Source organism: Schistocerca gregaria, chromosome 8 (assembly GCF_023897955.1).
Source record: "Schistocerca gregaria isolate iqSchGreg1 chromosome 8, iqSchGreg1.2, whole genome shotgun sequence".
NCBI lineage: Eukaryota > Metazoa > Arthropoda > Insecta > Orthoptera > Acrididae > Schistocerca > Schistocerca gregaria.
In genome coordinates, this window is record NC_064927.1 from 122,417,074 (window position 1) to 122,705,431 (window position 288,358).

The following is a 288,358-nucleotide window of genomic DNA, read 5'->3' on the forward strand; positions in this document are numbered from 1 at the left end:
ATAAAGTTCCGATCGGGGCGGCACTATATGTGTAAGTAGCACCCAAAATGGCGTCAGTAACGGAGGTGGGTGCAAACTGAAAGCTGTCATTGAGTTTCTTTTGGCGGAAAACCAGAGCATCACAGATAATCCTAGGCTCTTACAGATTGGCTACGGAGACGTGACAGCGAACAAAAGGACGGCGAGGCGTTGGGCGAGACGTTTGTCACCACTGCAACAAGATCGCACAAACTTGCCTGATCTCCAGCGTGGCGGCCGGCCGCACACAGCTGTGAATCCTGCAATGTTGGAACGTCTGGATAATGTCATTAGAGGTGCAGACGGATCACAACCAAACATCTGTCTGCTCAACTGGACGCCTCTGTTGGTAGTGTTGACACACTTGTCCACCAGTTGGGGCACGCAACGGTATGTGCCCGATGGGTTCTTCGGCGTCTAACAGAAGACCATAAAGCGCAACGAAGGACAATCTGTGCGGAATGGAATGGCATGCGCTTTACGAGGCTGATTGTAACAATTTTTCGTCGAACATCGTCACAGGCGATGAAACATATATTCGTCACTGCGAAACGGAAACAAAATGGCAGCCAGTGGAGTGGCCACACAACCCTCCTTCGAATAAAAAGTTCAAAGCTGGACACTCAGCCGGTAAAATCAATGCTACGGTCTTCTGGGACTCTCAGGGAGTTATTCTGTTTCAATCTTGCCTCATGATACAATGATTAACTGTGGTTGTTGTTGTTGTGGTCTCCAGTCCTGAGACTGGTTTGATGCAGCTCTCCATGCTACTCTATCTTGTGCAAGCTTCTTCATCTCCCAGGACCTACTGCAACCTACATCCTTCTGAATCTGCTTAGCGTATTCATCTCTTGGTCTCCCTCTCCGATTTTTACCCTCCACGCTGCCCTCCAATACTAAATTGGTGATCCCTTGATGCCGCAGAACATGTCCTACCAACCGATCCCTTCTTCTTGTCAAGTTGTGCCCAAACTTCTCTTCTGCCCAGTTCTATTCAATACTTCCTCATTAGTTATGTGATCTATCCATCTAATCTTCAGCATTCTTCTGTAACACCACATTTCGAAAGCTTCTATTCTCTTCTTGTCCAAACCATTTATCGTCCATGTTTCACTTCCATACATGGCTACACTCCATACAAATACTTTCAGAACAGACTTCCTGACACTTAAATCTATATTCGATGTTAACAAATTCCTCTTCTTCAGAAACGCTTTCCTTGCCATTGCCAGTCTATATTTTATATCCTCTCTACTTCGACCATCATCAGTTATTTTGCTCCCCAAATAGCAAAACTCCTTTACTACTTTGAGTGTCTCATTTCCTAAACTAATTCCCTCAGCATCACCCGACTTAATTCGACTACATTCCATTATCCTCGTTTCGCTTTTGTTGATGTTCATCTTATATCCTCCTTTCAAGACACTGTACATTCCATTCAACTGCTCTTCAAAGTCCCTTACTGTCTCTGACAGAATTACAACGTCATCGGCGAACCTCAAAGTTTTTATTTCTTATCCATGGATTTTAATACCTACTCCGAATTTTTCTTTTGTTTCCTTTACTGCTTGCTCAATATACAGATTGAATAACATCGTGGAGAGTCTACAACCCTGTCTTACTCCCTTCCCAACCATTGCTTCCCTTTCATGTCCCTCGACTCTTATAACTGCCATATGGTTTCTGTACATATTGTAAATAGCCTTTCGCTCCCTGTATTTTACCCCTGCCACCTTCAGGATTTGAAAGACAGTATTCCAGTCAACATTGTCAAAAGATTTCTCTAGGTCTACAAATGCTTGTAACGTAGGTTTGACTTTCCTTAATCTAGCTTCTAAGACAAGTCGTAAGGTCAATATTGCCTCGCGTGTTCCAATATTTTTGCGGAAACAGAACTGATCTACCCCGAGGTCGGCTTCTACTAGTTTTTCCATTCGTCTGTAAGGAATTCGTGTTAATATTTTGCAGCTATGGCTTATTAAACTGATTGTTCGGTAATTGACACATCTGTCAACACCTGCTTTCTGTGGGATTGGAATAATTATATTCTTCTTGAAGTCTGAGGGTATTTCACCTGTCTCATACATATTGCTCAGCAGATGGTAGAGTTTTGTCAGGACTGGCTCTCCCAAGGCTGTCACTAGTTCTAATGGAATCTTGTCTACACCCGGAGCTTTGTTGCGACTCAGGTCTTTCAGTGCTCTGTCAAACTCTTCACTCAGTATCGTATCTCCCATTTCATCTTCATCTACATCCTCTTCCATTCCATAATATTGTCCTCAAGTACATCGTCCATGTATAGACCCTCTATATACTCCTTCCACCTTTCTGCTTTCCCTTCTTCGCTTAGAACTCGGTTTCCATCTGAGCTCTTGATGTTCATACAAGTGGTTCTCTTATCTCCAAAGGTCTCTTTAATTTTCCTGTAGGCAGTATCTATCTTACCCCTAGTGAGATAAGCCTCTACATCCTTACATTTGTCCTCTAGCCATCCCTGAGTAGCCATTTTGCACTTCCTGTCGATCTGATTTTTGAGACGTTTGTATTCCTTTTTGCCTGCTTCATTTATTGCATTTTTGTATTTTCTCCTTTCATCAATTAAATTCAATATTTCTTCTGTTACCCAAGGATTTCTACTAGCCCTCGTCTTTTTACCTACTTGATCCTCTGCTACCTTCACTACTTCATCCCTCAGAGCTACCCATTCTTGTTCTACTGTACTTCTTTCCCCCATTCCTGTCAATTGTTTCCTTATGCTCTCCCTGAAACTCTGTACAACCACTGGTTCTTTCAGTTTGTCCAGGTCCCATCTCCTTAAATTGCCACCTTTTTGCAGTTTCTTCAGTTTTAATCTACAGGTCATAACCAATAGTTTGTGGTCAGAGTCCATATCTGCCCCTGGAAATGTCTTACAATTTAAAACCTGGTTCCTAAATCTCTGTCTTACCATTATATAATCTATCTGATACCTTTTAGTATCTCCAGGGTTCTTCCATGTATATAACCTTCTTTCATGGTTCTTAAACCAAGTGTTAGCTATGACTAAGTTGTGCTCTGTGCAAAATTCTACGAGACGGCTTCCTCTTTCATTTCTTAGCCCCAATCCATATTCACCTAGTACGTTTCCTGCTCTCCCTTTTCCTACACTCTAATTCCAGTCACCCGTGACTATTAACTTTTCGTCTCCCTTCAGTATCTGAATATTTTCTTTTATTTCATCATACAATTCTTCGTCATCTGCAGAGCTAGTTGGCATATAAACTTGTACTACTGTAGTAGGTGTGGGCTTCGTATCTATCTTGGCCACAATAATGCTTTCACTATGCTGTTTGTAGTATCTTACCCGCATTCCTATTTTCCTATTCATTATTAAACCTACTCCTGCATTACCGCCATTTGATTTTGTGTTTATAACCCTGTAGTCACCTGACCAGAGATCTTGTTCCTCCTGCCACCGAACTTCACTAATTCCCACTATATCTAACTTTAACCTGTCCATTTCCCGTTTTGAATTTTCTAACCTACCTGCCCGATTTAGGGACTTGACATTCCACGCTCCGATCCGTAGAACGCCAGTTTTCTTTCTCCTGATAACGACATCCTCTTGAGTAGTCCCCGCCCGGAGATCCGAATGGGGGACTATTTTACCTCCGGAATATTTTACCCAAGAGGACGCCATCATCATTTAATCATACAGTAAAGCTGCATGCCCTCGGGAAAAATTACGGCCGTAGTTTCCCCTTGCTTTCAGCCGTTCGCAGTACCAGCACAGCAAGGCCGTTTTGGTTATTTTTACAAGGCCAGATCAGTCAATCATCCAGACTGTTGCCCTTGCAACTACTGAAAAGGCTGCTGCCCCTCTTCAGAAATCACACGTTTGTCTGGCCTCCCAACAGATACCCCTCCGTTGTGGTTGTATCTACGGTACGGCTATCTGTATCGCTGAGGCACGCAAGCCTCCCCACCAACGGCAAGGTCCATGGTTCGTGGGGGGGAATGATAAACTATGAAGTGCATTATACTACAACTCAGGAAATTGAAGAAAAGATTTCAGCGTGTTCGTTGCGACAGTAACGCAAACGAACTTCTCCTTCCCCATGACAACGTAAGGCCTCACATAACTCTACACACCCCGTTCTTGCTCATCCATGCTACTGCCTGGATCGCGCACCTTCCGACGTCCATCTGTTTATTTGAAGATAGTAACTGTTCTTGAAAGAACAGATACCATTGATGACCGTGCAGCTTCTCTAAAATAAATGGTTATTAATTGAAACCCTCAGATGCCGACAGATGTTGTTGATATACCTTTATGGGGACATCTGAAAATATGGGCCCCGACCAGGACTTGAACCCAGGATCTCCTGCTTACATGGCAGACGCTTCATCCATCTTTTCTTATTTATTTATTTTTATATACTTGTTGAGATCACATAGGATGCCTTCCAGGCGAAAGAAAATTATGTGTAATTACCATCAACAACAAACAAAATAAAAAGGGAATTATAGAATTTAAAGAAAACGCCCTCGTGATAGAACAGACAGAATGGCATCCACATCGCACCAACTTGTGGGCAGACGCATATTGAATCCCAATACAGTCAGGCATGTCCCAGGGACGTCTTCACGAAGAATATTGCGCTTGCTGATATATTGGATCGAGTCCTGGTATTACACAATCTCACTGAAAGCACTCACTCTTACCTGGGACACCCCAGCTGCACGGGGGATCGAAGAAGGCACTACCCAAAAAGTTGGCATAGTACTGACGATATTGCGGATGGTGCACGAGAAAAGTTAAGCGATCTTGCAGGAACGTCCAAAAATCAAGAACACTAGTATCACCTTCATCGAACAAATAAGAGATCGATAGGCCTTTTATCCAGATCACAGCGTTGGTCTTCGTACGTGGGAAGTATGTCTCATCTGGGAACAGAAGGGATTGCGGTGTAATGGCATGGGGAGCCGTACGTAGAAGAAAGGCAAGCATCTTCTGAACCAGCTGCCACACCTCTGCAGAAGATCAACACATCAGTCGATGTTCGTCCATATCAAGCGTGTGACAACGAGGACGCAGCAGAGTATCTGTCACATTTATGGCATGTAGACGAAGCTGTGTCGTGTATTTTCCATTAACGACCAGACACCAGGTCGCACGAGCGCTCGTGCCGAGGAGGATATGGTGCACAGAACGCCAAACCACGGACGGTGCGATCGTAGGATGTCAGCTTTCCACAACATTCCTAGTATGATTTCTCATCATTAGGCGGTAAACATCACGTGCGGTAGCATTTCTGGTACTAGACAAGTCGGCATGGACGTAACTGTATTCGGTGAAAAAGGTCCTGACATGTGAGAGAGGGGAAGAAATACGGGCTACTGCAACGGCTGCCACTCGAGAGGGAGGGACCAGTCCGTCAATCAGGCTTCCCGATAATCCGTTTCGGCAGGGGGTCCACGACTTAACCATCGTACTTACATAAAGGGCAGCTGCTCTCGCTTGGACGTTGATAAGGCCGAGGCTGCCATCTCGGGGAGAAAGTGTCAGCGTGTAGTAGCGGACTTTGAGGCTAAGACCCTCGCTTACAAACTAGGCAAACGGCGCCTCACGTCTGTGTGCTATTGGCATTGGCATCCTTAAAATCTGTGCTAAATGGGGCAGTCGCGAGACGACACGAGTGTTAACAAAATCCACCCTTTGTAACATGTCCAATGCTCTCAGGAGGTTGCTACGAACGTTCGCTCGGATAGCTTGAAGCAGGCGTTTATAGTTAAATGAGATCGTGCGCTGTATATCACCCGTGAAGGTGATACCAAAGCATTTGAGCTTGTCCTCTAATGGCAATGGAGCCACACTATCTGCTGGAAGACCTCTACCGACGGACATTGCACTACATTTCGTCAGGTTCACACGGCTGCCTGCAGCAGTCCCGTACTGCTTGATCCATGCCAGTGCATCACCCATCTGAGCCGCCGAGGACACAGATGAATAGCGCGACTGCAGGGATTTATTCGGTGCACGCCCACCTTGAGACCCACATTGCCAACTGTCCACAATCTACATACGTTATGTACCTAATAGATATTTGCCCATCCACTCATTACACGCGCACATTAAGGTGACGATTGCCTCAAGAGTTCGGGCAACTAGTGTTCATTCTTTCGAAAACAGTTACTTTCTTCATATATATATATATATATATATATATATATATATATATATATATATATATATATATATATAGGCTACCCAGCCATTGACCTTCGTCTCTGCGAATGCGCACAGGTTTCCCGAACCTTTACGGGGATCGTCACCTTAGTGTGCGCGAGTGATGAGTGGATGTGCAAACATCTATTAGGTAAATTACGTATGTCGATTGTGGACAGTTGGGAATTTGGGTCTCAGGGGAGGCGTGCAAGGGATAAGTCCCTGGAGTCGCGTTATTCATCTGTGTCCTCGGTGGCTCAGATGGATAGAACGTCTCCCATGTAAATAAGAGATCCAGGGTTCGAGTCCCAGGTGGGGCACACATTTTCAGCTGTCCCCATCATGGTATATCAACAACACCTGTCGGCAGCTGAGGGTTTCAATAAATTATCATTTATCCGTCTGTTTGGCCTAATGAAGGATGCCCTCTGCAGGGAGCAATACGTGGAAGATGGGAAGGTTATTGATGCTGCAAGACGTTGGTTCCGACTAACAGTGGCACCATGCGGCCATACAGGTTCTCCCAGCATAGGGCCGTCCCATCGAAGAGAGAAAGTGTTGAAAAACAGGTTCTTGTAGAAAAAAGAGAGGGGAATAATATGGTGTATTGGAATCCCGAATAAAACCAAACTGCGTTCAGAAAAAAAGTGTTGCATTACTGACTCAACGCCCCTCGTAACAATACCACACATATGTTGAACGAAAGCCATGCTAGATTAACGTGCTAGTAACGTTAAATCAAGTGTGTAGAAGAGATACATATTCATCATCACATGTAGAAGGACACTTAACTCTCGTACAGATAACTGACAATTTCAAATGATTGCGTCTCGTAAGTAGTTGAGAACTGAGCCCATATTATACGATGTTTTACATTTTGAAAAATCAATATTTTGTTCCTGAAACGCAAGTTTATTATCGATGTCACCCTACCGTTGCATAAAGCTGCCAGACCTCTCGACACATTACCGTCTCTACTTGCATGCACTTTGTGCTTCGTTGTTTACTAGTCTTCCACTTCTTTTAGTTTTCATGCATTCTAGTATCGAACTCCTGAGTTTATATTCTGTCATTTGGTCTTGAAACTGAGTAAACACAATATACACGCTGAGCAAGCAGCTTGTAGGATTGAAAAACTAAATAAGTGAAGAGTCATAGTTACTGCAGCAGTGTCCCACAGTGTTTGTATAGTGGCAGCTAATACGAGATAACCGATGGACATAAATGGGTTTGTCGATAATTTTTGGAAAATCATAGTTTTTAAAACAATCAGTTGGTGTAGAATATGTTCATTGGAGAATATCAAATGAGAAAAGAGAGTTTAATCATCCAAACTGGCGTCTTGCTTGCAGGAGAAATATGAAAAAATTGAAAAGGAAATGGTTGTCGGAATTACGAACTTAGTGTACAGAAATGTCAAAAAATCTTTCATAGAATTGAAAGCAGGAGCTTGAGCATTATGAATGCAAGTGAATTCCTCTGCTAAACTCAAAGGAGAGAGCGGATAGGTGGAAACAGAACAGTGATTTCCTCTACGAGGGGAGGCATTACATGATAACATGATAGAAGACGAAATATATGTTACTTCGAAGAACACAGAAGGTCACTATTCGAGTCAAAGTTTGCCAGAGCTTTGGAAGACTCTCGATGAAACAATGCAAAAGGTATAGATAACTCTGCAGGGAAACTTTTAAAATCGCACGAGTAAGTGGCAACCAAACGATTATTGAAGTTAGTGTGTAGTGACTGCCATCGAACGTTTGGAAGAACATTGCCTTTACAATCCCTAACATTGGGAACTACTCAACAGCTCAACTATCCAATATGCTGACAAAAATAACTAATTTACGGGACAGTGGTAAAGAAAATGGAGATTCTGTTAGGTGACGACCAGTTATCTTCAGAAAGGTAAAGGCTCTAGAGAGGCAACTGTGGCGTTATGCTTAATAGTGAAACCAAGACGTAAGAAGAATCAATACACTTTCATAGGATGTGTAGACTTAGACAAAGCTGATGCACGATGTCTGAAATCTCCAGAAAAATGTGTATATGCTGTAAAGAACGAAAGGTACTAAAACAATGCAATCAAGAACAAAGACAGAACAATAAGAATAGAAGTCCAAGAGCTAAGTACTTGAATTAAATTGAGCGTGTGGCAAAGATGTAGTCTTTCTCCACTTCTGTTACCCTCTGTATTGAGGAAGCACTGAATGACATAAAAGAAAGTGCACGGTGAACGGATATTAATCAGAAGTTTAGCTGATGACGTTGCTGTCCTCTGTGGAAATGAGGAAGCTTTACAGGACCTGTTGAGTGGGATGAACAGTCCAGTCATCATAGCATGTAGTTTGAGATTAAACTAAAGGAAGGTGTAAGTATTAAGGAGCAACGGAAATGAGATTGGTGGCATATGTACTGTCAAAGTTATGGAGTTCGTAGGATATGAATGGACGGAATTCGTCATTCTTGGAAGAAAAATAACACATGCCACACGAAGAAAGCTGAGGGCAACCGATAATTCCAACTCAAAAGGAGCCTACTCGTATGTAATATTGGCTAAATCTTTGTATACAGATCAATGAAATGCAGTCGCAGTTGCAAATACAATTAACATTCAGCTGTATGAGGGAATGACGACAATGCCGGATAGGGACTTTCCCGGTTCGCCGGCCGCGGTGGCCGAGCGGTTCTAGGCGCTCAGTCCGGTACCGCACGACTGCTACGATCGCAGGTTCGAATCCTGCCTCGGGCATGGATGTGTGTGATGTCCTTAGGTTAGTTAGGTTTAAGTAGTTCTAAGTTCTAGGGGACTGATGACCACAGATGTTAAGTCCCATAGTGCTCAGAGCCATTTGAACCATTTTTTCCCCGGTGTACGTGAGCTGTCGCCTTAACCGTTCTGGCTATCCGTGTACGACGCACGGCCAGACTTGTACTCCCATATGTCGTCAATTGTGCGTCACAACCTGCTCTCGTACACACGTTTTGTAATTCCCGTACAGGGGAGGAAATTTTAATTGAAAGTCTCTGCCATGTGTCGGCGGATAAAAGTCAATGATTCTGCAGTGCTTGTGTTGTTAAGAAGATCGGGCACACATGACTGTCCAGAGGAACACTGTATCGTTCTCCTTAACAGCACGGGGACTGCGGTACTGTATGTGTAAAGAGAGATTCCAAAGACGGGGATCTATGTGAAAGGTTTAAGGAACAAAAAGACTGAACTCAGACATCGTTGGCGTAATATGTCTGAAACCTCGAAGCCCGATCGTCTTTTGACGCTCGTTGCAATCATGTAAGACCCCATTAGCAGTTAATTATATCGGTAATGACTCGATTAGTGTGCCATACAGAGATGGTTAGCGTTCGTTTATTCTGATGTTAACAGCCATTAGTGCCCTTTAGCACAGCCCATTGTGCTACAAGTTCTTTTCTTAGAGTAGGCTCCGTGTGATAATGAACAGACAGCGCTTCTCCATCAGGACTGGAGATATCGTATTTACATTTGATTTTGTATTCACGTTCTTTCTATATATTTGGTATTTTCCCTTGACCATGTGCGCCACGTGCCAAGTCGCAACGCTAGTAAGTCAATTTGGGAAAAAGGGTAAAGTAATATCGCATTGTAGGTCGGCGTATTGAAGCTTACTAAATGGATAAAAAATTATTACTTATTGTAGTTTTAATCCTTCAAGCTTTAATAATATTAACACCCTGTCTACTATTGTGAAACACATACCTTCATCATGTAAAAAAAAAAGCATAAATATATATTCTGTCTACGACGGTTCCTAATGGTTACTGCTATGTAGTTCAACTTCTAAACAGTGTACAGCATACCATGCGAGCAAACCAGTTGCGTCTTTACTGTGCTTACTCGTACTTCAGGTACATGAACTGTGCACGGCTCTAATTACAAAGAATCGCTTGATGTAATCATAGGGTCGAGCCACGAAGACGCTGCTTTCATGTCCCGCAAAAAGTTTGCTGCAAATAATAGCCTGTATCTATGATCATGCAGTCAAATAGTTTGTGCATTGTTTAGAATTGCGAGTTCATAAAATGCACAGCAATATACAGGGTCATCAAAAAGTCAGTATAAATTTGTAAACTAAATAAACCACAGAATAATGTAGATAGGTAAAAAATGACACACACGCTTGAAATGACATGGGGTTGAAAACTTAATAAACCACGGAATAATGTAGATAGAGAAGTAAAAACTAACACAAATGCTTGGAATAACATGTGGTTTTATTAGAACAAAAAAAGTTAATAAAATGGCACACAGATGTCTTGCGCGCGTCGTTTGGTGATGATCGTGTGCTCAGCCGCCACTTTCGTCATGCTTGGCCTCGCAGGTGCCCAGACCTCAGCCCGTGCGATTATTGGCTTTGGGGTTACCTAAAGTCGCAAGTGTATCGTGATCGACCGACATCTCTAGGGATGCTGAAAGACAACAGCCGACGCCAATGCCTCACCATAACTCCGGACATGCTTTACAGTGCTAGTCACAACATTATTCCTCGACTACTACTATTGATGAGGAATGATGGTGGACATATTGAGCATTTCCTGTAAAGAACATCATCTTTGCTTTGTATTACTTTTTTATGCTAATTATTGTTATTTTGATCAGATGAAGCGCCATCTGTCGGACATTTCTTGAACTTTTGTATTTTTTTGGTTCCAATAAAACCCCATGTCATTCCAAGCATGTGTGTCAATTTGTACCTCTCTATCTACATTATTCCGTGATTTATCCGGTTTTCAAATTTATACTGACTTTTTGATCACTTTGTAAAATAAAAGATAAACGAATTATTTCATAAACTATTTAACGTCTGTAATCGATGGAGACGAAAGAAAATTATGTTGAATGACGTTTATTCAAGAAAGGACATCTCAAATAAACGGGAAGTGGTCTTACGATATTCAATTGAAAACAGATAGAAAATACCCGTATCAAATGCAGTAAAGTTACAATCATCAGAGACTCGCGAATACTAAGTCCTTTACTTATCACACTACACGAAACAATACACCAGTTAAAAACTGGTCAGAATTCAACATGATGACTCGCAACTTAACACACGTAAAACGAAGAACAGTAACTCAGACTCTGTCTATGCTCAGTTCCGTAAATCAAGCAGCAAAAGTTAGAGTCCTACTCGGGAGCAAATTTAGACCTCTCGAAATATAAAGCCAGTTCATAAATTAGAGTAGTATAGCGGCCGTTCACCGCCCAGAAACAGTCACCTTCAGGACTGAATCGCGCACGTTACTCTATACAGATCTGTCTTCTTCCAGCACTCTACATAAAGTGTCCACAATCGCTCCCTTAAGCTCTTCACTCGTTGATGCCCCAGTTTCTAATCGACTCCAGCGTGTTCCGCCATTCTCCAGCTCTTGTTGGCTGAAGGCCATCCCCACCAAAACTACATCGTTCTGAAGTTATACAGACATGATGTGACACACTTGACCACTTCGTGGCACTAAACTAATATATTACAACAATATTTACATAAAGGAACGTTATAAATATTCCTGTGGCTAAGTGTGTAAACGTGCAGTACTATTAAGGTCACTGGAAAACATTCATTATGTATTCCAGAATACTGTGTACACCAACATCCAACCAACGGATACTAATCGATGTACGTAAAGTAACAAAATGTCTCAAATGTGAATAATTGTCGCCTCACTCAGTACTTATACGTTTCGTTCACACATCTTGCCACAGCTGTACGACTCCCACAGTGCTGCAGACAATTAATATACGTGCCATCTGACGACGAATCGCTAGGCAGTTCGAAACCGGCAGTGGACAAATAAAAAAGTGGTTCAAGTGGCTCTGAGCACTGTGGGACTTAACTTCTGAGGTCATCAGTCCCCTAAAACATAAAACTACTTAAACCGAACTAACCTAAGACATCACACTCATCCTTACCCGAGGCAAGATTCGAACCTGCGACCGTAGCGGTCGCGCGGTTTCAGACTGTAGCGCCTATAACCGCTCGGCCACCCCTGCCGGCCAATAATAAAAAACCTGAAGAACGAAACAAAAGAAATCTGTAAACCTTCTGTCACACATACATAATTTAAGATAATTATAAATAAAGGTTTCCCCATAAATAAATAAGCGAGTATTCTTACGCAAGTGAGCTCGTGATAAATGACAATCGGTTGTCATTATATATTATTGAAACCATTATTTGTGCTTTCTTCACAGAAGCATCTTTCCGTTGCCTTTTCAGTTGTGGTGCCTGCACACACATGCTATTGACCACTTTTAAATTAGCACAGTTTTTAATAGCATTTGCAGTCAACATTTAAATAACGTTACTGTCAAAATGGTAAACTGTTGATAAGCAAAAACAAAAGTATGACAAAATATGAGGTACTGATTCTGTGTTCATTTGCTGTGTAAATGTGGAGAATGCGATGTTCTGACAGACATTTGCGTAATAAAATAGATATAAAAGATGTCAAAAGTCGATAAATAAAATATATACAGACTAGTGGACTTCTGAGGTGACAGGTATAGTGCAATGCTATCATCTGAGATATCGTATGTTGAAATTCCATGAAGAGATTGGAGTTGTTAATCCAGAGGTTCATTGTATAAATGTTTGCTTACTGTGAAATACTAACTTCTGTAGTTTTAAAGATGTTGATATATTGTTGTGTCACTGGATGCGCCTCACTTATTTGAGATCGTCGATGTATTCAGATTTATATTTATATTAATTACTGTGAGTTATTGTCGAATCTCCAAGAGCTGTAACTTAACCATCTTTAAGATTTTCTAACAGTCCGCCATTTCTTGGAGCACCTCCTGCACAAAGACCGCGTGAGTAACAGCCGTGCAGATTACCAGCTTCGGGATTTTCCCCGTTTTCGGCGACGCTGCTAGTTTTCGTGCTTGGATTCCTTCGTACCGGTCACCTGGCCGGAAGCCGGAACTGCCGCAGTATGCCCTGAGAGCTGGGCGCACTAGCGTTCAGACGTACCTCGCTCCGGTACTGGGCGACCAATTACCTCGCCTAAGCACGCATAACGTTACATACCAGACAAAAAAAGTAAGGCATGCAGATGGGGAGGAGGGAACGAAATGAAACTTTACAGGTTGTGAAGGTGTATCTTGTCATTTAAGTGATTACACTATCGAGCAAAACTTAAAAAGAAATTGCCAGTACGTTATCAGCCACACTGTTTGAGGGCCAAAGGTCGAGCCACACTGTTCATTTTCACACATACATTTAACGTTCTCTCTGGAGCTGCGTGGTGCAAATCAATGAAGAATCAGATAGTTTCCAAAGATAATCCCTCTTCTCGAAACGACGACCAGTTACGAGCAAAATTATAAATTTCCCCAAAATTCAGATGGAACTGCAGGGCTAAATTCTCGGACAGTGGTGGGAAACCAAATGGACAGTCGTCCGCCATTAGCCTGCAATTTCTTTTTACAGCAGGATCCCTTTGGTTGTTGTCCGCGGCACATTAGAGCACAGCCGTAGGTCGACGGTATTCTGTGCCCCATTTTGTTGCCCTTAATGACAAGCCATTCTAGGGTTATAATTCAGAAAGATAACGGCCGCCCACATACGGCGAGAGTTTCTTCTGCTTGTCTTTGTGCTTGCCAAACCCTACCTTGGACAGCGAGGTCGGCAGGTCTCTCTCTATTTAAAAAGTCTCGAGCATTATGGACAGTGCCCTTCGAAAATCGTGGGATTTTGACGCTCTAACGTGCCAATTAGACAGAATTTGGCACGATATCCGTCACGAGGGCACTAAGCAACACTATCAATCAATTCATTCTTATTGGTTTTGTTTATACTCTGTTCTCTTGATGCAACTAAGCTCAGTAACAACTTCATTGTTCTCGAGTTATCAAAGGAAACAATCATTCTCAATAAGTATTCTTTAAGAGTAGTTTGTTTTGTATTGTTGCGTTTAACAGAAGAAGTTACTCTAGTAAAATCCTTCATAAAATAGCACTAGATATAGCTAACAGACATGTGATAGAACAAGGATGCAGAAAGCTAGTATGGCGTGTCTTGGTGAGACATGAATTCATCACCACAACAATTACGCATTTCTGGTCGATTGCAAAGGGAAGGATGCTAAGGGCTTAACGTTCCGTCGATATCGAGGTCATTAGAGACGGACCACCGGTTCGATTAAGGAAAGACAGTGAAAGAAACCAGCCGTGATCTTCTTAACCGAAACACCACGGAATTTGCTTTCAGCGATTTAAGGAAGTCACCGAAAACTGAAATCAGAGTGATCGTTTAATAGCCTGCCCAGGTACTGTCTGCTCCTGCTAAAATAGGCACCTGCCTTCCAGCTCCTGGACTGACTGTGACTCAGGTATCGGTCTCCTCTCATAGTAGCAGGCTGTGGAATATCCTGTCCCGGAATAGCCCAGGTTGTGGGTACGTTAACCCGTTGTCTTCCACAGCTCTTGCAATCCCATGGCCGGCCGCGGTGGTCTCGCGGTTCTAGGCGCGCAGTCCGGAACCGTGCGACTGCTACGGTCGCAGGTTCGAATCCTGCCTCGGGCATGGATGTGTGTGATGTCCTTAGGTTAGTTAGGTTTAAGTAGTTCTAAGTTCTAGGGGACTGATGACCACAGCAGTTGAGTCCCATAGTGGTCAGAGCCATTTGAACCATTTTTTTGCAATCCCATGCCCAAGTTGGCGGGCGTGTTAATTGTTAACATGCCGCAAGGATTCTAAATTGATTTCCTACCCAGTGTCTGTATAAGACGTCGGCAATGTTCCTAATTGCAGGAGGTCCCTGATTTGTTCGGGTACAGGCAAAGGTAGGAGGATATCATAATACTAATATGAAAGGAAAAAAATGGCTCTGAGCACTATGGGATTTAACAACCTTTGAACTTAGAACTACTTAAACCTAACTAACCTAAGGACATCACACACATGCATGCCCGAGGCACGATTCGAACCTGCGACCGTAGCAGTCTCGCGGTTCCAGACTGTAGCGCCTAGAACAGCTCGGCCACTCCGGCAGGCAATAAGAAAGAAGTAGGGAGTAACAAAAGTACTGATATTTTCTGGGTTTAGAATTAAGAAAAATAAAATATTTACCCGAGGGGCCTGCCGGTGTCGCCGAGAGGTTCTAGGCCCTTCAATCTGGAACCGCGCCACGGCTACGGTCACAGGTTCGAATCCTGCCTCGGGCATGGATGTGTGTGATGTCCTTAGGTTGGTTAGGTTTAAGTAGTTCTAAGTTCTAGGGGACTGATGACCTCATATGTTAAGTCCCATAGTGGTCAGAGCTATTTGAACAATTTTTTACTCGACGGTAACCTTCGCTGACGTTATACAGTGATAACAAGGAGCACATGCACTGAAACCACAGAACTAAGAACAAGCTGGACAGAGAGTATCGAGCCATAGATGGTAGACGAAGGTGACAAAGTGGCAGATTCTGGTGGATCTTACTACATGGTACTCACACTAGTTTACGGTCGTGCCGTCAGATAACTTCCATGTGCTCGATGAGCGAATGAAACGGCGGACATACGCGACCGACACTGCTGTGTTCTGCTAAAGGTAATCTACACTCCTGGAAATTGAAATAAGAACACCGTGAATTCATTGTCCCAGGAAGGGGAAACTTTATTGACACATTCCTGGGGTCAGATACATCACACAATCACACTGATAGAACCACAGGCACATAGACACAGGCAACAGAGCATGCACAATGTCGGCACTAGTACAGTGCATATCCACCTTTTGCAGCCATGCAGGCTGCTATTCCCCCATGGAGACGATCGTAGAGATGCTGGCTGTAGTCCTGTGGAACGGCTTGCCATGCCATTTCCTCCTGGCGCCTCAGCTGGACCAGCGTTCGTGCTGGACGTGCAGACCGCGTGAGACGACGCTTCATCCAGTCCAAAACATGCTCAATGGAGCACAGACCCGGAGATCTTGCTGGCCAGGGTAGTTGACTTACACCTTCTACAGCACGTTGGGTGGCACGGGATACATGCGGACGTGCATTGTCCTGTTGGAACAGCAAGTTCCCTTGCCGGTCTAGGAATGGTAGAACGATGGGTTCGATGACGGTGTGGATGTACCGTGCACTATTCAGTGTCCCCTCGACAATCACCAGAGGTGTACGGCCAGTGTAGGAGATCGCTCCCCACACCATGATGCCGGGTGTTGGCCCTGTGTGCCTCGGTCGTATGCAGTCCAGATTGTGGTGCTCACCTGCACGGCGCCAAACACGCATACGACCATCATTGGCACCAAGGCAGAAGCGACTCTCATCGCTGAAGACGACACGTCTCCATTCGTCCCTCCATTCATGCCTGTCGCGACACCACTGGAGGCGGGCTGCACGATGTTGGGGCGTGAGCGGAAAACGGCCTAACGGTGTGGGGACCGTAGCCCAGCTTCATGGAGACGGTTGCGAATGGGCCTCGCCGATATCCAGGAGCAACAGTGTCCCTAATTTGCTGGGAAGTGGCGGTGCGGTCCCCTACGGCACTGCGTAGGATCCTACGGTCTTGGCGTGCATCCGTGCGTCGCTGCGGTCCGGTCCCAGGTCGACGGGCACGTGCACCTTCCGCCGACCACTGGCGGCAACATCGATGTACTGTGGAGACCTCACGCCCCACGTGTTGAGCAATTCGGCGGTACGTCCACCCGGCCTCCCGCATGCCCACTATACGCCCTCGGTCAAAGTCCGTCAACTGCACATACGGTTCACGTCCACGCTGTCGCGGCATGCTACCAGTGTTAAAGACTCCGATGGAGCTCCGTATGCCACGGCAAACTGGCTGACACTGACGGCGGCGGTGCACAAATGCTGCGCAGCTAGCGCCATTCGACGGCCAACACCGCGGTTCCTAGTATGTCCGCTGTGCCGTGCGTGTGATCATTGCTTGTACAGCCCTCTCGCAGTGTCCGGAGCAAGTATGGTGGGTCTGACACACCGGTGTCAACGTGTTCTTTTTTCCATTTCCAGGAGTGTATATTACTAACCAGCAAACCCAGAACACGGTACCGGTCGCATGCTACCTGTCTGGCGATTTTAAACATTAAAAATGCTGTCATAGTCTGCCCACTAAGAGGTATAATTTCATGTTAAAATTTTAACACAATAAGACAAGTACTACGGTGTTTTACGGACTATAAGACGCACTTTTTTCTTCGAAAAATTGCCTGCGGAATTCAGGGTTTCATTGGCTTGTCTGTTATGTAAAATGATGATCTCCGGCATTTCTGCCGAAAAAGCACAATGCTGGTGCACACACAAGAGCTTCGGAGCACATTCTGCATCGTACATACTTGATCATGGAGCTGAGCAGCAGACCAATCCTATGTGTTCACACGTTGACCCAGCGACATCGTCACACGATTGCAGTGGGCACAGGACCATCTGAACTCTACCGTTGATCAATGGGAACGGTGAATCATATTTTTACGACACTAGGTCGATGGCCGTCTCCACAAACGCCGTCATCGAGGTGAACGGCGGCTCTAAACGTGCACCGCGCCTCGGACGCTGGCTGGTGAAAGCAGTGATATATTTCGTCAAAATACGGAAAAAAGAAGTTAAGCAGGTGGTCATAATGTTTTGGCTGATTAGTATACATTCCATATACATTCCATTAGAACTACTGACGGCCTTGGAAGAGCCAGTCCTGACAAAACTCTACCATCTGGTGAGGAAGATGTATGAGACAGGTGACGTACCCTCAGACTTCAAGAAGAATATAATAATTCCAATCCTAAAGAAAGGAGGTGTTGACAGATGTGAAAATTACCGAACTATCAGTTTAATAAGTCACAGCTGTAAAATACTAACGCGAATTGTTTACAGACGAATGGAAAAACTAGTAGAAGCCCACCTCAGGGGAAGATCAGTTCGGATTCCGCAAAAATATTGGAACACGCGAGGCAATACTGACCTTACGACGTATCTTAGAAGCTAGATTAAGGAAAGGCGAACCTACGTTTCTAGCATTTGTAGACCTAGAGATAGCTTTTGACAATGTTGACTGGAATACTGTCTTTCAAATCCTGAAGGTGGTAGGGGTAAAATACAGGGAGCGAAAGGCTATTTACAACTTGTACAGAAACCAGATGGTAGTTATAAGAGTCGAGGGGTATGAAAGGGAAGCAGTGGTTGGGAAAGGAGTGAGAAAGCGTTGTAGCATCTCCCCAATGTTATTCAATCTGTATGTTGAGCAAGCAGTAAAGGAAACGAAAGAAAAATTCGGAGTAGGTATTAAAATCCATGGAAAAGAAATAAAAACTTTGAGGTTCGCCGATTACATTGTAATTCTGTCAGAGACAGCAAAGGAGTTGGAAGAGCAGTTGAACGGAATGGACAGTGTCTTGAAAGGAGGATATAAGATGAACATCAACAAAAGCAAAACAAGGATAATGGAATGTAGTGGAATTAAGTCGGGTGATGCTGAGGGAATTAGTTTAGGAAATGAGACATGTAAAGTAGTAAAGGAGTTTTGCTATTTGGGGAGCAAAATAACTGATGATGGTTGAAGTAGAGAGGTTATAAAATGTAGACTGGCAATGGCAAGGAAAGCGTTTCTGAAGAAGAGAAATTTGTTAACATCGAATATAGATTTAAGTGTCAGGAAGTCATTTCTGAAAGTATTTGTATGGAGTGTAGCCATGTATGGACGTGAAACATGGACGATAAATAGTTCGGACAGGAGGAGTATAGAAGCTTTCGAATTGTGGTGCTACAGAAGAATGCAGAAGATTAGATTGGTAGATCACATAACTAATGAGGAGGTATTGAATAGACTTGGGTAGAAGAGGAGTTTGTGGCACAACTTGTCTAGAAGAAGGGACCGGTTGGTAGGACCTGTTCTGAGGCATCAAGGGATCACAAATTTAGCATTGGAGGGCAACGTGGAGGGTAAAAATCGTAGAGAGAGACCAAGAGATGAATGCACTAAGCAGATTCAGAAGGATGTAGATTGCAGTAGGTACTGGGAGATGAAGAAACTTGCACGGGATAGACTACCATGGAGAGCTGCATCAAACCAGTCTCAGGACTGAAGACCATCACAACAACAATAGTATACATCTGATTTGCAAACTTTTCCTTTCGTTAGTTACTACTACTACTACTACTACTACTAGTACTACTACTACTACTACTACTACTACTACTACTACTACGTGACCAGGCCCAGTGGACTGCACTCATCTACATGTTTCCTCCTCCACTGTATTCTGTCCATTGCTGCTATCCGCCATTCGTCCACATCTATTGACATTTGTTTTGAATCTTCATGGAGTCCATCCCTCCAACGCTTCTTGGGTCTCCCTGGCGGTCTCTTTTCTGTAGGTGTCAAATCCAGGAGCTTCCGAGGCCATCTGTGATCCTCCATCCGGGCTACATGGCCGGCCCACTGCATTCGTTTGGCTTTCACAGCTCCTACTATGTTGGGCTGCTGGTATAGTTCCTTAAGCTCCTGGTTGTATCTGATCCTCCATTCCCCTGGATCTGCATCCAGAACCGGACCGAAGATCTTCCGAAGCACTTTTCTCTCAAAGACAAGGAGCTTATGGAAGTCCTGTTTCCGGATACTCCATGTCTCACAGCCATATAGAACAACAGGCTGGATCAGGGTTTTGTATAGTCGAATCTTGAACTGTTTGGAGATAGATTTGGACCGGAGCAGTTGTGCTAGGCTGTGGTAAGATCGGTTTCCTGCTTGTATTCTGGCGTTGATCTCTGCTTCACATGACGAGTTCTCAGTGAAAAGTGCCCCTAGGTATTTGAATTCTTGCACTCTCTTGTAGGAATGGTCCCCAACCTGCAATGATTGTAGATGATCAGCAGTCTCACAATGACCACGCGTCATAACGAGGTACTCTGTCTTAGCTTCGTTTATGTTTAACCCAAATTTGCTGGCAGCCTCCTTTAGTGCTTTGGTCATTTGCTCCAACTCCTCTTCCGACCTAGAGAGTCTCTGCATAGGCTAAGTATGCCAGTCTCTTTCCTTCGATTTCAATCCCTTCGTTCTCTTGGAAGGTCTCGCGTACAATCTTCTCGAGGGCAAAGTTGAACAGGATAGGGGAGAACCCATCTCCTTGCCTGAGTCCTGTCACAATTTCAAATTCCTCAGTTATGCGATTTCCTATCTTCACCTTTGCATGTGTTTCATTCAGACAGATCTTTATCAGATTGATGAGTTTCTCTGCTATGCCAAACTCCCTTAAACAGTTGAGCAGGCTCTTGCGATGTATGCAATCATAGGCCTTCTTAAAATCAACGAATAAAATATACAAATCTTAACTATATTCACCCAGTTTCTCAGTGAGCTGCCGGAGACTGACGATGTGATCTACTATTGACCGTTACTGTTAGTTAATGACATTTCTAGTTTTCATTTTATCCTCAAGTGCTTCATTTTAGTTAGTATAATTAAACTTAAATTTTTATCGCTATCTCTTGAAGGTATGGATTGACAAAAAGACGGGGACCTAGATCACCGTCCCCCTGAATATGCGTGCATTGTGTTACCATTCCACCACCGCGCTCTGTGGGGCCTCTGTAGCGTCTCCATGTATAGCGCTAGACGAAAGAAAAAACTAACCTAGGACGTTAAACACTGCAGTGAAGGCTGTCTGCAAATGAGATGTTTATACCATAAAATTCAGCCGGCCGGGGTGGCCGTGCGGTTCTAGGTGCTTAAGTCTGGAAGCGAGCGACCGCTACGGTCGCAGGTTGGAATCCTGCCTCGGGCATGGATGTTAGTTAGGTTTAATTAGTTCTAAGTTCTAGGCGACTGTTGACCTCAGAAGTTAAGTCGCATAGTGCTCAGAGCCATTTGATCCATATACCAGTAATTATAAGTTATTTTCCACAACCACACGTTTCATTGTCATTGCAGTCATAACAAAGTCTTCCACTCCCGTCAGTTCTCTCGCGTATTCTTTCGTTTTCCTATCTATTCCAGTAACTCCCAACACGCCTCGCCGTGTTATTCCATTTTGATTTAAAAGGCCATGGCTCAGAGCCGCAAGTCACAACTGGTAATACACAGCGATTGTAAACCTTCTATTTCGGATAAATTAGAAATATAATTTTGAAAACTCTGTTTAGTTTGCCATAAGCAGCTCACATCAGCCTTATATCCATCCTGGTGACTCCGTAATGTGAGATGACTGAGACTCATCGATACGTCACGCCATAAGGACGAAATCACTTGCCTGGAAACTCGAGTACTCCATATAAAAGGCAACTAATACCAGCTGTGCGAAGGCAAACTGACAAACTGATGTACACAGCATTGCTTTTACATGATATGAAAAAAAAAACAAAAAAAAACGAGAACATCAACAGGCAAAGAATCATACCCCTCGTCTAACAGACAGTCAACCCGTCACGAATGCTTTACCCATGATGAGAGAACGACTGTGCGTGAAGTTCGATCCACATGCAACCAAGTACGATGGCATACTATCTAGCACGTTTGTGTTGCCTAAGTTTGCCGGACGCGGCAGCATCTTGCTAATGGACTATCTGATTATGATGCACAATTAATGGAAGTAAGCAGTATGGCCCGTTACAACTCTGAGGCAGTTTCATACATAGCAATGAAGCTTATTAAAAGAACAGGATACAGTGTTTTATGAGTAAGCTACAGTGGGTGGTATGGGGTGAAATGTATGTAGAAAGAGATGCCAATGTCCAATTCATTTTATTCCGTAGTAAATTTGTGTCAACATTTGTAAGCTGCTTTCCTAAAACATTATCCAGAAGATCTATTAAAAAAACAAATAATCCTTGGATGCCTAAAAGGATTAAAATTTCGTATAAGAGGAAGAGCGAAATTTATGTAAGTCAAGTTTTGACGTTACCTTCATAAAAAAAAAAAAAATTAAAATAAAATGAAAAAAAAATAAAAAATTGTGCTTTGTAAGGAAAGTCATTAAAATGTCCATGTCCAACATGGGACATTGTCGAATAGGAGATAGGATAGCTATTCAGTGTACAAGATTCCATAACACTTGAACTAAATGATAGTGTTGTGACTGGTACATTGCCTGTTACCTTCTGTCTCAGATTATTCAGCCCACCTTTTTCTGATAATTTCTATGACGTTTCGCCAGTACGAGAGGCTGGCATTGTCAGAGCTTCACCCTCCATTGCTTTTGGTGGACATGGGATGGAGGGTGACGCAAGTGACAACGTCATCCACTCGTGCTGACGAACCGTCATGAAAATTATCAAAGAAATGTGAGCCGAAGAACTCGAGACAGAAGTTAAGAGGCAATTTGTCAACAAGTGGCAACGAAAGCCTTAACAATTTTATGACTGATAATTCACAACTTACAAGTATTTTTAAGAACCACTTTTATCCATAGCAGGAAAAATGGGATTCAATGATTCAGTTGAAGAAACAGGACAGTGTATTAAAAATATCATCACTAAAAACTTCAAGCAACTAAAAGTAGCACGAACTTTCTTCACTGATACAAATACAATTATAAAAATTCTAGAAAACAAAGGCTCTTGTGGAGTTGATGGAATTTCAATCAGAATTCAGAAAGATTGTTCAGGCTTTATAAATAATGTTTATAGTGAAATATGCAATGCATCATTGGCACTGGGTATTTTCCAGATAGGTTAAAATATGGAATTCTTAAACCACTTCTTAAGAAAAGTGACAAGACAGACTTAAACAATTATGGACCAATTTCCTTACCGACATCCTGTACCAAAATATTCGAATAAGTAATGTACGCGCATACTTAATTGAAAATAAGTAGCTTAGTATATCACAGGTTGTATTCTAGAAGGATTGCTCGACTGATGGTATTTATGCATTCACTCAAAAAAATGGTTCAAATGGCTCTGAGCACTATGGGACTTAGCTTGTGAGGTCATCAGTCCCGTAGGACTTAGAACCACTTAAATCTAACTAACCTAAAGACATCACACACATCCATGCCCGAGGCAGGATTCGAACCTGCGACCGTAGCTGTCGCGCAGTTCCGGACTGTAGCTCCTAGAACCGCCCGGCACGACGGCCGGCCATTCACTCATCATGTAGCACAAAACTTAAATAATGAAATGTCACCAGTTGATATTTTTTGTGATATTTCCTAGACGTTTTATTGTGTAGAGCATGTTGCACCTTCTAAAAGCTAAAATTTTGTAGAACTGATGGTCTTACTTTGCTGATGTGACACATATTTAACAGCGTGAAAAATATTCTGCTGAATAATTCAGATAATGTCGGAAACGTAGAAAATTTTAGTGACTGAGTAAAAGAGAAAGGAGAAAGGAAATCACAAAGGGAGTTCCACAGGATTATATTTTGGGTCCACATCTAAAAAAAAAAAAGGTTCAAATCCCTCTGAGCACTATGCGACTTAATTATTAGGATATCAGTCACCTAGAACTTAGAACTAATTAAACCTAACTAATCTAAGGACATCACACACATCCATGCCCGAGGCAGGATTCGAACCTGAGACCGTAGCGGGCGCTCGGCTCCAGACTGTAGCGCCTAGAACCGCACGGCCACTCCGGCCGGCTACGGAGTAACATTCAAGCAGCAAACTCGGTACCTTCTGCAGACGATACTAGTGTTATAACAAATCCCTTTAGAGAGAAAGCAACAGAGGAGTTGGTAAATGGTATTTTGCAAAGTATTAGTAAGTAGTTTTCTGAAAACTGACTCTCCCTAAATTTTGAAAAACATTATGTAGAACAAATGAAGTCGTACCAACCTATGACGGTAGTACTTGAGCGGGGGTCATTAAATAATGTAGAATCCTCAGAATTTTTAGGTGCACATACTGATGAAAACTTGATCTGGAAGAAGCATATTACGGAGCTTCAAAACGGTTGAGATCAGCTACTTCTGCACTTCGTATAATTGCTAATATTAGAAACCAGTTGCTTGTTTCCACTTAATAATATATTATGGAATAATTTTCTGGGGTAACTCATTACTTAGAAAGAAAGTATTGGCTGCACAAAAGCGAGCAGTAAGAATAATACACTCCTGGAAATGGAAAAAAGAACACATTGACACCGGTGTGTCAGACCCACCATACTTGCGCCGGACACTGCGAGAGGGCTGTACGAGCAATGATCACACGCACGGCACAGCGGACACACCAGGAACCGCGGTGTTGGCCGTCGAATGGCGCTAGCTGCGCAGCATTTGTGCACCGCCGCCGTCAGTGTCAGCCAGTTTGCCGTGGCATACGGAGCTCCATCGCAGTCTTTAACACTGGTAGCATGCCGCGACAGCGTGGACGTGAACCGTATGTGCAGTTGACGGACTTTGAGCGAGGGCGTATAGTGGGCATGCGGGAGGCCAGGTGGACGTACCGCCGAATTGCTCAACACGTGGGGCGTGAGGTCTCCACAGTACATCGATGTTGCCGCCAGTGGTCGGCGGAAGGTGCACGTGCCCGACGACCTGGGACCGGACCGCAGCGACGCACGGATGCACGCCGAGACCGTAGGATCCTACGCAGTGCCGTAGGGGACCGCACCGCCACTTCCCAGCAAATTAGGGACACTGTTGCTCCTGGGGTATCGGCGAGGACCATTCGCAACCGTCTCCATGAAGCTGGGCTACGGTCCCCACACCGTTAGGCCGTCTTCCTCTCACGCCCCAACATCGTGCAGCCCGCCTCCAGTGGTGTCGCGACAGGCGTGAATGGAGGGACGAATGGAGACGTGTCGTCTTCAGCGATGAGACTCGCTTCTGCCTCGGTGCCAATGATGGTCGTATGCGTGTTTGGCGCCGTGGAGGTGAGCGCCACAATCAGGACTGCATACGACCGAGGCACACAGGGCCAACACCCGGCATCATGGTGTGGGGAGCGATCTCCTACACTGGCCGTACACCTCTGGTGATCGTCGAGGGGACACTGAATAGTGCACGGTACATCCAAACCGTCATCGAACCCATCGTTCTACCATTCCTAGATCGGCAAGGGAACTTGCTGTTCCAACAGGACAATGCACGTCCGCATGTATCCCGTGCCACCCAATGTGCTCTAGAAGGTGTAAGTCAACTAGCCTGGCCAGCAAGATCTCCGGATCTGTCTCCCATTGAGCACGTTTGGGACTGGATGAAGCGTCGTCTCACGCGGTCTGTACGTCCAGCACGAACGCTGGTCCAACTGAGGCGCCAGGTGGAAATGGCATGGCAAGCCGTTCCACAGGACTACATCCAGCATCTCTACGATCGTCTCCATGGGAGACTAGCAGCCTGCATTGCTGCGAAATGTGGATATACACTGTACTAGTGCCGACATAGTGCATGCTCTGTTGCCTGTGTCTATGTGCCTGTGGTTCTGTCAGTGTGATCATGTGATGTATCTGACCCCAGGAATGTGTCAATAAAGTTTCCCCTTCCTGGGACAATGAATTCACGGTGTTCTTATTTCAATTTCCAGGAGTGTATATGGTGTTCAACCACAGACGTCATGTAAGATACTCTTCAAGGAGTCAGGCATTTAAACTGTGCTGTCACAGTATGCATACTCGCTAAGGAAACTCGTCATAAATAATCCACCACGATTTTAGAAGAACAGAGATGTCTAACCCTACAAAACTAAACTACTAGCGATTATAATTGCAACACCAAGAAGAAATGCAGATGATAAAGGGGTATTCGTTGGACAAAAATATTATACTAGAACTGACATGTGATTACATTTTACGCAATTTGGGTGCATAGGTCCTGAAAAATCAGTACCCAGAACAACCACCTCTGGCCGTAATAACGGCCTTGATACGTCTGGGCATTGAGTCAAAAAGAGCTTGGACGGCGTGTACAGGCACAGCTGTCCATGCAGCTTCAACACAATATCACAGTTCATCAGGAGTAGTTACTGACGCATTGTGACGAACCAGTTGCTCGGCCACCATTGACCAGACGTTTTCAATTGGTGAGAGATCTGGAGAATGTGCCGGCAGGGCAGCAGTCGAACATTTTCTGTATTCAGAAAGGCCCGTACAGGGCCTGCAACATGCAGTCGTGCATTATCCTACTGAAATGTAGGGCTTCGCAGGGATCGAATGAAGTGTAGAGCCACGGGTCGTAACACATCTGAAATGTAACGTCTACTGTTCAGAGTGCCGTCAATGAGAACAAGAGGTGGCCGAGACGCGTTACCAATGGCACCCCATACCATAACACCTGGGTGATACGCCATCATAAAGCTGAAATAAACAGAACCTAGATTCACCCGAAAAAATGATGTTCTGTCATTTGTGCACCCAGGTTCGTCGTTGAGTACACCATCGCAGGCGCTCCTGTCTGTGATGCAACTTCAAGGGTAATCGCAGCCATGGTCTCCGAGCTGATAGTCCATGCTGCTGCAAACGTCGTCGAACTGCTCGTGCAGATGGTTGTTGTCTTGCAAACGTCCCCATCTGTTGACTGAGGGATCGAGACGTGGCTGCACGATCCGTTACAGCCGGCCGCGGTGGTCTCGCGGTTCTAGGCGCCCAATCCGGAACCGTGCGACTGCTACGGTCGCAGGTTCGAATCCTGCCTCGGGCATGGATGTGTGTGATGTTCTTACGTTAGTTGGGTTTAATTAGTTCTAAGTTCTAGGGGACTAATGACCACAGCAGTTGAGTCCCATAGTGCTCAGAGCCATTTGATCAGTTACAGCCATGCGAAAAAGATGCTTGTTATCTCGACTGCTAGTGATACGTGGCCGTTGGGATCCAGCATGGCGTTCCGTATGACCCTCCTGAACCCATCGATTCCATATTCTGCTGACAGTAATTGGATATCGACACATGCGAGCAGTAATGTCGCGATACGATAAACCGCAATCGTGATAGGCTACAATCCGACCTTTATCAAAGTCGGGAACGTGATGGTAAGCATTTCTCCGCCTTTCACGAGGCATCACAACATTTCACCAGGCAACGCCGGTTAACTGCTGTTTGTGTATGAGAAATCGGTTGGAAACTTTCCTCATGTCAGCACGTTGTAGGTGTCGCCACCGGCGCCAACCTTGTGTGAATGCTTTAAAAAGCTGATCATTTGATTATCACAGTATCTTGTTCCAGTCGGTTGAATTTCGCGTCTGTAGCACGTCATCTTCGTGGTGTAGCAATTTTAATGGCCAGTAGTGTAGACAGAAAAATGAATTTTATTACCCGTATCAAAGCTGTCAGTGGGTCAGAAAGGAGCTCAATATGCAGCAACAAATATTTTTTTATCATTTGTCCAGTAACATAACATGTTTGACAGGTAGCGAAGCAGTTTATAATTTAAAATCTTTTCTGCTGGACGAGTCCTTCTATTCCATTGACGAATTGAAGTGTTGATGGATGAGTAGGACTGAAAATAATATTGTCTTCATTAATGTGAACACTAATCTTGTATCTGTATCCTGTGGACTGAGTCGTTCCCTACCTGACTGCGTGAAAGTGGAGCAGTGAACCTCCAGCACGCAGACGGCAGATCGCGGGTGGCAAGGAGCCAGGTGGCAGCCAGGGCTAGGCAGGCAATGAACTCGGAACTGCAGGCTGGAGAGCGGCGACAGGTGGCGGCCGTCGCTGCGTTGTCCGTAACTCATGGCTCGGCCTGGATCATGGAGGCGCCTACAGCTGCTGGTGTCTCCGGACTAAGGCAGCCAGACGAAGATCATTGCATTAAGATACCGAGACGGCAAACGTAGCGGCGTCGTAAGCGCATCGACGTCTGGCACGGGCTTTGCGTCAGAATCGGACCCAGCTATGCCGACGACGACGGGTTGGGCATGAGGGTTTAAGTACTGCGGCCCAGCACTGACATTGCGGAAGAGATGCGTTTCTGGTCGCCTAGAAACTTCTGGAGCGGAGACCCAAGACTGAGGTCTGGCTGTTGCTGATGTGGCATTAATTCAAACTGACAGGCCGGACGGGTTGGCCCAGCGGTTCTAGGCGCTACTGTCTGGAACCGCGACACCGCTACTGTCTGGAACTCGCGACCGCTGCGGTCGCAGGTTCGAATACTGCCTCGGGCATGGATGTGTGTGATGTCTTTATGTTTGTTAGGTTTAAGTAGTTGTAAGTTCTAGGGAACTGATGACCTCAGAAGTTAAGTCCCACAGTGCTCAGAGCCACTTTGAACCATTCAAACTGACGGAGATAACTGAAGGCTGTACCACTCCATGTCGGTGGCATGTGGGCACAGTGGTACGAAAGTGGTGGCGTCTACTGAATTGCAGTATCTGTAGGTGTCCGGTGGGCAGACTGTGTCTGTGAGCTGGTTTCGGTTCAGTACTGCTTCCCATGCTGCTAGAGCTTTAGGCCGGTACATAACTAAACAATGCGCATTCACTGATGATTTATTTTAGGGATGATCTCACGCTCATAAATTAAGGAAAATGCTGATACATGGTGAAACAACGCTCTGGTGGGCGGTTTGCGGGTTTAAATCTCTTCGGGGTATGACAATGCGGTGCATTTGACCTGCGTTCGTCGCGCGGTGGCGCTGGCAGCAGTTTACATACGCAGAGGTGTGTTGGTGCATGCCAGAGTACGGCGCAGCGAGTAAGTGTGCAGTCTTTTTCAGACGTACTAATGGTGACTGTGTGTTGCAAATGGCTCAAAGAGCACATATTGATGACGTAATGAGGGGTAGAATACTAGAGCGACAGGAGGCTGGTGAATCACAGCAGGTCATAGCACACGCCCCACAATGTGTGATCTTAAAATTATTCCAGCAGACAGGAAACGTGTCCAGGCGCTATAGTAGGGGACGTCCACAGCGTACAACACCACAAGAAGACCGATATCTCACCATCAATGCCCGCAGACGGCCACGGATCACTGCAGGTAGCCTTGATCGGGACCTTACCGCAGCCACTGGAACAGTTGTCCCTAGACACAGTCTACAGACGACTGAACAGACACGGTTTATTCACCCGGAGACATGCAAGATGCATTCCACTGACTCCTGGTCACAGGAGAGCCTGGTGTCAAGAACACAGTACATGGTCATTGGTACTGTGGTCCCAGGTTATGTTCAAGGACGAGTCCAGGTATAGTCTGATCAGTGTTTCTCGCCGGGTTTTCATTTGGCGTGAACCAGGAACCAGATACCAACGCCTTAATGTCGTTGAAAGAGACCTGTATGGAGGTCGTGGTTTGATGGTGTGGGGTGGGATTATGATTGGTGCACGTACACCCTTGCATGTGTTTGACAGTGGAACTGTAACAGGTCAGGTGTATCGGGAAGTAATTTCGCACCAGTATGTCTGCCTTTTCAGGGGTGCAGTGGGTCCCACCTTCCTCGTGATGGATGATAACGCACGGCTCCGCCAAGCAGACTTCGTGGAGGAGTACCTTGAAACAGAAGATATCAGGCGAATGGAGTAGTCTGCCTCTTCTCCAGACCTAAACCCCATCGAACAGGTCTGGGATCGTCTCTGTCGACGTATCGCTGCACGTCTTCAACTCCTACGACACTTCAGGAGCTCCGAAAGGCACTGGTGCAAGAATGGGAGGCTATACCCCAGCAGCTGCTCGACCACCTGATCCAGAGTATGGCAACCCGTTGTGCCGCCTGTGTATGTGTGCAAGGTGATCATATCCCAGATTGATGTTGAGGTACATGCGCAGGAAACTGTGTCGTTTTGGAGCACATGTGTTTCGGGACGATTTTCTCAACTTATCATCAATACCGTGGACACACAGATCTGTGTCGTGTGTGTTCCGTATGTACCTCTGCTATTAGTGCCAGTTTTGTGTATTGCCACGTTGTGTGGCACCAGATCCTGCAATTATCCTTAATTTATGAGCTTGTGTGTAATATTCTTCGATCGTCCAGATTCAGGAGCGTGTGTAAGCAGGCAGACAGTGGTGGGATATTTAATATTCGTCTCCCAATTGAAAGACCGCCACACCGGTCATGGGTTGGGAAGAGACTGGCATGCCGTAGCTCGTTAGCCACTACAGCTGACAAACTTGGTCTTACAGCTAAACCACCATGGTATGACGTATCCGTATCCGTCATCCAGGCTCAGGTCGGTTCGATGATGAGTGGTGTTAGAGGCACTGTTGCAGCCAGAAGTGTATTGTTTACTGTTGTTTGTACTATACTTTGCGTGCGCAGTCAGGAAAATTTCGGTATTTGCTAGTTTCCTGGTGTTCCATATTTCAAGGCAAATAATGTATAAAAAAATCAAACACGTTCAAAATTGGAGGTATGTACCCTTTATTGTTAGTGCATCAAATCTCACCAAAAGTACCTTCTAAGACAAAAGAAACGACGCAACATGAAGAAATTACCCTAATGGTGCGTCAATTAGTAGATGCGATGTACATGTACACACTAACAAATGGCTACAATTTCCGAAAAATTGGATGGTTTATTCAAGGGAAAGAGCTTCACAAATCGAGCAAGTCAATAACGCATTGGTCCCCTTCTGTCCCTTATGCAAGCAGTTGTTCCACTTGGCGAAGGGTTGTTGAAAGCCCTACTGACGGATATCGCTCCAAATTTTCTCCTGTTGGCGCATTAGATCGTCAAAATACCGAGCTTGTTGGAGGGTTCAAATGGTTCAAATGGCTAAGAGCACTATGGGATTTAACTGCTGAGGTCATCACTCCCCTAGAGCTTAGAACTACTTAAACCTAACTAACCTGAGAACATCACACACATCCATGCCCGAGGCAGGATTCGAATCTGCGACCGTAGCGGTCATGCGGTTCCAGACTGTAGCGTCTATAATCAGCAGTCGTTTCCTTCTCCAAGTCGACGACAGCTCGCACTGTAGATCACATTACCTGTAGCAAGTACACCTTCCAAATAAAATCTCAAGTTCGATTTCTGGGGTTGATTTTTGACTCTCGTTTAAGCTGGGTGCCCCACATCCGATCCACCGTTGCCAAGGTTTAAATGTAATCAGGTCACTCACTCGTGTCTGGTGGGGAGCGCACCAGAGTGTTTTGCTCACCATGTACCGAGGGATAATTCGATCTCGATTAGACTATGGCTGTCAACTCTACCACACTGCGTCAAAGATTCATCTCTCCAAATTGGATACTCTTCAATATAGAGCCACTCGTACCTGTCTTCGAGCCATGCTATCGACGCCCACCAACGCCCTTTTAATAGAAGCTGAGGAGACGCCCTTGAGCATTAGGCGCCAAATGTTATCGGACAAATTCTACATTCAAGCCATGGCCATTACGGACAGTTCCGTCCATCAAAGTAGAGACTGTGACTTCTGAAATTTTCCCGGCGTATTTGTTCTTCTAATAATTTCCGGGTATGCAGCCGGATCCCGTCGACATTCTGCCACGATATTTCGGCCCAGAGACGTCCGGCCATCATCAGGTGAGTACACAACTACTGAAGAGCCCAGGTGCAGTCGCGGTATTTATACCGATTCTTGCGCACGTGTTGAATCGGTATAAATACCGCGACTGCACCTGGGCTCTTCAGTAGTTGTGTACTCACCTGATGATGGCCGGACGTCTCTGGGCCGAAATATGGTGGCAGAATGTCGACGGGATCCGGCTGCATACCCGGAAATTATTAGAAGAAAGTAGAGACTGCATTTATCGACTGTGGATTGCATCCCACAGAAGGAATAAAGTGCCAGCCGTCTGTGCCAGCTTTGACACTTGGTCACGTGTAATACATTCTATACGACGTTCAGTGCATCTACCTGTTTTTGAATATTATCTTCAAACGCTCTGCTCCCAGATCCCAGTCCATTATTTAAGTACGACCTGGCTGAACACTACTAATGTCAACGTTGACTTCCATCGCCTCGTTCAAGCACAATGGCCGGGTTTTCTCTGTGTATATACCGATGGCTCCAAAATTCCGCAAGAAGAGTGTACAGGATGTGCTTTTCTCTGCCCTCAGATCCAGATCCGCAAAACCTTCAAACTGCCTACGAGCACTTCTATTTTTACGGCGGAGACAGTGGCAGTTTTGGAAGCACTTACGTTTGTCTCTAGCACTTACTTCCCCAAGATATTGACAGTATCTGACTCGCAAAACTTTCTTAAAAACATTCAGTACAGTCGATGTAACAAAACAACCAACAGTTATATCTTGGATGTGATATCTGAATATATTCGCAGCACACGCACGGGCCGGACGATCCATTTGTTGTAGGTACCTTCCCACTCTGGTATCCTCTATAATGATGAAGTTGATGCGTTAGCCAAACAACCTTAGGCACCGTTCTGGATCTGCACCTTCCTTATACAGACTACTTACGTGAAGTCAAGGATCACGCAAGACAACAATGGCAGGAAACGTGGAACGTTTCTCAACAGACAAAAGGCGGTTATTACGCAGTGCTACAACCTCGGATTCCTTCACAGCCGTGGTTCATGGGGACACCTGGACCGATCCACGACTTCTACCATCATAAGACTCCGCTTCAATCATGCCTCTTTCACACAACATCTACATCGGATCAACGTTTACAGTTCACCAGCATGTGAGTGTGATCCTGAGTCGGAAGCTGATGTCAACCACATCTTATTTTTGTGCCCCAAATTGGACTTTGAACGGTTGGTCTTTCTGAAGACATTGCTGAGTATGGGCTACTATCTTCCTCAGTCAGCTTCTTCTCTTTTGTGTACTAAAGACATTTGTCTATATAAAGTGATAGTTAACTTCATGAAGAGTACTGGTCACAATCTGTAGGTTTTAATGTTGTACGTAACTTATAAATATGTCTTGCTGATGAAGATATTTCAAATTTGGTGTGAATTGTAAGCCAAGGCACATTTAATTATTTTCCAATTCAATTCAATTCAAGTTTTAAAACATTATGTACAAACCTGTAACAGTTAAGCTTTTTATTCTTGTAAATATGCATTTCTGTATTTGTTTATTCAATTATGTGTACATTGTCACTATGTGTTGCCGATAGCTAAATTGAGTACACACTCAAAGGTCAAATAAAAAAAAAAAAAAAAAAAAAAACGCTCGGCCACATCGGCCAGCCCTGTTGGAGGGCCTAACCATAATACTTCAAACGTTATAATTTGGAGAGAGATCCGACGACTGTGATGGAGAAGATTGGTAGAAACTCGTGCCGTGTGCGGGCGGGCGTTATCTTGCTGAAATTCAAGGCCTCAGTGGCTTGCCATGAAGGACAACAAAACGGGGCGTAGAATATCGCCGACGTACTGCTCTGCTATAATGGTACGCAGATGACAACCAAAGAGGTACTGCTATGAAATGAAATGACTCGCCAGATCATCACATATGGTTGTCGGGTCGTATGGTGGGCGTCTCTGTTGGTCATCGTATCTCATTTCAAAGCGAGACTCATCACTGAAGACAATTATACTCCAGGAAATGAGTTTACAGGTCGAAGACGGAATGGCAATTGAATCTCAATGTAGACAAGTGTAATGTGATACGAATACATAGAAAGATAGGTCCGTGTGCCCGACCGAGACTCGAGTCTCGGTCGGGCACACAGTTTTAATCTGCCAGGAAGTTTCATATCAGCGCACACTCCGCTGCAGAGTGAAAATCTCATTCTGGAAAGATAGGTCCCTTATCATTTAGCTATAAAATAGCAGGTCAGCAACTGGAAGCAGTTAATTCCATAAATTATCTGAGAGTACGCATTAGGAGTGATTTAAAATGGAATGATCATATAAAGTTGATCGTTGGTAAAGCAGATGCCAGACTGAGATTCATTGGAAGAATCCTAAGGAAATGCAATCCGACAACAAAGGAAGTAGGTTACAGTACGCTTGTTCGCCCAATGCTTGAATACTGCTCAGCAGTGTGGGATCCGCACCAGGTAGGGTTGATAGAAGAGATAGAGAAGATCCAACGGAGAGCAGCGCGCTTCGTTACAGGATCATTTAGTAATTGCGAAAGCGTTACGGAGATGATAGATAAACTCCAGTGGAAGACTCTGCAGGAGAGACGCTCAGTAGCTCGGTACGGGCTTTTGTTAAAGTTTCGAGAACATACCTTCACCGAAGAGTCAAGCAGATTGCTCCCTCCTACGTATATCTCGCGAAGAGACCATGAGGATAAAATCAGAGAGATTAGAGCCCACACAGAAGCATACCGACAATCCTTCTTTCCACGTACAATACGAGACTGGAATAGAAGGGAGAACCGATAGAGGTACTCAGGGTACCCTCCGCCACACACCGTCAGGTGGCTTGCGGAGTATGGATGTAGATGTAGATGTAGATGTAGATGAAGACGTGTATGGAGGTGCAGTTGGATACCAACCTGACTTTCACTCATCATACAGACTGACAACGATGAGTAATGGTCTGAGGTGCGATTCCGTTCGACAGTTGGAACATATTGAGTGTCATTCGTGACACCCTTACAGTACAGCTGTACGCCGACTGTATTAAACGCCTCATTTTATTGGCCTTCATGGCAAGCTATCCTGGATTTATATTTCAGCAAGGTAATGCCCGCCCACCCACGACGAGAGTTTGTACTGCTTGCCGGATGCTACGTGGCCAGCAAGTTTGTTGGATCTCTCCCCAACTGAGAACGTTGGAGAATTATAGACAAGACCCACCAACCACCTCTACATTTTGACGATCGAAAGCGTCAGTAGGACACAATTTGGTGCGATATCCCTCAGCAGGACCTCCAACAACTCTGTCAATCAAAGCTAAGCATCAGAGGTGGAACAATGCGTCACTGACTTGCTCAATTTCTGAAGAGCCTTCTCTTGAATAATTCATCCAATTGATCTGACATGGTAATCATTTTTTGTTGTTGTATATGTGCATCACATCTACTGATTTCAGTCCCATTCGGAAAATTCCTTCATAGTGGGTCTTTTCTGTTTGTCTTCAAGTATGAAGTATATTTTTAAATTCACTGGAAGAAGCGCGGGCACGACACTGTCCCATGATGATTTTGTATGAATCGCCTTATGGCACAAATATATTTTGCTAGTTCAGATCTACACGTCTTTTTAACTGGCATCTGGCTTTTGGGTCTACAACCATTGATATAATATTCGCAGTATGTCCTCTATTTCTGGATAGAAGTCCAGTGGTTTGTTACACTGCGTCAATTTGCTCACTGCCAAATGAACTGCTAAAATGTGTAGAGTTCCAGAGAATACTTGGACAGCTGTACCACCTACCACGTACACACTCTGGCCTACAAGAGTTTCGCGATACTTTTCCGTTCATTACATTTGCAGACGTCACTTTGCTGGGGTCTTGCAAACCGCTTCTCTCCGCTGTGACGAGGCGTGTAATCGGATTAAGGTTCTGCCAGCGGTGACTCAGTCGACGGTTACGTGGGGTGATGTGAGCCTGTCCCATTCTCCCCGCCCCCCTCACCCCCTCTCTGCCCCCTTTTCACTCCCCCTCTCCCTTCTTGCGACAGAGCCAGCGGTCCTGCCCCCCTCCCCCCTCCCCTCTCGCAGAGGGGACAGCAGGCATTTCCGGTGACAATCGCCAGCTGTCAGTTGTCAGCCGCTGGATCCCACCTGCGTCTAACGAGCAGTTAATGTAGTCACTCTAGGACGCCTTTATTTTACAGCAGGTTTCACCCAAAAACAGGACTCCAGAATGGACTTCTGCCCTACAAAGACTTCAAAGATGCTTATAATAGCATACACCGACAGCCACTCCTAAATATAATGAGCGAATCTGAAATACCCTAAAGTTAATGAGATTCTTTTAAAACATTAGCGGATAGAACTATGTGTCGTGTAAGACTTCTGGACGGAGACAAGGGGAAGCCATATCACCAATTTAATTTAACCTCACCTTAGGGAAGATCATCACGAATGGGATCCAACAGCAGGAGGTGAAGATTGTTATAAAGCTTACGTATTCCAAAACAGAATTGACCAGTGTAGTGCAAAACTACTAAGAATCGCTGAGAAAACTGGTTTAAGTGCTACTGAAGGAAAGACAGAACGGCTGGTTACAAGTAAGAAAACGAGTAGTGAAGCCTCTTTGGATGTAGATAGATTGACTTACAAGAAGGTTGCGCGTTTCCGGTACTTACAATAGAACAGATATAGAAATAGATGTCCCTCTAGCAACAGCAAACAAAACACTTTTTAGTTCCTTCAGAATGCTAAAGAAAAGAACACTTTGCACTAATTTCAAAGTGAGAGACTTGGGTAGGCGCGCCGGCCCCAGATCGAATCCGCCCGGCAGATTAACGACGACGGCCAATGTGCCGGCCAGCCTGGATGTGGTTTTTACGCGGTTTTCCACATCCTATTAGGTGAATACTGGGCTGGTCACCACGTCCCACCTCAGTTCCACGACTCGCATACGACATTATACGAACTATACTTATGTGAAGCATTAATATCTGGGAACAAAGATGAAATACTGTTAACATACAAAATACAAATACTAACGACAGCCGGCCGTTGTGACTAGGCGGTTCTAGGCGCTTCAGTCTGGAAACGCGCTGCTGCTAAGGTCGCAGGTTCGAATCCTGCCTCGGATATAGATGTGTGTGATGTCCTTAGGTTAGTTAGGTTTAAGTAGTTCTATGTCTAAGGGACTTTGACCTCAGATGTTGAGTCCCACAGGGCTGAGAGCCATTTTTTTGAACTAACATAAATTTTTCGACCGTTGTATGATGAAAGTAATATGGTAAAAAGGATAAGAGAACATGAAGAATTGAGAGAACTGTTCGAACACCATGACATCGTCGAAAGGCTAAATAAGAGAAGGCTGAAAACGTGCAGGCCATAGAGAAACAACGATGGAGAATAAACTACCTAGAACAACATTCGGCAGGACATTCGATGGGACGAGAGGAAGACGAAGACCCAGGATTAGGTGCGAAATAATATGTGGGAGGATGAACATCAACACAACTGGACAAACAGCGCACTCGATAAAAATAAATGGAAGGGACTCATATAGCGAGCGTATTGTAGATAGGGCCCTTGCCACACGTAAAGTAAGGTAAAGTATTTGTGAAGTAAGCACCCTTAGATCATTAAAAGATTAATTCCTTTGCTAAATGAATATTTCATTGATAAGGAACGGTATTATGAGTGCTACGACTGCTGATAAATACAAACTAAACAATATCTGCGTCAGTTGCTTTTTTATTTTGCCTCTACGCGTTTCGAAGATTCACGTCATGACCTTCATGTGAAGAATTGTTTATTTACGTAGCTGGTGTTGTTGAAGTGTAAAAACGTCTTTTCACTATAGAAACCAAAGGGAGTAAGGTTATGTTGCGTCTTTGGAGGAACGGTGCACTCATAAAATGTCTGCAACGTTTCTCCTCTCCATTATACACTAGGTTTACCCTGTCACTTTTGATGTGATTTCAAAACAGTACAACATGTCGTAAATCTTGATAACACCCGTCATTTCGCTGCTCCAGTTACTCAACCATATCAACTGGAGTGCTGTACATTTCACTTTTGGGATGTCCCAAGACAGAGAAACCCAGAGGGTCTAGCTCAGGTTGAAAAGACTCGCCGTCCTCTAACATTACCTTATTTTTATATAGATATAAGTGATATCATTTATACTATCGATTCTTGTATAGGTGAACATTCTAGGATTTTCATTGAAAGAACTTCATATGATTTTGTATACGATGGATTATATTTCAGGCTAAAATGTATAAAAATAAATTAATTTGTTAGTACTATGTACGTACAGTTAAAATACTCTTCCTTTAAAAATATTTGAAATTACGAAATACCTGGCATATTTAAAATGCATATTATTAATTGCACAATCCAACACTAAATTATTAAATTTATTTCTGAATTCATTTATAAAATAATGATACAAGTTGGTGATGATTCTTCTTTTGTCAAGAAAGTTTGTAAACTCATTTGCTTTGTAAAGTCTTTGGAATGTTGTGAGTACCGCAGAAAGTGGTTAGTAGTGGGCATGCCTCTGATGGAATGAGACGAGTTTTTGATTCTGTCACTAATAATGTAATTTGTGGTGGGACAGAAGCGGAAATTGTAAAGACGGTGTGATGTTGGAAAATGTGACGAAGAATAAAATTCAGGAATATTACAGGAAAATATTCATCAGTTATTTAGTCATCAGGAACCACAATATTTGTTTACAAATGTGACAGTATACATGTGATGTGTTACGACAGCGAAAGGAACCTGTGACCACTGGAGGCAGTGCCACAAGTTCCTCCAAAAAATCGTAACACAACACACACACAAATGTCATACTAACTAATGTAAATCCACCCGATGATGGAGGTTTAAACCGTTGAAACGCGTCGTGGAAATAAATAAAATGGTGACTGGTAACAGTAAACTAGTTGTTTCATTTCATAAAATAATACTTTGTAATGGGTATATTCTGGCCGGCATGTGTGGCCGAGCTGTTCTAGGCACTTCAGTCTGGAACTGTGCGACCGCTACGGTCACAGGTTCGAATCCTGGATGTGTGTGGTGTCCTTAGGTTAGTTAGGTTTAAGTAGTTTTAAGTTCTAGCGGACTGATGACCTCAGATGTTAACTCCCATAGTGCTCAGAGCCATTTTGAACGTATATTCTTTTTGAAACACCCTGTATAATAAATTTCTAGTGACTTATAGCTTCGTCCAAACATTTTCATCTGAAGCCATTTTAGTGAGTAACATGTCAGTTTAAATTCTTGCTGTCACCAAAAATCGAACGCAGCTCCAGCACGGGGACGCGGAGCATTAGCCGTGCGGTCTTAGGCGCTGCATCCATGGCCTGTGCTGCTGGTCCCGCCGGAGGTTCGAGTCCTCCCTCGCGAATGGGTGTGTGTGTGTTTGTACTTAGAATAATTTAGGTTAAGTAGTGTGTAAGCTTAGGGATTGATGACCTTGGCAGTTAAGTCCCATAAGATTTCACACACATTTGAACATTTTCCAGCACGGGAAGAGCGTGTATGGTACGATTTAGTTGCGTATAGAGGTTACGGTGTTTACGACGTGAGTAAAAGCACAAGCGAAGGCAACTAATGACTGGTTACGTGGCTGGGAGTGTGAAAGTAAGGAGGAAGGGGGCGGGGGAGATGGGAATGAGACGTCGCTTGCGTGAAGAAATGTTCACGGTCCGGCCCTGGTTACAAATACTGGAGCGCAACCTCCAAACCAATCGTTTGTCCCGCGTGGGAGCCTCACCAGGCTCGCCTGCGCAGTTGCTGGGCGTCTGGGGCTTTGGTGAGGTGGCGTGACGGCCGGCTGGCGGCTGGGAGCGTCGCGGCGGCAAACAAGAGAGGGCCTCAAAGCGCCAATCTGCGCGCCGCCCACCCATTGGCCAGCCCATTGGCCGCTGCCGCCGAGGAAGCGGCAAGAGGGCAGCAGACTGCCGCGCCGCCACTCAGTCCGACCAGGGCACTCCAGCACTCCAGCTCCAGCTCCAGCTCCAGCTCCAGGAACAGCCCGGCATCCCAGCAGGCGACATGTCTCTCGTCTTCGATAAGCAGTACAAGCTCGCCGAGAGCGAGAACTTCGACGAAGTCATGAAGGCTCTGGGTAAGTCACCTGGTGTATCTGACGACTTACACAAGATCAACATTTGAAGATACAAATTGATGCAACCAGTCACATTTTTTGTTCTTCGCTGTAAAGCATTCTACATCTAAGTCTGTATCTATACTCCACAAACCGCCGACGGTGTGCGGTCCGAGTAATTTTGGGTACCACTGTCACTTCCCTCTTTTCCTGCTCCGCATTAAGAACGGTTGTTGGTATACCTCTGTGTGAATTCGTATCACTCTAATTTCAATCAAATGAAACTATATGGTTCCAGAGACCTTTTCAGGCCTTAAACATCAATGATGTACATGTACAGACTGAAGCGACGAATGAAAATTTTTATCAAGACTGGGATTCGAACCCGTGTCTTTTGCTTACTAGGTAATTCGCTAATCACTGCACTATCCCGGCACAGCGGCTCTGCACAAGTGCACGGACTACACCAGGACGCCTCCCTCCTCAGTCCAAACTCCTTTTCACACATCAGCCCACTTCATTTGATTAAAAGCACCTACGTCTAACCCTCAGGCAGGATCCCCCGTTTCGTCCGATACTTAGGTCCTAATCCAGTATACTGAAGAGTCTTTGCAACGCCGAACGAGTTTAGAGAGAATACCAAGTGCGCTGAGGCATGAATGGGAATTTGCGTTGAGGAGAAAGGTGTGCTAGGGTAGTTCGTGCAATTGTGCAAAGTCACTGTGGGAGGGTGGCGTAATGGTTAGCTCATCTACCAAGTGAGAAGGGACCCGGACTCAAATCCCACCCTCGTTACAAACTTTCATTCATCGCTTCCGCTCTAATTTTACCTTTATTATCTTTTCGTGAGATATGGATAGCATGAATCAAATAACGATCGACTCTTCTAGGATCGTACGCTCTCAAAATTTTAACAGTGAACCATACCGTGTTGTACAATGCCTCTGTTGCAACCTTTCCCGCTGGAGTTGGATGAGTATCTCCGTAATATATCTGCGCTTACTAAAAGAATTTTTAACGAAACGTGTTTCTTTGGAACTTCTCTGTTACTTCTCTGAATTCTATCTACTATGGGTACAAGACTGACGAGCAACATTCAAGTACTGATCGAATTGAAGTTTTGTAGGCTACCTCCTGCATGGATGGACTACACTTGCTGAGGAATATTTCAATGAATCTCAGTGTAGTGTCTGCCTTACGTGCGATTACATTTTGGTGTTCGCTCAGCTTTAAATCGCTCCATTCGCACACTCCGAGGTAGCTAAACCTCGCGATACCAAGGGGTGAGGGGGGAGGCGAATAATTTATTCCCATCTTTTGAAAATATTGTGACCTAGTCGGTTACTTTATATTCCAAAATCCTGATTTTTTTATTGTCTTTAGAATTCATTAAAGACCAACTACCGTGAATGTTTTAACTTTTTCACTTAAACATAACCCAAAAATTTAAATCTTAGTAGTATATATTACATTACCAGTGAATGCCATATTCAATATTTTCAAATTCAGGATCTTACTTACACAAATGGCTCTGAGCACTACGCGACTTAACTTCTGAGGTCATCAGTCGCCTAGAACTTAGAACTAATTAAACCTAACTAACCAAAGGACATCACACACACCCATGCCCGAGGCAGGATTCGAACCTGCGACCGTAGCGGTCGCTCGGTTCCAGACTGTAGCGCCCAGAACCGCACGGCCACTCCGGCCGTCCTTACTTACACATCTTTAACAAGGTGTTGCGGGTAAATGTAAGGAACAATTAACGAAATTTGCAGTTTTAAAAGTTTTTGCAGTGGTCGTAAAGCACCCGTTCTTGGTATTATATCTTCAGTTTCTGGACCATACTTACACATCAGGATTCCTTTAAAAAATACGTTATTAATATAAGTCAACAACAATTATCGAATGTCGTTATATTTTTAATTTGCTTATGGTGGGAATAAAATAATAATGTCCACCCCCGCTCCTCCCCCCCCCCCCCCCCCCCACTTTGGTGTTGCGCGCTCTGGAAAATGCGTTGGTACCGCTAGGGTTAACGATGTGACTACTTCCAGTGATTGCTCTATAGAGATGTAATTATACAAGTATAGGTCTTTCCATATTTATGCGCAATACTTTACGCTTGTTTATGTCGAGGATTCCTGCACTAAGCGTCTATCATTTGCAGATCTTCCTACATTTCGGAACAATTTTCTAGCACTGTGACTTCTCTGTGTACAACAGTCATGAGTCTTCATGCGTTTGGAGAAATACAAGTAAATCTCCATTTTACTGTGTTACTTGTTTATTAATCATTTCTGCTCCTGTTCAGCTGCCGGCCGGAGTGGCCGAGCGGTTCTAGGCGCTTCAGTCTGGAACCGCGCGACCGCTACTGTCGCAGGTTCGAATCCTGCCTCGGGCATGCATGTGTGTGATGTCCTTAGGTTAGTTAGGTTTAAGCAGTTCTAAGTTCTAGGGGACTGATGACCTCAGATGCTAAGTCCCAGAGTACTCAGAGCCATTTTAACCATTTTGAACCTTTTCAGCTTTCCTACGAAGACAACTACCGCACCACTCTATAGCCCATATCTCCTTACCATAGTGTATGAAGGCGTACACGACACTTACTACCCATGTATCTTATATACGGTGGAATAGTTTAGTCTTGGTATGTTGTGCCAGGAATTTCAACATTTTTGAGGTAATATGTATTACGAAATGGGAGAAACAGTCACATGGTCACACGGTACCAGTTGCAGGATGTCTGTCTACTGGCTACCAAGAGCAAGAAAAATTTGATCTTCAGTATTTAATAGAAATTACTGTCCGAATTAAAAAACTGAAATTCACTCCTAATAAACATATTCAGAGGTATAATCTTACGTCAAATGCTGTGTACACTGAGATGACAAAAGTCACGGGATAGCGCTGTATATATGGCGGCAGGGTAGAGTGCACAACCTATAAAAGGGCAGTGCATTGGCGGAGCTGTCATTTGTGTTTCTGTGATTCGTATTAAAAGGTTTGCAATGTCATTATGTTTGCACGGCTTTGATTACAGAGTGGTAGAGGGAGTTAGACGCATGGGAGATTCCATTACGGAAATCGTAGTGAATTCAAAATTCCGAGATCCACAGAGTCAAGAGTGTGTCGAGAATACCAAATTCCAGGCATTACCTCTCACCACGGACAATGCAGTGGCCGATGGCCTTCACTTAACGACCGAGAGTAACGGCGTTCGCGTAGAGTGTCAGTGCTAACAGACAAGCATAATTACGTGAAACAACCGTAGAAATCAATGTGGGATGTACGACGAACGTATCCGTTAGGACAGAATGGCTAAATTTGGCGTTAATAGACTACGGCAGCAGACGATGTTTGTTAACAGCACGACATCTTCTGTAGCCCCTCTGCTGCACTCGGGACCACATCAGTTGGACACTAGACGGTAGGGTTCAGGTGTGGCGCAGACCCCACGAAGTTATTTTCCCCAGTTGTCAAGAAGCCACTGAAGAAGCTGCTCATACTCCATATTAGTATGGGCTGTGTTTAAATGGAATGGTCTGGGTCCTCTGGTCCAAATGAACAAGTCATTGACTGGAAATGGTTACGTTCAGCTACTTGGGAACAATTTACTGCCACTTATGGACTTCATGTTTCAACGGCAGCATTTTTCTGGATGAAAATGCACCGTGTCACTAGGACACAATTGTCCGCAATTGATTTGAAGAACGTTCTCGACAATTCGAGCGAATGATTTGGCCACCCAGATCGCTCGACATACATCTCATCGAACATTTATGGGACATAATCGAGACGTCAGTCGTGCACAAAAGCCTGCTCCGGCAACAGTTTCGCAGTGAAATTAAATGAGCGTATGGCATCATTGGCCGGGAGGCTCCATCTGGGGAAGTTTGGCGGCGAAGTGCAAGTCTTATTTCAGTCGATGTCACAGTGGGCGACTTCGGGGTAGCCGAGAGCGCTAACGCGCTGCTTCCTGGTCTGTGGTAGGCGCGCCGGCCCCGGACAGAATCCTCTCGGAGGATTAACGACGACAGCCGGTGTGCCGACCAGACTGGATGTGTTTTTTAGGCGGTTTTCCACATCCTACTACGTGAATACCGGGCTGGTCCCCACGTCCTGCCTCAGTTCCACCACTCGCAGACATTTGAGACACATTCACACTATTTGACGATTTACACTAGATGCAGAAAGCTGGGGTACACTACTTCCATCACAGGGGGTGTGGGTTGGTGGCAGGAACGGCAACTGGCCACCCCTTAACATTAACCATGTCAGTTCCATACATAACCCTGCCGATCCTGCGCTCACTGCAGGATAAAGGCAGTAGGAAAACAAGTGACAGTGGGCGACTTGCACGCCGATGATGAGGATGAAATGATCGTGAGGACAACACAACACACAGCCCCCGAGCAGAGAACATTTCCAACCCCACTGAGAATCAAACCCGGGCCTGCTTGCAGGGGAGGCGAGCACGTTACTACGCCGGTGAGCAGACTTCTGCAATAATGGATGGCTATAGAAACAGCATGGCTCAGTATTTCTGCAGGGGACTTCGAACGACTTGTTGAGTCCTTCCAACGTCGAGGTGGTGCACTGTGTCGCGCAAAAGGAGTTCCGACACGATGTTAAGAGGTTCAAATGGGTCAAATGGCTGTGAGCACTTTGAGACTTAACATCTGAGGTCATCAGTCCCCTAGGACTTAGAACTAGTTAAACCTAACTAACCTAAGGACATCACACACATCCATGCCCGAGGCAGGATTCGAACCTGTGATTGTAGCGGTCGAGCGGTTCCAGACTGAAGCGCCTAGAACCGCTCGGCCTCAGCGGCCGGCTATTAAGAGGTATCCCACGGCTTTTATCGCCTCAGTATATATGTCTTGAGGCAGTGTAATTACGTCGCGCAAATTACCCAGACTATATTCATTCAATATCTGACACTTAACTTTCAACAAACTTTACACATATTTCCCAACATTTCGAAAATTATTTTTCGGCGGCACCCACCCCCCGCCCCCTCCCTCACAAACAAAACAGTGAAACGACGGAAGTTTATCACTTGCTACATTTTCGCTCTTCATGCAGTAAAACTTCAGTATCAGGAACGATATTTCAGTATATTAGTTCTTTACTACTAAGATGGGAATATAGAGTGGGTGGGGAGGGGAAAAGGACAGGGAGTTACTGGTGTCATTTGCACCTGAATGCTTCTTTCTTTGACCTAGGTGTTTCGGTGTTCTGTCAAATTCTTCTCTCAGTATCATATCTTCCAAGCAATCTTAACAGCTTGTTATCGCAAAATATTTTTTAAATTAGTTCTTATAAATATGTGAAGCCAATAATTGACGTGAAATTATCGAATACTAGAGATGCAATTCAGTATCGTTTAGCTTTCGTTTATATTAAGGACACTTTAGTAAATAGACCAATTACTAACCGAAAACTGCTGCTCTGGCATTTGTTTGAGGTGAGTAGCTAGCAGTGTTCCTCAGTATTGCCCCGTCACAAGCCCCAACGCAGCAGAGACCGATCGAAGGATAAAAACAAAAGGCAGGGTCGCGACCGGCCACAGTGTTGGCTGATTGGAGTCACGGCCGACGCAATTCACCCGCGTCTGCCTAATTCAACGGAGCGTATTTATAGCCGCTCAGATAAGGACCTCACCGTGTCGGCAGCCAAGCGGCGCAACGCCGCCGCCCCATTCAGCGCAGAGGTGTACTCCAGTTCGCTCCCGTGGTCTGTCAGTGGGCTAGGTAGACACAGGGCATGACACATACTGGAATTTCATTTTACACAAAATCAGAAAACACACACTGATGAGCCAGATCATTATTTCCACCCATTTCATGGCGTGTCGGCCCACTATTGAAACGAAATCGATTCTGTGTGGCACGGATCTGACAACTTCTTGCTAGGTGTCAATAGGTATGTGCGCCGGATGTCCACGCTAGAAACTGTATCCAGAAACTTTCTGGCAGATAAAAACTATGTGCCGGATCGAGACTCGAACTCGGGACCTTTGGGAGTTAGGAGACGAGGTACTGCCGGAATTGAAGCTCTGAGGACGGGTCGTGAGTCGTGCTTGGGTAGCTCAGATGGCAGAGCACTTGCCCGCAAAAGGCAAAGGTCCAAAGTTCGAGTTTCGATTCCGCACAGCATTTTAATCTGCCAGGAAGCTTCATATCAGCGCACACTCCGCTGTAGAGTGAAAATTTCATTCTGGAAATGTATCCGGAAAGTTCTGCTACGAAGATGATACTGCCAGTGCATTTCAAAGCAAGCACCTAGAGGACAGAAGAAATGTGTTCGCAGTAGACCTGAAAGTAACTCGTGATTATTACAGAAAATGTAGATTGTGCCCTACCCTACAAATACGCAAGTGACAGCTTTGCACCTTAACAACCGATTAGCCAACCAGCCACTAAAAGTCATCTTCTGTAGCCAAACGGTTATGTACAATACTCACCCTAAGTATCTTGGAATCACACTGAATCATTTACTATCATTCAGGACTCACCTCGTGTCACTTGCAGGAAAGTGAAAGACTAAAAACAATATTCTCAGGAAACTACCTTTAAAACTTCTTGGAAGTCTCTAGCTGACACTCTCCGTACCTTATCTTTTGTGAATACTGCGCACTAGTAAGGTACAAGAGTGTGACACCCAGTAAGGTGGATGGTCATTTGAATGGTACCATGAGAATCGTAACAGGTAACCTAAGATCCACTACTCTACCTTGGCTGTCTGCTCTCAATAACATTACACCACCACACCTGAGATGACAAGAAGCACTGACCTGTGAATGGGAAAAGATTAATAACTTACAGTTTTCCGATGGCTACATGTCCCGGAAATTGTGCTCAGCCCACCCAGCATGTGTCTCAAGTCGAGGAAAGAACTCTTGGACACCTCGTGAGATGTGATCACTGAAGACCAAAGTTGTCTGGAAGGAGACATGGAGAAACAACACCAGCATATGTCACGATTGCCTCGAAGACCCTATACGTACATCAGACTTGCGACTGCCTAGAAGAGCTGGTGTCAACTGAACAGAATCCAAAGTGGATACGGAAGAATTAAGTACATCATGTATAAATGGGGACTTTCATATTCCTCAGACTGTGAAGCTGCAGAGCAAATTATTGACTACATTTTAGAGGAAAGTCTTAGAAGACGTTTCAGTGGAGAGTGAAGGGATATCATCAATGCCTCTCCAACAATAATGAAATGGATGCATCTCCTGACGTCATTCTGTAAAGTCAATTGAGACCAGAGCGCTTGTATATCCCTTTGGACTTCACTGTGTAAATATTACTGTGAATTTTACATGTATATCCATAAGATAAATAATAAGTAATAATAGAATTGTGGTCTGCTAGCGACGAGGCTATGGTTATTGTTGTTGTTTATTTAGTACCACTGGACTGTGTCCGTCTGACTTCAGAATGCGCTAGGGGATGAGAGATTGGAGTTGCCTGCTTGTTTTTGGTGTTTTATGTGTGTGTTATTGGTCGCCAAAGTGGCGTGTGGGGGTTAATTTTCGGCGTTTGTGAGAAGCTTCTGATGATTCGTTTCCTAAATTTCGAATGAAAAAGTGGGGCGAAGTTTGAACTGTTTCGTAGAATTTTGTGGATTTGTCCTGAGTAAGAGTGTAAATGATAGTTTGGCCTAAAAAGTCTCTAATGTATATGCTGGGGACGTATCTGCTGGCGTCTGAGATGACACGACAAACTTTATTCTGGAGACGTAGCAGTTGGGTTAGTGCTGTGTCTGACACATACAAGATGACCGGATGTATGAGCTGGTGCCAGAAGAGGAGATTCCACTAAACGGTTAATCCGTCACCTTTCAACAGGAGATATAACCTAGAGCAGAGTGCGCAGCCTTTGTCTGCTCTTTGTCTGCTGCAGTGGTGTGGTGCTGTACCATGCTAGGCGTCGGCCTATTTTGAACCCAGGTAAATACCTGAATTCCTCCAGATCAACTCTCTGCCGTCAGTTGCGAGTTGACGATCAGGGAGCTTGATTTTCGGGGTGGAAGAGACCGCCTGGTACCCGGTGGGTTTGATTTTTATTTTCCAGCGATTGCAGCACTGGGTTATCTTGCTAAGATGTTGTTGGGGATGGCGTTGTAAAAGGAGGAGGCTACGACTGCTTCTATATAATGCGGTGTCATCCGCATAGAGAGCAATCTCTCCGCTGGTCTACCTAGTAATGTCGTTCGTGTATATGGCGTGATGGATGGGACCTAACACCGAGCCTTGTGGGACTCCTGCCGCAGTCTGCCGTGTCTCCATGCACTTTCCTCCGTTCCTTACAAAGAGCTGACGGACTGTAAGGAAGAATCAATGATCCAGGTTATGTGAGATGGCACGCTATCTCATCTAGCTTGTAGATTAGGCCATCATGCCAGACGCGGTCAAATGCTTTTTCTATGTCCAGGAACACTGCTCCTGTTGCGTCTCTCCTTCCCTGGCCAAAAAAATGTGTTCTACCAAGCGAAGGGATTGTTGGATAGTGATATGATCTGCACGGAATCCAAACTGTTCAGGCATATAGATATTATTTTCAATCAGGAATTGACGGAGGCGTGAAAGTATTATTAATTTTAGGATTTTACTCAGGCCAGTTGGGAGAGAAATGAGCCTGCCTACGATCGTGAAAGCTGCCGCCCGATAGCGTCCTAGATACCCTACATCAAGTTCAGATCAGGTGAATTTGGCGGCCAAGACATCAACGTCAATTGACTGTATGCTCCTCAACCCACTGTATGACGATTCTGGCCTTCTGCGACGGAAGATGCCTTTGCCGCTAGGGAAGACATCAAACATGCGTAGCTAGAGGAGATCTGCAATAATGTTCGCGTAGTCCACAGCTGTCACAGTACCTTCGATTACTATCAAAGGTCTCGTGGAAGTTCCGACGAATGTCGGTCACAATATAATACCATCTGTACCAGCCTGTGTCCTTGGGGTTGTAGATGTTCCGTTCAGCCGTGCACCTGGATGACAGCGTATCCAGACACGACCGTCGATCTGGTATGCCAAGAAGCGTGATTCGTCCGACCAGAAGACACGCTTCCACTGATCCAAGGTCCAATCTCCATGATTCCGTGTCCACTGCAGTTGTAGCTGGTGATGTCGTTGACTCCGCTGGGAATAGTACGAGTCGTCAGCTGTGGAGCGCCATCAGTCAATTATTTGCTCAGAAACACTTGTGCCTGCCATCAGCGCTGTACTCATATCGTCAGATCTGACACAAATCACAATATTTCCTGCCGTACACAGAGGGCAAGTCTCCGATGTCCACCGACATGTCCGAAAGAACAGATGCCATCTTCATAACGTTAAGGCTAACCGGCCGATGACCTTCTTCAGTGCGGTCGCACACTATTTGCCTGAACTCTTACGGGACTCGGTGGATTGTCTGCCGTGAGCAATGGGTATGATGGCAGGGGCACTACGAATGTAGTGTGTGGACATACAAGCTGAGAATGTGAGTCTCATGGGGGACGTGCTCGCGATAAAATCCTGCAGTCGCACTGTCCTCTGTGCCCTCGGTGGCTCAGATGGGTAGAATGTGTGCCATGTAAGTAGGAGATTCCGGGTTCGAGTCCCGATAGGGCCACACATTTTCAACTGTCCCCGTTGATGTAAATCAACGCCCGTCAGCAGATAATGCTATTGATTTAATTGTAATTTTATGTTGTTTTCGACTGTCGCGATGTGCAACCGTTTTTTTCTTTTTTTTTCCTTTTTGCTCATCATTGTGTAACTTCTACACACGAAAAGAGATGTCGAAATATTTGCCATTTCGTCTAACATACAATAAAATTAATCTTACATTTAAAGATAAATTGCTTCCAGATTTGAATCTCGCTGAGAATAAAGGCGGTGTGAAGTAATCAAAGCCGGCTGTTGTGGCCGTGCGGTTCTAGGCGCTTCAGCCTGGAACCGCGTGACCGCTACGGTCGCGGGTTCGAATCCAACCTCGGGCATGGATGTGTTTGATCTCCTTAGGTTAGTTAGGTTTAAGTAATTCTAAGTTCTAGGGGACTGATGCCCATAGATGTTAAGTTCCATAGTGTGCAGAGCCATTTGAACCATTTTTGAAGTAATCAAAATATTTCTACTAGTGCTCGTGTCAATCATTTTGTTGACGAAAAGCATTGCTGCAAATGGTGATCATTGAACGTTATTTTATTTCACTAAAATGTAGTATCGACAATAGCTATTCTGTTTTTATATTTCCTCTACAGGTCTTGTTTATGGATCGCTGCAGTTACCTCTATGCAATCTCGAGTTACAATGAAGTATAACACGATATATCCTTTCGAGGTTTCATACATAAAAAACTCTATGCATAGAAGCATTTCTTACTGAATGAATTAGAGCTAAAACATCTACATCTATACCTTCATACAGACTCCACAAGCCACGGTATGGTGCATAGCGGTGGGTACCTCGTACTACTACTAGTAGCCATTTCGTTTTCTGTTGCACTCGTAAACAGAGCGAGGGAAGAATGATCGTCTATACGCCTCCATACGTTCCCTAATTTCTCTTAACCTATTTTCGTGATTCTTACACGAAATGTACGTTGGCGGCCGAAGAATCGTTGAGAAGTCAGCTTCAAATGCGAGTTATCTAAATTTTCTCAATAATGTTCCTCGGGAAGAACGTCATCTTCCCTCCTTTCTTCCATCTGAGTTCCCGAAGCGTCTCCGTAATTCTTGAGTGTTGTTCTAACCTACTGGTAACAAACGTAGCAGCCTGTCTTTGAATGGATTCAATGACTTCCTTTAATCAAACCTTGTTGGCATCCCAAACACTGGCGCAGTACTCAAGAATGGGTCGTAGTGGTGTACTATATGTGGTATCCTTTACAGGTGAACCACACTTTCCTAAAATTGACCTTATATGCTGAAGTCGATCATTCATCTTCCCTACTACAGTCCTTACATGCTCATTCCATTTCATATCGCTTTACAACGTTAAGTCTAGATATTTAAACGACCTGACTGTGCCAAGCAGCGAACTACTAATGCCGTACTTGAACGTTAATAAAAGGTTTGCCCATTCGAATGCCTTAAACAGGTCGCAAACAATAACAGTTATTGAAATTCTGTCATTGACGTAGTTTAATACACGACCAGTAAATTGATAGATTTTCACTGAAAGACCTACCAGCAATCCAAATTTTTACTAACTCCGAATCTCATACTTACAGAAATGCTCCACACCTTATAAATACATAATCTTTCCGAGAGCCTTCGAGAAGGCGGTTAATAGTTGTCAAAGTCTGTCATAATCCTTTTTTTTTCATAGAGTGGTCTTATACTGGCCAACCCCATGTAAATTTTGCTTTTCAAGAAGCTTGCACAGGACAGAGTAGCATGGAGAGGTGCATCAAACCAGTCTCAGGACTGAAGACCACAACAACAACAAGTTAGTTAGTTATTTTCCTGACGTAGGCAACTATTGAATGGATGTTTCTGGTACTGATTGTCACTTCTACTGCAATGTTTTTTTCCTTTGAATTCACCATCCGACTTTCTCTGATGCTTTTGGGATCTGATTATTAAATAGTCTAGCAACATTTTTGTAGTAATTGATCATTTGGTCATTACCTTTAATTATTAGATCATCTTGTTCCTTGACAGACTTCCCAGTTTCCCTTCTACTTATTTCCTGGAGAAAAATCTACCAAGGTCCGTTCACACTTGCCTACCTATCTGGAGAAAATATTTGTATGTAAAAGATCCATATTGTCACTAGATGTGGGAATATGGGGCAGCAAGGGACTGTCAAGAAAGATAATCCAAATATCGCGTCTCATAGACCCAGCTTACCATATTGAACAGTCTTGTGATCTTAATGACATCTTAATGACTCACTGGTACTCATTACTGAATCTTATTTCGAAACACCGAGGTTCGCTGGTATTCTAATGCCCTCGGAAAACGCAATTTCTGCAAAAGGCGTTTCTTGAGCGCAACCTTTCGACAATCAGCAATGTGTTGCCACTGAATTATGAGGTGGTTGGTTTTAAATATACTACTGAACGACTGTGTAAATGTGAAACTATTACTTCTGACAGTGAGGAACAAAACAGCTCCTCTGTCTTCAACGAGGTATTAAAACTCTGGTGGGGCGAAGATCATATTTTGGTGCCGCAGCGGACTTCGCCCGAGTTCATTTTTAGACAGGTGTGCGGAGAAACAGACTTGGCACCGCGGATAGGTACAAAGTGCGAAATGCTGACGCACCTTGCGAACTTGAGATGTTCCTGCTGAAGTTAAACGTCCACGATCCAGTGGAGCATTCTGAATGCATACTACGCTAGCTGTTAGTGAATTCAATAAATTACACTTGCTGTTAAAGCGACGAAAACAACAAAACAATTGGTAGACAACCACTGAAATTTATATCTACGTTTCGAAGCCGGACCTCAGGTGAAATTCTTGAAATTCAGCTAGTGAGCTATCTCATCAGAATAAATGGAACGGAAGTCCAGAGCTTCTTATAGAGTTACATTCCTGAAAGCTATTCAGAGAAATTAACATCCAAGACAGTCACCTGAAGATGGAGCCAAGTCTGAAACGTGTCACGACTAAATATATATAATTTGTAAGAATTGTTTACGAAATTATTTGCTACTTTAAGATGCAACAGATTGCCAGGACACAGTATTTTCAAATAGGAGTGGGTTTGGAAATAAAACCCAGCGCCAAAGTTGCTTAAAAATTCCAGTGGACGTTTGCTGAGTGGTTTGCTACAAAAATTTATGGTCTCTAGAGGGTCGTTCCCGAATAAACTAACGTTGACATGTTAGGCTATTAGTATTTAGGAAGAATGGAAGATTGTGGTTGCTATTAAAAAGTAAATCAACTGGTTGCTTGTTACTAATGGTGACAGTAGTGTAATGTGTTTAGTAACACAGAACAAAAAATAATTAACAAAATACCACATGTAACCCAACTACCCTAAGGAAAAAGTATTTCTTACAGTCCTTTTCAATACGTTTTCTGGTACTATCCAAATTGTATTTACAGTATTAAGCAGCTTTTAGATTTGTTTGTGGTGTAATAAACTTAGGCTCCTGCCCCTCCCCTGTTCCCACATGAACCATGAACGTTGCTGTCGGTAGGAAGGCTTGCGTGCCTCAGCGATACAGACAGATGTACCGTAGGTGCAACCTCGACGGAAGTATGTTTGTTGAGAGGCCAGATCAACGTGAGGTTTCTGAAGAGGGGCAGCCGCCTTTCCAGTAGTTGCAGGGGCAACAGTCTGGATGATTGACTGAACTGGCCTTGCAACAGTAACCAAAACGGCCTGGCAGTGCTTGTACTGCGAACGGCTGAAAGCAAGGAGAAACTACAGCCGTAATTTTTACCGAGGACATGCAACTTTACTGTGTAGTTAAAATGATAATAGTGTCCTCGTGGGTAAATATTCTGGGGGTAAAATAGTCCCCCATTCGGATCTCCGGGAGGGTACTACTCAGGAGGGTGTCGTCATCAGGAATTACAAAACTGGCGTTCTAGGGATCGGAGCGAGGAGCGTTTTATCCCTTAATGGGGCAGGCAGGTTAGAATATTTGAGAGGGAAATGGATAGACTGAAGTTAGAAAAAGCGGGAATTAGTGACGTTCGGTGGCAGCAGGAACAAGACTTCTGGTCATCTGAATACATGATTATTATATAAAAGGAAATAGCGGTAATGAAGGAGTAGTTTTGACAATGAATAAGAAAATAGGAATGCGGATAAGCTATTGTGAACATCGTAGTGAATGTATTATTATGGTCAAGATAGTCCAAAAGCCCAAACCTATCACAGTAATGCAAGTTTATATGCAAACTAGCTCTGCAAATGACGAAGAGGTTGAAGAAGTGCACGATAAGATAAAATAAATTATTCAACAGTTAAACGAGATTAAAATGTAAACTTGATGTGGGATTGTAATTCGATAGTAGGAAAAGGAAGAGAATGAAATATAGTTAGTGAATATGGAATCAGGGGAAGAAATGAAAGAGGAAGCCACTTGATGGAATTTTGCATAATTTAATCATAGCTCACATTTGAAAGAAGTTGTATATGTGGAAAGGACCTGGAGACACCAGAAGGTTTCGGATTGATTATACACACTTCAAATAAAGTTTTGCATCCCCTCGGTTCCATGAGTTCCGGAACCTGTACGGAAAATTGGAATAGAGATCAATCATTTCCGCCGTTTTTATTGCTCACGAAAACCACAAATTGCATGTTGTACCACCATACAGAGAGACCTTCAGAGGTGGTGGTCCAGATCCCTGTACACACCGGTACCTCCAATACTCAGTAGCACGTCCTCTTGCACTGATGCATGCCTGTATTTGTCGTGGCATACTATCCATAAGTTCATCAAGGCACTGTTGGTCCAGATTGTACCACTCGTCAACTGTGATTCTGCGTAGATCCTTCAAAATGGTTGGTGGGTCACGTCGTCCATAAACAGCTCTTTTCAACCTATCTCAAGCATGCACGAGATGGTTCATGTCTGGAGAACATGCTAGCCATTCTAGCTGAGCGATGTCGTTATCCTGAATGAAGCCATTCACAAGATGTGCACGATGGGGGCGCGAAATGTCGTCCATGAAGACGAATGCCTCGCTAATATGCTGCCGGTATGGTTGCACTATCGGTCGGAGGATGGCATTCACGTATCGTACAGCCGTTACTGCGCCATCCATGACCACCAGCGGAATACGTCGGCTCCACATAATGCCACCCGAAAACAGCAGGGAACCTACACCTTTCTGCACTCGCTGATCTGTGGGTTCAGACGTTCAGCCTGACCGGGCTGTCTCCAAACACATCACCGACGATTTTCTGGTTGAAGGCGTATGCGACACTCATCGGTGAAGAGAACGTGGTGCTAATCCTGAGCGATGCATTCGGCATGTTGTTGAGCCCATCTGTTCCGCGCTGCATGGTATCATGGTTGCAAAGATGAACCTCGCCATGGACGTCGGGAGTGAAGTTACGCATCACGCAGCCTATTGCACACAGTTTGAGTCGTAACATGACGTCCTGTGGCAGCACGAAAAGCATTATTCAACATGGTGGCGCTGCTGTCAGGGTTCCTCCGGGCCATAATCCGTAGGTAGCGGTCATCCACAACTGTAGTAGCCCTTGGGCTGCCTGAGCGAGGCATGTCATTGACAGATCCTGCCTCTCTGTATATCCTCCATGTCCGAACAACATCGCTTTGTTCACTCCAAGCCGCCTGGACCCTGCCCTTGTTGAGAGCCCTTCTTGGCACAGGGTAAAAATGCAGATGCGATCGAACGGCGGTATTGACAGTTCAGGCATGGTTGAAATACCGACAATACGAGCCGTATCCTCCTTCCTGGTGGAATGATTGGAACTGATAGGCTGTCAGCCGGCCGCTGTGACCGAGTGGTTCTAGGTGCTTCAGTCCAGAACCACGCTGCTGCTGCGGTCGCAGGTTCGAATCCTGCCTCGTGCATGGATGTGTGTGATGACCTTAGGTTAGTTAGGTTTAAGTAGTTCTAAGTTCTACGGGACCGATGACCTCAGAAGTTAACTCCCATAGTGCTCAGAGCCATTTGAACCATTTTGGACTGATAACCTCACATGATAAGGCCCATAGTGCTTAGAGCCATTTGAAGCATTTGATAGGCTGTCAGACTCCCTACATCGAAAAAGGCGCTGCTCATGCATGGTTGTTTACATCTTTGAGCGGATTTAGTGACATCTCTGAACAATGAAAGGGACTGTGTCTGTGATAGAATATCCACAGTCAACGTCTATCGTCAGGAGTTCTGGGAACTGTGGTGATGCAAAACGTTTTTGATGTGTGTATGACGATAAGACAGTGATTAGGAACCAGATTTCAGATTGCAAGACATTTCCAGGGACTGATGTGGACTCTGACCACAATGTATTCGTTATGTATTGTAGATTAAAACTGAAGAAACTGGAAAAGGTAAGAAATTAAGGAGATGGGACCTGGATAAGTTGAAAGAACAAGAGTTTGTTGAGAGTATCAGAGGGAGCATTGGCCAACGACTGACTAGAACAGGGGAAAGGAACACAGTGAAAGATGCATGGGTAGGTTTGAGAGATGAAATAGCAAAGGCGGAAGAGGATCAAATTGGTAGAAAGTCAAGTCCCAGTAGAAATAACACAGGAGATATTGAATTTAACTAACGAACGGATAAAGTATAAAAATCTAGCAAAAGAAGCAAGCGAATAGCAATACAAACTTTTAAATCTCAGATTCACAGGAGATGCAAAATGGCTAAGCAGGAATGGCTAGAGGACAAATGTAAGGGTTTAGAAGCTTATTTCACTAGGGGAAAGACAGATACTGTCTACAGGAAAGTTAAAGAGAAGCAGCAGTATGAATACCAGGAGCTCAGATGGGGAACCAGTCCAAAGCCTAAGCAAAGAAGGAAAAGCTGAAAGGTGGGAAGAGTATGTAGAGGGTCTATACAAGGGAGATAACTTGATGGCTACATTGTAGAAAGGGAAGAGGACGTGGATGAAAATGAGATGGGAGATATGATACTCCAAGAGGAATTTCACAACGCCCTGAAAGATCAGTCCTCAGGAGTAGACGATATTCCGTCAGAAATACTGATAGATTTGGGGTGGCAGCCACGGCAGAACTATTCCATCTGTTGTGCAACATGTATGAGACAGGCGAAATACCCTCAGACCTCAGGAATAATGTAGTAATTCCAGTTATAGGGAAAGCAGGTACTGACAGGTGCGAAGATTACAAAATCCCAACAGGAATTCTGTAGAGAAGAACGGAAAAACTGGTGGGAGCCGATCTCGCGGAAGATCAGTTTGGATTCCGGAGAAATACAGAGACATGCTAGGCAGTTCTGACCCTAAGTCTTATCTTAGAAGATAGGTTAAGGAAAGACAAACCTACGTTTATAGCACGTATAGAGTTAGAGGAAGTTTTTGATAACGTTGACTGGAATACTCGCGTTGAAATTCTGAAAGTAACAGAGGTAAAATACAGGGAGCGGAAGGTTATTTACATCTTGTACAGAAACCTGCCGCAGTTATGACAGTCGAGGGGCATGGAGGGGAAGCACTGATTGAGAAGGGAGTGAGACAGATTCGTAGCCCATCCCTGATATTATTTAGTTTGTACACTGAACAAACAGTAAAGGAAACAAAAGAAAAATTTGGAGTAGGAATCAAAGTTCAGGTAGATGAAATAAAAACTTTGAGGTTTTCCGATGACATTGTAGTGCTGTCAGAGACAGCAAACGACTTGGAAGATCAGCTGAAGGGAATGGACACTGTCTTGAAAGGAAGATATAAGATGAATAACAACAAAAGCAAAACAAGTATTATGGAATGTAGTCGAATTAAATCAGGTTTTGCTGAGGGCATTAGATGAGGAACTGAGACACTTAAGGTAGTAAACGAGTTTTGTCATTTGGGCAGCAAAATAACTTATGATGGCCAAAGTAGGGAGGATATAAAATTTAAACCGGCAAAAAGAAGCATTTCTGAAGAACGGAAATTTGTTAATGTTGAATATAGATGTAAGTGTTAGAAAGTCTTTTCTGAAGGAAATGGATGATATACAGTTTAGACAAGAAATTTAGTGCCACAGAAGAAAGTTGAGGATTCGATGTGTGGGTCACGTAACTAATGAGGGGAACTATATAGAATTGGGCAGAAAAGAAATTTGTGGCACAACCCAACTAGAAGAAGTGATTGGTTGACAGGACACATTCTAAGACATCAGAGCATCACCAGTTCAATACTGGAGAGAAGAGCGGGGGATAAAAACCGTAGGAGACCAAGAGATGAATACATTAAGCAGATTCAGAAGGCTGTAGGTGTCGGTTGTTTTTCGGAGATGAAGAAGCTCGCACAGGATAGAGTGCGACGGGGAGCTTCTAACAATACCACCACTTGCAAAGTAGGTTAGAAATCAGATTAATAATGTTTCCCACGCAGCATATGTTCGCTTTATCGGGCAAGAACAAATTTATTGACTGTGGATGGTATCGTCAGAATGGAAATAATGAAGTCACTGTAAAAATGCCTTTAATTTTGGCACTTACCTTGAATGGATTCCCACGTAGATTTCGTCGAAGTTGTTACGGCTCATCTTGTTGATTCTGGAGTGATTCCACTTTGACTGCTAGAAGGTCCAGATCTGTATTTTAGAAATATTTGAAGACCAAACAAATGCGTTTTTCAGGAAATTCTTAATGATCAAACAATCGCCGATCAGAACAATGGTATGGTAGAAATAATTTTTGACTTGGTTTTCACGATCCACATTTTTATTAAACTTCTTGTAAATTCACATATACTTCTTCTTAATTGTATCAAGAAAATAGTTTTGTATCAATATTCATATATTTAATTTCCACTTTAACCAAACAAAAGACTTGACTGTTCTTTTACAAAGCCAAATAACAACTTAACTTCTGCACAGTGAAACAAAGACTGCTCAGTGCGCATTCGCGCCGAAACGGTTACAAGTAAGTCAAATATTATGACAGTCTCACAGAAATGAATACACACAAGAACCATATCACTGTAATATATCGATACATCGGAGTACCTATACATTAATAAAGCCAAATGTGAATATTTTAACAAAAAATATGTCTGTTACTTCACAGAAAATTAGTACGATATTGCTGGTATCGAGAACTGGGGTTGGAGTGTCGTAATGGCCACGTAAATAAAGAACCATTACAAGCTGCATCAAACCGGTCTTTGGACTGAAAACAAGAAGACACGTAGAAACCGAAAATAAATAAAAATTAAAATAAGTCTACTGAGTCTAACTCACGACGCTTGTTATACCATTGTGTACTCTTTCTACTGCACCAATCGCTGAGCTAAACTGTGGAGACGCAAACGGCTCATGACTCGCCCAACCTGCGCTAAAGTGCTACTTGTTTTCTAAACACGTAGCCGTCTGGAATTCCCACTTCTGTCGCTTTCATTTCTGGCCAAGCCCTGCATTTGGACGAAATCGGTGCTCGCGACTAGACGCGGTCCCCATGTGAGTGGCGTGCGAAAGACAATAGTGGCGATCATAGTCCACGATCCGCGTTATGGCCACATTTCACAACCCACTAAGACAGCTGTAGTTGAGTATTTATCTTCATGAGCATTGCGTGGCTTATCGTACCGCGGGAATCATGACTGTGACGAGGTCCTTCTGGTATTCAGTTACTGAAGAATCTGCAACGTTTTCGGGAGATGTTATTGATCTTGACGGCGACTTTCAACTTGAGGATGCCCTGTGCACCTCAGAAGCAATATTCGTCAAAGTGCGGCGAACTGGACACAGGCCGCTCACATCGCAGTAGTCTGTGTACTTGCGCCATCGTGCAAATTTTTCGTATGATCTTACCGACGTGCACCAGCAGTTTCCAGTTTAAAACGCGCACCTGAAGACGGCTGAATGGTTGTCAGCTAAAAAAATCGTGGTAAGAAGTTTACGCCATTCGGTAGCAACCCCGAAACGTTATGCAATACTCATTACGCCGTGAAAACTTTAAGAATCACAGCCCATGGAAATCTGCAGAGGTGAACGTCGACAGATACGTTTATGCGCAAAAACGGCTCGTTCTTGCAGTTTTGCGCAGGTGTTATTCGCAGAGGCGTCGCGTCCGCTACGACCCAATACTTACGCAGCGTGCCTAGCGAACACTGCGAACTTCCATCGGAAAGGGAGAGTTGGCCGGCAGTGACGGAGCTCCTACATCTGCACGGCATCCGGCAGATGCAGTGCAAGTGGCGTAGGTTGGGCGCTGGCATTTGTTTGTAGAGGTCCCCGACCTCCGCTCTCCGCCCCCGCCCCTCCCCTTTGCCCACTCCATCGTCCCTGTGTGTGTATGCACAAAGCGCGAGCTCAGAACCGTAGCGGAGGCAGTCTGGCGTGGAGACGGGCGACAAACGCGCATTTAGACGTCGTTAGCAGGGAGCCGTGCAGTGCGTGCGTGCGTGCGTGCGTGTGTGTGTGTGTGTGTAAAAGCTGGCGCCAACTCGCCGACACAAAAGCTCTCTCCAGCCTAAATGAAACTCGCCCGTCCCGTTTTCGGTCTGTGTGTGAAGGCTAATCTCAGGAACAACTTTAGGGATTTATAAGATTAATACGCAGACCAATTCATGAGGAAATTTTGTGTGTACAATTTATTGCCTCTACGACAGACAAGTAGTCGAACTGTGTAAACTTAGTTCAAATTCAAATGACTCTGAGCACTATGGGACTTAACTTCTGAGGTCATCAGTCCCCTAGAACTACTTTAACCTAACTAACCTAAGGACATCACACACATCCATGCCCGAGGCAGGATTCGAACCTGCGACCGTAGCGGTCCCGCGGTTCTAGACTGTAGCGCCTAGAACCGCTCGGCCGTTCCGGCCGGCATAAACTTAGTGCTACCTGCTTTAAACTGGGGTGGGTTGCTAAGGGCGACACTCTAGCTTTTGTACAAAACTAGCTGAGTGCCCCCCGCCCCCACTCACTATGCAGCTACTCCTGCCCCTCTCTCTGTTCATCGCCTCCTGACCCCTTCTCTCTACTCCTATCTTCCTCCCCCTTACTCTGTTCATCGGGCTGCTCTCTCCTTTCTCTCTTCATCTTCTCCTCTCTCCCCTCTCTGTCCATTTCCACTTCCTCTCTATATGTCTATCTCGTCCACTTGCATGTGTCCTTCTCCTTCTACTCCGTCTCTGTTTGTTCATGTCCTCCTGCTTCCCTCTCTCTCCAACTTAGCGCTCCCACCCAAATAGGAAGTGGCTGATTCTTACCCCCCACAAGATTTCTTTTCTCATAGTAAGTAATATGTGCAGTAAATTTGGTTGAAATCGATCAAGGCACTTAGGAATGGTTTTCTACCCGTTCTTAACCCACATATGCCCTTTTTCGTTATATATTTCACTGAGATGTAACAAATTTCACCCGTTTTTGTACCTATATTTCACCTGCAGCTGTATCGATATTCGCCCTGCAGTTTCGCTATCAACGCCGCTCTATGTTTATTACTCGATATCTCTTGATCTTTGTGTCGTACAGTGATATAATTTTGCAGACTCATCCAGTGATATATGTAGCTACTGTCTGCAGATTTCGTTGCGAATACAGGTAGTAGTTAAGAAGTAGTAAATAAAAACCTGATGTCTAATGCGCCACATTTACTGCGTCAACAGTGAAAGTGTATTGAACGATAAATTTTTTCCATTCATGATTTAATGGGATTGTCAGCGAGAAAAAGGTTCGTGAAGGTTTAAAATTATGTGAAACGTTTGTTTCAAGTCCCTAAGTGCTCTCTTTATCAAATACTGGATGAATTTAGTCTGGCTGTTTACGCATCGTGAGCTACGCTACTTTTCACCCCCACTCCCACCCCTTTGATAAACGGGGTCTTTCCAGACAGTATGTGAAATGTGTACTGAGTTATTATTAAGCAGATCCAGTGATTTAGGGAGACATGTAGAACATATATACATACACAAAAATACACATATTTACGTACAATATACAGCGAAGAGCCAAAGAAACTGGTACACCTGCCTAATATCGTGTGGGCCTCCACCAGGTCGCAGAAGTGCCGCAACACGACGAGATATGGAGTCGGCTAATGTCTGAAGTAGTGCTGGAGGGAACTGACACCATGAATGGTTCAAATGGCTCTGAGCGCTATGGGACTTAACTTCTAAGGTCATCAGTCCCCTAGAACTTAGAACTACTTAAACCTAACTAACCTAAGGACATTACACACAGCCATGCCCGAGTCAGAATTCGAACCTGACTGTAGCGCCTAGAACCGCTCGGCCACCCCGGGCGGCTGACACTATGAATCCTGCAGCGCTTTCCATAAATCATTAAAAGTGCGAGGGGGTGGAAAACTATTCTGAACAGCGCGTTACAAGGCATCCCAGATAGGCTCAATGATGTTTATGGCTGGGGAGTTTGGTGACCAGTAGAAGTGAGTAAACTGAAAAGAGTGTTCCTCGAACCATTCTGTAGCAATTGCCCAAGTCCGTCGGAATGCGCAATGGACTTGAATGGACGCAGCTGATCAGAAAGGATGTTTACGTACGTGTCACCTGTCAGAGACGTATCTAGACATATTTGGGGTCCCCTATCACTCCAAATGCACACTCCCCACACCGTTACAGACCCTCTACGTCGTGACCAGTAACCTGCTAACATGCAGGGTCCATAGATTCATGTTGTTGTTTCCATACCCGTACACGTCCATCGGGTCGATATAGCTTGAAACGAGAGTCGTCCGACCAGGCAACATGTTTCCAGCCATCAGCAGTCCAATGTCAGTGTTGACGGGCCCAGGCGAGGCGTAAACCTTTGTGTCGTGCAGCCATTAAGGGTACACGAGTGGGCCTTAGTCTCCGAAATCCTTTATCGATTATGTTTCGTTGAATGGTTTGCATGCTGTCACTTGTTGATGATCCAGCGCTGAAATCTGCACCAATTTGCGAGAGGGTTGCACCTATCTGACGCTGAACGATTCTCTTCAGTCGTCGTTGGTCCTGTTCTTGCAGGATCTTTTTCCGACCCCGCTGATGTAGGAGAGTTGATGTTTTGATGTTTTACTGGGTTCCTGGTATTCACAGTACATTCGTGAAATGGTCGTACGGGAGAATCCCCACTTCAGCGTTACCTCGTTGATGTTGTGTCCCATCGGTCGTGCGCCGACTGTAACACCACATTCTAACTCACATAAATCTAGATAACCTGCCATTGTAGCAGCAGTAACTGAGCTAACAATTGCGCCAGACCCTTGTTGTCGTATGTAAGCGTTGCCGCAGTGCCGTATTCTGCCTGTTTCTTTGGCTCTTCGGCGTATGTGTGGATATAATCACAGTACACCAGAACACCGTAAAAGATTTTCCGAAACGTTTCAGAAAATATATTTGACAAAATTCATTTGCAGTATAATATAGGCGTAAGGATGAGCACGCCTTTGTTTCCTACGTCATTAAATGCAACGGTATGATGAGTATGGCAGAATATGTTAGAACATAGACTGCAGTATTTCTGCTGTTAACAGGTTTGTGCAAATGGCATCTCGAAGATACACGTTTCACTCGTTTCTACAGGGTGAGCAGAAAAAGAGCCACTACAATCGCGTTGTACGTTTTGGGGACTCGACACGTTAGTTTAGATATATACCGGCGAGTTGTTACTTCTACACTTTCCATTTGGATATCTCCTGTTACTTTCGTTGTTTCCGATGGTGAAACACACGTTATGGGGCAACGTTTCTGAACCATTTTCAAAGGATTAAGTACTACAAACGCAATAAACTTACAGAGACGTCCAAAACTGTATGAATACACCGCTAGTTACACAAAGAAAGAATAAAGACACTTGAATAAGTATGGCAGAAGTAAGAAATATCTTGGTCCAAACATACTGCGTAACTGATGTTCAGTCGTGACTTATATTCCTTACAGTATGATTCCGTTTGCTAACAGTCGCCCAAAGGTCTGAGAAGGAACTTATATCGTTTACGTGGCTGTCACCTGTCTGGGAATGCTCCTGATACAGATGTAGTACGGGAGGCAGAAAACGACATCGGTAGGGTCAGCTGAATCATAATATATATTTTCTGAAGTTTGATTACAGTCGAGAAGGTAAAAATAACAGTAAGTTGTTATTATCGGTCACATAAACTCGTGTAAAACAATTATATTCAAATTGCCAAAACGTACAGCGTCACACTTTACGACAAGAGACGAACAGATCTACGAGTGGCAGGCAACGAGGCTATAATGGAAGAGACGTTATACATGGCGACTGTGACAGGACACGCACCTGCAATTTGCCACCAACTATGTTATATCTGGGTGTAGTAGGCACACGTTACGTAGACACGACTAACATGCTATGAACTATTCAGCCAATACGACTCGAATCACCACTTTCTCTGACTGTTTGTAGCATTTAGTGCAGAAATGAATGTAGAAAATAAACACGCGAAGTTGTTGCACTGTATGTGAGACAGGTTTTATAACATACGCAGCGCTACCCTGGAGTAGTTCTTCGCAGCTGGTCCCCCAGCAAGATGTGAGGAATACTCAGGTTTTAAGGCGGCATCTATGATTGGTTCTCTAGAGATGGAGCACAAGCTCGCATTGGAGAAGGGTTGGGGAGACAATCGGACTTTTCATTTTCAGAGGAAACGTCCCAGAATTGCATGTGTTAAACGTATGGACTGTGTTCTTTCTCCTCAATATCCTCTCACACGTGCTAGGGTCGACAAATTATAGCCAGTCACACACAGACAGTTTGGCCATTGTTTTCATTCTATCAGGCGACACCAATCGTGTCACCTCAACATTTAGTTACCCTAAGGTTAGAAAGTAACACGTGCCATCTATCTGGGAGTCGTGTAACCTTATTTTGCACAACTGTGTACATATATCTCAAGAAAGACAGTCTGTTATGTAGAGCAGAAAATGTCTCCGTTGTGACATATTTTATTTCGTGAAAAGTGTCTTGCATTAACGTACAGAGCTTTGGCCAAGATAGATACGAAGCCCACACCTACTACAGTAGTAGAAGTTTATATGCCAACTAGCTCTGCAGATGATGAAGAAATTGAAGAAATGTACGATGAAATAAAAGAAATTATTCAGATAGTGAAGGGAGACGAAAATTTAATAGTAATGGGTGACTGGAATTCGAGTGTAGGAAAAGGGAGAGAAGGAAACATAGTAGGTGAATATGGATTGGGGCTAAGAAATGAAAGAGGAAGCCGCCTAGTAGAATTTTGCACAGAGCACAACTTAATCATAGCTAACACTTGGTTTAAGAATCATGAGAGAAATTTGTATACGTGGAAGAACCCTGGAGATACAAAAAGGTATCAGATAGATTATATAATGGTAAGACAGAGATTTAGGAACCAGGTTTTAAGTTGTAAGACATTTCCAGGGGCAGATGTGGACTCTGACCACAATCTATTGGTTATGACCTGTAGATTAAAACTGGAGAAACTGCAAAAATGTGGGAAATTAAGGAGATGGAACCTGGATAAACTGAAAGAACCAGAGGTTGTACAGAGTTTCAGGGAGAGCATAAGGGAACAATTGACAGGAATAGGGGAAAGAAATACAGTAGAAGAAGAATGGGTAGCTCTGAGGGATGTAGTAGTGAAGGCAGCAGAGGATAAAGTAGGTACAAAGAAGAGGGCTGCTAGAAATCCTTGGGTAACAGAAGAAATATTGAATTTAATTGATGAAAGGAGAAAATATAAAAATGCAGTAAATGAAGCAGGCAAAAAGGAATACAAACGTCTCAAAAATGAGATCGACAGGAAGTGCAAAATGGCTAAACAGGGATGGCTAGAGGACAAATGTAAGGATGTAGAAGCTTATCTCACTAGGGGTAAGATAGATATTGCCTACACGAAAATTAAAGAGACCTTTGGAGAGAAGAGAACCACGTGTATGAATATCAAGAGCTCAGATGGCAGCCCAGTTCTAAGCAAAGAAGGGAAGGCAGAAAGGTGGAAGGAGTATATAGAAGGTTTATACAAGGGCGATGTACTTGAGGACAATATTATGGAAATGGAAGAGGATGTAGATGAAGACGAAATGGGAGATACGATACTGCGTGAAGAGTTTGACAGAGCACTGAAAGACCTGAGTCGAAACAAGGCCCCCGGAGTAGACAACATTCCATTAGAACTACTGACGGCCTTGGGACAACCAGTCCTGACAAAACTCTACCAGCTGGTGAGCAAGATGTATGAGACAGACGAAATACCCTCAGACTTCAAGAAGAATATAATAATTCCAATCCTGTATGAGACAGGCGAAATACCCTCAGACTTCAAGAAGAATATAATAATTCCAATCCCAAAGAAAGCAGGTGCTGACAGATGTGAAAATTACCGAACTATCAGTTTAATAAGCCACGGCTGCAAAATACTAACGCGAATTCTTTACAGACGAATGGAAAAACTGGTAGATGCAGACCTCGGGGAGGATCAGTTTGGATTCCGTCGAAATGTTGGAACACGTGAGGCAATACTGACCTTACGACTTATCTTAGAAGAAAGATTAAGAAAAGGCAAACCTACGTTTCTAGCATTTGTAGACTTAGAGAAAGCTTTTGACAATGTTGACTGGAATACTCTTTTTCAAATTCTAAAGGTGGCAGGGGTAAAATACAGGGAGCGAAAGGCTATTTATAATTTGTACAGAAACCAGATGGCAGTCATAAGAGTCGAGGGGCATGAAAGGGAAGCAGTGGTTGGGAAAGGAGTGAGACAGGGTTGTAGCCTCTCCCCGATGTTATTCAATCTGTATATTGAGCAAGCAGTAAAGGAAACAAAAGAAAAATTTGGAGTAGGTATTAAAATTCATGGAGACGAAGTAAAAACTTTCAGGTTCGCCGATGACATTGTAATTCTGTCAGAGACGGCAAAGGACTTGGAAGAGCAGTTGAACGGAATGGACAGTGTCTTGAAAGGAGGATATAAGATGAACATCAACAAAAGCAAAACGAGGATAATGGAATGTAGTCAAATTAAATCGGGTGATGCTGAGGGAATTAGATTAGGAAATGAGACACTTAAAGTAGTAAAGGAGTTTTGCTATTTAGGAAGTAAAATAACTGATGATGGTCGAAGTAGAGAGGATATAAAATGTAGACTGGCAATGGCAAGGAAAGCGTTTCTGAAGAAGAGAAATTTGTTAACATCGAATATAGATTTATGCATCAGAAAGTCGTTTCTGAAAGTATTTGTTTGGAGTGTAGCCATGTATGGAAGTGAAACATGGACGATAACTAGTTTGGACAAGAAGAGAATAGAAGCTTTCGAAATGTGGTGCTACAGAAGACTACTGAAGATAAGGTGGATAGGTCACGTAACTAATGAGGAGGTATTGAATAGGATTGGGGAGAAGAGAAGTTTGTGGCACAACTTGACTAGAAGAAGGGTTCGGTTGGTAGGACATGTTTTGAGGCATCAAGGGATCACAAATTTAGCATTGGAGGGCAGCGTGGAGGGTAAAAATCGTAGAGGGAGACCGAGAGATGAGTACACTAAGCAGATTCAGAAGGACGTAGGTTGCAGTAGGTACTGGGAGATGAAGCAGCTTACACAGGATAGAGTAGCATGGAGAGCTGCATCAAACCAGTCTCAGGACTGAAGACAACAACAACAACAGTCCAAAGTAGTCTTTCAACAGGAAGAACTGATGAAAGTAAAAAGAAGTCTTTATTCAGATATAATTGGGCATGTAGTCCCCGCCTTCTCACAAAGTAACCAGGCCGTTCATTGTGCATTTGCACAGTAATAAAATTAAAACGCAGTTCATTTTTCTAGCCTGGTTCAAATGGCTCTGAGCACTATGGGACTTAACATCTGAGATCATCAGTCCCCTATAACTTCGAACTACTTAAACCTAACTAATCTAAGGACATCACACACATCCATGCCTGAGTCAGGATTCGAATCTGCGACCACAGCGGGCGCGCGGTTCCGGACTGAAGCTCCTATAACCGCTCGGCCACACCGGCCGGCTTTCTAGCCTGGCTCTTACACAATCGCTGTCATTTGTATCACACGATCAGCTGAGACTTGCGTTGTGACATTTTCAAGTGCTGCTCTTATCGTCGTAATCTTACATCACACAGTATGTGGGAATACAGCAACATACGTCAGTCATTTTAGTATGTAATATGTAACATGACAGACACATATATCTATGCTACCACAAAGTTTAACGACATAATTTTACGTGATACCTACTGACATTAGGGACGCACATTACTATTCTCCCACCAGAGTTACGGTGTGCGATTGCAGCGATAGGAGTAACACCCGAAGATGATGCAGCACCGATCTCAGCTGATATACGGAGACTGGACAAAAATATGGAAACACCAGAAACACAACGCATTGTCATACCTAATACGATGCAGGAAAACCGTTCGCGTTCAAAACAGCTTTGAATGGTGTCGGAATGAGTAAGTATAGATCCTATAATGTTTTCACGGGAGTCTTATAACATTCTTCCTTCAAAACAGTAGCAAATTCACTAACGATTATGGAGGTGGATGGCGGTAACTCATCTCCTTCTACAATGCAGACCACAAAGGCTCAATAATATTGATATCTGATGGCTGTTATGGCCGTGGGATATACGACAGTCTTGGACGTAAGGTCAGCCACAAGTTCGAAACCGTGTGTAAGAACACTCATGCAATCAAATGACACCCTGCTATTGCTCCATCGTCCATGTTGTATGGCTTGGGGACAACGTTTTGCTGTTACGGGCATTTGAATCACTGATGTGTGGTTTTGGAATTCTAACTAGCACTACAATTCCCAGGTTACGGAGCTCCCGTCGTGTTGTTTTGGTGCTGTCAGGGTTTTCGAGTGCGGTATTAAATTGGTAGGACATGTTCTGAGGCATCAGAACATCACAAATTTAGCATTGGAGGGCAGCGTGGAGGGTAAAATCGTAGTTGGAGGCCAAGAGATGAATACACTAAGCATATTCAGAAGGATATAGGTTGCAGTAAGTACTGGGAGATGAAGAAGCTTGCACAGGATAGAGTAGCATGGAGAGCTGCATCAAGCCAGTCTCAGGACTGAAGACCACAACAACAACATTAAGTTCTACAGTGACTTTTGCGGCTCTAGGCTTCTTATTTTTCGTTACAGTCTTCTTCAAGGACCGGATGTCACGATCATTCAACACGCAATTTCGTCCGCGTTGTGATGTTTTCCCGTATGCGGTATATACCTTAGATACGGTGCCTCTTGAAACACTAAACACTTGCGATCTTATACTATTAGTTACGGAAACAGCCATGATCCGAGCAACGACAATTTGCCAACGTTCGAATTCATATACAAGGTGATCATCAGATCTGTTGATCACGGATTTTCAAAAATGGCTCTGAGCACTATGGGACTTAACTTCTGAGGTCACCAGTACCCTAGAACTTAGAACTACTTAAACCTAACTAACCCAAGGACATCACACACATCCATGCCCGAGGCAGGATCGAAGCTGCGACCATAGCGGTTGCACGGTTCCAGACTGTGCACCTAGAACCGCTCGGCAACCCAGGCCAGCGATCACGGATTTTGATGAGCGTTAGAAACACTGCAGAAGCTCTAGTCCTGAGTAACTGGCTAGCTGCGTCTCATGCGACGGACCACAGTTTCCAAGAAAATCGATGTTGAATTTTCATGAGTAGCATGAGTAACATTCATTATCAGTCGACTGAGCGAATTTAGCGCAGCAGATAAGGATCAGGGCTACCACTCTGTCGATGCTAGTTCAAATCCTGCCCATGTACTTTTTCTGTTTCTGTTTCATCGTGCAGAATATCACTAAACAGTATATGTCACAGACAATTATTCCAAAATCATCCCATCCATATGTAGTGTAGTTTGCCCACTCTGTGTTGTCTATTTGTACAGACAGGTTAAAATTTTCACAAAAAATATTAAAAATGCTATCTACCAGCTAAAGGCTAATACAGAAATCGCCTCGAGGTAAGATTCCATAAAAAATACATCTTTAATTCTGCGTCAGTTTCGCTGCTTTCACAGGAATTATCAAAATACGCATTAAAGTTGATCGAAGAAAGAACGGTCCTTTTGATTCCAAGAAAAGTGATTTTCCAGTATCGCTTCTGGAAAATTCGTGTGCCTGGAAGGCAATAGTTTTCATTAAATGTGTGTTGTCCTCTACAAATATCTGTTTCGGTTGCTTCTGCGACAAATACTGTGCCATCCGGAATTCTGCTCTGTCACAGCAAGCGATGGAAGCCATAGCCAGTAATACGATCCTTTAATCTACCATATGCTGTAGCGAACAGAATATACATTTGATGCAAGTTTGCTGTAGTCATTGATGTATTAATGAAACTACTACTGCGAAAGAGACTATTTTTGAATAATTTTGCACATCATATACTATTTAGTGATACTCTGTACGACGAAATTGAAAACATCCCTAATACACACCAAACACCGTGATTAACAAGTCTGATGGTCCCTTTATCAGCTCCGACACAATTCACTCACAGTTACGTAGAACGCTGTTCTGACCAGGACTGACACATGCAGTGTATTGCGGACATTCCATAGGCGCCATACGACAGAGCAACCTGCACGCTTGGACAGCTTTTGCATTTACAGTCAAGCAATGCATTTCTTGCACAGCTTTTTGTCCAGTTCTGTAAATGATAATGATTGTCAGACAGCTATGTTGGAAAATGGAATTGTCCTTCAATAGATTTGAGGCTGTGGCACGCGATAAGAATCTTGATAAAACTTCGTGGCAAATTAAAACCGGGGTATGTGCACCTACTGAGCTATCCAGACGCGACTCCGTACTCTTCCTCACTGCTCCATTTCTACTAGTAACTCATCTCCTACCTCCCAGACTTCACAGAAGTTTGCGTGTGTATCTTACGGCACCATCATTCGTGAAAGGAAGGATACTGTGGATACATAGTTTAGCCACAGCCTGGCGATGCTGCTTCGAGAAAGAATTTCCAGTCCGCAGTGATGTCTGCGATGGTTTGAAGCTTCCTGCCAGATTAAATTTGTATCGGCAAGGGACTCGAACATTCCCTCAGTCACGGTTGCAGGAGAACTTCTTTGAAGTTAGCAAGGTAGGAGCTGAAGTACTGGCAGAAGTAAAGCTACGAGGAACACTTTATTACAAAACGCAAAGATCCCATTTTCGAGTCCCTGGCTGACACGGTGTTTCAATCTTCCAGGAAGCTTCGAATCGGTGCATAGTCCGCTGCAGAGTGAGAATTCATTCTGGAAGAAAACTGTTATTCCTTAGTAAGAAAGCAACACTAAAAATGATATCGCTAATGACAGTCCTCCGCTCACGATCCGCTCTAATCTGAGTGCGATTAATCTCTGAGCAGCCATAATCATCTATAGGTATCTGGAGCAGAAAGGTGCCGCACAAGATAAGAGATAGCGTATCCTAGCAAACAGACTGTGAAGTTATTTATCTTGGCTCTGTGAACAGCCTTCAAGCAGCTCTCCTCCGCACGTAGCTTTAGTTAAAACTTTGGTACAGTAGCACAGTGTGAAATTCTTGTAGAAAGCCCCTCACAGTAAAGCAGTCATTTATCGCTTTTATACTACTTTGTTCGCATTATGTGTATAGAGGATTTTATTTTCATCTTCGGATATATGTTTCTTGTGAGAAAGTCTTCTCTGTGAACTTCTTATTATTATAACGGAATGCAATAAGCTGGTTGGGAGAAGTTATCTACAATTAGCATGAAAATGAAGTGAGTCGAAGCGGCTACCCTATACACTTTAATAACTTTCAAATGTCTTGACCACACTTTTTATTTTTTCCAAAATCGTCTTACGCGTTTCGACATTCCGTCATTTTTAAAGCTTTGAACTCCAATGTAAAACTATTATCAACATATATCAAATATGTTACGTTTTCACTATTGATTAGAGACATAGTATAGTGAGAAGAATATGGTTGTTTCTAGTTTACCAAATGCTATTTCATAATATGAATCACATAGAATTATCAAATGGATACACTGTATCTCGTCAACTTTCTTAACGCAGAGGCAAGAGCAAACTGCTATTAATGAACGAGATTGAGGAACAAGTGGACTGAAACGCTAGGTGGCGCTAGATACGCGCTACACGATGCATTTCTTTGTACAATATTATAAAAAAGGTATTTTTTTAAGAAGACAATGTATAATAGCTTTGACTAGCCATAATGATACAATGAAAGAAACCGCTGAGCGTCGCTATGGTACAACGAACCAAATTGTCTGTTTAACAAGCATAATTTTTAACTAATTACGGCGTATAAAATACGAGGGTCGGTCAAAAAGTAATGCCTCCCATTTTTTTTCTACTTAAAAAAATTAAGTTAAGTGAAAAATTTGAATTTGGCGCCATTCCTCAAACCTTCTTCTGCAATCCACTGCAGTAGTAACTTTCTGTGTCAACAGGTGGCAGCACAGCAGAAGTTTGTAAGATGGCCGACATCGATGTTCGTTTGAGACAGCGTTGTGTGATTGAATTCTTGAATGCAGAAGGTGAAACGCCCATACGCAGTCATGAAAGACTGAAGAAGGTGTATGGTGTTGTGACAGTGGATGTCAGCACTGTTAGACGATGGGTTCGTCGTTGTAAGGAAGCTGAAGGGCAAACACCGTTGACTGACGAAAAGCGGAGCGGCAGGCCGGTGAGTGCAGTGACTCCACACAACATTCAGCAAGTTGATGACATCATTCGTGGTGACCGTCGGGTGACTGCAGATGAAGTGTGTCGCATTATTTCTCTTAGTAAAGGCAGTGTGATCACGATTATTAAACAATTGGGGTACTCAAAAGTTTGTGCACGGTGGGTTCCAAGAATGTTAACCGATCAGAATAAAGAGGCTAGGAAAACAATAGCCTCCCAACACTTGCAGCGCTTCCGTTTGGAGGGAGATGAGTTTCTGAAAAAAATTGTGACCGGGGACGAAACATGGGTGCATTTTTTTGAACCCGAATCAAAGAGGCAGTCAGTGGAGTGGCGTCACACAAGCTCGCCGAGGAAGAAAAAATTCAAAACTGTGCGATCGGCAGGGAAAGATATGGCAACAGTTTTCTGGGATACAGAGGGTATGATTCTGGTTGATTTTTTGGAGCAGGGATGCACAATAAATTCTGTTCAATACGTCACAACCCTCAAAAAACTTAAAGCACGTCTTCAGCGAGTTCGCCCAACAAAATCAATGGCAGATGTTCTTCTTTTGCATGACAATGCAAGACCACACACCAGTCGTCACACCTCTGACGAGATTGTCAAAATTGGATGGGAAGTTTTGCCTCATCCCCCATACAGCCCTGACCTGGCACCATCAGACTTCCATCTGTTCGGGCCACTAAAAGAAGCTCATCGTGGGATTCATTTTGAAGATGAGGAGGCCGTCAAAACATCCGTGCGTCAATGGCTTAGGAAGCAGAGCTGTGATTTTTACCGTGCTGGGATACATGCCCTTGTTCAAAGATGGACCAAAACTGTAGAGATGGGCGGAGATTACATTGAAAAATGACAAAATGATCCTCAATGTTGTGGTTTTCAACCTATGTAATTGCATTTAAATTTCCTGACAATTAAACTTAGAAAAAAAATAGGAGGCATTACTTTTTGACTGACCCTCATAATTGCGTCAATAAATACCATTGTGTATTATATTACAAGATATTGGAATGTCAGTCGAGGAATGCAGCAATTACTTTGGAAGAATAGGCGACTGTCCATGCATTGCATAGTTGTGAACGAACAAATGCACCGTGTACCATGTATCCAGCGCCACCTAGCGGTTCAGTTCACTTGGTTTCAATTTTGTTTCTTGATATTAGTTGGCACTTGCCTCTTGGTTAAGAATGTTGACGAGATACAATGTATCCATTTGACAACTTTCTATGATAAATGTTACCACATAAATTCTTCATTTATATGCCCATACTGCCCGTAGTTGCTTTTCAATTCCTGAGGATATTTTTCATCCGTCGTTCGGAACGCATTTTATTGTAGTTGTAATGACGGAACAAAAACTAAAAAAAATCATATTCTGTTCACTATACAATTTCTCTAATGAATCGTACAAATATAACATATTTCCTGTATTTTGGTACTAGTTTTATACTGCATTTTATAGCCTTTGAAAATGATGGAATGTCGAAAGGCGACTTTGGAAACATTCAAAAATATGGTCAAGACAACTGAAAAGTTATTAATGGATAAGTTATTTTTCCTAAAATTTATCAGACATATGTACGTGAAACTTGAGCTAAGGAGTACCGTCTCAGTTGTACTAGATTCGTGATTTCCTGTCAGAAAGGTCACAGTTCGTACTAACTGACGCTAAGTCATCGATAAATAGTTTCTCAGTAGGTCCAGTCACATGTTATCCCAAACCTGGTATTCTTCTATTCGTAGACTCCATCTAAATTTATGCATTTCTTAACTAGTAGTTAAGTATATGAAGTAATATGAAGATTTACAAATATGAAGTATTTACAAAAATATGCGATTGAATTCAATAATATTTAATGGTGAAACTTTTTACGCTCTACAGGATGCAGGTTGTTCAACAGAAACGGAAGTTCGAGTGTAAATTTTCACTATGCAGTGAAGCGTGCGCTAATTTGAAGCTTTCTGGCAAATTAAAAGGGAGTACCGGGCCGAGACTCGACCTTGGGACTTCTGCCTTTGGCGGGAAAATGCTCTGCCTACTGAGCTATCCAGACGTGAATTACATCCTTCCTTCGCAGCTGTAGTTCTGCTATCACCACTTCTTCTACCTTCCAAATTTCACACAAGTTCTCTTGTATGCCTTGCGCGATTACCGCTCTTGGAAGAAACAATAGTGAAGGAAAATGGCATAGCCATTGTCTAGGGTATTGTTTGTAGTGGCGTAAAACAGAATTGTCTGCGTTAGGCAACGTTCTGGGTTTGCACCACAGGAAGTTTCGCAATAGCGTTCATTCCGCTGCTGAGCGGAAATTCATTCTGGAATATTTCGCTAGGCTGTGGCAAGGCCGTTTCTCCGCAGTATCGTTTCTTGAACTAGTGCTAGTCCAGAAAGATGTGCAGGAGAACTTCTGTGAAGTTTGGACGGTAGGAGAAGGCATGCTTGCGGAAGTACAGCTGTAAGGACGGGTCGTGAGTGGTGCTTGGATAGCTTATCATTGACATAAACGTTCATTTCCTTGTAGTATACATGGAATTCTCACTTTAAGGGAGAAACCTAAATCCTGTAGCAACTTTTAAAATTCTGCTGTTTAATGTCCCTAATTCAAATATAAAAGTGCTTCGAATAATATATAAAATAGCATAAAAAACAATTTATCTTGTTTAATAAAATATTCATGTCGATACGGAATGTTCTCTGGTAACATAGGCCTTTATATCATCATGTTTATTAATATTATTTCTATTATTAATAATACGACATCGACAGGAAGTTCCAGATGGATAAGCAGTGATGGCAGAGAACAAATGTAAGCATTTAGAAACATGTGTAACTAGGGGAAAGATAGGTACTGCCTACAGGAAAGTTAAAGAGACCGTTGGAGAAAAGAGAACGAGCTGCATAAATTTCAAGAGCTCAGATGGAAAACCCGTCCGAAGCAAAGAAGGGAATTCAGAAAGTTGGAAGGAGTATACAGAGGGTCTATACAAGGGCGATGTACTTGAGCGGAATATTATGGAAATGGAAGAGGATTTAGATGAAGATGAAATGGTAGATATGATACTGCGTGAAGAATTTAACAGAGCACTGAAAAACCTGAGTTGAAAAAAGGCCCCGGGAGTAGACAAAATGCCATTACAACTACAGATAGCCTTGGGAGAGCCAGACATGACAAAACTCTTCCATCTGGAGAGCAAGATGTATGAGACAGGGGAATTCCCTCAGACTTCAAGAAGAAAATGATAGTTCCAATCCCAAAAAAGCTGGTGATGACAGGTGTGAAAATTTCCGAAATATCAGTTTGATGAGACACGGTAGCAAAATAATAACACGAATTCTTCACAGACGAATGGAAAAACTGGTAGAAGACGACCTCGGGGAAGATCAGTGGGATTCCGGAGAAATATAACGCAAAGCAAATCTGACCCTACGTCTTACCTTAGAATATCGTTTAAGGAAAGGCAAACATACGTTTATAGCATGTATAGAGTTATAGGAAGCTTTTGACAGTGTTGACCGGAATATTCGCTTTAAAATTCTGAATGTTGCAGGGGTGAAATACAAGGAGTGAAAAGCAATTTTCAACTTCTAGAGAAACCATACGGCAGTTATAAGAATCGAGGGGCATGAAAGGGAAGCAGTGTTTGAGAAGAGAGTGAGACAGGGTTGTAGCCTATCCCCGATGTTATTCAATCTGTTTATTGATCAAGCAGTAAAGGAAACAAAAGAAAATTTTGGAGTAGGAATTAAAATCCATGGCGAAGAAATAAAAGCTTTGAGGCTTGTTTTTCTTAAAGTGTTTGTAAGGAGTGTAGCCATCTATGGCTTTTCTGAAAGTATTTGCATGGAGTGCAGTCATGTATGGAAATGAAACATGAGCAATAAACAGATTGAACAAGAAGAGAATAGGAGGTATCGAAATGTGGTGCTACAACAGAATGTTGAAAGTTAGATGCGTGGATCACGCAAATATTGAGGAGGCACAGAATAGAATTGGGGAGAAGAGGAATTTATGACACAACTTCAGTAGAAGAAGGGATGAGTTGGTAGGACACGTTCTGAGGCATCAAGGGATCACCAGTTTAGTACTGGAGGGAAGAGTGGGGGATAAAAATCGTAGAGGAGGACCAAGAGATGAATACGCTCAGCAGATTGAGAAGGATGTAGGTTTCAGTAGTTATTCGGAGATGAAGAGGCTTGGACAGGATAGAGTAGCATGGAGAACTGCATCAGACCAGTCTCTGGACTGAAGACCACAACAAAAACATTATCAGTACCGTGTTTAATGTAAAAAATTTGCAGGAGATGCTGGTTATGGTTGAGGTAAACCTCAACAATTGTAACAGCCTTGTAATTCTTGTGTTCAGTTCAGTAAACGATTTCGTTAAAAAAAAAACGGTAGCGCAGTCGCTAGAACGCTAGCCTACAAAAGGCAAAGACCCTAGCTTCGAGACCCGGTTCGGCATATACACTCCTGGAAATGGAAAAAAGAACACATTGACACCGGTGTGTCAGACCCACCATACTTGTTCCGGACACTGCGAGAGGGCTGTACACGCAATGATCACACGCACGGCACAGTTGACACACTAGGAACCGCGGTGTTGGCCGTCGAATGGCGCTAGCTGCGCAGCATTTGTGCACCGCCGCCGTCAGTGTCAGCCAGTTTGCCGTGGCATACGGAGCTCCATCGCAGTCTTTAACACTGGTAGCATGCCGCGACAGCGTGGACGTGAACCGTATGTGCAGTTGACGGACTTTGAGCGAGGGCGTATAGTGGGCATGTGGGAGGCCGGGTGGACGTACCGCCGAATTGCTCAACACGTGGGGCGTGAGGTCTCCACAGAACATCGATGTTGTCGCCAGTGGTCGGCGGAAGGTGCACGTTCCCGTCGACCTGGGACCGGACCGCAGCGACGCACGGATGCACGCCTAGACCGTAGGATCCTACGCAGTGCCGCAGGGGACCGCACCGCCACTTCCCAGCAAATTAGGGACACTGTTGCTCCTGGAGTATCGGCGAGGACCATTCGCAACCGTCTCCATGAAGCTGGGCTACGGTCCCGCACACCGTTAGGCCGTCTTCCGCTCACGCCCCAACACCGTGCAGTCCGCCTCCAGTGGTGTCGCGACAGGCGTGAATGGAGGGACGAATGGAGACGTGTCGTCTTCAGCGATGAGAGTCGCTTCTGCCTTGGTGCCAATGATGATCGTATGAGTGTTTGGCGCCGTGCAGGTGAGCGCCTCAATCAGGACAGCATACGACCGAGGCACACAGGGCCAACACCCGGCATCATGGTGTGGGGATCGATCTCCTACACTGGCCGTAAACCTCTGTTGATCGTCGAGGGGACACTGAATAGTGCACGGTACATCCAAACCGTCATGTCATCGAACCCATCGTTCTACCATTCCTAGACCGGCAAGGGAACTTGCTGTTCCAACAGGACAATGCACGTCCGCATGTATCCCGTGCCACCCAACGTGCTCTAGAAGGTGTAAGTCAACTACCCTGGCCAGCAAGATCTCCGGATCTGTCCCCCATTGAGCATGTTTGGGACTGGATGAAGCGTCGTCTCACGCGGTCTGCACGTCCAGCACGAACGCTGGTCCAACTGAGGCGCCAAGTGGAAATGGCATGGCAAGCCGTTCCACAGGACTGCATCCAGCATCTCTACTATTGTCTCCATGGGAGAATAGCAGCCTGCATTGCTGCGAAAGGTGGATATACACTGTACTAGTGCCGACATTGTGCATGCTCTGTTGCCTGTGTCTATGTGCCTGTGGTTCTGTCAGTGTGATCATGTGATGTATCTGACCCCAGGAATGTGTCAATAAAGTTTCCCCTTTCTGGGACAATGAATTCACGGTGTTCTTATTTCAATTTCCAGGAGTGTAGTTTCAATGTGCCAGGAAGTTTCATTTACGTAAGTGGTATCGGGTGTGCACAGCGGAAACGCACGTGAGGACGGAGCGTGGATCTAAGGAAAAAATTAACAGTCCTAGTACTGATGCTTAAGCATGGAAACATCCAGACTGGAGGAAGGGGGAGTGGCAGCTAGACCATGTCTGTATGGACAAATATTTTCATAAGGAGATCCACAATGTTAAAATATTGAGAGGAGTAGACACAGGTTCAGACCATGATATAGTTGAAATTAAAATCAAATTCACTCCGTTAAAGAAGAGGATCGGAAAAACTAATAAAATAAAAAGGAGGTTCGACCCACATCAGCTAATTAAAAAAAATACCAACAAAAAACACAAAGCATCAAATTAACAGATGATCTAGAACAACTCGTGCCTAATCTTAAAAAAGAAGTAGAGAATCTAGCACCCTTGAACCCACGAAGGAAACATACATGGTGGACAACAGAATGTGACAAATTCCATGAAGATAGACACCAAGCATGGTTAAAGTTTCAAACACATAAAACTGAAGAAAATACCATCAACCTAAAAAATGAAAGAAAAAAATTCACACAAAATATTAGAAGAATCAAGAGAGGATTCCATAAAGATATTATAAACTCTATAGAAGGTAATTATCATAAAACCAACTCCAGGAACTACTCTAAAATTTTTGGGAAACAACTACAACAATATGAGGCCCCTACACTAATACTGAAAGATGAAGATGGAAGAATGACACACAGTAACAAGAAAAATGTAGAAATCATGGCAAAGGCAATTAAAAAACTCCTGAATTGCGAGGAACCCAAAGAACCATGACAAATCAACATAAATACCCCAATAAGAAGCAAACATAAGAAACTAGACCCTCCAACTTTCCAAGAAGTAGAAAAAATTCTTAAAGAACAAAAAAATTATAAGGCACGTGGAGAAGATCAGGTTTTTGTTGAAATGTGGAAATATGCAAGTGACACAGTCAAGACCTCCTTACACATGGCTCTAACAAAATTTGGGTAACAGAATGATTCCCTGAACATTGGACCACAGCTATCATCCACCCACTACACAAAAAGGGAGATAAGAGCAACCCAGAAAACTACAGAGGAATCTCTCTCCTAGATTGCACATACAAAATTCTATCCAAGAGCCAATATGAAAGAATCAAAAATGGTTCAAATGGCTCTGAGCACTATGGGACTCAACTGCTGTGGTCATTAGTCCCCTAGAACTTAGAACTACTTAAACCTAACTAACCTAAGGACATCACACACATCCATGTCCGAGGCAGGATTCGAACCTGCGACCGTAGCAGTCGCGCGGTTCCGGACTGCGCGCCTAGAACCGCGAGACCACCGCGGCCGGCTATGAAAGAATCAAGGAGCAATTAGAACAGGAGTTAGGAGAATATCAGGGAGGTTTCAGACCATGGAGAAGTTGTGCAGAGCAGATAATTAGTTTAAAATTGATTATGGCATACTACAAGAAACGGAACAAACCTCTGGCAATAACATTTGTAGATTTTAAGAAGGCATATGACGGTCTCCACAGACCTTCAGTGTTAAAAATTTTAAGAAATCTAAGACTCCATCCAAAACTAATTAAAATAATACAACTCACTCTAGCCAACACCAAATCAAAAGTGAATTTTAGAGGAGAAATTTCAGAACCATTCCTCATCAAACTGCCTGTCACCATTACTGCTCCACTGTGCACTGGAATACATAATGAGAGAATGGTACAAGGACAATCCAAAGATGATAAGAATTGGAAATGCAAAAGATGAGATTGGCTTAAACTGCTTGGGATTCGCTGATGATCTTGCTCTCCTAGCCAACACCGTTCAAGAAGCCAGACAACAAGTGAAATCACTACAAGAAACAGCAGAGAAAGTAGGCCTTAGAATATCATTTGAAAAAACGGGGATTATACTAACTGGTCCACCACTTGCAAACAAAATTACAATAGGAGAACAGGAAAATAAAATTGTAGATTAATTTAAATATTTAGGTGAAATAATAACATACAATCTAAATGAGAAGCCATCATGGCAGAATAGAATAAAAAGCTGAACTACGCAAACTACATTACCAAAACTACATACAACAAAAAAGGCTATCTATAAATGCAAAATTAAAACACTATAAAACAGTTACACAACTAGAAATAACGTATGCAGCTGAAACTATCTTCAAAACAACTAATACAGCAGAAATTGACAGAATACTAAGAATAGAAAGAAGAATAATTAGGACATGTATAAATAAACGGTATATAATAAATGGACATTGGAGAAGAGCATCAAATGAAACCGTATATAAGAAAATAGAACCAGTCATGAACACGATCAGGAAGAAACGCATCTCATTCTTTGGACATCTGATGAGAACTCCAGAAAATGGAATTAGTAAAAAAATAATACAAAAATTGTGGAATAGCAAGAGTGACATTAAATGGATCACAAAAATTAAGGAAGATATAAAAGAACTCCAAATTACAGTAGACGACCTAAAAAACAAGACAGAGAAAACCAGAATGCTGCAAGACCCGCAAAACAGACTACAAATGAAAATGAATAAAAGGAGTACAGGAAGAGTGGTCTCAGATGAAGAAAGAAAGAAAATATCTGAAAGAATGAAGAAATATTGGGCAGAAAAAAAGAGCAAAACACCTTTCATATAAGAATAGACTCTAATAATTATATTACCTAAATATCATATTAAGTTACTGTTGAGCCAAATTGTATCCCTGTGTAACAACTTGTTTACAACTTTGTATTTTTGACTAGGGTGATCCAATGAAGGCCACAAAATAAATAATAATAATAATAAACTGATGCTGAAGGAACAAGCCACGTTATGTTTTTCAATTCACTTTTTTACGCCGTATTGATTACAAACTGTTGACAGTCGGTGAACTGAGATTAAACCATGGTAATCCGATAGAAGGAAATCCAAAGCTTTTTGTCATTTTTCCGTTTAGTACAGGCGCTGGAAAAAGACGCGGAAACAATATGAACGTAAGTGCACATGTCAACCAAGCCTCCTGTTTGCAGTGTTGTATTTGACGACTAACGTCACCTGTGGAATGTCCTCAGTACGTTGAAATGGCTCTGTCCACTATGGGACTTAACTTCTGAGGTCATCAGTCCCCTAGAACTAAGAACTACTTAAACCTAACCAACCTAAGGACAGCACACACATCCATGCCCGAGGCAGGATTCGAACCTGCGACCGTAGGGGTAGCGCGGTTCCAGACTGTAGCGCCTAGAACCGCTCGGCCACCCCGGCCGGCTCTGCTGTCAATACTCAGACGAAGTATGCTGTGTGACCGTGACAAACGACCATTGAAGAAGACTGTGGCGGAAAATATGGGGACGATAGCTGCAAAAGTTACTGCGACACTGAATGTCGCACTGGAGAACTCTGTCAGCACCAAAACAAATGAGCTCCAGCAGCAGGCTATTGCAGGGAAAGCTGGAATTCCTAAAGCACTAATGAGTGGCGCCAATGTCCGTGAGATGAGAGCGTGATGCCGATGCCATAAAACCTGGACTCTTAAACAATGGTTGAAAGTCATTTGGCTGTATTACTTTTGCTTCACACTGTTTCCGGCTTCTAGCCGAGCTTTCGTCCCAAGAGTAAAACGTGGCGGGGATACGGCGATGAATTGGGCAGCCATACCGAGACATGAGTAAATGAGTTTGCTATTTGGGAAGCAAAATAACTGATGACTCTGAAGTAGGGAGGATATAAAATGTAAAGTGGCTATGGGAAGGAAAGCGTTTCTGAAGAAAAGAAATTTGTTAACATCGAGTATAGATTTAAGTGTCAGGAAGCTTTTACTGGAAGTATTTGTATGGAATGTAGTTATGTATGGAAGTGAAACATGGACGATAACTAGTTTAGACAAGAAGAGGATAGAAGCTTTCGAAATGTAGTACTACAGAAGAATGCTGAAGATTAGATGCGTAGATCATATAACTGATGAGGAGATACTGAACAGAATTACGTTCTGAGGCATCAAGGGAACACCGGTTTAGTACTGGAGGCAAGCGTGGAGTGTAAAAATCGTAGAGGAAGACCAAGCAGATTCAGAAGGATGTAGGTTGCAGTCGTTATTCGGAGATGAAGTGACTTGGACAGGATAGAGTAGCATGGAGAGCTGCATCAAACCAATCTCTGGACTGAAGACCACAACAACACCGTGACATTCTACGGGCCCTGTGGCTATTCTGCGAAGTCGCATTGCTGCCAAGGGTTGTGTGACCATTTTGGCTGATCAGGTGGAATGTGTTCCAAGACTGTAGTACCCCTGTTGAATCATCCCCAACTCTCTTGTCGTTCCCTTTTTAGGTACTCCACGTCGACGTCTGCTGGTAGATACGTATCGTCGCTAGGTTTTCCGGTTTTACTTCCCGACGTGACAGCGACGACTCACCGATGAGGTGCGGGCCTTGTGTTTTGCTATTACTGCGAGTCTTGTAAATATCGCTTTTATTTAGTAATTTACCCTGCTAAAACTCTCCCCTTTTATGATTAAAACAGCCTGCGCCACCTTTCGGAGGAAGTGGGGACGTCAAAGAGTCACAAAAGTTCATATTAAGGAGTCCGTAAAACACGTAAACGTTCACTTCAGTTAGCGTGTTAGTTAATGCCTACGCTTTCCGCTAGATGGTGCTGACGTACTGCTGAATAGCTTTGGTTCCGTAAAACATTCACTGATTAGTGCTAGGTAATTGAAATAAGTGCAACACTCTTGTATTTCACTTTCACTCTATATTTAAAGATTAATATGGTGATGGATGATTGTCTATTTAAAAGGATCCTAGCCTGGAGGAATCTAAATAGTCCGCAAATGCCGATATGCACGCGCTCTACGCCCAGATTCGCCACTAACGGCACACGACACTTTCAAAAGTCCACACGTTAATATCTGAATACCGGTACCTCTGAATTCACTCGTATCAGCAGATAATTTGAGTTCCTGCCTTCTATATGTCCGTAAAGTTCCAATCTAGCACTAAAGTCCTAAAATCCCGTTAATACTCCGTTGCTACCAACAGTCAGAGATCGTACACTACATCACTTTTAATCTCCGTAATATTCTAACAGTTTATCGTGAATCTTAACACATTAAAGTCCAATCTAATTATTGTCTGGATGAGTGACACGGGTTCTCCACCCTTCAATGAAACAATCAAGGAAAGAAAGGCGGCAATAATGACGATCAGGCCTTTTTATAGGCTTCTCTTCACAAGAGTTTGACGTCACTACCTTCTCCATGACGGGGATTCCGTAGCTTTGCTGTACTTAGACGTTTAACTACTTGCTGATGTACTATAATTTTGATCTGCAATTACCGAAGTCTGATTCTACGCTATTTTACACTCTAAAAATTCTATTCTTAATTGTAAATTATTCTTTCTATATCTTTTATCACTGTAAACTGAACCGAGGTGTTACACTGTGCACACAGCTCGCACTGTACAGGACTAGTTTTGCGAATACGAGAATGAATTGACGCATCTCCCCAGCCCACTGCAGGTACTAAATCTGAGTATTATTGATCGTTGTGGTCTAGTTTGGACAGAAGGGTGTGTGATCGCTATCCATGATCGTTAACTGAACTTGTTATTTTGCAGGGAGAGCGGTGTAAGACTCCCTTTAAAACCGCTTTGGACCCGTATTTATTAATTCCAAGATGGAATGAAGCTTTTTTGGTAGTCATCAGGTTCCCTACTGTTATTAGACATGGTTGTGTGTTGCCACTTTGGTGTTTCAGTATTTTTTTCCGACCCCCATACGTCGAAATCCAGGATAAAGAAGACCTCACTCAGCAGTCATAGTGTCTCATTCCAGTCTACCCGACGGGAGGCCCTCGTCACACATTTCATTCCATGACATGGAATGCTACATAGCTGAAGTCAAATCCCGATTAGTGGCTGGGTTAACACGGCGAGGTTCTGGTGGCTCTGAATGGTGGTGTACGTATTGGAATAGCCCGAGCTTGACCCGGGCGTACGGCTGGGTTAACACGGCGAGGATCTGGTGGATCTGAATGGTGGTGTACGTATTGGAACAGCCCGAATGTGACGCGGGTGTATGGCTGGGTTAAACGGCGAGGTTCTGGTGGCTCTGAATGGATGGTGTACGTACTGGAACAGCCCGAACGTGACCCGGGCGTATGGCTGGGTTAACACGGCGAGGTCCTGGTGGATCTGAATGGTGGTGTACGTATTGGAACAGCCCGAATGTGACACGGGCGTATGGCTGGGTTAAACGGCGAGGTTCTGGTGGCTCTGAATGCATGGTGTACATATTGGAACAGCCCGAACGTGACCCGGGCGTATGGCTGGGTTAACACGGCGAGGTTCTGGTGGATCTGAATGGTGGTGTACGTATTGGAAAAGCCCGAATGTGACCCGGGCGTATGGCAGGGTTAACACGGCGAGGTTCTGGTGGCTCCGAATGGATGGTGTACGTATTGGAACAGGCGGAGCGTGACCCGGGCGTGCAGTGCGCGGGCAGCGAGCGAGCGCCGAAGTATTGGCGCGCCCGGCCGCGGCGGCCGCCTGTTGTGCGGTCCCCGGCGCGTCCCGGCCCAGCCTGGCGCCGGGGAGCGCGGCGTAGCGCAGAACCACGCCACCGGCTCGCGCGCCCCCATTGGCTGGCGCGCGGAGCTCCCTCCACCCTCCACCCTCCACCCTCCGCCCTCCACCCGCCACCCTCCTAGCGGCGGGGCGCCAGGGGGCGTCTGGGCCGGCCAGCCCGGCTGCACGCAGTCTGCCGCCAGGCGTCACCAAGGTTGCCAACGGATTAGCGAACTCACTCACCGAGTCTGCGATGGCAGAGCTGGACGGTGTCCTGGGAAAGAGGTACAAGCTCTCCTCCAGCGAGAACTTCGATGCCGTCATGAAGCAGCTCGGTAAGTCCCGACTGCTGCCCGCACCGCTCTCGTATTCGCGATAAATATCTGCTGTCCGGGACACACCCTCCGCCGCCAGCCATGTCCCCTGTTTGTTGCGCGAGCATACCCGCAACTTCCATCTACATTTATGCTCCGCAAGCCACCCAACGGAGTGTGGCGGAGGGCACTTTACATGCCACTGTCATTACCTCCCTTTTCTGTTCCAGTCGCGTATGGTTCGCGGGAAGAACGACTGTCTGAAAGCCTCCGTGCGCGCTCGAATATCTCTAATTTTACATTCGTGATCTCCTCGGGAGGTATAAGTAGGGGGAAGCAATATATTCGATACCTCATCCACAAACGCACCCTCTCGAAACCTGGCGAGCAAGCTACACCGCGATGCAGAGCGCCTCTCTTGCAGAGCCTGCCACTTGAGTTTGCTAAACATCTCCAAAACGCTATCACGGTTACCAAATAACCCTGTGACGAAACGCTCCGCTCTCCTTTGGATCTTCTCTATCTCCTCCGTCAACCCGATCTGGTACGGATCCCACACTGATGAGCAATACTCAAGTATAGTTCGAACGAGTGTTTTGTAAGCCACCTCCTTTATTGATGGACTACATCTTCTAAGCACTCTCCCAATGAATGTCAACCTGGCACCGGCCTTACCAACAGTTCATTTTATATGGTCATTCCACTTCAAATCGTTCCGCTCGCATACTCCCAGATATATTACAGAAGTAACTGCCACCAGTGTTTGTTCCGCTATCATATAATCATACAATAAAGGGTCTTTCTTTCCATGCAATACATTACATTTGTCAATGTTAAGGGTCAGTTGCCACTCCCTTCACCAAGTGCGTATCCGCTGCAATCTTCCTGCATTTCGCTACAATTTTCTAATGCTGCAACTTCTCTGTGTACTACAGCATCATCCGCGAAAAGCCGCATGGAACTTCCGACACTATCTACCAGGTCATTTATATATATCGTGAAAAGCAATGGTCCCATAACACTCCCCTGTGGCACGCCAGAGGTTACTTTAACGTCTGTAGACGTCTCTCCATGCATAACAACATGCTCTGTTCTATTTGCTAAAAACTCTTCAATCCAGCCACTCAGCTGGTCTGATATTCCGTAGGCTCTTACTTTGTTTATCAGGCGACAGTGCGGAACTGTATCGAACGCCTTCCGCAAGTCAAGGAAAATAACATCTACCTGGGTGCCTGTATCTAAAATTTTCTGGATCTCATGAACAAATAAAGCGAGTTGGGTCTCACACGATCGCTGTTTCCGGAATCCATGTTGATTCCTTCAGAGTAGATTCTGTGTTTCCCAAAACGACATGATACGCGAGCAAAAAACATGTTCTAAAACTCTACAACAGATCGATGTCAGAGATATAGGTCTACAGTTTTGCGCATCTGCTCGACGACCCTTCTTGAAGACTGGGACTACCTGTGCTCTTTTCCAATCATTTGGAACCTTCCGTTCCTCTAGAGACTTGCGGTACACGGCTGTTAGAAGGGGGGCAAGTGCCTTTGTGGCTCGATTGGAGGTTCCTAGAAAATAGAGCGGAGGCTTGCTAACATCTTTTCTCCAGACCCTTCGCAACTAGAACAGGCCAGGAGGCAAGTGACAGTGGTACAGAAAATACCCTCAACCACACACCGTAAGATGGCCTACGGAGTATTGTTTTACTTATAGACGAATCTTCATTCCCCAATCCAGGGCGAAGTATATAAACGACGTCAATAATTTGACATTTTCAGTGGACGCCTCCGTAACAGATCGAGTTGCCTCGACGACGACCCAGTTTTTGACTCCGGCGCCACCATGGAATTTTCCTCGGTGGGAAGTCTGAAATTGAAATCACTCACCTTCAAGGTCGGAGGTGAAAAACTGGTTCGTCAAATTCCGGTTGCTGTTTCGACAGCCGACATTAACGGTCGCAAGGTTGATGTGCCTGTCCCACGTCCCACCAGTCCTGCCAGGCAGGCAAGTAGGTTACGGTTCTGGGAAGGGGTGAAGAACGGGGTAGGGAGCCCAAGTTCTTGGTCCCCATCTCAACCTTCTCCACACCCACCCCTCCATCCTCCAATACAACTTTCCGGACGGCCGCTGTGCCCGAGAGGTTCTAGGCGCTTCAGTTCGAATCCTGCCTCGGTCACGGATATGTGTGATGTCCTTAGGTTAGTTAGGTTTAAATAATTCTAAGTTCTAGCGGACTGATGACCTCAGAAGTTAAGTCCCATAGTGCTCAGAGCCATTTGAACCATTTGAGGAACTTTCCGCCACCCTCACCTTAAATGAGCCACAGATACGTAAGATTTTAAAAATAAGTGCAATATGTTCTTCTTCTTCTCCTCCTGCTGTGAATGTCCTCTATGGAACACGTTCCGGTTTAGTCCTTAATCCTTTGTTCTTTCCTTTTTTCCAGTACTCTTCCACTGTTTCACCATGTTTCTTTTTCCTGTCTTCAGACGGATTTATGCCAGTTCTGTTTTCCACCCTGCCTTTGAATCCTTGTAATATTAAAACTTTTTCCCTAAGTATTTCTCTTTCCAATACTTCTTCTCTTACGTCATTCCTTTACAAGTCTTTCTTGACCCTTGACTTCTGGTGATTGTTAATTTCTTTTCTCTAAGATATTTGAAAATACGTCTAACGAGCCAACTGTCAACCACTTTGTATGTATGTCCAGAAAACAGTAATCTCCTCTGTTTTATTGTTTCTTATATATTTCTATGTTCTGATATGTTTATCGCTCCTTTTTGATTTTCTAGGTTCTGCGTTTTTCTAAGAACCAAGTATCTTACGTATAATTCTTCTTTTCAATATTTCAAATTTATGAGTGTGTAGTTTAATATTAGCCATTCGCTACTATCCAGACGTCCTTGTTTCACTACTATGTCTAGACCATTATTTTAGGCTTTTTGTACAAGCCCTTTTTGCTGTAGATATGCTTAGTTTTACCATACGCTTTTTCAACTTTGTGTATCTTTTCTTCTAAAGCAGATCTTTCTGAGCCAATTTTATTGAATAGTCTATCCCAAATGTTTGAAATTTTTTTACCTTTTCATTTTCCCCAATATCTGTTTTACATATTTGCGGCACTTTTTGTATTAGTCAATTTTGGTGTCTTTGCAGAGATTCTTAATCCTGTCGAGTTAGCTGTCTTTTTCCGAGAGAGATGGCCCAGTGGTTAGTACATGGGAATCGTATTCGGAATGACGAAGGTTCAATACCAGATTTAGGCTTTCTATGGTTTCCTCGCTCAAGGAAATTTTCGGGATGGTTTCTTTGAAAGGGCACAGCCGATTTCCTTCCCCATCCTTGAAACGTTTCGAGTTTGTGCTCCGTCTCTAATGACCTCAGTGTGGACGAGACTTTAAAAAACAACCTTTCTTCTGGATCACGGGGTCCCGGGTTCGATACCCGGCCGTGTTGGGGATTTTCTCTGCCCGGGGACTGGGTGTTTGTGTTGTCTTTATCATTTCATTATCATCAACATCATCATCATCATCATCATTCGTGAGAGGGGCTAAATTGGACTGAGTAAAAAAATTGGACTGTGCCAAAAATTGGGACTTTGTACGGGCGATGATGACCACTCAGATGAGCGCCCCACGGACCAACCACCACCACCATCATCATCGTCATCATCATCATCATCATCATCATCATCATCATCATCACTAATCTTCCTTCGTTTCTGCCTTCATCTCGAAGACTGACTTGGATTGCGGCATGTGTCAGACTTCCAGAAATTACAGCAAAATCACACCCAAATGCGAGTCAATTTATTGCAATATCATTGTTCTTTCATCGTATCATGAGTAGCGATATTTTGGATTGTTTCCGGTTTTACATTCCAAATTTTTACAATTTCCTCCTTGACCTAGTGAAAACAAACGGAAATTAAAATATATTATTTTTATTGTATTAAATGTTTTACGAGTTTATAAGTTGTTTACACCAGCGTTCAATACATCACTTCGTAATACGTTACAAGAAACTGCAATTCAAAAAGAAACATCACCCGAAAGAAATTTGTCCATAATATTTGAAAAGTGTCTGTGTCGCACAATTCTTTTATGAATTATGATGGCAACAAATTTTCGTAACTTTGACAACTTCGTACGTAATATACACGGTGAAAAATCTTTGTGTACACTCATCATTATTAGTATTTCACTTGCAGTGAGCTGTAAAATTGCGAGCACAGGTGTGCAGACAACAGATACAAAAGTATTGTATCTTTCTGTCGTTTCCACCTACAGGAGGCAGACAAATATACAGAAATATAAAAAACACAACACATTACCATGCTTAATACAGTGCAGGAGAACCATTGTCATTCACAACCGCTTTCATTCATCCCGAAAAGGGATAAGTACAGATGCTGTGTGGTTTTAAACGCCATCTTATGTCATTCTTCCTGGAAAACAGCACCAAGTTTAGGTAACCATGATGGACGTTGGTAGCTATCACTCACCCTCCTCACCAAAGCAGACCACAAAGGCTCAATAATATTGAGATATTGTGACTGTGTTGGCTAAAGGAGATCCGACGATCCATCCACGTGCAAACAAATAAATTCTGGGCGATGCAAGCTGTGTGAACAAGGGTACTATCGCCTTGGAACACAACACCACCGTTGGAGAACAAACATTGTACTGCGGTATGGGCCTGATCACCAAAAATGGACATTTAATCCTTTGTACGAATTGGAGCTTGCAGAGTACCCGTTAGGCTAATGGAATAGCACGATATGATTGCCCAAATTATCACCGAACCCCAACCATGTTTCACTCTTCCGACGTAAACTCGGCCAGAATTTGGAAAAAGTGTGAAACGAGACTCGTCCGACCAAATGACTTTCTTCCATTGCTCTGTGATACAGGTTTTATGACCTTTTCTTGACATACATTTTCGTCCGATTTGTGAGTTAGCGGATGTATTTCCGCTTTCCCTTCGTGCGGTATAAATCTTCGATGCGGTTATTTCTTGAAACACCAAACTCTTCGTTTTCCTTGGTTATCGAAGCATCCACCATATAAGAAACAACAATTTGCCCACTTTCGAATTTAATTAGGTCCGACATAATGCTATCACAACAACACTGAACACTGTTCAGAATATGACTGAACACTTGGACCGCATTGACGACACTGCGCGCGTGCCGTTCCTTATCAAATACATCAGCTCAATTTACAAGGTTGGCTAGGATTTGCATTTACGTTCGAACATGTATTTCTCGTGGTATTCCATATTTTTGTCCAGCCCCTGTACGTTCGGGAAAGTCAATGTTTCCGTAGGTTTTCCTTAGCGTACCTTCTTTCCCGTCCTGTTTTGGTTTCCTTCAACTTCTGTTTTTCTTTCGATTCCTTCTGTGGGCTGACGTTCCGTGTCAGATTAGTCGATGCCAGCAGAAAGAGTCAGCTAGTGAATGTGATCCTTTCCCTTCCAGGAATGTTTTCTGCAGCCAGAAGGCCTGCAAGTGAATCCTTTAGCGAACACAACTGAAAAGTATGCTGTGTTAAATGAAGCTTGTAATTATTTGGAACTCATCACCGCTTTAGAGATTCTGTTCTCACGATATTGTATTTGCCGAAAGTTATCTGGAATTCTTATAAGTTAATATATGTAAAAATATAAAAACTTTTACTGAAATGTTGTTCTGGGGGAGTATCATGTCTCTCATTGCTCCCCTTAGATCCTCACCGGAATACTGAAACTGAATGACGCTTTAGCCCAAAGTATAAACCAGTCACTGGTTGCAGGAAACTGTTCAAGCACAAGTCCCTGGTTCCTGCGATTGTTCACGTAATTCTGAATGTACAGTGCGAGAGGACTCACTACTTTTCTTTATTTCCTGTCAAATGGTAAACCGGAACAGGGGGTATCTTACACCTTGAGTACGTTAAAAGACAAGATACAATACGACCCGATTACTTCCGAGCTTGCCCGCCTGAAACATACGTCCGTATTCTGTGATGTCTCAAAGCTACCTGATGCCCTTAGCAACAGTACCGGATGCTCTATATAGGAGCAGCCAACTTAGTTACAAGAGTGTCAAAAATAGTAGAGAAAAGTCGTCACTGGTTATCTAGCCAAAAGTGTGTAAAATAAAGGTTTCTCGATGTTTAGTTTGGTTTAAACAAAGTATGTAACTCACTGTGACTGTCCGCAGATTACGCAGTCACATACAGTGAATGTTTTTTTTTAAAAAGCAAAGTTGACATCGACCGAAAGATTTGTTTGAACATCACCGTGTTTTTCTAGGCACAGTACTACTGGAGGTGATGTGGTCTCGTCTTCCTCTGACCTTCGAACTGACCTACTCAGCCAATTATAGAGACATACAGTTTAATGTGGCCTCTGCACGATGGTGCAGCTCGACTTTCGCTTTCACGAACATTTACAGACAGGAAATAAGGGATAAATGGCTGACAAAAATCGTAGGAATGATAGTGGATCGAATCTGCAAATTGCTGTTTAACACCACATTTATCTATGTAATCGATTAAATATTTACTGTGTGAATTTCACTTATTCACCGGCTACGGTGGCCGAGCAGTTCTAGGCGCTTCAGTCTGGAACCGTTCGACTGCTACGGTCGCAGGTTCGAATCCTGCCTCGGGCATGGATGTGTGCGATGTCCTTAGGTCAGTTAGGTTTAAGTAGTTCTAAGTTCTAGGGGACTGATGACCTCAGATGTAAAGACCCATAGTGCTCAGAGCCATTTTTTCACTTATTCCGCTTTGGGACAGGTATTTAAATCCTGCTTCACTCGGTATCGTATCTCTGCTTCGCTAAGCTGCACACACTGACGTAAACTTAACTTTTGATCGTCAACATTTGCTGTAAATTTCGTCGCCTTTTCTGTCGGTGCTATCACACCTTTCTCTTGCTCCTTGTCAGTAAAATTAATGACACTGGGAAGGCAAGTTCTCGTGGCTTCCCACGAAGTCGTTTTCCGCAGTCACTTTCCCTGCTCGCACGGCGAACTGACAATGCGGGTTCCTTTTGAATTGGCGAGCTGCTGTAGGTAGCCACGCGAGCAGTCTTGATCCCGCTACGGCCGGGTCTCCAGTTCGTCTTGCGAAATAGTATCCTGTATGAAGTCTGTTTCACCAGAAACGGAATGCAGGAACTTTTTGTTGTTTTTTAGCTGCAATAGTGTACTGGGAGCCCTCAAGAATCGTCACGTTGAAGTTGTGTGAAGTTACAGTGAACATAGTCAACCACTGGTTAGTAGACCCATATGAAAGAAGGAAGACTGGGGATTAACATCTCACCGAGGAGAAGCTCATTATAAGTAAAGTTTCACGGTCTAGCCCTAGACGAGTTAATAGGCTCCGACCGATCGCCGTGTTATCCTCAGCCAATGTCGTCATCGGATGCGATATGAAAGGGCATGTGGTCAGCACACCGCTCTTCGGGGTGTTGTCGGTTTTCTTGCCTTTCGAACCACTACTAATCAGTCGAGTAACTCCTCAGCTGGTCTCACGAGGCTGACTGCTACCCTTACCTGTCCTTCCACCGAGGAAAGATCAGTGGCAATACCAGAAGTCGAACGCAAGTCCCCTGCACGGCAGTCAGCTGTGTTCACCAGCTAGGGAGACTGACAAGATCATTATACGCGGAGAATCAGTTCGGAGTGGGGAAGGATATGGTATAAAATCGGCAGACTCCTGTTCAAGAGAGCCGTCCCGGAATTAGCCCCAAGCGATTTAGAGAAGGAAATCTATATATCTAAAACCCAAACACGGTGCTCGCTCCCAGTTGCAAGTTGCCTATATAACGGCTTCCAAGGGCTAGAAAAATTTGAATTTCAATATTTCACTTAATTACTGACCTACTTTAAAGTGCTATCATACTCTAGTCATTAAGACGTATAATTTTATATCAGAGGCTTAACACAGTAAGACAAATATTACAGATAGAAACTGTGTACGTCTCATGAGGCAATGTGACTCAAGGCGTGCAAATTACTAGGACTATATTCATCCAGTATTTGAGAATCAGAGAAATTAGCGACTTTCATCAAACTGTACCCATAAATTCAAACCTTTTCGAAACTCTAATCGCTGACACCGCCTAGCAAAATAATGAAAGGAAATAATTTATCACTTACGTTTTAATTTATTACTTATTTGCGACTAACTCTGTTAGCAACACATTTTGCAGAAAATATTTACTTATACCGCTGACTGTACCTGCAAAATTATATCACTGTATGACACGCCGTCCCGGAGATACGACGTCATAAACATTGAGATATGTGAAAAAACTAGATTTTATTTTAAGCTGAGTGGAAATTACCCGACTGTACTCATTCAGTGTTTGATTATGCGTGCACTTGGCGACTTCCAGCGAACTTCAAACTTCATTTCAAACCTCTTATGAAGTTTTTCTCTCTTACACACTTAATATCAAATATTTCGCCCATTATCTGATTTGAAAAGTAGCTAGACGCTTGAAGCTGATTTATGGATGGAAGTTCCATTCTGTACAGTAATGGCAGTCAACCAAGTCCTTACCGCCTACTTGGAGTCGTTGAAAATTTCATTGTGAGCAGTGGAGGTTTCAAAAACATTTTCATAAGGGTTTAAAAAAATTGACGTAAAGTATGTGGTTCCAACATGTGATTATCATATCTTTATATACTCTAACCACAGAGCGAGATGGTGCAGTGGAAAGCAAACTGGCCTTGCATTCTAGAGGACGACGATGATTTACATTCGTGTCCGGCCATCCTGATTTAGGTTTTACGTGATAACCCTAAACCGCTCAAGGCAAATGCCGGGATGGTTCCTTCTCTATCCTTCCCTAATCCGAGCTTGTTCTCCGTCGCTAATGACCTCGTTGTAGACGAGACGTTAAACACTAATCTTCTTCCCTCTTCTTTTTGTACATTTAACCATCATTTAGATAAAATTTATGTAACCTTTGACGTAAGAGCGGTTTTTGTCGCTGTTATTTCGCCCCCTATGTAGGGAATTGAAACTGTTCCATCGGCTACTGTGGGAGTCAGGAGCGATACAAACAAGGAAGGAGAGAAGCTGCAATGGCTGGTGGGAGGAATCCAAATCATCTGTGCAAAACACTTGGAGATTAATATAGCTCTTAATCTGTAAAAAGGAAATCAGCGTAACTTAATTTGAGGTGTAGCTTGTATTGCTACAAGCAACTGCTGTTCACTGTTATCACCTTCAAGACGCGAGCTAAGCACCGTTTCCCTAGTACTCAGTACTGATGCTCTCCAAGTCTCCGACCGATCTGGGAAGACAAGCGAAGGGCGTCTGGTTAAGTCAGCGTTGACACGCTGTGCTAAACTCGTGTCTTCCTGGCTCAAAAATGGTTCAAATGGCTCTGAGCACTATGGGACTTAACATCTGAGGTCATCAGTCCCCTAGAACTTAGAATTGCTTAAACCTAACTAACCTAGGGACATCACACACACCCATACCCGAGGCAGGATTCGACGTGTCTTCCTAGATGTGTGGCGCTGCCCGCTCTTTCCATTTGCGCGTTGGTCAGTGCCTTCTTGATGCCGTTTCCGGCGCTGCGCTGGTAGGTGTGCACTCGAATGCATAAGGATTGTACAGTAATAACAATAACGAAAAAAAAGGGCTTCACCCGCAGGCCCAGTGAATCTACAGTCTTATCAACCGCAGTGTGAACAACTGCAGTAAGGAAACCACATCGACAGAGCACGACGCTACTAACTTGTAAGCATTGCTGCTATCAACGTCTTATCAGCATTCAAGACTATTTGTTTCTATCAAAAACAGTACTCTCATTGTAACGGGTGATCAAAAAGTCAGTATCAATTTGAAAACTTAATAAACCACTGAATAATGTAGATAGAGAGGTAAAAATTGACACACGTGCTTGGAATGACATGGGGTTTTACTAGAACAAAAAAAGAGACCCCATATTGCTAGACGCGTGAAGTATCTCTTGCGCGCGTCGTTTGGTGATGACCGTGTGCTCAGCCGCCACTTTCGTCATGCTTGGCCTCCCAGGTCCCCAGACCTCAGTCCGTGCGATTATTGGCTTTGGAGTTACCTGAAGTCGCAAGTGTATCGTCATCGACCGACATCTCTGTGGATACTGAAAGACAACTTTCGACGCCAATGCCTCACCATAACTCCGGACATGCTTCACAGTGCTGTTCACATTATTTCTCAACTACAGCTATTGTTGAGGAATGATGGTGAACATATTGAGCATTTCCTGTAAAGAACGTCATCTTTGCTTTGTCTTACTTTGTTATGTGGGAAATTAAGGAGATGGGACCTGGATAAACTGAAAGAACCAGAGGTTGTACAGAGTTTCAGGGAGAGCATAAGGGAACAATTGACAGGAATAGGGGGAAAAAATACAGTAGAAGAAGAATGGGTAGCTCTGAGGGATGTAGTAGTGAAGGCAGCAGAGGATAAAGTAGGTACAAAGACGAGGGCTGCTAGAAATCCTTGGGTAACAGAAGAAATATTGAATTTAATTGATGAAAGGAGAAAATATAAAAATGCAGTAAATGAAGCAGGCAAAAAGGAATACAAACGTCTCAAAAATGAGATCGACAGGAAGTGCAAAATGGCTAAACAGGGATGGCTAGAGGACAAATGTAAGGATGTAGAAGCTTATCTCACTAGAGGTAAGATAGATACTGCCTACAGGAAAATTAAAGAGACCTTTGGAGAGAAGAGAACCACGTGTATGAATATCAAGAGCTCAGATGGCAGCCCAGTTCTAAGCAAAGAAGGGAAGGCAGAAAGGTGGAAGGAGTATATAGAAGGTTTATACAAGGGCGATGTACTTGAGGACAATATTATGGAAATGGAAGAGGATGTAGATGAAGACGAAATGGGAGATACGATACTGCGTGAAGAGTTTGACAGAGCACTGAAAGACCTGAGTCGAAACAAGGCCCCCGGAGTAGACAACATTCCATTAGAACTACTGACGGCCTTGGGACAACCAGTCCTGACAAAACTCTACCAGCTGGTGAGCAAGATGTATGAGACTGGCGAAATACCCTCAGACTTCAAGAAGAATATAATAATTCCAATCCCAAAGAAAGCAGGTGCTGACAGATGTGAAAATTACCGAACTATCAGTTTAATAAGCCACGGCTGCAAAATACTAACGCGAATTCTTTACAGACGAATGGAAAAACTGGTAGATGCAGACCTTGGGGAGGATCAGTTTGGATTCCGTCGAAATGTTAGAACACATGAGGCAATACTGACCTTACGACTTATCTTAGAAGAAAGATTAAGGAAAGGCAAACCTACATTTCTAGCATTCGTAGACTTAGAGAAAGCTTTTGACAATGTTGACTGGAATACTCTTTTTCAAATTCTAAAGGTGGCAGGGGTAAAATACAGGGAGCGAAAGGCTATTTATAATTTGTACAGAAACCAGATGGCAGTCATAAGAGTCGAGGGGCATGAAAGGGAAGCAGTGGTTGGGAAAGGAGTGAGACAGGGTTGTAGCCTCTCCCCGATGTTATTCAATCTGTATATTGAGCAAGCAGTAAAGGAAACAAAAGAAAAATTTGGAGTAGGTATTAAAATTCATGGAGACGAAGTAAAAACTTTGAGGTTCGCCGATGACATTGTAATTCTGTCAGAGACGGCAAAAGACTTGGAAGAGCAGTTGAAGGGAATGGACAGTGTCTTGAAAGGAGGATATAAGATGAACATTAACAAAAGCAAAACGAGAATAATGGAATGTAGTCAAATTAAATCGGGTGATGCTGAGGGAATTAGATTAGGAAATGAGACACTTAAAGTAGTAAAGGAGTTTTGCTATTTAGGAAGTAAAATAACTGATGATGGTCGAAGTAGAGAGGATATAAAATGTAGACTGGCAATGGCAAGGAAAGCGTTTCTGAAGAAGAGAAATTTGTTAACATCGAATATCGATTTATGTATCAGGAAGTCGTTTCTGAAAGTATTTGTTTGGAGTGTAGCCATGTATGGAAGTGAAACATGGACGATAACTAGTTTGGACAAGAAGAGAATAGAAGCTTTCGAAATGTGGTGCTACAGAAGAATACTGAAGATAAGGTGGATAGAGCACGTAACTAATGAGGAGGTATTGAGTAGGATTGGGGAGAAGAGAAGTTTGTGGCACAACTTGACTAGAAGAAGGGATCGGTTGGTAGGACATGTTTTGAGGCATCAAGGGATCACAAATTTAGCATTGGAGGGCAGCGTGGAGGGTAAAAGTCGGAGAGGGAGACCGAGAGATGAGTACACTAAGCAGATTCAGAAGGATGTAGGTTGCAGTAGGTACTGGGAGATGAAGCAGCTTGCACAGGATAGAGTAGCATGGAGAGCTGCATCAAACCAGTCTCAGGACTGAAGACAACAACAACACTTTGTTATGCTAATTATTGCTATTCTGATCAGATAAAGCGCCATCGGTCGGACATTTTTTGAACTTTTGACTTTTTTTGGCTCTAATAAAACCTCATGTCAGTCCAAGCATGTGTGTCAATTTGTACCTCTCTACCTACATTATGCCGTGATTTATTCAGTTTTCAAATTTATACTGACTTTTTGATCATCCGGTATATACTGTAACTCAGCACCACAGAGGAACTACAGTACTTCAGAGCTATGTGGAGGGAGTTCAGAAACAGTCTGAAAAGCTTTTCCTAATATTGTAGCGTAGGTTGTGCCGAGGTATAGTTGTTAAGAAATAACTCGACACGTTTCCGAGACAATTAGCATTGAAGTGGGCCAATCAGATCGTTGCGCGCGCAAATTCAAGCATTTGTAGGATAAAATACGGTAATGCACAGACATCAATGAGTGTGTAAGTTATCCCTTGTTGAAATGCTTATTACTATTTAAAGTGTGCCATTTTCGGAAGTGATAAATTTAAGGTAAGTGAGTTAAAGCTACATTCGGTCGATTTGAGGAAACCAAACGAACACATTTGACATCACTGTCTCTGGCGCTACTTGTCGAATTTTTTCCTTAACTATCATTTCTCAGAATAATATTCCCGGCGAAGTCTTACAGTCTTTTGAGACTGTTTCCAACCATGCCGTATATCCCAGTTATAAATGTACACGCTGTAAACAGACTTATTAATGTGTTACCTTTTTGCAGATGTCTGATTGTCTTTATTGACCACCTCATCAACGTGCATATCACAAAATGTTTTGTGTACAAGATATCTGTGGAAGCTGAGGAGAATGTGGAGAGAATTCCCCCTGCTTGCAAACAGCTGTGACGGTATTCCTAAGGTGAAGACAGAACTTTGTGTGACGATTTCACGCCCGATTAGAAACTTACGGAGGCTACTCTGTGGTGAAAGTTGCAAATAGTGCTAATTGTTCACATAAATAATATTATTACAGATATTTTGAGCAAACCAACGGTAAATTTCGGATTTTCCCACTTATAACTTTCGACGCAGTCGTTTTCGGACCATGCTTCCCTATATCAAATGGATATATTTTTACTTCATTATCCGCGAAAATATGAGGTACCATGGCCCTCTATGACAGATTACTGATGTACGTGTTTCCTACTGATTACATCTGTCCGCAGGTGATGGTCTAGTGATGCTGGAACCGTGACTCAGCGTTTTCGGTCAGAGGGTTAGCTCCCCTCTGTAATAATAATAATAATAATAATAATAATAATAAAGCTGAATGAAAGGGTCAACGATGAACTTGAAACGGTGTTATCGGACGTCCGCCCCGAACAAATGTAAGGAACAAAATGACATTAAAAAAATTGTTGGCGTTGTTGCCTCTGGATCATGGGGTCCCGAGATCGATTCCCGGCCGGATTTTTCTCAAACTCTACAGAGTTTGTTCTTCTGAAAAAGGGAGAAAACTCAAGATAATAACTGTTGCTGGTTCTCAGCGGCACTACAGTTGTCCCCCCAGGAACTTGTAGTGTTCTAGCAGAGTACATCACCACCACCGAAGCGTCAGTCTTTGGTGACCCCTAGACTCGGCTGCAGTACTGCTTCTTCTGCTTCCTGGTAATGATTCTCCAGCTTCGTCTGCGACTGACTTGGTCCTGTGCGCTAGTCGCTTATAAACTGATTTTTCAGTGACTTCTGGGGCAGTTTGTCTAGGAGTTTTGCTTTGCCCTCAAACTATACACAGTCTTCCTGATTTCTGTGAACCTCCAGACTCACTTGAAAACGATTCTCAAACACAGTGTGGCTGTGACGGGCTACTTTCGTCTCTGTGTGTTGACAGTTACGCTTGCTCTATTTTCCACCTGCCATATGCTACACACATCCTGCATTTCCTTACGTTAGTAGAATTAGACAGCCATGGCCATTTTTACATTACTAAAATCTAACTGCAATGACATTTCCTACATTAATAAATTTGATAGCCATGGAAACTCTCTCTTCGAGATCTCTTTCAACGATTTAACACTAGGTCACTTGTTGCCTGTGTTTCGTGACCTGCCTCGATACAGTGGGTGTTTTACTGTTTTCCTGTCCAGCATGTTCTCCAGATCTCTCAGCCGCTGAAAACATCTGGTCATGGCCTGCAGAGTTGGTGGCACACCCCCACCCACCACCTACTATGATTAATGATTCTGGCAGAAAGTTCAAGCAATATAGAATGATGTACCTAAATATGTTGTCCAAGCTCAGTTCGACTTAATATCCAATAGTGTTAGAGTCATTGAGCCAGCCACACATGGCTACTCCGAGAACAAAATTTCGCACCATGTGTACTCTAAAATTACCTACAAATTTAATCGTGCATTCCTCCTACCATACTGTAAACACATGATAAGTAACAATTCATTATTTGTCAACCTTTCCGGTGTTGCAGTTCTAATAATCAGCGTTGCATCTTCCTCAGTTCCCAATTCTTGTGGCAAAGTGTCAGGAAACGCATTTCAAATTTATTTGTGCTCGTTCCCTAGATCAAGTAGTCGATGTATGACAAAGCATAAAAACTGCAATGAAGATTGAGTACCACCGGTGGATGTCCCTTTTATTGCCTTCTTTCCACTTCTCTTTTTAGCACGATGTAGGGGCCGCAGAGTTGTCAGCACTCAAGATAGTTGGGAAGAGAGAAGTATTGTTCTTAAAAGCCAGGGGAAATATGCTTGTGAGGGTCCCAGGGCAAAGCAGCATCTCTAGGTAGCCAGAATGGCATTAGTTCCTCCACCCTTGCACTCCAGATGGTAAACAGGACAGCTATCTCGCAAAGAAAAAAAATTCGTTGTTCAAAGAAATCTTTTGGGAAGATAAAGAATCCAGCCAGGTATCGCTGTGCTGAACCTATCATGTGAATCTCCATTACCTCAGGTGCATGCACTTTCTCAGTGTGCCTACGTGCCGAGCGTCTCATAGGTCTGTTTCCAAATTGTACCATGGAGTGGGAGAAATATGCTCGCTATCTCATCCCACGGTTCTGCTGGTTAAAACTAGCGAAAATCCGCAAGAGTAGATGACAGTTTAGCATCTTTACTTTAGGTTTACTGGACAGAACGCGCAATGTCTGCCACCAGTGGCCGACGAAATTCCGGCTCTGAATGAGACAGCAAAGTTTCGGAGCGTCCAAAAAGAGTGAAGATGGACGAGTAAATACAGAGGCTGCTAGGAGCTGGTGGAGAAAAGACTTGGTACTGGACGACCCATGAGGCGACCATTGCTGTCACATAGAATGAAGTTTTCGCTTGGGTACTGAGTACAGAGGGAAAGAGCTCAACTTAAACTCTCCAGCTATTTCCATATTTACGCCATAATTTTGGCAAGTTGGGTCACCTAGCTAATCACTGATTCGGTAAGGACACGATATTAATGAACCCCTTTCAGGAGCCACTCACTCCATTTTAACGTTTTTCAGGCAGCTAAACTGCATTCAGTATGCACTTTGGCTATTTCAGTGGTGCTCGATTAAATTTTTCTGTAGTTTATTAACGATGTTTACAGTCACTATTTGTATTCATGTATTGTGCGCATAGCTCTGCGTTTATTGCACTCACTCTCCTGTGCCAAAGTTAGTGTTCATCATTAAAATTCCTTTATTCAAGTACAAATGCTCAGTCATTGTTTATCTTAGTGGGTAACTCGTGTTTTGCTTTTCGATAATAAACCAGATTTTTACAGTGTTTCTGACATAGATTAGACGATTTCTCCTCTCGTTAATTTGCCTGTGTGCACGGTGTGGTACACATCTCGTCGTGCTTGACTAGGCCAACCCTACTAACATTCAGTAAGACGTGGCCGTTTGCGACCTTATCATTCCCTTTAATTAATTTTTCATGATCATATGCGGTGCTTCCCTTTTCTGTGGATCACCTGAGATCGGACTCTATGATCATAAGGGTGTGCAAAACAACCTACAATCTTAACATGGAAATATTATTTATTCAATATATATTCAATCGCCCAGGAACGGTCCGTTACGCAAATAACATATCACTCCAGCTTTGTCAGTTGGGATCCTCCTCTCTTGTTCTCTTCGCCGAAGGGATGTTAGATCCTAATCTTCACTCCTTTTCATCTCGAATGCTATTGAAACAACACATGTTTCCATTAAATAAGGCCGTGCTTCATAATCTCTGAATATGATACCAGCGTGGGTCTGAACTGTGGGTAAATATCCTTGCTTAAATTATCACGCAGAAAAATTCCTTTTTTTAATATGGTATCAACCTGTTGCGAGGTCTCGTATGCTTCCGGCAGTATATGACCTTGACAACTTAAGTTGCTTAGCCCGTATACCATATTAAGCGGAGCGTGCTGTGTAATGGACAGGAAATTGAAAAGAGAATTTGCGAAAATTATGGTAGGCATACTTAGACACGAGGATCAGTTATGAAGCAGTACTATCACTGGTATCTTAAAAATGTAACATATTTCACATGTCTGTATCACTTACGAATCCCTAGTCTAAAGATAAGCTAGACAATACTCGTCTGACCCTCTTCGTGAGTTTAGTTCCTCGTTACACAGCTTAAGCGAGTCAAAGCACGCAAAATTACATTTTTGTACATACATTCCTTAGAATAATTTATAATCAAGAAGCAAATAAGTTTGTCTACGTATGTGTACAGCTTAATTTGAGTAGGTGCTGTGAGTAGCTTTAATAAAGGTTAGGACGTATCAAGTAATACACTGCTGAAGCTATTTTTATTTTGAGAATCGATTACGGTCACAATGTTACCATCGTCATGTCATAAAAGGCGTGTTTAATCGTGGATTTCATAAATGAAACACTTCCTCAAAATCTTGAAATGCTCAATTTTGGTGTAACTTGCGTCAATAACTAATCATATACTTCTTTCTTCCAATGCAAACTATCAACACGTTTGGAACAACCCTACTGCTTTGTGCGCTGCTATAACTCAAATAGAATCTATTCTCCTCTTGGTTCACCTGTTTCACGTCCATGTTTCATTTTCATCAAGGTTACACTCTGTACACACACTTTCAGAAATGCCCTCCAAACAGTTAAATAGGTTTAAATAGTACTAAATTTTTCATTTTCCGAAATGCTATTGTGCTGTGGCCAGTTTGCATTTTATAATCTCCCTCTACTTCCGCATTATAAACTCGCGTACACACTGATTTCCTAATGCAGTTCACTCAACATCGCCTGATTTAATTCGAACACATTGTGTTAATCTTGATTTAATTTTGTTGATGCTCACCTGATGACCTGTTTTTAAGACATTATTCATTCCGTTCAACAGCTCTTGCAAGTCCTTTGTTGTCTCTTACAGAGTTACAATGTTATCAGTAAGCCTAGAAGCCTTTATACCGATAACTAAGAGAAATTTCGAAGGGGAATTAAAGTTAAAAAAAAAAAAAGAATGGTTCAAATGGCTCTGTATACTATGGGACTTAACTGCTGAGGTCATCAGGCCCCTATAACTTAGAACTACTTAAACCTAACTAACCTAAAAACATCACACTCATCCATGCCCGAGGCAGGATTTGAACCTGCGACCGTAGCGATCGCGCGGATTCGGACTGTAGCGCCTAGAACCGCTCGGCCACTCCGGCTTGCAATTAAAGTGCACACCAGTCAGTACGCATCATCTCTGGAAATGGAATTATTAGATTATTCTTGAAGTGCCAAGTTATTTCGCTACTCTCATATATCTTGCATACAAGATGCAGTTGTTTTGTCATCGCTGGCTTTGCCAAGCACCTCAGTAATTCTGAGGGAATGTTGTCTACTCCAGAGGACTTGTTTTGATTTAGATCTTTCAGTGTTCTGTCAAATGTACCTCGAAGCATGCTATCTCCTATCTCGTCTTCACCTACTTCCTCCTCTCTTTGTAAATTACTGTGTTCAAGTTCGTTTCCCTCGTAAAGATATTCTACATAATCTTTCCATCAGTGAGCCTTCTCTTCTGTAGATCTGAGCTCTTTATATTGATACAAGTGCATCTCTTTTTTTCGAAGTACTCGTATAGTCTGCATCTATCTTTCCCGTAGCCATACTTGCTTTTACAGCTTTGAATTTCAGACATTCCTCTTTGCCGATTTACACTTTCTGTCAGTCTAGTATTTAGACTTCAGTTCCTCTTTCGTCTGTTGCTACGTTTTGTATTTCTCTGCTTCCATCGATGAAATTCAGTATTTTATGTGTTTTCCAGCAATTTCTACTGGGCTTTGTCTCTTTACCTGTTTGATCCTCTACTGCCTTGACTATTATTTTCCCAAAGTTATCCATTCGTGTTCTCTTCTATTATTTCCCTATTTTTGAATTAGCTTTCTGATCTTGGCTCAAATGCGGTAGAGCTTTTACTTGGAGCGAAAACCGTTGGTGGGGGCTAAAATCAGTCTGCAATTTCCAGAATAGACATTAGAGTGTTTACATGACCAACCAGAATGGTGGTGCCCTATATGCGCTCTATATATGCGAGAGTACCTGGAGCCTCAGTGGCAGTAGCCGGACGACCTCAGAAGATTCCAGTATGACATTTTCACTCCGCAGCGGAGTGTGCGCTGATATGAACCTTCCTGGCAGATTAAAACTGTGTGTCGGACCGAGACTCGAACTCGGGACCTTTGCCTTTCGCGGGCAACGCCCCGTCCTCACAACTTTACTTCTGCCAGTACCTCGTCTCCTACCTACCAAACTTTACAGAGTTCGAGTCTCGGTCCGGCACACAGTTTTAATCTGCCAGGAAGTTTCATGTCAGCGCACACTCCACTGCAGAGTGGAAATCTCATTCTGGAAACATCCCCCAGGCTGTGTCTAAGCCATGTCTCCGCAATATCCTTTCTTTCAGGAGTGCTAGGTGTGCAAGGTTCGCAGGACAGCTTCTGTTAAGTATGGAAGGTAGGAGACGACGTACTGGCAGAAGTAAAGCTGTGAGGACGGGGCGTTGGTCATGCTTGGGTAGCTAAAATGGTAGAGCACTTGTCCGCGAAAGGCAAAGGTCCCGAGTTAGTGTCTCGGTACGGCACACAGTTTTAATTTGACCTTAGAAGACGTCTCCCGGAGATGGAGACGAAACGTTAGGTGTAAATTTTGTACATCGACCACGGCCTCTCAGCCCGGAAGTTTCAACTGAAAACAACACCGGCCGTGAAAGCCCACATTGTATGATTAACCAGAATTTTTGTTTGGAAATCGCTTCACTGAATTGTACTTGGGGGTCAATGCAAAGATTAAAAGTAAATTAGAGTGGAATATGGAAGCCCGGCAGCGTGTCACTGGGTGGAGTTTTGCTGTGACTGGCTGACACGTCACGGTGAGTCGGCTAAACGTTGCACGCCGGCTGGTTCACGCGGCTGCCTTCTTCCCTTGCCGTGGTTCCGGGAGACGAGGTGCCGTTACCGCAGCGTCACGGTGAGCCCAGCGGCCGCAGATCCGTTACGCAGGGCTCGGAGTGCAGCCGCGGAAAGGCGGACACCTGTTCCCGTCACCAACAGAGCCACCTCTGCCGGCAAACCAGACCCGCCACCCGGCCTCGCTCCTCAGTCCAACACTTCACTCCTTGCGATTCTTGAGTTTCTCCCGGCGTATTTGATAATCAAAATATGCACGGGTGTACTGCCGGTCTACAGTGTCCAACGGGCACAATATTTCGGCGATCATACATGTCGCCATCATCAGGTGAACTGACGGACTGAGCTCCTGTGAACGTGCAGGTACGGAGATCCGTACGCTATGGCTACTCAGGGGGAACTGGCTTCGGTCGCGGCGACGGCCGATTTAAATACCCTCCGCCCGCGGCACACTCCCTCCGCCGTCCGCGACCCTCGCCACGGTCACGCGGTGGAACAGATTGCGACGGCGTCTGAGATGACGTCGGTGTGATGGCTCTGTCCGCCGTGGTCGTCACAACTATACGTTTGCTCGGTTTACTATTGATTAACCCTATCGCTGGTTCCAGAGCCTTGCTAAGATTATAGCCACATTCACGGTTTATGAGGTCGTCATTGGTGCGAATTTCGATGCCCCTCTAACAACGCTGTTCCAGTATCCCGACGTCTGTACCAGAATCCTCGTGCGTTCATACACCATAGCGTGATTTTCCGACAAACAATGTTCAGCGACCCCCGACTTGCTCAGATACATCAGTCGAGTGTGCCTCTGGTGTTCACGGCATCGATCCTCGACGGTGCGCATCGTCTGACGAATATACGACTTGCCACATTGACACGGAATCTGGTACACACCGGCCTTCCTCAGACCGAGGTCATCTTTGGCGCTCCCCACCAGTGCACGAGTTTTATTCGGAGGACAAAACACAGTTCCGACCCGGTGTTTCTTCCAAATGCGGGCGATTTTCCCCGAGAGTGCGCCTGTATATGGAATAAATGCAGTGCCTACCTCCTCCCTCGTGACTTCATCCATCTCAACAGGTTGTGATGCAGTGGTTGGGCGGAGAGCACGTTGGATCTGCCACTCTAAGTACCCGTTTTTTCGAAATACAGTTCTCAGATGTTCGAATTTCTGGGGTAGACTCTCTGTGTCAGAGATAGTACGCGCCCTATGTACTAGAGTTTTAAGTACCCCATTCCTCTGTGAAGGGTGCTGGCAGCTGTATGCGTGCAAATACAGATCAGTGTGCGTTGTCTTCCGATACACCCCATGACCTAGGCTGCTGTCAGCCCTTCTCTTGACCAAGACGTCAAGGAAAAGTAATTTACCATCCGTTTCAGTCTCCATAGTGAATTTGATGTTGGGGTGTATGGAGTTTAGATGTGTAAGGAAGTCAATGAGTTTATCCATACCATGTGGCCAGATGACGAACGTGTCGTCCACGTAACGGAAAAAGCAAGTAGGTTTCCATTCGGATGACGACAGGGCTTCCTCCTCGAAGTTCTCCATGTACAAATTCGCTACCAACGGTGAGAGTGGGCTACCCATGGCGACTCACTCCGTTTGTTCGTAGTATTCTCCATTAAAAAGAAAATACGTGGAGGTCAAGACATGCCTAAAATGTTCAGTGGTCTTCTCTCCTAAGCGCCGTCAGGCGCATTTTCTCTGGCGTTTCAGCAGATAATTGAAGTTTCGTTTTTGCGAAGAGTACCTGGAGTCAGCCTAAACAAATACTGTTCATTACGCCTCTCATGCCACGCCCAGTTTCGACGAAAACCGTTTGGTGTTGTATTAACAGGGACAGTAAAACACAAAGAGTAACCAGTACTCCACGAGCTGCACCACGGCCCTGACCTGTGCTGAAGTGCTAACGCCATGCAACAGCGCTGCCCAGTCGCTGCTGGAGTATTGGCTGTTTTTCGTGTTTTACTGCCTCTGTTAATACATATCGATAAAGTGAATATCGTACGCTCTGTCGAAGGGGCATGTAAAATTGCGATTTAAAAACGAGCCCCGTATTGTTGCCGTGACATGACTCCAACTACACTTCCCAAACACGAAACTGCATATATCTGCCGAAACACCACCAGAGAACATGCCTCTGACAACTCTTAGGAGAGACACCCTGTATATGCTACGTAAGTTTTGATTTTAAATGCTGCACTGCGGCAGTGGAAGTGATATTCGCAATGCTCCGCGCATCAACAACTCTGGTGCCAAGCATTTAGTCCGCATGTTTTCAGTCACACCTACAACTATCGTTCACATCGTTACCCGTGTCTCCTCCTGTACTATCGACAATTCTGTCCCGAACTCTCCAGGTCCTAAGCCCAGTCATAGTGACGTCTCGTGCGTCTTGCATACACCTCATCCGAAACTGTAAAAAACTTTCCTCTTGACTCCTGTAACAATGTCCTAATCTACAGCCCTCACTCCTTTGTAACGCATCCGAATGGACCGAAATCGGTAGATATCATGTACATGTAAAGACAAACATATGATTACAATTTCAGAAGAAATTGGATGATTTATTCGAGAGCAATAGCTTCACGAACTGAGTGGGTCATTAACGCACACACCTCTGGTCCTTATGTAAGCAGTTATTCTGTTTGGCAGTGACTAGTAGAGTTGTTGGATCTCCTACACAGGAATATTGTGACTAATTTAGTACAACTGGCGCTCAGATCGTCAAAATTTTTGGCTGGTTGGCTGGCCATGCCAAAAATGCAGAATCCCTTTGGTTCTCAGTCGCGGCATCCTTACAGCATAGTGATATGTCGACGATATTCTGTGCCCCGTTTTGTGGCCTTTCATAGCTAGCCATCCTAGACTTACATTTCAGTAATATAATCCCCGAATGCACGAGGCAAGATTTTCTGCTGTTTGTCTTCGTACTTGGCCAGCAAGGTAGCCGGATCTCTCTCCAATCGAGAACGTTTGTAGCGTTATGAGCGGGGTCCTCCAACCAGTTCGGAACTTTTAAGACCTAATGCTGCACTTGTACTGGAATTGGCGCGATATGTCTCTAGCGGACATCCAACAAATCAGTCAGTCAATGCTACGCCAAACAACTACTTGAAAGAGAGGACCAGTGGACGATCAACGCGTTATTGACTTGCTCAGTTTGTGAAGCTCTTTCTCTTGAATAAATCATTCAATTTTTCTGAAATTGTAAAACTAGTTCTACTGTACATGTACATCACATGTACCAATTTCTGTCCAACTTGGATAACTTCTTCGTGATGCGTCTCTGTTTGTCTTAGAGTGTACTATAAATGCAGTGCCAAGCCCACTGCCAATCCAATCTCCATCCGCCCCATCGATACTGCAGTCCACTCGGTCAATTCTGTGCGTTCCGCTCCCACCATGGAAGACATAACCCGTTTCATATCCTTATTTGTCCAAGACATTCACTTCTTTAAGCTTTCCCATTCCCTTCAGTAACTTAAACTGGTAGCTCATTCTGTGTTTCACCTTAATGTCACAGCCACATGCTCCCAGAACCACTCCCACTTCACGTTCCCCCTTCTACATGGCCTCATTTAATCCCATCGCACTTCAACCTGCGCAACGCTCGTATCGCCCTGCGCTCACTCCCCATCAAAACTCAGCCAAGTCCTAGTCAATTGCCCCATTCCTCGCAAAACAAATTTGAAAAATTCACTTATCCAACCACATGCATACTAATTGCCGCGCGGAGTTGCCGCACGGTTTGAGGCGCCATTCACGGATTGCGCGGCTCCTCCCGCCGGAAGTTCGAGTCCTCCCTCGGGCATGGGTGTATGTGTGGTTCTCAGCGTAAGTTAGTTTAAGTAATGTGTAAGTCTAGGGACCGATGACTACTACAGGCTCTGAGCACTATGGGACTCAACTGCTGTGGTCATCAGTCCCCTAGAACTTAGAACTACTTAAACCTAACTAACCTAAGGACATCACACACATCCATGCCCCAGGCAGGATTCGAACCTGCGACCGTAGCAGTCGCACGGTTCCGGACTGCGCGCCTAGAACCGCGAGACCACCGCGGCCGGCGGACCGATGACCTCAGCAGTTTGGTCCCTTAGGAATTCTCACGCATTTGAACATATTTATGTCTCCTTTACGTCCTTCTGTCGATGAAGCATTTTTACGGGTAGGCTTCACAGCAAATTTGTGTTTTGTGAATTAGTATTCTAAGTTTCATTCTGTCTTTATACATGTAAATTTCTTTCAGTTCTTCATTAACTTTGGTAAACCACTCCTGATTTTTAATCCGTATGGCTAAGTTTAGAATTTTGCTAGTGAGTGTGTAGTTATCCGTCCAAACTACGCGTACGTGATAGCAAAACTGTGATCGCTGTTTTCTGACGATGTCTGTGATTTTTTTCTGTAGCTTGATAGATCCACTGTGATATCTTTTCCATCCAGATTCCGTTTTCTTTTCTTTTTTTGAGTAACTTTTTTTTGCGATCTGTCACCAGTTTACATGGTGAAATGTGTAAATAGCTTCTGTTTGAACAACTGTTTTATAAAGTTGTAAATTTCCATTTTGTAATATACGTTTTTGTTACATTTGTTCCAAGTAAGTTTGTATGCCCTTTCCGGTTTTGCAGTTCCTTAGTTTCCCCTATTTAGTCACACTGGTTCAATAATTTCTCGCAGATATTTTAATTTGTATACTGGGGATTTAGTAGAATTTGGTGTTTAAAGAGTGAGCGTTGAATCTTGACCAAGCCCCTTTTATATTGTGCGTCTTCTCATATGAAATTTTGGAGCTAAGTTTTTGCTTTGATTTCGTGAAATTTCTCTACAGAGTGGATTGCTGCTGATCTTTTATTGGACAAAATTATAATGTCACCAATGGATGCTAAAGAATGAAGGCGAATTTTACTTTGGAGGCTACTATCAGTATACATACTTTTCCGGATCACTTTCTCCAATATTAAATTGTGTAGCAAAGACGATAATCCATCCCCCAGTCTGACCCCTGTTTTGGTTTCCAACGGTTCAAAAAGTTCTTCCAAAATTTAAACTGTGATGTTGTGTGAGTCAAGGCTTGTTTGATCAGTCCTCTAATTTTTTTTCATCTTGCTGATTACGCTGCACAACTGTCAGTCCTCGCGTGTAGTATTTGCTATAATCTTTTCCTGTTATCCAAACTTATTTTATTTTCGCACCTGTCGGAAATTGAGAAAAACAAGTAGGTGTGAAGAAGACTTGAGAGACACGAGGGAGAGGTATGGTGTTGCGTCCAATTTAGACAACAATGTTTCGCTGCATTTAAATTACCGTCTGATTGCAGCAAGGCAGTATAACCTAACTCGTCTGGAACAGAAAGCCTTAAATTGGCTCTCACTGCGTCAGACAGTAACTACTCAGGCTAATAACGCACTCAGAGTCGTAAACAAGTTAAAAGCTCCATTATCCTCATCGGAATAACCGTGCAGCAGAGAATTAGTGGGGCTTCCACTGAGCTGCACTCCTGAGTACATTCTCCCTGTTCTAACAAGCTCCGCTGCTCCTATTATTACTGAAAGATTCCGCAGTAAACTAGAATTGCAGAGTTCACACACAGCTCTTACATATTAACGTCCGAATTGTTTAAAAGTAAGAAGTGAACCGGTGTTGTTCTCTCTCTTGATTGCTCCTACACATGCCTTGCGAAAAAGATTATGAAGATTAAATGTGAGAGATTCGAGCCTATAGGAAGGCTTACTAGAAAATGATCTTCACCCACACCATTCGCGACTGGAGCAGGAAGTGTGGGAAGTGACAATGGTACCCGCCGCTATACGACCTAATGTAGCTTCTGGGGTACAGACGTGTATGTAGAACGATGATAGTAGAGATATAAATAGCTCCCCGTCTTACAAGTAGTCGGTATATTCCATGAGCATTAAAGAACTGGTAACTGACACAGTGTTCATTAATGGCGATAATTGATAAGCATTGTTCTTGACAAGGGTCTTATGGTGAACTCTATACACAGAGCTGATCCGAAAGAAGAGAGAATGTATCATACAAACACTTCGAAACATCAACATTTATTTGATCGCGCTAAATGTGTTCATGAAAACACAATAAAAAACCAAACGCTTTATGGTTTAATTTCCTGATCTTCGACAATTTTCAGATTTTTTGGCTTATAATTGTTATGACCAGACGATACTACGATCGTGTGGCCATAACCGTGGGTTCTTTGATTACTCAGGAACATGTCTCATTGGAACTACAGCATATGAAATACACTGAAGCATCAAAGAAACTGGTATACGTTTGCATATTCAAATACGGAGATATGTAAACATGCGGTCGGCAACACCTATATAAGACAACAAGTGTCTGTCGCAGTTGTTAGATGGGCTACTGCGGCTACAATGGCAGATTATCAAGATTTAACTGAGTTTGAACGTTGTGTTATAGTCGACGCACGAGCGATGGGACACAGCATCTCCGAGACAGTGATGAAGTGGGGATTTTCCCGCACGGCCATTTCACCAGTGTATTTCACCAGTATTAGGAATCCGGTAAAAGGTCAAATCTCCGACATCGCTGCGGCCGGAGAAAGATCGTACAAGAACGGGACCAACGACTACTGAACAGAGTCGTTCAACATGACAGAAATGCAACCCTTCAGCAAATTGCTGCTAATTTCAATGCTGGGCCATCAGCAAGTGTCAGAGTGCGAACCTCTCAACGAAATATCATCGATATGGGCTTTTGGAGCAGAAGGCCCTCTCGTGTACCCTTGATGAAGGCACGACACAAAGCTTCACGCCTCGCCTGGGCCCGTCAGCACTGACATTGGACTGTTGATGACTGGAAACATGTTGCCTCGTTGGACGACTTTCTTTTCATATTGTATCGAGTGGATAGACGTATACCGGTATGGAGACAACTTAATGAATCCACGGACCCTGCATGTCAGCTAGGGACTGTTGGAAGCTCAGTAATGGTGTGGGGCCTGTGCAATTGGAGTGATATGGGACCCCTGATACCTCTAGATACGACTCTAACAAGTCGTAGTAGTAGTACAGGTAATAGTAGGTCGTGTGACTGGGGTCTCCTGTCGGGTAGACCATTCGCCGGGTGCAAGTATTTCGATTTGACGCCACTTCGGCGACTTGCGCGTCGATGAGGATGAAACGATGATGATTAGGTCAACATAACACCCAGCCCCTGAGCGGATAAAATCTCCTACCCAGCCGGGAATCGAACCCGGGCCCTTAGGATTGACATTCTGTGGCGCTGACCATTCAGCTACGGGGAGCGGACGCACTAAGTGACACGTACGTAAGCATCCTGTATGATCACCTGCATTCATTCATGCCCATTGTGCATTCCGACGGACTTTGGCAATTCCAGCAGGACAATACGACACCCCACACGTCCAGAATAGTTATAGAGTGGCTCCAGGAACACTCTTCTGAGGTTTAAACACTTTCGCTGGCCACCAAACTCCCCAGACATGAACATTAAAGAGCATATCTGTGATGCCTTGCAACGTGCTGCTCAGAAAGGAGCTCCACAACCTCATATTTTTATGGATTTATGCATAGCTGTGCAGGATTGATTGTGTTAATTGTCTCCAACACTACTTCAGGCATTAGTCGGGTCCATGCCACGTCGTATTGCGGCACTACTGCGTGCTTGCGGAGGCCCTGCACGATATTAGGCAGGTGTACCAGTTTCTTTGGCTCTTCGGTGTATTAGTCCACTTCAGTACAGAATGAATAAAAAAGGTTTACTTAACTTGAAACAATCCTCTGCCACAGGAGCGCTTAATAATTTTCAGCTGTCATTGACTGTTCCGTCTGAGACTTGGATAACTCTTTAGTCCTACACAATGATGTTGACTGTGTGGTGTCACCGCCAGACACCACACTTGATAGGTGGTAGCCTTTAAATCAGCTGCGGTCCGTTAGTATACGTCGGACCCGCGTGTCGCCACCATCAGTGATTGCAGACCGAGCGCCGCCACACGGCAGGTCTAGAGAGACTTCCTAGCACTCGCCCCAGTTGTACAACCGACTTTGCTTGCGATGGTTCACTGACTTCTTCGCTCTCATTTGCCGAGACGATAGTTAGCATAGCCTTCAGCTACGTTGTTTGCTACGACCTAGCAAGGCGCCAGTATCCGTACTATCGATATTGTGAATCATGTACCATAAAGAGCGATGTTCTCCATGAATGGGTTAAAGTTAAGTGTTCCACCAGCTACGTCCGTTTTCTCAATTCTAATTCCCTTGTCATGTTCCAGACGTCACGCCAGCCTGCGTGAGCTGAGACGCGTGCATTTCGGCCTCCTTTAGAAAAGCACGGTTGGCTCTCCTGCCAATCACACAGGCCGTTTCACCTGAATTCACGAACTGGGGCACAGTACTTCCATACTCGGTTGAACACTGACCTCAGCGCGAGGGCGCTGTAGTGGTGGGAGAGAGGGAGTGTCTTCTTCATCCTCTCCCATTCGTTGTTGCGGATTGCAGCGAGAGGTCACTAACGTCTGTGGTATCGAAGAGCGTTGCTGACTGCATGAGACCACAATTACTGTGGCCTGTAAATTTCTTCATGAGTAAGAAACCCAGAAAATGTTTTGAACTTTTATTTCATTTTCCCCCAAAAGAGTCTCGACGGGTCATACTGGTTTGGCCAACAACAAATATTATTTTATGAGAAAGCGTACTAATTCGAAATAAATTCGCTGAATGCGAATATCCTGGCGTCAACTGTGACGGGTATCCTTTAGTGACATATGAGAGTTGGTGCCAGATTGCGCCTCGAACTCGAATCACCCGCTTACCGCGAAATATCACCTCAACCACTTCGTCTATCCGTCACGCCTCCAAGACATACCCAAACTTCCTTATGTCACACTGCCCATGTATCTATAACACAGTCCTCTAAATTCGTCACTTAATTCTCATAGCTTGTTTCGGTATTGCTGCGTCAGCGAGAACGGGACTACGAGAAATCGACACCCACCATACTGTCGTTTTCTGCTTGGCAGTCCGGAAGGCGTGCATCGATGGCCGAAGTGATGTAGCTCGTAATTGGGTTAAACGTTGGGGAAACGATATTTACTTTGTGTAATTTCCGTTGTTGGACGGAGAAAAGCGGTATATCTATACCTAAAACATTTGATGCCAAGATATTCACATTCAGCGAGTTTATTTCGAATTAATTTCGATTGGGTGTCAATCGTCATTAATGTCTGTTCATCCACACATGCAGGTAAAGAAATGGTGCTGACAAAAACAATATATTCTCGAATTGGCACATAAAAATACGTTACAATGGGAACATTTTATGCAACTGAATGAAGGCGGTAATAATTTCGTGTGACTCAAACTGGTTGGTGCACTCTTTCAAATTGGACGCGACTTTGATGACTCGCGTGTCCCTCATCTGTCCCAGTAAACCAACTAAAGTTTAAAAACGTGGAATCCGAACCACGTGCGGGTCTTGTCAATTTTCACATAACTGAGAGAGGAGGGCTAGCTTCAAGCGAGACTAAAAATTCCATCGCCTGACCGAGATTTGGTACGACAATCTCTCGGTTTGCAAAAACACTATTTGCCATGAGAGCGGCAGTCCCGACAATGGAAGCAGTGATCAAGAAAGAATGATCTTAGTGTTTCACTAAAACGTGAGAATGGTGAAGTAGCATGGAAGTAAATCTGTATCGTACTATTTGTTATAGAAGTTTTAAAAGGTGATGTTTTTACTGACATGAAATGAAACTTTCCTTTTGCCTCGTATGTTGTCGATGAATATTGAATTTTTATTTTGTACACTACAGACAAAAAAGTTTGCCTAGAATATGGATAAGGGGGGAAATATACGTTTTAATAGAGCCAACGTAGCAATTTTGCGAGTGTCAGTTTTTGTGTGCGAGTCCATTTTCGGAAGCAAATTGTGTGATTTGCGAGCCAGATAATATCGGTAGTTTCCGCTGGGGAATGCTGACGTCGCGTTACACGATGAGAGAGACGTTATGTTCCCTGTGATGCAGAAGCTCGATTCTAATTGCGCTCCAACTACGGCGAAAACCACGGCTGGCTGCGTCACGACGAGAGACACGTCCCGTATGAGGACAGGTTTAGGACTTAGCAAAGACCACAGAATAGAGATTATACAGAAAGGAAAGCAGAGGGCGGCTCTTTTAATTTGCATGAAGTCAAGCGTTCATCTCGACTCCGTATTGAAACAGATTAAAAGCGAAACGATAGCTGCTCACTACTACGGCTCGAAATGGCCATTCTTACGAAACTAAAGCAATCCAACCGACTAAATAAAATCTTTTACGAATAGAAATGCTAATGGAACAAGATGAGATAAATATTTAGTAAAAAAACTTATCACAAAAGGTTTTAAATTCACTCTGCTTACATGTCCAAGCTGTGAATTGCGACGGCTTTTAGCTTCATATGACAATGAAGCTACTTTGTCTTGTAAATATCAGGTTTTTTTTTTTTTTGCTACAAGTTTATTTTACTTATTAATTTTTCGTTTCTGGGACTTTGAGCTGATAAATCAGCTTGATTTCCAACAGAAAGAGCTGTTATCGGACACTCGGCAATCGTTTGTGTTGTCTAATTGCTGGAATTTTCGTTCATGTTTTCAGCCTAAAAGTAGCACATAGGCGACACATTAAATGAAGACAGCAGGCTGCGTTAAAATCGAATTGGTACACATGTTTTGAAATAGGTCCAGATCTATAAGGTAAGACCAGCATATTATGTAATATGAATCATATTCCTTTAACAGTTGCATACGAATGCTCTTTGTCACAACCATTACTCTATCTCGCAGTAGGATAAACATCATGACTTAAGTATTTCCGTAATTCTGGTAGAACAGAAGATTAAAATGTTGATAATTGATAGTGGGAAAGGATAACTGGGTATTTAAAAAAAATCCTCAGAAAGAAGTTTAAATAAATTTTAAATAATGTTTTTACATTTATTTATATTAATTTCACCGTTACAAGAGTTGCTGAGATTCACACTCAGAACAATTCACAATTCAAACTAATTCTCCTTTCTTTGTGTGTACAGGACAGATATACTACTTGCACGAAGTGCAAGCTTTTATGTGCTTGTGATTTTTGCTTCTGGCGCATAAGTAATAGCGTCCTCTCCTCGGCTGATTAGGCACACCTGTACGTGTTACTTTCCCTCACGGTTCTGTAATGATGTTTCCTCTGCTTACAGCACTTCGATGTTCATTACACTCATACACAAAAGTTAATAATGCTATTGACTATTTTGAGTGTATGCCTGCAGCATTTTGAGGGCGCCTTTTCATGTTTAGGCTAAAAAATGGCCTTGAGCACTATGGGACTCAACTGCTGTGGTCATCAGTCCCCTAGAACTTAGAACTGCTTAAACCTAACTAACCTAAGGACATCACACACATCCACGCCCGAGGCAGAATTCGAACCTGCGGCCGTAGCAGTCGCACGGTTCCGGACTGCCCGCCTAGAACCGCGAGACCACCGCGGCCGGCTCATGTTTAGGTTCCAAGATCTGTCATGTACTGCTTTCTCCCAGAACTCTTTCTGGGACAGTTCTTTGCTCATTCCTTCGGTTATCTTGGAATTCAACATACGATTTGTATGCTACAATGTCAACCAAGATGAAAAACGCCGCCATTGGGCATCGCCTCGTTGCTCGACGGCAGCTGTACATTCTTACACACTTCTCGAATGTATCCACTCCAGATTTTGTACATTTGCGGAATAAGGTTATGTGTGACTTCTCTTCCGTCACACTTATGCGGTCGTGATGTTGGGTTGACAACACTGTAACAACCTTTTCTTTATAAGGCATGTAGGTGGCTAAAGCGGCATCATCGCTAAGGGCAAACCTAACTGTTCCCTGTGTTGCTTTTTTCACAGAAGCAGGGCCCAGTTCTCTAGGTACATGGCGTTTGTCACTTTGAGTAGTAACAACTGTAGTTATTCGAAAGATCAGACGTTAGTAGAACAGTTGTGAACTTTCTGTCCAGGGCTTGGGATGAGTTGATTTGGGGGAGAGGACCAAACAGCGAGGTCATCGGTCTCATCGGATTATGGAAGGAAGAAGGTCGTACCCTTTCTAAGGATCCATCCCGGCATTTGCCTGAAGCGATTTTGGAAAATCACGGAAAACCTAAATCAGGATGGTCGGACACGGGATTGAACGGTCGTCCTCCCGAATGTGAGTTCAGTGTGCTAACCACTGCGCCACCTCGCTCGATTTCTGTCCATGGTAATGTTTCTTCCCGGTTGTTTCAAGTTATTGTTGTTTCTAATTGTTTAAGGGCCGCTGTTATAGTTCTTTTCATTGGCATGCTTTCCAGCATAGGGTTTCCTGTGAAGTAATATTTCGTATCTGAGTCACATAACAGGTTCACTTCTATGCCATGTTTTCCTGGTTTTGTTGGAATATATAGCCTGAATGGGCATTGTCAATGGACTGTCACAAATTCTTCATCAATCGTAGCTGATTCAGTAGAATGGTAAAACACAGGAAGTATATTGTCATGTTCCACGTACCGCTGATGGGAGGAAATCTATCGGCCTGTCTTCGAGCTGTTCAAGTTGGAGCGTCATCAAAACGTAGGCATTTTAGTAAAAGCCTCATTCTATGCTCCGAAAGTGAAGCTCGGTGCATCGTAAATTTTCTTTGCCGAATATGTCACCTAAACTGCTCTTGTCCTGTCCACAGACTACACAATTCAATAGAACTGGAACTGCTGACACCATTTCTTTCCTTTCACAGGCGTTCGAATTTCCCAGTAAACTATCTTCAGATGATACCCAAAGATGCCTAGTTTTTGGTTGGAATACATCACGGTATTATCATAGATGTTATCGTCAAAGTGCATGAGAAAAGCTTTACCTGGTGTACCAGCCTTTATCCCCGGGCTTAGTTCCTTTTGCAACTCTCGTTATCTTAACAGAAACCCTCCGCATTTGATTTATCTAAGGCTCTGTCTTCTGTATCATACCTGACGGGGCCACCATTTCACTGTCAACGTGAACAATATGTACCTCCGGCCTCAGTCGCCTTTTTGTTACTTTAATATGTGTAAAATATGAAGACAGAGCCGGAGGCTAGCACGCAAAACACACGTCTACCGAGATAGACATCCTAATACACTGAGTAATGTATGTGAGCAGTAATAAATATCAGCACTTGCCCTATTAGTTTTCATCGGACTCGTTGCTGTCAGACTACATCTTAAGTGTCACTGCTTAAATTTTGGACAGCTCCCCAATAAATTCGTTGTCTGAAGTCTGAAGCAAATGTCTTATTTCGTCACCTGTCACTTTCATTGTGTGACCGTGTCACGGAAATATAAACTTACGCTCACCACACTGTTTACCGGCTTACTCAGGATGACTGTTGCGCTGCTACACATTCAGTCATAGCAAGCACTATAACTCAACAATGAATGTAAACTAAAAGCTCTTTTTACTATAAGTTGTAGCAATAATCATTACAATAAATGTCAGGTATGTATTAAATCCTGTACTCAACACAACGGGGGTCGCTGCCACAAAACTTCGTTGAGGTTAGTGACTGACGCCTCCCCCTCGTCCGGACCTCGTGGTCTAGTGGCTAGCGTTGCTGTCTCTGGATCACGAGGTCCTGGGTTTGATACCTTGCAGGGTCGGGGCTTTTCTCCGCCCGGAGACTGCGTGTTTGTGTTGTTCTCATTCTCTCATCATCATTCGCGAAGTGCCGAGATTGGAAGTGGAAAGATTTGGAACTTGTACGGACCCTGAAGACCACGATGTCACGATGTTGAGCGCTCCACAAACCATCATCATCAGCACCCCTCCTGCCCTCTTCCCACAACTGGTAGGCAACTTTAAATAACGACTGATAAGTGCCACAAACAAACCGCTGTGAAGCTTTGTTCTAAATATGAGATATTTTCTGCTTTTCTTGTATGTAACTGTTTATGTGGAAGTCTTTCTCTTCATTATTTCCTTCCAGCAGTAAGTACAACAACGAATCGCAGTCATTAATCTGAGAAACGTGTGTCTACTTGGATAAAGGTTCACTACTGAGATACGGGCTACTTCCACGTGAGGCAGAGCGCTCGGTGCCACAGCGCTCAAATAAAATACTTTAACTTCTATGTTCTCTATACTCTGGTGAGACGTGGATTTCATTTCAACTTTAAAAACAATTTCGATATGTTAGCTAGATTTAGAACCCAACAACAAATCACCTAGAATGAAGTAGAGGTAAAGTAGCCAGCGACAATTGTAAGAATGCAAACCTTTCAACTTTTATGCTGCAGAATACTTGGAAACTGAGTATCAAAACAACTATTACCAGTATCGAATTAAGTAGATTCTTCACTTTTGAGCTGTGATACAAAACTATAAGCTACAAAAGAAATCAATTTTGGGCGCCAGGTGGTTTTCACAGAATCGAATGAGAGGGATTACATACGGTAGTGATGAAATTGCGCAAATACGATGTAAGTCATTTTTAAATTTTTAAAGGAGAAGGAGAATCTCTATCCAAAAACGAACTCCAGTGCGGAAAACTCATTTTTCCCCTAGTACTGCTATCAGCCACATTGTAGGGAACAACTCCTTAGTTTTCCGTGTGGTCTTTTTTCTTACTACTACTCGTTATGTATTTCTAACTTTTAATAGTACATCAGACAACGCTGTTTCGGTAAGCAAGTGGTTCAAATGGCTCTGATCACTATGGGACTTAACATCTGAGGTCATCAGTCCCCTATGACTTAGAACTACTTAAATCTAACTAACCTAAAGACATCACACACATCCATGCCCGAGGCAGGATTCGAACCTGCGACCGTAGCGGTCGCGCAGTTCGAAACTGAAGGGCTTAGAGCCGCTCGACCACACCGGCCGGCTGTCGGTAAGCCCATCAGCTAAATGCACAATTAATCAAATAAACACAATGTGTCCGTTTGCCTTTGCCTTCGGACACTCGCTTTCAATATGGCAGACTCCATGAATGCGCACTAAACTTTGGAACATGGACTGCAGCCGAGTTTCCATTTTGTATACTCTCTAGCAGGTGCGGCTACTAATTAAAGGCTCTGAGGTGGAGCTGCCCGGAGATAAATACTAAAATAAATATTTCAATACGCATTACAGAATCTAAATTATCAGATAGCATTCCTCATATTCCTCACATGAATATAAATAATGCTGGTCAACGTTTCTGGAACTGTTGATATGTGATACCACGCGATGATTTGCTAACAGGCAGTAGCAACGCTCAAGGCTGCGCCTTGAAATGTCGCTTTTCTCTATGCAGCAGAGGTTTGGGATCGTGCCTTCCTTGGAGTACAACCCTTATAGGCGTCCCGAAGGCTCTGGCCAGCTTAAGGGTGTCCTAGCAACCCGCACATAATTATCACGTCCCACTGCTTACATCAAATGGAAGTGAACAGAGTTGCTGAAACTTCGCTATCGAATCACTGTCTCTGTATATCTATGTTATGATTCGATGCATCATTAATCGACATTTCGTACTACTGCTTTGATAGTGTTATTGACATTTTTTTTGTTTCTGCCATTGGCTATCCACCGTTGGAATCAGTTTGCAGATTTCTTGCCGGAGTGCATTAGAATCTGGTAACGTTAGAATTACCACATAGCGTGTTTCGCTATTGATTGCAGGAGAGAGCGCCCGAAATATACTCCTTGTGCGAAATATGTCCCTTTACTTTAGTTTCTTTTTGTGGGTGTATTATGGCTGAGTTTAGTGAGTTTTTCTGTCTTGTGGATAACAGCAGCACACTATGAGTTCTAAAAGAACACAATACGATTTCAATGCGCAATTTATGAGGTAAAATTTTGGAACATTCGTACAGGACGTTAATGAAGGAACTAGGTGAGCCCAGACCCGATGTAAATATGAATTAAGAGCAAAATCTGTGTAACTTCAGGCTAGGGTACGCACGCAATTTTAACAGAGCAATGTACAATGCAGCTGACTGCTTGTGTGCGCTTACCATTTAAAATGCATATTTTCGTAATACACAAGCTTGTATACGACATATGGCGGTTGCTGGGGTTGCTCATGTCAGCCAACCACAGCACAAGATCCGTGGCGTCATTGGAACATCACTGTTTCGTCACGTGAAGTCATGAACGCCGTGGTTCGAGCGGACAAAACATTACCTTTTAAGTTTATAAATGTAATTAGGTAGAACATTAAGCATAGAGCGAAGCTAATATACACCGCATTAAAAATCCGTCCGAAACGCATCTTTTAGTTCTGTTTGTTGTGTAAACTGTTGGGAAATTTGACGTTGGTGGATAAGTAAGCTACTGCGGATTTTATCTTCGAGTAAGCTTTTGATGTTAATTAGTAGTTGATCACGAAACGGAAAGAATACAAATTGGTTCAAATGGCTCTGAGCAGTATGGGACTTGACATCAGAGGTCAACAGTCCCCTAGAACTTAGAACTACTTAAACCTAACTAACCTAAGGACATCACACACATCCATGCCCGAGGCAGCATTCGAACCTGCGACCATAGCGGCCGTGCTGTTCCAGATCGTAGCGCCTAGAACCGTTCGGTCACTCCGGCCGGATTTTCGTCCAACAGATATGTAGTAATCGAATAAAAAATCATCGAGTGAAACAGAAGTGATATCCGACGTACCCATAGGAAGTGTTATAGACCCTCTGCTGCTCCTAATTTACATAAACGATTCAGGAGATCAGAAGCAGTTGCAAAATGATTTATACACATATGAATGGTGCAAAAAAAAGGTATAACACCTGTCCAGTGATAAGAACGCAAAGCTTTTGTTCTGGCTTATGTGTCCAGTACACTGCAAGTGAAATTAACCACGAAATAGTGGCAAAAATGAATTAGTATCACGTTGCTATACCGTGACAATAATGTCACAACCTGCTAATTTACAACAATTTCTTGGCAGTGGCCGGCTCCTGTGATCGAGCGGTTCTAGGCGCTTCAGTTCGGAACCGCGCTGATGCTACGGTCGCAGGTTAGAATCCTGCGTCGGGCATGGATGTGTGTGATGTCCTTAGGTTAGTTAGGTTTAAGTAGTTCTAGGTTCTAGGAGACTGATGACCTCTGATGCTAAGTCCCAAAGTGCTCAGAGCCATTTGAACCATTTTGCTAGTCCCGCTATAATCGCTACTCTGGTCGCTATGTACTGTCGTAGCCTTTGACGTGAACTGAGTGCACTCTGCGAAGATGCTGACAGACGCATAACTGGAAGAGGGAGTCAGCCAGTGAGTCCCATCAGCGGAGGCAGCCTAAGTACTTGCTGTCGAGAGCGCGTTGGCGGCTTGTTGCTTGCGGGTGTGTCTCTGGAGCGCTTGATCCAGCGCCTACTAAACGATCTTCGCTTCATCTTTACCCACCGGTGTGTTGGCGATGGCTTTCGCAAGCACATAAACGTTTGGCCGGAGTCTGATGTACCACCCCTCCTCCCTCCTTCATCCTGAAATCGTGGTTGAGTTGACAGACTGAAATGTAGCGCAGCGCGAGGTCTAAATTGGTACCGGTCGATATAGGGTAGGTTTCAGCCTTCCCCAGAATGGAAGCCACTGTAGTAAGACTACGGTTAAGCTCGCTAAAAGTAAATCATATTTCTCGGATTTGAGGAACAGCCAATCGCGAACGCAGTGCACGTAGTAAATTGTACTTGAGTCGGCGGCGACACGTATCGACGCGCACCTGCGACGCGTGTGCGTGGGGGGGGGGAGCCTGTGTGTTGCTGCACCGGAGCGCGTGTGGGCGAGACGGCGTCCCGGCCGCTTCCGCTCTGCCTTTGCGCTACGCTGCGCCGCCGCTAACTGGCGTCCACCCGCCAAGTGGATAATGGCCGCGCTTCTGGGAAGCGAGCAAGTGCACCGTACGTACCGCTCCCTGTGTCTGGGGCCGCTTCTGCGTGCGTGTCTCCGTCAGCGCCCGACTACCGCCGTGTCCGTCACTGGCGTTCCAACGCTGTGTTCCCACAACAGCTTCTGTTCTCCCGGACAGCTCGGCGAATCTGGTGCTTCCTCGGAAATTCCAGACAAAGGCAATGCGTTCCTCTTCTAAGAGCTTGCCAACAACAGCGTCACGTGACGGTCTATTGGCTCACAGTCATAACAAGTTCATAAAGTATCGTTCTGGCGAAAGGGTACTGTCTCCTTATTTGCAAAAGCAATGAGTGCTGTCGACAGGAGATCTCTAACTGATTCCATATTTCTAGATTTCCAGGAGGTTTTAGACACCGTTCCTCACAAGACGCGTCTAATCAAACTGCGTGTCTGTGGAGTATCACTTTAGCTCTACGACTGGATCTGAGATTTCCTCTCATAAAGGTCACACACAGTTTGTAGAAATCGACAGAAAAGTCATCGGGTAAAACAGAAGTGATATCCGACGTTCTCCAAGGAAGTGATATAGACCCTCTGCTGCTCCTAATCTACATAAACATCTCAGGAGATAACCCGAGCACCCCTCTTAGACTGCAGATAGTGATGTCGTTTACCGTTTAGTAAAGTCATCAGAAGATCAGAGCCAATTGTAAAATGATTTATACACATATGAATGGGGCGAAAAGTGGGAGAACACCTGTCCAGTGAGAAGAACGCAAGGGTTTTCTCTTGGCTTATTTGTCCAGTACACTCTAAGTGAAATTAACCACGAAATAGTGGCAAAAATGAATCATTATCAGCCGGCCGGAGTGGCCGTGCGGTTCTAGGCGCTACAGTATGGAGCCGAGCGACCGCTACGATCGCAGGTTCGAATCCTGCCTCGGGCATGGATGTGTGTGATGTCCTTAGGTTAGTTGGGTTTAGTTAGATCTAAGTTCTAGGCGACTGATGACCTCAGAAGTTAAGTTGCATAGTGCTCAAAGGCAATGAACCATTTTTGAATCAGTGTCATGTAGCTATACCGTGACAATAATGTCAGAACCTACTAATTTATAACAATTTCTTGGCAGTTGCCGGCTGCTGTGGCCGAGCTGTTCTAGGCGTTCAGTTCGGAACAGCGCGACCGTTAGGGTCGCAGGTTCGAATCCTGCCTCGGGCATGGATGTGTGTGATGTCCTTAGGTTTGTTAGGTTTAAGTAGTTCTCCGTTCTGGGGGACGTATGACCTTAGACGTTAAGTCCCATAACGCTCAGAGCCATTTGAACCATTTGCCTTCTCGCGCACTATTCGCGAGTCGATCAGGGTTGGAGGGATCAGATAATGGTACCGAAAGTACCCTCCACCACACACCATTATCTGGCTTGCGAAGTATGATGTAGACGTAGATGACCTGCAGCGTTCACGGATTCATAAGGTTGTCTCCATATCTGTACACATCCATCGGCTCGATACAATTTGAAACTGGACTCGCCCGACAAGGCGACATGTTTCCAATCATCAACAGTCCAATGTCGGTGTTGAAGGGCCCAGGCGAGGCATAAAGCTTTCTGTCGTGCAATCTTAAAGGGGCGGCCCTTGTGGCCGAGCGGTTCTAGGCGCTTCAGTCTGGAACCGCGCGACTGCTACGGTCGCAGGATCGAATCCTGAGTCTGGCATGGATGTGTGTGATGCCCTTAGGTTAGTTAGGTTTGTAGTTCTAAGTTCTAGGGGACTCATGACCTCAGATGTTAAGTCCCATAGTGCTCAGAGCCAATTTCTTGTTTTCTCATACAGGCATATCCGACCCCAGAGCCATATTCTGCCTGTTTACATATCTAGGTATTTGAATACGCATGTCTGGCGTTCAGTCTATTTCGGCCATTCGTTGTAATTTTTTATCTTTAAGTTAAGAGCTCATTGGCAGACAATTTCAAACCTTTAAGAAAATTTCGCATACGGAGACGTGCAGCCCAACTGCCTTCTTACCGTTTATATGTTAATAAAATTATTATTTATTTACACTGTCGGGTTACTTCTGTACCGGACAGCGACCTCAGAGCTGCACGGTATCTATGCGAGATTTTTGTTCATTTATTTATTCACTTATTCACAAACTCACCGATGAGGCCCTGAGGGCCAGGCGATGCTTACATGCACCGTGTGCTCCTATGACATATGGAGATTTGGAGAGGCACGGTGTTACACACAACTTTTCCATGGTTAGGCGACTCAATAATAATATACATAATCTTATGCAGACCAATGTTTGTTGTTCTCACTGTGATGACGCTGTCATTGCGCACGGACGCCAAACTCAGCCACCTATCATACTAAGAATTCAGAGAAAAGAACGATCATTTCAGTCGCTCATCTTATGTGATTAGAGAATTGTGCTATAACTAGCATTGCACTTGATGCATCTCTACTCTAATCCGGAACTGGGACCCAACTTTTAAGAGGAAGAGAACGTTAAAAAGATGTACACATTTTGATTCTTGGGAAGTAGAACAGGTAAACTCAATAGGTGCATGTAAGACGGAGGAGCGGCCATGGTCAGATGATGATGTCTGGTTTGTGAGGCGCTCAACTGCGAGGTCATCAGCGGTGTAAGAGTCTCAACTTTTACACAGTCCATTTTCTATTGACTATCCAATCTAGTCGCTCTCAAATTATGATTATGATGAAATGATGAAGACAACACAAACGCCCAGTCCCCGGGCAGAGAAAATCCCCAACCCGGCCGGGAATCGAACCCGGGTCCCCGTGATCTAGACCCAGCAACGCTAGCTCCTAGAGCACGAGCTGAGGACAGGGCATGCTTAGAAGGGCTTTTGTAAGAAGAAGCACCTGCTAATGTCCAAGATTATAAAGATCATGTATACGTTTGCCAATTTCTGAGACCCTTAACACACCACGTATCACTCGGATAGCTTCTCGGTTTTCATCAGGAGACGAAGTAAATGTATTTCAACTCCGTCCACCAAGGAAAATTCTCTGACAGCGCGGGATTAGAACCCGGTCCTTCACATGACAGATGTGCTCACCACACGGCTTCAGAGACGGTCAGGCGAAATGAGCAGTCGAAGTTCGTGCTAAGTCTGTTACACCGTCAGCTAGTGATTTCTCTCTGTGCGTCGAACTGCTCATCTCACAACTGCCTGCACAATGCTCCACATTCGCATGCGCAGTTCTAAAAAAATCGGCATCTTACGTCACGTGGTGATAGTGCCAAATACGACCGGCAGAGGTGTTCTCTAATCTGGTATCGTACACTACTGGCCATTAAAATTGCTACGCCAAGAAGAAATACGTATGAAAAACGGGTATTCATTGGACAAATATATTATACTAGAACTGACATGTGATTACATTTAAACGCAATTTGGGTGAATAGATCCTGAGAAATCAGTGCCCAGAACAACCACCTCTGGCCGTATTAACGGCCTTGATACGCCTGGGCATTGAGTCAAACAGAGCTTGGATGGCGTGTACAGGTACAGCTGCCCTTTCAGCTTCAACACGATACCACAGTTCATCAAGAGTAGCGACTAGCGTACTGTGACGAGCCAGTTGCTCGGCCACCATTGACCAGACGTTTTCAATTAGTGATAGATCTGGAGAATGTGCCGGGCAGGGCAGCAGTCGAACATGTTCTGTATCCAGAAACGCGGTCGTGCATTATCCTGCTGACATGTAGGGTTTCGCAGGGATCGAATGATGAGTACAGCCACGGGTCGTAACACATCTGAAATGTAACGACCACTGTTCAAAGTGCCGTCAATGCGAACAAGAGGTGACCGAGACGTGTAACCAATGGCATCCTGTACCATCACGCCGGGTGATAAGCCAGTATGGCGCTGACGAATACACGCTTCCAGTGTGCGTTCACCGCAGTCGCCAAACACGGATGCGACCATCATGATGCTGTAAACAGTACCTGGATTCGTCCGAAAAAATAACGTTTTGCCATTCGTGCACCCAGGTTCGTCGTTGAGTACACCATCGCAGGCGCTCCTGTCTGTGATGCAGCGTCAAGGGTAACCGCAGCCACGGTCTCCGAGCTGATAGTCCATGCTACTGCAAACATCGTCGAACTGTTCGTGCAGATGGTTGTTGTCTTGCAAACGTCCTCATCTGTTGACTCAGGGATCGAGACGTGGCTGCACGATCCGTTACAGCCATGATTATAAGGTGCCTGTCATCTCGACTGCTAGTGATACAAGGCCATTGGGATCCAGCACGGCGTTCCGTATTACCCTCCTGAAGCCACCGATTCCATATTCTGCTAACAGTCATTGGATCTCGACCAACGCGAGCAGCAATGTCGCGATACGATGAACCGCAATCGCGATAGGCTACAATTCGATCTTTATCAAAGTTGGAAGCGTGATGGTACGCATTTCTCCTCCTACACGAGGCATCACAACAACGTTTCACCAGGCAACGACGGTCAGCTGCTGTTTGTATACGAGAAATCGGTTGGTAACTTTCCTAGTGTCAGTACGATGTAGGAGTCGCCACCGGCGCCAAGCTTGTGTGAATGCTCTGAAAAGCTAATCATTGCATATCACAGCATCTTCTTCCTGTCGGTAAAATTTAGCGTCTGCAGCACGTCATCTTCGTAGTGTAGCAATTTTAATGGCCAGTAGTGTATTTCTCCTGGCTGAACGGGTGGCTCTACAAGAAGGACCTAGAAGAATGCAGTGCCGAAAGAAAACCGTGCCACTCTTCGGCCAGTTTCCTCGAGTAAGCCCCGCTTACGTAGCACACCTCGAGTGCACGCCTCCCTTTGTTTTTGCAAAAGCCGCCTCGCGAGCACATGCCCGTGTGGTGAGCCACAGCTCGATACTCTCTACTTGCTGACGCAGCAACACAGCCGCACAGCTGCAGGGCAGGTGGTGTGGTGTCTGGCACTGCAGGAAGCTGGCGCAGTAATCCGCTCGCCTTTCAGCAGCCGGCTTCAGCTTTCAGGAGCAGGTGAGTCACCAGACCGCTGCTTCAGCCGACTGCTGCCTTATCTGTGTGATAACATCCTCGACAACAACTCTGTCTCCATAAGAGCTTTACAAATAACGGCCTGTTCCACAGATTCTCAGATATCGTTCGCTACCTGGAGTACACAACTTGCAGAGGGATCAAGGCCGGGGACTGCATGAACTTTGGCTTCCTTTCTTTAGTGCTGAAATAGAGCTATCTTCAACTCCTCTATCTATGTGTCGATCCTGGTGTTATCTGTCAATCTGCAATGTCTTCTGCACACTGCGGCAGAGTTTTGTTTTACAAACGAGTTAATGTGACCTATATTTGACTTAAAGCAAGTAAGTGAGGAAAACTTTAGAAAAGAATTGAAACTGTTCTTAAAGATAGTTGGAAATTGCTAAGTACTCGCATTATGAGACACTGCATGGATATACTCTCACTGTGAGTAATTTGCGATGAAATTTAAAGAAAAGCAAGCTTTTCACTTATTTCAATGTGAATGGCGTCATATTTCCTGGACTATGGGCCGTACGACAACATAATTTTGCAGATATCTTCAGTGATATGTTTACATACTATCTCATAAGTGTGTTGCGAATAGAATAATTAATAAAATGACACTGCATGTGGGTTTTACATGCTAATCTGCTATCAGGAAGGATAATGGCCGGCCGCTGTGACCGAGCGGTTCTAAGCGTTTCAGTCCGAAACCACGTTGCTGCTACGGTCGCAGGTTCGAATCCTGCCTCGGTCATGGATATGTGTGCCGTCCTTAGGTTAGTTAGGTTTAAGTAGTTCTAAGTCTAGGGACTGATGACCTCAGATCTTACGTCCCATAGTGCTTAGAAGCATTTGAACCATTTTGAAGGATAATGTTCAGAGCTCTGTTCCTGACTTTCTATATTCTATTTGAAGTTGCCTGATAATCGGGAAAAACACATTTATAGCTGAAAATATAACGCTACTGGAAGCTTTTAGAATCCACAGTCAGCTGGCATTTTATTTATTTATTGATCTATTTATTGTATGGCAACAGCACTCATACAAATAGAAAATACACAGAATTAGTTGCTGACTACTTATCGATGTCCGTATCCACGTCATAGCACGAGGTGTGGCTTCAATAAAGTCATCGGCTGATCTAGAAAGATACGGCACGCTTTAAGAAAAGCTCCAGAGTGTGTGCAGGTGCTCCACAGTCCTAACATGTCTAACGAGTCTCCATTAACAAAGCATGGCATCACAATTTGTCTGGCCGTTTCGGCTATAGTCGAGTCTAGCTCAGTCTTTAATTGGGAAGTAGAAACCTTGCAATGCTTTCGAGGGATCCGTTATGGGGTGATGAATACTATCTGAGTTCTTCCACTCCTTTATCCATGTGTATATTAACTTAAAGGTGTTCTGTGCTCTTACATAACTGTTGCTTCACATTGGCTTCCGTGATTTCAAGGGCATATTTGGTAAATTCGTTACTGCATCTTGAACAGGTATTTTTTGCGTCGTCTACCCATAGTATTTTTCCCTTGCTCTAATAGTTGTTTCCTTTCGTTTGAGGTTTGGTGGAGCTACGTCACTGTCGATGGAGAGCCACGGTATTAGAGAAGATCTTAATGTGCAGGAGATTAAACGCATGGTTTCGACAAGCTGCACGTCTACCTTGTTGGTCTTGCGCCAGACCAAAGCACAGTAGTCTGCAGTTGTGAAGACTATTGACGTTGGTCCTATTGCCAGCGTGGGTGGATCTGCACCTCAGTAACTACCAGCCAATTTTCTAATAATATTATTTCATGTCGCTAATATTTACGGTGGCAGTTGTATTCCACTGTCTCTTGATAAATAACACCTTCAGCTGTTTATTGAGGCGAGAAGAAAACTTCAGTTTTATATGCATTCGCACACAAACACCATCTTCTTTAGTATGTAAGGGTCTCAAGATCATCCATTCAAAAAAATGGCTCAAATGGCTCTGAGCACTATGTGACTTAAATTCTGAGGTCATCAGTCCCCTAGATTTAGAACTATTTAAACCTAACTAACCTAAGGACATCACACACATCCATGCCCGAGGTAGGATTCGAACCTGCGACCGTAGCAGCAGCTCGGTTCGGGACAGAAGCGCCTAGAACCACTCAGTCACAGCGGCCGGCTTTGAATGTAGAATAGTAGTTGGAGCTAGATGCATGTGACATCCCATTTCCGAAATCGTTACGAAATTGAGTATTCCGAGGTGCATGGTGTTAAGAGTGTGCAGAGAATTTCAGGCATTTACCGACAGCAGCAGCGTTTGCGAATAGTTGCCAGTGTTAACAGACAAGAAACACTGCGTAAAATAATCTCACAAATCGACTACCACACACGACGAACACATCCGTTAGGACAGTGACCCAGAATTGGGTATTCAGGGGCTATGGCAGCAGATGGCCGACGCGACTGTCTTTGCTAACAGCACGACATCGCCCTCAGCGCCTCACCCGGGCTCGTTATCATATCGGTTGGATCCTGGACGACTGGGAAACCGTGGCCTTGTCAGATGAGACACTATGTCAGTAGTTAAGAGGTGGCTCAGTTGCCACAAACCAAGACACTATGAAAGCTAGTGGCCACTCCATAATGGTGTGGGCTGTGTTTTGCATGGAATGGACTGAGTCCATTGGTCCAAGTGAGCCGATCATTGACTGGCAATGTTCAGCTGCTTGGAGTCCATTTGCAGCCATAATGGCTTCATGGTCCGAAACATGTCTCCGGGCCATAGTTATTGGTAATTAGTTTGAAGAACATGAATCGCATTGAACATTCATGGTACACAATCGAGAGGTCAGCTCGTGCATAAAATCCTGCACCGGCAACAGTTTCGCAATTTACTCGGCTACAGACGCAGAATGGGTTAATACTTGTGCAGTAGATTTTCAACGACTTGTTGAGTCCACATGTACGTCGAGTTGCTGAAATACGCCCGGCAATAGAAGGTCACACACTATATTACCAGGTATCCCATGACTCTTTTTTACATCAGTGAAATTTGTCATTCATAGACTCTAGCCAAAGGGGGGGGGGAGGGAGGAGAGGCAGGTGTCAACTGCTACCCTCCACCTCTCTGCGCAAGTCGTTAGCAGTTTTATCTTCACCGGTCTGTCGATGTCTATACCTTCACAATTCTGCACGATCCTTTACGGGGAATCGACGTTTGATACTAAAGACACGGGACGGATAGATGCTAGGCTGTCCGTGGAAATTTCCCAACAAAGCAGCTGCGCTTCTCATCCTGTGGCCTGGCGGGTCAACGCTCCATCACGCCACACGAGGAAGTCTCTGTGAGGCTCGAGAGAGAGAGAGAGAGAGAGAGAGAGAGAGAGAGAGAGAGAGTGAGTGAGAAAGAGAGGGGTGGGGGGTAGGTCCAGAGACAGACAGACAGTCAGGCATCCGGCCATTGCTCAGTTTTAAATCCAATCGCCGGCCATTAGCGCTAGTTTACTTGTGTTGTGTGGGCGTGCGTCGCTCAATGGGACGGCCCGCATCCAATCTCGGCCCATTGCCGGCGTGATGCCGTCTGCTGCCGTCACGGCGGCCCCAGCCCAGACTCCCTCGAGGCCGGAGTAATTTTCCCAGGGCTCGCCAGAGTACCCGTGTCCCGACCTCTGCCGCCGTCTCCAGATCTCTGCGTCACTGCGTGGTTCCGGCCCAGGCGGCTGCCGATTATGTGAACTCCTCCCCCCCCCCCCCTTCCCGCCCGACCCACTCCTCCGGCCTCATCCCTCCCTGCGGTAATCACCAACTGACATTAATTACCATCCCAAGACTAATCTGTATTACTAGACGCCTAAAGCTGTCACCCTTTACCAGCTCCATGTTCCCTATCTGACGACTTCCAGGGACAACAAATTTGATTCTCAGTATTTCATATGATTATTCAAAAAAAAAAAAAAAAAAAAAAAAAAACACTCCGTCTTCAGGCCTCGAGTGGCCTACCGGGACCATCCGACAGCCGTGTCATCCTCAGTGGAGGATGCGGATAGGAGGGACATGGAGTCAGCACACCGCTCTCCCGGTCGTTATGATGGTATTCTTGACCCAAGCCGCTAGTATTCGGTCGAGTAGCTCCTCACTTGGCATCACGAGGCTGAGTGCACCTCGAAAAATGGCAACAGCGCATGGCGGCCTGGATGGTCACCCATCCCAGTGCCAACCGCGCTCGGCAGCGCTTAACTTCGGTGATCTTACGGAAACCGGCGTATCCACTGCGGCAAGGCCGTTGCCACATGACTATTCACAGAATTTAAAAATTTACAGTGTAGTCATGGCCTAGTCATTAAGAGGCATAATCTTAAAATTGGGGTCTAGCGCAATAAGACAAGTATTAAACATAGAAACCGTGTATTTGTCTAGAGACAGTGTACCTCACAACATGCAAATTACCGACACTGTATTCATCTAGCAGTTGAGAATGGGGGTGATGGGCAACATCCAATGAACTTTACACGTACCTTCAAACCTTTTTGAACCTTCTTCTCGTTGTTTCCGTGCAAAATAATGAATGATGAAAGTTTATTGCTTACTACATTTTCGCTGTTCATGCAATAAAACAGCAGCATCAGGCACGGCGTATTAATTCATTACTACATTCCTACTGACTCTCTTCGCAACACACTTTGCAGACGGTATGCACTTATACCACTGAATGTTCCTGCAAAATAACACAGTTGTAAGATATGTACGTCAGGAGACACGACGTCATAGACATTGAATTGCGTAAACTAGATTTTCTTAAAACGGAACACAAGTTAACAAGACTATACTCATTCAGTGCTTGATAATGAGAACACTTAGCAACTTCCAGTGAACAATAACCATAATTTCAATCCTTTTCTAGACTTTTTCATTAGTCTATCAGTGAATAATCCGAGACTAATAATTGGGGATATGCGTCCTCAACCAAAAAGATTTTACACGCTAATCGTAAAGTAATCAGACGTTTCAACTGTTTTGTATATGGGAGTTAGATTATGTAAATAATCGGGAGAGAGAGGGTGGCGTAGGGGTATTGCTTGGTTACAGGTAGACGTTGATGAGGTCCCATACTCCGAGGAGCGTAGGGGACGATGCGGGAGACCCGCACCGCCGGCTAGGCAAGGTCCTAGCAGAGGTTGTTTGCCATTGCCTTCCTCCGACCGTAATGAGGGATGAATAATGATGATGATGAAGACAACACAACAACACCCAGTTATCTCGAGGCAGGGAAAATCCATGACCCCGCCGGGAATCCAACCCGGGACCCCGCGCGCGGGAAGCGAGAACGCTACCGCAAGACCTCGATCTGCGGACTTTCCGGTAGAAATAAACGAATGGAGAGTGGTCTACAGATTAATGTGACTCTACGATTCCTCCAAAAGAGCAACAGAACAGATTAACCGATGTAATATTCATAGAATGCAATGGACCAAGGACATTGGTTCGGGCCCACTTGCTGGGTTGGACACAAATATTATGACAATGAAACGATTCCAAAGCTGCAAAACGGATGGTGTTGGCAACGCGTTTACAAATTTGAACATAGTAATTGGTCACATATACCCGAAACGTGATCTACCTTGTAGATAACCAATACCCGTTCTAACGAGGTAGCGTTAGAAATCTGGGTGATTAAAAAACACAGTTTTCCAATATTTCTAAGTTTTATTTGTTCTTTCGTTTCCTCACTCCTCCAGATCCATGATACTAGTTCCAGTTGCCCTCTCGTCCCTCCAGCCCCTACCCTCTCCCCCTCCCCCCACCCCCTACCATAACGCACACCCTGGGTACGCTCTCGCGTTCATATATATATATATATATATATATATATATATATATATATATATATATATATATATATATATAAAGTTTCTATCCTATGAGGAATCAGACAACGAGTCGCAATCGCAAATCAGTTGTTCATCCGACTGGCCCCGAATTTATAACAAAACAGGTACTCAACTTCTGATGTTGTTCCACGGATTACTTTAGTCGTTGCACAGATCTGAAAATGTTAGATGTGCATGAAACCTGTTCCCCACTGAATAATAACTGAAGCATCTGAATGAAAACAATACATCTAGTCTCTATGGATTTTTTGTGAACAAAGGCGTTTTCTCACTTTCAGTTACTGCACCTCACTGGAGCAACCGGGTGTGCACGATGTTGAAACCGCATCATCAGTGATTTCCTTTTCTTAGAATACACTTCGGTGGCGATATGTACGCTCTCACATTTACAAGCAAATGGAAGCACTGTAGCTACTAAGTACAGCGATAGAGGCGCAGATACAAATGAGTACAAAATTCGAGTTAATACTTCTGGGATAAGAAGAATATCATTCCACTTCGAGATATCACCAGTTGGATACCTGTGATATGCTGTCACATGCGTGTCGTAAATCTTATCAAGAAGAATGTTTACTGGTGTGGGGCCAAAAGTGCGGTTTATTCATGAAACTGACGCTGATGAGCACTGTTCAGTCACCATTACTGTGCCTCTTTCAGTCAAGTACTGCACTATCGTGGGAAGGGAGACACTGTAATCGCGTGGCGCGGTTCGCATACGTCATTTTCCTTTTTTTAAATTTTGCTTATTGGCTTCTCGTTCGTAAAACAACAGCTTCAACTCATAGCTGGCCTCCGCCCATATCTGAACACACATCATCACAAGGTGTCGAAGCGGAGAAAAATACACTCCTAGGTACAACGGTGGATTCCTTGGTCTGCTCCGGGAGGAGACCGAGTGGATACTATAGCACATAGAATATCAGTTCAGTTCAGTCAGTTACAACATGCTGTTGTTGTTGTTGTTGTGCTCTTCAGTTCTGAGACTGGTTTGATGCAGCTCTCCATGCTACTCTATCCTGTGCAAGCTTCTTCATCTCCCTGTACATACTGCAACCTACATCCTTCTGAATCTGCTTAGTGTATTCATCTCTTGGTGTCCCTCTACGATTTTTGCCCTCCACGCTGCCCTCCAATACTAAATTGGTGATCCCTCGATGCCTCAGAACATGTCCTACCAACCGATCCCTTCTTTTAGTCAAGTTGTGCCACAAACTTCTCTTCTCCCTAATCCTATTCAATACTTCCTCATTAGTTATGTGATCTACCCATCTAATCTTCAGCATTCTTCTGTAGCACCACATTTCGAAAGCTTCTATTCTCTTCTTGTCCAAACTATTTATCGTCCATGTTCCACTTCCATTCATGGCTACACTGCATACAAATACTTTCAGAAACGTCTTCCTGACACTTAAACCTATACTCGATCTTAACAAATCTTCTTCAGAAATGCTTTCGTTGCCATTGCCGGTCTACATTTTATATTCTCTCTAATTCGACCATCATCATTTATTTTCCTCCCCAAATAGCAAAATTCCTTTACTACTTTAAGTGTCTCATTTCCTAATCTAATTCCCTCAGCATTACCCTATTTAATTCGACTACATTCCATTATCCTTGTTTTGCTATTGTTGATGTTATAACATAGACAAGAAAAATTACGACACTTTGAACAATCTATATTCACAGGAATTTCATAAGTATTTACAACATAATGTATTACTTGATACAGACAAAATAACGTCATATGCAGTTTTACTCGTAAATAAAGTATTTCTCATAAGTATTTACAACATAGTGTATTACTTGATACAGACAAAATAAGGTCATATGAATTATTACTCATAAATAAACTATTTCTCATAAGTATTTACAACATAATGTATCACTTGATACAGACAAAATACACTTGATACAGACAAAATACAAGTCTCTGACTCAGAGGACATTTAACAATAACGTCACCCTAATACATGGTCCAGTGACATTAACGTGACCACCGCCTGTATTCGATGTCAACGGTCAGTAACCACTCACTGACGGCAGTTGGAGCACTAGCAGTGGAAGATATACAAACCTCTGGGGGGGGGGGGGGGGGGGGGGGAGCGGGGGAGGGGGAGAGAGAGGGGGACTGAACGAGTAAAACAGTTCTGTTGTTGACACAATGTGGAAACGGAGCGATTTTCGAACGCACAAAAGGGCATGATCATTAGCTTTTGGGTCAAGGATGGAAGCTTTTGCAGACTGTTAGCCTGAGGCCGTGGTTAAAGTAAACCGTTCACGGCAAAATGCCGATATCCAAAACCGGAGCCGGGACAACTGTGGTGCAGCACGGGCCATAAATCACAGTAGAGAAAGACGGCTGCGGCGATGTCCATGGGCGAATAGACGTGCACCTGTTGAGCAACAGAACGCGGGAATGAACCAAGGGGCTACCAACATTGTGTCCTCAATGACCGTTCAGCGAACGTTGCCGCGTAAAGGCCTCTGCAGCAGGCTCCTGGGTCATGCATCAATGCTGACTGTTGTTTATCGGCGATGAAGGCTGGAATTTGCGTGCCAGTACGGCAATTGGATGTCCACTGAGTGGCGGTAGGTGACCTTTTTAGATTAATCACTTTTTATGCTCCATCGGACAAACGGCCAACGGCGTGCAACAGTTGTTGAAAGATTGCAGGCTGGAAGGGGGAACGTTATAGTCTGAGGAATGGTTTCGTGGCATCCTCATCATGATCTCATCATTCTGAAAGCCTCAGTGGATCCAAAAGAGTATGCATCTATATTTATGGGCCATGTCAACCCCTACCTAAAGGCCGAAATACTAAATGTCTTTTTCCAAAGCTGTTTCACAGAGGAAGACTGCACTGTAGTTCCTTCTCTAGATTGGCGCACAGATGACAAAATGGTAGATATCGAAATAGACGACAGAGGGATAGAGAAACAATTAAAATTTACTCAAAAGAGGAAAGGCCGCCGGACCTGATGGGATACCAGTTTGATTTTACACAGAGTACGCAAAAGAACTTGCCCCCCTTTTTCCAGCGGTGTACCGTAGGTCTCTAGAAGAACGTAGCCTTCCAAAAAATTGGAAAAGGGAACAGGTCATCCCCGTTTTCAAGAAGGGACGTCGCACAGATGTGCAGAATTATAGACCTACATCTCTAACGTCGATCAGTTGTAGAATTTTGGAACACGTATTATGTTCGAGTATAATGATTTTTCTGGAGACTAGAAATCTACTCTGTATGAATCAGCATGGGTTTCGTAAAAGACGGTCGTGTGAAACTCAGCTCACGCTATTCGTCCACGAGACTCAGAGGGCCATAGACAGGGGTTCACAGGTAGATACCGTGTTTCTTGACTTCCGCAAGGCGTTCGATACAGTTCCCCACAGTCGTTTAATGAACAAAGTAAGAGCATATGGACTATCAGACCAATTGCGTGATTGGATTGAGAAGTTCCTAGATAACAGAACGCAGCATGTCATTCTCAATGGAGAGAAGTCTTCCGAAGTAAGAGTCATTTCAGGTGTGCCGCAGTGGAGTGTCATGGGACCGTTGCTGTTCACAATGTACATAAATGACCTGGTGGATGACATCAGAAGTTCACTGAGGTTTTTTGCAGATGATGCTGTGGTGTATCGAGAGGTTGTAACAATGGAAAATTGTACTGAAATGCAGGAGGATCTGCAGCGAATTGACGCATGGTGCAGGGAATAGCAACTGAATCTCAATGTAGACAAGTGTATCGTGCTGCGAATACATAGAAAGATAGATCCCTTATCATTTAGCTACAAAACAGCAACTGGAAGCAGTTAAATCCATAAATTATCTGGGAGTACGCATTAGGAGTGATTTAAAATGGAATGATCATATAAAGTTGATCGTCCGTAAAGCAGATGCCAGACTGAGATTCATTGGAAGAATCCTAAGGAAATGCAATCTGAAAACAAAGGAAGTAGGTTACAGTACGCTTGTTCACCCACTGCTTGAATACTGCTGAGCGGTGTGGGATCCGTACCAGATAAGGTTGATAGAAGAGATAGAGAAGATCCAACGGAGAGCAGCGCGCTTCGTTACAGGATCATTTAGTAATCGCGAAAGCGTTGCGGAGATGATAGATAAACCCCAGTGGAAGACTCTGCAGGAGAGACGCTCAGTAGCTCGGTACGGGCTTTTGTTAAAGTTTCGAGAACATACCTTCACCGAAGAGTCAAGCAGTATATTTCTCGCTCCTACGTATATCTCGCGAAGAGACCATGAGGATAAAATCAGACAATCCTCCTTTCCACGAACAATACGAGACTGGAATAGAAGGGAGAACCGATAGAGGTACTCAAGGTACCCTCCACCACACACCGTCAGGTGGCTTGCGGAGTGTGGATGTAGATGTAGATGTAGATACCTGCAGTTTGTTTTTTCCTCGGCACCGTGGCATTTACCAACGGCACAATGTAACGGGCCACATAGGTCACAGTGAACGTGCGTGGTTCGAAGACCCAAGGATGAGTTTAGCGTACTACTCTGGCCACCAAACTCCCCGGATTTAAACCAATCGCGAATCTGTGAACCTTGATCAGGCTGTTCACGATATGAATCCTCAGTCGAGAAACCAAGCTCATCTGTCAACTGCAGTGGCGTCGGCACGGTTCCACATCCCTGTCAGTACCTTCCAGAAACTCACTGGCTCTCTTCCTGCACGTCCTCACTGCAAAAGGTGGTTATTCAGAATTCTGACAGGTGGTGACATCAATATGAATGAGCGGTGTGCAATGATCACATTCCTAGCCTACTAGAAGACTACGCTGTCGTCTTTGTCGATGATAGTGGTCTGGCACCGAGAGGTACTGTGCTCGACTGTAAGAAACAGCCGGCAGGAGTGGCCGAGCGGTTCTAGGTGCTACAGTCGCAGGTTCGAATCCTGCCTTCTGGCATGGATTTGTGTGATGTCCTTAGGTTAGTTAGGTTTAAGCAGTTCTAAGTTCTAGGGGACTGATGACCTCAGAAATTAAATCCCATAGTGCTCAGAGCCATTTGTAAGAAGACTCTGCTTTGGCAACTCACTCTTCGGACGACACCACGCAGGGGTTGTAAAAGAAGATTCTGTCTATTTTTGCAGGAGATAGTAGTGGTCAAAACTACAAAAAAAGTATTATGATCAAGCTGCGATGGGCCAAAACATTATAACCATTTCACATCGGAAGACTGAATGCTGCCTGATGGCGATGTGGGAACGACAATGTATAAGCGGAGGGCAGAGACGAATGGGGAATCAGTTTATTGACGATACGACCCGCTAAAGGGGAAATACACTGGTATGACCGGCTTTGCAAAGGGCAGGTTGCTACGACCCGACACATAGAAACGAGCATTCCGGAAAGGCGAAACTGATCGTCTGTTCGCGTGCTACTCTTGCAAGCATCTATGGAAAGTGATTCAAGGACGGTGAAACCACGAGTTGGCGCAAGTGTGTTTGATCTCCACGCTTCATCATCTGGCGATCTGTGGCAAATTTGACAACAGAATACGATGCAGGCGCAGATACAAGTGTTCCGGAGCACACCATACAGAGCACATTGTAGAACACGGGTCTTGCTAGCAGGCGACCTCTGTGTTTTCCTACTGCCGCGCATGAGAACATCCCACCACTAGCTTTTGACGAAGGTGTGGTCAGCGTGGCCCAATAAGGGACTCAAACGACAATGTGGGCTAAGGTCTAATAAGTAACCTTCAACGGTGTGAGACGGACAAAGTCTCCTAAGATGTCCAGCACAGTTGATTCTGAAACGGAGAGAAGTTGTTGGACTCGTAGGAAATGGATTACGATGGTTCAAACGGTTCAAATGGCTGTAAGCACTATGGGACTTAACATCTGAGGTCATCAGTCCCCTAGACTTACAACTACCTAAACACAACTAACCTAAGGACATCAGACACACCCATGCCCGAGGCAGGATTCGAACCTGCGACCGTAGCAGCAGTGCTGTTCCAGACTGAAGCGCCTAGAACCGCTCGGCCACACCGGCCGGCTATTACGACCAGAGGTGGTTGTTCTGGGTACTGATTTCTCAGGATCTATGTACCCAAATTGCGTGAAAATGCAATCAGAAGTCAGTTCTAGTATAATATGTTTGTCCAATGAATACCCGTTAATCATCTGCATTTCTTCGCGGTGTAGCAATTTTAAGGACCAGTAGTGCACATAATGGGTGTACGAGTGCGGGTTGTAGACTCGCTGTTGACGAGATATGTGTTGTGGACACATGGTTGATAACATATGGGAGTTTGGGTCCGGCAATGAGTCGTGGTCGGACAGCGTAACGGTCAGGCATGCATCCGTGCATGTCCAAAGGAACATTGCACTGCGATTTGGAGTAACACAGTCACTGGAGTATCGTAGAAATAAAATGTGTCGTTGATATTACAGCCAATGCTAGCGGTCTGACAACTCGTTCTCTGAGCAACACCTCAGTCGCGAACTGGACGCCACCCAGCTTCGTCAGTCACGACGCCACTCTGGAACGGAAACGCGCCTCATCATGGCGTTGGTGACATTTCCCTCCTTCCGCAAGGGGACCAAAACTGTCACGCACTGACGTCGGCCGTGGTTCGCACTGCACACTTCCTGCAGCACTTCCTGTTTCCTGTGCGTAAATTACACGCCTCTGAGTTCGCATTCCTCTCCGCCGCTACACTCACAACTCGCTCGATTATGGCTCATCTGCACAGAATGGTATCTCCACAGCTGCAACTTTATTACATACCATAAAATGTAATGGGAACTTAGGATAATAAGGACATGAAGCGCAACCGTTATGGAAACTCAGAAGGTATGAATATTACCTGTTGCGCCTCTAAAAATGACAAGCAACGTTTATTGGGTGTAAATAAATGTTAGTCAACACGCCCTGGTGAGCAAAAACATTACGACCGACTGATTGATGGTGTGTTGGTCCACTTCTGCAACGCAATACAGCGGCATTTAGACGTATCACGGATTCGACAGATGCATGGTAGGGTTACGGAGACATGTGGCACCGTAAGCCTACGTACAGGCTACAAAATTCCCATAAATTACACGACGGTGGTTCACGGGCGCGAAGCTGGTGCCTAACAGCGCCGCGGGTGTGTTCCAATTGCTGATATCAGATGAATCTCGTGGCCGAGAAGACATCAACGTGAGTTCGCTATCATGCTCTTCAAGGCACGGTAGCACGACTCTCGCTTTGTGACACAGATTGTTGTCTTGCTGCAAAATGCTGTTTGACGTTTGGAAAGACATCGAGCACTGAGGACATAAGTGGTCCGCGGTTACGTACACGCACACCACGGCTGTCACGGAGCTTTCGATTACTTCCACAGCTCCTGTGTAAGTCAAGATGAATGCTGCGTTGGGATGATACAGCACTAAGAGCCTGTGTCCGTGAGGCGGTGGCAGTTCTTAGCAGCCTCGATGACTGTCTATCCGGATACGACAGTGGACTTGAGGTAATAAGAACCGTCATTCATCCGACCAGGAAACAAATTTCCGTAGACAAACTGTCCAGGCGCGATAGTCCCGTGCCCACTGAAATCGTAATTAATGTTGTCGATGCGTCAACATGGGTGTCGTCTGCTGCAGGGGCTCAAGTGTGCTGATCGGTGTGGTCTGAAACAGCTCTGCCTGCACCAGAAATGTACTCTGTCGTCATATCTGCACGGAACGTGTGCTGTCCTGTTTTATCGACTGGGCAGGCCTTTGATCTCCACGCTCTGCGATGAGGCGTGCTAGTGGTTTCACCGTCTTTGAGTCCTCCCGTGTTAGCTGAGTGGTCAGCGCGACGGACTGTCATACCTAGCGGCCCGGGTTCGATTCCCGGCTGGGTTGGAGATTTTCTCCGCTCAGGAAGTGGGTGTAGTGTTGTCCTTAACATCATCAATCCATCCCCATCCACACGCAAGTCGCCAAAGTGGCGTCAACTCGAAAGACTTGCACCAGCGGAACGATCTACCTGATGGGAAGCTCTAGCCACACGGCATTTCCATTACCGTCTTTGAACCACTTTCTACAGATACCCATGACCGTGGCTCGCAACAACAGCCTCCCAGCCTCGCCGATCCCGTGATGCGCGTTCCCAGGAGCTGGGCCGTAAACCATCTGCCCTCTGTCAATGTCGTTCATGCAAGTCGATTTTCCTATTTGCGGCCACTAACGCCATTGGGATGATTCTCCTCTCGCATATTCTCCTTGTATACACGAATATTTTCCTTAATAAATTTCAACTGTTGACAGCGAATAATAGGTTCGAGAATCACAAGCGGATGAGGTATGCTTGGAAAAGGCCGGGAGATACAGGAAGATTTCAGGTAGATTACGACATGGTCACGCAGAGCTTCCGAAATCATTTACTGCATTGGAAGGCGTACCCAGAAGCAGATATACACTCAGATCACAATATGATAGTGAAGAGTAGGCTAAAGTTCAAGACAAAAGTCAAGAAGAATCAGTTCACAAAGAACTGCGGTGTGGAAGTACTGAGGAATGAAGAAATACGCTTGAATTTCTCTAAGGCTATAGATTCTGCAATAGGGAACAGCTCAGTAGGCACTTCAACTGAAGAGGAATGCTTATCCGTAAAAAGGGCGATCACTTAGGTTGAAGAGAAAAAGGAGATACAAGCAAGATAACGGTGAACGAACCATGCGTAACAGAAGAAATATTTGAGCTGATCGAATGAAGGAAGTACAAAAATTTTTGGAGAAATTCAGGAATACAGAAATACAATTCACTTAGGAATGAAATGCCGGCCGCGGTGGTCTCGCGGCTATAGGTGCGCAGTCCAGATCCGTGCGACTGCTACGGTCGCAGGTTCGAATCCTGCCTCGGGCATGGATGTGTGTGATGTCCTTAGGTTAGTTAGGTTTAATTAGTTCTAAGTTCTAGGGGACTGATGACCACAGCAGTTGAGTCCCATACTGCTCAGAGCTATTCGAACCATTTTTTTTAGGAATGAAATAAACAAAAAGTCCAGGGAAGCTAAGGCGAATCGGCTGTGTGAAAAATGTGAAGAAATAAAAAAAAAATATTTTCTGGAGGATCGACTCAGTATACAGGGTGGTCCATTGACAGTGACCGGGCCAAATATCTCACGAAATAAGCATCAAACGAAAAAACTACAAAGAACGAAACTCGTCTAGCTTGAAGGGGGAAACCAGATGGCGCTATGGCTGGCCCGCTAGATGACGCTGCCACAGGATATCAACTGCGTTTTTTGAAAAATGGAAACCCCCATTTTTATTACATATTCGTGTAGTACGTAAAGAAATATGAATGTTTTAGTTGTACCACCTTTTTCGTTTTGTGATAGATGCCGTTGTAATAGTCACAAACGTATAAGTACGTGGTATCACGTAACATTCCGCCAGTGCGGACGGTATTTGCTTTGTGATACATTACCCGTGTTAAAATGGACCGTTTACCAATTGCGGAAAAGGTCGATATCGTGTTGATGTATGGCTATTGTGATCAAAATGCCCAACGGGGCGTGTGCTGTGTGTGCTGCTCGGTATCCTGGACGACATCATCCAAGTGTCCAGGCCGTTCGCCGGGTAGTTACGTTATTTAAAGAAACAAGAACCGTTCAGCCGCATGTGAAACGTCAACCACGACCTGCAACAAATGATGATGCCTAAGTAGGTGTTTGAGCTGCTATCGCGGGAATCGGGAATCTCAAAAACGAGAATGCTACCTCAACATCGATTGCACCCGTACCATATTTCTATGCACCAGGAATTGAATGGCGACGACTTTGAACGTTGTGTACAGTTCTGCCACTGGGCACAAGAGAAATTATCGGTCGATGACAGATTTTTTACACGCGTTCTATTTAGCGTCACTCACCAACAGCGGTAACGTAAACCGGCATAAGATGCACTGTTGGGCAACTGAAAATCCACAATGGCTGCGACAAGCGGAACATCAGTGACCTTGGAGGGTTAAATATCATGCGGCATTATGGGAGGAATGATAATTGGCCCCCGTTTTATCGATGGAAATTTAAAGGGTGCAATGTATGCTGATTTGCTACGTAATGTTCTACCGATGTAGCTAAAAGATTTTTCACTGTATGACAGAATGGCGATGTACTTCCAACATGATGAATGTCCGGCACATAGCTCGCGTGCGGGTGAAGCGGTATTGAACAGCATATTTCATGACAGGAGGACTGGTCGTAGAAGCACCATACCATGGCCCGCACGTTCACCGGATCTGACGCCGCAGGATTTCTTTCTGTGGGGAAAGTTGAAGGATATTTGCCATCGTGATCCACCGACAACGGATGACAACATGCTTCAGTGCATTGTCAATGCATGTGCGAACATTACGGAAGGCTGTAACAGCATGCGTTCTCAGAAATGATAAGTTCACAGAGGTACATGTATCACATGGGAAGAACCGAAATGAAATGTTCAAATGTACCTACGTTCTGTATTTTAATTTAAAAAAAACCTACCTGTTACCAACTGTTCATCAAAAATTGTGAGCCATATGTTTGTAATTATTATAGCGCCATCTATCACAAAGCGAAAAAAGTGGTCCAACTAAAACATTCATATTTCTTTACATACTACACGAATAAGTAATAAAAATGGTGGTTCCTATTTTAAAAAACGCAGTTGATATCCATTTGACCTATGGCAGCGTCATGTAGCGGGCCAACTATAGCGCCATCTGGTTTCCCCCTTCAAGCTAGACGAGTTTCGTTCTTTGTTTTTCGTTTGACGCTTATTTCGTGAGATATTTGCTCCGCCACGATCAATGGACAACCCTGTATAAATGATGATGACAGCATGATGTCGAAACGCTTCGTGCCAAACTGTACATAACTATTAAACGTTACTGGAATAAGAAAATGTCTTTTTTAGAAAACTACTTGAATCAATTCGAGAACAATCCATTACTCTCGTTCATTCATGTTATCTTGCCACTATCCATACTTAAAGCGTAGGAGTTGGAGGTCTAGTGATAAGGTGCGAGCTCTCTAGCTCGCACCTTATCACTAGACCTCCAACTCGGGGGACAGAATCCCGGTCAGGCACAGGAATTTTTCAGACAGCCCTTACGCTAGTATTCATCTCTCAGTGATGTGAAGATATGGCAGGTACGGCACGTGGTTCGGATTACACATTAAATCGTAGGCCACGTTTCCCCGGAAGGATTACTATGGTATTGGCATCCAACTGAAAAATCTTGTTAACAGGCGATTGAACAGGCGATAGAACATCCATCCTGAGGGACCTCCGGACAATCATGGCATACGAATTTAGTCCACTTGTGTGTATGAATGACGTAATAAAAGGCATCGGATTCTCTCTAAGGCTATTCGCAGATGATGCGGTTATCTGCAACAAAGTAGCAAACGCCAGAAGGTAATAACGACATGCAGAATGGCCTCCAGAGAATTGATGAAACGTGCAGGCTCTGACAGTTGACCCTGAACGTAAATAAATGAAACATACTGCGCGTACACAGGAAAGGAAACCCTCTACTGTATAGCTACACTACTGGCGACTAACCGCTGGAAACAGTGTTGTTGTTGTTCTGGTGTTCAGTCCTGAGACTGGTTTGATGCAGCTCTCGATGCTACTCTATCCTCTGCATGCTTCTTCATCTCCCAGTACCTACTGCAACCTACGTCCTGAATCTGCTTAGTGTATTCATCTGATGGTCTCCCTCTACGATTTTTACCCTCCACGCTGCCCTCCTTTACTACAATGGCAACCCCTTTATGCCTCAGAACATGTCCTACCAGCTGATCCCTTCTTCTACTCAAGTTGTGCCACAAACTCCTCTTCTCCCCAATCCTATTCAGTGCCTCCTCATTAGTTTTGTGATCTACCTATATAATCTTCAGCATTCTTCTGTAGCACCACATTTCGAAAGCTTCTATTCTCTTCATGTCTAAACTATTTATCGCCCACGTTTCACTTCCATAGATGGCTACACTCCATACAAATCCTTTCAGAAACGACTTCCTGTCACCTAAATCTATACTCGTGTTAACAAATTCTTCTTCTTCAGAAACGTTTTCCTTGCAATTGCCAGTCTACATTTTAAATCCTCTCTACTTCGACCATCATCAGTTATTTTGCTCCCCAAATAGCAAAACACATCTACAACTTTAAGCGTCTCATTTCCCAATCTAATTCCCTCAGCATCACCCGACTTAATTCGACTCCATTCCATTATCCTCGTTTTGCTTTTGTTGATGTTCATCCTATACCCTCCTGCCAGACACTGTCCATTCCGTTCAACTGCTCTTCCAAGTCCTTTGTTGTCTCTGACATAATTACAATGTCATCGGCGAAGCTCTGTTTTTATTTCTTCTCCATGTATTTTAATACCTACTCCGAATTTTTCTTTTGTTTCCTTTACTGCTTGCTTAATATACAAATTGAATAACATCGGAGAGAGGCTACAACCCTGTCTCACTCCCTTCCCAACCACTGCTTACCTTTCATGCCCCTCGACTCTTATAACTGTCATCTGGTTTCTGTACAAACTGTAAATAACCTTTTGCTCCCTGTATTTTACCCCTGCCACCTTTAGAATTTGAAAGAGCGTATTCCAGTCAACATTGTCAAAAGCTTTCTCTAAGTCTACAAATGATAGGAACGTAGGTTTGCCTTTCCTTAATCTAGCTTCTAAGGTGAGTCGTAAGGTCAGTATTGCCTTACGTGTTCCAATATTTCCACGGAATCCAAACGGATCTTTCCCGTGGTCGACTTCTACCCGTTTTTCCAGTCGTCTGTAAATAATTCGCTTTAGTATTTTGCAGCTGTGACTTATTAAACTGATAGTTCGGTAATTTTCACATCTGTCAGCACCTGCTTTCTTTGGGAAAGTTTCTTTGGAAACAGTATCTGCCGTAAAATATGTAGGAGTAACTGACAAGAGCGACCTTAAGTGGAATGACGGCATAAAACAAACAGCAGGAAAGCATACGAGAAATCTTAAGGAAACGTAACTCATCCACGAAGGAGGTGGCTTTTAAGGCGCTTGTTCACCGTTTCTTGAGTATTGCTCATTTGTCTGGGATCTCTACCAGGTAAGAGTGATAAAAGGGAAAGCGAAGATCGTTTAGTCGACGCGAGAGCCTTACAGAGATGCTGAACAAAATCCAGTGGCAGACGCTACAAGAGAGCGTTTTGCATCACGGGGATATGGACTGTTGAAATTTCGAGAGAACTCTTTCTGGAAAGAGTCGCATAACGTATTACTTCCCCCTATATACATCTCGCGTAATGACCATGAGGACGAAATTCGAGAAATTAGAGCCAATACGGATTACCAACAATCATTCTTCCCATGCGCAGTTAGTGATACAAAAAATACCCTGTGCCACACACCATTAGGTGGCTTGCGGAGTATGACGTAGATGTAGATGCATTTAAGGTAAGCTTTGAGACGATGCGCCAGCTGCAGGTAGTGTATAATTCTTTATTCATCCCTTTACACTCGTCCAGCTCTTCTGTATGGCTTCTCTTTAGCATATTTCCAACGAGCACGCGAAGGGTTTTGTGGCTTTCAAACTTGGGGCTGAGGCACCTAATTCTCAAAATACGGAGGGCTGCGGGTGTTCTCCCGCCCACTTTGCGGTTGACCGGCGAGGATGCCTTTGGCGGGTGGCGAGGCGTAAACAACTCGCGCAAAAGCGAAGCCGTTTGAAGCCAGGAGGTCTTTGTAGATCATCGACGGGCGACCTGTTCTGTGGCGTCGGGCGACGTCTTGCCCCCCGCCGGCCTACACTGAAACTCGAAGCCCCTGGACCTCTTTTTTTTTTTTATTGCGAGCCTGAGCCCTTGCAGTAAAAAGAGAAGACAAAAGCGCGCAGTCTTTTTTCCTCGTTTCCTTTTGTTCTCTTCTGTTTGTACGTCCTTGCATCCGCGTGGCTAAATTGCTGCCGTTGCAGAACTGGGACTTGCTCACAAGCAAATCGATTGAACACCGGTGTCAGAATTCAGCTTCATTACTGCATTACTGAAACTGAGCGGAGATGGCTAACAAACGAGGGTCAGTCTGGATGCAGCAAATTTTTGTACTAACACAGTTTGTAACTTACACTATAATTCTAAATAAAGGTATAATATCAACGTAGTAACGTATTGTCCGCCTCCGTAGCTGAGAGCTGGGCGTGGCTGGCCTTCAATAGTGGGACCGGGGTTTGATTCTCAGTACTGCTAGGGATTTTCACTTTATAAGACGCGTGGACCAGGGTGCACTCAGTCTTGTGATGACGACTGATGAAGTAGTCGACCTTTCGTATCCAGAGAGGCAGTAAGAAGGACAGCTCGATGCGTGACAATGGACCTTACCTCGTTCGATGAATTCAATGAGGTTAGCTGGTTATGTGCCGTCTGCTGAGCCCCAGGCCGTGACTGAAAAGCTAGCGTTGACTGGTGCAGTGCCCGGAAATCGGTAGGATTATTCAGGAAACTGTGTGGACTTATTTAAGTACAGAAATGAATGCATTTCATGGAAGTATCTTGGCACTCTTTCCCGTTTACAGGTTCCCATCTATAACTGACTGACTCTTTATTCTCTAAGTCTGCTAAGTCGCCTAATTTGGCCGAGGCTAGTGGAAAGTAAATGGTTCAAATGGCTCTGAGCAGTATGGGACTTAACTTCTGAGGTCTTCAGTCCCCCAGAACTTAGAACTACTTAAACCTAACTAACCGAAGTACATCACACACATCCATGCCCGAGGCAGGATTCGAACCTGCGACTGTTGCAGTCGCACGGGTCTCGACTGAAGCGCCTAGAACCGCTCGGCCACCATGGCCGGCAGTGGAAAGAACCTCCCCACCGCCCTCCTTCAGACTTTGTGATAAAATGGCCCAGTGGATAACTCGCCAAAAACTAATCATGGATTAAGCGTGAAAACAGAAAGAGCGTGCACTGAACTGGGAAAAAAGAAGCAAAATAGAAACAGTGAACGCTCCAACTTCAACATATGCAACACTGAGCGGTTTCCCAGAACCACTTAATCATGGATGTGTGGTCTTGGTGTTGGACTGCAAAGTGGGAGATCTGTTTTCAAACCCGTCGAGATGCCCAATCTTTTTTCCCCACAAACGTTTTAACTTTCCGATGTATCTGTCCTCATTCTGCAGTCTTGGCAATTGTCATACTTCACAATGAGTCTAGAATATGAGTCATGTGAGAAAAACGTATTACCGTTGCATGCAAGTGTGATGAATTGTGCGAGCAGGCGAAATCCCACATAGACGTCTCACAGAAATGAAGACAGCAATAAACGGGTGTGAACTACGTTATAACAAAGAAGTTCAAAAGTCAAAACTTCCAAAACGGAACGCAGAAGTCATAACAAGTGGTACTTGCGTACAACATATGGGAGGTACGTACAGGGTGACAATTATTCAACTATATGAAAAAAAGGTAAATTAGTTAACAACTACTGCGTACATACACTTTATTTAAAATGTAAACGTCACTACAGAAATTCGGATTTAGGTTATGACATGTTCGATGTGCCTGTCATCATTGGCGATGATGTGGCTCAGATGGATTCTGCATGAACCGCTTAAGTGTCGGAACATCTATGATGTCGATGACCTCCTGGATGGCTGTTTCCAGCTCAGCAATGGTTTTGGGGTTATTGCTCTACACCTTGTCTTAAAATATAGCCCCACAAAAAAAGTCGCATGTATTCAGATCCGGAAAATATGGCGACCAATCGAGGCCCATGCCTGTGGCCCCTGGGTCTGGTTCAAGTGGCTCTGAGCACTATGGGACTTAACATCTTTGGTCGTCAGTCCCCTAGAACTTAGAACTACTGAAACCTAACTAACCTAAGGACATCACATACATCCATGCCCGAGGCAGGATTCGAACCTGCGACCGTAGCAGTCGCGCGGTTCCGGACCTCGCCCCTAGAACCCCGAGACCACCGCGGCCGGCCGGCTCTTGGGTATCCCAGAGCCAGAATGTGGTCCTCAAAGTGCCCCTCCGGGTCATCAAACACTGTGCTGCTTCGATGGGGTCGAGCTCTGTCTTGCATGAACCACATGTTGTTAAAATCAAGGTCACTTTGGATAACGGGGATGAAATTTTCTTCCAAAACCTTCACGTACAGTTCGGAAGGCACCGTGTCTTCGAGGAATTTCTCACAGATTATTCCGTGACTGGACACTGTACACCACACAATCACTCACTGAGGGTGAAGAGACATCTCGGTCGCGACATGTGGGTTCTCAGTTCTCCAAATTCACCAATTTTGCTTATTGACGTACCAATCAAAATGAAAGTAGGCTCCGTCGCTAAATCAAACTAAGCATGCGCATACTAATTCCTTTAATGCCTCGCGCAATCCGTGCAATTTGAACGTCCTAACGCAAACCTTTCAGAAGCTATGCCGATTTTATTTCATATAGATCAATAATTTTTACCCTGTAATCTGGAGGTCCGTTCCGTACACCTCGCTATTGAAAATGGACGTTACACCACGACTCTAACACATGTTTGAATACGGCGAACATACACGTCAGTAACCGGGCGGGCAGTTATAATTTTGTGCCGGCAGCGGTGGCCAAGCAGTTCTAGGCGCTACACTCTGGAACCGCGCGACCGCTGCGGTCGCAGGTTCGAATCCTGCCTCGGGCATGGATGTGTGTGATGTCCTTAGGTTAGTTAGGTTTAAGTAGTTCTAAGTTCTAGGGGCCTTATGACCTTAGAAGTTATGTCCCATAGTGCTCAGAGCCATTTGAACCATTTTTGAACCATAATTTTGTGAGAAACAAGGAACACGGGGGAGATTTGAACAGGGATCCAAAGCTGCTCCTTCGAAGTGCGACCACACAACGACGACGTCACGGCTCTCCAAGTACCCTCTATGTTACACGTCTTCAACTTGGATAGTGTACTGTTTCTATTTCATTTAGTTCAGCATATCTTCTTGCTGTTTTAATGCTTCATCTGTGGTCAGTTTTTGATGTACTATCGACTGGGCCATTTTACCACTAAAGCTGAGAGGGATGCGATGGGATGTTTCCCTTGTAAGTCCGAATCATAAGCACGAATGTTTTGGAGACAGCGTCATCAGCTCACTGCTGGCACTGCACTCTTCATGAATAGGGTAAGAAGGCCTTATTTGTACAGCACCCTTTGCCCAGGGTCCCTTCTGGAAGGTTCGACGATAACACAGTGGGAGTTGTTGGTCGCGAAGGTAGCGAGTGATGTCCGCCATAGTTGGTTCTTCTGGAATATTCTCTCGTTGCTACCCTGAAGCTGCGGGGAGCTGGTCACCTAGGCCGAGGCACGAGAGAGACGCTAGTGTCCTTATCGGGTTCAAATATTGGTTCGCCGCTCCTGGCGCTGAAGCAACCAGTCTATTCCCTCCAGCCCAGAATTGCTCTATTGGCTGTATTAATGAACTGGTAGGAATATTTCGACATTGCAACAGCAACAGCTATGAGCTGACCACATGCCCCTCCATATCGCATCCAATGGCAGCATTGACGGAGGATGACACGGCGGCCGGTCGGGTCTGATTGGCCTGTCTACGAGCTGTTCCAGGCTCTTCAGTCTGCAACCGCGCGACCGTTACGGTCACAGGTTCGAATCCTGCCTTGGGCATGGATGTGTGTGATGTCCTTAGGTTAGTTACGTTTGAAGGACTGATGACCTCAGATGTTAAGTCCCATAATGCTCAGAGCCATTTGAGCCATTTTTGGCCTGTCTATGCCCAGAAATCGGACTTTCCCTTAGCTTTACTTAGTAAGACATTACCATAAATCAAATAGTTATAGTTTATTAATACGTCAACATAACGTAGCTGGACGGTATGGTCACCTTGAGCTGTAGCGGAACTCATGTGCACTTACTTAGACCACGGATACTAGAATACAGGGTAGGAGCCACGCGCAGGCGGGTTGTGAGCTGTGAGGTCACTGTGAGAGTTCCCACCACAACTAATGTTACTGTAAACTCTAACTGTGTTAACAGGGTCTCTTTTCCTACTCTGCAATGATATGTTACAACTTTTAAATTTTTTTCAGTTTTTGTCTTCGTTCACTCTCAGCTTGCTCATAACATTCGCATTTTTCTTTCTTGTTGATAGGTTTCATTCTGGTGAAAGTGCTTGTCCTTACGAAACACGTTACAGCAAAGTTCTCCATTCCTCGATGCTTCTCATTTGTAATACTTTAAATGTATTCGCAGTTGTGAATATAGGCAACCATCAGCTGTAGAATGGAATGACGAGAATGAAAATTTGTGGCTGACCGGGACTCGAACCCGGATTTTTCACTTATCGCCTTACCATTTGGCTATCCATGTACGACTGACAGCCAGACCCAAACTTGCAGATGTCTTCAATCATCCGTCTATAACCTGTACTCGTACAGCCATTATTTTATTTCAGAGTTGCTTGCCCAATGTCAGCGGATAAATACCATATTGCAATGCATGCGTTATTCTGAATTACAATGCAGAGTTCCATTGGACAAAAGGAATAACACAGGCACAGCAATATTGTCTCATTTATAATGCCCTGTAACCCTGTAAAAGCTTTTGGGTTACGGTCAATGAAATTGCCGTCTGATTATTGAAATTTTCTTTCTATTTTCGTAGCGAATTCCATAAAACTTTCAGCTGGCTGCGTTAAAGATTAACTTGAAATTGTCTGAAGCCAGTTCTTTCCTGAAACATTTACATTTACCATACAACCGTGCTAAAGTTACATATCCTGCAATTATTTCTAACATCTTAACATTTTCCTTTCAATCTGGAACATTTTACCCTTCGTTTTCAGTGAAATTATCAAAAACTTCTCCCACCTCTGAATCAACCTCTCAAGTTCCAAGTTGTCGCATTCACTTTCGTGTAGAGAATAAATAACTGTCCTGCTTCTCGGAAGATGACACTTGCGCAATCGTATCTTGAGTTTTCGCCCTCGTATTACCAATTACAGTAGCAAATTCTTTCTCACTCTTGTATGTACAACCTGTAAAGTCGCAGCCTTTGGATTATCTTCAGTGACCACTTAGTTCACCGTCCTTTCATAGGGGCTTGTTATTGACAGTCAGAAAAAGAACTCTGAATCACTTTTTGAACATGTTTTAGTTTCAGTAACTCCGCGCTACATAGAGAGAGACTATTTTGTAAATCTGCAAACGTTTGTCTAACGTTCTTTATTTCTGTTTACATAATTTTTGGCGTAAGCACACATTATAGCATTCACAGCAGTGTTTTACCTTTTTTTTCACGGTAAAGTTTTATCTGGTATTAATTTCTTCATTTGCAGAAAACAGATGTCCAACCGCCAATATCTGTTTCTGAGAGTCATCGACCAATAGTAGTGCCTTTCTTCCACTTATATAATCTGGAACTACAGAAATTTCTTATTAGTTGGTAATACATTTAACTGTAAAATATCTTATACTTATTTATGGTAGCTTCGTTTTTGAGCTGGAATATTTCTTTCATTATTAGGCTCATTGCTGTGCTCTAAATCAGCGCCGGAGAATGGAAAATTTAGAGTGGCAACAGTAACGTATCGGAAGAATATACAAGAGTTCATTTTACAAATTTCTTTCATAAGCCGAATTTTTCAAACGTATTGAGCAAGCTTGAGCATTTTCAACTGGAAACGAAATTGCACGTTTACAAGTACAGCGTAACTCGGTGCTCAATCATCGGTCACTAATAAAAATTCACACTGTCGTAAACAACATTGCTTTCGCCCGCACACTTTATTACAACACGGTACGTTACGACAATTGTCGGCTGCTGAGCGCTGCTTGGGTGCACCCTGACGTCAGCGACGCGGCTTGCTACAGCGCATACACCCCATGATCCCCCTCCTGTATTCTACAATCCGTGTCTCAGACGTAGTTCCTCCAGTTTCGATCGACCTGCTGCCAGGTTTTCAGCACCCTCCCCGTTCATACCCACGTACATCATCTCCTTTGTGAAAGTCCGTTTGCAGGTCTTACGAGGTCTTCCTCTCCTCCTGTATCCATCCGCTGGTTGCCACAACAGCGCTGATTTGGGGACTCTCCCATCGTGCATGCGTAGAACATACCTCACAGGCTTAAATTTTCTTCGACAGCGATTTTGTACAGGGTGCGCAGACCACTTCTTTTCAGAACTTCATCATCTGAAAACGCGGTGGCCCGACCTTAAAAATTCGCCTTAAGCACCGTTGGTGATAAACAGTGCTCTTGTGGGTCAATTTTACTGACAATTTCCAGATCTCTTATGCGTGTATGGCCATCGCTAGGATGATAGAGGAGTGCAGCCGAAGTTTTGTGAACATATTTATTTAACCTAATTGCCATATGGGTCACAAAATGACTATGAGCACTACGGGACTTAACTTCTGAGGTCATCAGTCCCCTAGAACTTAGAACTACTTAAGCCGAACTAACCTAAGGACATCACACACATCCATGCCCGAGTAGGATTGGAACCTGCGACCGTAGCGGTCGCGCGGTTCCAGACCTTAGCGCCTAGAACCGCTTGGCCATCCCGATCGGCATATGGGTCACATTCGTTGCTAGACTGAAGAGACTTTTCCAGTTCTGCTGATGATGTCTGCCGGTCCGTCCTTTTTATTATAAATAATGCTGCCGAGATAAGGAAATCGGTCAACATATTGTAGTACTTTCTTTCTACTTTAATTTGAGTAGATACACTTCGCCTTTTTTGTTCATTCTGTTTGTCTTGCCACCGTTTATTTTTGGTCCTGTAGAAGAGGCTACTCTAACCAGCTTGGTAGTTGTTAGTTGGCCGGACGTGGTGGCCGAGCGGTTCTAAGCGCTTCAGTCCGGAACCGCGCGACTCCTAAGGTCACAGATTCGAATCCTTCCTCCGGCATGGAGGTCTGTGATGTCCTTAGGTTAATTAGGTTTAAGTAGTTCTAAGTTCCAGGGGACTGATGTCCTCAGATGTTAAGTCCCATAGTGCTCAGAGCCATTTGAACCATTTTGAAGTTGTTAGTTGTAAACATTCTGGTGTTTCTGGCAGATGCACGATGTCAGCAGCAATATCCAGATCCATGAGCCTACACTTCTCGTTCCAACATGTGCCTATGTTGGAGCCGTCTATAATTTTTCTCGTCATGAAATCTATGACTAATATGAAAATGAATGGTGGGAAAATACTTTTTTGTCTGATGCCTGTCAGAATGCTAAAGGAAGAGGTGATTCCCATCGTCTGTTCCTACACAGCAACTCATTTCTCGATACAGATTTCTGAAAACCAGTGAGATGGTTTTACCTTATTTATTTATTGTTTCAATATCCTTTCAAGACACTGTCTATTCAGTTCACCTGATCTTCCATGTCCTCTGTTGTCTTTGAGAGAATTACTGTGTCATCGGCAAAACTCCCAGTTTTTATTTCTTCTCCGTGAACTTTAATTCCTACTCCATATGTTTGTTTCTGCTGATCACGACATCCTCCTGAGTAATCCCCGCTCGGAGATCCGAATGGGAGACTTCTTACCTCCGAAATATCAATCATTTAACCATACAGAAGAGCTACATGCCCTCAGGAAGCATTATGGCTGCAGGTTCTCCATACTGGCACAGCAACGCCTTTTTGTTGATGTTATAAGATCAGATCAGTCAATCATCCACTGTTAGCCCTGCAACCACTGAAATGGCCGCTGTCTCTCTTCAGGAACCACACGTTTATCTGGCCATTTCAACAGATAACCCTCCATTGTGGTTGTACCTGCCGTGTGGCTATTGGTATCGCTGAGGCACGCAAGCCACCCCACAAGGTCCATGGTCCATGGAGAGTGGCAATAAATAGTACTCATGTTTATTTTCGTCCATGAAGGGAACAGTTGCAATTGTAAAGTGGAAACGTGGCACAAAATCCACATAAAAATACTGATGATGTGGTTGAACAGGCGATTGGAAATGCACCTTAGATTGATATTTACCAGCGTCAAACAAAATGATCACGTTCCTATTTCTCTGGCGTGTGTACGTTGAATTCTGAAACGGTCGCACCTGCGTCTTAGAGGTGTGTGGTTAGTTCCGTCTACTATTTGTCAGTGTTAACACGATACCTCGTTCTGAACCTTTGTCCACGTGGCTATTTTAGTCATTTGCAGGTTCTTATAGCACAAGGTGAGCAACTGCGCAAAGGCTGCGGTTTCAGTAAAAAGAGCAACTAAACTGCCGAGCAGCCAGTTAGCTATACACTCGGCTTATCATATAACCTTCTGCGTCTGAACATAATCCTGATCTCATCGTCTGCGGCTTTGTCGAAATAAGTCTATTTACAGGGTGTTACAAAAACGTACGGCCAAACTTTCAGGAAACATTTCTCACACACAAATAAAGAAAAGATGTTATGTGGACATGTGTCCGGAAACGCTTAATTTCCATGTTAGAGCTCATTTTAGTTTCTTCCACCTACGCTCAATGGAGAACGTTATCAATACGGGATACTCAAACTGTGTTGCTAGAACATGTGCCTTTACAAGTACGACACAACATGTGGTTCATGCACGATGGAGCTCCTGCACATTTCCGTCTAAGTGTTCATACGCTTCTCAACAACAGATTCGGTGACCGATGGATTGGTAGAGGCGGACCAATTCCATGGCCTCGACGCTCTCCTGACCTCAAAACTTTTGACTTTCATTAATGGGGGGCATTTTAAAGCTCTTGTCTACGCAACCCCGGCACCAAATGTAGACACTCTTCGTGCTCGTATTGTGGACGGCTGTGATACAATAAGCCATTCTCCAGGGCTGCATCAGCGCATCAGGGATTCGATGCGACGGATGGTGGATTCATGTATCCTCGCTAACGGAGGACATTTTGAACATTTCCTGTAACAAAGTGTTTGAAGTCACGCTGGTACGTTCTGTTGCTGTGTGTTTCCATTCCATGATTAATTTGATTTGAAGAGAAGTAATAAAATAAGCTCTAACATGGAAAGTAAGCGTTTCCGAACACATATGCACATAACATATTTTCTTTCTTTGTGTGTGAGGAATGTTTCCTGAAAGTTTGGCCGTACCTTTTTGTAACACCTTGTATATATCGCCCCCGATAAATGCTAGGGAGCTGCGCTCTCCCGTGACGGTGGTATTGCTCAGTCAGGGGGCGAGGCCACAGGTGAGAAAGCCAAGCATTACACCACAAGAGCAGAGGATCTCGTACACATGGAGGCTGTCCCAAATCATTCTGGCCTTCTTTCAACGAGTAGGCTATACGCCTGCTCCTGTCACAAAGGAACCTGTTCAAAACGCTACTATTTTTTGCATACAGTATACGGGGTGATTTAGCTGCCCCACCCGATGTCGTTTTAAGCAACCCATACTATGTCTACATCAGATATGGTATCCACACATGCGACAGCCACATAATCCATACAAATTCGTTCTCAGGTCTTTGGGCGACTGTTAACAAACGAAATCACACTGTAAATATACAGCTGAGGTTTGGACATGAGTTATACGGTATTTTTGGACCAAGGTGTACCTTACTTCTACTATACTTATGCTGGTGTCTGCAGTCTTTCTTTGTGTAATTAGCGGTGTAGCTCCAAGTGGTTCAAATAGCTCTAGGCACTGTGGGACACAACATCTGAGGTCATCAGTCCCCTTGAAATGTCCCCTTTGGAAAATTATATATTACTGTGCTGGTAAACTTCTACGTTATTTGATTTTCAAACAGCTGAGCAAAACTGAACGTACTCAGACATTACTCTCTTTACTTATTCTGATCAACACTAAACTGATACACAATATTTTTAGCGCAACACAGTCTGACTTTCAATAATCCCTACAAAAGAATGGCCCTGACTTAACCTTTCACGAATCACTCACCTCACTAAAATCTTTGTTACTCGAATTACTGCAATACAGCGAGCGCCATCACTGCCAGCGAAATAAAAGGTTCTAACTACTGAAGGCACTAACTACTGATAGGCATATTTAGCAAATGAAAGATTTTGATAGAGAATAAACATTGTATTTACCTTAATAATGTTCAAAAGTCATCATATGTATATCAGTTCATGACATCCAGTCTTACAAATTTCCTTTTTCTGATGGACACACGTCCAGATCGTCCACTCTCAAAACTCAGCCATCTCTCTCCCCATATCCACCTCTGCTGGCGGCTCACCTCCAACTGCGCAACGCTACGCGCTGTTCACATCCAACTGCTCAACACTACAATAGCAAATGTTCCAGCAGAGTAAACCAGCCACAGACTGCACACATCACAATCAGTGATTTTCATACAGAGCGCTATGTGGAGTTACCAACATAAAAAACTAAACAGCCTACTTACACCCTGAACTTACAACTCCCTAAACCTAACCTACCTAATGATAGCGTAGCAGCAGCACGGTTCCAGACTTAGGCGCCTAGAACCGCTCGGCCACAGCGACCGGCAAGCAGTGTAGCCATACAGGTTTTGGATGTCTCTGTAAGTTTATTCTGTTTACAGTACTTAATCTTTCGTAAATGGCCCAGAAATGTGTATTTCATCATCGGAAACAACTTACTCGACCGGAGACATTAAAATGTGAAGTGTGGAAGTAACAAATTTCCGGTGTATAACTCAATAAAAAGTTTAATATACCGGCTGATCCATCTGCTCCCACCGATGTCGTATCATACAACCCCTTATCACAGAACATTGTTGTTGGCCAATCCATTCTGCAGATGTGAAGCACATTATCAAAACGTCACAGAATAACCGGTAAAGTATACGAAGACATCTTACATCTATTGTACAAATTTTGTTTATGACACTACTTTAACACATTAACACGGGAAGTCGTATATTAATCTTTTCATTGGGTTACATACTGGGAGGTTGTTACTTCCATTCTTCCAGTTTTGATATTTCCTGTTAATTTCGTTGTTTCCGATGGTGAAACACACTTTATAAGACGTTTCTGGCCTATTTACGAAAGTTTGAGTGATATAAAGCGGACAAACTTACAGACACATCCACAACGTGTATGACTGCACCGCTAATTACACAAACAAAGACTGGAGAAACTTGCATAAGTATGGCAGAAATAAGGCATATCTTGCTTAAAAAATAATGTGTAACTCATGACCAGTCCTCATATGTATCTTTTCCATTTCGTTTGTTACCAACCAGCCAAAGCTCTGAGAGAGGACTTAGACCGATTATGTGGCTGTCACCTGGCTGGATACCGTTCCTGATACAGATGTAGTGTAGGTGGCACAAAACGACATCGGTAGGGGAAACTGAATCACCAAGTATACAATAAAAACTGATTTGGTGCAACGTCAATTGATTCTTTCTTCTCTTGTTGGTAGAAAAACATAATTATAAATGTTTTATGTTCTACAGGAATAATTTATTTCGCCAACCAGTTTTTGCCGTACAACACCCTCATTGAACTATAACCAGCTAATGTTGTCAAAGAAGTTACAATGTTTGTAAACAGCACTGGGAAAGGTGTTATTTATCGCGACTGAGGCACAGATGCAAGGCAAATGTCATCTTTGACAGTGGAGCTGCATACAGTTCAGATGGTAAGAAGTGGAAGAAATAAATATAAACGAGGCAAAGCTGGAAAAGCATTGACACTGTCACAAACAGTGTCTGTATAATAATTTAAATTAAATTAACAATAACGCTAAAGTAAAGTTAGTAATTGACAAGAGCGCTAGAATAGCACGGACGGGGTATTACAAATGCAAAGTGATATAGAAACAGAGTAACAGATAGAATTGACAGTTGCGGCAACATAATATATGGAGTACATAGGCAATAACAGTAAAATAAAAAATGGACTGCGCGGCCCCTCCCGCCGGAGGTTCGAGTCCTCCCTCGGGCATGGACGTGTGTGTTGTTCTTATCAAAGGTTAGTTTTAGTTAGTTTAAGTAGTGCGTAATTCTAGGGACCGATGACCTTTGCAGCTTGGTCTCTTAAGAACTCATACACATCTGAGCAAAAATGGAGAAATAGAAAGTAACGGACGGTGTCGTAAGTGCCCGAAGACTTTCAGGAATAAATGAAGTTTCGGTGAGGGGAATTATTGATTTTTTTAAAATTTAATATTAAATCTGTACTGTGAGCCGACGTTTGCTGATTTCCAGGGCTTCCAAAAGTTGAATTTTTTGCCTTTGTTTTTTTAAGTAGACAGCATGGAACTGTAGCTGGTGGCTGTGGCCCTCACTCAGTACTTGCTCAACAAATGTGGAATTATAATTCTGCAACAGCCAACTGCTAATTTAAAGTCAGATGAAGGCGCCATAAACCTAAAGCCAGTTTACTAAATACGTTAATCCTGTAGAACATACACAATGTTGTGCTTTTCGTTTATGATTTGCTGTCCTTCCTTTTGGATTGTTTTCAGGTATGAGAGCCACCATTCTTTATTGTTGATTTGGACGGTATTCAGTCCCCTCCAGACATATCCATTTCTTAAATGTATCAGTAGCATGCAGCCTTTCACGGCTATCAGGAAATTCGTTTACAGTGCCTATGTATTGCAAGGTGTTTGGTGTCCGTCATCGATATCTCTGAACCAATCAGCAAAACCGACAGAATAATCACGTGATAAAGTTCCCATCGTGTCAAACATCGGGGCACTGTCACACCCGAATACCGCACAAATCTGGCAATTGCACTATTCATCAGCCGGCTACGTCGACACCGAGAATTATGCCCCTTCCTACCCCTGCCAAGTGCTGATGACGCTGTCTCACATTAGTACGTGGTATCCCTGTATGATTATTCAAAATCTGACGCTGTTCACGCCCTACCAGGCATGATAACCACACTAAACACGAACAACGTTAACGCAAACTGGCGACTGTTCTACTTGTCGCAGAGAATTGCAACTCTAATCGTTAAAAGATGCACCGATGCTGTGTACGTGTACGAAGTTACATTGACACCCTTCCGTGTCTTCTGGGCACTTCACTTTTTTTGCAGTGTAGTGCATAGGCAATTGCACGTGTGTTTCTGTCACCGGCAGAGTTGCCGCAGTGACAATGGACTGGAACCGCAATCTAGAGGACGATGGTTCAAACCCAGATTTAGGTTTCCTGCAGTTCTTAAACGCACGAAGCAAATGCGGGACGCTTGTTGTGAAAAGGACACGGGTGGTTTGCTTCTCTATCCTTCCGCAATCCAAGTTTGTGCTCTGTCCCTTATAACATCATAGTCGACGGAGCGTGAACCCCTATCCGCCCTTTCTTCCTCTGCACTGGTGCCAGGGTCAGAATTCCGATGCGGACCTTTCGCAACGCTAAGCCCGCAACGTTACCTTGAACTCTGCGTGCGTGAGTGTGGAGACCCAGCAGGGCTGCAGCTCGGCGTGAGCTGGGGCCGAAGCCAGCGGTCAATTCCTAGGCTTTAGCCCATCTGCGAGAGCGACTTTCTTTTGTCAATCGACTACTCATGACGAGTGCGTCTCGCCTGTCACGTGATGTCGTTTTCGTCTGCACGACATCGTCAAAACTGCGTATGTTGCGTGCTGTGTGGCACTCTGAGGTTAAGAAGAATCACACTTTTTACGAATTAATCTAAATATCGAAACAGTAGTAGCCCATCCCCGATGTTATTCAGTTTCTACATTCAGCAAGCGGTATAGGAAATCAAAGAAAAGTTAGAGTAGGAATTAAAATTCAGGGAGAAGAAATAAAAACTTTGAGGTTTGTTGTCGACAGTGTAGTTCTGTCAAGGACTTGGAATAGAGTTTGGACGGAATAGACAGTGCGTTGAAAGGAGGACGTAACATGAACATCAACCAAAGCAAAACAAGGATAATGGAACGTAGTCGAATTAAATCAGGCGATGCCAAGGAAATTAGATTAGGAAGTGAGACACTTAAAGTAGACTATTGCTATTTGGGCAGCAAAATAACTGATGATGGCTGAAACAGAGAGGATATTAACGTAGACTGCCTACGACAAGAAAGCTTTTCTGAAGAAGTGAAATTTGCTATCATCGAATGAAGACTTAAGCGTTAGGAAGTCTTTTCTGAAGGCATTTCTCTGGAGTGCAAGCAAGTGAAACATGGACGAAAAACAGTTTAGACAAAGAAGAGAATAGAAGCTTTTGAAATGTGTCGCTACAGAAGAACGCTGAAGATCAGATGGGTATATCACGCGACTAACGAGGAGTTAGTGAATAGAATTGGGAAGACAAGAAATTAGTGACCGAACTTAACTAAAAGGAGGGATTGGTTGATAGGAGACATTCTGAGACACCAAGGGATCACAAATTTAGTTCTGGAGGGAAATGTAGGGAGTTAAAATAGTAGAGGAAGATCAAAGGATGAATACAGTAAACAGATTCGGAAGAATATAGCATGCTGCAGTTATTCCAAGATGAAGAGGCTTGCGTACGATAGATTAGCGTGGAGAGCTGCATAAAAATAGTTTTCGGACTGAAGACCGCAACAACAACATTTAGTGACGAGCAGTGGTAGGGAGATTATTAACGACCAAAGCAAAATTCGTTGCCGATGTTCTTGATAAAGGAGATAAAGTAAATTTTCCATATTCACGACAGCAGAAACTGTAGGAACTGTATCGCTCAAAAAATTTTAAAACATCTAACCTACCTGCTATAGAAAATATGCTTAGTAGATACAAACGTGTCAAAAGACATTTCTAGTTCTTAATGCGCCTTCTCCTGTAGAAAATTGGCGGTCCGCGAAGCCGGTTCTGTCGTGGCGTTGCAGTATAGAACGTTCATTATGATGTGCAATTTTACCATCTCCGAATGTCCTTCGGCCACGAGTGCCTACTTCTGCCAACAGACCTTTTCTCTTTTATTTTCCCTTTGCTAATGATTTGTAATAACTGTTATCTTTCGACCCTTATCATTTGTCCTAAATACTTGGTTTTCCTTTGTTTTATAGTGAGAGATAGTCCTTTTTGCTTTTTCATCCGATGAAGGACTGCTTCCTTTTGAAATTTCAGCAACCAAGGTACGCGTAAAATACGACGATACAGCTACATTTCAGAAGTATCAATTACTTTCTCTGGATATTGGTCAACGTTCCAGCCTTCGCAACCATGGAGAAACGTAGAAACGAATCATTCGTATTTTCAATTGCAGATTAAGATCCGATCTTATGAATAGATTTTTCATGCTAATAAATTATCTCCTGGCCAGTTCTATTCTAGATTTGATCTCATTTTCCGCAGTCACACTGGTCATCCATCATAGTCCCGATGTGCTTCAAAGAGGATCCTTGCTCATTCTTTTGTTAAAGAAGACTACATGTTTGGTCTGGTAAGTGTGGAAAACAGGCCAAACTCTTTACTGTGACTATCGTGTGTTGGAGCGCGGGTAGATCATTGGTTATGGCAACAGTGATATCTGCGTACCTTGGTTATCTTTCCGTCTATAATGATCCAGTTGCTCTCTTCTGCCAACACTTCGCTGAAAATGTATTCAGAGTAAATGTTAAACAAGAGAGGTTCTAGGACAGTAAGTAGGTAAACGTATGGGAAGAATGGTTTTAAGCTTCATAAAATCTTACAATCAAAGTATTCAAATGTGCTTGGAATAATGATCGGGACACCTGATATGCTATCTGACCTTAGATTAGAGTTAATTGCTCCTGATATGCAATCTGACATTGAAAGGTTAAAGTATCTCGAAGTGCAATTTGGTTCCAAAATAAATCACGCTCTGAAGAACGTTATCTGACTATAAAGTGAACACCCGTTATTAACTGTGAGAACATTGGGAAGCAACAAAGTGAGTCTAATGCATGACTCATAGATGAAACTGCATCGAACAAACTGTAACTGAAATCGAGTCATTAGGAAATGCAAGTCTGAATCCGGATTCTAAACCGGAAGCTTATGGAGCGTATCTCGTGCAGTAAATTCCGTGCGCCGTGATTGCTGCTGGTTCGGTCTTACCGTGATATTTGTTGTGATGCAGGTTGTGAAGTACGACGCCCCCTGGTGTGAAATGCTAATCTCGCGAGAGCTGTACCTAGTCACGGCGGTAGACACATGAGGAAGGTATTACCGAGCTCCGCTTGTGGGGCGAGTGCGGTCACGGCAGTCTTAATCGTCGCCAGCGACAAGAGTGTCCTTTCTGAAATTATGAGATATACCTTTTCGGTTCGGGTTTTGGGGGCGAGCTGTCTCTCAAGGTGAGGTGGTCTTCAGGGAATCAGAATTGTTATTACTTTTACAAACTTCTACCATACTTCTGTTTGTTGTGCTTAAACATGAGTTTGGCGGAATTGTCCTCTTGACTCCCACTTCACTGTCTCCAACCAGTGATGGGGTGTGTGTGGGTCTATGTGGTGTTCGTGTAGGTCTACGTGCCTTTACTGCAGATAGGAAAGAGAGAGTGCCTTTTGGGTACATAAATCATGATTGTGACAATTCCACGCGGAAAACAGTTATAATGTGATGAAAAATCAAAAAACTACGCATACAAGGAGAAGAACCCTTTAATCGTCCAATCTCCAAGAAGCTGAACCGTCCAAGTACTGTGATCGATAGTTTCTTTAGACTGGACGCACGATATGGTTAGAACGCAAAAAATGGCAAAAGTAGGAAATTATCTGAGGCCTCGAAACGGTAAATTTTGCGCAAAACAACGGCCGTAAATCATTATTCTTCTCAAATTGTTGCTGGTTTACGAATGCAGGAAACTGTCAGACAATGTGAGACAAAGTTACTCACACAGCAACGTCTTGCATTCAAGAAATGACTGCAGAAATCTGCTCCAACACCCAAACAAGTACAGGATGGACTGGAGTTTGCTGAAAAACATGTGGCATTGACTTCAGAATGAGATGAAGAGATCCTCAATGGTAAGAAGAACTTTAATTCAGATGGAGAGCTTGTATTTGAGTATTATTGGGACGAACTGAGAACAGAGCAGCAGGTAAGAATGACCAGAAATTTTGGTGGTGGAACTGTTATGATTTTATCAGTCTTCTGAGCTAAAGATAAACTAGTTGAACACTGGAATGAACTCCAAGGTATACACTGAAGTACCACCTGGAGGGCGAGTGTATAATGTTTCAACAAAATAACGCATCTGTGCGTGTTTCAGCTATAACCCGAAAGCGATCTGAAAGTAAGGATATCGATGTCTTGTGCTGGCGTGCACGTAGCCCGAATTTTAATTCCGAGGAAAACCTATGGAGAACACTTACAAGGGGTTTTTATGGGAATGGAAGGCAATTTGAACCAGTATGTGAGCTGAAAAGAGCGATATTGAAAGAGTGATCGACAATTTCGTTTCAATAATTACAGACCCTAACAAAATCATTGCCGTAGAAAACAAAATTATGCAATTAGGAAGAACGGGGATTGGACAAAGTACTGATGATAAAATAACACAGCAAGACAGTGAGTCAGCACCAGCTGGCTTCCAAATCTCCACCATCTTTTTGAGTTTCACGCAGTCAAAGGCTTTTTAATATCGATTAAACAGGCGTACACATCATAGCCATAACTGTGCACCTCTGCACCAGTGCATTTATGGAGAAGAGTGATTCACGAATTCCAAAGCCATTTCGGAAAAAATATTTAGAAGGCAGTAAACAGCTCCTTTTTACTTTATCCTTTGCATCTTGTTGTATTGCTAATGGCAAATAAAATCTAAAATTATTTTTCTCGTTAAATAGACCTGTCTTTTTCGCTGTTAAAAGAGTTCTAATTTTTGAAAACGTTTACTTTCTTATTTCTGCATGCTCTAGGCTATTTCTTTGCCCAGGTGTAAATTGTAAATTTCTTGTCGATTTCATATATTTAGTCTCTCTTGTAGAAGAACAAAATTGGGAAAAATACCATTCCACGAGCAACAAAATGAAAGTTAAGAAGGCACAACAACCAAAAATCCTTTACTATAACAGTAGAGAACTCGGCTAGACTAAGTGAACTTGCGATGTTAACAGACGACGAAACAGCTGCCTGATTCTGCTCCTGTGCACTCTACAGCATACTGGAGGTTTTATAGAACTTCACACCTGGCACACTCATTTGGTCATTGACGTCATTTCCCAAAAGCGAGATGTTTGGCTGCTGATTTACACGTCAGCGTGTGGTTCGCACCTACAACGAGTCGTCCATTTCGGCCGTAAAGTGACTCGTGTGAAACGTGCTTGAGAGGCGACACTTCGGGTGCGCGGCATGTGCGACCGCGCTAACACAACGCGCGGGAACACAGCGCTTTTTGGAATAAGTGTGAGAACGCCACGAAAGCCGGCATTCTGCGTGCTGATCCCGCGCGCGGACAATCGGACTTTTATGCGCTTCCAGGTGCAAGCAGAGTACGCTGCTTAGCCTACGAATCAATGTGGTGTAGCAGCAGTATACCAGCTGCTATGCAGTCGTCCTCAAACGATCTGAAAGAAATCATTCTGTTAACAAAATTAATATTATCGTATCTTATGAACACTTAGCTTCGCGGTGAACTCCCTATTTCCTCGTTAACTGTAATGGTACTGTGATGTTAAAAAATGAAGTAACCATTATATCAAATTCGAATAGTTTATGGTGAAAAATAGGAGTCCCTACAATTGTTCATTTGGAGCCTATTATGTCATACGTAGCTGTGTATGGAATGTGGCTAACATTGAATTTTCAACATGGGAGTATATGTATACCTCCAGTCTCGAAAAAAGCTATACAGTAAGAATGAACTATTCACAACATCCTATGGGTGTCATAAATGGTTCAAAATATCAACATGGCAGCACACAAAGAGAAGAGCATTTTGCCATATGGTTAAGACACATTTTTTTTTTATCTACCACAATACACAAGTAACTACAGATTGTTGGAGCAAAATTTTTCATGAGTCATTGATAGCTTGTGAAATGAGAATTGCTATGGGCTTGTCACGAGATAAGTAGAGAAACCAGACGTTTGTTTTTATACCTGCTATGTGTTTTTTCATAAGTTTTTGAACTGTTTTGTAAACAGTGCCTTATTTAGTAACACACAGCTTCAGGATTCCGCCACAACTGCAACTTGTATGTTATTGAAGTGAAGTTGTGTCTTTTCACGACCGTCAATAACACATAACAATAAATATAATTAATAATAATAAAGTATAAAAAAGGAAATATGCTAGTTTCTGCACGTATTTCTACGTATGGACAATAGTCCCTATTTGCTCTAACTCTGATCCAGTACATTCTTAAGTGCGAATAACATTTCAGAAATGATACTTGAATTAGTTAAACATAATGTTTTAGTACTATGATTGAAATGGCGGATTGAAACATCAGCAATAGAAGTGAATAAGAAGAATGTAACAACTTTTAAAAACATGCTATTAACGAATTTATCAAATGAAATTTGAATGCAACGAAGGATATTTTACTGAACGATGGAAAAGAGTCAATTTACCTAGAGCATGGTGGTTGCGATTTCTCACTGTGATACAACAGCTCGAAGCGAAGCTTAATGTCCTTCTCTGCTGTTCTCATGCTACTATCAGTTTTTCTAAGACTGGAGCACTCCTTTCATCTAATAGGCACCACTGTCGAAAATTACGATTAACTATGAATTATCATTGCAAATGGCAGACGAACTGTCATTATACATTCAGACAGTGCGTTAACACCATGCGAAAAACTGTTCACTTTTTTAAAAAAAAAACTCAAGCTAATGGTTTGATTGGCATGGCGGTTCTGAAAATTCTTCCAGAGATTTTAACGGGAGATGTTTCACACGTCCCATTTCTACGACAAAAGGATTCTTAATTCAATATAGTTTTTATTTTTGTTTCGTTATGGTAGAAAATAGTTCAAATTTTGGACACTTCGGGTAAGATCCTATGGGAGGTCATCGGTTCCTAAGTCTACACATTACTTGATCTAACTTAAACCAACTTTCGGTACGGACTACACGCACACCCATGCTCGACGGAGGACTCGTACCTCCGACGGGGAGATAGAAAAAGGTTAAAAAAATTATTTTCTAAACATACCGAATAGTCAGTTACGATATTTTTAATGAAATCAAAATGATACTGAATATCAGCGATAAATATTTCAAACGAGTTATTTCTCGCCTTATGTTTCCAAATGTTAATTTCTTCACAAAAGGCTGAAATTAATGTTTCAGTGTAAAGACGTCCGTTTTCTCTCCCTAGAGTGACATTTAGCAGTGACAAAGTAGCATTACTTCATTAAAAAAAATCAAAAGAGCTATTCCCCGTGTCAGCCATCGTAGAAACTTTGCATAAGAGGACAATAGAAATTCGCCATTCTCTGCAGGGAAGCTACATCAGTAGTTACAAAATTACGCATGTTCATATTGCAGTAAAGGTACCGCAGTAATGCAGCATCTAGCACATCGGAAACATCACCCTCCAAAAAGGACATAATACGCAAAAAATAATCAGAATTATTTCCTGAACAGGGTGGAACAAAAAAGATACAGGAAAATCTTGACTGGGTGCAGCAAATGTTGTTTTATATAAAAAAAACAATTAATTTGGCAAGTGGACGGGTGACACTAGAAGACATGCAGTAGAGTAGCGACTTGGCTGCGGCGTAGCTCAAGACGGAAATGTGTGGAAAAGTCTAGAAGATGGCGTTATCCAGCAGTGACTGTGAAACGGCGCCTTGTGATGGCAATAATCTGTTACAAGTTAGACTCTCCCGAAATAGTGATTACTTTTAAATATTACGTACAGTGATTAGTAATTAAGTTGTCAACGAATCCTTTTTGTTTTTAATCATTAAATTTCAGTTTATCGCTCAGGGTGTGATTAAGTTGGGAAAAACAACTTAGCTAGATGAAAAAATGAGACCTGTTGAAAGAGTAGTAGTGATACTGTAGTGGCAATTAATACAAAGGCATGGATATTTGTAGGAAAATTAGTATTGCGGGTTGGAATAGTTGTGCACAGTGCATATGCAATAGTGTGAGATCCAGTATACCGACAAATTCACCAAATGGTATTACATTAATGTCAGTAGTACAGTACATAACAATACATCAACGATTTAGGTGGTAGACGGTGGAACTCGGTATAAAGGCAATTGGCTCTGTGTGGTGTTAGTGTGTGTTTACGTGCCTTTGCTGCAGACAAGAAACAGGGAATGCGTGTTGTGTTCATAAATCACAACTGTGAGAATGTTATGCGGAAAACAGTTGTAATGTGATGAAAAAGCTGAAATGCATGCTACAAGGAATGGGGCCTTTAATCGTCAAATCGCCAAAAAGTTGAACCTTTCCTAGAGATAAATCATAGTTGCGTTGGGTTGATTTGGGGGGAACAAACCAAACAGCGAAGTCATCGGTCTCATCGGATCAGAGAAGGATGGGGAAGGAAGTCGGACGTGCCCTTTCAAAGCAACTATCCCGGCATTTGCCTGGAGTGATTTAGAGAAATCGCGGAAAACCTGAATCAGGATGGCCGGACGCGGGATTGAACCGTCGACCTTCCGAATGCGAGTGCAGTGTGCTAACCACTGCGCCACCTCGCTCCGTATATGTGAGGTGAAAAGAGCGATATGCGAAGAGTGAGCGACAATTTCGCTTCAGTAATTACAACCCTAACAAAATCATTGCCGTAGAAAAAAAATATGCTATTAGGAACAACGGAGGTTGGACAAAGTACTGATGATAAAATAACACCACAGGAGGGTGCTTTTATACCAGTTTCCAGCGGGGAAATACAAACGCCTTATTTTGTTACTCGTGTTATGAAATAAACTATGTCATTACGGCATGATAGTTTGTCTTACGTGTATCTACTACTCGCGTAGTGAATTCGATACAAATATGTTTCAGAGATTATACCATTACTCTAGTACGAACTCTGCCTTTATACTGATTTCCACTACTGTGGTTTACCTACGCGGCGGTGGAGAGCGGGGAATGTAGTGAAAGAACAAACTTCAGCCTGCGGAATTGAGATTTTTCTCATTTCTACGTGTCACGAGGAGAAGCAGAATGAGAAATGTGGTCACAGAATGGTGATGCCGGAAACATTCGGTTAACACACCTCAGTGGCGACAAGTATAGTTGCTGTCTTACGTCTCGTCTACGTGGGAAAACTTGACAGGCATGGTCGGGGAAGGACTCCAGCTGCGCCACTAGGGGCGGGGTATGGATATGGCCCGCAGTAGCGCGTATGAGTTTCCGGAACGCCGGAGCGCAGAAAGAGGAGGCTGCGTGTTCTGGGGACTGCGACTGGAGCTGGAGCCGCAGGGCCAGCCTTTCGCTGGAAGCGGGCGGCGAGCGTTGCCAGTTCTCCAGCCGCGGTCCCCTCCCGGCGCGCCAGCGGAGGACGTGATACGGCGAGGGGGTCGAGTCTACCGCCAGCACGACCGTTGCGCCTGAGCGAAGCTTCCGCGTCAGCCGCCTGCGCTCGGCTCCCTTTTACACGATCGACTTCCTCATCCTCAACTGGCTACTCGAGACAAGTGAGACTACTGCAAGACGCCTAGCGCTTTATTCCTGCACTGAGTCTTGTCTGTTTTGAGTGGTCATTTTCGTTTACACGACCGCGCCGAAACCACGTGTGGTGAGAGATATCTGCTGTGCAGTTTGGCACCTGAATGATGAAAGTGAGGTCATAACAGAAAAAAATCGAAATATAATAACAGAAGATAGTAACAAGAAAACATATAGCCAACAAAAGCAGAAAAATCAGCCTACTAGAAGCACTTGAAATTAACAAACATTTAGCACTAAATCCCTAGCTTGTCCTAAATGACCAATTGCAACTGAGCACATCACCACTCTTAAACTTTACACAATAAAGTAAACCTGCTACTAACCACAAAGTGTCTCAACAGTAAACAATAATTTTAAAAATCTTATGGGACTTAACTGCTAAGGTCATCAGTCCCTAAACTTACACACTACTTAACCCAAATTATCATAAGGACAAACACACACACCCATGCCCGAGGGAGGACTCGAACCTCCGCCAGGATGAGCCGCACAGTCCATGACTGCAGCGCCTCAAACTGCTCGGCTAATCCCGCGCGGCAATAAACAAATTCACACCCCAATATAATGTATTATCCCTTATGTGTTTATAATCGTAACTCTAACTCAACTGTAACAATGTAATATTTGGTATATATTAATGCAGAATTTTCTAATAACAAAATGTAAAGAAAACATCGCTGTTGCACAACCACCAACTAATTTCCAGTGCAATTGTTCACAACAATTACCAAAAAATTGTAAATTTGTAGTAATGTGTATTCTAAATAATTCTAATTATTGTGACACATGCTACTGACAAACCATAAAATGTGATTTTTTATGGGAAAGAACAGTTTTACAGAACAAAAAGTCAAAAGACCCGTTTGACAATTCCAAAGACAATACCGCAACTAAAGATCGTATGTAAGTGCGTTGTATCTTAGTCCAGAATGTTTGGTTCGTAAGAACACAAGCTTCTTGTAAACAATAGCTAATATTTATCTGAAGATGGCCTAATAAGCCGAAAACTAGTTCATACAAATGAAAATCAGTAGGACAGAAAGCCACGTAAGTGTTATTTAACCCTTAATATGGAATTTTTCTATCAAGAAGCGACGGAAGAACCCATAATTTTTTTTAAAAAAAGGTAAGACCGCTTATTAATGAACAATCCAAAATTGACACTGGGCGTTCTTGTCAAAAAGCATTTGGTTAATTTTCTACACGCATGAGAAATGAAAGAATCCCCATACCGTCGTACAAACATTTTAAAACGTATATATTTATTTGCTCCAGAAAACATGTACTTGAAAACACAGGAAACAGTATCTAGAACGCAGTAAAGAGCTCCTTTTTATTTTATCCTTTGTATCTTGTTTTGTTGCTGAGTGTCAGATAGCATCGACAATTATTTTACTCGTCAAATAATTCTGACTTTTGACGGTTTACTTAATTCTCATTAAGAAACGCGTTTAGATATTTACGTTCTTATTTGTCCACAGCGTAGGCTTTTTCCTTGTATAATGTAAATACAATTTTTTATTTTAGATATTTTTACTCTATTGTAGGAGAACGCCAGTAGGAAAGGTACCAGAACCTCGTGCAACCTTTCTAACGTGTCACTAAAATAAAGCAAACAACACAATGAAGGATAAGAAGACACGTAACCAAAAAACCCATTTATGTAATATGAGCGAGCTCGGCAGCATACTCGGAAATCTAGGAATCCACACTCGACGCAGTCTGTCGATCGCTGACGTCATAGACACACTCGCGACACACCCGCCACGTGGCTCGCTGCCGATTTACAAATAGGCACACAAGGCGAGCGCGGGCTTTACGTATGAGCAGGGGATCGCAGTTCTCGGGGTGGAGGATGGACTATACTGTCACTTTCCGACAACAGTTATCGCGGTTAACATTACTTTCCGGTATCTGATATTTTTTGTTGTGATTTGTAAGTCTTAAATAACATTTTACAAATTCACAACTTGTATCCTCCGCACTTCTTACAAGCAACGTTATGACTGACCCTCCTACCGCTACAACTGTTACATTATAATTATTTACTTACGGTGTTAGGCAGACTTTATACATGAGATCTCTCCTAAAACTGAGACGGTTAATGGGGTATAAGTATCGAAGCTGTAAGTGCTCAGTTGCCTTGGGAAATGGCTGAGAAAGTTTTTCACGGAGTCGGTCATGCGACGCAAGCGCTATCACGTTGGTAATGACAGCGGTCAAGACTCTCGTTGGATGCCACGTGGCATTGCCGACACCGCACAGCTGGACTGCCACGGCCGGTGGTAATCTTTCGTTTAGTTACCCCGATGGGGAGTGCTGCACTTCGACAGAGGAGAAAATAAACAAATAAAAGTACAGTCCTAAGTGTCCTGCCAATAAAACGCAGTCTTTGGTTAGCATTCCCCACAACATTTTCTGTGTGTTCCTCCCAATTTAGCCAGCCGCAGTGACCGTGCGGTTCTAGGCGCTACAGTCTGGAACCCCGCCAATACTACGGTCGCAGGTTCGAATCCTGCTTCGGCCATGGATGTGAGTGATGTCCTTAGGTTAGTTAGGTTTAAGTAGTTCTAAGTTCTAGGGGACCTATGACCACAGCCGTTGAGTCCCATAGTGCTCAGAGCCATTTAAACCAAGCCTCCTAATTTAGGTTGTGCGTAATTGTAATACCTAGGTATTTAGTTGAATTTGCGGCTTTTAGATTAGACTGATTTATCGTGTAACCGAAGTTCAACGGAATCCTTTTAGCACTCATGTGGATGACCTCATTTGTTAAATATGAGGGCTATTCGGAAAGTAAGTTCCAAACGGCCGCGAAACGGAAACCACTGAGAAAGTCCAATGAAGTTTTGCACAAATGTATTTTGTAGTGTGACTAGTTTGCCCGTCGATCACGGCTTGGTCTTTTCAGTTCTGAGCGCAAAGTGAGGACGTAAACATGCCTAAAAAGTAGTGCCTCCGTAAAGATGCCTAGAAAATAGTGTCTCCCGCCAAGCATCAGAGCCTGGTGAGACATTTCGCCTGATGTGCAGACACGGTACATAACTGTCATGGGATTCGTTCGTCATGACAATTCTCGGGTCGGCCTTGTGGCCGAGTGGTTCTAGGAGCTTCAGTCCGGAACCGCGCTGCTGCTGCTACAGTAGCTGGTTCGAATCCTGCCTCTGGCATGGATGTTTGTGATGTCCTTAGGTTAGTTATGTTTAAGTAGTTCTATTCTAGCGGAATGAGGACTTCATATGTTAAGTCCTATAGTGCTTAGAGCCATTTCAAACGTTTGAACAATTCTCGGCAGCACTCTGCAGATGTAATGAAGATGCTACTGCAGCGTTTTCGATGGGAAGTGTTTGATTATCCACAACACAGCTCGTAATTGGCTCCTCCTGAGTTTTAAACTAATTTATTACGTTAATTATAGTGCTCTGCAAGCATACCATTAAAGGTTTTTGTCTTACTCGCGTATTTTCACAGTAATCACGTAAAGTTCATTTTGTTTACATATCGCGGCCAGGCCGAACTTTTGAGTTTTCAGATTAAACTTCATACCGCAATCTTAAGTGCATTTACTGATAGTTTAGTGTGCTAAATACGTTTGCTGCCCATTTATATCTGTAGAGTATCGTCATCTCTTAAGTAATTTCCAGTAAAAAACTTCTGAACCACTGTTTACATAGTCGCGAGTAGGCCTAATTTTTCGTACACGTATTTTCATTGTTTTCCGGTAACTTAATTGTCTTTCTGTCACTAAAATAGATTTGTACCATGAGTGTAAAGTGCCTGACGTGCCGTAGGATCGTTAGCTCCGGGGTCTGGTGTGATGGATGTAGTAACTTTTTTCATTGGGGCGACTGTAGTGGCGTGGGAATTGGGAAAATGAGCGAGACTCATCAGTGGTTCTGTAGGCTATGCAGTAGAGATAGGAAGATTGTGGAACAAGAGGGGAAAATTGCTGCCCTTCAGGCTGAGTTAGATGAGGCTAGGCGAGAACTGGGCAGGTTAAGGGGGGAGAAGGGTAAACAGGGGTGGGAAGTGGCAACAGGCATGAGGAACAGGCCAAGAAATTCTTCTGACCGCTTTGTTATTAATGTACAAAATAGGTTTGACCTGTTGCCTCAGTCAGAAACTGATGAGCCTCTCACAGAAGTAGATGTACACAGGGCTCAACAAGCTTTCAGCAGCAAATTGATTAAGAATGTAGGGAAGTCTGCAAAGAGAAAGAAAGTCTTGTTGCTAGGTAGTTCGCATGCTAGGGGTGTGGGCCAACTTCTGCAGGATGAATTAGGGTTGGATTACCAGGTCACAAGTTTTTTCAAACCTAGTGCTGAACTTGGGCAGGTTACAGAGGATTTAGGTTCACTATGTAAAGGTTTTACTAAGGAAGACACCGTGGTTATTGTGGGTGGGCCGGGCAACAGTATTGACAGAGATCCGGGGTACAGCATAGAGTGTGACCTGGCAAATATTGCATCGGCATCGAATCATACCAGTGTTGGGTTTGTGTCGGTTCTGGAGCGCCACGACCGACCTCATTTGACCTCTTCTGTCAGGAGAGTTAATTTGGAGTTGGAACGGCTACTTGGATCTGATGCGGGGTCACACATTGGTGTGGTTCGTGTTGATTCACTCTGTAGGTGGGACTATACTAGACATGGCCTACACCTCAACAGGAAAGGGAAGGGTAAACTGGCTGGGCTGATAGCAGGAAATTTAAAGGGGGGAGGAACTACATCTCATGGTGGAAACTCTTTTTTAGTGTAAGATCAGTGTCCAGTGGGAAACTCAGCCATGCAAGTACTAAAGATGTCAAAAAAGTTCAAGATAGTTGCAAAAGTAAAATGAAAAATGTTAGTATATTTCATCAAAATATTGGGGGATTGAACAATAAAATTGATGAGCTTCTGCTTTGTTTAGAAGATATAGAAACTGAGAATGTAATAGATGTACTATGCCTGTCTGAGCATCACATTGTCACTGATATGCAAAAGGTTAGCATCAATGGGTACAAATTAGCTGCACATGTAAGTAGAGATAATATGATGAGAGGAGGAGTTGCCATATATGTCAAAAGCTTCCACAGTGCAAAAAATTTAGAAACTAAAAAAATTTGTGTAGAGCAACATATGGAAGCATGTGCCACTGAACTTAAACTAAAGGATGGCACTTTCATAATTGTAACAGTGTATAGGTCCCCCTCAGGGAATTTCCAGCTATTTCTGGAAAACTTGGATGCTTTGTTGTGCTATCTGTCAGACAGGGGGAAGCAAATTATCATTTGTGGGGATTTCAATGTTGATTCCCTGAAAGAGTGTAATAGGAAGAATGACCTTTTAGTATTACTCAGTTCTTTCAATTTGAGCTCCGTCATTGATTTTCCTACTCGGATAACAAAGAACAGCAGTACATTGATAGATAACTTTTTTATAGACCAAGATAAGTTTAAGGACATAAATGCTTATCCTGTTGAGAATGGTCTTTCAGATCATAGTGCACAGCTTGTTACAGTACATGACATAGCTCCATGCAGTATAATAAATCAGACTTTCAAAGCAGTGCGTTCAATTAACAATATAAATATTGCAAACTTTAGGGAAAGCCTACAGCAGCTAGACTGGGATGAAGTGTATAAGGAACCCGATGCAAACTTGAAATATAACTTATTTCACAATACATTTTTAAGGGTATTTGAAAATTGTTTTCCCAAGAAAATAGTTAAACATAACTCCAAGAAAACATATAAAAAACCTTGGCTAACTAAAGGAATAAGAATATCTTGCAACCGCAAAAGAGAACTGTATCTAACAGCAAGATGGAGTACTGACCCCGAAATTGTTCAATATTATAAAAACTATTGTGCGGTACTAAGAAAAGTTATTAAAAAGTCCAGAAGCATGTGTATCATGTCTGAGATCAGTAACTCTGATAATAAAATTAAAGCAATTTGGAATATTATTGAAAGGGAAACAGGGCAACCAAGAGCACAGGAAGACTTTAGTGCAATAAAATTGAATGACAAGTGCACTAACAAACAATCAGAAATTGAAAATATTTTGAATAATCATTTTTTAAATGTTGTGGAGAAAATAGGATCTAGATCTTCACTAGAAGAGGCAAGGCTATTAATAGAAGAGGCCATACCTGCACAGTTTGAAACAGCTGTAATTCCACCAACCTCTCCCTCTGAAATCAGTAAAATAATAAACTCACTGAAAAGTAAAAGCTCTTACGGAATTGATGGCATTTCCAGCAAAGTACTTAAAGCTTGTTCCCCACAGATAAGTAGAATTCTCAGCCACGTATGTAATAGCTCTTTGGAGCAGGGTGTTTTCCCTGATAGACTGAAATATGCCATTGTAAAACCATTGCATAAAAAGGGGGATACGTCGGATGTCAACAACTACCGCCCAATCTCTCTTCTGACAGCTCTATCAAAAATTTTTGAGAAAGTAATGTATTCAAGAGTAGCCTCCCATATTTGTAAAAATAAAGTACTAACAAAATGTCAGTTTGGTTTTCAGAAAGGCTTTTCAACAGAAAATGCTATATATGCTTTCACTGATCAAATATTAAATGCTCTGAATAACCGGACATCACCCATTGGTATTTTTTGTGATCTCTCAAAGGCCTTTGATTGTGTAAATCATGGAATTCTTTTAGATAAGCTAAATCATTATGGTTTGAGTGGGGCAGTGCACAAATGGTTTAATTCATACTTAACTGGAAGAATGCAGAAAGTTGAAATAAGTGGTTCGTGTAATGTTAAAACAGCTGATTCCTCAAACTGGGGTGCTATCAAGCACGGGGTCCCACAGGGTTCGGTCTTAGGTCCTTTACTGTTCTTGATATACATTAATGACTTACCATTCCACATTGATGAAGATGCAAAGTTAGTTCTTTTTGCTGATGATACAAGTATAGTAATAACATCCAAAAACCAAGAACTAAGTGATGTAATTGTAAATGATGTTTTTCACAAAATTATTAAGTGGTTCTCAGCAAACGGACTCTCTTTAAATTTTGATAAAACACAGTATATACAGTTCCGTACAGTAAATGGCAAAACTCCAGTAATAAATATAGAATTTGAACAGAAGTCTGTAGCTAAGGTAGAATTTTCAAAATTTTTAGGTGTGTCCATTGATGAGAGGTTAAACTGGAAGCAACACATTGATGGTCTGCTGAAACGTCTGAGTTCAGCTACGTATGCTATTAGGGTTATTGCAAATTTTGGTGATAAGAATCTCAGTAAATTAGCTTACTATGCCTACTTTCATTCACTGCTTTCGTATGGCATCATATTCTGGGGTAATTCATCGTTGAGTAGAAAAGTATTCATTGCACAAAAACGTGTAATCAGAATAATTGCTGGAGCCCACCCACGGTCATCCTGCAGACATCTATTTAAGGATCTAGGGATCCTCACAGTAACCTCACAGTATATATATTCCCTTATGAAATTTGTTGATAATAATCCAACCCAATTCAAAAGTAATAGCAGTGTGCATACCTATAACACCAGGAGAAAGGATGATCTTCACTATGCAGGGTTAAATCTGACTTTGGCACAGAAAGGGGTAAATTATGCTGCCACAAAAGTCTTTGGGCACCTACCAAACAGCATCAAAAGCCTGACAGATAGCCAACTAACATTTAAAAATAAATTAAAAGAATTTCTAGATGACAACTCCTTCTACTCATTGGCTGAATTTTTAGATATAAAGTAAGTAATCATTAGTGTCATGCAATATTTTGGGTAATGTAATTTCTTGTACAGACATCTTTTATTAACCTGACACGTTCCACATCATTACGAAGTGTCGTATTCATGATCTATGGAACAAGTATTAATCTAATCTAATCTAATCTAATCATCTCAGCTGACATGAAGTATCGGCTACGAACGCAACATTTTAGCACAGACAACGAGCTGTAGACAAGCGTAAAGAATTGACGTAAGTTCTTCTGTGCGTAACAGAATGTTAACTGTTTTTATATCGTGTCCTCTGAGAGGGATGTTGGGGACCATTCCTACACGAGCGTGGAAAACTGCCCAAAAAACAATACTCAGGATGGCCGGTGTGCCCCCCGACGATCATTAATCCGACGGTGATTCGTCACCAGCACCATTCACAACAAACGCAAGTGGTTAGGCTGTTCAGCAAGATTCCTAGGAAAATGAAGACAGTGTCCGACATCTCGGCACCAGCAAAAATGATTCAAATGACTTTAAGCACTATGGGACTTAACATCTGAGGTCATCAGTCACCTAGTCTTAGAACTACTTAAACCTAACGAACCTAAGGACATCACACACATCCAAGCTCGAAACAGGATTCGAACCTGCGACCGTAGCAGCAGCGCGGCTCCGGACTGAAGCGCCTAGAACTGCTCGGCCACAGCGGCCGGCTGACACCAGCAGATAAGGTTGCACGGGCTGACGAGAGGATGCTTGTAGATATATGCGTTAGGGATGTTAGAGTCAAGATTGCAGAATATGTATGACATACGAAGCTGTTCAGTATACCAGGTGGTTTTAGTTAGTGTGCAGCTACTCACCATGGTCTATTATGGGCTGTAATCATCGCGTGGCACCGGTTTCATGTCAGCGGCAGCAATCACAGTGCTGCATTGAGAGAGCATCCCTGACTGAAAAGACGAAGGAGAGTCCCTACTGACTGACGTCGTCTCTCAGCCCTCTCTGCTGTTCCGTTCTTGATCGTCGTTTCGGTGCTTCCTTGTACACTACAGTAGCTCTGTCACATAAAAATAAGAGCATAATCAGTAGGTCATCATGGGTTTTCATTTTCCACAGACAAATGGTAAACCTCTATTGTGATTCCATCGGGCATCCATGGGTGGGGGTTGGGGATGTAATTATGCGAATTGGGGACGGATGACTGGCACATATACCGCTACCATGTTTATGTGCTGGGAACCTGCGACAGAATCCATGCACCAGCGTGTTTGACGAGGAAGCGAGCGAAAAAGGTTGAAGACATGATCCCTTAAATTTTTCTCTCCGTCTCGACAACAGATCAACCTCGAAACCGCAGCCGCACTGTGGAATCGACATAATTTCCTGCTGACACTGTGTCGACTAAGAAAGCCCAAGATATTTAGTGACTGGTAAAGCTGCAGTATACCTAACCGCGGTAGGCAACGTTAAGTCTACAGTTTAGTAAAATCGCAGACAGTGACTGTTAGAAATTCGAGAGAGTTCTACAAAGTTCTACTCAAATTCCAGTAGGGGGCTAGTTTCTCCTGTTGCCGCCTTTGCGGACTCCTATGTTGTGGATACTCCCGTATTCCAAGATGATGATGATGTTTAGTTTGTGGGGCACTCAACTGCGCGACTATCAGTGTCCGTACAAATTCCCAACCCTTGCTCAGTCCAATCTCGCCACTTTCATGAATGTTGATGAAATGATGTGGACAACACAAACGTGCAGTCATCACGAGGCAGGTGAAAACCCCTGACCCCGCCGGGAATTGATCTCGGGACCCCGTGCTCGGGAAGCGAGAACGCTACCGCGAGACCACGAGCTGCGGACTCTTCCAAGATGACATTTACCGTACTGACAGGGCTGCACGCATACTTTCCTTATTTGACGAATGCTCATGGAAACTGTCGCGCCTCGAATGGCCTGCTAAATCAGCCAGTCCAGCGGAAAATGCGTGAAACTATCTGGAACAGTGAGTGAGACGGTAGGAAATAACATGTACTTAATTTGGTAGCACCATGGAGCCTAACTTGCAGGCTCCCTTCTTCGCGGAATCGAGGCCATTATGAAGATTAGAGGCTGACTTACACGATCTTGTCGTGACGCTACTAGCGATGACAAATTTTTTGTCCCTGTGCTTATGTCAAATGTCATTTTTGCGTTTGAGAGGTGTTCCTGATCTGTTGTTGGCTTTTGCTGTAATTGCCTCCCGATCGCCCCTACGATGCGTCATCTGCAATCTTTGTGGCCAGTTCCTTACTCACCACAGAAAACCTAAAGCCGCAGCGCAGGCGGTGACTCACTGTGCCTTTGGCCTGGGTCTGAAGATCGCGAACCGCGCCACTTGTCAGCATTCTGCAGCGTAACGTATCGTGCGACATCCTCTCGCTGTGAGACACTCCGGCCCTGCTGGCGTGTCGCGATAGCTGCATCTCGCACATCCGCTGGCGTATGCTGGCCGCATAGCTTGCTGCCTTGCCCCGCAGTGGGAGACGCGCCTCCGCGTTTTTTTGCTGCACGAAGCATGTGGCGCGTGAGGTGGGCGTTTTTTCGTGTGCTCATCAAAGTGACGGTCTTGCCTTTGCACTCCGGCGCATCTCATCCTAAGAGCGTTCACCTCTACAACTGCCGGAACAGCAAACCAGCACTAATGCACTCTAAGACGAGAAAAATCTCAGAAAACGACGTACCACGAAGGAATTATCCGAATGGGACGGAAATCGGTAGACTTGACGTGCATGTCCAGGCAACCAAACGATAACATGATAATTAATTGAAACCCTCAGCTGCCGACAGGTGTTGTTGATATACCTCGATAGGGACAGCTGGAAATGTGTGCCCCCGACTGTAACTGGAACCCGGAATCTCCTGCTTAAATGGCAGACGCTCTATCCATCTGAGCCACCGAGGACACAGATGAATAACGCGACTGCAGGGACTTATCCCTTGCATGCTCGCCCCGTGGGACCCACATTCCCAACTGTCCACAATCTACATACTTAATGTACCTAAAAGATATTTGCCCATCTACTCATTAGATCCCGGGTTCGAGCCCCAGTCGGGGCACACATTTTCAGCTGACCCAATCGAGGTGTACTAACAACACTTGTCGGTATTTGATGGTTGCAATTATTTATCATTTATTCTAGAGAAGCTGCACTGCAATCAATGGTATCTGCTTTCTGAACAGATACTATCTTCATATACAAATGAATACAATTTCTGAAAAATTAGTTGATTTATTCAAGAGAAAGAGCTTCACAAATTGAGCAAGTCTACAAAACGTTAACGTACCTCTGGTAGTTACGCAAGCAGTTATTCCGCTTGGCATTGATTCATGGAGTTTCTGGACGCCCTTGTGAGGGCTATCGCTCCAAACTCTGTCCAACTATCACGTTAGACCATCAAAATTCCGAGCTGGTTGCAGGTCCCTTCCTAAGATGCTCCAAACGCTCTCAATTGAGGAGAAATCTGGCGACCTTACTGGCCTAGGTAGTATACGGAAAGCACGAAGAGAAACAGCAGAAGCTCTCGCCGTGTACGGGTGGACATTAACTTCTTGAAATTTAATCACGGAATGGCTTACGAAGAAAGGCAACGGGTCGTGGAATTTCGTCAACGTACCGCTGCGCTGTAGGTGTTCCGCGGATGAAAAACCAGAGAGGTCCCGATGTGAAATTAAATGGCACTCCGGATCATCACTCCGACGACAGTCAGGTTGGTGCCCCACCACTGTTCGGGCCTGGAAACTCATTGACTGCAGTAGAATTGTCTTTAGTGATGAGTCCCGTTTAGAGCTGAGCCCCGATGACGAATGAAGACGTGCCTGCAGTCGTCTCGTACAGCAGTTGGAGTGATGGTCGGGGGTACCATTTCTTTTCATAGATGACCCCTTTGGTTGACATCTGCGCCACCCTTAAAGTATAGCGGTACGTCGACGATATTCTATGCCCCGCTTTGTTGACCTTCATTGTAAACCATCCTGGGCTTACATTTCAGTAAGATAATGCCCACCCGCACTCGGCGAGAGTTTCTGCTGGATGTCTACGTGCTCGTCAAACCGTATCTTGGACAACAAGGTCATCAGACCTCTCTGCAAATGAGAATGTTTGAAGCATTATGGGCAGAGTCCTCTAGTCAGCTCGGAAGTTTTACGATCCAACGCACCAGTTCGAATGAATCTGGTGCGGTATTCCTGTGGAGGACACCCGACAACTCAGTCAGTAAATTCCAAACCGAATAACTGCTTGCATAATGGCCAGAGGTGTATCAACGAGTTTTGACTTGCTCAATTTGTGTAGTTCATTCTCGTGAATAACTCATCCACATTTTTTTTTTTTTAACTTGTAATCACTTGTTTGTCTGTGCATGTACGAAACATCTTCCGATATCCGTCCCATTCGGATAATTCCTTCATGATTCGTTTTTTTTTTTTTCTTAGAGTGCAGTACAGGGTGACAGGGTGAGAGTAAAATATTTCCCTGATTACAGAAAAACGAACTAGTATGTTAGACACGGCTATTCTATTTGTTGGGCGGTAGTAGCTAGTTTTCATGGATTCAGTTCCACGTGTGTTTGTTCCGTTTGTTGCCCATAGAACGTCTAGACGGTAATCAATTTCCGTCTATGCCAACATCTCTCCCGTACCCGCTTCTACGACATCTCGTTTTCGTGCCGCAAGAGTTTTCACATCAGGAACTGGGGAGCTGAACACTTTATGCTTAACGTAACCTCACAGAGAAGTCAAGATGGGCTATAGCTGCTGAACATGGTGGCGACAATGTTGGATTACCTCTACCGACCCATCTTCCCGGAAAGGTTTCACTCGAGATCTGGCGAACAAATACTCCGCAGTGTGGCGGTGCATGATCTTATTGAAACAATATCAACGGTTGAAATTCCTCTAACGGATGTGCAACATCAACTTCCAACATATCCAGGTGAACTATTGTCGTGACGATAAGCTTAGTGAAAAAAGGGCTATCCAAAAAATTGTGCTGAGCATTGCGCTTTCTCTTGCATAGACGCCATTGTGGCAACAGCACGCCTACATTTAAATGGTTCAAATGGCTCTAAGCACTCTGGGACTTAACATCTGAGGTCATCATTCCCCTAGACTTAGAACTACGTAAACCTAACTAACCTAAGGACATCACACACATCCATGCCCGAGGCAGGATTCGAATCTGCGACCGTAGCAGCAGTGCGGTTCCGGACTGAAGCGCCTAGAACCGCTCGTCCACAGCGGCCGGCTACTCGTACATTACAGTACCTCTAACGAAGTTGAGCTGCCATTTGCAAGAAACCGCGCAACTGTAACAAGCATAGTTCCTTACAGATAATTTTTTGTGATCAGCGAAAGAATGTATGGCAATTCAGTACGTTTACACGAGCTCTCAATCTGGGTTTTCCTCAGGCTGATATCCCCCTGTTAATGTACGAGCCTGCCGCATTTCGATCTCCACTGTCGTTATTCGGTCTATGTACACACCCTGTCACATCAGAGCCGGGACTTAGTTGGGTGGCTGCTATTTGCTTTGTAGAATGTTGGTTAATATATACGTAGTGACTTTGTATGAGACGAAGGAACAGAAGTAGGAACATTATACAAGGAGCGTCAAATGAATAACTACATTTTTTTCTGAAAGCAGTTTGATTTCATTCAGGATCCCAGCACACTATATTATTCGCCACTCTTTTCTGTACAAAACTTTATTTTCAACGAAACTACCGACCAATGGGACTGCTTACGCCATCGTACTGGGAGGACCTGAATGTCCTCGTGGAACCACTCTCCTGGTCAACGTCAGAGACAACGTCTCGCTGCATCAGTAACCTCCCTCGTACGCGCAAGCAATTCCGCACAGGTGGTCCTTCGTTGACCTTCTGTTACAGACGCCATTTTCAAGGCTAGAAAAAAGCACCACCACCAATCGGAGCTTTATGAAATGGATAGGGGCTGAAGCGGAAATATCCAACGATGTCTCACAACAAATTCCGAATTTTTTCAATCGAAATTGGCCGAGACAAAGTGTTGCATTACTTATTGAACAGCGCTTGTAACATCATTAATCAAGATGCGATTCAATAATGGCATTTTCCCGAAACTGAAAAACCAAGACACCAGTGTTTCTGACTATAACGGTCGTTCATTGGGAGATTTAAATCACACGTTATTCTCTTGTGTTACAAATACATATCACATATAAAAATTGCTTTTTAAGCTCAGAAATATACATATACCGTTCCCCACCGATGTAAAGTGTATTCTAGCAGGCACTAGATGTGAAATCGCCACACCTCTTTTCATATTGTAACTAGAAAGCAACATACTCATGTAACAAAAAGTAACATTGGAAAATTTAAAACTTTCCCGTCGTATACATTGTTCCATGATATTTAAGGCGAACTGCCGGATGTCGTAAATTTTTGGCACGATGTTTCGGTGCTTACTGTTCTGGCCATCTTCAGATATAAGCTATGTGCCGAAATATCGTGGCAGTATGTCACTGACAAATATCGTGGCTGTATGTCACTGACATCCGGCAAAATGGTTCAAATGGCTATGAGCACTATGGGACTTAACTTCTGAGGTCGTCAGTCCCCTAGAACTCAGAACTACTTAAACCTAACCAACCTAACGACATCACACACATCCATGTCCGATGCAGGATTCGAACCTGCGTCCTTTGCGGTCGTGCGGTTCCGGACTGAAGCGCCTAGAAGCACTCGGCCACGCCGGCCGGTTGACATCCGGCAGTTAACCTGGAATTTCATCGAACGAAAAGAACTATTTTTACTATTTTGTCCTATAAACTGTTTTTCATTTAACCAATAAAAACTCGTTCAAATGGCTCTGAGCACTATGCGACTTAACTTCTGAGGTCATCAGTCGCCTAGAACTTACAACTAATTAAACCTAACTAACCTAAGGACATCACACACATCCATGCCCGAGGCAGGATTCGAACCTGCGACCGTAGCGGTCGCTCGGCACCAGATTGTAGCGCCTAGAACCGCACGGCCACTGCGGCCGGCTAAAAACACGTTCACCTTCCATGATTATAAACGTATTATTATTGTTGTAAAAGAGATGTTCAGATTTTTCGGTATATTATTAATCTGAAATCTGTGATCTCTGCATGTTTGTAACGTCTTGTGTTCTTTCTTCGGTAGTTACCAGTACCAGAGTACCACACCTAATTTTTGTTGTTGTTATAAATAATTATTTCTCGTTTTACGGAAAAATGGGCTATCATTTCAATGAAGTTATTATTCGTTCTCATTGTGTAATTGATTATCAGCACACTTTATCTTCATTAGATGAAAAGAGTTCCAGAACTTCTTGTGTATCTACTGTATTAACTGAATCTAACTGTTTGGCAACAGTCCTGTATTCCAAAGTTCCCTAATTTGTGAACTGTTATACCCACTCTCGCTTTCAGTGGCAAAGCTCTAACACACAATCAGTGGTTGGTTGCAAAATATTCGCTGATTTGCTCACGTGAATAGGAATGTATCTTTACTCATTCTGGAGGTTTCTAGCGTTCCAAATCTTCAAAATGTTGGAGTACAATGATATTCCGCCAGACACAGTTTCGCAGTTTTCAGTACAGCACAGCTGATTTGGATGGACGAAATGAAACAGTTTCGCAAGCATCAAGTGGCATGGGTAAGGCTTTTCAGTCCTCGCTGTGACTAACACACCCCCCTTCCTCTACCCTCCCCCCTCTCCCTTACCGATCTCCATACAATTTCATTTTGAGCCGCGAGGAAGTAGTACTGTCGTACTATCAAAAATATTACGAGTATACTTCATCGTACTGGCAATATCGAAACAGATGACTTACAGACACCAGCCCTGTAAAGCAACTGACGTTCATAAAACCGGTATTTGGTCGCTCTAGAAGAATCGGTTAATGCCCAACATGTTAACGCGACAGTGAACTTTCAAAGTTAGATTTTAGTCTTTCGCAAGTTGTGACGTACATCTGTGTAAATGAGGGCAGTTAGTTTTCCAGCAGCAAGACAGGGTATTCCATAAGTGCGACATTGACATTCTAGTTTTATCTGTACCCGTTCCTGTGACGCACAATGCTTGAAGCACTGCTTAAGAAGGGCGCCTCAGTACAGTTAACACACATTGCTTTGCTTACTACACGCACTTCGTGTGCATAGAAAGCCAAGGAAATTTTATTTCGAAAGCAAATAATATGTTGTAAATTCTGCGAAACGATAGTGAATGTCCAGCAACTAATTCAACGCAGAATAAATAAATGAATGTCTAGCACTTCCGACTTGATGATACTTGAAAGGCTTATCTGTCAATGTCGCTGTTTGTTACTGCCTTTATAAACCTCATGAGGTCTCTTCTTCGACGTTACTCCCAATCGAAAATACAAGTTGGCCACTAGGAATCGAAGCCGGGACAATGATGAGCCGTAAGTGTCATCTACAAGATCGCGGAAATGTTTTCCAGTTAATAGTAGTGTAGAGTCTTGTACCGTAGGAAGCAAGAGAGAGGATGTTGCAATGGATGGCCAGTACCCTCTTTCTATGGCCCAAATGAACAAGTGGATTAACACGGTTCTTTATATACAAGAAGCTGCTACTTAACTTGAATAGAGTCATTGTTCGTGGTACAAGCTCATCAGTAATATTCCTTTGCAGGCAATATCGGTAATCTTGGTATTTCTCTAATCTGGTCGCTATGTACTATCGTAACTTGCGATGTGAACTGACAGACGCCAACTGGGATATGAGTTAGTGAGCCCTCCCGTCAGCGGCGGCGGCCTAAATACTTGCTGTCGAGAGGGCGTTGTCGGCCTGTTGCTTGTCGGTGTGTCTTTGGCCTCTCTGGTGATAGGTGCACTTGATCCAGCGCCTTCTACAGATCTTCGCGCTGCATCTTTGCCGACCGGTATACTGGCGACAGCACAAGTAGCTTATGTACGTTACATGAAATTACTTAAAGCGGACTGACAAATTAATTTATCTAGTCAAAAGCGAATAATTGTGGAAGAACAGGAACTCCAATTGAGGCACTGAAGACAACGCTGTGTTAATCGATCCAGGGGTTAATCGACTCAGGGTTATCCTCTACCAGTGGCCTAATCTGGATGCTGTATAGAGGGGGAATGTGCTCAGTCTACCTCACGAACCTTGGAGCCTTCCTCCCACTCATCTCAGACAGCTGACTGCACCTACTTCCAAGGCATTTCACCTACGAAAAATCCCTAGTATGCATGGTGTCGATGCTTGGATAATATTACTTCCTGTTTGTGTGCCGAGCTAAACATTAGTACATGCAGAATATCCCTGTCTGCCTGTTAAACTTATTCCGAAAGCCAATAATTCCAGGATCACAATTATTGAAGTACATGCAAAAAACGTAAATCAGTTACAAACTACGGCGTGCATACACTCTATTCAACATGCAAACGTCACTACAGATATTCAGATTTAGGTTATGACAAATTCGATATGCCTGCTATAATTGGCAATGATGTGGAGCAGACGAATAGCGAAATTCTGCATGACCCGCTGAAGTGTGGAAACATCGACGCTGTCGATGACCTCCTGAATGGCTGTTTCCAGCTCAGCAGTGGTTTTCGGGTTACTGTTATACACCTTGTCTTTAATTAATCTCCGCAAATAGGAGTGGCAAGTGTTCAGATTCATAGAATATGGCGCCAATCGGCGCCCATGCCAGTGGCCTCTGGGTAACTCAGAGCCAGAATGCGGTCCCCAGAGTGCTGCTCTAGGACGTCAAACACTCTCCTGCTTCCATGCTGTCGAGCTCCGTCTTGGATGAAACACATATTGACGAAATCAGGATCGCTTTGGATAATTGGGATGAAATCATCTTCCAAAACCTTCAAGTACCGTTCGGTAGTCACCGTGCCATCAAGGAATATCGCGCCGATGATTCCGTGACTGGACACTGGACACCACACAGTCACCTGTTGAGGACGAAAAGACTTCTCGATCGTGAAAAGCGGATTCTCAATCCTCCAAATGGGCCAATTTGATTGACGAACCCATTCAAATGAAAGTGGACTTCGTCACTAAACCAAACCATACATCGCATAGTAATTCCCATCATGCACCGCGGCCATCCGTGCAGTTTTAACGCCCTAACGCAAACCGCTTAAAAGTTATGATGATTATGTTTCATATATTTCAATAATTGTCACCCTGTGGCTCTGAACTTACGCACTTTTTCGGGTGTGGTCACTAAGAAATTTTGAACGTTCTTCAGGCGCTCCCTCTCCCCCACCCCCAACCTTCACCCTCACGTGCCGGTACCGTGGACACTGTGCAGATAAAATCAGTCAAGATATAGCTTGCGCTTTCCGGCCGTGAATGAGAAGGGAAATGCCCTCAGCCAATCACTTCATAATAACTCGCAGAGAAGTTACAGAAGTAGGTAATGAGGTATCTGACTACTGCGTTCACGTACATCGAGTGCTCGTAGCCTCTATGTCTTGCCTATGCCATAAAACAGTAATGGCCTTGTGTAGTTTCGGGTAATATCTGTTGTTTAGGAGGGTAATATTTTTCAGTTTTTAAATAGTGTCTTCGTGTTGATACCTGGTAAGAAATGTCTTCATTATTACTTTTATATTTTGAGCTAGCCCGCACGCTTACTACTGTTATTTGACAATTGTTCTGCTGCAGAATTACACATCTTTGTTTTGCTTCAATGGTACGTTTTCATGCGATTGCATTGACAAATTTTAAGACCGTGTTAGGATGCACGTCGATTTGCGTCAGTCCTATTGGTTTCCTGAGAAGCAATCATTCGCAACTTGTCCACAAATGGCATGTCTTAATTACTTACTATGCATGGGCTACAGAAAGGTGTTATGGATTTCCACTCCTGCATTCTACCCTCTGCAGTTCTTCTATAAATCCGAGATAAACAGCTGTGCAGTTCTTCTAAAAAACCCAAGATGAACTGTTTTCAGTGGGTATATGACTGACACAAACAGAAGGATCTGGAGTTCGATTTACTGTCAACTCCAAACAGCAGGTTTTGTGCAACACTCAGCCTTCGGACTGAGGAAGCTTTATTTTACTTGTTCTCTGCAGTGATTTCGTAATTTTAGAAAATTGTTTAATTATTTTTTCTTCTTACTTCGGATCGTAGTTCTTGCGCGATCGAACGGCATAATTATTTATCACCAGTCTACTTCGAATAAAATTTTGTACACTGCTTTAAAAATTGTCTTCTATTTTGAATTTGTTTGTGCTATTAATCACCTTTTCTTCAGTCGTGAAGTGTGACATCATCGTCACCTCTACAACGAAGAATTACTTGGAAAATATGTCACTTTGTAATCGACGACAAATGTCGAATAAGTATCTCTAAATCTCGATAAGATATCGATCTTTTCATAAAAGTCAAGAGTATCTAGACCGCGAAGCTCCGTGAGACAGTGGCGCCACACCATAACGTCTTTGAAAGAGGGAATAGTTTTAAACTGATCGCAATAAAAGAGCGAACTTTCACGGGATAAAAAAAGATCGTCAGACGGATCGTTTCGTCCGAATTCCGTTGTGGGTGTGCTCCGCGCGCGCGCGGCCCGAGGTATTTGCCGCCTTGCGTTGTGTCACGTGATCACCCCCTCTCCGAGCACTCGAGCCGTGCCTTCGCCCTACGTCATCTCGGCAGCGTAGCGGCTGTATAAAGCGGCAGCTGCGAACGCTACTCACGTTAGTTTGCGGTCGCTCTGTGGGGGTGTGTGCGAGTACGTGTGAACGTTGGTTGTTGCAGTCTTCCAGTGTTACTAGCAGCGTTACGCCATCATGTCTGTGGACGAATTTGTTGGTCGCAAATACAAGCTCGACAAGAGCGAGAATTTTGATGAAGTGATGAAAGCGCTCGGTGAGTTCATTTCAGCGTCTTTGTATGAGACCAATATCATTATCGTAGAACGTTAGGTTTTGAACGCGGACGGTTAACACGATTGTAAATATTTCACTGATAACTATTTCGTGATTCCTGAGTGGCCCCTTCAAGAGGAAATTTATCTGAAAGCAATTTGTTGGCACTTGAAGTTGCTCTACTTTCGTTCTTCGTAGATAATCCCGGCATGTACTCGAGCAATTTTTTCAGTCTAAATATTTGAGCATGATCCGTTTTGATCTGAACAAAATTCCTGGATTTTGCTATAAACAACTACATATGGTATGAGGAACTTTTACTGGCGTAGTTTGCAGCTGCGGTTTTCGTTTCAGGTTATGAACAGTAAAATAAATCTTATTTGTATGGCAGATGTGCTGTGATAGTCCAGTTTTGGAATCGAGCCATAATGTTGTATAAGCTCCGTAGACGTAAACTCTATGTACGCGTACTGGTATTGCCTGGTAGCTGACGAATGTAAACGACACTAAATTTCTATCCCCCCACCCCCTCGAATCTCGACAGGTACCTGTCGAGTGTCATGTATTGTTAATGCTGGTCATGCCAACGTAGTTTACGGTTGTAGAATTGTAGTCGCATCCTCGTCGAGGAGACGTGGAAGCCTTTGAGATTTAGTTTCTGCTTAATCAGCTACATTGTTTTCCTGAATCAATTGCTAATTTATGAAGCTCATTGTGCCTCCCTGCGGAGTAGTTAAATGTTCAGGTGTCCGATGTGGCTAAACGGTTCGGCCGTAAACTGCGGACGCCTCGGCATACAGCTTTCGCCGTGGCGGTCAAGGCCAGCTAGGGGCCGCGTGTTTAGCTACGTGGCTGGTGGGGCCCCCGGCGATGTAGCTTGAGGCAGTTACCGTGTTCATTCACGAGTCTTGGAAGGTGGTGGAGGTGCCGGCGGGGTTGGTGTTCATAATCCAACGCGCGGCACTGTTTCACTTCAAATTTGTATTTCTGAGATATTCAAAAACTTCGGCCCAATATTGGATGTTCCAATTCTTTGTGATGGTAAGGACATGCTGAAGTGTCCCACGCGTAGGCGTCAATTTGTCTTCCCATATATGTGCGGCATGTTGAAAACATACCTCGCGTCCTGTCGTGTGATTTATGCATGCTATGTTGCAGTCGTGGTTCATACAGGACTGAACTAAAGAGCTTGGTGTTCTTGCGTGTACTTGGTGGGGAGTTCCCCAGCCAGTAGTTGTCAACCACTGACAGAGCTGCTGAACAACGAAGTGCGATAATTATTCTTTCACGTCGATAAGCTGGTCTGCTTCGAAGGGTCGCTGCCATGACTGTGGTCAGAGCGAGCTTCCAGGTGGAAAGCTAACGGCTTGTTGGCAACATGTCATTAACCTAACAGGTACTTGACATCAATGGTTTAAGAGGGGGGGGGGGGGGGGGGGTAGGAAGCAGAAGAGGCACCACAGGACATTTTAATTTCCACTGTCTATACTTCATAATACAAAAAGACAAGACGTTGTCTGCATCACCAGGAAGCATTCAGAATTTTCTCATAGCAATGGAAGTTCGAAAACGTAACGAAAGAATTTTACATGTGATATCATTTTTTTTTCAGTTACTAATGGGAGTACATGTTGGTATAGGTACTTTCATCATTCGGTGAATTTTGCACAGCATACAAACCCTACTCAAAGGAGTATGAAACTCTAAAATTTTCGAAACATATTAAATACTGTGGTAAAAATTGAGGTAATTAACTAGAAAATTTCATGTTTTTTCTAAACATGAAGTTTAAAATACAACCGTTCATTCGTTTTTCATAAATTCTAGCTTCATACACCTGTGAGTATGTGTGTGATGTGCAAAATTCATCAAATCTCTAACTCGTTAAGAAAAGTGTACCTATAGCAACAACTGCAGCCATTAGTAAACGGAAAAATAATTTCACATAAAAATTGTTTTCGAACTTTCACTGCAATGAGTGAATCCTGAATCCTTCCTGGTTATGACAGTTTTCTGAATTTATTTGTAAAAGTATACGCTGTAAATCGGCCCGTTCGACGTCGTCCCCCCCCCCCCCCCCCCTCCTTTGTCGGCAAGTTCAGCGAGGGATTGACTAGTGTTAGATGTTAAATACTTCGTACCGGAATAGTCTTTAGTGTTTTTTTTTTTTTTTTTAGTTACAATTCTTAAGGCCCAACCTTCGGATTTCTGGTCATCAGATTCCGTGTGAGTGTCATCGGCAATGAGGTTAACATGTCTTGCAAAAGTTGCTACAGACATTGGTTAACAAACTAGTAATGGCTTCAGAACTATATGCGAATGGAGTTGTGCCTGAGTATTGAATCTCCAATCACTTAAGCTGATCTTAAGTTTTCGGTCCCGCTAACTGAAATTAGCCTCAACAGCAGTGACATAAGTAAGCGTGTTGTAAATTAAAACAAATTCTATACACTCCAGAGTAAGAATGCCACGACAAACATTGAGGCAGTCACTTTTAGTCTTCCACTGAAGTGAGGGAGCAAATGGTAGATTTTTAATGCAAAAGTCTTTTCACATTTATACGCTTTGTTAGTCTTGGAGAGATGAGCATATGTGAACGTCACATCCAACGGCTGATTTCCGAAATCTGCAAATGCAATTATAGCTCGCAGGGAGGTGAAAAGGAACCAGTACTTAGTACGGGGATAAGACGTCTGCAATTGGCATGACGCGTACCGATAAACTTACTGCCATGCATATGGGTGTGATTTTCCTCGATAGCAAAGTTGTGACTTCAAACGTATGTTTTATTAGTTCACAAATAATTTCTCGTATTTAGAGGAAATGCTACCGTCAAAATTAGAATACATGGTCTTTATCTGACTGGGCGTACACCTTCCAACCGGAAAAGCAAACTGCAGAGCCTTAGGTCCTCTTACAATAATTGTTTTCGTCTCAATGTTAGTCAAAGCGTCAAACTAAAAATGACTTAATATTAGGAGCAAATATTAGGTGCAGATGAACGTTTTGCATGAATTTTCACGAGCACATCAATCTTACGGGTTAGGCTGCTGACATGCAGGCTCACATATACAATTTTGACTGCACAAGTTTAATGTGGTCTGTTAACCTGTTCGTTCATCATTGCATTAGTACGCACTAGCGATACACAGCTTATTACAAGCAAAGCCTGTTTAAAAATTAAGATATATTGCGACATGAAGAATGATTGCAGAGGATCTTAACATGCACATATTAATTCTCATACAATCGCTTTGAACAGTTTAGTTTGATAACTGAGCAGTTTTAAAATATTATCTTAGTTGGTATATTCTCAGTTACCTTCACTTCAAATTCCTTTCCGCATTTCCTTAGGATAAGCTTTTTACATCATGGAATAAAGTCTGATTGCAGCAGGTTCTACTTCGTTTCTCTGAGTACAATAATTTCTTAGAGAGATTGTGATTGCGGCTGGCGTGCTGCAGCCAACTTACATTTTAAGTTACACGGTGCGCTGCTTTCTGATTCAGACGCTATTTCGTGTGTTCTACGATTTACTGGAGAATTTTGCACAGTAATGCACCTGTACAAACGCATCAGTGTTCTAACTTCGCCACGCCCACCTGAGCCTGCACTCACTGATGCGAGCTGGCTTACTTAACGCGTGTTCCATGTGTATCAGGAGTCAGTCAGCTCTGCTTTCCTTGCTGACACTAATATCACCCTGCCTGGCAGAGTATTCAGTTTTTTCAGTTGAAAACTGAAGACCTTGATTCGTAGATTTTACTAATGGCTGCTTTGGAATCGAAGGACTTAGTTTCTTGCCTTGCTTTAGTTCCATGGACGGTGGGACTAGTCAAAGGGACGTTTGTGCCGTATTTTGTCTAGTCAAAGGGACGTTTGTGCCGTATTTTGTCTAGTCAAAGGGACGTTTGTGCCGTATTTTGTCTAGTCAAAGGGACGTTTGTGCCGTATTTTGTCTAGTCAAAGGGACGTTTGTGCCGTATTTTGTCTAGTCAAAGGGACGTTTGTGCCGTATTTTGTCTAGTCAAAGGGACGTTTGTGCCGTATTTTGTCTAGTCAAAGGGACGTTTGTGCCGTATTTTGTCTAGTCAAAGGGACGTTTGTGCCGTATTTTGTCTAGTCAAAGGGACGTTTGTGCCGTATTTTGTCTAGTCAAAGGGACGTTTGTGCCGTATTTTGTCTAGTCAAAGGGACGTTTGTGCCGTATTTTGTCTAGTCAAAGGGACGTTTGTGCCGTATTTTGTCTAGTCAAAGGGACGTTTGTGCCGTATTTTGTCTAGTCAAAGGGACGTTTGTGCCGTATTTTGTCTAGTCAAAGGGACGTTTGTGCCGTATTTTGTCTAGTCAAAGGGACGTTTGTGCCGTATTTTGTCTAGTCAAAGGGACGTTTGTGCCGTATTTTGTCTAGTCAAAGGGACGTTTGTGCCGTATTTTGTCTAGTCAAAGGGACGTTTGTGCCGTATTTTGTCTAGTCAAAGGGACGTTTGTGCCGTATTTTGTCTAGTCAAAGGGACGTTTGTGCCGTATTTTGTCTAGTCAAAGGGACGTTTGTGCCGTATTTTGTCTAGTCAAAGGGACGTTTGTGCCGTATTTTGTCTAGTCAAAGGGACGTTTGTGCCGTATTTTGTCTAGTCAAAGGGACGTTTGTGCCGTATTTTGTCTAGTACTTGAAACTTCATTAGTGGCTATGAAGATGCAGTAGACCTCAGAACTGGAAAAAGCTTAACATGTTAAAGCGCAACGGTTGGGTTGTGGTGGTCATCAGACTTCTGCCGAAGATCATAGAGCTGCCACAAACTTGAATTAGAGCTTCTCGTGTGTAAGAATCGGTGCTGTTTTCTTCAGTGGCCTACTAGGCATTTAACTTGACTTTCTTTCGCTTTGTTCTAGATTAATATGGCTTTTGTACCATCCAGCATACTAAAAATTGGTCGTTGAACGACACTGGCAGAAAACATGCATCAGTTAAGCATTTGCCTAGTACGACCTATTATTTCCACCTGGTCTTCAGGCTTCCTAACATCTAATTCCCCCTCAACCTTGATTTTCTGCTGTCTTCCATTCTTGACGCAGCTCTGTCAAATTAAGTTTCCGTAATAAACTTCATCCATTCCCTCCTTGTTCGCATTACTATTTCTAGATAGTAGCACCAAGCTAAGCTTCTTAGGAGTAGCATATCCGATGCTTCTTTCCTTCGTTCATTTGTTCGTTGCAATCCATAGACCATGTCAGGGTTGGTTCTGATATTTTGCAGAACTTAATTTCTTTTCCCCATAAGGTTTCCGTAGATAGTTCAACTGATACTCTTTTTGTATGATCATTCGACATGATTTTCATAACCTGAAGATTTTTCTAGCTATTTATTTTGCTAGTATTATCCAATTCCCAGAAACCATAACTATCAGAATGGAATTATGTGATGAGTGCATCACGTGCTACTGCTAGGCAATTCATGTAACCCATGAATTGCTTGTTCCTTAAGGTGGGAGTTGGTAGTGATTTCAGTTCCTGTACATAATGCAAAATGTATGCAAGAAATTTTATCTTAGACAGTGATCGGCACAAAAATGCCTTGGGCCAGAGCCCAATGTCGTTAACACTGTCAAAACTTGAATTTTGATTTCCGTGCATATTAGTTGAGTATGATAGTGTAAATATAGTACAATGGCGTGACCTCTTCCGTTCCAGGTGTGGGCATGGTGACCCGCAAGATGGGCAACGCGGTGAGCCCCGTCATCGAGCTGACGAAGGACGGCGACACGTACACGCTAAAGTCCTCGTCCACGTTCAAGAACACGGTCATCACCTTCAAACTGGGCGAGGAGTTCGAGGAGGAGACTCCGGACGGCCGCAAAGTAAAGTCGACAATCACCCAGGACGGTAACAAGCTGCACCACATCCAGAAGGGCGAGAAGACCACCACAATTGTGCGAGAGTTTTCAGCCGAAGAGGTGAAGATGGTGAGTAAAGTGATAACAAATCTGGTCGGCGTGTAGCTGGAGCATTTCTCTCAATCCAGGTCAAATAGCTCAACCTGTCCGCTAAAAATACCTCGCGGTCTGATACTTGAGTGGGTAGACCGTGTGGCGCAAGAGCTAGGCGGTAGCTAGAAATAGTGTGCAGTTTATTAACAAAACCTTTGCAATTGCCCCTCGGCGATTTCATAATGTTCTGATCGTTGCCGGAACATAAAGTTCCTAAGGCAGTACGATCTCACAGATTTCGAAAAAATTGTCTTAGTTAGCATCTTCTGTTCATTGAAACTGTATTAACTTAAATTTCCCCACCAAGAGTCAAGCAAACTTGCATGACTACGAGAATTGTTCCATGACTCGGATCGAAATACTCTGCTTTACTGTTTTCGCTGTCGGTTTCAATGTTAAGCCATTAGTGTCATGTATCGAAAAATTTAAATTGAGGCAGATTTAAAATTTTGAATTTTTCTGAAGGTCACAGGACAACAAAACATAACGAAATTTATTGTGCCTAATAGCAGCGTTTAATGGTATGAAATTTTTAAAGCTTCAATTTTCGATTACTGATCACATCGAAATGCACAATTAATGAATAGCAAAACACCGAATAAAATACTTACGTCGAGATAAAACGTTAGATATCCATAATGTTAGCCTATGAAGGAACATTTTTATTTCGATAAAACTTTTCCTTCGGGTTAGTAACTAAAGCGATCTCCAGTAAAATTAGGATTAAGTTTGCATCTTAAGTTACACAAAAGTTGCTACCAGCCGGATCTGAATCATTGAATTGACAATGGGTCTTCAACCCTACCACAAAGCCATTAAAATTTACGTTAAGGATCTGATTTTAATGCTGAGATATCTAATTCCAAGTGACTTCTTTCTATTTTTGAGAATAGTCATGCTGCTTCAAGAAACGGTTCAGGCACTTGTCAAATCCTATAATAAAGCCAGTTCATAAAGTCCCTAAGACAAAATGCGTAGCAAAGATGTGGGCTATTGCATTGGACACTAGCGAAATGAAATCCGTAAACAAATGTCTTGGATGTCCCCCTCTTTCCCACTTGAGTATCCTGTTCAGAACGCCGTAAAATGTCATAGTAAAGATAACTTACGTGTTTCGAGGGTTAATACCGAGTATGTCAGGAAGGCATTTGACTGTATTTCTATAATTACTGGTTTCTTATCGACAGTACCACAGCATAGCCGTTGCTTCTAGCAAAAACAGCAGAAATTATTCCGAGCTGTCGTTGAGCAAACGTGGATAAGCCCCTAAACAACCTTGGCACCAATTTTCATGCTTTTGGCATAGCTTGCTATAAAAGATTTATAACACACGAAATCAGGAATTTGACGTCTAAATTTAAGCCAATAAAAATTTCTATTGTTACTTCCATGTCGTTCCTAGAAGTTCGTTCTAATATCTTTTATTGGTGTTGTGAACTACGTATTTCCTCAGCTTTCGCAATACGAAAGTGAACTTCCTAGGCACATTAATCACAAATGTCCTGTCTAGCTTTTTGTCTTAAGATTTCTCTGGTACATCATTTTCTATATTTTGCCCAGTACTTCATTGTCAACTTAAAGAGCATAAATTTATTCAGATGAACAGTATACTCCGTGTAAAACGATAATATAGCACAAAATTTGTAAATTCAAAATTTAGCAGCAACGGTGCTCTCCAGATACTCTGGCGTTCAAAAACCTACGAAGTGATGTACAAGAGGGTGGGACAAATAACTTACTGACCCATTGCTGCAAATGTTAGACACCCAAAATTGATAGCAAATGTTGAACATAGGTAACAAAGTGCGGGGTATTTTTGAGCGTGTGTAAAGACTATTGAACGTCGCAGTGCTTGCACTGAAGCCAACGGTGCCATTCGGACACCTTTCGTAAATGTGGTCAGTTGTAAACGTAGGAATAAGCTGTCCTTGCTGTACCCAGGCAAAAGTTGCTACTTCGTATTTTTTCGCCCCCTTCGTCAGTAACAAAAACGCAGATCACTAGCAAGTAACGACGCATTTCGGAAGCTTGTACTCATTTACTTGTGACAAAATACAGTAGATTTTATGTTGGGCTGTACTTCACAGTAAACCATCGGAGACCGCCTTACTGTTAATATGAAAATGGTCGCAGGCAATGAAAGTAGTTTCTGTAATATCAGACTTACGTCCTGATCCAACCCGACGTAAACAGTTCACTTGCATTGTGATGAAGTGCGACAGACCGATAGCTTCAACAGTTGTAGTGCGGAGATGTACTTACGCTTACGTCACATGTTAAATATCAGCTTTCGTGATATTTGCTAACATTTGCGGCACAATGTGTAGTAGATTGCCTTGGCCTCAGCTGTCTCGTCAAATCTTCTCAACGTTAGTAAGCATCAGCCTGCACATAAGTTTTTGACTAGACATGTCTCGGAAACGATGCATTGTGCGAAGATCGGGGAGAAAAAGCTAATGTTCAAGGAACATCTCCTTGCTAGGCATGGCGGCCTCCTACCCACAGCACGTGCCAGACCTGGGTGAAATGTTCAATAATTCTCCGTCTGGAGAACTTTTCGGATTCTACACCAAAAATGTGGTCCACTTAAACTACTGACCATTCGTGGTAGACAACGGTATAATAGACAATTCTAGTCTTCTACCTTCCTGCAATCAAGTACTAACGCTTTGGATTCTAAACTTAGTATGTAAACGTAAACACTCATATTGTAACAATTGTGCAGTACGATAAGGTTAGCCATTTGTGTACGACTAGAAACTGTTCAGCATGATCAGATTGATATCAATGTATTTTTTTTTTTTGTTCGTATAAAACAAAATACCCCCGTGGGGACTGGCAAGAGGACTCATGGGTAAAGCATCCTGACAACAGAAGAGACATCAACGTAGTCTTTCCTGGATCACGCTAAACGTGATTCCTAATTGTACTACAGCATTTACAACACTAAATACAGATCATGATGCTAAACCGTTAAGACACTAATGTTCATATACGTCGTAAGTTAGTGTAGAATCAAATTCCTCAGTTATTAATTACAAAAGTTGGCACACTTGATATTTTTAGATCACAGCGCCATCTGCAACGAATGCACTGGTTTCGTTAAATCGTTCATCTTTTAGCATACCATCAGATTATACACAGAAAATAGGGATTCCACTTGAAAGTACTGCTCACCCCACCCACTCTGGAGGGGTGGTCAGGTGGCATGTTTCAGAACAGATGTCCCCTTTAGTAATATTGACTTCCATCTAAAACATTCTTCGTATGTTGCGGCGTTTTTCGCAGTATTTTGTATAGTTATAACTAAAATCATTAGTATTTTTTACTAAAAATACAAAACTTGGCAGAAATGGCGTTCGTAGTTTCAGCAAAAGTAATGAAAAGATTTCAATGTGAACTATATTGAGGCATTTATCTCATACCATTGAAAATAGGGTGAAATTTAGCTAACCATGAAAGCCAATAACAGTGCCGGCATTTAGCCCTACATCGTATGAATTTAAAATATGCATGCCAATTCATTAGTTGCAATATTAAAAACTTGCTATTCACATACATGATTTGAAAACGTGTACGCCAGGTACTGTTCCAGGTAACGCTCATATGACTTACGGAAACTGGCGTAACCTAATAGTGTTTGTGATGCATTCCTTCCTTTGATTTGAAAGATACACTTAACTTTTGTCAGCCAGCTAACATTTCATTAAATCTACCTCTGAAGATTCATAAGATTCGGACCTCCAGTTGGTTGTCCTTATATAAGCTATGCTTTGCAGCTTAAAGCAGTCAGAACCTCAATGTCTGTAAATACAGTCGAGTGTTGGTGCTAACAAGAGTTAATAAAATAAATCAATACCACTAGAGGGAATCTATGCAGATATTGGTACATAATAAAGTAAATTTTTACCTTGGATACTCAGTAAAAGTTTCGCAAAATCAAACTTAAGATTTGTTAAAAGCTATGATTTGTGTACTTAAACAAATTTACCTGTGGCACAAGGATGCTGCCTCACTCCTTTTAGTCATGTGCTGTACTTAATTCTTACTGCAGTCTCTCACTGCTCACATACCTTTCCCATTTCAAGGTATGCAACAAGTTACTAGATACAATATGCATGCTAATATCTTGTAAGTAGGTATCTGGGTATTCTTAGTGTTCCTTGTCTTAGAATCACTGCAGTAATGTAATAATTACATGATATCTTTGCAAATGGGGGGGGGGGGGGGGTGTAAAATGAGTATTTTTGTACTACTGACTACTGGTAGGTGCTCACATTACTCATTTTCAATAAGGGGTGAAATGTGCTTAAAGGTTAAAGTTATTGTAAACACCTTTGAATTTCTTAAATCTCCAAATAGGAAGTTACCATCTTATGATAAACCACTAGACAACTTTTGTGTATTGCAATGTCTTCTTTCCAAAAGTGTGGAAAATAATGGTAGTGGTCTATTCGTTCTATTGTTGGAAGTTTAATAATGATATATGTTCTGAAAGTGTTCCAGTGTAGAAACTGGGAGATCTTGGAGTTCAAGCATTTAACCTCACCCAATTTCAAGCTCACATTTTAGTCAAAGTTGTCGATTTCTAAAGTCTGAAAACTAGACCTACAGACAAACTTTGTTAAAGACTAGCTTTTGTATTTTGTTAACTGGTTAGTTTCAAACAAATGCTAAAATATGCAAAGTTTTTAAATGACAAATGTCAAACTGTGCTGGAAAGTTGATTAACTTTGAATTTTTGTTTTTCAGACCATAACAGTGGACGACCTTGTGTGCACGAGAATTTACAAAGCAATCTAAGACTGCATCTTTCACCACTGAAGATAATTATTTCAATTTTTCGAATGCCAATTGTTAAATTTGTAGGAAAATTGATTCCATATCAAGTCATACAGCTTCATAATAGTTTAGTTGATATTTGCTGTTAAAAATTCGTCTGCTCATTTATTAGCTTCTATATTTATTCCAGTTTGATATTTTAATATTAAAATTTAAAAATTGTAGTTTTCAGCTGAACAGATCTTGATGTTCCTAAAGTATTTTTGTATTCTGCATTTGGTGTAATTGTTATATGCATTTAAGTGTTTCCTAAAATCTTGAACTTTGTACTGAATTTACTGTAAGTTAATAAAATTACATACCTTTAAATGATATAAAGTTGCCAATTACATACTTCCCTTAACATTTCACTTCCAGTAGTATTGAAAGTAATGATAAAAACAATGAATTCATTCTTGCTGTGATTTTGTTCATCTGAAATGTGACTTTCCAATTGGAGATTGTCTGTACTCAAGAAGGAATTAAAATACACTAGGTTTCAACACAAAAGACGAATATCCTTACCCTCCCTTATGATAAACTCGTTTCTATTCCGATCTCTTAATGCTTACTGCAAAGCATGTAACTGCTCAACAATCAGTTCCCCATGAAAGACATTTTCTTGGAGTCTGTCCCTAAGTAAATTTACTCTAAAAAAATTGTCATGCAAAGGTCACTTCCCAGTCAGTGCTCCTAGGAAGGTTTGCTCAAAACTCTTTAGTACTAAGTTTCTTTGTATCATGCCTTGCAATTATCTTCTGGCAGTCTTACTGCTTCTTAACCTAGTTACTGAGAATGGACAGACCAAACTTCACCACTGGCAGTATACCAATAAAATGCCTATTGGTGGCAGTACCTAAAGGACTACATGGGCTGCTGGATGATATACAACAGAACATTCCTTCCTGGCAGACCTCACTGTAGTTCTGCATAAGTAATAATAGGAGTAATGTCATTGAAGGTATCAGTAGCAGGGAAGGTTCTAAAGTAACCAATCACATTAGTGGGTGCATTCAAATTTTTTGAATTCCAAAACTGCCATGCCCCTCTGCCAAAAAAATAAATCCCCCCCCCCACGTGGCTCATGAGTGACCTGGACCACTGACATCAAATACATTAAGTGAAATAAGTGTCAAATACTGTTGCTTTCTCATATGCAACCACACAGTGCTGGGATACCTTCCCAATCATATCTACCTGTTAATAGATGCTGCTCCTAAGATCTGCTTAGTATGTAACCTCAGTGTGGGGAGTGGTATTTAAATACCCTTGCAGATAAAGTTGCTCATCATGGATAAGAGGTTGCCTTCTTCAGAAGGCACAACAGCTGATTCCACTTCCTATCCACATTGAAGATCATAGATTCTGATAAAGCTGGCAGAATATAAAATGTTCCCTCATTTGCATGTAATTTACAGAATTAATACTCAATGGCAGTCTGAACGAGTCTGAAGTTAATTTCATAATACTTCGGCTTCAGGTGTGGGTGAAAAAAAAGTATAGACCGACAGATTCCTCGATAACAAGAAAACGACTCTCCTCATGCCAAGACTGGATGAAATCCAGCGAACATGATACTTAGTCTTCTGGGGAAATAAGATACTTCAGAAACTGGCAGAATGGCTTCATATTTAATACTCCCACGAGGTCACTGGCTGCCACTATGCCAAGCCAGCTGGTGTTAACGAATTTAAAATGTGACGTTCTTACCTTGTTCTTATTTACACACGACCCTTACAGGGAAAATCTGAAAGTACGGTGTCTGCATATGTCAATTCTGTGCAGCATGTCAACGCCTCATGCCATGAGGTTGCCAAATGTTGCTAGTTGCAAAGTGTTCAAAAGTAATAAATATCTTGTAAATAAGAATAAATCATGTGCACAGTATAGTTCTTCAGTGAGTGTGGAACTGAGGAGTCAGGTATGTAGTCAGACTCTGCATCACAGGGAGGGCAGAGGTGGAAGCGTAACTGTCTTCACTCGTTTAGGAAGTATCTGGCATATAATTCGCACTTCTCAATCTTTTGTAACTGTCAGGCAATGGCTTTCTGTATTTCCTGATAAGTGGATATGAGACCACCACAAACACTGGCTGCTAAGGAACGTAGAAGATATTGTTCCCAGTTTCCTGTGCACTCGCGTCAACGCAATCAGAACTTACATTAATACACTACAATCTGAGAAACCTGCAGTACGTATAACTAGGAAGCGCAGCTGTGGCTTAGGCAAAACTAAATTGAGTACAGGCAACTTTTATCAATGTACGTTTCACCACGACGGCCTTGCTTGGGTAAGTTACACGTGATCTGGAAAAACGTGAGATGTTATCCTGGTCATTAAAAAAGTGATCATTGCTCGTCTGTAAACACGAAACGGTCGCGCGCCAGATAAGTAAATCATATCTGTGATGTTTACTCCCAGCCCATCAACCCCCCCCCCCCCCCCCCCCCCTCCCGCAGATGCTTGCAACTTGGAAATAGCAGTACACCGTAGGAGCCGAGGTACTGAACTGTGTGTCGTATAACAGGACCTCGGCTGCCCCGTAGCAATTTCATTAACTGTTTCATGTAATGTAATTTACAGCAAGGCGTCAAGTGAGACGCAGTTTCAGGAATTCACGTGAACTTCTTTATCACTCTGATTTTATGGTTCACATGCAGAGTGTTCTCTTGACAGATTACCGATGTTATCAGAAGCTGTTTAATCCCACTGAATGTTATATTAGTTCAGGAGCTGTAGTGCATGGGTTAAACATAGTTTTGCTAGTGATATCCCACCTTCAATCAAAATTTTTGTATTTAAATCCAACGTTTTTGGAGCTGCACCTGAGCTTTATACGAGTGGATAAAATGACACCAGTTCTAAATATGAGTTTTTGTGTAAATGGTAAGTGGTTATGATGCATTTATCCATTTTTGTTACACATTAAAATTTAAAAAATCCAATTTGTTAATGGCCACCATGTTTTCACATAGAAAATGTTTTTTGAACCTACAGATACGATCTCCATCATAGTGGGTTGTCGCCAGTGTGATGCGCGGAACATAAGTAGCACCCACCGTCTTTATAAATATCTGAACAACAAATTTTATTTATTGTTACTTGATTTAAGAGCGGCAAAACTGAATTAAGATACGCTATTACCTGGGACTGAACTGACAGACCATGCTCCAAATTCATTCTTTAAATAATCACTTGGAGTCGCAAGGAAAATGCTAATAATATCATTTTCAATACTTCAGAGCAGCATAGGGCGTCAGTAACACGGGACATCGCAGTGTCTGTTTCTGCTTACGTGAAAGCTCGAACATTGCAGCTGAATCATTAAATAATGGGTGATTTACTGTATGCTACAAGAAACGAGGAATTGTTTTATCTTATATTTATTCCATATTTTTCCTAGCCTCTTAATATACGTAAACTCGATCCTGAAATTAATAATTTAAATCACTGATTCCTAATCTAACGTAATTATTCCCTAATGGGGAAAGTGATAATTTCTGCTCGAAAAAAAAAAAAAAAAAACAAAGGGCTACGGAAGTAAAGTATTTTAAAAATGTCATTATTCTTATCACTACTTCGTTATATTGTTATACTGATTATATAAGTTACCAAATCACTTTATTTGTTGTTTTTTTTCTTTTTAGTTCTAACATTAACGTGTGACAACGCGGTGGAAATTACAGCTTGTGAAACAAATGTATGAACATCATCTTTCCCATATAATTAACTCAGTACACATGTACTTTGTATACTACGATTATATTTGGCAGTCATGTACACCATTGGCTGTCGGAAGCCTCTCAATTTCTCTACTTACAAGTAAGGTATCCGGCAATCACGCTATTTGCGAACACTAAGTACAGTGCAAATTTTTGTACTCCGTTGATATTAAACGGGGGTGCAGGACATAGTGAAGCAATTGTCACAGGTGAGAAGAGCGGTGCAGAGCAAGCATGTTTGTAAGAAGTGCCTAGCCTCAATGTGGGTTGTTTCCTTTTCTGTGTAGTAGTAGGTAGCATTTGCCTTGCACTGGGAACTGCTTCACGACTCTATAAAAACAGGTTGTTAGAAATGAGCGATACCAGTTGTCTCATTAGTTCGAGGGTTAATGAAACTACTATAAAAATTAAAGAGTCATTTTTCGTAATTTTAAAAAAGTGTTTAAAGCAAACACTTCAGATTAAAAAGTTTAGTTGCTCGCTAATGTGATTAGGGTAGAGATTGGGGGAGGGGCGCATTGTAATAAATAACTAATTACGCTAAGGGCTAATTTAAACAAAAGCTAAAGCAGACAAGAAAAGCAACGACGGATAGGAGAAATTTGCTTCACATAAAACAAGCGCTAGACGACAAATTCGCATCAGAAATTTAACCTTGTCTTTGCAAGGATAGTTATATCTTTCTCATTCAGAGATTAATTAAGCTGAAATTACTGAAATTTACATCAACAATAGATATTGCACGCGCAAAAAAAAACAAAAAAAAACTAAGCCAAGTAACGAAACTGTTTGCTTGGACATTACAGCTTCTCCGTCTTATTACCTTCATTTGGCCATAAAATGTTTATCTCCTGCAGTGGTGGAAAACTTTCGCATTTGCATTTGCACGTAAAATAATTTACCGTGTTCATGAATACACTACATTGTTCAAAAGATATACTCCGAAACGGGATGGATGTAAATAGTAAAATAAAATATTGTGACTGAAAATTGATAGCGGAGATAGTGCTAACCTATAAATTAGTCATGGACAACCCTTGACGAAGTCTCTCTCAAAAACTGCAGTGCATGTCCTGTGAATTTTGTGTTTAAGTATTTGGGAACTGAAACTGAACAAGCTAAATGCTTATCAGACATTTTTGTGCGTTTATTGTGCACCATTTGATACATTCCTGTAAATGTTTTCCCTTTACGATTGGTCTGAAATAACCGCTTTAAAAAAATCTTCCCTCGTACCATAGCTGTAGGGTACCGGTCTCTGTATTCAGTGTGCAACAACTCATAGGAATCGGTTATTATTGAGTTTTCCGTCTTAAGCTTACTGCAATTTAATTGAATGAATTTTACACCAGATGAGTATCTCTTTGATTTATGAAGCATGTTCTATGGTTATTCTGCAAGCTGGATGTATATGTTTGTACATTTTTGGTTGTTTTTGATTAAACCAAAGCGATTTGGTTGTAAAGTTGCAGTGCGAATTACATACTGTCAGGTGTTTATACTTGTTCCCTTTGTTACTTCCCTGGATGCCATCTTTACTTTTACACTGATTTAAACGTTCTTTGTTTTAAGGTTACTGACTCTTGTTTACATATTCTCCAAATCATCACTTCTTCCTTCCTTGTTAGCAACGGTCGATGTCGAAAGACTTCGTTTCACATATACACTTGATAGTTTTTGCCTTTCTGTTTTTGTGTTTTATTGGAGTTATTTACACATCACCTAGAATTTGGAAATCGAACTGTTCGTTCTTTCAACTCTTTTTTTTATAATTCATATATATATATATATGTGAAATCTTATGGGACTTAACTGCTAAGGTCATCAATCCCTAAGCTTACACACTACTTAAACTAAATTATCCTAAGGACAAACACACACACACCCATGCCCGAGGGAGAACTCGAACCGCCGCCGGGAGCAGCCGCACAGTCCATGACTGTAGAGCCATAGACCGCTCGGCTAATCCCGCGCGGCTGTCTGATGTGTATGTGTGTGTGTGTTAGAGTGAATAAGTGAAAATGTCTTGTATATTTGGCAGAGATGTGAAAGGTGATCGGAGGAAGGTAGGGAGGATCACGAGTTGAAGTGTTAGATTTTTTTTTTTTTTGAGGGGGGGGGGGCGGATGGATAGGTGATTATAGGAGAGTAACTGGGAGGAAATAGTTGTGGTAAATAAAACCTGTGGTTATATGTATCTTTAGTGTTACGTTAAGTGATCAATCAGTTTAAAGTACAAATTACAAGAAGATAGAACTATAAAAAACACCACACAATTGGCACATTGCATAAAAGACATACAGGTTCCAGATACAGCCACCCTCCTGCCATTTGATATAGAAAATATGTATTCCAATATGCCAATACCTGAAACAATAAACGTGTAGAACAAAATCTCAAGACACATCGTACACTTCCACATGAATACATCAAAGAAACAGGACACAACTATTTCCAGTTCAGTAATGAATTCTATTTACAAAGTGAAAGATTACCAATGGGATCCCCAGTGTCTGGAACCATAGCAAACATATCTATGAACTACGTGGAACAAGTTATATTTAACCAAATCATGTCAGATATGTACAGTATCCTACACTGGATTAGATACACGAATGACATCTTTTGTCTGATTGATGAACCAAGGAATAAAATTGATCAGTTGCATGCAGATATTAATTCTGTTCATGATGAGATAATTTTCCAATAGAAAAAGCGCAAAATAGGTAGTTGAATTTATTGAACGTCATCATAAAGATTCAAAAAACCAACACACATTTGACATAAACTGAAAGCTCACAACAACAGACACAGTAATAGATGAGACCTCACAACACCTTAGTTCTCAAAAGCAGGCAGCACTTAGACACATGCTTCGCAGACTAAACACAGTACCATTAGATACAGACAGTTAGCAAAAAGAAATGTATACCATGATACACATAGGCACAAACGATGGATATTAACTGTAAGAAAATTTAGTACCAAAACTGAACAATAATATCAAGAAGCAGAAAAGTAAAAAACAGCGAGCTGGCACAGGACAAAAAAAAAAAAAAAAATCGTTCCACTTTTGCACAACTCTTACACCAACATAAAAGTACCTTCAGAAACACAGACATGTTAATCGTAAAGATTAACAACAACAAAAAATCTTCCTCATCTAACAATAAACCTACACATTCAAAAAAATCGTAACTGAAAAGAAATAACTCATAAATGATCAGACCAACCTGCAAAACAGATACTCTTTTAATTGATTGACTACTTAATATAAGATTAAATATGAAAAGTGGCATGCACCTCACTCTCAAAAATCTCAGTCAGATTAATATTCATATTTCAGATCATGACGTCGGTGTTCCCCAGTGCTACATTTAGAATGTGTGGTTTATGACTTTTTACATGAGAAAATAGTGGGCAGAATGTTGATATAACTGCATGTGTAGCCTGTAGATAACTTGTATCCTAGACACTATAGTGGAGGAGACGGAGAACAGGGATATAGATAGATTGCTAGTGACATGGCCGTGCGAGTGATCTAGGAAACAGCAGTCTGTGGTTTGTACCTACAGAGGGACTTCGGGCTGTGGCAGTCTCCTCTTTCCACTTAGGGTTGAAATGGGAGGGCGCCAGTTCACATAATATTTTACCTGGGCCAGGCAACAGTCAATCACGAAAGTGCCCAGTTGGTATAAAGTGGGTGGAGGAAGCCCTTTAAGAGAGACTGCTGTAATCTGAACTTTTGCGCAAGTGGTGGACAGGTCATAAAGCTCTTGAGCGTTCTCGTGATAGAAGCTGGGATGATATGGACAGAGCAGCTGGTGCACATGTTTAATGGAGGCATGATTGTTAACTCCCCTGATGCCAGGAAACCGCTAGGTTCTTCCAGAGAGTGGCAAAAACATGTATTTCATCGGCACAACTATCTGGAAAGATTAATAGCCTTCCTTCAGAAACTGGAAATGATTGGCGTGGAAAGATTAGATCTCTCTGTAAATGAGAGACTGTTGTCCCATCTAGGTAGACGTTTTTTTTTGCCGAAATATGACCACGCTTATCATGAGAACGACGCTTCCCTAGTCTAATATCTTCTTTTTTCAGACAAGATAGATTTGGAGTCGCTGATTGCCTCCTCTTAGAATACGCAAAGCAGAGGCTTGCTCCCCCAGCGTGGGAATCAATTTCTGTGTCTGCATCGGCTACCATGCCAACAGAAAAGACAAGAGAGGAAATTAAATGAGTGGAGGATAGTTCTATTGGTTTGTATAGTGTGGAGTTTTTGCTAGTTCGGCTCCCATACGGAGGCTTAGTGGAAAGTGGTTGTGATTCTTTGCCTTCTTCGTCGTCTCGTCATTACCTGGCGGAAAACTTCAGGACTTTCTCTAGTGGGTGTCGTCTGCAACTTGTGGTGTCTAAGAGCCAGTGGGAGTTTCCATCTCTACCGACAGTGGAACTACATATCATCTCGAACATATCGTGTATCACGAGGGTGAACCTATTCGTCCTGAGGCCGCCTGAGGTTTGTCTCTTCCAGCACACACTTGGTGCTTGTGAGTCACCTGTGTTTTCCAGGCCAGCAGACGGGTGCACCTCACACTGAATTCTGCCGGGATTTCAGGCTCTGATAGGGAAATTTACCACGTTGTATTAAACCGAACGCCAGTGGACACGTAAAATTATTGCAGCTGCCGCAGTGCGCCGCTCCTCGCCCACAGCGCGCTAATTTCTGCTGCCGAATGAATAAAGGTGAAAGGGTAAAGTACTGATCTGATTTTATCAGGGAAGCGGAAACAACTTTGGTCAAGCCCGCTGCTGCCCGCACCGAAACAAAGTGTATTGCGTGGTATCGTTCCCTGTGTCTCTAGTTAAAGCCACGCAATGCCCTTGAACAGTGCAAGGAGATCCTTTACCAGTGCTTTGCTAGACACAATTTCTTCAGCTCTGGTTGATCCGAATATTCTGTTTCTTTCAATCTCCAATGCCTCGCAAGATAATGTGATGCGGTTTCCTCGCTCACACCACACATCCTACATTTGGGTTCTTCTTCTATTATCCCCATTGTATGTAGGTGTTTTTTGAAATTCCGATGGCCTGTCAATAGTACAACCATGAGTTTTATTTCTCTCCTGTTCAAGCCCAGGATTGATAGACTTCTGTTAGAACGTGGCTCCGGCATTAATACCTTGCAATGTTTTTGCTTTTGGACCTTAGACCAATATTCTACGAGGGTCAGTCAAAAAGTAATGCCTCCTATTTTTTTTCCTACGTTTAATTGTCAGGAAATTTAAATGCAATTACATAGGTTGAAAACCACAACATTGAGGATCATTTTGTCATTTTTCAATGTAATCTCCGCCCATCTCTACAGTTTTGGTCCATCTTTGAACAAGGGCATGTATCCCAGCACGGTAAAAATCACAGCTCTGCTTCCTAAGCCATTGACGCACGGATGTTTTGACGGCCTCCTCATCTTCAAAATGAATCCCACGATGAGCTTCTTTTAGTGGCCCGAACAGATGGAAGTCTGATGGTGCCAGGTCAGGGCTGTATGGGGGATGAGGCAAAACTTCCCATCCAATTTTGACAATCTCGTCAGAGGTGTGACGACTGGTGTGTGGTCTTGCATTGTCATGCAAAAGAAGAACATCTGCCATTGATTTTGTTGGGCGAACTCGCTGAAGACGTGCTTTAAGTTTTTTGAGGGTTGTGACGTATTGAACAGAATTTATTGTGCATCCCTGCTCCAAAAAATCAACCAGAATCACACCCTCTGTATCCCAGAAAACTGTTGCCATCACTTTCTCTGCCGATCGCACAGTTTTGAATTTTTTCTTCCTCGGCGAGCTTGTGTGACGCCACTCCATTGACTGCCTCTTTGATTCGGGTTCAAAAAAATGCACCCATGTTTCGTCCCCGGTCACAATTTTTTTCAGAAACTCATCTCCCTCCAAACGGAAGCGCTGCAAGTGTTGGGAGGCTATTGTTTTCCTTGCCTCTTTATTCTGATCGGTTAACATTCTTGGAACCCACCGTGCACAAACTTTTAAGTACCCCAATTGTTTAATAATCGTGATCACACTGCCTTTACTAAGAGAAATAATGCGACACACTTCATCTGCAGTCACCCGACGGTCACCACGAATGATGTCATCAACTTGCTGAATGTTGTGTGGAGTCACTGCACTCACCGGCCTGCCGCTCCGCTTTTCGTCAGTCAACGGTGTTTGCCCTTCAGCTTCCTTACAACGACGAACCCATCGTCTAACAGTGCTGACATCCACTGTCACAACACCGTACACCTTCTTCAGTCTTTCATGAATGCGTATGGGCGTTTCACCTTCTGCATTCAAGAATTCAATCACACAACGCTGTCTCAAACGAACATCGATGTCGGCCATCTTACAAACTTCTGCTGTGCTGCCACCTGTTGACACAGAAAGTTACTACTGCAGTGGATTGCAGAAGAAGGTTTGAGGAATGGCGCCAAATTCAAATTTTTCACTTAACTTAATTTTTTTTAAGTAGAAAAAAATGGGAGGCATTACTTTTTGACCGACCCTCGTACATGCTGTATCCTTGTCCAGTCTCGTAGTTTTATTTTGATCATCGCCTTGGTGATTGTCAGGACAGGTGTCATCGCCCCTATCCTGGCCAACCTATCGTCTTGCTCATTACCACTAATCACTGAGTGACCGGGGACCCACCATAGGCTTACCCTATTGCTTTCCCCTAGCTCCACAAGAACTTTGTAGCATTCTGCCACGATCCTTGGAACTGTTACTGCACCGGCGTACGATTGTTAAATGATATTCAGAGATCCCTGTTCTGCATGAACCGTAGTTTGTGATGTATTTGGTCATAGTGGATTCTATTGGAATAGAACTGGGTCTCGCAGTGGATTCATGTAAACAAAGTCAGATTGTGTTGTAAAAGGGATTACTTCAGCGTAGAATATGTATAGCTTGCACCACAATGAATGCTCTGCCAATCAAGTAACACCCCGTTTCTGTTTTGTGTTTGTCATTTTTCTGTAAGATTTTCAGCTTGTTGTAGTTATAAAATCATTAATAAAAACTTGTCTTTATTTTTGTAAAGTTAAATACGCCACTGTTCTCATTCATACTCCCTCAACGGTTCGCTGTTTTTATTTTATTGTGTTGATACATGGGTACACCAGCAATTCAAGCTTCAATCTTGTTAAATTAGTTAATTTGATGGTCAATTTGAGTTCGAAAATGACTGCAGACCTAAGCAACAAAAGTGACATGGATAGATTCACTAATTTCGTAAATAAAAGTTAAGGGTGGAGCTCACGAATGGAAAGTTACTGAGAAGATAAGACTTTTCTTTACGTAAATATAGTAACATTTAGCATCATTCGGAAATGTATTTACGATAAAAGGAGCGACAGCTTGCAAATATGCATATACAACAACAGGGTCCATTTACCACTGCCATGGCATTTCCTCCCAGTACCTTTCTTATAATCACCATCCCCACCAAAAAAGAAAAATAGAACGAACTCACAATCAACCATCCCCTCCCCCTAAATCTTTTCTCCTATTTCTGCCACTAAATCACTAACACACACACACACACACACACACACACACCTTCTAATTTCTCTCTCTCTCTCTCTCTCTCTCTCTCTCTCTCTCTCTCTCTATTTATCTATCTACCTATCTATCTATCATCACAGCCCCACTCCTTACACACACACACACACACACACAGTAAGACTGCCGATGACGCGCCACTGTAACAGCACGCGTAACTTGAATTCAATTTCCAAAAGCGAGGTGAAGTGTAAATAACGCAAATGCAGCGCAAGGCATACGGCAAACAGGCAAAAACTGCCAAATGTGTATGAGAAACGAAGTCTTTTGACAACAATTGCTGCTACCAAGGAGAGAAGAAGCAAGGGTTTGGAAAATAGGTAAACGAGAGGCAGAAACACCGTAAGTAATCTGCACTCCAACTTCATGAACAAAACGCTACTTTTAATCTAAAACAACCAAAAATGTTGATATGTACATATCCAATCTTCAGAATAACGACGGAAGATGTTTTATAAATAAAAGCGAAACGCGTTTGTTGTAAAATTCTCTTCAGTTAAACAGCAGTAAGCTTATGACGGCAGAACCAATAATAGCTGATTTTAACAGCTGCCATGGCAGCGGAAGGTGGCAGTGCAAACAAAAATACAGCCCATGACAATCATTCTCAGTTTTTTGGTTTTTATATTCAACTGCCCTAACATCCCATAATGGTGGCATTGCTTCGTAGAGTTTCAAATGGTTCAAATGATTCTGAGCACTATGGGACTTAACATCTGAAGTCATCAGTCCACTAGAACTTACAACTACTTAAACCTGACTAACCTAAGGATATCACACACCTCCATGCTCATGGATTCGAATCTTCGATCGTAGCGGTCGGCGGTTCCAGACTGAAGCCCCTAGAACCGCTCGGTCACACCGGCCGGCTCGTATAGTTTGATCCACTCCAATATGAGTAATATTACTTCTTGGTTTGGATCCATATTAGTAGGCAAACACATCAGCAAGCATAAAGGAGCCTATAGAATACACTTCAACCAAGCACGTGAGCTACTGAGATGGTTATTGTCAACATTTCTTATGTGGCGCAGTATGTTTCAAAAGTTGCTCTGTATTATTGCAAAATTATCAGCTTAATCCAAACATAATCTATATTACTGCACATCTGGAAGTACTGAATAATAATATCCCCTGTCTGGGGGCCTCTTTAGAGAGGAAAGCATATAACAATAATACCGAATGGTAGTGCTCTATACAGCTTCCTTGCATACAAGCAAAGTAAAAATGTCTGTTAAAAAACTTCGTTCTGCGCAGACTGTCAATCCGGCAACACTGGAATCACATGTATGCTAACTACCTCCGTCAGCAGAGAGCCGGTGTGCTGTGCAGTTGGTGCAGGCTTAGCGTTTTGGGTTAGGATGCAGGAGGTTGACGGTTCGACTCTGGGTCGAGGCTTATTTGTTTTTATTTACTAAATATAGTCTGCTTGGTACATTATCTGACGTCTTAATCGTCATACAGCGATTACAATGGGTCTTCTACAAAACATCTGCAGTTACGCACTATGAACACAAAAATGTAGTGTAAGAAGACTTTTGCATGTAGTGTAGGCGAATTATTTCGCGCCGCTGCATCAGATTCCAAACTGATTTTTTGTGTACCCTTCCTCAATGGCCCCATAGAAATTATTTGCCAAGGACGTTACTAGCCCGACTGGCGACGTATGGCCCTAATAAAATGTAATGCACCTGAAAATAGCAAGAATAATAGTTGGTGTTAAATTATGCGACCCTTGGGGGAAGGTACACACAAAACAAGTTTGGTTCAAATGGCTCTGAGTACTATGGGACTTAACATCTGAGGTCATTAGTCCCCTAGAACTTAGAACTACGTAAACCTGATTAACCTAAGGACATCACACACATCAATGCCCGAGGCACGACACGAACTTGCGACCGTAGCAGCAGCGCGGATCTAGACTCAAGCGCCTGGAACCGCTCGGCCACAGCGGGCGGCAAACAAGTTTGGAATATTGTAGATCCAGTGGTGCGAAACAATTCAGGTCCACGAGATGCAAAAGGCTTCTTTACAAGGTGACCAAGAAGAACATTTGTTATTCCATTTCTGTGTTCGTAGTATGTAACTGCATATGATTTGCAGAAGACACACTGTACTCGCTGTATGACCATTAAGACACCAGATACCGTACCATGCAGACTACATTTAGCAAATAAAAACAAACCTCGACCCAGAATCTAGCCCCCGACCTCCTGCATTCTAACCAAAAACTCTAGCCACTGCACCAACTGCAACAGCACTACTTAGGATAATATTCGCTGACAGAGATATTTACCATACATGTGATTACAGTGTTGCCAGATTGCCAATCCTTAATGTTCATTTACTGCCCGAAATATGTGCAGCACGAAATTTTGTTACAGTCATTTTTGTATTGGCAGTATGTGAAGAGTCACGCTGCAGAGTTCGAGTGCGCGAATATTTCTTCACCCTGTATACTCTACATAAATACTTGTGTGAAATGTGGCTTTTTCCATTTATTTTGCCACAAAATACAAAAAACAAGTGATGATAAAGTAGGAACAATGTGTATAATACAGAATGTAAATAAGTAAACGAGCATAACGGTAAAGAAAAATGGTCTTCGGTTTTTTTCAAATCGACTGGCTTGTTCACACGTTCTGACAAGTGGTTAATGTATTTAGCATGGGGTGTGCTCGTCTCTGGCAGGAATACAGGCCTGACAACAACGGGAAATGCTGTGTACGACGTCACCAATCTCATGTCGGGGCAATAAGACCTATCCTTCTTGCAGAGCTGCTCTCAAATCTTAGAGAGCGATTGGTGGGTGCGTGATGCAACCCGTTTCCCTAGTGCTTCCCAGACACGCCCTATGGGATTCAAATCGGATGAGCGAGCAGGCCACGCCAGATGTGGGATATTTTCCGTTTCCAAGAAAACATCAACAACCCATGCACCATGAGTTCGAGCATTATCGTCCTTCAATAAGAAGTATGAGCCAACAGCATCTCACAACAACCGTAAATGAGGTCCCAAGATCTCGTCACGATACCTGACTGCAGGTAAACCTTGTCGATCCACCCTACAATTTCATAAAGAGATGTTAGACTGGTCAACATAATCCCTGTCCACACCATTAGGGATCCTCCTTGATATCGGTTTCTTTTCATAATGTTTGGGACCCTGACTCGTGTTCCACGTGCCCTCCTGATTCTCACTCTCTGACCAAATCAGGAGTCATCTGTAAAAGGAATATTGGCCCTCTGTTCGACCGTCCAGGTGGCATATTGACAACTCCACTCTAGACGTTCCTTTCTGTGAAGACGCGTCAGAGGTAAACATACAGCAGTTCTCCGACAGTAAAGGACACTCTGTCGAAGCCTTCTGTACACCGTTTGCCTCGATACAACACGTCCAACGGGTGCTGCGAGACCAGTTGCCAGTTGCAGTACAGTACTAGGGCGGTACCGTCGTGCCCTTACAGCCATATAACGGTCCTCTCTTTCTGGTGCCACAGGTGTTCGGCCTGCCCTGGTCTTCCAGATACAGTTTCGGTCACTATAAACTGTTGCAACATCTGAGAAACAACAGAATGATTCATATTAAGCCATCGGGCCACATCAGTTTGCGACTGTCCATCTTCCATTTTGCCTTTGGCCAAACCACCGCAGAGTACCTAGCAGGCGTCTTCTCTGTGCTATACTGCACCGTCTGTGACAGTGTACTCGGCGATGGTCGTTGTAGGAGTACCCGGCAACTACCACCCCTTGTGACAGGCGCCGTGACGCCTTTGTTGACGTGGTTGTCCGTTGATCGGAATGCCATCTTCCGTGTAGAACACGATTCTACGGACATTCGTTGACTGTTTGTATGACTATATTGTGTACAATTAGCCTGTCATGTACAGGTCTCAAATGGCTCTAAGCCATATGTGACATAACATCTGTCATCAGTCCTCTAGACTTAGAAGTACTTAAACCTAACTTAACCTATGGATATCACACACATCCATGCCCGAGGCAGGATTCGAACTTGCGACCGTAGCAGCAGCGTGGTTCTGGACTGAAGCGCCTAAAACTACTCGGCCACAGCGGCCGGCCATGTACATGGAATAAAGGACACGTACAGTAAGCAGTTAAGACGCAGTATCATTTATTACAAGTAGATAACGTGAGGCTCATACATGCTACACTACTGGCCATTAAAATTGCTACACAAAGAAGAAATGCAGATGAAAAACGAGTATTCATTGGACAAATATATTATACTAGAACTGACATTTGATTTCATTTTTACGCAATTTGGGTGCATAGATCATGAGGAATCAGTACCCACAACAACCACCTCTGGCCGTAATAACGGCCTAGATATGCCTGGGGACTGAGTCAAACAGAGCGTGGATGGCGTGTACAGGTACAACTGCCCATGTAGCTTCAACACGATACCACAGTTCATCAAGAGTAGTGACTGACGTACTCTGATGATCCAGTTGCTCGGCCACCATTGACCAGACGTTTTCAGTTGGTGAGAGATCTGGAGAATGTGCTGGCCAGGGCAGCAGTCGAACATTTTCTGTATGCAGAAAGGCCCGTACAGGAGTCCGCAGCTCGTCGTCGTGCGGTAGCGTTCTCGCTTCCCGCGATCGGGTTCCCGGGCTTGATTCCCGGCGGGGTCAGGGATTTTCTCTGCCTCGTGAGGACTGAGTGTTGTGTGCTGTCCTTAGGTTAGTTAGGTTTAAGTAGTTCTAAGTTTTAGGGGACTGATGACCTTAGCTGTTAAGTCCCATAGTGCTCAGAGCCATTTGAACCATTTGAACTTGCGGTGGTGCATTCTCCTACTGAAATGTAGCGTTTTGCAGGGATCGAATGAACGGTAGAGCCACGGGTCGTAACACATCTGAAATGTAACGTCCACTGTTCAAAGTGCCGTCAATGCGAACAAGAGGTGACCGAGACGTCTATCAATGCCACCCCATACCACCACGCCGGGTGATACGTCAGTATGGCGATGACGAACACACGCATCCAATGTGAGTTCACCGCGATGTCGCCAAACACGGATGCGACCGTCACGATGTTGTAAACAGAACCTGAATTCATCCGAAAAAATTACGTTTTGCCATTCGTGCACCCAGGTTCGTTGCTGAGTACACCATCGCAAGCGCTCCTGGCTGTGATGCAGCGTCAAGGGTAACCGCAGCCACGGTCTCCGAGCTAATAGTCCATGCTGCTGCGAACTTCGCTGAACTGTTCGTACAGATGGTTGTTGTCTTGCAAACGTTCCCATCTGTTGACTCAGAGATCGAGACGTGGCTGCACGATCCGTTACAGCCTGTTATCTCGACTGCTAGTGATACGAGGCCGTTGGGATCCAGCACGGCGTTCCGTATTACCCTCCTGAACCCACCGATTCCATATTCTGGTAACAGTCATTGGATCTCGACAACGCGAGCAGCAATGTCGCGATAAGATAAACCGCAATCGCTATAGGCTACAATCCGATCTTTAGCAAAGTCGGAATGTGATGGTACGCATTTCTGCTCCTTACACGAGGCATCACATCAATGTTTCACCAGGCAACGTCGGTCAACTGCTGTTTGTGTATGAGAAACCGGTTGGAAACTTTCCTCATGTCAGCACGTTCTACGTGTCGCCACCGGTGCCAACCTTGTGTGAATGCTCTGAAAAGCTAATCATTTGCATATCACAGCATCTTCATCCTGTCGGTTAAATTTCTCGTCTGTAGCACGTCATCTTCGTGGTGTAGCAATTTTAATGACCAGTAGTGTAGTGACGACGCGACCTCGACCTTGTGTATAGTTTCTGCAATCAGTTCTTTCCTCCTCTGTCTGTGCTGCTATGGAAGTTTCCGCATGTAATAGCAATACATCTTGCTGCAATTGCCTTAAACATAGCCTTAAGGGGACACGACTTTGAACGGGCTGCATTTTTAGCATTATCTTCACCCTCATAGTGCGACTGATCTATAAATGAGAGGTAACTAAAAATTTTATACACAATTAGGGCCATTAGTCAATGCGTTTCCCCAAATCATTGAGCTATTTATTATATTTTGGCACTGACAACAATATTTATTATAGTATAAAAATGGAACACTATTTCACTGCGGTACCATTTTGTTTGGAACCACTGACGGCAGAGCTTGGAAAAAGACTCAGAGTACAGACAACATTCACGTACGTGTTTTATGTCTCCAATTTCCTTCCCTGGTGCTGATCTGTGAAAAAGACAAGTAATTTATTTTACTACAACAAAAATATTTAAAAATATGTCTCAAATATCACCGAAGTCATCATCATGTCATAATTTTTTCAGGAAATAGTAGGCAAGGGAGGTAGAGGAGGTCATTCTAAATATCTGTACCAATTTTTGTGAGTTTTACTTCAGTCACTTAGGGGAAAAGTTTACCTGAATTATGAAAATTCAGGTTTTCGATAAATCACAAAAGAAGATTTACAGATTTATTAACTTACGACTATGCTCGTCTACAAAATTCGAGCTGCATAGCCGGCCGGTGTGGCCGAGTGATTCTAGGCGCTTGAGTCTGGAACCGCGCGACTGCTACGGTCGCAGGTTCGAATCCTGCCTCGGGCATGGAGGTGTGTGATGTCCTTAGGTTAGTTAGGTTTATGCAATTCTAAGTTCTAGGGGACTGATGACCTCAGATGTTAAGTCCCATAGTGCTCAGAGCCATTTTAACCATTTTTGAACCAGCTGCATATTCCAGTCGTCCTCCTGTTTCCTTACCCTCCATACTCTTTCTCTTCATTCTTTTCTTTATCCTTGACTCCTTGGTAGCAGCTTCTGCAGCTGTCTCTGCTTCGGTTACCCGCCACTTATCAATAGCAGTTAGAGCTGAAGCCATATTCCTTCCCGTCTGGATTTTTAATTTCTTCATAACATTGATTCTTCAAACTGTACCATCATTGAATGTTATTATTGCGTCCATTACACCAATCTTCAGCACTGTCAGCCCAACACATACAGTTTTGAATATTCTCTCCCATATACAGCTGTTGGTGCTATCATTTGCATTCTGAGAGAGAAGACGCACACGCTTCCTGAGTAGATTTGTATTTGCCAGATCCCCATATATGTAGGCCTAATTGCCTCCATTACAGCAAGTGGCAAGGAATGCTTGTGGGTATATTGTATGCCTATATCATAGCTCAACCAGTATTTGCACAACGATTCGCCCCTTTTGGACACAAACCGTGCTGTGAGATTTCATCTGTTGACTCTCTGTGAAATCATGTTGCCCAAACAGATCGTGTCATGCTCTCCATGTGTCCCTACATTTCTCCTTATCGCTAGTCCATAGTATTGAGTCAAAGAATGTTTCACTTTTTGTAAGACGACCTGGACCACCTATGTGTTTTCCGTCTGACAGTTTTTTTTTCCACTGAAGTCTTTACATAATTTTCTCAGCCGAGCTCCCATTCTATTTTGTACATGCCCAACACATTCAAGTGTCTCTATCAGAGCGTCCCTGTATGGACTGTCACTAACAATAGTAGTGCGTCCTTTACAGTCTCCATCCCCAGGTAGCCTACGCACCTCACCCCACGACTAACCTCTGATCTTCTTTTCGTCACCATGTTTCCACTTGGGCCAGCAAAGTTCTTTACACAAACATGGGTGCCAACAAATTTATTTCAACAAGCCTGGCGGTGCTTTGTTAGACATTCATAATCTTGTGTCTTACCAGTTTCAATAAATAATGTACTTACAGCCCGATTCAGGGAAGTATTTCCATCAAATACTGCTACAAGGTCTGTATTCTCAGACAAGGCTACTGCTTCTTCTGCTGCTCTTTTGATTGAATGTTCACTTACACCACATAAAGCATTAAATATTAATTTATTGTATCTGTCAGACCTCAGTGGAGGTGGAGGCAAATCCATCACTGCACAAAAAGTCTTGGCAGCTCTCCTTTCCCTTCCAATACATCGCATTGCATAAGAAAGCTGAATATTTACACTGTAATGCCGACTATCAGTTACTGGCGATGTCATAGTATCACTGTGCATCTTACACACAAATTACAGGCAATCACTAACCGACTTGAAAAACCCTTCCTTGCTGAAATTTCCTCATAAACGTCAATACTATCTTCACAATTACAAAGCACGCTTCAAAAGTCTTGACAGCACATTTAGATTGACAATAACATTTCCGTCGTTATTGCTGCTCACAGTACTACTAGGCTTGTTCGTAGTACATTCAGAAATCGAAAGTTTACGTCTAGAAGTACTGCCTATAGGCACAGTTTCTGCAGGCGACTTTTGAAGCAGCTGATGGGTATTATTCGGTTGTGTTTGGAACTGGTTGTCGCGAAACTTTTGTTTGGGGCTAAATTTCTTTACTCTCGGCATTTTTAGCACAGGAAACACATATACAGAAACAAAACAACACACAACAACTACAAAACCACATTCATATGAAATTCAGAAATCATACAGTATATTCTCAGATATTTGTTAATGTTTGAAACATAGCATGCTAGACACTCCTGTACTTTAGTTCCGGGAGTCAGTGCCTTCTAGAATACACTTGTGTTAATGATCCGTAACTAACGATGGAAAAAACGGGTGTGGCCCCTGTGCAACATTACGTTTATCCTTAATTTTAGAACCAATAGAAAATGATAATGCCCATAAATTACACTTTTTTTTAAAATCAGCATGAAATGCTCTTTTCCATAGACCAAGAAATTTTTTTTCAAATATTTGGTCATCTTCACGAGCATGTCCCCATTAACTGTACAATAATTTCTTTCTTTCTCTGGGCCTTTATGCCGTGCCACGTGGGGTCGGCTGTGTTATTACAGATTCGCAGTGTTGATTACAGAGGATGACCGGATGCCCTTCCTGCCGCCACCCCGAACCCCCGGGACATAATTAGCGTACCTCAGCTGTCTGCGTCTAGTGTAAGTCATGAAATAGTGCGAACGTTTTCAGATGTCTGTGAGCCGTGTAACTGAGGCGGAACATGGGGAACAGCTTATTATTCACCTTGCAGGATGTGGAAAACCGCCTAACACACCACGTCCATACCGACCCTCGTCGTTAATCCTCCAGGCATATTCGATCCGGGGCCGGCGCCCCTACCCAAGTCCAGGAAACAGCGCATTTGCGCTCTCGGCTACCATGGCTGGTCCATTACTATACACAATATTATGCAACATTCTTGAAGTTTTCTCTAGATTTATCAATAAAACAGTGTAATGATAATGTGTAATATTTAGTTTCATTCGAATTCTCTGGTAACGATTTAATTGATCATTGGCTCATTTACTGTGCAAATTCAACCTATTTCACTCACTCATCGCTTGACTGGCACATGGAAAAACGAAATTACTGTTCTTCAACTGTCTACTCTTCCTCACTCTCTGTTCTGCATGAATAATTTATCAGCCTATCCTGTCTCACAATATATCCTCACATCGCACTGTTGTGCGTTGTGCAACCTGATGTATCTGAGGTATATGTTGTAGAGCATCTTTGATCAACCTGGGGGGCACTATCATATTCTACACATTAACGTTCACGTTTTTTATTGCTCTCCAGGCAGAAGTCTCTGTAATATAGTGTATTGTCTCCCATAATACATCTCGCCTTATGTATCTTTCTCCGATGTTCCAGATTTTCTTTTTTTGCCCACTTGTGAATACGAGAACAGGCAGAGTCAGTTTCTGGAAAATTTATAGGGAAGTAATATATTTATTTCGGTCATAAGAATTCTAATTAGAAAGTGTTAAGCGTCTGTCAGGTTTATGCACAGGATTAGGAGACGGGATAAGTGTGCACAAAGGTAGTTCCAAAGAACCTCCTGACTGAGCAAAGGAATAACTAGTATATGTGTGTAAGTATTTTGCGCATCGCCTTCACAGGCAGACAGGGTTCTTCAATCGCGATATGACAGGTGAGTAATTTTTAAATACGACCTGAGACAAAAGAGAAAAGTTGCGAACGGCACATTGCAAACAATTCCAGTCCCTAGAATGCGAGAATTAGCAACTCCAGAGTCAAACTAACGCTCAGTTATTCCTTTGAAAGTTGAACAGGATTATCCAGAAAAACTTTGTGGCCACTGTCGGAAAGTCCCTGAAAGGTTCAGGAAAAGGGTGGCATCTTTGCGACCTGGAAGCGCATAACCTTGGATTCTGAGAACAACAACATGCCCTCTCGCCTGGGAACTATCATCACTGAGTTTTTGGACAAAAATAGCATTCCAGCAGTTGCTCCGCCCCTCCATTCGCCGAAAGTTTCTCCCTGTGACATCTTTTTATTCTCCTAGCTTAAAAACCAGCTGCAATGTCGCACTGGCGCCACTTTGGTACTGTGAAAAGTATCCAGAAGACTGTAACTGTCGAGTTGAATTGTATTCCAGCAGAAACATTCTAGACCTGCTACAATGGCTGAAAAAACTTCCTCTGAATTGTGTAACTGCCGAATGAAACTGTTTGAAGGGGACAGCTTTGATGTGTATAAGAACGAGATACATGGGTTTAAAAATACCATTGCTTTCCTAACACTCTCCATAACCTTAGCTTATGCATTTCCAATGCAGATTAACTTTCTAACGAGAAATTGCAACTGGAATAGGTATAAGCCAGTACATCAGTTGATTAGTAGCCTGTTTACCAAAATCTACACAACAGTGGGAACAAAGCACTGCATCTTTTCCTATTCTAAGACTAAAGATTATTAAAATCAAGTTAATACTGAATGAATACATACAATGAAAAACAGAAATAAAACAAGATTGGAAACTACTGTTCATTGTAAAAATCGGTCTCATCCAGCTGATTATCTCATTCTTAACGAAAGAAATACCAAGTGCTAGGCGTAGAAGTAGAACTCGCTGTTGGGAGTAAAACTGAACAAGGAATATGTGGTGGCACGTAGCGATAAGGCACCATGGAGTGCCACTTTTGGTAACAGAATGGAAAGTCGTCGTGCAGAATCTGGCGGACCCAATGGAGCCCATCTGCTGAGCCACAGCTCTGCGCCGCAACATAGGATGGCTGGCAGCATCCTCTCGCCCAGCTCACGCTTGGATCCATTACCCTACTATACTTTCATCCTTGAAGACACTGGGATAGCTGGACTTTGTTTCATGCTGCATTGCTGTGTGATGAAATACAAGTTAAGTAACTCTTCTGTTTACTGTGTTACTTGTTGAGTGATAGTTTCTGCTTCTGTGCAGCTTTCCTATGATGGCCCGCTCTGCAGCTTACCTCTCCTTTCCGTTTTGTATGAAGCTGCACACAACAGTTAAGATCGGACACACAAATTTCATGTAATAGTAAATATAACAATAAAAAACAACAACACTACGTGATGAAAGATAAGCTAGGAAATGAATACTCAGATTATTAGGCACAGCGTTTCTTTTTTATTTTTTTATTTTGAGGGCTATCGGGGAGCTAAAGACATTAGACGGCTTTCAAAGAATGGCATTAATACGGACTAAGGGTAAACGAGCATTACATTCTCTGAGGAATCGAAACCATCTCATCAATGTAACTGATGAAACGAGACTACTACTTTGGAGAAGAACTACAGTATTATAAATTATGCCTGGATTAAAGTGCACACATTCGTACGTGGAGATGAATTGGCAGACCAGGTGGCCTAGAAGGTATGAGGATCACAAGAGCAAACAAATTTCATAAAAATCATCTCTGAAAGCAAGAAACAACAAACTGAATCATTACAAAACCATTTTTCCTAACGTTGCACCGAAGACTGGTGATCAGATAACCGATCTCCCAATTTCGTAATGGTGTTAGGAGGACAACGGAAACTGAAGACTTACAAACACCGACTCAGATTAACCAACGACGTCATGTGTCCATGCACTGGGGGTTATCAAACTGTGGACTACCTGTTACTGGAGAGTAGCACGCAGAGAAACATGCAACCGAGAAGTGCAGCAATGGAAGGCGTAAATTGGCCAGCTAGCAAGCGTGAACTGTTACAACTCTTTTCACGAGTGAAAGACTTCTATAAATTGTATAACTTAGTAGACGCTTCCAAATGTATGCATTTCAATTAACAGTTGCAAAATCAAACTGTAAACTAATTTTATAAACTAATTTTAAGGTAATACCCACTGTAAGAGAAATCAGGCAATATTCAAAATACCTTTTTTCTGATTAGGTAAACCAACACATGTTGTATTACTCAGTGTAATGGAGCGTGTTGATAAAATGATAATAAAAGAACCACTTCATATCCAAGTCACCAGCACCGTCTTACCTTTTTCCGATAACCCTTTATAAAAAACACGGCAACGTGTCCGATATTCTTCAGTAAGTGTAATTGTAATGCATACAGGCATTCCCTTCACGTGTCTATGCTGATTGTTGCGCACATTTATGCGATCGGGAGTGCTCAGTAGCAGCCGGTACATGTACATCTGACAATTATGCGTCAATAAGGAGCATTAACGATAACATCATAGGAGGCAATGTTGTGATACCTTATTAGGGACAAGATCCGACTATTCGGCAGTAGGATCTTACAATCGGAGACTGTGTTCCGAGACTGAATTCCATGATAATGTCTGCAAACGTGACGTCAGATCCGCCTGGCAACAGCGATCTAAACGCCCATTGGCTCAGAGTATATATATATATATATATATATATATATATATATATATATATATATATATATATAGGGTGTCCGAAAAGTCTTTCCCTGGTTACATAAATTGATAACTCCTGCTAGTAGAAGTAATTTACCAACATGAAACTGGTCTAATTGTTTACAAACTATCAAAGTTCTTTTCACACATCAGTAAACTTCCACATGAGCACCCTTGGAAGCACGTAGCACATCTAGGCGATATTCAGTTTCTGTCCACACATATAGTCAACATCACTGGAGGGATCGATTCAACGACTGTGGTTATCCGTTGCCGCAGGGTTTCAAGATCTGGTACACGTGTTCGGTAGACCTCGTCCTTGACATAACCCCATAAAAAGAAGTCTAATGCGGTTATGTCAGGAGAGCGTGGAGGCCAAACCGTTGGCCCATCACGACCAATCCATCGCCCAGGAAAGGTCATATCGAGATAGGCACGGACGTTCAAACCTCAATGAGGCGGTGCACCGTCTTGCTGAAACAAGACATCGGGGTGATACTGAAGCAGCTGAGGAACAGATACACTGAAGATGTGACGGTAGCCTCAGCGAAGAAGAATGGCTCGATAATTCGATCCTGCAATAGCACGCTCCAAACATTCATCTTTGGACTGCCTCTGGTGCACTCCATGACCTCGCCAGGAGGTTGTGAACCCCAAATGCGAACATTATGGCGATTCACAACTACACTGACAAAAAAGGTCGCTTCGTCGGAAAAGGTAATTCGTCTGAGGTAATCATCATCGTCGTCAATACGTGATAGGATTTGGACCGCAAAGTCATATCGACGTGTATTGTCATTGGGCAACAGGGCCTGAACGATTTGCACTTTTATGCACGATACATTAAACGTTTGTGTAAAATGTCATGGAGAGACCTTTTTGGCATCTGTAGTTCACGTGAGGCCCTGCGCCCCGATTTCTTCGGACTTCGCAGAAAAGACTGCCTTACAGCTTCCACCCTGTCTGCCGAGGTTCTTGGTCGACCAGACCTCGGAAGGTCAGCAACCGATCCTGCGTTCTTGAACTTCTCATACCAGGCTTTAATGCTCTTGACATATACGTTGGAGACGACTGGAGTGTCCCTATTGACTGATTGACTGTGCAAGAAAGGTGGGGTCTCTCTTGTGCGTCGGGAACACAGGGCAAGTTAGCTGCGAGGAGCCACTCAAAAACGCACGGTCGAATAACCGGAAGCGGCTTCAAAAAAAAAAAAAAACGGTCGCAAGTAAATATAGCAGTGATAAAAAATATATAAAGTGAAGGTATAATTATCAGTGAACGCCGCGTGCCGTGGGCTGTATCTATAACGAGTACTGAGAGTGATAAATGTGATGTAAAGCGTTGACTACAACGGCTTAGCCAAGCGGTGCCGTATTGGAACGTGTGTGACGTGTAATTCAAAGGATTCTTCCTTAAAACGAATATATTAAAAAACGTTGTTAACATTTAACAACTGTCACCCCGACACACCCCACATCGGCAGGATCACGAACCAACATTGAACCTGGCAGCTGAGCACTAATACTGTGCAACGAGGGACAACCGAAGCGGCAAGACACCAGGTGAGTAATACAGACACCAGAGAAGTAAGGCAGAGTCGCTTCCTTCTCGCTACAGAGGGCACTGTGTAATGTATCTAATGTACAGGGCTGCGTTTAAATGGGTATCAATCTCTTAGCTTAGATTGCAGTTAAGTACCGATAAGTTCAAGTTATAATTTTCCTACGTGAAATTCTGACAAAGCATTTTAGATTCACATGCTAGATTCACTTTCGCATTCAGAAGAGCAGCTATAAGTAATTTCATAATTTTTAAATTCCGATTTCAAATTATGACATAAAATAATTATTTTATTTCATGAATTTAACACAATTACTCTAAGGTAATATAACACGTACAAACTCTTGACAGTCATAAGTTTTGTTTCATATTGATTCAAATAAACACTTCTAATGCGTTTTCTTTCTATTGTAATGTCTTTCGTTTGGTGTTGAGTGCTTTATGGCGGAAGACTATTGCAAGTTAGTTACGAACTTGGCAAGCAGTGAGTAAGTTGCTGTTGACTGGTCAGGTTGGCGAAGTGTTCTAACTTGTGAGTTGTCTGTATAACGGTATGATGTGCAATGGTATGAACATATTTTATTTTTGAGTAGTGAAGAAAACAGAGAAATTTTTGTTAAGTTGTTTCATTCCTGAAAACCTGAACTACACTACTGGCCATTGAAATTGCTACACCACGAAGATGACGTGCTACAGACGCGAAATTTTACCGACAGGAAGCAGATGCTGTGATATGCAAATGATTAGATTTTCAGAGCATTCACACAAGGTTGGCGCCGGTGGCGACACCTACAACGTGCTGACATGAGGAAAGTGTCCAACCGATTTTTCATACCCAAACAGCAGTTGACCGGCGTTGTTTGGTGAAACGTTGTTGTGATGCCTCGCGTAAGGAGGAGAAATGCGTACCATCACGTTTCTGACTTTGAAAAAAGGTCGGATTGTAGCCTATCGCGATTGCGGTTTATCATATTGCGACATTGCTACTCGCGTTGGTGGAGATACAATGACTGTTAGCAGAATATGGAATCGATGGTTTCAGGAGAGTAATGCAGAACGCCATGCTGGATCCCAACGGCCTCGTATCACTAGCAGTGGAGATGACAGGCATCTTATCCGCATGGCTGTAACGGATCGTGCAGCCACGTCTCGATACCTGACTCAACAGATGGGGACGTATGCAAGACAACAACAATCTGCACGAACAGTTCGACGATGTTTGCAGCAGCATGGACTGTCAGCTCGGAGACCATGGCTGCGATTACCCTTGACCCAGCATCACAGACAGAAGCGTCTGCGATGGTGTACTCAACAATGAACCTGGGTGCACGAATGGCGAAACGTAATTTTTCGGATGAATCCAGGTTCTGTTTACAGCACCATGATGGATGCATCCGTGTTTGGTGACATCGCGTTGAACGCACATTGGAAGCGTGTATTCGTCATCGCCATACTGGCGTATCACCCGGCGTAATGGTATGGGGTGCCACACGTCTCGGTCACTTTGAACAGTGGACGTTACATTTCAGATGTGTTACGACCCGTGGCTCTACCCTTCACTCGATCCCTGCGAAACCCTACATTTCAGCAGGATAATGCACGATCGCATGTTGCAGGTCCTGTACGGGCCTTTCTGGATACAGAAAATTTCGACTGCTGCCCTGGCCTGCACGTTCTCCAGATCTCTCAGCAATTGAAAACGTCTGGTCAATCGTAGCTGAGCAACTGACTCGTCACAATACGGCAGTCACTACTCTTGATGAACTGTGGTATCGTGTTGAAGCTGCATGGGCAGCTGTACCTGTACACGCCATCCATGCTCTGTTTGACTCAATGCCCAGGCGTATCAAGGCCGTTATTACGGCCAGAGGTGGTTGTTCTGGGTACTGATTTCTGAGGATATATGCACCGAAATTGCGTGAAAATTTAATCACATGTCAGTTCCAGTATAATATTTTTGTCTTGGTGTAGAAATTTTAATGGCCAGTAGTGTATATGTAGTTATGCAAAACGAATCTAAAGACTTTCTGCAGATCAAGGAGCGACTATCGTCAACAGTCAGCGAGATGACCCAGACATAAAGTTAAGTATGAAAATTTTTCCTGCTCTCAAAAAAATTTCAAATTATTTTCAAAAATGGTCGTAGATTATATTGAGTAAACAACAATTAATCTTAACTTCCGAATAGCATCTACGTTAGTGAATAATTGAGACACAAACTGTACCAGTCGCCCCTTGTTTCTCCAGCTGCAGCAGCTCGTACTGTCAATTCCTGGTTCGACCACCGGGAACAGATCTCCAGGCCGGTACCCGCCTAAGCAGTCAGGTATTTACAAACAGTCGACAACGCCTATCTGAAGCTTATTCTGTTCACAACAGACATCTAATTACACAGACGTATGTAAATTATTAGGTATAAAATGCAAACATTAGTTATGTGCGCGTTCTGTGTGTCCCTGATATGAATCGTTTCAATTTTGTCATCCTACTACCTGTATGTGGAGGAGACAGCCCAAACAAAGATTGTAGAGTGTCTTGCAACGCCCAAACTCAACTGCAAACCGCTATCTCCTCTACCTCCATACTTGGTAAAGCACTGTGGAGTGCTTGGAAGAGGGAAGGTACTGTTGAACCGTATGCAGTATTTTCTTTCGGCTCCATTCACGTACTGAGTGTGGAAAGTGTGCCTCTCTGCACATCGTAAATAGTCTAATATTCCTAGCTTTCTCTTATTTAGCAAGTTTTTTTTATTTTCAGATAAAGATTTTATTTCATAATTCTTAAATTTGCTACATCACAACGAAATTTGTTTTTCCTGCAACATTGGTAATGTTTTTATATGCTGACGCCAATTTCCCCGATAGTTTAGCACAACAAAACCGAACTAAAAATAACGCACTTTGAAGAGATCTTTAATACAATATCTTACTGAAGTCGCATATTTTCTTGTTATGCAACTGGAAATACGAAAACCACAAAAGACGGCATGTTAGCTTCACAATTACTGAAATCAACGTCGTGGCTACTCGCTTTGCTTCTGCCAGCCAGTCACAGCACAGAACACGTGAGCGAGGTTGTGGTTAGGCAGCGACCTAGCAGCACAGCTTAAATTAAAGTAAATTAAAAGAATAATCTTGTTAGTTACAAATATTTGACTTTTTCCGAATATATCAAGAATTACAAGGTTCGATTGGGCTGGGATCCAACTGCACAGCTTAAATTAAGTGTGCTGATACAAGAAGAATCGCACTTAAATTAGCTTCGGCCCAATGTCACAGAAGTGAAGTCATGAGAAAGTGTTGTAGAGTGGTAAGTTCTAAATGTTAACTATTCGTGATACTCGTGCAGGTTGAGTGAGTATTAGACCATCCTGCCACTAACGTGTGACCATGTAATGTATACGTGCACTCACTTCACGTGTTTATGCTAATTATGAGGCACACTTATGAGATCGGGAATGCTCAGTAGCCGCCAGGCTGCATGTACATCTGACAGTTATGCGTCAGCAATGAGCGTTAACGATAATATCGATGGCGGTAGTGTTGTGCAACCTTAGTAGGGACAACATCCGACTGTCTTACAATCTGAGACAGTGTTCCGAGACAAACTTTCGTCACAATGTCCGCAAACTGTGACGTCAGATCAACCTGGCAACAGCGATCTAAACAACCATTTGCTGAAAGTTTTGGTATATATATGCGTAGGACACGAGTGAAGTGTCCCTATTGGCTGAGGGAGAAAGGTGGGGTCTCTGTTGTGCGTCAGGAAGACAAGGCGAGGTAGTAGCGAGGCACCACTCAAAACGCACGGTCGAGTAACCGGGGGCAGCTCCAAAAGAACGGACGCGAGTAAATATTCCAGCTGTTAAACAAGATATAAAGTTAAAGTGAAGGTATTACTTATCAGTGAACGCCACGTGTCGTGGGCAGTATCTGCCTATAGTATGGAACGTGCTAAATGTGTTGAAAAGGGTTGAATATAACGGCGTAGCCAAGGGCCGCCATAATGGAAATTCTGTGACGTGTGTTTCAAAGTAATCTTAATTAAAACGGGTACATTACGAAACGTTGTTAACGTTTAACAACTGGCATCCCGATACACCCCACTTCAGCAGGACCACAAACCAACATTGAACCTGGCGCCTGAGCGCTACTATTGTGAGACAAGGGACTACCGAAGCTGCAAGACACCAGATTAGTAATACAGAAACCAGAGAAGTTAGGCAGACTCGCTTCCTTTTTGCTACAATGCTAAAGAGGGCATTGTGACCACACAGTGTCCTGTGATGTGACTGGCAGGCAGAACTAAAAAGAGCAGCTGTCATGTTGATTTCAAGGTTTGTGAAGGTAACATGCAGTATTTGGTGGTTTTCGTATTTACACTTGTGTCTTAAGAAAATGTACAATTTCAATGATACACCTCAACACGTCGCTTTCAGTACGATTTGTTGTGCTAAACTGTACGGAAATGTGACGTCGGTGCATAAAAACGGTACCACAGCATCTTATATTTGGCTCTGAGCACTATGGGACTTAACATCTATGGTCATCAGTCCCCTAGAACTTAGAACTACTTAAACCTAACTAATCTAAGGACATCACACAACACCCAGTCATCACGAGGCAGGGAAAATCCCTCGCCCCGCCGGGAATCGAACCCGGGAACCCGGGCGTGGGAAGCGATAACGCTACCGCACGACCACGAGCTGCGGACAGCATCTTATATTTCACACAGTGTGTCTTCACTTCAACAGTTCACGCTAATGTACTTCAATACGCTAGCACAATACAAAACTCACATTTTCCATTTTACATATGGACTTCACATCTGGGAGAGTTGCTCCCGAACCAGCTACGGCTGTTCGAAAATCTTATTAGGCCCACAGTCAAATATAGCTTTCTCCCCACAGTGATATGTGGAATATAACGTACTGTAAACATAACAGCGGACGAAATTAACTGGATGCTAAACAATTGAAATAAAATATTTATTTCATAACAAAAAGACTGCCTATGTCGGAAAATGACTTCCCTCGAGAAATTTACAACGTCTCTGGAATCATGCATACAGAAGAGGATTCCTAAGCTCCTCAATAGTAGTTCTTGAAAGTGAGTAAGCAGGCTTTCGTGGTTGACGCCCGTCTTCAGGAGTCTGCAGTTCAGGTTTTCCAGCACTTCCGTTACACTCCACTGTAATTCAAACAAATTTATCAGCATATGTACTGCCCTTCTTTGTTTATGTTCCACTTCACTTGTTACTCCTGTCTGTTACGAGCGATACACACACATTCTAGCATAGCAGAGGCAAGTGATTTGCATTTTGATGTCTGCCATCTGCTTTACCTACGCCTATGCCTCTTTCGTGCCTAATCATTCCGTATCAAATCCTTACAATATGTTACGGTCAGGTATTTGTACGAGTTGACTGATTCCAGCTGTGACTTGTTGATATTTTACTCATAGAATACAATGTTTTCTTCGTTTTGTGACGGGAATGACTTTACATTTCTACACATTCAAAGCAAGTTGCCTGTATACCTCTTAGTAACCTTATCGAAATTGAACATTTGTACAACTTTTTTCAGACGGTACTTAATAGACTGGCCGGAGTGGCCTAGCGGTTTTAGGCACTTCAGTCTGGAACCGCGCTACCGCTACGGTCGGAGGTTCGAATTCTGTCTCGGGCATGGATGTGTGTGACGTCCTTAGGTTAGTTACATTTAAGTAGCTCTAAGTCTAGGGGACTGAGACATCAGATGTTAAGTGCCATAGTGCTCAGAGCCATTTGACCCAGCACTTAATACGAAACATATGGGGTAACAAATGTCGGGAAATACCCAAAAAGTGAATGACAAATGTTGAACATGTAACGTCATCAGATAACGCACGGATTCATTGAGGTGTACCGGCCCTGTACCGAACTTGTGACGTCACACTAGTCGGCTTGTCCGCCACACTTCCCGAGCGCTCGTCACTGTGAAGGGCCCACTGGAACTCAATATGTGATTGAGAAGGCACCCAGTAAACGTCTTAACTGTCTTGCGCTGCCGAGTGTTTGCATGCATTTAAACGTGCAGTCAAGAATCAGTAAACTCGTCTGTAATAGGTACTCGCTCCCCATCGGATCGTAACACCAGCAGATTCACGTGTTGTGACGTACGCACCGCGGGCTGTCTCTCTTGTGGCCTTCGATGACGCAGATTGCTGCACGTGCAGAGGTTGTATTTGTCGATCATACCCTCGCCGGTAGCGGGCAGTGGTACACATCGCTTCGCTAGGCTACTCTGTTTTCATAAATGTAAATCGATTCATCGTACTCTTGTATTACTACTGTCGCGTGCACTACTGCGCCACATCCGACAACGTAAGAACGAAAACAAGAGTACCGTAGCGAAGCGAAGTGTATCACTGCTGGATGGAACAGACAAGCCCAATCGCTGCACCTGCGGCAAAGTAAGTCATCTGGTGACGTCACATGTTCAACATTAGTCGTCCACTTTTGGAGTATTTCCCGACATTTGTGGCCACTTGTGTCTTACATTGAGTTATTTGTCTCAGCGTCATCTACATCATTTTGGTTTCTTAAACGTTAATAAGAATCACCCTTAGAGAACTTCACCATCTGTGAATAGTCTGAGGCTACTGTTAATATTATTTGTAAGGTCATTAGTCTTTAACATGAGCAGTACGAGTCCGAACACATATCCCTAAGGCACACCTGAAGTTACTTATACAGTGGACTCTCCATCAAATATACACACATAAAAACGTTTTGCATCATCCAGTTCCCAGAATTCCTGAGGATAGACGTTGACTGTGGATATTGTATCACAGATACAGACCCTTTGACTGTTCAGATATGTCACTAAACCTATCCTAAGTTGTAACCAACCATGCACGAGCAGCACCTATTAGACGGAGGGGGTCCGACAGCCGATCAGTTCCAGCCATTCCACCAGGAAGGAGGTACACAGCTCGTGTTGTCTGTAGTTCAACCATGCCTAGACGGTCAATACCGCGGTTAGATAGCGTCCGCATTGTTACTTCATACCAGGAAAGTCTCTCAACAAGAGATGTGTTCAGGCGTCTCGGAGTGAACCAAAGCGATGTTGTTCGGACATGGAGGAGATACAGAGAGACGAACTGTCGATGACATGCCTCGCTCAGGCCTCCCAAGGGCTACTACTGCAGTGGATGATCGTTAACTACGGATTATGGCTCGGAGAAAACATGACAGCAACGCCACCATCTTGAATGATGCTTTTCGGGCAGCCACAGGACGGTGCGCAATAGGCTGCACGATGCGCTACTTCACTACCGACGTCCATGGCGACGTCCATCTACAGGCCCGTGTGGCCGATAGGTTCTAGGCGCTTCAGTCTGGAACTGCGCGACCGCTACGGTCGCAGTTTGGAATCCTGTCTTGGACATGGATGTGTGTTATGCCTTAGGTTAGTTAGGTTTAAGTAGTTCTAAGGTCTAGGGGCCTGATGACCTCAGATGTTGAGTCCCATAGTGCTCAGAGCCATTTGCACCATTTTTTGACGTCCATCTTTGCAACCACGACACCATGTAGTGCGGTACAGATGGGCCCAACAACATGCCGAATGGACCGCTGAGCATTACCATCATAACGAATGTTGTATATGCCTTCAGCCAGACAATCGTCGGAGACGTGTTTGGAGGCAACCCAATCTGGCTGAATGCCTTAGACACACTGTTCAGAGAGTGCAGCAAGGTGGAGGTTCCCTGGTGTTTTGGGGTGGCATTATGTGGGGCCGACGTACGCCGCTGGTGGTCACGGAAGGCACCGTAACGGCTGTACGATACGTGAATGCCATCCTCCGACTGATAGTGCAACCATATCGGCAGCATATTGGCGAGGCATTCGTCTTCATGGACGACAATTTGCGCCCCCCATTGTGCAAATCTCGTGAATGACGATATCGCTCTCCAGACATGAATCCTATCGAACATGTCTGGCATAGATTGAAAAGGCCTGTTTGTGGACGACGTGACCCGCCAACCACTCTGAGGGACCTACGCCGAATCGCCGTTGAGGACTGGGACAATCTGGACCAACAGTCTCTTGACGAACTTGTGGACAGTATGCCACGACGAATACAGGCATGCGTCAATACAGGAGGAAGTGCTACTGGGTATTAGAGGTACCGGTGTGTACAGCAGTCTAGACCACGACCTCTGAAGGTCTCTCTGTATGGTGGTACAACATGCAATGTGTAGCTTTCATGAGCAATAAAATAATGATATTTATCTTGATCTCTATTCCAATTTTCTGTACAGATTCCGGAACTCTTGGTGATGCAAATCTTTTTTGATGTGTGTAAAATGCTGGTTTCTCCCTGCCAAGAAAGCCTCACCCGAGTCACAGATCTGCGTTGGTCCAGCATAAGATACAGCCTCTATAGCAGTTACGACAAGCTTGGCACTGACCCTTCAGTTTTTAAATACATCTAAATCCATGTCTGTCCGTGCAAGGAGTAGCTGAGTGTACTCTGCACCAGTGTCACTTCCCCGTTTTTCTGTTCCTGTTGAGTATAGTCTCGGGCAAAGCGGTTGATGGCAAGTCTCCGTGTGGGCTCGAATCTATATAATTTTATGTTCATGGTGTTTTCGCAGAATGTACGTAGGAGGAAGCAATAGTTTGTTGCATCGGGGAACTTCGTCATTCGCTTTGGCCGAGCGGTTCTAGGCGCTTCAGTTTGGAACTGCGCTGCTTCTACAGTCGCAGGTTTTGAGTCCTGCCTCGGGCATGGATGTGTGTAATGTCCTTAGGTTAGTTAGGTTTAAGTAGTTCTAAGTCTAGGGGGCTGAGACCTCAGATGTTGTCCCATAGTGCTTAGAGCCATTTGAACCATTTTTAGAACTTCAACAGTACCGTGATGCAGAACGCCTCTCTTGCAACATCATTGTTGACCATATCTCCGACTCTTCGATTTTTACTAAATGAACCTGTAACGAAACGTGCTGCTCTTCTTTGGATCTTGTGTATTTCCTCTAACAGTTGTATCTTGGGTATGGATCCCATACTGACGAGCAATATTCCGGCATTGATCGAACGAGTGGTTTGGCCCTGGGCACTATGGGACTTAACATCTATGGTCATCAGTCCCCTAGAACTTAGAACTACTTAAACCTAACTAACCTAAGGACAGCACACACAACACCCAGTCATCACGAGGCAGAGAAAATCTCTGACCCCGCCGGTAATCGAACCCGGGAACCCGGGTGTGCGAAGCGAGAACGCTACCGCACGACCACGAGCTGCGGACGAACGAGTGTTTTGTAGGCTACTTCCTTCGTAGATGGACCACATTTCCTGAGGGTTCTTCCAGTGACTCTCAGTCTGGCATCTGCCTTATTCGCGATTAATTTTATGGGGTCGTCTTGTTTGAAATGCTCCGTACGCAACACTCACAGATATTTTATGGATGTTATGCTTCCAGTGATTGTTCTTCACTTGGGTAATCATACAATGAAGGATCTTTGCGTCTATGTATTCGCATTGCGTTGATTTTGTTTATGTTAAGGGTGATTCATAGAGAGGTTTCGTGTACTTCTAAATCGAACTTCTTACCGTTATGTCTCCTGGTATCAAAGTTTTCAGATATGTGGTAGAAGGACTAAAGGAATTCATTGAGATTGTTTTGAAATAACAGTGTAATGTTTGTGTTGTTTATTGTGGTTGACCAATACAGAGAGAGGATCTCGTAATGTGATAAATGTATAACCAGAGTTGTGGAACGTGGAAAATAATGTAACAACGACCGTAATGATGAAAAGTACAGTTAACAGCGTGTTGTCCATGAACACGAAAATATGGTGCTTACAAAACATTTGTAAGTCTCAAGGACCTATGTAGGAAACAATTATGACTCTGTGCTGCAGATGTTCTTCTAATGCGACTGCAGCAGCGAGGACGTGCGTCTGAGGTTGCTGTCAGTGTACATATTACTTTCTGTGTTCCACGAATTTGACCTCTCTTTTACATTCCTGTACATAACAAACAAATCGAGTGGCTAAACGTAAGCGTGCCATCTTCCGAACGGAAAAGAAATAATATTGTTTCACCACTCATACTACATCACTAGCCACTGCAGCGCAGATGGCGTGGGAAAGCCAAGTTGAGAGTGAGGGGGGAGCACCTACAGACTGGGATAGAGCTTGTTGTGGGCCGGCGATATGAAATATTCTCCATTCCTGGTTGTCTGCAAGGGCGACAGTTCAGCCGCACCTCAGCGACTACCTACTACAGCCTGCTCCCCCAGCAACAGTGCCATATCAAACGGCAGTGTTGTGTGCTGCAGCCGCTTTGCACTATGAACGCGGAAGAAACGACTGTATGCCGCCATATGCGCCCTAATCTCTCTTACTTTATCCTCATGATCCCTTCGCGATATCCGATATTGGCAGTGTAACAGACGCACAGCCTTTCTCGAAAACTGGCTCTAAATTTCATGACAGGGTTTCGCGGAAACTACAGGATGCTTACAATTAAACTTTCGCTGCTTGAGAGTGTCTACATTAAAAACGATTGATCGCAGGACAATTAAAATTTGTGGAAGTATTTGCAAGGGTATCAAGAAGACAAATCTATATAAAAAATCAGAATGCTAAAAATCCTTAATCTCCAAAACTTTTGAACGATAGCTTTGAAATGTTGACACAGCGTTGCAGTATAGCCGTGTTTTCTAGTCCTATTTCGTTTTTTTTTTTTTGTAACAACGTTTACTTTTCCGATTTAATTTATTTTTAAGATTAGAATACTACTACAGAATCTGAATTTGCAGTGACAAAAACAAGGTTTACGGTCCGAAAGTGGGGGTGGAGGGGTGGGGAGGGGGGGAGAGGAAGAAAAGATGGACAGAGATGTGGGAGGAAATGGACATGGTTGGAAAGAGAGCGAGCGAGAGCGAGAGAGAGGGGTGGGGTGGGAGGAGGTGATGGAGAGAGAGGGAGGGAAGGAGGAGGAAATGTACAAAGAAAGGAGGGAGATGGATGAAGACAGGAAAGAGAAGGAGATTAGGGCGCATATCCAATTCCCATACATGCTAGAAGCGTGTCATCTCTCTTTGTTTTTTTTTTCACTTAAGCAGACTGAGCCTCAGCAAAGTATGGAGTGGAAACAAATAAACCGTTGAAAGAGGCACATTTTAATTTCCAAATTAGAGAGTGACATTTGTTAACTGCGTACGATGTTTACGTCCCAGGCTACAAACGTTGCTTACTGCGATTACCATCTGCCTCCACCCCGGCTTGGAACCTCACTGGAGACCACAGCGGTGGGTCATTGAGTGTTCTGTTGACGTGACACAGCTCGTGCACTGCTTGAAGATAGCACTTTGCGTCCAGCATTCTCGTCTACGGCAACTTCTTCAAGAATTTGTGGCGCAATTGGCCGTCGTTCTCCCCCAAGAATTAATTATAACATCCGAATCATGTTCGCCGGTAAGAGGACCTCTCAGTATTCCTCTAAATGTGCCAATGCTCCCGAAGAGTAGCAGCACTATCGCTGTTATTTTGATAAAACAGCTTTACGAGTAGAGACCCATGTTGACTGTCTGCAGCTGTAATGCACATTGATGGTTGTGTTTCAGTCCCACGTCGCCGTAACAACACCGGCACCTAACGGTTAGTGGCGGCTGTAGCAGTATTAACAACGCAAATCCTGCAGCGCACAGTCTGATCATACGGTAAACATTTTTCCGCCTACACTATCTTAAGCAGCGAAAGTTTAATTGTAAATACCCTGTACACCGCCTTTCTTGCAAAGATTTCCGATTAACTTCCTAGAGCATTTCTGTTGTACTTTCACATGCGCCATGTCGGCTTGTTACAAACGTCTCTCTGTATTTGTTTGATGTCTGTTGCCGTGTCTGTTTCATAAGGATTCCAAACACGGGAAAACTATCTAGACACGGTCGCACTAGCGTCTTGCATGCGATTTTCGAGAACCCTTCCGTCGAATGCGAGTATTCCTTTCGTCTTACTTACTATAGATTTTTACTTGATTATCCCGTTTAATATTGCTTCTAAATATAGTTACACTATGTAAAGTTCTTAAAATGTTCGGCACTAATCTTGGAATGAGATTGTACTGAATTTTTTCTCTTTGTTACAGTCACTATGTTAGTAATCCACAAATAAATAGAACTACCATTCATTACATCACACGATTTTTTTTTCAAATCTTTCTGTAGTTCCTTATTATCATCGAACTGTAAATGAGATACTTTTCCAGGACATTCGTGCACCCACTTTGAGAGATCCCAACGACCACTTAGTTCAGCAGAACAAAGAAATGGTTACGAAATGCAAAAGTATTGTCAGATCCAGGTGCAGATTCCGAATTTAAGAGAGATGACGAATCTGATGACGGTGATAGTGCATAACTGATAAGCTGATAAAACTGACAAGCAATGTTTGCTCTTGTACATAATTTTCTCAGCAACTCTGAAGCGGCCAGCGTATTTCCGAGGTAAAGAACTATCAGAGGGGAAGGTCCCTATCGTTTTCAGTTTTTTAGAATCCAAATTAGTAAAACAGACCAAAGGTAGCGGGTCTCTGGAGAAGGTAGAAAAAAATGGCCCTGAGCACTATGGGACTTAACTTCTGAGGTCATCAGTCCCCTAGAACTTAGAATTACTTAAACCTAACTAACCTAAGGAGATCACACACACCCATGCCCGAGGCAGCATTCGAACCTGCGACCGTAGCGGTCGGGCAGTTCCCCACTGTCTCTATTATTCCAATCTCGTATAGCGCTCGGGAAGCACTAACACCTATATCTTTCCGTACGATCTCTGATTTCCCCTATTTTATCGTGGCGATCGTTTCTCCCAATGTAGGTCGGTGTCAACAAAATATTTTCGCATTCGGAGGAAAAAGTTAGTGATTGGAATTTCGTGAGAAGATCCAGTCGCAACGAAAAACGCCTTTCTTTTAATGATGTCCTGGCCAAATTATTTATCATTTCTGTGACACTCTCTCCTATATTTTGCCATAGTACAAAACGTGCTGCTCTTTGAACTTTTTCGATGTACTCCGTCAGTCCTATGTGGTAATGATCCCACAACGCGCAGCAGTATTTTAAGAGGACGGACAAATGTAGTGTAGGCAGTCTCCTTAGTAGATCTGTTACATTTTGTAAGTGTCTTGCCAATAAAAACTAGTCTTTGGATAGCCTTCCCCAAAACACTTTCTAAGTGTTCCTTCCAATTTAAATTGTTCCTAATTGTAATTCCTAGGTATTTAGTTGAATTTACCGCCTTTATATTTGACTGATTTATGGTGCAACTGAAGTTTAATGGATTCCTTGTAGCGCTCATGTGGATGACCTCACTTTTCGTAATTGAGGGTCAACTGCCAATTTTAGCACCATTCAGATATATTTTCTTAATCGTTTTTCAGTTTATTTTGATCACCTGATGACTTTCTTAGTCGATAAATGACAGTGCCATCTGCAAACAACCTAAGACGGCTCCTCAGATTGTCTCCCAAATCGTTTATATAGATAAGGAACATCAAAGGGCCTATAACGCTACCTTTGGGAACGCCAGCAATCACTTCTGTTTCACTCGATGACTTTCCGTCAGTTACTACGAACTGTGGCCCCTCTGACAGGAAATCACAAATCCACTTACATAACTGAGACGATATTCCACAAACACGCAATTTCACTACAAGACGCTTGTGTGGTACAGCTTCGAAAGCCCTCGGGGAATCCAAAAATACGGAATCGATCTGAAATCCCTTGTCAATAGCACTCAACACTTCATGTGAATAAAGAGCTAGTTGTGTTTCACAGCAACGATGTTTTCTAAACCCATGTTGACTGTGTGTCAATAGACCGTTTATTTCATCTACATCTACATGACTACTCTGCAATTCACATTTAAGTGCTTGGCAGAGGGTTCATCGAACCACAATCATACTATCTCTCTACTATTCCACTCCCTAACAGCGCGCGGGAAAAACGAACACCTAAACCTTTCTGTTCGAGCTCTGATTTCTCTTATTTTATTTTGATGATCATTCCTACCTATGTAGGAAGAGAAAGTTGGTGACTGAAATTTCGTAAAAAGATCTCGCCGCGACGAGAAACGTCTTTGCTGTAATGACTTCCATCCCAATTCGCGAATCACATCTGCCACACTCTCTCCCCTATTACGTGATAATACAAAACGAGCAGTTTTTTTTTTGCACCCTTTCGATGTCCTCCGTCAATCCTACCTGGTAAGGATCCCACACCGCGCAGCAGTATTCTAACAGAGGACGAACGAGTGTATGTAAGCTGTCTCTTTAGTGGACTTGTTGCATCTTCTAAGTGTCCTGCCAATGAAACGCAACCTTTGGCTCGTCTTCCCCACAATATTATCTATGTGGTCTTTCCAATTGAAGTTGTTCGTAATTTTAACACCCAGGTACTTAGTTGAATTGACAGCCTTGAGAATTGTACTATTTATCGAGTAATCGAATTCCAACGGATTTCTTTTGGAACTCATGTGGATCACCTCACACTTTTCGTTATTTAGCGTCAACTGCCACCTGACACACCATACAGCAATCTTTTCTAAATCGCTTTGCAGCTGATACTGGTCTTCGGATGACCTTACTAGACGGTAAATTACAGCATCATCTGCGAACAGTCTAAGAGAACTGCTCAGATTGTCACCCAGGTCATTTATATAGATCAGGAACAGTAGAGGTCCCAGGACGCTTCCCTGGGGAACACCTGATATCACTTCAGTTTTACTCGATGATTTGCCGTCTATTACTACGAACTGCGACCTTCCTGACAGGAAATCACGAATCCAGTCGCACAACTGAGACGATACCCCATAGCTCCGCAGCTTGATTAGAAGTCGCTTGTGAGGAACGGTGTCAAAAGCTTTCCGGAAATCTAGAAATACGGAATCAACTTGAGATCCCCTGTCGATAGCTGCAATTACTTCGTGCGAATAAAGAGCTAGCTGCGTTGCACAAGAGCGATGTTTTCTGAAGCCATGCTGATTACGTGTCAATAGATCGTTCCCTTCGAGGTGATTCATAATGTTTGAATACAGTATATGCTCCAAAACCCTACTGCAAACCGACGTCAATGATATAGGTCTGTAGTTAAATGGATTACTCCTACTACCCTTCTTAAACACTGGTGCGACCTGCGCAATTTTCCAATCTGTAGGTACAGATCTATCGGTGAGCGAGCGGTTGTATATGAGTGCTAAGTAGGGAGCTATTGTATCAGCGTAATCTGAAAGGAACCTAATCGGTGTACAATCTGGACCTGAAGACTTGCCCGTATCAAGCGATTTGAGTTGCTTCGCAACCCCTAAGGTATCTACTTCTAAGAAACTCATGCTAGCAGATGTTCGTGTTTCAAATATTCCATTCGTCTTCCCTGGTGAAGGAATTTCGGAAAACTGCGTTCAATAACTCCGCTTTAGCGGCACAGTCGTCGGTAACAGTACCATCGGCACTGTGCAGCGACGGTATTGACTGCGTCTTGCCGCTTGTGTACTTTACATACGACCAGAATTTCTTCGAATTTTCTACCAAATTTCGAGACAATGTTTCGTTGTGGAACCTATTAAATGCATCTCGCATTGAACTCCGTGCCAAATTTCGCGCGTCTGTAAATTTTAGCCAATCCTCGGGATTTCGCGTTCTTCTGAACTTCGCATGCTTTTTTCGTTGCCTCTGCAACAGCGTTCGGACCTGTTTTGTGTACCACGGGGGATCCGTTCCACCTCTTACCAATTTATGAGGTATGAATCTCTCAATTGCTGTTGCTACTATATCTGTGAATTTGAGCCACATCTCGTCTACATTTGCATAGTCAGTTCGGAAGGAATGGAGATTGTCATTTAGGAAGGCTTCTTGTGACACTTTATCCGCTTTTTTAAATAAAATTATTTTGCGTTTGTTTCTGATGGATTTGGAAGAAACGGTATTGAACCTAGCTACAACGACCTTGTGATCACTAATCCCTGTATCAGTCATGATGCTCTCTATCAGCTCTGGATTGTTTGTGGCTAAGAGGTCAAGTGTGTTTTCGCAACCATTTACAATTCGCATGGGTTCGTGGACTAACTGCTCGAAATAATTTTCGGAGAAAGCATTTAGGACAATCTCGGAAGATATTTTCTGCCTACCACCGGTTTTGAACAAGTATTTTTGCCAATATATCGAGGGAAGGTTTAAGTCCCCACCAACTATAAACGTATGAGTGGGGTATTTATTTGCTACGAGACTCAAACTTTCTCTGAACTGTTCCACAACTGTATCACCGGAGTCTGGGGGTCGGTAGAAGGAGCCAGTTATTAACTTAGTTCGGCTGTTAAGTATAACCTCCACCCACACCATTTCGCACGGAGTATCTACTTCGACTTCACTACAAGATAAACCACTACTGACAGACACAAACACTCCACCACCAATTATGTCTAATCTATCTTTCCTGAACACTGTCTGAGACTTCGTAAAAATTTATGCAGAACTTATTTCAGGCTTTAGCCAGCTTTCTGTACCTCTAACGATTTCAGCTTCTGTGCTTTCTATTAGCGCTTGAAGCTCAGGGACTTTTCCAGCACAACTACAACAATTTACAACTATAATTCCGTCTGTTCCTTGATCCAAGCACGTGCTGTATTTGCCATGCATCCTTTGACATTGCAGCCCACCCCGTACTTTCCCGAGGCCTTCTAACCTAAAAAACCGCCCAGTCCACGCCACACAGCCTCCGCTACCCGTGTAGCTGCCAGCTGAGTGTAGTGAACTCCTGACCTATTAAGCGGAACTCGAAACCCCACCACCCTATGGCGCAAGTCAAGGAATCTGCAGCCAACACGGTCGCAAAACCATCTGAGCCTCTGATTCAGACCCTCCACCTGGCTCTGCACCAAAGGTCCGCAGTCGGTTCTGTCGACGATGCTGCAGATGGTGAGCTCTGCCTTCATCTCGTAAGCAAGACCGGCAGCCTTCACCAAATCAGGTGATTCATGATGTTCGAACCCAATATATGTTCCAAAATCCTGCTGCATTTCGGTATTAATGATATGGGACTGTAATTAAGTGGATTACTCCTACGATCTTTCTTGAATACTGGTGTGACATGTGCAACTTTCCTGTCTTTGGGTACGGATCTTTCGTTGAGCGAAGCACAGTCTTCGGCTGGTCAGAGTGAAGTTATACCTGAACATATCGTTTTTCTGACCAATCAGGTGCCCGTGCGACGGAGTTCGGCTGAGGCGAGCATCATTAAACGCTGTCCGCCCCGATAGCTGAGTGGTCAGCGTGACGGCTGGGTCGGAGATTTTCTCCGCTCAGGGACTGGGTTTTGTTTTCATCATCATTTCATCCCCATCCGGCGCGCAGGTCGCTCACTGTGGCGTCGAATGTAATAAGGCCTGAACCAAGGCGCCCGGACCTGCTCCGCAAGGGGCCTCCTGGCCAATGACGCCAAACGTTCATTTCCATTAAACGCCAGACACAGGCATTCCGCATTCCGTTTTTCTGCATTTGGTTTCTTTGCTGTGCTCACTTTTCTGTGGGTGTTTCCGCTGAAACTTCACACGTGTCCGGACCGACTTGTCTACTTTGTGTACTGAGTCGAGGTTATGTTCTGATGGCCATTCGCATTGTTTCTTTCTTTCTTTCTGGGGCCTTTGTCCCGCTCCAACGCAGGGTCGGCTTTGTTATGACGGATTAGCCACTGTTAATTGCAGAGGGTGGCCTGATACCCTTCCTGCCGCCACCCCGATCCCCCCAGGACGGAAGTAGTGTACCCCAGCTGTCTGCATGTAGTGTAAGTCATGAAATAGTGCGAACGTTTTCAAATGTCTGTGAGTCGTGTAACTGAGGCGGAACTTGGGGACCAGCCCGGTATTCACCTAGCAGGATGTGGAAAACCACCTAAAAACCACATCCAGGCTGGCCGGCATACCGGCTCTCGTCGTTAATCCGCCGGGCGGATTCAATCCGGTGCCGGCGCGCCTGCCCGAGTCCTGGAAGCAGCGCATTGGCGCTCTTGGCTATCCTGGCAGGTCAGATGGCCATCTCCATGTTATTCAGAAAGAGAGGGATCCTGTTCCCAGTTCGCGGTACAGACTCTGTGCATCAGTAGTCCATCCGTGAGATTAGAGTGTGGTATTCGTTACCATCCCACTGTTTTGATATTGCTCAGAGTAGTCCCGAGTTTATGTTTTGCTCTGATTCTGGCGTATCATGAAGTTGTAGACCACGATTTCCATTATGAGACAAATGTATTCTGTTGTTACCACCAATTATTGAGTTAATTATTAATAATCAGGAATTCAGTTAACACATCTGCAATTTATTTTCCTCCCACAGTCATATATGAAATTTGCACGAGCTCTGAAATGCTCAGGTGAGCTTTCATATTTTCACTGGAGACAGTAAGTTATCTGAGAACAAGTTATTACACACATTCGGCCTTCAGCGTAATTGTTGTTAAAAAAAAGAAATATTTTCAGCAAATACATTTTGAATTCTTTGCATACCTTTAAAGCCAATAAGGTAAATAACTGTTAACGAGACTGCGAGACTCCATGCTTTCCCAGACTATGTCTGACGTAGCTGTTATATTTCATATTCTTTTTGTGGATAGCCGTTAGGTTTCCAAAGTGAGGCTGCACATTCTAATTGCACGAGATCTGCCTGTAATGGAGGTCACTCTTACACTTATGAATCATGCCAGGAAGTTAGAAGTTGTAATTGCGATCTCTGATTTATTCAAATACTCGTTCAACCTTACTCTTTCTTTTCTCTTGAGCAATGAAATCATTTCCTACTTTTAAGTATTTTAGGTAAACGGTAGTCGCATAACACACCTTAACAAAAGCTTGGAATATCGTAGAGTCTACTACAATTACTTCTTATAGTACACCCATAGAAGTTTGTGCAATGTATTACTAACAAAATAAACATAATTCGTTCTGAAAGGCAAGAACACTTTTTGCTGCTTACAAAAAAATCATTACAAAACAATGCAGGCTCTGTGGTAAGTGTACATCTTGAAAAGAAAAGCAATGAAATGTTTATCTTATGACGATGATTATCAGTCTTTAGTAGTGTGTATGTCGTCCGCAACAACGAATGAGTTCTTCCACTGTGCGAGGCGTGTTCTGGATGAGGCCATCAAGTTTATCTTCCGGTATGAGGTCCCACTCCTCAGTGGCAGCTTCAGCGAGGTCCTGAAGATTGTCAGCTGGATTCGGATGCTGTGCAAGGGCGACCTTCGACATGTCCCCTGCGTGCTCACTTGCAGTCATGTGTGATGGCTGTGCTGGTGAATGTATTCAGTTAACGTTGCATCTTTGAAGATACTGTTACATTTCTAGAGTAAGGTTCAAATGGGTCTGAGCACTATGGGACTTAACATCTGTGGTCAGCAGTCCCCTAGAACTTAGAACTACTTAAACCTAACTAACTTAAGGACAGCACACACATCCATGCCCGAGGCAGGATTCGAACCTGCGACGATAGCGGTCGTGTGGTTCCAGACTGTAGTTCCCAGAACCGCTCGGCCACCTCGGCCGGCACTAGACTAAGGTCTGGACTTGCATTGTCATCGACTAGGTTGAGGTTATGACCCATTTCACGTCTGTAGGGCCTTACAGTTGTTTGTAGGATTGCTTGGAGGTATCGGGGACCAGTCAATTTGCCGTAGATGGGAATTAGAGGGGACCGCCGTCCGATGATTATTGCCGCCCAGAACATGATACTTCCACCTGTGAACGGTGTCGTCTAGCTCTTCTTAAAACCCTTCTAGTGACGGTCAGAAACCAATCTGATCTCGTCAACAAACATGACACTACTTCATTCTGCAACGGTCCAACGTTGATGAACAAGTGCTCACGTCCTTCGATTGCCGCGGTTCCGTTGATTCAGTGCATAACTTCTCATTGGTTTTCTGGAATAAAGTCCACCCTCATGCAACCTTCTATGCAATGTTTGGTCTGAGATACGAATCCCTATTGCCCAGGAGAATTCATTTCCAATGTTTTTGGTAGCTGAGGTTGGGCGCCTACTAGCCGACAGTTGGAGAAAACGATCCAGCATTGGTGTTTCCATACGAGGACGACCACTGCGAGGTCTTTCATTCACATTTTCCGTCTCTGTGCTTTCTCCATACCTTAGACACACCACTTCGAGTGACTTGTAACCGATCGGCAACATCTTGCTGTGTATGACTCGCTGAAAATAAAGTCATTATTCTGACTCTATCAGAGTGTTCCGTGCCTCTACGTGGCACGTTACAGCAGTGATGAACACAAACTGAATGAAGCTGTTGTTGATACTGGACTGCTCGCGGTGTGTGCCGCTGCGGCAGCGGTATGTTTACATGAGTGGGAAACGGCCTCGGAACCTGCCAGTAGTGAGCACCGTCTCCTTTTTTTTTTTTTTTTTGGTCATCAGTCTACTGACTGGTTTGATGCGGCCCGCCACGAATTCCTTTCCTGTGCTAACCTCTTCATCTCAGAGTAGCATTTGCAACCTACGTCCTCAATTATTTGCTTGACGTATTCCAATCTCTGTCTTCCTCTACAGTTTTTGCCCTCTAGTACCATTGAAGTCATTCTCTCATATCTTAGCAGATGTCCTATCATCCTGTCCCTTCTCCTTATCAGTGTTTTCCACATACTCCTTTCCTCTCCGATTCTGCGTAGAACCTCCTCATTCCTTACCTTATCAGTCCACCTAATTTTCAACATTCGTCTATAGCACCACATCTCAAATGCTTCGATTCTCTTCTGTTTCGGTTTTCCCACAGTCCATGTTTCACTACCATACAATGCTGTACTCCAGACGTACATCCTCAGAAATTTCTTCCTCAAATTAAGGCCGGTATTTGATATTAGTAGACTTCTTTTGGCCAGAAATGCCTTTTTTGCCATAGCGAATCTGCTTTTGATGTCCCCCTTGCTCCGTCCGTCATTGGTTATTTTACTGAATAGGTAGTGAATTCCTTAACTTCATTGACTTCGTGACCATCAGTCCGGATGTTAAGTTTCTCGCTGTTCTCTTTTTTACTACTTCTCATTATCTTCGTCTTTCTCCGATTTACTCTCACACTATACTGTGTACTCATTAGACTGTTCATTCCGTTCAGCATATCGTTTAATTCTTCTTCACTTTCGCTCAGGATAGCAATGTCATCAGCGAATCGTATCATTGATATCCATTCACCTTGTATTTTAATTCCACTCCTGAACCTTTCCTATATGGGCTCTAATTGGATAATGCATGTAGTTCCTAGGCCAGTTAGACCTCTGGTATCGTAGACTACATTTTACCATAGTATTCCTTATTTTTGTTGAGCAGTCTACTTGTTCTGTGGACAAAATTTTGTATAATAGAGGAAAGTTTTCGGACGTTTTACTGAAGTCCCATATCTTACATAATTTTGTTCAAGAAGCAGGAGGCTTTCGAACTGGAACAGGTTAAATATCAAGAGGAGGAACTGACTACTCAGAAGAAAAAAAAATGCAATGAAGATCACATCACACATTGGGGATCTAATTGAGAGAACGCAAACTAATACTTTTAATTTACTTTTAGAATATCGAAACATGCATTTTATTGTCCGTTCGGCTACGGTGACTGGAAGGGAGTTAGAATAAAGCAACTATGACGTATTAATACTGAATAAATAAATCATAAGGTTAAGGTAAGTTTTAGAATTTTAATGTTATCCATCACCATTTGCGTTTTGCAGTTTTGAGATAATTCAGGAATAAAATCTTCAACCTACCATATGATACTGAATGTATTAGTAACCTTTTGTGTACGATTATTTTCAGTCACATATCATCATCAGGTGGACTTACACAACGAAAGCTATCAGTACATCACATATATTCAAAAACACAGTACTGGTTGCAGGCGAACAGCTACATGAATAACCGTTCCAGCTCGTACGAGTTGTATACGAAACTGGAGAGCTCCCAACTGACTATTAAAAATGTGCATAAGGCAACTAGAGTTTAAGAAAGAAACTCTTCACTGCTCAAATACGTACAGTAAGAATAATGTGGGGTGCCCATCCACGATCATCTTGTGGACGTCTGTTTAAGGAGTTAGACATTCTGACTGCAGTTTCGCAGGATATTTATTCACTCGTGAAGTTTGTTGTAAAACATCCATTGCACTCGAAAAGAAACACTAATGTACATAACTACTATACCAGAAGAAAAAATGTTCATTACTCCACATAACGCTTGTCTTTAGTACAAAAAGCGGGCACCATGCTACAGCTAAAATGTTTTATCATTTACCAAGCGATATGAAGTGTTTGAAAGGTAGCAAAGGAAATCTTGAAAACAAACTGAAAAGGTTTTTCCTTGACAACTCCTTCTATTCTGCAGAAAAATTTCTATTATTGTAGTGTGTAAAAGATGGTGGCTAAAAATTAGTAACTAATATCCGTACCTAAAAAAAAGAAATTAAAAACTTGTAAGTGGTCAGCATGAAAACATACCTAGCAATTAATTTGTGATGTGATTTAAACGGAACTCGTTCCACATTATTGCGATTTATCGTGCAAATGAGCTATGGAAGACAAAACTAACTATGCAATTAACTGCATCTACATCTACGAAACCCGAAATCATGCACCGAGTTAACGATCGCTGAAACGCTCTGTGTAACTGATTTTGGAATAGATTATCCACCTGTTAAATTTCATGAAACACAATGTTTTCTTAAGTTGGTAGCGATGGGAAAGGAATCAATACTGATTACTGACATTCGATTTAAATCGGCGCTGCTGCTCCCTCAGTTCGTTTCGCCAGGAATGTTCTTGAGTCTTCATCTATTATTGTTAGTATGAAGTGATTAACTATCTAAAAAATAGACCCCCTTCAGTCAGAATTGTTGTAGACTGATTAGAGAGCTGGAGAAATATGTGAAACACTTTTTGCCGGCACGTGAGACGGCAAGGTGAGATGAACACCACGCTCCACTCTGCCCAATTAACTAATCGTATGACGTATCAAAAACCAACTGGTTATGCTTTTTAAAAAAAGGAAATTCATCTAGTAAATTATAATCAGTTTTAAACAACGAATTTTTCTTACGATTAAGAAAAATTAAGACTTTCGTCCAAAACCGGCAATGTGGCAGCTACTGTGGAATGGAAAGACATAAGAACATATGATTGTTACAGAAAACATGTCTTCCCTTTCAGACGACTGATGATTTTGCATAAAGTTATTTCTGCGATAGAAACATTTGACATGACCGCGTTCTTTGGGGGTCCGGCCACTGATCTGCCTTTTAGATCTGAGTGCCACACTCTCTGCCAGCCGGATGTGCATCGAAAGCAGCGGATGTGGGGAATCGACAGACAAAAGATTAAGGATTCGGTTTCACCATTGTTTATCAAAGGTTCACATTTTTCTTCAGTTTAGATCAACGTGAAAACGTCGCTACGTCGATGGAAACTATGTGGAAACAAACAAACGTAAGTTATACAGCGATTGCTAAAGCCACAGTGCACAGTCCAGTCGCATTGATGTCTAAAGCCTGAATGACCACCGTTCGCTGCGCGCATCACTGTAAGACATGGAGGAAGAGAATTGATGAGGTTCTGGAAACTACCGACAGGGATGTGGAACCACGCCGACTCCAGTGGCCTGGCTACCTCCACCAGGTTTCTCGGTTGAGGATCCAAGACGCAGACAGTTTGATCGAGGTGTTCCCACAGATCCTCCACCGGGTTTAAATCATGGAAGTTCGGTGGCTAGACGAGTACGGTAAATACATCCTGGTGCTTTTTGAACCACGCACGTACAAAGCGAGCTGTGTGAGGCGTTACATTGGCCTGATGGAACTGCCTGTGGGGATGGACATGGTCCGCAAGGATAGACGTACACTTGCGTTGATCCATTGCGCCTTCCAGAATGACGACATCACCTAGGAATCACCACGGAAACATTCCCGAGGCCATAACGTCCCTCGTCTGGTCTGGACCATTCCAACGATTGTTGCAGCGTGCTTGCTGTCAGACGTTTCACGCATTACACGCCATCGCCCATCATTCACCTGAAAAGGTCACCTGTCGCCACGTAATGAATGTTGTCCCCTATACGCAAAGTCCGACACGCAATGAAAGGGTTGAAAATATGACAACCACATGAATATTCATATTGTGACTGGGATGCCAAGAGTTTGAGCATTCCAATAAAGCCGTGATTACATACATTGAAGTTTGTAACGTCCACATTACTAATGGTTCAAATGGCTCTGAGCACTATGGGACTTAACGTCTGAGGTCATCAGTCCCCTAGAACTTAGAAGTACTTAAACCTAACTAACCTAAGGACATCCTACACGTCCATGCCCAAGGCAGGATTCGAATCTGCGACCGTAGCGGTCGCGTGGTTCCAGACTGTAGCACCTCGAACATCTCGGCCACACCGGCCGGCCCACATTACTAATACTGTAAGAAAAACATTAGATCAATACTACAAACCGCAGTATGCCTGTTACGTTAGTGCTTTTAACAATTATCTCATTGCACCTCTCAAAAAAAAAAAAGGGTCAAATGGCTCTGAGCACTATGGGACTCAACTGCTGTGGTCATCAGTCCCCTAGAACTTAGAACTACTGAAACCTAACTAACCTAAGGACATCACACACATCCATGCCCGAGGCAGGATTCGAACCAGCGACCGTAGCAGTCGCACGGTTCCGGACTGCACGCCTAGAACCGCGAGACCACCTCAGTCTGCGTTCGGCTGCGGTGGGGTAGGACGTCCGCTGCGCCCCGCCGTGCGCGACCGTGAGCGCTTGCTTGTGTTTACTTTCTCGCGGCGCGAGTTGTATTAGTTCCACGTTCAGTGCGACTATGGCACACACATGGCGCCACGATACGATCAAAATTACTTTCCAACCAGATCACGCGCGTTCTCGAGCCTATGAAATAGAACAGTTCATACGCGACGATCTACGTTTAGATCCGGCGACTGTCGTCGGAATACATTTTTCTATAACGGCGAGCGTGGTTTATGTTAAAATGACCAGTGCAGAGGTTTGCGCGACAGTGGTGTCTAAATACTCGAACCCTCTCAGATTCAAACATTCTGACGGACATATCGGTGCAGTGACAGTGGATCATGCAGGCATGGGCCTAAGGACTGTGAGGGTTTTTGAGCTCCCCTTCGAGGTCCCAGAGGAAGTTGTCAAGGACGCCTTCCGACCATATGGCAATGTCATCATTCACGTTGCAGAAAAGTGGCAAACTTTCTCGACGTATAAGGTCTACAATGGTGTGCGACAAATTAAACTTGAGCTCAAGAAACATGTGCCGTCCTATTTGAACATCGGTGGCTGTCGTGCACTCATCATGTACGACGGTCAGCCGCGTACCTGTTCCGGATGTGGTCAGGAAGGCCATGTTCGATCGAGCTGCTTACAACGTCGAATTACGCAGATACCAGTGGGAGACTCCATTTCCCAGACGGGGACGACAATCCTGCCCCTCACGTACGCTCAGACGACGATGCGCACCATAGTTGAGGACGAAACGGGCGATCAGACACACACATCGACGCCAGAAGTACTAAGGGAGGAAGAGGAAGGACCCCCGATGCCAACCCATATGTCGCCCCCTCCACAGCAACAACAGCAGCAACAGTCCCACGGACTCCAGACGCAACGTAACATTCAGAACGCGATGGACGTGGACGCAAACATAGTCCCGCGGCTTTCCTAGCGGAAGGTGATACGACGCTGGATTGCCTCCCACATTCGGATACGGATGTCAAGGTTCGAAAGCAACGTTCGCCTCGACGACGGAAGCGACGTCGGCGGACCCCTTCTGACGATTGCCTCCTACACACGGCCGGTCAAGAAGGTGACATCTCCTCAGACTGCATGGATGCTGCGCCTGCTGAGGATCTAAGTGGTGTAGACGGTTCACTTGCCCATACCACGAGTGCCAAGTTACTTCTTGCACCACGGATTCAGCAGATCGCGTCGATGGATGGCGCTCCGTCTACCTCTACCAAAGACGACGTACGTGCGGGAGATTTAGGTGCCGATCAGCTACACAGCATCGTGTTGCAACCATTGTGGTCGGACGATGTTGAGGAACTACCTAAAGAGGGCACGGGTGACAAGGGAGGGGGTGGCATTGGAGATGCCACTCCTATCGTAAAAGACGCAAATTTGTAACTGGTTTGGTGGGTCCGGCATCTCTTGCGGTTAGCTTTGATTGCCATGTGGTCTTCCCTAGGTGAAGAGGCTAGGCAGCACACCTTTCGCCTTGCCACAATCAATATCAACGCGATAAGGGCACCACACAAACTGACAATGCTACAACGCATGCTTGATGCGGCGGACGTCGACGTGGCCCTCTTACAGGAAGTATGTGTCGCTAGTTTCCCTGACTTCAACGGATATACCGCCCACATCTCCCACGCCTCTTCTACCGATTGTGGTGTGGCTGTTCTGCTACGGGACGGTTTGGCGGCTATGGACGTACTGTACTTACCGAGTGCAAGAGCCATGGCAGTAACTGTTAACGGTGTACGACTCATCAATGTCTATGCCCTTCAGGATCAGGGAGACGGAGAGATCGGGCCCGCTTTTTTTCGGAAGATATCACGCGTCTATTCATGGGCCGCATAGACGATATGGTAATCGGAGGAGATTTTAACTGTACATTATCTCCGTCTGATCAGCAGCCACATCACGTCCCGTGTGCGGAATTGGAAATGCTGGTGCGTGACCTCCACCTGATTGACACGTGGCGCCATATCCATGGCCCAGCTCCTGGATACACCCACTATACAAGTCATTCATCAAGTCGGTTAGACAGGATTGACAGGATTTACGTCACAAGCACCCTTTCGACGGCGACGAGAGGAGCAGAGCTCTGGCCCACTGCATTCACCGACCACACAGCCTATATTTGCACCATTGCCCTCCAAGCTGCACGTGTGTGGCGCAGTAGGCCCCCCTGGAAACTGAACGTCGCCCATCTGGACGAGCCGGCATGTAAAGGTGCTATCGAAGAGTCGTGGAACGCGTCCTTACAGCGTCGTGGTCGTTACCGATCGACCCTCAGTTGGTGGATTGAATGTGCGAAGCCTGCTCTTAGGCGCACCTTCATGGCTTACGGCCGGGAAGCGGCGGCATGGAGGAGGAGCACGGAAAACTTTTATAACACCGTCCTACGGGAATGTCTTGCTATGGAGCCCTCACCTGACCGGCAGATCATAGTCAATCGCGCGAAAGCGCAACTCATCTCCTTAGCACGCCATCATTTACAAGGCGCTGTTATACGGTCCCGTGCTCGTGACATGATACAATCAGAAAGGCCATCTATGCACCACGTGCTCCTAGAACGCAGGAGGCGCCGTAGGGCACTGGTAACCGACATGATAACGGACGACGGACGACACGTGGCAGAACAAGCAGATATAGCAGAAGCTTTCTATGGGCATTACGCTCAACTTTATTCATCAGTGCTCTCTGATATGGCGACGGTAGACTCCGTGTCAGCACATGTCCAAGGTACAGTTCCACCAGACATGGTACCGACTTTACTGGGAGAAGTGACAGAAGAGGAAGTGCTTGACGCCATTGGTAAAGGTGCTCCCCATAAATCACCAGGAATCGATGGATTACCATTAGAGTTCTATCGAGCATTTAAACAACTGTTGGTACCGTGTTGGGTTGAAATATGTCAGGAATTGATGTCCCCGGGTATACCGTTGCCTGCACCGTTCTTGGAAGGACTGATTGTCCCCATCCATAAGCCGAAGGGACGGAATCATGTCCGCGAGTATCGCCGCTTAACGTTATTGAACAGCGACTTCAAGATCTTTTTGAGGCTGCTATCAGAACGTCTTCGGGGCACACTATTGCACGTCCTGTCCAGCCATCAGATGTCCTTGGGGGGACCCAACAACATCAGAGCTGCGTTATGTCGTTACAGAGATCTCATCTCCCTTGCACGGGTGAGACGTTTGCCGGCAGCCCTGGCGTCTATCGACTTTAGCCAGGCTTTTGGCCGTGTGGGCCACACTTTCCTCACGGCCGTTCTACGGCGCATGGAATATCCCGACCCCTTTATCACAGTGTCGACACGCCTTCTGCATGGGGCTACTTCTCGACTTCTTGTTAATGGAAGACTGACGGCACCCATGCCGATCCGCCGATCAGTACGACAGGGATGTCCATTATCAACATTGTTATTTGCATTGGCCTTAGAACCTTTGTTGTGTGGTCTACGAGACAGGCTCACTGGGATACAGTTCGGCGGCTCCATCTATCGCTGCACCGCATATGCGGATGATTTGATGATCGTCATACGAGGAGCTGACGATATGGCCGCGACGTTGGACTGGATTGCAACCTACGGTACAGCTTCTGGTAGCCAAATCAACGTTGACAAATCTGTAGCCTTGAGCATCGGGATTGGGCTACCGCAGGAACACATTGCCCCCTTACGCTTCAGTGATACTGTCCGCTGCTTGGGCTTAGATTTCATGAACGACATGCGACGCGCGACAACGCTCAATTATCGACGCCTTCTTCACCAAATTAGGGCCGGAATTGCAAATCAGCGCTTGCGATCCCTCAACATCGTTCAGCGGGCGTATTATGCCAATGTATACCTTGCGTCCCGCATACCGCATGTCGCCCAAACGCTACCAATTCCGAAACCCTTGGCTCGTAGCATTATGGCAGCGCTGGGATATTTCGTCACCGCTGGTATGTCACTGAAGATCAGATACGTATCTCTTACTCTCTTCAAGGAAAAAGGTGGTCTCGGTGTAGTCAACGTCTATGATAGGGCCATTGCCCTCTATGTTAGCTCACATTTATGTCTGCTGCGCCGTTGTTCTACGAGCCTCACGAGTCTGCTTCTGACGGCGCTACGACCGGCTTCACTAAGAGCGCCAGTGCCACTACAGGACATCCCAGCGCTCCTCTTTTATATAGGACGTTTCTATTTAGAACAAAGTTATTGCAGTGTAGCGCTCACGACACCACAAATGGCCACGACTCGACGTATATATCACGACATGATGCAACGCCGCCCCCTAAATGTGGTCGAACTAAAATATCCTGACGTACGGTGGCGCGTGGTGTGGAAGACTGTACACGATGCCATGCTTGATTCCGATGTTGTTTCCCAATGGTACGTAGTCGTTAATGGGAAGCTGGCGACGCAAGAACGTCTCTACAATATCCACATGGCAGAATCTCCTAATTGTGTGGGTTGTAACACGGTAGATTCTGATGAGCACCGCCTCAGCTGCGGAGAGGCGGAACCGGTTTGGCACCTAGTGCGGCAGATGCTGGCTTATCTCTTGCGAGTTAGGCCGGAGCATGTATCTGCACGCACGTTATTGTTTGCGGATGAGACATTTTACCCTAAGACTCGAACCAACTCCGTCACCTGGATACGTGGACATGTGGTCCATTACCTCTGTCGTGACGGACACAAGAATTTCCTTGACTTCTGGCTCTATTTGCAAGAAAGACATTATGCTATTTCCGGGCATACCAGATAACGACAATGCTTCGCGAACTACCTATGGAGTGCCTTTCACAGCCCCCCGTGCAGCTGGAATGTTCCAGGCAGTGCCAGATGAGGTCAGAACTAACTGCAAACGAGCATATATTGAACAATCTTTATCAGTGGGTGCAGTCATTGGGAAGCCTAACTACGACGTGGTAGCTTTCTTTTCATGTTATTTACGTTTAATATCTTCGATGGTGTCTTCATTCTGTTTTAGTTTTCCAGGCTTGATTAACTATGTCTGTTCGCACATTGATACCTACATAAATAAAAACAATTAAAAAAATAAAAAATAAATAAAAAAGATAACAGAAAAGTGAGCAGGAGACCTGCGTTTCGAATCCAATAAAATACACAAGAACAAACTAAGAACAAAATGAACAACAAAAACCGCGGCCGGCATAGAAACTCTATCCAATAACATATCACAGTCGTAACGGAAACATACGATGAGGTGACAAAAGTCACGGTATAGCGATATGCAGGTATACAGATGGCAGCAGTATCGCGCACACAAGGTATTAATGGGCAGCGCATTGGCAGCGTTGTCATTTGTACTCGGTGATTCACATGTGAAGGTTTTCCGACGTTATTATGGCTGCATGACGGGAATTAACAAACTGTGAACGCGGGTTGGTAGTTGGAGGTAGACCCATAGGACCTTTCATTTCGGATATCGTTAGGACATAAAAGATATCTTAGGAATTGCGAAATAGCTCAAATCACTTAAGGAAGGCAAGTCTTCCGGTCCAGATGGTACACCAGTCAGGTTCCTTTCAGAGTATGCAGACACAATAGCGCCTTTCAGGTTCTTTCAGAGTATGCAGACACAATGGCGCCTTTGTTAGCCATCATATACAAACGCTCACTTAACGAAACGACTGTTCCCAAAGACTGAGGAGTAGCACACTTCACACCAATATCCAAGGAAGGAAATAGGAGTAACCCATTGAATTACAGACCCATATCACTGACCTCAATTTGCAGTAGGATTTTGCGGCATATACTGTACTTGAATATTACGAATCACCTTGAAGAAAGTGACTTATTGATATATAACCAACACGGATTCAGAAAGTTCGTTCTTGTGCAACACAGCTAGTTCTTTTTTCCCCTGAAGTAATGAGTGCTGTCGACAAGGGATCTCAGATCGATTACATATTCCTAGATTTCCAGAAGACTTTTGATACCGTTCCTGACAAGCGACTATTAATCAAATAGCGTGCATATGGATTATCGTCTCAGTTGTGCTGCAGGATTCGTGGTTTCCTCTCACAGAGATCACAGTTCGCAGTGATAGATGGTAAATTATCGAGTAGAACAGAAATGATATCTGGCGTTCCGCAAGGTAGTGTCATAGGCCCTGTTCCTGATTCACATAAATGATATTGGTGACAATCAGAGCAGCCCCCTTAGATTTTTTTGCAGATAATGCTAGAATTTACCGTCTAGTATAATCATCAGACGATCAATTCCAATTACAAAATGATCTAGAGAGAATTTCTGCATGGTGCGAAAAGTGGCAATTGGCACTGAACAAAGAAAATTGCGAGATCATCCACTTGGGTACTAAGAGCTGTCAATTCGACCAAATACCTAGGAATTACAATTACGAGCAACTTAAATTGGATAGACCACATAGATAATATTGTGAGGAAGGCGAAACAAAAACTGCGCTTTGTTGGCAGAACACCTGGAAGATGCGACAAACCCACTAAAGAGACAGCATACATTACACTTGTCCGTCCTCTGCTGGAATATTGCTGCGCGGTGTGGGATCCTTACGATGTAGGATTGATGGAGGACATCGAAAAAGTGCAAAGAAGGGCAGCTAGTTTCGTGTTACCACGCAACAGGGTTGAGAGTGTCACTGATACGATACGCGATTTGGGGTGGCAGTCACTGAAACAAAGGCGGGTTTCTTTGCGGCGAGATCTATTCACGAAATTCAAATCACCAAATCACCAACCCCCCCATGAACCATGGACCTTGCCGTTGGTGGGGAGGCTTGCGTGCCTCAGCGATACAGATGGCCGTACCGTAGGTGCAACCACAACGGAGGGGTATCTGTTGAGAGGCCAGACAAACGTGTGGTTCCTGAAGAGGGGCAGCAGCCTTTTCAGTAGTTGCAGGGGCAACAGTCTGGATGATTGACTGATCTGGCCTTGCAACATTAACCAAAACGGCCTTGCTGTGCTGGTACTGCGAACGGCTGAAAGCAAGGGGAAACTACAGCCGTAATTTTTCCCGAGGACATGCAGCTTTACTGTATGATTAAATGATGATGGCATCCTCTTGGGTAAAATATTCCGGAGGTAAAATAGTCCCCCATTCGGATCTCCGGGCGGGGACTACTCAGGAGGATGTCGTTATCAGGAGAAAGAAAAAAAAGAAAAAAAACTTTCTCTTGTGTATGTGAAAATATTTTGTAGACGCCCACCTACGTAGGGAGAAATGATCATCATAATAAAGTAAGAGAAATCAGTGCTCGAACGGAAAGATTCAGGTGTATTCGAGAGCAGAACGGTAGAGTAGTAAAAATGTTTAAATGTGTGTGAAATCTTATGGGACTTAACTGCTACGGTCAGCAGTCCCTAAGCTTACAAACTACCTAACCTAAATTATCCTAAGAACAAACACACACACCCATGCCCGAGGGAGTACTCGAACCTCCACCGGTAGAGAAGAAATATGAAAATGATTCGATGAACCCTCTGCCAGGCACTTAAGTGTGAATTGCAGAGTAACCATGTAGATATAGATATAGAAATAGGAAATTCAATAGTCCGGCATCCACAGTGTCAAAAGTGTGCCGAGAATACGAAATTTCAGGCGTTACCTCTCTCCACAGACAACGCCGTGACCGACGGCCTTCACTTAACCACCGGCCGGCCCGAGTGGCCGAGCGGTTCTAGGTGCTAAAGTCTGGAACCGCGCGACCGCTACGGTCGCAGGTTCGAATCCTGCCTCAGGCATGGATGTGTGTGATGTCCTTAGGTTAGTTAGGTTTAAGTAGTTCTAAGCTCTAGGGGTCTGATGACCTCAGATGTTAACTCCCATAGTGCTCAGAGCCATTTGAACCATTTTGAACCACAAAAGAGCTGCAACGTTTGCGTAGAGTTGTCAGTCCTAACAGACATACAACACACCGTGAAATAACAGCACAAACCAATACGGGACGAACGACGAATGTAAGGCTTAGGACAGCGCGCGAGATTTGGTGTCAGTGCAGACGACCGACGCGAGTGTCTTTGCTACCAGCACGACATCGGCTGCAGCCCCTCTCCTGCACTCGTGGCCACATCCCTCAGTCCCGATTTCAGTTCGTAAGAACTGGTGGTAGGGTTAGACTGTGGTGCAGACCCAAAAAAGTCATGGACCTAAGTTGTCGACAACGCACTGTGCAAGCTGCTAGTGGCTCCATAGTGGTGTCGGCTGTGATTACATGGAATGAATCGAGTATCCTGGTCCAGCTGAAGCGATCATTGATTCTAAATGGTTATGTTCAGCTACTGGAGACTGCAGCCATTCATGGATTTGACGTTCCCAAACAACGATGGAATTTGTATGTATGACAATGCCACATGTTACTGGTCCGCTGTTGTTTGCGACTGGTTTGGAGAACATTCTGGACAATGCGAGCGAATGATTTGGCCGTACAGATCGCCTGCGTAATCGGAAGGTCAGTTCGTGCACAAAATCCTGCACCTGCGACACTTTTGCAATCATGTACGGCTTCAGAGGCGGGATGACTCAGTATTCTTGCATGGGACTTCCAACGAGTAGTTCAGTCCATTCCACTGCACCACGCCGGGCAAAAGAGGGCCGACACGATGTTGGAATGTGTCCCATGACTTTTATCACCTCATTGTAAATATATCTTACATTTTGCGAGCAAACCCGTGTTTCAGCACAATTACCCACTGTCAAGATAGAATATCACTCCACTTCTTTCAGTCCGCCAAGGATACATAAGAAGTAAAATCCATTAAGTTTCTGCTAGGTCTTCCTAAGAAAGGGACAGAGAGACAGAGAAATGCCACGTTCTCCTAAACCAGTACTTCTTAAGAAGTGCAGGCTATTGACAGGGCGGCTACCCTCGGAAACACTCTGCTCCTGCTGTTTCTTTTTAATATTTCCTTACATTAAATTTTGGTTTGACTTGTCTCACTCAGACCTGTGTCTTCCTTGAGATACAATTTCTCTCTCCTAAACGTTAGTTTTAACTGTTGGTGTATTGCTATAACTATCCCGATTCTGTGATTTGCTGATACAGTATGTCGTGCACAATCTCTGCCGGTACCCGTTGGAATAACCGTTAGGTTTCCTCGCTCGCGGACGCCCTACGGCACCAGTGTTCTGCATAAGCACTCCTGTACACACCCACTGACCTACAATGCGTGTGCAGATTATATCCTTTGTTGACATTTGCTTTTTCCCATCGTCACGCCAGATTAATTAGTCGGTGCTGAGGGGGAGTGAGAAGTACAGTGTTGATGCTTTGACGGCTCTGTAGGGTCCGACTGGCGTCGTTCCCACAGTCAAGCCTTCGCAGAGGTGAAGGCTGAGTCATTGTTTGAAAATCCCACCGCCGTGTACGGTGTGACTTAACGCTCTCTGCTCAAGTGCCTGTCACCGTTTCTGTTCCTGAGCTGCACGCAAAATTCTAACAGGGAAATCGCGTCGATGAAATGTTATCGCCGATTTCCCCATTCAATGCCAGGCAACAGCAAGAGTGATTGAGAACCACGAATGATTATTTGGAATGATATTCTTGAAAATTCTGTAGTAAATTCGATTTCATAGTAGCGTGAGTGCTACCATCACCGAAGACAAGCCTGCTGCAGCCTTCTGAGCCGAGGTGAGCTGGCGCCAGTGTTATTTTGTTCATGTATTGTTGAGATCGATTGTGGATGAGCTACGCTTTGCTTTTCGCGTGTCTTATCTTCCGGGTTGGCTGGCGAAGCGATTAGCCTTCGATGGATAACCCTCGAGATATCGTGACATTCTCTGCGAGGCGAGTGTCAACGGCTGCCCAACGAACGTGATGACCGTTATACCGGGTGATCAAAAAGTCAGTATAAATTTGAAAACTCAATAAATCACGGAATAATGCAGATAGAAATTCACAAATTGACACACATGCTTGGAATGACATAGGGTTTCATTAGAACCAAAAAAATTACAAAGGTTAAAAAAATGTCCGACAGATGGCGCTTCATCTGATCAGAATAGCAATAATTAGCATAACAAAGTAAGACAAAGCAAAGATGATGTTCTTTACAGGAAATGTTCAATATGTCCACCATCATTCCTCAACAATAGCTGTAGTCGAAGAATAATGTTGTGAACAGCACTGTAAAGCATGTCCGGAGTTACGGTGAGGCATTGGCGTCGGATGCTGTCTTTCAGAATCCCTAGAGATGTCGGTCGCTCACGATACACTTGCGACTTCAGGTAACCTCAAAACCAATAATCGCAGGGACTGAGGTCTGGGGACCTGGGAGGCCAAGCATGACGAAAGTGGCGGCTGAGCATACAATCATCACCAAACGACGTGCGCAAGAGACTTTCCACGCGTCTAGTAATATGGGATGGAGTGCCATCCTGCATAAACATCGTACGTTCCAGCAGGTGTTTATCAGCCAGGCTGGGAATGATGCGATTCTGTAACATATCGGCGTATCTCTCACCCGTCACGGTAGTAGCAGTTTTGCTGCCCAGCACCATCTTATGGACATTTTGTGAACTTTTTTTTAAATTCTAATAAAACCCCATGTCATTCCCCGTGCCATTCAAACCGTGTGTGTCAATTTTTACCTCTCTATCTACATTATTCCGTGGTTTATTAAGTTTTCAAATTTATAGTGACTTTTTGATCACCCGGTATGTTGTGGTGTGAAATTGATCTGGCGGTTTGACGACATGGGCATCTTGGAGATACAAGTTCTGTAACTTTGCTGGGAACAAAATTTGAAGTGAAGCGGTGAAGCTGTGGAATCCACTCCTTCGTATTGTGTACGTGATATGAAGTAAGTGGTCTTAATTGTGCTTTGTTGACCGACGCTCTAAGAGGGATTTAAATTTTATTGTTATGGTGAGACTTTCGTAGTCGAACTTTAAGATGGTGTGGAAGAATTCAGTTGGCCTAGTTAAATGGTCGTGACAAAACTCTACCAGACAGGTGAAATACCTTCAGACTCCAAGAAGAATATAATAATTACAATCCCAAAGAAAGCAAGTGCTGACAGATGTGAAAATTACCGAACTATCAGTTTAATAAGTCACAGCTGCAAAATACTAACGCGAATTCTTTACAGACGAATGGAAAAACTGGTAGATGCGGACCTCGGGGAGGATCAGTTTGGATTCCGTAGAAATGTTGGAACACGTGAGGCAATACTGACCCGACGACTTATCTTAGAAGAAAGATTAAGAAAAGACAAACCTACGTTTCTAGCATTTGTAGACTTAGAGAAAGCTTTTGACAATGTTGACTGGAATAGTCTCTTTCAAATTCTGAAGGTGGCAGGGGTAAAATACAGGGAGCGAAAGGCTATTTACAATTTGTACAGAAACCAGATGGCAGTTATTAGAGTCGAGGGGCATGAAAGGGAAGCAGTGGTTGGGAAAGGAGTGAGACAGGGTTGTAGCCTCTCCCCGATGTTATTCAATCTGTATATTGAGCAAGCAGTAAAGCAAACAAAAGAAAAATTTGGAGTAGGTATTAAAATTCATGGAGAAGAAGTAAAAACTTTGAGGTTCGCCGATGACATTGTAATTCTGTCAAAGACGGCAAAGGACTTGGAAGAGCAGTTGAAAGGGATGGACAGTGTCTTGAAAAGAGGATATAAGATGAACATCAACAAAAGCAAAACGAGGATAATGGAATGTAGTCAAATTAAATCGGGTGATGCTGAGCGAATTAGATTAGGAAATGAGACAAAGCAGTAAAGGAGTTTTGCTATTTAGGAAGTAAAATAACTGATGGTGGTCGAAGTAGAGAGGATATAAAATGTAGACTGGCAATGGCAAGGAAAGCGTTTCTGAAGAAGAGAAATTTGTTAACATCGAATATAGATTTATGTATCAGGAAGTCGTTTCTGAAAGTATTTGTTTGGAGTGTAGCCATGTATGGAAGTGAAACATGGACGATAACTGGTTTGGACAAGAAGAGAATAGAAGCTTTCGAAATGTGGTGCTACAGAAGAATGCTGAAGATTAGATGGGTAGATCACGTAACTAATGAGGAGGTATTGAATAGAATTGGGGAGAAGAGAACTTTGTGGCACAACTTGACTAGAAGAAGGGATCGGTTGGTAGGACATGTTTTGAGGCATCAAGGGATCCCAAATTTAGCATTGGAGTTCAGCGTGGAGGGTAAAAATCGTAGAGGGAGACCAAGAGATGAATACACTAAGCAGATTCAGAAGGATGTAGGTTGCAGTAGGTACTGGGACATGAAGAACCTTGCACAGGACAGAGTAGCATGGAGAGCTGAATCAAACCAGTTTCAAGACTGAAGACAACAACAACAAACAACAGTTAAATGGTGGCCGTTATTTGAAAGTATTCTCAGAAGTTTTACTGCTGTTCTGTGTTTCTTGTAATCAAATGATTTTATGTAGGCGTTTTCAACAGTTGTCCTTGTGTAAATTGCTTAAGGTCAAAGTTAAGAACTTTTCAGTAGTGTAACGTGTTCCTTTACACCCTTACGCATATATCGAGTCAAAGGTTCTACCGAGTGTTTCTATGTTTCAGTTATTGGAATGCCTTTGTGATTCGGGCAAAAATCTTTGAGTGTTCCAGCGCCTTGGCGGGGAGTGAAATGTCATCCGAGGTCTAGGCCTGGCAGTGTTTAAGAACCTGGCCACTACCGGGAGTTATTCACATACCGCAGTCCCAAATTTAGTATTTGTCTTCCTTCCGCCAAGGCGGGTTAAGCTGGTAAATACATAAATATATATTGTATGTAACCTGTTCTTATACGAACCTGTTTCCTCAAATATTAGTGACTGGCAACTGGCTCAACTTTAAACTGCATAGCATCTGCCGAGTTCCTTGCGCAGCTCTTTCTAGTAGCCTTTTATGAACACGTCTGAGCACGTGAAAATTCATTTTTAAAGATCAGTGTTTCTGCTATAGTTTTGTATGTAAGTGGTTCTATTATGTTAAGTAATTGGATCTTAGCTTGGCACTAGTGTTGAAGTGTCATTAAGTCACCCTTTATTGAAAACTATTTTCATTATATATATTTTGAGGGAAATCCTATATGCGAGTTTGAATTTCTGAAGTTTGTCAATAATTCTGTTTTCTTAATAAGGGAAAATAAAGCGAGGGGTATTAGTGCCCGGCAACGTTAAGTTTGTAATTGACCTTTTAACAAGTGCTTCTTTAACGGATTGAAATAGTAAGTTTATAAGGGTACTTTAGTGAAGAATGTTTTTAGTGTGGCCATCTTAATGTAATAACAGGTTTTAAGGAGTTTGATGTGGTGGCTATGTGGAGTAATTGATAATTGCTATGCTTAGGATTTCTATAAATGCCTGGCACTTTTTTTTTATAACTTTCTCTTAAGGGACTGTTTATTTGAGTAATGAGTACGTTCGGTTTCAAGCTGTATTTGCAAAGCTTTATCTAGTGGCTCGTCCACAATTTGTAATTGTCAAATTCCTTAAAAGGCGTAATGTCAATAAACTGTCTTAATTATAAATTGTGACTACTAACCATGATTATATCCCGCTTCCTCTTTTATGGTATCTAAGATGTTGTGGGCAAGTGTGGTACGAAGAGGGAACCCACGTACCATCTTCCACGCTACTCTATGCGGCACATGCCCCTTCATCTCTGAATAACTACTGCAACCTATATCCATTTCAACTTACTTACTGTATTCATTTCTTGGTCTCCTACTATAACTTTTACCCCTTTCCCCCTTTCCCCACACTTCCATCTAATACTAAACGTATGATTTCTTGGTGTCTCAGTATGTGTTATGTCAACTGTTCGCTTCTTTTGGTCAAGTCATGCCACAAATTTTATTTTTCCCCTGTTCTATTCAGTACTTCCTCATTAGTTACGTGACTGAGTCATCTAATCTATAGCATTCACGTCTCGCTCAGCTTATCCCTTCGATATTACTCTTAGCTGGAGAAATGCGCAGAGATAGTTTAAGTCTACAAAATTGTGAGTCCTTAAATGATCCTTGTGACTTCTTCTATGTTCTTTGACAGTTACGTCTTTTTAGACAGTTCGGTATCACTTTACCACTGTTCTTATCTTAGAACCGCCTGGAGCTCACGTGTAGGATATTTATAGGATATAAGTGTATGAAACATACCTACGAACAGCATTTTTCCAACGTAGCTGACGCAAAATCAAAACGAAACATTCTTCAGAAACTTGCTGGTGCCTCATGGTCAGCTAATGTTCATGTTTTAAGATTCACAACTTTAGTACTATCATGCTCCGTTGCTAAATACTGCCGTTCGCGCGGAATCAATAGTGCTCGCACAAAGAAGTACAGACATCCTACGGATTCATGTTGTCAGCAATGTCCCATTTTCAGCTCTAAGAAGATCAGAAACTGGCCTGAAGGTCTGCAACATGTAACTTTTCTACTACTTATTTCTGTGAACAGAAAACTGCAGTAAACCGATCTGATATTCTTTATACTCGTGTGTGTCTGTGTTGTAATGCTGCTGTAAAGCAAGTGGTGTAGTTACGGAAAAACTGATAAATGTGCGCTGAAACTGAAATTGTATGACTGTGTTTTTCAATTAACAAAGTAATTGGAAAACCCAAACTATAAAATAAATAAACTGTCCTGCGAAAATGCTGGAGCGATTAGTGCTACGAAGTGGGACAGCATAATACGTGACTTGCAATTCCAACACATCTGCTAACACGATGAATGTGCTACATATACTGCGCAGCCAGAACGTTATGACCACCTGCCCAATAGTCAGTATATCAAACTGTGGCAGGAATAACAGCGGCAGTGCGTCGTGGCATGGAAACAATGAGGCTACGGTAGATCGTTGGAGAGAGTTAGCATCACATCCGCACACGCAAGGCATCTCCCGGAGGGAGTGGGGCGATGAGCTCTGACGCCACATTCAATCACATCCCAGATGTGTTCGATTGGTTCAGAGGACCAGAGGGGCTGTAGACCAATTGGAACTCGCCACTGTGTTCCTCGAACCACTCCGTCATACTGCTGGCCTTGTGACGTGGCGTATTATCTTGTTGAAAAATGCCACTGCCATCGGGAAACACGATCGCCATGAGTGTACGTAGTCTCCAACCAGTCTAGGATACTCCATGGCCGCTGCCAGCTTGTCTCCGTCCCGCCAAACAGGGGTCAAGGAACTGTTCCCCTGGAACACGAAGCATTCACCCCCTCCCATTGGCATCTGGATTTATTCATTATACGATGCCACTGCTCCAATGTCCAGTGCCGATGAACAAGTGCCCATTTCAATCGTAGTTGGGACATGCATGGGTCGGCTGTGGCGGGGCATAGTTAGAAGAGTCCGGTGTACTTATACTCTGCCCAGCATTAACGTCTAATGTTAGTTCAGCCCTTGTTTTACCATTCTGCCTAGCCTATGACGCCCGGCATCTGTAACTCCATGACGTCTGGACTTGGTTTCACCACTTGTTGAAGACACTCACCACAGCACTTCTCGAACACCCAACAGGTTGCGAAATGTTCGTGCCGACCCTTCGGTCCATCGCAGTCCGCTCTCGGTCAAACTCAGACAGATCGCGCGCCTTCGTCATTCTACAAACGAACAGCGCACTCACTGATACTAAATGCTTCGTGCGTATGTCTGTCGTTTCTCGTTAGGTGACTCTGCTATCGCGTGGACGGCTTTATATTGATAGGAGGTCGGTGGTCATAATTTTCTAGCTGATTACTGTAAAATTACTGATTGAATTTTGAAAGAATGGATCACCAAAATGTTTCTCTAAGATGCCCTTTGAATTTACGTACATAATCTGAGTGAACAAAATTCCAAAGCCTAAATAATACGCACGCAAATGTAACATTGCATCGTGAAAATAACTGTGTAGATATGAAATGGATATGAAGTGAACTTTACCTAAACTGATATGATAATGAATTTTGGGAGTCAAAACTAACTGTAAATGATCTTATTGTCTTGGGGTCCCTAACAAGTTTTCCTGTAGCTTACCTTTGGCAAAGAAAACTGGGTACTATTCGAAATAATTACTATTCGAAATGCATAACATAAAATTTGCAGTGTAGCGGCAAACAAACAGTGAAAGAAAAAGACTTGCGCCGGTGCAGTGCGAGGACATGCAACTGTTCTAATCATATCGTACTTTGCTTTTACTTTGTGTAACTGTGTTCCTCTCCTTGCAATGCAGCGACGCACATTATCAGAAAACAAAATTCTTTCGTGAGAACTCGTTAAATGGTTGAAGCAAAACTGTGTGTACTTAAAGAGAAGAAAAGAAAAGAAAACTCATTGTCTGACTATAACAACCATCTTTATAAAGTTTATCCGTTACAACAAATTTTACTATGCCAAAATTATTTACTGAAATAGTAAAAGAGTGGTAAATCCATAACTTCTGAGTGAAAGCCATGAGAATATAGTTTACTTATCCTCATCTGACAAATGAAGCCAAATAAACCAAACCAATAAAGAGAGATTCCACTAAAACTTTACGTTATTCACACGCATCATAATAACGCACGAGCAAGCAATGCAGGAACAATATTACTTCATAATATTCACTTTTCCAGTTAATCTTTACAAAATCGTAGCTCGCAGCTTATTATCTTTGTCTTTATCTCTAGGCTATCTATCTTCTCATTAGCGTTGCCACATCCGTCTCTTTCCCTAGCTGCTCTTAGAATGCTTACTGCAAGGACAATGCTACTAGCAACCAAGTGCTTGTACTCACAATCTCTGTGAAGTAACATATTACCTGTGGAAAACTATCCCGTATACACATGTAAGAATAGAGCTTAAATAATTTTTCTTGAAAAACAAACTAGAAAACTTACAACTTCCAGAAGAATCCTCAGCTACCCATTCACCGAAATGTTGCACACAAGCAGAACACCAACGCTTGAAATCGAGGAAACCATCGTGGCAAACAGTAAAAAACTTCGCTGGGTCCTCTTTCATTATGAACCATTCATAGGAAATCCAGTGGAAGCAGCCATCAGCAGTCGACAAGCGTTTAGCTGAGAAGTGTTCCACTGGATACAAGGATTCGATCTCCCTAACCTTTCGTGAAGGATCATGGACTGGATTGTAAACGAACAAGGCTGATGTGGTTACCTAATACACAAGTAGGGATGGATTGGTTCTGCAAATTGTGACTGTGGCACCTCCTTACACTCAATCCATCATATCTTTACTGACTGTCCACTTTGAGCGCCCGAGGGAACGATAATGGGTTTTCACCAAGCATCCAGTGAACAGATTGAACAAGGACTGTACCAGATTGTGATTGCGTACATTTGTCCACAACTGTCTTAAATATGTACTCAATATGCAATAAATAAATAAATGTTCCACATTCTTCTGCAGCCCTCCATTTCGAAGGCTTCTACTCTCTTCTTGTCTGAACTGTTTATCGTCCACGTTTCACTTGCATACAAGGCTACACTCCAGAATAAAATGGCTCTGAGCACTATGGGACTTAACAGCCGAGGTCATCAGTCCCCTAGAACTCAGAACTACTTATACCTAACTAACCTAAGGACATCACACACACCCATGCCCGAGGCAGGATTCAAACCTGTGACCACACTCCACAATACCTTAGGGCTAGCTAATACTTATATTCTACGTTAACAAATTTATCTTCTTCAGAAACGCTTTTTGCCATTGCTGGTCTACCTTTTACATCCTCTCTATTCGGCCATCATCAGTTATTTCACTGGCCAAAAAAAAAAGAAAAAAAAACTCATCAGCTACTTCCAGCTACTCATCTTGTGACCTAATTCCCTAGCAATCACCAGATTTAATACGAGAGGATTCCACTTGTCTTGCTTTTATTTATGTTCTTCTTTTATCCGCATTTTAACGGACTGTTCATCCCGTTCAACTGCTCTTTTAAGCCAGAATTCCTTTTCCCAAAAGTTTAATGCCCTTTCCAAATTTCTACTTGATTTCCTTCGCAGTTTGCTCAGTGGACACACCGAATAACACTGAGTATATTTTATAACAATTTCTCACTGCCTTCTCAACCAGTCTTCACTTTGATGCCATCCAACTCCTACAATTTCCGTCTGGTGTCTGTGCAAGTGTGTGTATAGCCTTTACCTCCCTCTATTTTTACCCCTGTTGCTTTCCGAATTTCAAAGAGTATAATGTGGTCAACATTGTGGAAAGTCTACGAATACTACACGGTCCAGTCACATTACTGTGAAAACCGCCTATCTTCGACGTCAACATGGAATACTCATTCACAGACGACAGGTGGCAACACTAGCAATGTAAAGCGAATGCAAAGCGTGTCGTGAGGACAAAGGATACAGTCCTATTGCTGTCGTAATGCGAAACGGAGCGATTTATCTGCCCTCCGTAAGGGAAATTGTCTTTTTACCAAAGGTGGAATTATTTTCGAAGAGGCTAAGCTTTTAAACTGTTCGCGTGCTACCGTGGTTAGTGTATTCCATGGCATGGCCAAATGACACTATCCAAAACCAGCGCAGAGGCAGCTATGGTGCACCACGGGCCATAGATGATAGATATATACTTACATGGATGTGGTATAAGTTCTTTCGGAGATGTACGAAAGAACAGACACCATATCCATGTAAGTATATAGTTCTTGTGATACCGGCCATGACCTTCTTCTTCTGTGGGGATGCACACATATTACTCGAACTCTTACGGGACTTGGTAAGAATGTCTTCCACCAGTAGTGAGTGTGTTGGGTAGGGACACCACGAATGTAGTGTGTGGACATACAAGGTGAGAATGTGGACCTCACGGGAGGCGTGCGCGAGATAGTCCCTGCAGTCGCACTGTCCTTTGTGGCCTCGGTGGCTCAGATGAATAGAGCGTCTGCCATGTAAGTAGGATATCCTGGGTTCGAGTCCCTATCGAGGCACACATTTTCACCTGTCCCCATGGGTATAGCTCAACGCCCATCAGCAGTCGAAGGTATTAATATATATTTCTAATAGATGATAGAGGTGAACGACCATTGCAGACATGTGTACTGTTGCGCAGATGACCACCCAGATGAACAAAGAGGCTCCTCAACGGACGTTCAGCGAACGGTGCTGTGTATAGGTCTCCGCAGCAGATGCGAGGTTAATGAACCTATGCTGACTGCTATACGTAGACGAAAAAGGCTGGAATTTGCATCCCAGCACTGCAACTCGACGTTCACTGAGTGGCGATAGTTCGCCTATTCAGATGAATCGTGTTTCATGCTCCATCGGACACATGACCGTTGCTGAGTACGGAACTGCAAGAATCGTCGCAAGGATCCAGGTCTTAAGGAAGAGGGAGCGTTATGGTCTAGGGATTGTTTTCGTGGCATTCCCTGGGTGATCTCGTCGTTCTGGAAGCCATAATGGATCAACAGAAGTATGCTTCTATTCTTGGGGACCATGTCTACCCCTACACGCTCTCCACCCTGGTGGCCGAGCGGTTCTAGGCGCTTCAGTCCGGAACCGCGCTGCTGCTTCGGTCGCAGGTTCAAATCATGTCTCGGGCATAATGTGTGTGATGTCCTTAGGTTAGTTAGGTTTAAGTAGTTCTAAGTTCTAGGGGACTGATGACAGATGTTAAGTCCCACAGTGCTAGGAGCCATTTGAACGATTTTGAACCCTACACGCTGTTTGTTCTTCCTTGGAACAATGGAATCTACCAGCAAGCGATGCAACGTGTACGCAGCTTGCAATGAAAGTCTGTGGTTCCAAGAGCATAAGGCTGAATTTAGGCCACAAAACCTCTGATTTAAACCCTGTCGAGAATCTGTGGCACCACTTCGGTCAGGGGGGTGAACGAGCGGTTCCAGGCGCTACAGTCTGGAACCGCGCGACCGCTACGGTAGCAGGTTCGAATCCTGCCTCGGGCATGGAAGTGTGTGATGTCCTTAGGTTAGTTAGGTTTTAGTAGTTCTAAGTTCTAGGGGACTGATGGCCTCAGAAGTTAAGTCCCATAGTGCTCAGAGCCATTTGAACCACTTTGGTCAAGCTGTTCGCGGTATCAATCTTCGACCGTGAAAAATAGTAATTTAGTGAATGAAACAAACTGAATGTTTTAAGGGACGATAATGCAGTCAGTGTGGCTCTATACCCTTGTGGGTACGTTCCAGAAACTTATTGACTATTTTCCAGCACGCCTGCGCTGCAAAAGGTGGTTATTCAGGGTTTTCTCAGGTGGCCACATTATTGTTACTGAAGCGTCTGTAAAAGTAGATTTTGTTTTCTTTAACCTATTTTCTAAGGTAAGTGACAGGGTCAGTGTTGCCTCACGTGTTCCTATATTTCTGCGGAGCTCCCCTACCCCGTCCCTGCCAACCCCCCCCCCCCCCCCCCCCTCCCCAAGTGCCTGCTCCTACCACTTATTCGTTTCTTCTGTAAATAATTTGTGTCAGTATTTTGCAGTCACTAAAATTGTAACACCCCACCCGTTGCTTGTCCGATTTTTGCGTGTGTTCGCCCCTGACACGCCGGCGCTGTGACCGAGCTGTTCTAGGCGCTTCAGTCCGGAACCGCGCTGCTGCTTGGGTCGCAGTTTCGATTCCTACATCGGGCATGGATGAGTTTGAAGTCCTTAGGTCAGTTAGGTTTAAGTAGTTCTACGTCTAGCGCACTGATGACCTAGATGTTAAGTCCCATAGTGCTTAGAGCCATTTTTTTCGCCCCTGATAAACAAATTACAGAGAAATTGGGAATGGAACTGTACGCAAAAATGGATAACTCTAGATTTAAATGTGGCCCTGTCACCCCTAATTAATCTGCGGTGGTAGTGTTGACGATAAATCACACCTATTTTTACTTCCAAACATGAACGATCACGAACACTTAGGGTGTTCAGTAACATCAAACACATACACAAAAATAAAGTAAAGCGAAAGGGTAAATTCAGGATCAACTACTGAAAGTAAAGGCTCTACTGAATCACAATAATTTTATTATAACCTTCAGATCAATGCTGAATAAAACACAATGAACAATTTACAAATTGTCCTTCTAACTGGAATTGGCAGTGAACTGTGTTAAAATCGGTCCAAAACGCGATCTCTCATAATTTGGCTGTCCGACTGACATCGACAAGAAACGTAAATAACGAAGAACCTCTACACCCCGAAGTACCGTGAAACCTCTGTGGAAACAGCAATTGCACTTGATCCAACTATTTAACGTTACTTCTAACATAGCCCGAAGCGGGAGCGATCTCGCCGTAATATTCCTGTTGCAGGAGCGGTCTCCGACGGCGCCTGTGCGGCTGTGCGGTTTGCGTGTCGCGTCTCGGAAAGTACATTCCTACAATACTCGGACAACAGAGAGCTGTACGTAAATTTCACTATTTGCAACAATCTTCCCAGCAGTAAAGAGCTGGCGCGGCTAACGTCCTCCAAGACCGGAGACGACTTGGCTAACGTCCTCTCAGTAGGAGAACCCAGAACGGAAGACCTCTACATAGAGTCGAGCAAGATCGCTCTTCACCTCTGTTTTCCCACCTCAACTTTTACTGTGCGAATTACATCACTAGAAGCTCTCAAAATACCCAGTTTGCCAGTGCCGACCAATGTACGGCCTGGGAATAGAACTCTTTACCACAATTCTTCCCTTGCTACAAAATTTCACAAGTAAACACTCCGCCCACGCAAGCTGGGAAGAACCACAGCTCTGGGCAATAACACGTTTACTGGAAGTTTTCTCCCAAGAGACCACTCGAGATTTTCCAGACAAGATTCCCCGTCGTAGAGAACACAGACTCCTGCATTGAAAGGTTTGTTATTCGTAACTCCTGGCCTGCCCCACCTGAGTTACTCGAAGGCGTAAAATTGGTGGGATATAGGCGAGAGCACACACAGGAAAGCCCATCCAGCTATCCATTGCTCTGTTTTGGTAAACACCTGAGCACCTGCAGCCGCGCGTCCCTCAGAGGCCGGCGGCCGCTGTGGCCTCTCTAAACGGATTACAGAAATCCCCCAGTTCACTATTCATTACAGTCTGGCTGTGGCCTTCGGCGGCTAGCCGGGGACGTAGCCGAGCTCTGTCTCGCATACTGCCTACCCGCAAAATCTTATAAATGCAAAATCGCAGAATTCTCGCTGTATTACCTAGCCAGCGTGCCGATGCGTTTCCTCACAGATTTCCTACACCGTAATTTTAGAATATTATTCCAGCTAAACTTAAAGTGTCACGTTAAATGGACTAATGTAAGGTGCAAGGCCGTTGCTACCTTACAAAATAACAGTTCGGCAATGTTCACACTTATAACCTATTTCTTTGGTATTGGAATTATTACATTATTGTTAAAGTGTGAACTTATTTACTCCGTCTCATACATCTTGCACAACAGATGGAACCGTTTTTTCATGGCTGGATCTCTCAAGGATATTAGTAGGTCTGAGGGAATGTTGTCTACTCCAAGAGCTTTGATTCGACTCGATCTTTCAGTCCTCTCTCAAATTCGCAACTTCGTCTACTTCCTCCTCTCTTTCTATAATATTATCTTCAATTTTATTTACCTTTAATGAACTCTCTTCAACGTTTGAGCTTTCTTTTCTTTACTTAATACTGGTTTTCCAACTGAGCTCTTGATATTTACACAGCTGCTTATCTTTTCCCCAAAGGCGACTTCAATTTTCCTTTAGGCGGCATCTATCTTTCCCCTAGTTATACATGCTTCTGTGGCCTTGCAAATATATCTAGTTTAATATTTCGACCTGCTGTTACCCTATCCGCCTTGGTCTAGTGATAATAGTTTATGGCTAACGTCGTTTGTGTCGCTAGTTCGTTTCCCAGCTTCTGCAGTTGTTTATCAATTAACCCCCCTGATAGTTGGAACCTTCTGGAACTTACTTATTTATCGAAAATGGTAAATTATGAGTAAGACGTTGTACGTGTGAATAGGGACAATTTTTGATGAGCCAGATAATTCAACTCAGTCTGCTTTTTCCTTCGTTTTCAGTAAACGTGCTTTTATTGTGAAGTGTTGATTCCTGTTGACGATGTAGTTGGTGCTTGATTCTGGATTTACGTAATAGTATTTAAAAACTTAAGGATAAATAAATATTCTAAAATACCACTAAATTTCTATTTTTGCTCCTGAAATCGTTAGAAACTGGTTTAAATGTTAAAAAGTATAGTAATTTAGTGAATGAAACAAACTGAATGTTTTAGGGGACAATTATATTTAAGAAGAAAAAAAGAACAATGTACATAGGCTTTTGTAGCTATAAAGAAAAGAAAATTTACAAGTGCAGGTCAGTGGTACTACAATTGTTAAAAACTGAAACGACCATTCTGTAAAGCATTGGAGACAAAGATTTTTATGTGCTGAATCTTTCTGAATTCTGCATATTCTGGAAGTTTATGGACGATTACTTCCGAGAATCTGTAGTGTCTTTGATCAGCAAATGACACCCGCCCTGTCCAACGCAGGTAATCCAACGCACGGAGTCCAACGCTGTACTTAAATAGCTGCACAGGAGCATTGTATCGTTACACACGTTTTGGCCGAATTGCTTGAATCTGCGGCTTGGCGGTGACATAGACAATGATATCTAGCAGTGTATGAAAATCCTGCAATGAATAAAAAAAACCAAATAAGGGAGAAAGAAGTTGGAACAAGTGCTCCCTCTTGCCTCCTCTACGCCCACCGCCACCCTCTTGTGGACACTCATTTAGGACATCAGAACTTCATTCATAGGCACACTTACCTCTCTCCCTCCACGCCTAATGCTGCTAATGCTGTTCATTAACGAGTGTACTCTGCAATTACCGCATCTTACTCCGCGCGGTGTCTGCCTTCGCTTGCTCTTCACGTTTCGTTTACAACCCAGTCAGCTGCTAACTCAAAATTTCACTCACGTTGCTCCAGCGATCTCCTCAGTAATTACATTGTCCACTTGCGATCTTACAATGTCAAATGTAACTGGGTGTAATCGGACCCTATCGGATCACGCAAAGCTATTTTCTTTCTTCAGTCCAAGTTGTCCCTCGTCTGGTGGTGACATCATCCTCTGACAATACTTAAAACTGCTAATTTTTTGTCTGTACTGGTTTTTGTTGAAAATGTGTGATGGACTTACATGAGCCTTTTCTAAATCCATTTTGGCCGGCTGGATCCAGAGTACTGTTCTGAATTGTTCTATATACGTCGTGATGTTGTGAGTTAGTTGTTATGAGGAATCCGTGAATATCTCCATAAAATTTAAATCTTCTTTTTCTCATACCTGCCCCGAGATTTTCGGTTATTTTTCGAAATTCCGCTTGTATGCATCTTCTGTTTTTCTGGAGCCAAGTATCTTTCCTAGAATTTTGTATTCTTCTTTAAGGAAATCTTCCAGATCACCTGTTTTTCTTCAAGCATATCGTCACTCTACAGTAGACATAAGCACTAATGTGTCCATTGTTTATAGTGTCGGAAAAGCAAGTTACATGAACATCGTAGAGGAAATGGTAATCTATATACATTTGGCAAAATGGTGTCCAAAGTTATATCCGATAATGAAAAAGTTGTTCTGTCAACAATAGGAAATCGTTTGAAATGCCAAAGAATATCCGTTGCGTGTCTGTATCAAATTGTAAATGAACGGCAGAGAGATCGCGTAGTAATATTACGAGGGATATTCGGAAAGTAGGTTCTGATCGGTCAAGAAATGGAAACCACAGTGAAAACCTAATAAAGTTTTGCACATATGTGTTCGACAGTGTCTCTGGTATGCCTGTCGGCTATATCACTTCGTTGTTTTCAGTTCTCAGAGCATGGTGTCACACAAAGGTGCGTAGAAAATAGTGTCTCCCGCTAAGTAAGAGGTCCTGGTGAGAGATTTCGCCTGATGTTATGCAGCCCACATTACAGAACTGTCATACGGCTCCTACTTTGTGACAGTTCTCGGTCGCAATGTGCGGGGGCAATGAAAATGCTCCTGCAGCGTTTTCGATGGGAAGTGCTTGATCACCCTCACTACAGCCCGTAACTGGCTCCCTCTGCTCACATTAACTACTGGCTATGAAGACAACATTTTCGCACAGACAACGAGCTGTAGATGAGCATAGAGAAGTGACGGAAAGCACAGGCGGCTTCCTTCTATGACGAGGGTATTGGAAAGTTGGTACAACGCTACGACAAATGTCTAAGTAGGAGTGATGACTACGTAGAGCGGTGGCGGTAAGCTGTAGCTAACTGTTTCAGGTAAAATGTTTCTGATTTTCAAAGTCGTTTCCATTTCGCGATCAATCGGAACTTACTTTGCGAATAACCTTAGTATATACGAGTACACTGAAGTGCCAAAAATACAGGTATAGGCACGCGTATTCAAATACAGAGATATGTAAACAGGCACAATACGGCGCTGCGGTCGGCAATGCCTATGTAACACACACAAACGTGCGGCGCAGTTGTTAGATCGGTTACTGCCGCTACAATGGCAAGTTATCAAGATTTAAGTGAGTTTTAACGTGGTGTTATTGTTGGCGCACAAGCGATAGGAGACAGCATCTTCGAGGTAGCGATGAAGTGGGAATTCTCCAGTACGACGGGTGTACAGTGAATATCAGGAATACGATAAAACATCAAATCTCCGACGTCGCTGCGGCTGAAAAAAGATCCTGCTAGTACGGGACGTACGATGAGTGAAGAGAATTGTTCAACGTGACAAAAGTACAGCCCTTCCACAAAATTGTTGCAGATTTCAATGCTGAGCCATAACAAGTGTCAGAGTGCGAACCATTGAATGAAAAATCATCAATGTAGGCTGTCAGAGCCGATACCCACCCGTGTACCCTCGATGACTGCACAACACAAAGCATTACGGCTCAACTGGCCACTATTGGACTATTGATGACTGGAAACATGTTGCCCAGTCAAACGAGTCTCGTTTCAAATTGTATCGAGAGGATGGACGTTTACGCGTATAGAGACAACCACATGAATTTATGGACCGTGCACGTCATCAGGGGACTGTTTAAGCTGGTTGAGGCTCTTCAGTGGTGTGGAGCGTATGCAGTTGGAGTAATACGGGAGCACTGATCCGTCTAGATACGAGTCTGACAGGTGACACACACGTAAGCATCTTGTCTGATCACCTGAATCCGATCATGTCCATTGTGCATTCCGGCGGACTTGGGCAATTGCAGCTTGACAATTAGACATTTCACAGGCGCAGACTTACTAAGACTGGCTCCACGAACACTATTCTGATTTTAAACACTTCCTCTGTCCACCAAACTCCCCAGACACGAACATTATTGAACATATCTGGTATGCCTATCAACGTACTGTTCAGAAGAGATCTGTACTCTTACAAATTTATGTACAGCCCTTCAGGATTCATGGTGTCAGTTGCCTCCAGCACTACTTAAAACATTAATCAAATCCATGCATGCAACTTCTGCGTGTTCGCGGAGGCCCTACGCGATATTAGACAGGTGTACCAGTTTCTTTGGCTCTTCAATGTATTTAGGCTTTATTCACTAAGCGAAGATGGCATCATTAACTAGGGAAATTTTGCGTGACTGCTACTACAAGCAACAAATTTTGTAGACAATTTACAAGATCTGATGTATTAACATTACGACAGTATGATTTTGAAACAATATGTTGAGCCTGCAGAACAGCAAACACAAGAAAAGTTTTCAGAAATGCTATTTTACTACTGGAGATTTATAATTTCAGAGCGTGATGGGAAATACTGTGACTTTAGAAATCACTATATTACTCGGATTTGTACGGTTGACCCGCTGTTGATGGAATATTACGCCATTTTTAGCGCTGTCCAACAATCAAGGCAGGTTTGAACCACAAAAGGGGTCGTGGTGGAATACTCAACATTTACTCTGATATTTCAGTATCGTGCTACCGTAAAAGGTTGGTTCGGGACGCAGATGCTGTAATAATTTACCTTTGTAAGCAGGCACAAACCAGACCTGTGGAGACTTTCTGAAGTTACATTCCGTTTTACACGGTAGAGCTGACTCCAAAGAACATAGGCATCCTGTACTGTATGTATGTGTACTTCACTCATGGACTTAATGGTGTCAGTCGAAAAGAGATAATACCCATTTTGTGCTGGAGAAGAGGAAAAAGATATTGACGGTAGTCAAAAGTCGGAAAATTATCTCTCGAGAATTTGGCATTTCTCGATATCTGAGACATAGAATACGTGCAGTCACAGACAATAAATTTTCAAAGAGCGGAAACAAGGACCATCTTGATTCAGCTTTAGGCTACTCAAATTTAATTGAACCTACCAACGTCAGCGACAGTTATAATAATAATGTTCTAAATGCGTCCCATATGTGGATATAATTCGCTCGGCCTGTGATCCACTTTACACAAGCACTCCAAGAAATGGAACATTCGAAACACTTACCTTTGACCCTGATTCTTTCAGTCTACATTAAAAATAGAAGACATAAAATTAATGCTACATAATCGTTGAAATGATCAGATATTGAATGGTCTTAGCAAACGAAGTTTGTTGTCAATGTTGAGTAATCGTTCTTTTTAAAGTTTATTTTATATTTCATAGAGTTTAAAGAGTATTAATATTACGAAGTTTTTTCTGGTTACTTTTTTTAATATGCATCATTATTCAGTCGTTCGAATTTTCGCTGTTTCAGATAGCAGTATTGGTATAAAAATAATATACGCGTATGATTACGTAGGCTTTCCCGGCGTAATAAGTCTTGAAAGTCTCTTCGCGTTTCTGCCGGATCCTGAATTTTAGGATCCGGCAGCAAATCCGAAGAGACTTTCAATACACGCGTGTATTTTCGGATATATGTAACTTCATTTTCTTGCTCGTTCGCTGTAAGGTGTCCAGTCGGATATATAATTTTAGCACTTAACACAAGAAAGGAGTTTCCTTACTCATACACTACCTAGCAAAAAAATGAATTACATTCTGAGATGCCAACGGAACCTTGTATACAAACGCACTGTCGTAGGGTACGTAAATATTTATAGAGTTGCAATTCTCTGTGACAGGCAGAATGGCCACTAGAGTGCACTAGTGTTGTTACCAGGCCTGGTAGGATGTACCAGAGGCGTGAACAGCTTCAGACCTTGAGTAATCATTGTGAAAGACACGGAGATTCCGTGTACTGATGTGAGACAGCGCCATCAGCATTTGGCGGCATTTGAGGGGCCTTCCGTTGTGACAGTGCCCCATGTTGGACGCATGAAAAGGCAAGGGCAGCCCCATCTGCCGGCAGCGTTCCGGTCGACCACAGCGTGGGAGGTTTAGTATATTGTGAGCGAAGCACATCGTAACCGCCTCAGCTCTGCGCCTTCCATCCGATAACACGTGATGGACTCGAAATTGCAACATTCTGTGTCATCCCGCACTATTGGTCGGAGATTGGCAGCAGTCGGACTTTGCAATTACTGTCCGATGTGTGGGCCGCCATTAGGACCACAACACAGAGGACTGCGTTTGGAGTGGTGCCTTGAATGGTAAGCAAGGACTTGAACAGCGTCGCATTATGTTCGATGAATCGACGTTTTGCACTATCCCGTAGGTGAGTATGGCCTCTTTGTATTGTTGCCTGACGCTGAGGTACTCCTGTGGCCAGCGAGATCCCCGGATAAGTCCCTGATAGAACATGCGTGGAACCAGCTTAAACATCAGAGCCATACCAGAGCCAGAATCCAGTGTATCAAAGACCAGTTACAACATTCTACATGAGCTTTGCCCAGGAGAGCATACAATGCCCTTACCACATTGTTCCCAAAAGAATCATCGTATGCATCCAGGTCATAGGAGGCACAACGTCAAGTGGGCTTATACTGCACAGTTATTCGTTAATTTGACTCAGTATTGTACTCACTGAAATGACTTCACATACCCTCTGTGCTTCATTTAGTTTCCTCCTTCCTATTGTCGGAGTTCCAGTTATTTCGATCAAAATGATTAAAATGGCTCTAAGCACTATGGGACTTAACATCTAAGATCGTCAGTCTCCTAGACTTAGAACAACTTAAACCCAACTAACCCAAGGACATCACACACATCTATGCCCAAGGCAGGATTCGAACCTGCGACCGTAGCAGCAGCGCGGTTCCGGACTGAAGAGCCTAGAACCGCTCGCCCACAGCGGCCGTCTCTTTTGTCGGGTAGTGCACTAAAGAATTATGCTTACCTTTTAAGTATTAAAGTAATCGCCTCTTTCGAGATGCGCTACGTTTCGTCCGCCCCTTGTCGTACTTGATTCTTGTACCACGCAAGATCTTCAAATTCAGAGAATTAGTTATAAAAATAACTGTCATTTTAGAATATTGTCCCCTCTTCAATAAAAGTCTGCGTATGCATATGTGCAGTAGTCTCACAAGTTATATGTTGCTCTTGCATTTTTTGTGGTGATTGACACATCATTCAAAAAATCTTTTTGATCACGTTTTCTTATCTTGTAAGTAGGCTGTTTAGGTTGTTTTTATATTGGTAACGCCACGTAGCGCTCTATATGAAAATCACTGACTGTGCTGCGTGCAGTCTGAGGCTGTCCGGTATTGTTGCAATAATCGCTATAGTAGTGTTGGGCAGTTGGCTGTTAACAGCGTTTGGCGTTGCGCAGTTGGAGGTGAGCCGCCAACAGTGGTTAATGTGGGGAGAGAGATGGTGGAATTTTGAGAGCGGACGATCTGGACGTGTGTCCATCAGAAAGAGTAAATTTGTAATATTGGATATCATGGACTGATATATATAGATTTATTATGATTTTGAACACTATTAACGTAAATACATTGTTTGTTCTCTATCAAAATCTTTTATTTGCTAACTATGCCTATCAGTACATAGTGCCTTCAGTAGTCTGAATCTTTTATTTAGCTGGCAGTTGTGGTGCTCGCTGTATTGCAGTAGTTCGAGTAACGAAGATTTTTGTGAGGTAAGTAATTTGTGAAACGTATAGGTTAATTTAGTCAGGGCCATTCTCTTGTAGGGATTATTGAAAGTCAGATTGCGTTGCGCTAAAAAAAATTGTGTGTCAGTTTAAGCACAGTCATGTATAATTTTTCTAAGGGGACATTTCAATCTCTTCAAACATAGCAAACAACTTCCATAGACTATCTACCAAACCATTTCGTTAGCTATATATCTCCAATTAATTTACATTATACCCATAATTACGTTGGCCACTCCGTTCTGTTCCTTGACGCAAGGGTTTCTTTTCCAGTTCTGTTAATTCCCAAAGTGCAACTCTCCATTGCTCACATTAAAAGTCGATGATATACCGTCATACATCCAAAATGGTAATACACATTACGTCTTAACAATGGGCTCACATTAGCAAATTATTCCTGTTATTTCTGTTCTTTGGCTACATAAATGATTTACGTCGGACAGTGGAAGACTCTTCAGGAAGCGTAGTGTTTACTGACGACACAAGTATATCCATAAGTGATGCAGACGCAACTATACTAGACACAGTCAGGAGAAATTAGAGCAGGTTTAACATCTGGTTCACAAGTAACAGCTTACAAAAATTCATATTATGCAATTTCAGATAAATAAAAATAATTTACGTGTATCAGAAACAGAGATCAACAGTCATACATCGGGTGGCGCTCGAAGTGTGAAGTTCTTGGGCATCCGTGTATACTCTGGTGGCACCAGGATGTGGATGAGTCAACTGGAAAGCCCAGATTTACCTCATTTCCACTGAGAAATCTTTATTACTGTAGTGCCCTGCAGACAGAAGTGTAGCATAGTATGCATAATTTCACTCAGTTCTATCCTACGGCATAATATTCTGGGATATTGCAGCTAATATGAAAAAGTGTTTGTTCTATAGAGGTATGCAATAAGAATATTGTCTCAAGTTGAAAACCAAACTTCTTACAGAGGCCTCTTCAGAACTTCTTACATTTCCAGACCTGAACATAAGTTTCCTAATGGTGTTTCTGATGAAGAAAAATAATGAATTTAGGATGAACTCAATAATTCACAGCCACCATACTAACTAGAGATAATTTCCATATGCACTAAGTGCCACGTCCAGGGTTCATGATGAGGTTTTGTGTTTTGGTGTTAAAGCTACAATAGGTAGCCTGTGGACATCATAAAGGAAACTGAAAACCACAAAAAAAATTAAAAATAGAGGATAACAATACCTCATTAAACAGTGCTCCGACAATTTATCAGAATACTTGGACTCAAAGCTTCACGTTTTTTGTAGCTCTTATAAATATATCCTGACGTTATGGAACTAGGGCTCTTATTCTACAAAATGACGGAAAATTCAAAAATTTCCAGCATGGAAAACAGTCCTATTGGTGGAAAATCCAAAATGGCTGAACTGGAGATACGAGCGCTGCCTGGTGACATCACAATCAAGATGGTAGTCAAAGATGGTTGTCATGTAGAAATGGCACAGACTGAGTGCTTACGAGATCTCTTGTGCTAACTATAGAATCCAAGATGGTGGACATGTGCGTATAACCACAGGCTGCTGGTTGCCACGTCACTAGTGATAAGTATAGGATTGAAAATGAATGTGGAGATACGAGCTCAGCCCTATGATGTCAGAAGTCAAGATGCGGATCCAAGATGGCTGACCTGAAGATATGAACACAGACCTAAGAAGTCAGAATCCTAGATGGCTGACTGGGGCATATGAGCCAATCATGCAGGCTTGAAAGGGTTCATTTCTTCTAAGTGCAGATTGCAGTATAGCCAGCCACTGGATTATTATCTGATGTCACAGGTCACTTAGAAACCTGTCCCAGATTCAAAATGGTTGAAAATTAAGAAATCCAACTGGATTTTTCCATGCCAGACTGTCCTCAGTTTGAAACTTTGTCGCCTACTTTTGCTGCTAAAAATTAGCCCCACCACGTTTAGAATCCCAAGAACTGAATTGCTCTATGTTTAAAACTATTTGCTGTTTAAGCAGTAACAGTTCATATGTAGTAGGATAGGATGGGAACATTTTCATATATATTTGACATACCAGAGAGGGTTCCACAGCCCACGTGCTACCTGCTGTGTGCAGTCTGCACTGATGGACTCCTAATCGCCCTTCCACAAAGCACCAATGTTGTGTGACAGGCATTTTGTTACAATTTTTGCTGAAACATAGGGCAATTTGTTACAGTTTCACTGTAACAGGGGCATTTTGTTGCAATTTCGTCTGTAATTTGGGAGAAATTTTTTTACAGTTCCTTTGTAATGGGGAAATTCTGTTATAATTTTTGCTCTAACATGAGGGCGATTCTTTACAATGTCATTGTAATGGGTCAATTTTTTACAATTTTTTCTGCAACGGGGTGCTTCGTTACAATTTTGTTGTAACATGGACCGCTTTGTTACAATTTCTGTTGTAGCATGGGATCAGTGTCAAAACCAAGAGAAGCTGTACTAGACAATCAGTCTCTGAGACCTTTCGTTTCGTGGGCACACATTTTCACTACTGGTTTTGGGTATTATTCATGAACATACTTAGAGATTTGTTCTATAACATTACGTGACACACATGACACTACTAATAACCTAACTTACAAATCAAAATACACTTATTAATGACTAACTGATATTGTCATACATTGGAAACTATATAATACATTGATGAAATAGTATGCAGAAAACTAGCACTACACACTTGTATAGCTGGAAATGAATTTTGCCCTGCTATCATCTATCCACATTCAACTATTTTTCAAAGTAACCCACACATTGTGTGTTGTTAACCATATCTTGAAGTACATATCGTTTGTCTTCTTTTGTTTATAGTTGTAAGTCAAACAATTGAGCAGTTGTGATTTCATGATACTTCGCTACAAACATAGACATTTTATAGCAAAATTATAACAAAACGCCTCTCTTGCAGCGAAACTATGACGAATCACTCCTTATATAGCAAAAACTGAAACAAAATGTCTGATGTTACAGAAAAACTGTAACAAATTCCCCTTATGTTACAGATAAATGTGTAACAAAATGCTCCTATTACAGTGATTTGTAACAAAATGCACATTAACAAGTTGGTCCATTTCAGAGAAAAATTATACCAAAATGTTCCATGGTGCTGTATAACGTATTGCTCCTACCATGTTAAACAGAAATTGGAACAAAATGCTCTACGTTACACCAAAACTGTAACGAAGTGCCCCTTATGTTGTCATATACTTTCCACAGTTCCTATCTCACTGTTTTCGTTGGCATTCTTCCATAGAAGCATACGCGTATCAAGTGTGGCTGTCACCTTCACGGCTTAATTGGAGCGCAGAACTAACTTTAGTTATTTGTCCTATATTACATTTAGCATGTGAAGTTTCCCTTTGACCCATGTATACTGGCGTAGCACTTGATGCAGTATCACCACAAGACACCTCTAGTAGATTTGTGATTATTGTGTCCTATTTGGCCTCATTCAAGATTTGGTTATACGAGTTAGGAACATCGCCATAATGGCAACATGGATACTGACAGCTAGAAGATAAAATCTACAGGTAACCTCAAATTACACTCCAGTGATTATTCGCATCACTTCTTACTTTAACAGACCTATTTAATTTGCGTATTGAATGAGGAAAAAATTACTGTACCATAATTACTCTCATGATTATTATGAGATATACATGATCATACAATGTAAGCTTTCACAGCCGGTATTGTCTTCACTTAAAACTTCCGGGCTGATAGGCCGTGGTCGAAGTATAAAACTCTCTCCTGACGTTTCGTCTCCGACTGCTGGAGACATCCTCGGAGGTTCGCCGTTTTACCTCCGGGAGACATCCTCGGAGGTTCGCCGCTTTACCTCTGAGGATGTCTCCCGCAGTCGGAGACGAAACGTCAGGAGAGAGTTTTATACTTCGACCACGGCCTATCATCCTGGAAGTTTTAAGTGAAGAGATATACATGATGTCCCGAAGAACTTCATATGCTGAATTTACAACTTGTGTGATTAACCAAGCATGCAGTACATGTTGGAAATAGGGAATCTAAAAGAACGCCAGGTTTGCAGACTCTAATGTTTTTAAAAATTTTTAAACTTTTCCATTCATTTGCCGACATGTAAACTGCAATTTTACTATGACTAATTAGATAAGAAAATCAATGGACAAATAAAAAACCCAATGAGTAAGAAATACAGAGACATTATTAGAACAGAGATAGATGGTAAACATGACAGCAGCGTTATTGATATTTCGCAGAAAAAAAGGTACTGTTGCCCTCTGCAATGTGTCTATTATGATGAGTCCAATGAAATTTTAAGAAAATTAAAACTGTTGAAAATATTGACTGCTGCAGTAAAACATTAGTTATTTTAGAGTTCAGAGAAAGACACATTATCCAATAATGGAGATGGTTGTTGAAGAACTCCACAAACTGGCAACCGAAACATTCCCATAAAGATGGGTTACAAAACAAGGTTTATATGACTTAAGACAGGCAGATCTTGTAGACACGAAGCAATATTTGAAGAAGAATAAAAATTTGAAATATATTTTAATGGTCATTGATAAATATTCCAAATTTTCTTGGGCATTACCTCTAACAACGAAGATGTGGACATCACTTGCACAGGTGGAGGACCATTTGCTTTACACAGGGATGAATCTATACCCATGAAACCTTCAATAGATCATGATGGTGAGTTTGTAATAGCTGTTTAAGGCAGTACTAAAGTGATATGGAATACACCACTGTTCTATACTCCTGCAGATGAAACAAAATATAATAGAATTTTTGATCAGAACAATAAAAATCCATATGCTAATATGTTTTAATGTTTGCAGATCACACAAATGGACAGATGAACTTTCAGAAATGATTGAACGGTATAACCAAAATGAACATCAAATAATAAACATGAAACAAATTGAAATTCATGATAAATAGTTTCTAGTACACAGTCATATTACAATGGTGGATCCACACAAACAGAAATTTAATATAGGTGATTTAGTACATATTTCAAAATACAGCAATGTGTTCAAGAAATCATACCAACCAAATCGGTCACAAATGTATGTACAGTATACAAGATGCAAAGGACAAATCCAAGAAATTACGTTTTTAAGAATAGCAGAGGAAACGAAGTAGCAGGAAACTTTTACATTGAAGAATTGCAAGGGAACATTGAACCCAATGTGCTTTGCATAGAGCACATCATAAGATGTCGAGGGAACAATGTGCTGGTTCAGTGGGTTGATTCCCCTTCATCGCACATCAGCTGAAGTGGGCTCTCAAAGACATGGATACAGCTAGACACTCAGACACTGAAACACACAATAGCATAGCATGCATGGTAAAAAGCACTTCAAATATTGGTTACTTGATGGTTTGCATCTGGCAATAAAAGAGTTATTCTGCTGGACGAAGCTTGTGAAAGCCGTGATATCACATACGCTGCTTACAAATACCACCATACTTCAGATCGAATATTAGCTAATAAATCTGAGAACATTCAGAATGACATATTGCTGTAGGACAACATTATGCTGCATTTGCAGTTGATAAACCCATGCATGAAAAACTGAAACTGGATCTCAGGAAAAATTTTCTTCCAGTTATAAATGGTCCACTTTGTTCACTGAAGAAAAGCAGAGAGTGTTTAAAAAACGCATTCAGGCATAGTTGTCAGCAGATAAAGGTGTAGTGAAGCAGAAAAGTAGAAGACTGATTAAAATGCCATGGGGTCTGCGAACACCTCTGACATCATCATCATCATTGGGCGAAATTCTTCCAGTCTTTCCAGCACTGACAGAATTTCCAGTTTTGGGATCAGCAGTTGGAAGAGTGTTAGCCATAGCCCGAGCTGTGAAAAATGCCGAAAACGCCACAGAACAACTGTATGAGGTGAAAAGGCGCAATTATTGATGTAATCTATTGCTGTTGTGGAAGGAATGTATTTAAAACTATAGCGACATGTAGAGGAGTTGATCATAAAAAAGCTACTAGTGTAATGATCAACAGGCTGCTTGCAAATACTGAACCGATTAAATTAGTCAAAGAAAGGTACACATTCCAATATTTCAGGGTGTGTTTATGTGAAATACATTACCAAAGACTATGCGAAAATCTGCAGAACTGCAAATTTAGATGTTATTGGAGGATCCAGAACTATCTGGATGGCATATGGTTAAAAAATCGAAATAATGTCTACCAATTTCATTTGTTCAGCGACGTACATCTACCTGAAGAGTTACACACTATTTTACCAACAACCATATGTTCTACAATTTTCAATGCTGCCAAAAATTTAATACGTACATCTTCAGAAAATTACGTTTTATGTTCCTACTGCTGGTTGCAAAGAAACTTGCATATAAAAACAATCATTATACGTCTATTCGTCAGGTGCGATGTGTACACTCTGACTTTACGAGTAAAAGTGCAACATTCTGTTCTAGAAACCAATTACTTTCCATCTGTTGATGTAAGCAATGGATATTGGAGTATCACGTTCTTAATGTCATAGTGTCAAATTCCACACTATATCTACAATTTGGTAGAGTCGTGCAGATACCATGTGGTCCATATTATATTCATGATTTAAACACGCATTTAACGCATTTTGTACCAGTGTTCGAGTTACATGCAGACATCAGTACACTTAACGATGAGATATATACAACAAAAGGGGCAATAGACTTTGGACAGGAATGTTCTGTAGGATTCCTGTTAGTTTTCTGAAACCGTCGTGGTGCAGAAATCATAGTACAGTATGTTTACACTTGTAGCAGGAGCTTGGCGGTACGTTACAAAACCTATGCAGCTATCCTCTACCAGTGGTGTCATTTTGGTGCAGTATGAAGGGGAATGTGCTCATCACAACACTTTCGCAGCAGTTGCTTCTCATGTCTGGAATCTAAACTTGGTAAATTTTATGATTCAGTTCAAGCAGCAGAGGGGTACTATAAAAGTCGACAACTTTCTGACTACGTTTTTACTTTGTGACAATAGCGTGCTCCAGCTTATAATTCTTAAAAGTTGCAGTTGGGGTCATCATTCAGCATATAGGTCTGCTGCAGTGTGTTCTTGCAAAGAACTGTGATTGGTGATGTAAGCTACTAGTATGTCCATTACACCTCAACTGTCATAAAGCCACTCTGTTGTCAGGGGAAAAACATGTTCGTAGATTTCTTGGACACTTTCTGCTACTGTTGATTGAACCGTATCATCTTTATCTTTGCCTAGGTGTGGTGTGTCGTCTTCCGGAGCCTTGGCTTTGCTCTGCCGCGATTGGTCCGTTTGCTTTTAAATTTCGGAGGTTGCTGCGTTCTGGGGAGAGACCTGCTGACGACGAGAGTATCAAGTGCTGCTGCCAGAGTGAGACGGGGAGTTTAGTTTCCGGTTGTGTGGCAGCGCAGTGTTGCGGGAAAGGTGGTATAACTTCCTGTGAACGCACGTGATTGCTAGGAGCGTGTGTACTCGGGACGGTGTCAGTCGTTCTGGACGGGCTGTGTGGTAAGGAAGCTCGGCGTGGCAACTGTTGACGCGGCGTGTCCGCGTTGCTATGGCGGAACGGGCGATTGACGTAACTCGAGTTGGTGCTGGTTGCAACCTGTCGCCGAATGCTTGTCTGCCTTCCGGACTAACTGTGAGAATTTCTGGACTTGATGTGTCTCACTCAATTTCTGCCCGTGTCGTCGGGTGTGTTTTGCTCTAAGGTCGTGTGCCATGGTGTTTCGCAATTTTAGTAGGCGCAGGCGGGCCCGAAATCCCGATTCAATGATCTGCTATTATACTGTCAAGCGTAACCATCACTAGAAAAGTGTGTTAACTCTCTGTGCCTTAATAACTGAACCTAAAATAATATGTGGTTGAAATTTTATTCTGGACCAAGTGCAATAACTATCTTGTATTTTACAATTTGTTGAGTGGTATTATTACTTAGTACTGGCCGTCACATTTACTAAGTCGATGGTTTACGAAGGCCAGTGGGCGTCATTAACAGTTCCTGCGTAGATAGGCGTTATATCTTGAACCATG

The 288,358-nt window shown here is 43.4% G+C and overlaps 1 protein-coding gene across 3 annotated transcripts; it reads left to right on the forward strand.

Annotated features, from left to right (window-relative positions):
• The first annotated feature begins 39,365 nt into the window (after positions 1 to 39,365).
• On the forward strand, positions 39,366 to 200,419 carry LOC126284716 (fatty acid-binding protein, muscle-like). 3 transcript variants are annotated; one of them, XM_049983850.1, is made up of 3 exons: positions 39,366 to 39,679; positions 194,973 to 195,244; positions 200,021 to 200,419. In XM_049983850.1, exons 1-3 carry the CDS (start codon positions 39,607 to 39,609, stop codon positions 200,069 to 200,071), a joined length of 396 nt encoding a protein of 131 aa, XP_049839807.1. In that variant the 5' UTR covers positions 39,366 to 39,606; the 3' UTR covers positions 200,072 to 200,419. The 3 variants fall into 3 exon arrangements, with proteins under 3 accessions (XP_049839807.1, XP_049839805.1, XP_049839806.1); XM_049983848.1 differs by lacking the exon at positions 39,366 to 39,679 and adding an exon at positions 84,576 to 84,761; XM_049983849.1 differs by lacking the exon at positions 39,366 to 39,679 and adding an exon at positions 188,902 to 189,282.
• The last annotated feature ends 87,939 nt before the right edge of the window (positions 200,420 to 288,358 follow it).

Excerpts from the sequence above, each read along its gene's own strand:
- LOC126284716 (XM_049983848.1), top strand. The coding sequence starts at position 84,680 with ATGGCAGAGCTGGACGGTGTCCTGGGAAAGAGGTACAAGCTCTCCTCC. Across the intron at positions 84,762-194,972 it reads TGCCGTCATGAAGCAGCTCG|GTGTGGGCATGGTGACCCGC; the intron begins GTAAGTCCCGAC and ends CTTCCGTTCCAG. Across the intron at positions 195,245-200,020 it reads CAGCCGAAGAGGTGAAGATG|ACCATAACAGTGGACGACCT; the intron begins GTGAGTAAAGTG and ends TTTGTTTTTCAG.